The sequence below is a fragment of the Eublepharis macularius genome, chromosome 2, assembly GCF_028583425.1.
Source record: "Eublepharis macularius isolate TG4126 chromosome 2, MPM_Emac_v1.0, whole genome shotgun sequence".
Classification (NCBI taxonomy): domain Eukaryota; kingdom Metazoa; phylum Chordata; class Lepidosauria; order Squamata; family Eublepharidae; genus Eublepharis; species Eublepharis macularius.
The window spans coordinates 10,074,830-10,314,657 of NC_072791.1; the positions used below are offsets into that span (position 1 = coordinate 10,074,830).

Below are 239,828 nucleotides of genomic sequence, written 5' to 3' on the forward strand. Positions count from 1 at the left end.
GTCAAGCTCCCTTCAAGCCCCCTTCATCGTATTTGCATAACTACATTTGTTACCTAATGATTTGCTAATTTCAATACCTCTCCCAACCTCTGCCTGGACTTTAAAGACTTCCTACCTTTTTCCACTCCATGTGTCTGAGGAAGGGAGCTTTGAATCTCAAAGGCTCACACCCTGAAAATCTAGTGGGTCCCTAAGGTGCTACTGGACCCAAATATTGCTCGTCTGCTACAGTCCAACACGGCTATCCTCTTGAAATTATAAAGATTTGCTGGTGTCCCTGTTTGCAATAGCAAGGGTGAAAATACTGCAGCCCTGCGAGTCTACTAACAGGCTCTTTGTTTTCAAAATGTTCCTGGACAAATTGCCGTTCCAACATCATCTCTTAAAGAACAGTGTGAACCAAACAGTTTCTACACTAAATGGTGGCCTTTTAACAAGAAAGAAGTTGTCACTATTTCATGACGTATTCATGTTCTCGATGTTGTGCCCACAGTCTTCAGTTCGCAAGACCTGAGCAAGGCTGTCAATGATCACAAGTTAGGAGGTCAATAATTCATAGGGTTGTCATAAATCAGAATGACTTGACTGCATATAATGCACAAAGAGCCAGTTTGGTGTGGTGGTTAAGAGCAGCAGGACTCTAATCTGGAGAACCGGATTTGATTCCCCATTCCTCCACTTGAAGCCAGCTGGGTGATCTTGGGTCAGTCACAGCTCTCTCAGAGCTCTCTCAGCCCCACCCACCTCACAGGGTGAGTGTTGTGAGGATAATGATAACATACTTTGCAAACCGCTCTGAGTGGGGGTTAAGTTGTCCTGAAGGGCGGTATATAAATCGAATGTTGTTGTTGTTGTTAAAGTATATGCAATTAAAGGTATTTGAATTGAATTGAATTGAATTGAATTGAATTGAATTGAATTGAATTGTTGTTAAAGATTTTGAACTTACTTGAATGGGACTTCCTCAATTCACACAGATCCGGAAGTCCTTCAAGAACTGGCAGAAAAGATAACATAAGTTCTAATACAGGCTCCGTGTTTTCCAGCCGAGGAAGGTTTTAAAAGTTATTATAGCACAACTGTTGGTGGACTGGAGGCCATTTCTTTACCTGCAACTGACAAAGGGACCTCACTTCTGCAAATATAAAAACTTGCTATTCTTGAAGGGACTGCAAGACTCCTGTTTGTTTTTGTGTTAAAAGGCAGTGTGGAAATATGGCCAATAACTAAATAAATAGATTCCGGCTTCCATGGGCTCAAAGATCCCAGAGGTCTGCTTCACTCATTCCAAGGTGATCCCTTCCATAGCAGGAATTTAAAGGTTTCTCTCTCTGTCTCTCATAACTAAAGGAAATAATGCACCATACCACAATCCTTAAATATTATTCATGCCCAGAAAAATTAGGTTTTTTAATTCAACTCCATGCTCTCTACCCAACAGATATGGTAATAGCTGTATTTAATGCTCTAGCCACATCTGAGCTTTAATGGCGTGATAATGCAATCATTCTAATCGATAGGAAGTACGGCCAGTCAAGGCTGCCTGTGACGCACACACTTCCATCAGAGGTGTGGCAAGAAAGTCCATTAATGTTGCTATTAAGAGTCACAAAAGGTCTAATTAAGAGAGATGAATAAGTTTGAGTTGAACTATGCCTTTGTCAAGAGAGCAATCTCTTCTACAGTTAAATCAATCAATCATTTATTACAATCAAAGACCAGCAGCATAATACATACATTAAGTTACCACCCTGCACATGGACAAAATCAACAGCTGCCTATAATCGTGCCTTTTCTGTGGTGGCCCCCACTTTACGGAATGGCCTGTTTGAAGTGGTCAGGAAAGCTCCCATTCTCTCAGCTTTCTGCAACCTACACAAAACTGAATTATTCAGGAGGGCTTTTTACATGGGCAATAAGGCTATGCTGTAAGACAGGCACTGGTAAAGGGACAGGGACTGTAGACTATACTACTGCGTACTATCTGTTGATATAGTTATGCTCCTACTGGATATGTTGCTTAATATGTCATCTTCAAATTACTGTTTGTTTTCAGCCATGTTTCATCTCTGCATTCCTGTATTCAAATGGACGCTTCTGTATTCCTATATCTGAATATATCTTTTTCAAATTTCTGAAATGTATACCCTATTGTATCGCTTATTGACTATCCCAGTTGGCGAGGATATTGACTTACACTGGGTAATCCACCTCGAGTCTCAGTGAGAAAAGCAGGCTATAAATAAAATACAAATAAATAAAATAACATTTACAGACTAGTTATAAGAACACACAACCATTTAATTAAGAAGAAAACAGAGAAAACAAAGACCATGCATTAAATCAGCACAGCCTCTCTCGGTAGGGGCGCAGAACCTAGCACCTCTGTCTGAGGCTCCGGGCTTATGGTCTGCTAGCACAAAGGAACGATACCATTCCTCCAATCTTCCTGGGAATTTTTGGAGCATAGACGTGATAAATATATGTCTAAGGTGATCACACAAGGGGCAATGCAACAAGACATGTCAAACATTTCAGTTATCCTGGCCTTCTGCACTTCAGCCCAGGGCCAATGCGAGATATTTTATTGACTAAGCAGGGCAGATCTACCATCTCCTGAGCCTACAGTACGACAACTAGTCCTTGAGCTTGGCTTGGAGCTGGCTGTCAGTACATGTCCAAGACAGAGTGGCCAAGTTGCCTGTTTTAGCCCGCTTTAGTGGGCAACTTTCTGCCCTCTGCCTGGGTCCCCTGCCACCACTCAATAAGGCAGTGGAGGGAAAATGAGGGGGGGGAACAGCATCCCACAACACCCCAATGTCATTTCTAGCTGCGTGGCCAGAAGTGACATCACTGTGTCATGAAATGCTCTAGGATTCCTCAAAAACTCTATGGCTTTACCAGACAGTGTTGGGGAAATCCTAAAAAGCCCTACCACACAGTGAAGTCACTTCTGGTTATGCAGCCGGGAGTGATGTTGCGGCATCGCAGGGTGCCATTTTGGTAAGTGTTTGCCCCCTCCCCAGTCAGCCCAGGAAGAGATGCCAGCCACCTCCCCTGTGGTGACGACTGGAAGCTAGCAGAACCAGTGCTTCTGCACTCTCCTCATTGGGCCACCCCAAGAAATTGCTTATGGGTAGGGGGCCACTGGCAGAGTATAGGCCTGAGTTGGAAAGTGTGTCCTCCAGCCCTATAAACTTCCGTCTGCTGTTCCAGTCCCTTGGTCCATCAAGGTCAGTATTGTCTAAGGCTGGCTGCAACTCTCAAGGGTCTCAGGCAGAGATCTTCTGCATTACCTACTTCCTGGTCCTTTTAACTGGAGATGCGGGGGACTGAACCAGGGACCTTCTGCATGCCAAGCAGAGGCTCCACCCCTGAATCATAGCCCCTCCCCCTAAGATGTTCCCTCCCCCTAGCCTGGCCCCAACAGTCCTCAACTCTGCCTAATTATTGTGACATCAATGGAGACTCTCTACACGAGACCTCTTATACGAGGACATTCAAGTATAGGGAGATGCAACATTAGCCAAGAAGGGTAGTTTAAAAAGACAGAGCTGGCAGAGACGGCTCCTCAGAGGGTTTGTCAATTTCATCTTCGCCTCCCCAAAGGCTCTGTCGATTTCACCTCCCCTTTTGGGAGGCGAACATGAAATTAACAAACCGTCTGAGGATCGATCTGTGCCTGCTCTGTCTTTTTAAATTACCCTCCTGTAGAGAGCTGAAACTATGCTTCTTGGCTAACATTGCGTCTGCCTACACTTGAGTGTCCTCATGCTAGAAGAGCCAGATTGCATAAACGATCAGATTTATACACAGGATAATGTATAGGTTTGTCAATCAATGCAGCACCCCATTCCGTAATTCCACACCCAGAACATTTAGACTTGTCTTGGTGTTGCAAGGAGAAGATTTCTAGAACACGTACTAAAAATGGGTAATATGAATGATCAATAATATTGCCTAACGCTGTTAAATATTATGCCTTTCCTATCATGGATTCGATTTTAGAAAATTAAGATGCAAAGCGTGCATACCCTCCCAAGGTCACAAACAAGACGTTCCTTAAAAACCCCTTGGATATTTTATTGTCCGTAAGTGACGATTGCAAAGCCCATTTGAAAACAGCAGTCTGCGTTTGCTTTTTCAGCTACATGCTCTACAGCCAATCGCATCCGTCTCATATATCTTAGCATCTTACTGTGGCACTTAGTAACATGTTGGAGGGGGGGATTTAGCCCCCACATTATTGTCCCACTTTTTGCTCTACTCAGAAATACCAAGAGAATTAGTATCCTCACTCCTGGGTCTGCATAATCCGTCTTTGCCACAGAAACTAATTAGTCTGTTAGCCACAAAGACAGTAAGGGAAGCGCTAATGAGCTACCACTGGCCAGTGGCTTAAAAAAGAAAAATCTTACATGCAAGGAGGGGGGGAAGTGGCAATATAACAGAGATGACACCGAAACCTTTCTTTTTCTCTCTCTGCTTTGTTTTGTTTTCCCAGCTGCCTGCTGCACAGAGCAGTTAAAATACCAGTGATTAAGACCAGAATAGCTGAAATGTCTGTCTGAGTAGATCACATCTGTTCCTAATGTATGAGCTGGAAGGGAAGGATAAATCTGTGCAGTATCCATTTGGTTGGAGGGGGTTCTTGGTTCCCCAAGGGGGGCAAAGAGGAGAACGGACGGTGCTGAATCCTGGGAAGCTCCCCTATGAAGGGCTCCCTCAAAATTAAAAAATAAACAAGCAGCTAAGGGGTGGGGGGCACACTTTCTCCCTACGATGTTAAGTTTTCTGAGCTGAGACTTCTGACCTGCAGTTTGAAGCAAGGCTGTCCCGTCCACCACCTCAAAGTTGTATCAAAGGGGCCGTAGTGTCGAAATCGCAGGAGGTCATCATAGCCCCTCTCTATACTGCCTTGGTCAGGCTGCACCTGGAGTATTGTGTGCAGTTCTGGAGGCCTCACTTCAAAAAGGATGTGGACAAAATCGAGAGGGTGCAGAGGAGAGCGACGAGGATGATCAGGGATCTGGAGACTGAGCCCTATGAGGAAAGGCTGAGGGCCTTGGTAATGTTTAGTTTGGAGAAGAGGTGATTGAGGGGGGACAGGATTGCTCTCTTTAAGTATTTGAAAGGCTGTCATTTGGAGGAGGGCAAGGAGCTGTTCCAATTGGCAGCAGAGGGTAGGACCCGAAACAATGGGCTTAAATTACATGCACAAAGGTACCGGCTGGATATTAGGAAGAACTTTTTCACGGTCAGAGTAGTTCAAAAGTGGAATCAGCTGCCTAGGGAGGTGGTGAGCTCCCCTTCACTGACATTTTTCAAGAAGAGGCTGGATGAATATTTGTCAGAGATGCTTTAGGCTGATCCTGCACTGGGCAGGGGGTTGGACTAGATGGTCTGTATGGCCCCTTCCAACTCTAGGATTCTATGAAAGCCATCGTATGCCCACCTTTCCCGCATGTATGAACCAAGCATTCGTTGAAAAGAGACTTCCAAGGGGGAAGCAAGAGGTGGTTTTGTGCAATAGCCCCCCTGCCCCATCCACAAGCAATGATCTGTTGCTTTACAGAAACTGCCCTCTTCCAAATCCCAGAGGTGGGGATCGAATTAAAGGGTCCTCCACGCACATCTTCTCCATAAAGTACCATCTAAATTTTGAAAAGAAGAAACCCTGTTTGGAGGCAGAGTGCCTCTGAATTTCCACTGCTGGTGATAAAAACTGGGTGGGACATTTTCTTGCCCCCTCCCTGAGCTTGTGAGCTTGCAGAGATATTGGTCTCACTACAGATGGCAATTAGGTGGTGGATTTGATCAGTACCTAACACAGTAAAGGGGTGTTGGTCTGCGGTCGAAGAGCAAGATCTGGTCTCATAGCACCTTAAAAACCAACAAGATTTCCAAGGTATGAGCTTTTGAGGGCTCGGAAGCTCATACCTTGGAAATCTAGATAGTCTCCAAGGTGCGAAAGCTTCTATCTTGGAAATCTAGTTGGTCTTTAAAGTGCGAAAGCGCATACCTTGGAAATCTAGTTGGTCTTTAAAGTGTGAAAGCTCATACCTTGGAAATCTAATTGGTCTTTAAAGTGCAAAAGCTCATACCTTGGAAATCTAGTTGGTCTTTAAAGCAAAAGCTCATACCTTGGAAATCTAGTTGGTCTTTAAAGTGCGAAAGCTCATACCTTGGAAATCTTGTTGGTCTTTAAAGTGCAAAAGCTCATACCTTGGAAATCTAGTTGGTCTTTAAAGTGCGAAAGCTCATACCTTGGAAATCTAGTTGGTCTTTAAGGTACTATTAGACCCGGACCTTCCTCTTTAACGTGGTAAATAGAGACTCAACTCACTGGTATCATCTTTCAGCACCCCCACCCCCACCCCGAAGGCTTCTCCGTGCACCCCACAAATACCATCAAAAATGTAAAATAGCAAAAGTAAAGTAATTTTATCCGTTTAATTTTATTTTGGTATACTGTCAGATTTCCTGCCTGGTTCATATTTCCTGTTGAGTGCATTGGCTTACAGACAGCCAAATAGGAAGCATAACTCTATTGATTTACGCTTGGGCCCTATGGTCTGCGATGAATGACTCCCCCACAGCACGGTTCCCCCGTCCATCAAAAATACTTTTGAAAAGGCTCCAGATCGGATGATTCAGGAAAACGGTTTGTGCCTTCTTAAGGATTGCAGCCTCTGGTCCGAAAGGCCACTTTTAACAGAGACATTTGCAGCCCGGCAGTAAACCAGCCATAACGTTTTCATATAAACGCAGCAAATTTCGTGTGGAGAGACATCACTTTGCCGATGACCTGACGCGGCTAACTTATGACACTCTGTTGACCCCTTTGTAGACCGGCAGCAGATGTACGACAAACACAGCAGATGTTCCAAAAGGCTCCCAGAGGAGGAGGGAAGGGCGTGAATAAGTTAAGGAGTTGTGGGCCTCAGTTGGGTTTTATGTGTGTGCTCCGCACCAGCTGTGGTGCTCCAATGGCAGTCGCTGGAGCTCCAGCCGAGGGAGCTGCACAGAGTCACAAATCAAACTGAGGGCTGCCCTCTCCGTGACACTTGTCCTCAGTAGGGAGCATCTCCTCTCTGCCCCCTTTCCTGCTTGTCTTATTCCTCTCTTTGTGTGTCAGTCTCACAAAACATGTAAAGAAGCCAGTCTCGAACTGGGAATCAGGGCCCAAGAATAGGGTTGCCATTCTCCAGGTGGGGCCTGGGAGATATCTTGGCATTACAACTGATCTCCAGACAACAGAGTTCAATTCACCTGGAAAGAATGGCTGCTTTGGAGGTTGGACTATAACATTATGCCCTGCTGAGATCCCTCCCTTTCTCAAACCCTGCCATTGCTGCACTCGATCCCTAAAACTCCACGAATTTCCCAACCTGGAGGTGGCATCCAAGTCCAAAAGCAGGCCTCGATTCACAAGCTTAGAAAAGAGGGGGAGGAACAGAATATTCTGGAAGAGAATAACAAATCTGAGTTTACCTCTGCATTGAGACGTAAAAGCGGCAGGACTCTAATCTGGAGAGCCAGGTTTGATTTCCCCACTCCTCCGTTTGAAACCAGCTGAGTGACCTTGCATCAGTCACAGGTCTCTCAGAGCTCTCTCAATCCCACCCACTTCACAGGGTGATTGTCATGAGGATAATAATAACACACTTTGTAAACTGCTCTGAGTGGGTGTTAAGTTGTCCTGAAGGGCGGTATAGAAATCAAATGTTGTTGTTTGTTGTTAAAACAATCACAGATATAGCCTCTTGCCCAAGGTTGCAATACTTATACATGAAAAATAGAATATAAACCAGTCCAGTGTTAATAGACATAAGGTGTTGGGGATGGGAACAGTAGCATGGAGTTACCAAACTTGCTGGAACTGATTTGCAAGTAAGTTAGAAGTGGGCACCACTCCAAAAAGTCCAAGACTCCCTGATGCAGAGCATTTCTTCATGGAAAACAGCAGAAGAATTTATTTCAGTGCAAAAACACGGAGCACACCGTTCCTATATCCCCGTGACGTTCAACCAAGGGCCTGACGTTACAACATTAAATGTCTCCATTGATTTTCGGCTCTTGTCGTGAAAAATCCCATCCGCTTTATAAGAACATAAACCCATAATGGTCGAGCAGCCAGGAAGACTGAGAGGAGAGAGAAATCTGTTGGTTTTCATGGTGCCACAAAACTCTTCGTTGTTTCGCTGCAACCAACATGGATATCCAAAACTGAAGCAGAGATAGTCTCCGCCCCAGTATTGCCATTGTGTCTTCCCTGCTCTGGAGCTGCTAACCACATCTCCTGCCATGCTCACAGTCGGAAAGAATGAAGAAAGTTCTCTTTTGGGCCTCCCTCCTGCCGTCCTGCAAACGATGACTCAATGATATCCTCCAACAGCCTATTGAGTGGAAAAAGCAACTAAGAAGAGGGACAAAATGCTATGGCAATTGATTTTGTGTTTCCCCATCTCTGCAGCCAGTGAAGGGAAGCCCTGCTAGTCTCCCATGAGAAGAGAGAAGAAAGCTTCTATTGGGGACGGTGTGTCAGGCTATGGATGACAGGATACAGCAGACAGATCTCTGGACCATTGCATCAAGACACAAGTTCTTGGTCAAAATGTCTTTTATTCAGAAATCAGATCATTTCCATATACAGGTCCATAGGATTACATCTAAGCAGCATGAGTAGAAGTTGACAGGAATGACATCATGTGAGAGAAACTTCTCTTTTAACATTCTAGTTCTCTCCCCCCCCCCAACCGTAAACAATACTTTGGCGCTCTCTTGGTGTGAGAACGTTTCACATATTTGTGATATCACGTTGAGTTACTAGGAAGCAAGACACAGCACTGTCTGGGAATGAGCACAAGGTCATAAACACTGGAAGCTGTCCAACAGATAAACACCTGTGAAAGCCTGAGAAAAGAATAGCTATGACACTAGCAAAGTGATATTGAGCTATAGCAAGAGACACTGTGTTCAGCATAACAGAATCAAAACGGGCATGGATGGGGCTCAGACATGACGCAGTGTAGGAAGGAGATTGCCTTTATGTTGTCTTTGTGGACTTCCCACAGGCTTCTGGTTGGCCACTATAGAAACTGGGTTGCTGGGAGACATGGACCTTTGGTCTGCACAAGCAGGAGTCTTTTTTCTAGTGGAAAATAAACACTTCCAGAACATCCAGAGGGACACTTCTGGGAAGTCCGGAAGTGCACTTTTGGGAACACCAGAAGCGTTTTTTTTTCTCCCTGTCAATTGAAATAAAAGAACCTTATGAATTCTTCTGGCTTGTTAGGTAGCACCATGTTAGGTCTACCTTCTCTTTCGTGTGTTTGGTGGAGTGGAATTGTTTTTATTCATCAAAGCACATCAAAGCATTGCTGATGATGATTTTTCCAGGGAACTCTTTCCAAATCTCGTTTAAACAAAGAGCGGGACGAAGGTCTTTCAAGAATTCTGCTCTAATAGCAAATTAACTGATTAATGAACTTTTTGCATGGAGATTTGATTAAACGCCAGATGGACCTCTTCTAGGCCTTGCCGAATTCTGAATTGTTTTCATTAATCTTTTCTTGAAGCTATCTTGAGTAATAACTTGCAAGGCTAGAGGCTCCTGTGTTTGCAGTCATACCCCTCTTCATGCTAAGATGGCAGTTTATGGATGAAATATCATAAACCCCTTCCTCATGTGCTATAAGTCCAAGGCACTGCCTGGCCCAAGGCAGAGTGAATGCCAACTGGGCAGAAGCCTGGAAAATTACCAGAATATGAGTCAGAGGCTGTTGACTGACTGATGGCCCCTCCACAGCCCGGAGAGGTGCAAAGATAACAAGGTTTCCTAAGAAAACCCTTGTCTAATCTCATCAACGCCCTGCTATACTTCCCCCTCACCTACCTATCCTAATCAAAGCTATTCAGCCAACCTGAGAGCTTTTCCTATCCGGTGCTTATCAGGAGGACATCAAGCAATATTTTCACCTGTAGTCTATCCCAGAGAGTAACTTCAAGCCTCTCCCAGCTTATTGTTTTACCTCCAGACAACCCATAAAACTATTGTTTTGGGGAGCAAGACATCAGCTTGCCCCAGGGAGCATTCCACCCTATAATTGGGCTCCCCAGCCACATGCTATGTGTGCATGTTGGGACCTGTCATACACTTCCAATTTTTTGGGACCTTCTCTTCCCTTCCCTCTTCTCTCTGTGAAATTCTGGTCCTTTTGCTGCCTTTGCAGAATTCTACTCTTCAAAACTGGTACATATCACCCTTCCTGGAATTGCTTTCGCCCATTTTCCTCCAAGATTTCCTTAGTTAGCCTTGTATGTGTGCTGTGTGTATTTGTGTTATTACCCTTTTTATTTCTCTTTAATTAAAAAACCATTCTGGTTGAACATCTGTCTGACTTATTTGAGAGTTCTCTAAGGGAATAATCGCTGTAAACATTGGTGGAGAAGATTCCTAGTTACCCTCTCTCACTTGCCTCCTTAATGCTAATTCCCCCAATTAATTAAGGAGGCCTCCTATTTGGGTAACACCTGAGTTGAGGACATTGGCAACCCCCCAAGCCCATGTCATGATGTCAGGAGACAAAGGAGCAGGCATAAGGACTTTAGAGTGGCAAAACACTCTAAAAGGAAGCCAAGTCAGCTTGAATGTTGAGTCCTCTGAGGACTGGGGTACCTTCAGCAGAGAAAACCGCAAATGATTTTCAAGCCCCCACTACACCTGAGACACAAATCAATGCAGGACCAGAATGTTGTGTGTGTGTGGGGGGGGTATCCAGCCAGGTTTTCCATGCACCTTCAGCCAAATCACAGTGCGTTACTTGGCATTTGGGCAGCCTGTCCCACCAATTACGCTCAGCATCACCTTTTTGAGTATTCAAAGTAGGCTTACCAGGTTGCCCCCCACAGCAGACTTCACACCCTTGCTGACTTTCTCCACTCTCATTGCAGAAGGAAATATGGGGATAATGTTAAAGACGTGGCAATGTTACTTCTGGTGACCAAGGATGCAGCAATCTAGGAATTTCCATAATCTCTATAGTCTTTATGATAGAGATTGGGGAAACTCCTACAGTATAGGAGCATTGCTTATGGTTGATCAGCTGGAAACGATACTCTCCTCCCCATGTTCTGCCCCCCCCACCAAGTTCCTGGGGGTTGCCAACATGAGATTGGCCTCCCTACAATTCAAAGTCAAAGGGGATCCTTCTTTCTTTTTATTAGCAGGAAAGCGGATTGGATCCACCCCGCTGAGTGGAACCTAGAGGCAAATTGGAAGCCAATATAACTTCTGAAGGGCCTAATGAATGGGCTCGACATCCAGAACCAGATAGTTTCAGGTTAATCTTCAAGGGCAACCCCGCTTGGACTGCATTACAGTAGTCAAATCTAGGGATGTGCACTAAAAATTGGTATTTTCAATTTTGGTATCAGAAATCTGATAAATATTGGTGTTCCTGATATTCAGGTCTAAAAATATCAGTATAGTATTTAGATTTGGCTTTTTTTGGGAATCCAAATATATTCAACTCCATTATTCCCTAAGGGGGAATATATATCAGGAAATGTGTTTGGAAATAACGAGGAAGCCAATATTGGTATATCTGAGAATCCTGAGTTTGATTGGGATCCCCAAATATACCCAAACAATATCGATAAGGTATTTGGGGGGATATATATTTGTACCGGATATACCGAATCACACACCCCTAGTCAAATCCAAAAACTAACAATGCTTGCATGGTATTGACAGCATAACAAGTTCAGACCTAAGGGAGAAGAGAGACTCCACTCAAAATGCATATAAAAACAGTACTGTTGTGAACTTGGAGTTGGGTAACTGTGAATGGGTCTACTTGAGTAAAATACCACGGGGGTGGAGCCAGAGACAAAGAGAAATGGTGATGTCTCTCAATGACTGCGGAGATTTCTTGTCTGTTCGTGCATTCTTCAGGATATCAGAAAGAGACGTCATCTCTCAGCAAAAGAGAAGGGGCAGATGTCTCGGTGTGCATAGATAGAAAGATATACAGATATATAGATATACATAGATATAGAAAGTTACACATAACCAGGTTTTTTTTCTGGGAAAAGAGGCAGCGGAACTCTTAAGGGGTAAATGAGGAAGAAACACATGGGATTCTTTGAAATAACATTATTTTCACGCACTATTGACAAGTATTTTAAAGAGGTGCCGGAACTCCGTTCCACTGCGTTCCTGCTGAAAAAAAGCCCTGCACATAACAATATGTGAAGATAAAGCAGTTTTAGAAACCAGCAGACACTGTGATTTGCTGGAAGTACCCTGAAGCACAGGATCAGTCTTAAGAAGTTTCTCTCGTTTGAGCTGATAAAAAGATCAGGGATCTGCTGCCTTATATGTTCGCCTCTTTGCCTTCACATGGGTGATGTTTGTGTACTGGTAATTAAAGGAAATGTCACAAAATTCTGTAAGTCTCCAGAGCTCTGTCTTCCAGAGGTAACCAGCCCAGGTAAGTGCTGCCCCCGGAACCGCTTGCCACTTGGAGAAATAGAAAAAGGAAGAAAGGTGGGTTAAAAATGGGACAGATAGCAAGAATTCACGGATGTGTGTCACTTAGGTGTATCAAGGAGGCAACAGTCTCAGAGTTACACTAGGGAGAAAAGCAGCAGCATATTAATTTCATGTTTCCTTTCTTAATAATAATGTTTGTTTTAAAAAACTTCTGGGACAATGTCTTTTAGGATATCAATGCATAAAACCAGAGCAAAAAAATCATCATCAGTCAACTTGGCTGCTGATGAAATTGGAAGCCATGAGCCACCTTCCTACTATAATGTCCACTCATATCAGGATGTCACATTGGTAAAGAGTATGAGCTGTGAGCCAGTTCAGATCTCACCTCTCCCAGGAACTTCCTGTGCCGTAGCATTGGTCCCCCAGTGGGCGTGGGGGGTCCCCTGCCCCCCCTCTGCCCCCCACTCACTTGGCCAGCAGGGGAGAAATGTGGAGAATAAGCTTCCTGGGCACACTTTGTATGTGCGCAAAGACATAAAAAAGGTGAGTGCTGTGTGTCCCCCGCACCGGGAGGGTAAGGGGACCTGGCCACCCTTCCTTAGTGATGGGTATTTACAATTCTACACACACACACATACACACACGCACAACAAAGAAAAATCCATATTGCAGGGTTGCTGTAGAGGTTCAACTGCTGAATGTGCACCAGTTGTGAATTTCCTGCATTGTGCACCAAGTTGGACTAGATGACCCTAGAGGTCCCTTCCAACCCTATGATTCTATGATTTTATGATTCTACTTCCAGGTGAAGAAGACCCTTGAACAAATCTCTAGAAAATTTCTAGGGAAATTCCTAGAGTGTCACTTGACACAGTGAAGTCACTTCCGGGTCCTCACCCAGAAATGACATAATTGCATCGTGTAACACTCCCCCTCCCCGTGCCCTGCCCCACAAAGTTCCTTTTATTGCCAGCTACAGGCCTGCAATCCCTAGATGAAATCCCCAGCTGTCATGAAACTTACCGGGTAACTCCAGATCACTCTCTCAGCCTAACCTACCTCACAGAGGCGTTGGGAGGATAAAAAAGGAAGAGGGGAGAACCATTTATGCCACTCTGAGGTCCCCAGTAGAAAGAATCGCACAAAAATGCACTACGTGCTGAAAAAATGTTCTGGCTCCATGTTAGAGCAGCCGCTTTCTCCACACTCAATCCCAGTTTAAATCTCTGGCATCTCCATTTCAAGGGTCTCAAGTAGCAAATGTTGGGTAGCTCTCCTTTTTGCACGAGATCCTGGAAATCTATTGTCAGAGTAGATGGTATGGAGTTACGTGGAATAACACTCACTGGAAAATTCAAAAGCGATGCAAAAGTGCAAACAACAGTAAAAATATCCCCTTTAATAACCTGTTCTCCACTGCGTAAGTTTATTCTCCCCCCCCCCATTCCATTGTTTATACAGGCTCTAGTACTGGAAATGTCCCACCCTCTGCATCCCTGATTCCATCAGATACAGATAGTCAAGAAGGAAAAATTCCATTTTATTTCATAACTGGACCACACACATATCCTTGAGCCCATGTGAATACTGGAACATTCTGAGAAGATAGTCAGAGTTAATGCTTGGAGGCTTCCCACTGACCAAAGTTAGACTGAAAAACCATTTGATCTTCGTAAAGAAGGCCCACTGCAAATCTCAGCATAGACCAACTTCGCAGCGCTATGAATGCATTCAATAAAGAATGAAAGATTTCTGCCGTGGAATATCTCCCCCAAACATGCAAACAAAAGAATATTCTTTGAGGACAAAGCAAAGACGTGATGCTTCCAGAAGTGGGGGATAAACTGCAGTTGACAAATGAAAAGAACACTGTGTATGAAGGAGCACATTAATTTTGTGCCTCTATCTGATTTCCTTCGGTTCATGGCAAAAACAATTTTTCGCAGTAAAGTTCGTGCTTGGAAAAAATGCATAACCTTGCATCTCAACGGGGAACAAAAGAAAGAAAGAAACATCTTTGCTGGTGACTTCTGATATCACTCTCTGTAGTAGTAATCAGCATACGATGTTATCACTAGAGATTCTGCAAGCGCTGCAGGATAGCATAGGGGTACAAGATGAATGGGAAGGTTTTCAGACAATCCACCGGAAAGAATTGTCCAAAAGGCGAGAGAGGTGGGATGAGACGCGCGGGGAGGGAGTAGCGGAGATATGCGCAGATTCCTCCCGCTTTTGTAACCAACTAATTTGAAAAGAGACTGCAAGATTATTATTATTATTTATTAAATTTATAGTCCACCCTCCCTGCAAACAGGCTCAGGGCAGATTACAACATACAAATAAAATACAGATAAATTACAATAAATCAGGCAATAAAATCACAGCATTCGCAATCGAAGTTCAGCGGCATAAAACAAGCTCTACGATCTAACGATTGTACGATCTTACATCTACGGTCTAAGTTGCTAGTCATAGACCCCAATCTGTATCCCACAAATGTGTTTGCTTGTGATTATTGTCCCAGAGGAAGGGCCTCCGTGTCCCTCTTTCCATTTTGGGGTTATTGCTGGGGAGCTGGACAGCATCACTCAGGAGGACGGTCTTGGCCCAGCGGGCTGCCAGTTGTAGACCCCCTTACTTTAGCAATAAATGCAGTCCTTAAAAGTCTGCTACATCTCCATCCTTAATAAGGTATTGTAAACATCCTGTGGACGAAGGGTTGTGCATAGAGGTGTCAGCTCCTAGTTGGGAAATATCTGGAGATTTGGGGGTGAAGCCTAGGGAAGGCGGGGTTTGGGGGAGGGAAGGGACCTCCATGTGAGGCCACACTTTGGAGGCCACTCTTCAAAGCTGCCATGTTCGCTAGAGAAACTGGTCTGTATGACCTGGAGGTCAGTTATAATTCCAGGAGATCTCCAGCCACCACCTGGAGGTTGGCAACCCTATAAACTGCTTCTGTCCCTTTTTATAGAGAAGGCATTAATTTGTGCCTATTCCCCACAATAGACCACTTACCATAAAAGATTGCCAGATGCTGTGGACAAAACAAAAACCCTCAGGAGATGAGTGTTGCATCTTAGAACGTTTTTCAGCAATATGCTTTCTGGCAGCTTTACCACACTGTGAGTCAGGAAAACACACACTGCTTTCCAGCAGTAGCCAGTTGGTGTTTTACATGCCATGGGAGCAGTTAGGCCCAAGAGACAATTGGAAAGAAGACAAAGGTTTTGTTTGTTTCGTTTATTTTGCCCGGAATCTTCCTAATAGTTTTTATACACATATTCTTCCTTATTAAAGCACATAGGTGTCAAAGATTGTACCAGCTGTTCCCACAATACACATGGCTCTTTGCCATGCCCTTCTGGGGACATCCAGCTGAGACCAACCTCTAGCCTAGGGCTACTCAATTAATTAGTCTAATCATCAATTAGAAACCTTTTGATCAACTAAAAAGAGATCTCAGGGAGCAGATTTTTGAAAACAAGTGTCATTTCTAATGTTAAAAAATGTACAAAGAACGTGAAAGGCAAGTGGTGTCTTAGAAGAGTCATTCCTTCTTAAGAACATAAGAGAAGCCATGTTGGATCAGGCCAATGGCCCGTCCAGTCCAACACTCTTGTGTCACACAGTGGCCAAAAACCCAGGTGTCCTCAGGAGGTCTGCCAGTGGGGGACACTAGAAGCTCCCCCACCGATTGCCCCCCCAAACACCAAGATTCCAGAGCATCACTGCCCTAGACAGAGAGTTCCCTTTATACCTCGTAGCTAAATAAGAACATCTGATTTAGCCACAAGTTATAGACAGAACTCTCCATCAGTACCAGGATCAGGGCTCATTTGGAGCCGGAACGCACAGGAACTGCGTTCCGGTAGCTCTAAAAAGAGGTCACGTGGGTTTTGGCCCCGCCCACGTGATTACTTTTCCTCAGTGTGCAAGCCGAGTGGTGCTGGGCTCCAAAGGAAGGCGAGCTGATTGCATTCATTCTGCTCTGCTCTTTTACTTTCGTTTGTGACTTGGGGCGGGGGAGAGAGGGGAAAAAATGAGTGAATGCCGAGTGGTGCTGAGCTCCAAAGGAACACAAGCTGCTTGGATTCCTTCTGCTGTGCTCTTTTACTTTCATTTGTGATTGGGGGGGGAGAAAATGAGTGAGTGAGTGCAAGCCAAGTGGTGCTGAGCTCCAAAGGAACGCAGGGTGCTTGGAATTCATGCTGCTTTATTTTCATTTGTAACTTGAGAGAGTGAGTGAGTGCAAGCAGGGCTGGCTCTCCAGAGGAGGGTAAGCTGCTTTGAGTTCATTTTCCTTTAAAGAAATACCTGGAGACTTTTGTGGAAAGGGGCCTAGGGGTGTGTGTGGATGTTGCCTTCTGACACACTTCCGGTGATGTCAGGGGGTGTGGCATACGCTAATGAGTTATGCTAGTAAGTTATGCTAATGAGTTCCTGCAGTTCTTTTTCTAGGAAATGACCCCTGACCAGGATGGTACCTGCTGTGATACATACGAGCATCGCTTTAAATTGTAAAAGTCGGCTTTGCAGAAGTAGTGGTTTTTCACATGCAAATGTGTGCCGTTTGGATTGATTTGTCTGCTAAAATGACGACGCAAGGATGACTCCTGGAACGGGAGTGAGCGCCTTACTCTGAGCTGATCCTTGTGAGAAGTGCCATTTGACGTGGAAACTACCGCACACGTTGTGCAGAAGGGATACCAGGAGGATCCACCAGCAGCCCCTTTCCGTGGCTGCAGCTGCCAAATGCCGTCACTGCCTGATTTAAAGATTAGCACCATAACCCAGAGGGCCGATGCATTTCCAAAAGTCATACTCGGTTCACCCCTGGTCTCTTTCCTCTCCGAGCCAGAGGAGAAAAGGCTTGCGTGAGCAAATTGAAAATTAACTGCCATCGCGTCCTCCGGCTCTGCTAGTACCAAGGGCATCCACAAATAGATTGCATGGCCCCGGATTCAAAGAGGAGCTGCATTTTTGCTCATTCCCTCTTATTCCTTCCCAACGTTTTCCCCATTCCTGCAGTTTTCAGAGACACGCTCCTTCCGAGCACATCTGTCATGGCCCCAAAACTGGAGAGCTTTCCTCTTTTTTCCCAATATTAAGTGAATTGTCTGGAATGTACAATAAACCGAGCTCATCCCCAAGAGCTCGGTTTGAGAGAGTGCTTTCCTTTTATGCTCCCTCCTCTCTCTCATTTTCTCTTCCCCACCTCCCCACTTTGCCACTCGGTGGCAATTATAGGCTCAATTTCCTGAATACCTTAACATGCTCTGCCAAAGGAACCTGGAGCCAAAACAAGATGAATGAGCGGGAGAGTGCGAGGGAAGCTTTTAAAGATTACCACTGGGATTACAAGCATCATTCCTGTTAACTGGCTAAAAGGTTTGAAAGTGATGGACTGGGCTTTTAAGGCGCGTTTGCAGAAGCCAGGCTTGCAGTGTTCAAAAAATGCTAATAATAAAGCTCACCAGGCAGAGGCGGAATAAGAAAGAAGATCTGAGCTGCAAGGAAAGGAAGCAGAAAGGGAGTCCCCCAGAAATACGCAGCGCACAAACAGCTCCAGAGAAGACGAGTGGTTTCGCCTCCTGGATTTATCTTCCATTGGCAAATATCCTAGAAAGGGGGCATTTATTTCAAAGGTGTACACTCCAAAGAGGTGAAAGAAGATAGGATAGGAACATAGTGGCAGAACCTGGGACTCTCAAATTTGCCCGTACGTTGGTTTAAAAAGCTACTCGTATGGTCACCAGGGGCGAGTAGATAATTGATCAAAGGTGACTAACGGTGACTTTACACAGGCCAGAATGGCAAGGGTTTTTCTTTTATTGCATTTCATTTCAGGCTTTAAGGTTGCCACAAATCACATATGTGGGAATGTGTGGCTGGTAATTTTTATGAGTGAGCGGCTCTTTGGGATTTATTTCAGCGCTGTTGTGGAATCTCCACTGTTATGTTTAACTACGTTTCCCAGCAGTATGGTTTCAGGCGGCTTTACAGCCATGTTGTAGCACTGCAACTCAGCCAGACACCCAGTTTTCAAGTTGTAGCCAGTTGCTGCGTCTGGACAGTGGCTAATTCACACGTCACAAAGTCCACATGGTAGATACACGGACTGTCAAAAGGCATGCAAGTGCCAAGCTGGGTTTGATCAAGGAAAATATTGTGAGAACAATGTAAACATTTGTGTTGGGTGCAAGATTGGGGGGGTGGGAATCAACAGTTCTATCTGGAAGATCTGGGGCAAAACATAGAACGTGCAACGAAAGACCAGTCCACATTCAGAGGCAGAATCTGATTAACCTTACATGTTGGAAGAGTGTTGAAAATGACAAGTACAGGCACTCAGTCCTGCCTTGAAAAATATACCTTTGACATTCAAATTCTGATTTCCAAGACCTGGTTTTGGAAGTGGGGGTGGCTGTGGCCACACATTGGAACAGAATACTAGAGGGAGTGTAGAGTGTTTCTCTACACAAGACGTCTTACCTGGGTATATGGAGACTCAATGTTAGCCGGGAAGCATAGTTTAAAAAGACAGAGCCCGCGGAGGTCATTCTGCAGAGGGTTTGTTAATTTCATCTTCACCTCCCTGAAGGCTCTGTCAATTTCACCTCCCCTTCTGGGAAGCAAAGATGAAATTAACAAACCCTCTGAGGAGTGATCTTTGATAGCTGTCTTTTGAAACTACTCTCGTGTAGAGGGGTAAAGGGGTTGATGTTGCCAAGCAGAAACTTGGGGTGGCTGAGGGGTTTTCCCAGCTCCCAGGGCACAATAGGAAATCCTTTCCTTTGCACAAGAGTTAATTCACAAACACAACATCATATTTGTTAGGAGAGGCTGAATGACACACTCATGAACCCATAGCTCTGCATATTTCCTTGCAAAGACAGAGAACTGCCCCAAGAACAGGCAAGTGACGTTTGCACTGCTGGCAAATATTTTAACCTTTCACCTGTCTACTGCCTCTTGTTTCACACCCCCTGAATCACTTGACAGAGATAAATAAGTGTGGAAATGTGTTTGAAAGATTAACTTCCAAGTATATATTTATAGGCCAGAAAGCGTTTTTTAAAAATAGAGGAGTCATAAATTGCACCGAGTTGTCACACAACTCACTCTGCAAATGATGAAATGTTCAGATTTTCAGGCCTCATCAGCAATCGGGGTGAACGAATCCTCGCTGAAGAGAGATGATGCCATGCCAGCAAAGATGCCGCTGTCAGCCCACCACTCTTAGGGCTTATCCAGACATGAATTTTAAAGCCACAAACCGGAGGTATACCAAAATTACTAACACATTCATCAATCATTTAAATATTAATTTATATTTTTTTCTGAAAAGCGTCAAGTGCTAAAGTGCTAGACAAGTATGTAACGGGTTTTGCCAGTATACCTCACAACAAATGTTGCCCTATATAGTGTTTGGCCATCAGCTTAAGACCAACTTGGTGTTGTAACAGAATGGTCCTGCGAGCTTGGATGTTTTGTCGAATACGACCCTTTGAAAAGGTTTAATGCGAAACGGGATGCGAGATATACTGGCAAAACCCGTTAAGCTCTTCAGCTTCAACTCCTCTCTGAACATGAATCTCTAGACTGCTGTTATCATCTTGGAGAATCTGTCCACTTTGGAATATACACCACCTGAAAAGACAAAAGAGACTGTGAGATACATTTTTTGGAACTTTAATGACATCTACTCCGTAACTTACCTCTTATTGTTCTCCTCATGTAGGACTCTTCACCAGTTGGATTGTGCGATAGCTTGAGAGTTTCTATTAAGGCCTGAAGTATTTTTGTATGCTATTTATTGTACGACATGAGAGGTGTTATTTATTGACTGATAAGAAAATAATATTTTGAATGTTGGTTTAGACATATATATATATTATCCCTTATCTATCTATCTATCTATCTATCTATCTATCCATCCATCCATCCTAGAGATGGGCACGAACCGAAATATGGACCAAAGTTCAGCACAAAGTTCGCACAAATATGAACCAAAGTTCGGCACATGGTTTGCGAACTGGCGGTTTGTTAGAGCCCATTTCTGACGAATCACCATGAACTTTAGGCTGGTTCATTTGGTTCATTTTTTGGTTCATCACTGCAGATAGCCTGGCGATGATCAATCAGTTTCCTAGGCAACGGGATGGACTTCCTGCAGACCTTTTGCTGACCCTGAAGTGGCCTTCTGCTGACCTGGAAGTGACAATTTACTGACCCAGATGAGACATTTCCACGAACCAAATGAACAAGTTCACAAACCGGGGCAGGTTCGTGAAAGTTTATGGTTCGTGAAAGGTGACGAACCACGAACCTCATGCCCATCTTTAATCTACACACACACACACGTCTAGAATTTTAGCACTTTGCACTTTTCAGAAAAATATAAATTAATATTTAAACGACTGGTGAATGTGTTAGTAATTTTGGTATACCTCCAGTTTGTGATTAGTTGGTAGCCATTTTGGTTCCGATGGAGCTCTGCTGTGTGTTTTTGATATGAATTTTAAAACTTGTCAATTAGCTGCAAGAAGAGGGGATAGTCTCCAATATACAATACAAATCCACCAAACAAAGAAATTAACTTCAATGCATTGAATTTTACAAGTGCAAAGCTACACTGCGAATACCAAAAGGCTGGTGAAGAAGCAAGGAACAGCGAAATGGGGAACAACCAATGTTGGTGCACCCGTTGCCAACCTCCATCCGGGAGCTTCCCCTCGGGATTGGCTCGGTTGTTAGAAATACCACAGACCACTTATAAGCATCTTAGTGGCTACAATGGTTCTTTGCCTGCAAAAGGAAAAAGAAAGGACATTAGATTGATATAATAAAAGGTTTTTGGTGGATGAGTAATCATTAGTATACATTGAATGGCTATTGTCTACAACCTGGAAAGGTACCAGTGAATGTGAATACTGAGTTACTGACACGCATTAATATATAGTCTCTTTGGACTGTGTGTTCCTTTTTTGTAACGAATTTTAAAACAACAGCTTCACTCAATGGCAAGTTATCATTTCCAGATTGCAGCAGTATGTCTTCGTGAGCGAAAAACAAATAATTGTAGAGCAGTTGTCTTGATGCCACATCCTTGGACGGCAGCATGGGAAGTTCAAACAGCCCAGAAGGAACCAAAGCGAATGGCCTGGGAGGCCCAGCCAACTTCACAGAGGTCAGTCCACTTGGTACTGGCCGGCAGCGATGGTGATAGACACCAGATTGCCCCTTACCAGTATCTATTTATTGAGATATTTACACCCCATCTTTCTCCCCAAATGATGATTCAACACAGTTTAAATTGTCCTCCCTTTGTCAGCTGTGAGTGACTTTTGTGAGTCGCAGCTCACTTCTTCCGATTCAGGTATCACACAAAATCTCATACCCTACCACTAACATTGTTAGTCTTATAGGTGCTACTGAACTATTGCTCTTTTCCACTGCTACAGACAGACTAACACGGCTACCCAACTTGCACCACCTTGTCTGCCTGCAATAAAACTAATCCAGGCCTAGGAGACTGTACATCCCAGCCTAAAGGAACAACTCAGAGGCTTGGAAGGAAGAAATGAGATCAGAACAAAGTACGCAGCACGATCCAGCTGCCGTTCCCAATCCTTGAGCAAGCAAGCCGGTGCCAGTGAGGATAGAGTTAAACTAGAAGACAGGGATTCCTCGGGAGAGAACTTCTGTCAAGGATGCTAAAAGGAGTATTTAAAGGCAAGCCCCCAGAGAATGGGATAATTGGAGTTTGGCTGCTTCGAATCTAAATTAACAATCCAGTCTGAGATGTCAAATGAAAGCCGGAGAGATTCGGTTTCGTTTTCTCAGCCATGCCGGACGCTCCTCTCGGCTGGTCCGGGAGGAAACGACCGGGCACCCTGACCGGGCGGCTGACCCGCAAGGATTAGCCCCCAGGACTCCCAGGGAGGGAGCCAGGGTCCGGGACGCGGCGGGAAGAACTCCCCGAAATCAATGCGGGGGGGGAATTGCCCGTTTGTCCCTATGGAGGCCGGCAGATGTGCGCGGCGCCTCGAGTGCCGCCGGGCAACGAGAAACGGCAAGTAAAAGAAACAGGCGGAAGCCTGTAAACAAGCGAATCCCTTCTGTTCTACAAGCATTTGTGAAGGAGAGGTTGATCTGAAGAAGACTCGCTCTTCCCCTTCGTTGAGTTCCAGAATTTTGTTGGCGCCCCCCCCCCAAAATGGCAGCAAGGAAGCAAAGTCCCGCTCTCGGTAAGTCAATCTCGGCTACCTTGCAGAAGGGGGAGTCGCTCGAAGAGTTGGTACGCAGGGCGGTGGTGGAAGCTATAAAACCCTTTGTTGACAAGCTGAACGAAACTGATCAAAGGGTGGGCTCAATTGAAAGCGAGGTGAAAACCATTAAGGCAGCAGCGGGGGGGGCAGAAAAGTCTGCTCTGGAAAGTGCGTCACTTGTGAAGGCTACAAAAAAGGAGCTGAAGTTGGTGGAGAACCAGCTGATCGGGCTACAGGTGGAACGAACGCAGACAATTTTGCGTCTCCAAAACGTGAAAGAGGAGGAAAATGAGGATCTGTGGGATTTGGTCTCGGAACTACTGGCGACACCCGCGAGGACGACTAAAGAAGAGGTCAAAAGCGCCATTTTGGAGGTCCGTCGGGCTTCTTCAAAATATGCAACAAAGCGACAGTTGCCTCGTGAGATCATTATTGACTTTTCATCTAAAAAGATCCGGGACACCATCCTATATAACTCATACAATGCGGATTTGGACTTTATGGGTTTGAAAGTCAAGATTTTGAAGGACGTTCCATTTCTAGTCCGGAAACGGCGTTTTAAACATAAAAAGTTTGCAGCACTTCTGAGGGACCATGGAATAAAGTACAAATGGTTATTCCCGGAAGGAATATGGTTCAGATATAAAGATCAGGCCTATAAGATATTATCAGAAGATCAACTAAAGGATTTTGAGAATAAAAACCCAGAACTCTGCTGCACCAAGAACGAAGAAAAGGAGGAGCCGGAGGGGGGCGGGGAGGAGGAGAGCATCGCAACAGCAGTTGCACAGAGAGAATTGCGTCCGGGACCTAGAAGGGGGAGGAAAGTTTAATCAGAATTTGAAATGTTTATTCTCTGTATGATTAACCACTCCATCATTATTTTATGGAGCTATTTTTGTATTATGACAGTATGAAGGGAAACATTGAAGTGTAGTGTTTAGTGTTTGTAGTTCATTCCCCCCCTTTTCCTTTTCCACCCCCCCTTTGTCCCTTCCCTCTCCCCTTTCCTTGTGATAGTTTTGTGTAGTGTTTTGTAGCTATGAAAAATAAAAAATTTATTAAAAAAAAAAAAATGAAAGCCGGAGAAACTCACTAAAGAGAGCCAAGTATTTCCCCCCACCCCTCCTTTTTAAATATATGTATTGGCGGGAGTCTAAATTAAATTTTGATTGACGATGAGCAATAATGGATGCAGGCAGTGGGCGGTGGCCAGGGGAGGGGGAGACAGACAGCCCTGAACTTGCTTGTTGTTCTCGACCTTGTGAACATTTTGGCAACAAAGATAAGCAGATAAGCAGATGGATCACTACTGTGCACGGGAGTCTACTGGGAGCCCCAAGATATCCACACACAGACACACAAAATATCTATATAAATAAAGAGCTTATTGTTACCCAAATGGGGGTCTCCTTGGAAATCTGGGGGGATTAACATGCAAGAAGGGACAGCGAGAGGAGGTAACGGGGATCTCCACCAATGTATACCAGGTCCCTTCCCTCAGAGGACTCTCGAAATGACCAAGCGGTTGTATAACAAAAATGATTTTTATTAAAGGGATATCAAAAGCAATCATATAAGAACATACACCAACCCAACATACACCAACCCCCCAGAGTGTGGCAGGGGCTACAACCCTGACAGCTAGTCAGCCTGACACAACATCTTGTAGTTTTCCATACTTCAGCCAGAGTTGGCAACTGTGTTCTGCCTAGCCAGGCTATTTGGTGCTTGAAACACATGCCGGGGGCGGGGACACACACATGAAATTCCATATCCATAAAGCTTCCCTTTCCAATATAATGAAGGCGTTTGACTGCTAAACATTATCTTCCAAACCCAAAATGGGACCCACATCCCCGAAAGACCACCTTCACCTGCCTCTTCCTGTGTTTCTCTCTCTGCCTTTTCATTCTTCCATTCAGTGGCTGGCCGCTGTGCGAGAGAGGACACTAGACTAGACCGCAAGACTGGACCACTGCTCTGATACAGCAGGGCGCTTCTTATGTTACTATGAGGTAGGGTTGCCAACTTCAGGTTGAGAAATTCCTGGAGATTTGGGGGGGGGTGGAGCCTGGGGAAGGCAGGGTTTGGGGAGGGGAAAGTATAATGCCATGAATTCTGCCCTCCAATGAAGCCATTTTCATCAAGGGAACTGATTTCTATTGCCTGGAGATCGGGAGTAATTCTAGGAGATCTCCAGCCACCACCTGGAGGCTCCACACAGCAGCAGTAGGTTTTCTCCATGAGCCTCCACTTCTTTCTTGAAGAATCACCAGTAGGGCTTTTTTCCAGCTGGAACGCTGTGGAACGGAGTTCCAGAACCTCTTGAAAATGGTCACATGGCTGGTGGCCCCGCCCCCTGAGCTCCAGGCAGAGGGGAGTTGAGATCGTCCTCCGCGCCGCTGGAGCTGTGTGGAGGGCCCCTCTGTCTGGAGATCAGGGGGCGGGGCCACCAGCCATGTGACCATTTTCTCCGAGGCCAACCCACTGAGTTCCACCACCTCTTTTCCCAGAAAAAAAGCCCTGATCACCGGCGTACAGAAGGATATCCAACCCTCTATAAGAAAACTAACATTAGGGAGCAATTAGTGGATTTTCCTTACTTACCTTCAGAATATTTCTGGAATACATCTTCACCAGTTGGATTTTGGAACTCTGTGACTATAATTTAATTTAATTTATTCGATTTATATTCCGCCCTCCCCACACGAGCAGGCTCAGGGCGGATTACAATTTACATACATTTAAAACGCATCTAACAATTACACAGTTTAAAATTATAAATAGATAAACATCCTAACATTTAAAATACATATATATACATACACGTATACTCAGCGGCATAATAAAATGCACCATACGCATACACAAGGCACCTCCCTTTCAACTTCACCGGAGCATTTACAGTGGAGCTCAACAGATGGAGGATGTACTCGCAACTTAGTGGGGAGGGCACAGACCATGCTCGACTGGACGGGGGGACTCCACCTAGCATCAACCATATGCCTGGCAGAACAACTCCGTCTTACAGGCTCCGCAATAAAGACAATAAATCCTGCCGGGCCCTGGTCTCATTAGACAGAACGTTCCACCAGGCTGAGGCCAGGACCGAAAAGGCCCTGGCCCTGGTCGACGCCAGGCGGGCCTCCCTGGGGCCAGAGACCTTCAGCAGATGTTTGCCGTTAGAGCGAAGAGTCCTCTGAGGCTCATATGGGGAGAGGCAGTCCTGCAAATACGCCGGTCCCTGTCCGCATAGGGCTTTACAGGTTAATACCAGAACCTTGAACCTGATTCGGTGCTCTACTGGTAACCAGTGCAGCTGGTTACCAGGACCACTGTGTCTGATTGTTCTCTTTTAATAGTAGCATTTAGTAATATATATATATATATATATATATATATATATATATATATATATATATATATATATATATATATATATATATATATATATATATATATATATATATTGTTAATAATAATTATTATTAATATTAATGTTTATTGTTAATAATATATTTACTGTTACATACTGCACTTTTAGCACTTTCTAAAAATCAAAACAATAAAAATTTCATCCTATTGTATATAACTCAGTAAATGATATACCTCCTTAGGCTGATCCTCTGGTTGGTTTTTCCTTTGTTGGCAACAACCACCTGGAGGCCAGCAACCCTACTACGAGGGCAGGGTTTGGGGAGGGGAGAGACCTCCGTGGGGTATAATGCCATACAGTCCACCCTCCAAAGTAGCCCTTTCCTCCAGGGGATCTGGTCTCCGTAATCTGGAGATCTGTTGTAATTTCAGGAGATTTCCAGGTCCTACCTGGAGGGTGGCAACCCTCTGTGAACCCAAGAATGGAGGTTGTCCAGCTGAATTTACAACTGGAAATTTACTTGAGGGGGGGGGATATCACACCTGGAATCCCCAAGCTTCTACGGACAGCTCTTCTGCCAGAGCACTGAATGACACTTAATTCAAAGAAAGGAGGACCGGTGCGTGCAAATACCAGCGACAGAATGAAATTCTTAAGTGGAGCAAATATTTATAAACCTCCCTCCCCCTTACCCCCCAACCCCCAATTATTTTCGCAGCTTCAGACATGGCTCCTCTCAAAGAAAAAACATCACAGCGATTTCAATTCATTCCTGGAGCCAGAGAGCGCATCATGTGCCCAGAGCAATTAAAACCTGCCTATTCAAACACATTTGCTTCATCAAATATAAATTTATATATATATATAGACTATACACACACACACTCCAAGAAATAGATGAAAGAGGTGGGTAGACTCATTTGGAGGCTTTGTTGATTATGCATTGTAATGAGCCCCATTACATAATTAAAAGAGGCTTCTCCTTATTGCGTTTTACAGCTAATTAACATTTCATGCCGTCTGCAATGGACACTTTGGGCTGCAAAGAGGAGCCATAATTATGCCGATTCCCCCTCCAAGCTGTTTATACATTATTAATTAATATTAAATCTGTTGATTAAAAGCTAATTTGTAAGCTGTCCTGCCGCATTTCTCATCGAAGAATTCCATCAACGCGCTTCCATCCCCTTTCCAAAAAACCCAAAGGGCCCGACTTGGAGACGGCCACAATCCGCAAACTCTGGGGATGGCCTTTTTCTGAGAACGGCAGATGTTTTTCCAGAAATTCCAGTTGTCAATGCTTTAATTAGACGGATCCATCTCTGAGTCTCTGGCAAGCCCCAGCAGGCATTAACAAAATTGGGCAGAGCAATTTATCCCCTCCTCCCCTTGTTTGCATGACTTAGAACAACTGAAATTTGCTCATTTATCACTATGTAGGAAGTTCAGGGCAGAGAACAGCAAGAAAGTCTAAAGTCACCACTACCTCTCTCTCTCTCCCCCCATGCCCTGTGGATCTGTCAAGACAGCCCGGTTCTGGATCTTTCCTTCATGCATATGTGCCATCGAGTCGTAACTAAAACAGAAGTTGGAAGCCCAAGACCAAGAGGATCAAAAACAGTATACCAATAAAAATATTTGTATAAATATAGTATAAATCTATTATTATAAAGTGCAAAGTGACGAAGTGCTCATATACAAATTCTATATAAATATAGAGAGATATACAAACTCTTACAATGCATCTTATAAAACACCCACAATCCACAATAAAAAGCATATACAAAAATAGATGGAACATCGGCCAGAATAGTCCATTCAATTGGGTGCAATAAATATAAGATGTTAGAAAAATCCTTGTTTGTTTCTTTGCAGGTGCGCAGAAGATGGGTGCTCTCAAAGGAAACACCAACAGGTAAGTATCCACAGGCAAAAACTAATCTCTTTATCTATTTTTTTTTTGCAGGTGGAACTGCAATCAGGAAGGAGGAAACATTCCCAAGGAGCCGAAAAGGGGCTGACTAATCTGACACGTTTCAGGCAAAGACTTCTTGCTCGATCCACCATACACCAACATAAACACATAGAGCCAAACTACAAGTGATGTCTTACACAGGTTGGACACTAGTCGGCTTCCCTCAAGTTTTGATGGGAAATGTAGGCATCCTGGTCTTGCAGCTGTAATGGAGAGCCAAGCTGTAAAACCAGGGCGCCTACATTTCCCATCAAAACTTGAGGGAAGCTAACAAGTGTCCAACCTGTGTAAGGCGTCACTTGTAGTTTGGCTCTCAGATCTCTCTTGTGTCAATATCAGCGCACCTCAAGTCTTGGTCATGCTTTCTGTTGGAAGAGGAAGATTCAGCACTGTCCCTTTCCTCAGTTTTCAGAGGGGTACAAACCAAAGAGTTAGAAAGCTAGAGAGGTCAGGGCACGCTGTTTACTGTATACTGCTCTGACTGTCCCTTTGATAGGTAGATTGCTATTCTCAGGATTTCCTTCTCCTGACTTCCTCCTTCTCACCTCTTCTCTTCCTGACATTGTTCCAGGCAAGACCTCTCTCCTTCTCCTCCCTCCATCTTGGCAGCATGGATGCAGGCCTTGTCCTAGCATTCATGCCCATCCTTAGACTAGATCTGTCTCTCCTCCTTTCCTCTCAGACTATGGAGTTCCTGCAATAAAGAACTCTCATTTCTTTTCTAAATAGAAAGCAAGTGTATGCTTTTGTTATTTTCATTCCTGCACACACACCAGCCAGCAGAACACACTCACAACCACCTGTAATCATGCTTCCTATGCCAAACGATAAACTCTGCTAACGGCCCAAACATGGAATCCTTCAGTTAGGTTTCTGGGGCCTATATAACGATTTATTTATCACTTTCAAGGGGCTTTCAAGGCAAGTGAGAATCAGAGAAGGTTTGGCATTTCCTTCATTTGCAGTGTTCCTTGGTGGACCTCCAACCAAGTATTGACTCTGCTTAGCATCCGAGTTAGGACAAGATTGGGCTATGCCACGCTGCCTCCCCTCACCGTTGGACTCTCACAATTCAACAGTGGAAAAATAAGATGGGTGTGCGGGAAGTTACCAAATGTTTTCAAGTGTTTGGTGGTGAGCGTTTTGATCTAAGCATTGTAAAAAGGGTTGCCATCCTCCAGGTGAGACCTGGAGACCCCCCCGGAATTACAATTGACCTCCAGGCTACAGAGATCAGTTCCTGTGGAGAAAATGGCTGCTTTGGAGGGTGGACATGCCGTCACCTCTGAGCTCCACACACCCCTCAGCCACAGGCACTGCTCCCCAAAGCTCCAGAAATTTAACTAACTTTATTGTAGCATAAGCTTTCAAGAACCACAGCTCTCTTCATCAGATGCATCTGTAGCATAAGCTTTTGAGAACCACAACTCTCTTCCTCAGATGCAACTCCCCTGGATCTATTTACAGTTAGTGTTGCCACTCTGAAGTGGGAAATTCCTTAAAGGTGCTTCTGGGCTCTTAACTATTTTCCTAACTGTAAAGGAATTTATGGGTTGTCTTCAGTTTGCCTGAAATTAATCCACGCAAATGAGGAGTATGGCAATCTCTCTAACTTTCTTAATCACCCAAATTAAGAGCGAGGGGAAATGCTATGATGGCGCATCCTCATTGTTGGAGGATCCTACGGAGACAGGCAGAGAGAGGGCAGGTGCGCACGCATTCCCTCTGCCTTACCAAAGGATAGAGACGCGCTTGTGTACACACTGCAAAACTTGGCTGGGCAAAGAAGGGGTGATGGAGAAAACATGGCACAGAGTTGGTTGGGGTTCTCAACCCATGGGTTACTTTCGAGCCTCACTCGCTAGGTCGCAAGCAGCCCTGTGCTGCCTGTTTTTGGAAGGACCTGTTGGTAGCATGGATACATAGACAGCATGGCCTCTCCTTGCACACATGCTGACAGGAAGGTTGGGACTAGGATTTCCAGCCAGGAGCATTGTTAGAGTACGAGCATTTGGAGGTGGAGACTAAAGAAACAGAAACATGTGATGCTCTAGGAATATTCCCCATCTTAATTGTAAAACCCATAGAGATTAGGGGAAGTCCTAGAGTGTCTTGTGGTGCTATCTCCCCCCCGCCCCATTTTGTTCCCAACATCCCATTGAGCAGTGGAGAGAGGCAACCTGCTAAGCCTAGCAAGGACAGCAAGGTGAGGTAGTTCAACAGTGGAGAGGATTTCTCCATGGTCCTTACCCTTGGCTTCTTCATCACTATGGTCTTCCTCCTGATGCTTGCCTGGTATTTTCTGTTCCCATTTCTCTTGGTCAGCTACTCACTGTCCTGGCCTTCAGGCAGGTGAGGTGACAACTGCGGCTCCTCCCTTCCCATCATTTGACTATGATGTCACATGCTTGCTGTTTAGTGGGTCCCATGCTGCCACCTATGGATTAAAGGTGGGTTGCAGGTAGGGCTAGTAGCCCTTGGCTGGCAACTTTGAGGAGCATTGAGGGAGTGGAGTCTTTTTAGAAGTTACTTTCTGTTTTGAAACAATCTAGGAATTCCAAATATCTCTATGGTAAAACAATCTAGGAATTTCAAGTATCTCTATGGTAAAACAATCGAGGAATTTCAAATATCTTGATGGTAAAATCAGAGTTTCATGACATCATTTCTGGTTTCAAAAGAGGAAGTGACATCATGGCACTCTATAGAAATTCCTAGAGTGTCCTGATGTCACTTTCTCTCCTGAAACAGAAAGTGACTTCCCAGTGCTATCCCCCCACACCCAGATTTTCCTCCCACCACTTCATTGAGTGAGGGCGGGGGACAAAGAGCATCACTAGGAGGTCCCCACCATTACCAGGTATGTGTCAACCTTAGTTGCAGATCTGCTGTAGGTGAAGATCACCAGTTTAGACAACCTAACTCCAAGCAATCAGTTCTTCCCCTTCTCTACATCCCCAGATAAAATGTCTTTGAACACGCACTTGGGAGCTGACAGAAGAAGGTGTCAAGGTTTCTGCCATCACAAAAACTAAGGCATCTTTGCTTCAATATCGCTTCTGCCATGACATACAGATGCCAAGCCATCTCGGGAGTTACAGCCTCCTGCGGTGTTATTTTGTGCGCGCTCGTTTTCACACAGCCTTATGGAAAGCACAGCTCCATCTCACAACATTTAATTACCTAACTCGGCCATCCATGACCACAGGTAGAATCCATCTCGGCTACTGTGGAGATGCAAAAGCCCGTAGAAGTCAACAAGACGGAACTCCACCACTGCAAAGAAACAAAACTCCACCACCGCAGCTACAGTGCCGCTGAAAAACCATTCAAAGCGGTTGGACGTTCAGTTGATGCAAATTGTAGCGTTCCAATAAGGTACGTTTGATTGCTTAAACAGTTGCTATCAAATTCACAGCATCTCTTGTGATTATCCTATTTTTTTCCTTTTATTGCAAGGCTAAGAAAGACTGACTGGACCCAAGATTCCCCATTGGGCTTCATAGCACAAGCCATGATTCAAACCCAAGCCTTTTTGCTTGTCTCTAACCACTACACCACACTGGTGGTCAATATAAAAGCCAAGGTTCTGCTCTTCTTCTCCCATGTCTCAGAGCACAACTAAATGTTACAGCATCCTTGGAGATGACCTGGAGACGCTACTGCCATTTTAGAGCAGAACAGGAACCTTCTAAAAATGCCATGGGGCCCAATCGGTACCGCGGGACTGGGCGTTCCCCGCCTCCATGGGCCAAAACAACTGTGCCACTTCACCTCACAGCTGTTTTGGCACTTGAAAGGGGTGGAGGGATGAGAGCCTGGCCCCGCTGCTCTGACAGCCCAATCTGGAACAGGCCCTCATGGGCCGCTTTCAGCTCTAAAATGGCAGCCATGTGGCCCAGGGTTGTCCCCAGGGACCTAACAACAACAACATTCAATTTATATACCACCCTTCAGGACAACTTAATGCCCACTCAGAGCAGTTTACAAAGTATGTCATTATTATCCCCACAACAGAACACCCTGTGAGGTGAGTGGGGCTGAGAGAGCTCTGGAAGAGCTGTGACGGGCCCAAGGTCACCCAGCTGGCTTCAAGCGGAGGAGTGGGGAATCAAACCTGGCTCTCCAGATTAGAGTCCTGCCGTTCTTAACTACTACACTTAAACTGGCTAGATTATAAGATCTAGCTGCGCCCTGACCCCTTTTGTCAATATTTTGACAGTGTGCCACATGGTTTCTCATCCAGCGGCACCTTCTGGAGCAGCTTAAGATTGCCGAGGTTTTAATAAAGGTCTAAGACCTTTCCTCTCCCTCGGCTACATCCCATGTCCTGGTGGCTGCACTTGTGCGATGTCTGCATTTACTTGCACATCTGAGGTCAGGCAGCTGCCTTGAATGCGCCGTGAAGGATATTTCAATATAACTTTCCCCAGGGATGTCAAACCCTCCTCTTTCTGATCCCCTGCCAAAGCGATCCAGCCCGCACACTGCGTCAAAGTGACTTTATTTGCAGCTTAACCAGGCAGTAATTTTATTTGGCAAGCCGCGCTCCGGCCCTTGCAGGTCTTTAAATGCTCCTGCTGATCTTGGCTCATGTTGCGAATCATGACATGGCAGGGAAACGGCTGCTCTGCCATCAAGGAGGCCTCTCAGGGGACTCGGTATGTGTGTGAGGCAAAGGAAACACCTGTGCCCTTGGAAAGGCAAACGACACCAACAGCAAGGGGAAAGGGACTCCGTCAAAATAATACACCACCCAAAAACCCTTTGGCAGCCCACTAAAAATGATTAAAAGCCAACATATAGAGATCTGGTGTGATGTAGTAGATAATGTGTCGGACTAGGATCTGGGTTCCAATCCTCGCTTGGACAGGGAAGTTCACAGGGTGACCTTGGACTAGTCACACTGAGTCTCTCTATACATGTGTTCTTCATGTGTCGGGAGATGCAACGTTAGCCGGGAAGCATAGTTTTAAATGACAGAGCCGGTGGACATCGCTCCAGAGGGGACAGATTCTCTCACGGCCCTGCCCCGCCTCTGGTGTGCTGGACTGTCTCCCCTTCCAGAGCCTTTGCCCTGCCAAAGCTCAGTTAATTCAGAATTTTAAGCAGCGAGGGCAGCTGGGCAGAAGCTCCAGAAGGGGAGACAGTCTGGCACGCCAGAGGTGGCAGAGGGCTGTGAGAGAATCTGTCCCCTCTGGAGCGATCTCCTGAATGCCAGGAGCACCCTAGAGAGCTCCGGTGCTTCACAGCGGGCCAATTTAAGTCCCAAACAGGCCCAATTTGGCTCCAAACGGGCTAAAATCGGCCCACAGAGGAGCACAGGAACACTTGCGAGGGCAGCACGAGGCCCTGCGCGATGACATCACTTCCTGGAAGTGACATCATTGCACAGCTCGGGAGGACACATGCAGAACACAGCAACAAAGGTGAGTGCCAGGTTTTTTGCCTCCCGCCTGGAGGGTGAGGGGACCTGGAAACCCTAGTACAGAGCAAGAGATGAGCTGTTCTCCTCTGGCTCCTTTTTCATTTCAAAGGATCTTGCTGTCCTATCTGGTTGCTGGGCATGTGCCGTTTCGTTTGGTGTAGTGGTTAAGAATGGCAGGACTCTAATCTGGAGAACCGGGTTTGATTCCCCACTCCTCCGCTTAAAGCCAGGTAGATGACCTTGGGCCAATCACAGCTCTCTCAGAGCTCTCTCAGCCCACCCAACTCACAGAGTGATTGTTGTGGGGATAATAATAACACACTTTGTAAACCACTCTGAATGGGCACTAATTTGTCCTGAAGGGCGGTATATAAATCGAAAGTTGTTGCTGTTATTCCACCACCACATATTGCTCCATCCCCTGCCCTCTGCAACTGCTGCAGCCTCGTATCCTTCTCCTGCCAAGAAGCTGGAACCTAATATCTGATGCTGGCATTCTCTGCTATTCCCTTTTCTCTGACGAAGGTCCATATCTGCAACACTCACTCCTGATGGTCTTCTTCTGTCTCTGATCTGCCAAGTCCCTCTTTTAGGGTTGCCATCCTCCAGGTGGGCCCTTTAGTTCTCTCCAGACTGCAGATATCAGTTCCTCTGGAGGAAATGGAAGCTATGGAGGGCAGACCCAACGGCATCACATCTCCGCCAAGCTCCCTCCTCTCCCCAAATTCAGCCCTCCCCACACGCTGCCTCCAAGTATTCCCCAAGCCCCAGTTGGAAACCCTACCAATGGCAGTGGTGGTGGTGGGAGAGTATAGGGCTAGTTTTCTAGCCAAGCAACCTGAAAGACCACCTGGCTAACACAATGAGGTAGGCACTAATACCCTGCAGGGTCTTGGCTCACTACCAGCTGCTGATAGCCGTGGAACCAGGGGCCACTCACTCACTAGGCAGTCCTAGGGTGCCAGACAGTGGGGGCACCAGGGCATCCAAGGCAGGCAGCTCTGCATCACCTCCAGCTCCATGCCTCTCCCAGGCTGCCAGGCCAGCTGGGCACTCACTTGTCCACCGATGCTAAAATTGCCACATATGGCCTGGCAACTAGCAAGAAACAGAGGGGCAGGGATGTGGAGGGCATCAGCAACAGCAATCAGTCCTCTCTGGTCACCATAGAGTTTCTGGTGACTACTAGAGAGGGCTGATGTCATTTCCGGTTTCCCCTCAGAAGTGATGTCACACGTTTATTCTCCCCCATCCTGCTCTGAGTGGGAACTGAGAGTGAGGCGGTCCAAGCTGATGCTGATTTCTGCAGTGGAAGAAGGGGGGGTTGCATCCAAATTCAGAATTAATCAGGAACATTTTAAGAACCCCCTCCCCCTCATTTCTATGGTCTTTACAAGAGACATTTGGGGAATTCCTAGAGCTTTGTCTACAATTTATGTCACTTCTATGTGTGGGCAAAATCCTCCCACTATGGACTTTCTCCTGCTGTGATGATCAGTACAGGTGGGCAAGTGAGCTCCAAGTAGGGTTGCCAGTCTTCCGCTAGGGGCAGGGGATCCCCCACACCCACGCTCTACCCCTTGCCCCTGCTTACCTGGCTAGTGGGGGAGGTACGTGCCTCCCAGGGGCGCCTTACCAGGTGGTGCAGTGTGCTCTCGTGGGCCTGATTCAGCCCAATTCGGGCCCAAATCAGGCTGGACTGGGCCACTGCTGAGTGTGGCTGAAGAGGAGGTAGGTAGGTGCTGGGTCCCCCACCTCCCATCTAACAGGGTTGCAAACTCCAGGTTGAGAAAATCCTGGATAATTAGGGGCAGGGATCTCCATGTGGATGTGATGTCATAGAGTCGACCCTCCAAGGCAGCCATTTTCTCTAGGGTAACCACTCTTTATAAATCTGGATATCTGTTGTACTTCTGCAACCTCACCTGGAGATTGGCAAACTCACCAGGGTACAAAAAGCCCTTGGGCCAGCTCTGATGGGCACTGAGAGCTAAAATGTATGAGATGAATTACATGAGGACACTCAAGTGAAGGGAGAGGCAATGTTAGCCGGGAAGCTGACTTCTAAAAGACAGCTTGGAAGGCTTTGTCAATTTCCCCTCTCTACAGAGCCACTGCTCCTCAGAGGGTTTGTTTGTTTCATCTTCACCTCCCAGAAGGCTCTGTCATTTTCACCTCCCCTTCTGGAAGGAAAAGATGAAATAAATAAACCCTCCGAGGAGCTATCTTTGTGGGTTCTGTAGAGAGGGGAAATTGACAAAGCCTTCCGATTTGTCTTTTAAAACTCAGCTTCCCAGCTAACATTGTGTCTCCCTTCACGTGAGCGTCCTCGTGTAATTCGTCTTGTGTGCTTTAGCTCTGATTGGCATTCCTTCCTGGGCCATATAGGCTGCCAGATCTAAGCCAAGTCCCCACGTCAGGCCTAGAAAGGGACAGTTATTCCTTGCTTCAGGTGGCAAAATACCTTGCTTTGACCTCTGGTGGGTACCCTTCTAAATATTCCCAGTTTTTGTTGCTAATCATCCAATTGGATGAAGAGTTCTGGAGAACTCCAAAGCTTGCACACTTTGTGTTATTTTGGTTGGTCCTTTAAAAAAAATGTCTTCCATGGCTTATTCCGAACTTCTGTGAGTAAAACAGGGTTTTGGGGTACTATTTTAGTAAATTCAGATTCAATTTTGTTTATATGAAATATTCCTGCCCTTCTGACAGACTTTAGGGCAGGTAACAACAAAGCAAGACAAAGTCTAAGCATCACAGAAAATAAAAATGAAATGCTAAAAACTCTGCCCATTACAAAACAGCAATAAAATTGCCCGTTGACTATCCACCAACATCAGAGCACATAAATCACCAGCCTAAAAGCTGACAACATTTAATTTCCAACCATATCAACAGAGAGCTTCCTAGAAGAGCCGTAGTTTACAGGCACTATTAAAATTCTAGCTTTTTCTTGACATGCTAATTTTCCGTGTATGTGGACAATGAAAGCTCATTCATAGAAATTAAATAATGTCTCTCCCTCCCCGAAGCTGCAATTGGATGTGGTACAGTCCAGAGGGGTGTGTGTGTGTGTGTGTGTGTTTAAACCGGTTTTGTATGATCATCTTTAGCAGCTCATAAAGTTCTTTTAGAGATAAAGAGAGAGAGAGATTTGCCCTGGTTTTACTCTCAAAGAGCTGGAAGCTGTACAGCAAGGACTCAAGAGCAAGAAACAGAAATTCATGTTAATTGATAGCTCCGGCAGAAAAGAGTTTGGCTCAGACCCAACCGTCCCTCACGGTACAATGTGCAGCAATTTTATTACTATAATCCAATAAAACCAGTGTTCTTTTTTTAAAAAAAAAAAAATCTAGCACCTGCCTCAGCAAGTGCCGGAGCCTTTCCATATGGTAGTAGCAAAACAAATCCTTGGCATTCTTAACAAAATCCATATTAAATTTGTTTTCTGGTTGATGGGGGAAACACATGGACAGATGATATGAGCGCTCTGTGCCAATATTTGGTATTGGTAAACTAATACACTTCGGTTCTTCCTATTTACCTAGACATTCTCTGCTTTCTGACCCCTGTCTCTGCTAAATTAGAATCCCTATTTTTGCCTTTAGCAAAGTGTTTTTAGCGTTAGATTAAAGCAGCGGCTGCCTGCAGACTGAAAGTAGTTTGTTTTACTGAATTCCAATGCTGGAAAATTGCTGTAAAGCTACCATAAAACGCACAGCTGAAAAATGCAATAAAACGCAAAGTGGACAAATCGAGAGAGGAAAGAGAAAGGGAAGAGAGCCAGATGTGCAAGTATGATCAACATTCGCATACCATCCGCTTCCCTTAAACCAGTGAAAAGAGTTTATCCTCAGGAAATGGTATCCCATTTCCACACATGGCACCTTTGTGGATGTGTCTAAGCCAACACACCGCATCAATTTAATCTTTGTTAACTTTGTTAACTTTCATTGACAGCTGTTTTTAAAAGTTTTCAATTTACAGATCGGCAAATCAAGAGAACAGACAGTGTATTTTTTTAATGGTAAATCATTGAAGTGGCACATTTTAAAAGCCCGGGGAATATCTGGGTTTTGAGACTGGATCTCACACATGCTCCCAAAAATGAAAGGCCAGACAGCTTCAGAACAAGTTCCGTTTTCTTCGTTACCTAAGTATTTGGGGGTGTTGTTTGCTGTAAATGTCCTTTCTATTTGTCTTTGGTTATTTGAGTTACTTGCAAAGGCATTGATAACTACATATCAATGAGTCTTGGCTAGGCTTGCCAAACTTCTGGAGGGGCCTGAAGAACTCCCAGAATCACAACTGATCTCGTGACCAGAGCTTTTTTTCAGCAGGAACATGGTGGAACGGAGTTCTGGCACCTCTTAAAAATGGTCACATGGCCAGTGGCCCCACCCCCTGATCTCCAGACAGAGGGGAGTTTAGATTGCCCTCCGCGCCACCGAGTAGTGCGGAGGGCAATTTAAACTCCCCTCTGTCTGGAGATCAGGGGGCGGGGCCACTGGCCATGTGACCATTTTCGCCAAGGGCAATTTAAACTTTAAAAAACTCCCCTCTTGTTCCAGCTGATCCAAAGTGACTTCGTTTTGCGGTCTTGAGTTCCACCACTGAGTTCCACCACCTCTTTTCCCAGAAAAAAAGCCCTGCTCCTGACTATAGGAATAAGTCCCCCGGAGAAAATGGCTGCTTTGGAGAATGAACTTTATGGCATTATACTCCATTGAGATCCCTCTGCAAACTCCACCCACCTTAGGCTCCATCCCCAAATCTCCAGGAATTGCCCAACTTGGCACTGGGAACTTTAGTTTGACACAGGATTTAGGCTATGTAAGCGGCAAAGTCAGAGCTACCAAGCCCCCTCTCAAGGTGGGGATCCTCTGCCCCAAGCTCCTGTTGCCTGCTGCTGCTCCAAATGGTGGCAGAGAGGAAATTCCCAAAACATCTCACCAGTGTCCGAATCATGATAACATCACTTCCGGGGGAAAACCCAGAAGTGACACCGGTAGCTCTAGGAATTGCTGGAAACTCTACGGTAACAACAAAAACAACATTAGTGCCCTCAGAGTGGTGAACAGTGTTATTGTTATCCCCACAACATAGCTGGAGAGCTGGGCTGAGAGGAGTGGCTTAGCGGGATTCAAACCAGCAGAGTACAAACCATAGTTTTAACATAGAGTTTCCGGAGATTCCTAGAGCTACCATCATCACTGCTGGGTTTTCCCAGGAAGTGATCATGCTTGCTACATCGCTCCACCATGTCCCCTCCCAAGTACACATTGTGGTGGAGATTCAGGACAGGACCTCGCAAAGTATTTTTAAACTCTCAAAAACAGCAACAGGGCGAGGGGCAATTTGGATTGGGGAGGAACCGTGACTGAGTGGTAAAGCACCTGTTTTGCATGTAGAAGGTCTCAGGTTCAGTCTCTGGCAACTCGAATTAAAAGATCCCAGAGAGCAGGTCACAGAAAGAGCTTCTTCTGTTGGAGAAGCTCTGCCAGTCAGGGTAGGTAAGGTAAAGGTAGTCCCCTGTGCAAGCACCGAGTCATTACTGACCCATGGAGGGACATCACACCACAATGTTTTCTTGGCAGACTTTTTATGGGGTGGTTCGCCATTGCCTTCCACGGTCATCTCCACTTTACCCCCAGGAAACTGGGTACTCATTTTACCAACCTCGGAAGGATGGAAGGCTGAGCCAACCTTGAGCCGGCTACATGAACCCAGCTTCCGCCGGGATCAAACTCAGGTTGTGAGCAGAGCTTGGGCTGCACTACTGCAGCTTACTACTCTGCACCACGGAGCTCCATTGCCAGTCAGGGTAGACAAAAGCATATGAAAGAGATCAATGGTCTGACTTCATAAAATGCACTTTCATTTGGACTAGAACCATAAGGCTGAACAATAAGTTTGCCAACTCTGGGTTGGGAAATTCCTGGAAGTTTGGGGGCAGTGCCTGGGGAGGAAGTTCAGCAGGAATATGATACCAGAGTTCATCCTCCAAAGCAGCCTTTTTCTCCATGATTGTTGATCACTGGAGACTGCAGATCAGTTACAGTTCTGAGAGAACTCAAGGCCCCTCTTAGAGGCTAGCGACTATACTGGGCAAGAAAGGGGCAGCTAACTCCTTCCTCCACATCACTTTCTGGCTTGAACCAAAGCAGTAATTAGCCCCTACCTGGAATAATAATATCCATTTATATATTGCCCTTCAGGACAACTTAACGCCCACTCAGATTGGTTTACAATCTGTGTTATTATTATCCTCACGACAATCATCCTGTGAGGGTGAGTGGGGCTGAGAGAGCTCCGAGAAGCTGTGACTAACCCAAGGTCACCCAGCTGGCTTCAAGCGGAGGAGTGGGGAATCAAACCTGGCTCTCCAGATTAGAGTTCTGCTGCTCTTAACCACTACACCAAGAAGAGTCACACTATCTTTACCTTATTTCTTGCAGCCTGGGGTTTTTGGGGCGGGGGGCATTTTGAGCAGAAAAATAGTACAAGGGGAAAGAGTAAGCTCTATCTGGACCAGTACTGGAGTCCCAGTCAGGGTCCTGCACAGCTCCTGTTACTATTTTTGAAAGTCTAAATCACACATTTCTAGCCTCTCACCTTCATTAGGCTCAGAGTCACTTTTAGCAGCATGTTTAAGTCCATATATGCAGCAGGAATTGATGGGCAATTGATGGGGAACGCATTCATTAGCCAAAAGAATTTGGTGCACCTCGTTCTTTACAAAATTTTCCAGCTATGGAAGACTAGAACCGCTTGGATGTGATCTAACGAAGAAGCGTTCACGGACTGGACTTGCCATTATCCTGCATGCTGTTTTGACCAGGAAATCTAGCATCTTCCATTGGGTTTCCTGATGCTTTGCTGGCAAAGAAGCAAATCTCCCCAGATGAAGCATTTTATCTTGAGTTCTAATCTCCATCCTGAATCTCTAGGGAGAGATTTGGGTCCCCCAGGGAGATCTCACACCTGCTAATGGTCTGGGGGCACCATTAACTGCTAATTGCATATTTTCCCTAATTGTTTCCCTGAAGCTTAATTACCCCAGGCATGCAACAGCCCATTTACTGCTATCTTGTTACAGTTAAGAGGAAAACACCCTGGCCTAAGAAGGGGGCTGACTGGTGTTGCAAGCAGCCTTCCATATATGAATCTGCAAGCACATGCCTGGGTGGGCTTCAAGCTAGCTTTGGTGATAACAAGCATGCAGTCATGCCCTGTTGTCGTGATAAGTAGAGATGGGCACAAACAGCAATCGGAACAACAACAAAAAAAACCACGAACAGCCCAATCTGCTGTTTGCAAACAAGCTGTTCGTGAGGCCCCATTCTAAATGAACAGGTGGTCGTTGCAAGCCTCCTTCATTGCTGTTTGTTGCTGTTCCTCAAGCCAGACAGTCTGGTACCTGCAATCAATTTCCTTGGCAACCGGAGGCAGGGACTGACCGAACTCTGTCTGAACTCCTGCTGTTGCCCTGGAAACCCCAATCTAAGCCCAATTTAGCTTGATAGGCAGGTCTTCCTTTCAAGTGTGGAGCTCCATGTGTGTTACAAGGAAGCAAAGAGCAGGGGGGAGGGGGGCTCCCAGCTCTGGCTTAGGTTGCAGACAGTGGAGAGGGAGAGACAGTTGCAGTTGGCATTTTGAGAGCGAGAGAGTGCATTGGAGCTTGAATTTTCTTTGTGTGTGGTGGGATAGGGTTGTACCTCTTCAAGTTCCAGGGCTGTTGCCAGGCTCTGGGGCCAAGCTATTATTTATTATTGGTACCTTTCCTGCTGCCTGCTCAGGTCAGGTTTCTGGGAGTGGTGCGGTAGGGATCTTGACTTGGATGATGGCTGGAGGAGAGCCTGCTGGCCCCCACAACCAACCAACCACGAATATGTTCGTGAACAGGGCCATGTCCGTGGTTGTTCGTGAGTCCCTGTTCGTGAATGGCAAAGAACAACGAACATCGTGTTCATTTTTTTTCTGTTTGTGCCCATCTCTAGTGATAAGTTCACTGGAAATCATGTATTTCTCTGAGAGGTATGTCATGCATGTCCTTTCCTGTGTTCAACAATTAAACCATAAATGCAAAAACTATTGCTAAATGCTGGTAGTTCACTGGGAACAATGATTTGAATAACAGTATTTATAACACTATTTATAAGAAATGTCAAAATATTTCAGTAAATACAATGTCAGTTTGTGTCTCTCTAAGATCTCTAATTCTAGTTTGGAAAATTTCTGCAGGTTGGGGGTGGTGCCTGGGGAAGGTGGAGTTCAGGGCGGGGAAGGAAGTCAGTGGGAATGTGATGTCACTCTAGGACTTCCGGTTCTCCTCTATGATATACTATAGAGTTTGTATAACCTGTGTGGTTTCTATGGGACTAATTCAGAACTTCTGTTCAAAACATGAACTATAGAGGGCCATCAGGTGTTTTATGATTGGCTTAGAGTTGGCAACAAAACTTGCAAGACAAATTGATTTAAAATCAATAAAAATCCTTTAACTCAGCCTTTCCAACATACAGGACAATGCAACAAACCTGATCTATGCAACAAATCTAATCTATTGATTATGTTCTGTTTCAGCAATTCTTCAACCTCATATTGGACCTTTGCTAATGCTATGTCTTTGTAAACTTGTATTCATTTACCCTATGACATCGGCTGATTCCACACACGTTGGATAATGCACTTTCAATGCACTTTATCAATCGTTTGAGGTGGATTTTTTGTTCTGTACACGAAAAAATCCTTTCCAAATTATCTATAAAGAGGATTGGAAGTGCATTATCCAACGTGTGCGGAATCAGTCATTGTTTATGGAAATGTTCTTGGCACTATATGGAAATGCCTGCCCTTGTCCTTGCCACTGATTCTACTAATCTCACACTATGTAATCCACCTTGAGTCTCAGTGAGAAAGGCAGAATACAAATGACATAAACAAACAAATAAATAAATCTAGTGAACATGTGACATAAATAGAGACGTGAAAAGTTGTTCTTAGTTTTTAGTTTTCTAAGAACAACTAAGAACAATTATCAGTAAATAGATCAGTTATTAAATTGGTAATTCAAAATGTTGAATATTAAATTTTGAATATAAACTATTTTACTATAAGTATTATTGTGTCTCACAGAAAGGGTTTTTTAAAAAAAAAATGATGAAGGAACGGTGGAGAGAAATACTTTGTGGTTTATCTATTCTGTTATATATAAGTATCTTTGATTGATGCAACTATATTATATAATCCCTTTTTCCTAGCTGTATCCCTTTAATTATTGTTTTGTTTTTTCAAAATAAAAAAAAAATAGAGAAGTGAACAGGAAACGCAAAAGAGGGTCTCTCTTAGTTCAATAAAACAAGTGAGTTTTGTTTGCAACCGTTTGTGGTGAGTTAAGCACCACTTCTCAACTCCGCCAAGGATTCGCCTCATCTGCTTCTATTTCAAAAGGATTCCATTCCCACAAAGTAGACAAGGCAGTAACCAGTTGGCAATCTGCAGCTTGAAGGATATAGCCCTGAAATAACAATTTAATTATTCCGGTTAAACCAAATTTAACACCTCCCTTCACTAATTAACTTTCACATACAAAGTTTTCTAATTATCTTATACAAGGTGACAAAGCGCCCAGAAAATCTTGTCAGGTTCCTCAGCTACCAGCTGCTTCCTCCACTGCTAAGCGCCTTGGGTTGCCAGCTCTGGGTTGAGAAATTCCTGGAGATATGGGGGGGTGGAACCTGGAGAGGGTGGCGTTTGGGGAAGGGAGGGGCCTCCGTTGTGTATAATACCATAGCGTCCACCTTCCAAAGCTGCCATTTTGTCCAGGGGAACTGATATCTACCTGCAGGAGATCAGTTGTAATTCCGGGAGATCTCCAGCTGCCTCCTGGAGGTTGGCAACCCTAAGCGCCATACATTGGCTCCGCCCATACTAGGCTAAACCAACTGGTGCTTGGGGGTTTCATCTGCTCTCAGAAGCTACCATTTCCTCCAGGGGAACGGATCTCTATAATTCGGTGATGTAACTCCAGAAGAACTCCAGGCCCCCCTAAGCCAACTATAAAACACCTTGCGAGCTTGATATACTTCATGATGTTTTGATATTGTTGCAATAATTTAGACAATTGTTCTCAGTGATTGGTATGGCCTGATTTAAAGAGGAAAATAGCACTAAGCCAAATATGACAGTGTGGTTAAAATGCAATTGAATATATTCCTTTCTATCCCTTTTTTAAAAATCCTACCAGTCCTCTAAGGAACTCGGGATAGTGTTGGTGGCTCTTTCTCCTCCATTTTATCCTCACAACAACTCTGTAAGGTAGGTTAAGCAGAAAGTGAGCAAGACCAGCCAACAATCACTAGTCCTAGATCCTTTTCACACATGTAAGGGCAGGGCTTCTTTTCAGCAGGAACGCGGTGGAAAGGAGTTCTGGCACCTCATAAAAATGGTCACATGGCCGGTGGCCCCGCCCCCTGATCTCCAGACAGAGGGGACTTTAGATTGCCCTCCGCGCCACCGAGCAGCACGGAGGGCAATCTAAACTCCCCTCTGTCTGGAGATCAGGGGGTGGGGCCACCGGCCATGTGACCATTTTCACCAAGGGCAATTTAAACTTAAAAAAATCCCCCCCCTTGTTCCAGCTGACCCAAAGTGACGTCACTTGTGTGCGATCTTCAGTTCCACCACTGAGTTCCACCACCTCTTTTCCCAGAAAAAAAGTCCTGTAGGGAATAAGGTGATAACAAGTCACCGAGACCTGAGGTGGTAGAATGAACCACCCTATGCCATATCAGACAGCTGATGGACATTAACTACAGAGAAATTCCCTGCAGCCAGAAAACCAGCACTGCAAACAAAGAGAAAAGGAGAACCTTTTTCCTATTTGCGTGGAGAAAGGAACTTTTAAACTTCGAATATACTGACACAGCAAACTGCAGCGGTGCAGCCCGTTCTACCCCTGCAAGGCTCTGCCACCTCCTTCCCCTCTCATTCTCCCTAGTAAGAAGAGCAAGATTTGGATCCAGTAGCACCTTAAAGACCAACTAGATTTCCAAGGTATGACCTTTTGAGAGTCAGAGCTCCTTTCATCAGCTTGGACTCCTGAAAGCTCATATCCTGGAAATCAAATCTCGCTCTTCTACTATAGACCAATGTGGCTACCCACCTAAAGCCCTAGTCTGACCATGTGGGTTATCCTATGAGGCCCTTATCTGAGTGTTTGTTTGTTTGTTTGTTTGTTTGTTTGTTTGTTTGTTTGTTTGTTTGTTTGTTTGTTTGTTTGTTTCAAATTTGTATTCCGCCCTCCCCGTGAGTGGGCTCAGGGAAGATAACAACATATTACAAATACAATTAAAAATTCATGTTCATTAAAAACAACACATTTAAAACAGGATGGTGGACAGCCTTTAAAGGGAGGTTTAAGATTTAAACACCCCTTTTTTCCAGGCCAGCGGAGGCTCAGCCTCAGCCATATGCCTGGCGGAACAACTCTGTCTTGAAGGCCTGGCGGAAGGATAGTAGGTCCTGCCAGGCCCTGATTTCAGCAGACAGAGCGTTCCACCAGGTGGGAGCCAGGACCGAAAAGGCCCTGGCTCTAGTCGAGGCTAGGCGGGCCTCCTTGGGGCCAGGGACCACCAACAGCTGTTTGTCCCCTGATCGGAGTATCCTCTGGGGAATATATGGGGAGAGACGGTCCTGTAGATACGCTGGTCCCAGTCCGCACAAGCCTTATAGGTCAATACCAGAACCTTGAATCTGATCCGGTATTCCACTGGCAACCAATGCAGCTCACGTAAGAACGGTGTAATATGCGCCTTATTTGGCATTCTCGTAATAACATGCGCCGCTGCATTTTGTACCAGCTGTAATCTCCAGGTCAGGCTCAAGGGCAGCCCCACGTAGAGCGAGTTACAGTAATCTAGCCTAGAGATGACCGTTGCTTGGATCACTGTAGTTAAGTCACAGGTTGGCAGGTAAGGGACAAGTTGCCTGGTCTGCCACAGATGGAAAAAAGAGGACCTGAAAACCGCTGTGACCTGTGCCTCCATTTTCAGGGAGGCATCCAAGATCACCCCCAGGCTCTTAACCCTCGGAACTGGCACTAACGGTGCCCCATCGAGGGCCAGGAGCTGGAGTCCCAAACCGGAGTCCCGAATATGGTGCCTTTATTGCTTTCCGTTACATTTGGGAGATATTTTTCCCTTCTCTAAAGATAAGCAACAAACAGAGCGCTTTATTACTGAAGCCCAATTTCACTGCGTCCCAGGCAAGGCAAAAATCTTTCCCCTTCTGACTTTACACGTCAGCACCTGTAGAGAGACCCCTCCTCCATGTATGTGTCTAATCTGCTTTTAAAAGCATCTGAGCCATGCAGACAGTGCTCAGGTTCCTCTAAGGGGTTAAGGAGGATTTTGTCCTTTCTCTGGTCACTGTTTATGCTTCCCTAGCAGAGATGAGCCTCTCGCATTTTAGAATCACTGCTCTGCAGAATGCCAGTTAAAAGACATTTTCAAAGTCTCATTTCACTCTCCTGGGAAGAGTTTTAGAAGACATCCCAAAGACGGCTTCTGGGAAAACAGTTACCTTCTAAGCTTTTGCAGGCACAATAATTCAGTAGCTATTTAAAATAAATTTAAAAAATTTTTTTCCTAGATCCTCTGCCTTTAAAAACAGCTTCTTTTGCAGATATTGGCAGGTGAGGTTGCTAGTTTCCATAGCATGAAAAGCATCCTCCTGCCGAGGTCTGTCATATCATGCGGCTCTTAAAGGCACGAGATTGGGCCAAGATTGTTGTCGTTTGAAATCCCAGCCAAATGGCTTAATGAACATTTCTTTTTACAAACTATATTGTTAGTTCAGGGAGGGAAGGTGGCATGGTATAGCGGCTATACTATAGCCCGGTCTCATCAGATGTAGACCTGGGCACGAACGGGGCGGGGGGGGGGGACTGAACAAGCTGTTCATTGTTCATTACCATCTACGAACAACTAACAGTAACGAACATGACCCTGTTCACAAACATGTCCGTTGTTCGTTGTTCATGGCCCCTTAAAGATCCCTTTAAACTATCAGCTGGCAGGTGGCAGGGGGAATTCCCCCCTGCTGCCTACCAGCTGATAGTTTAAAGGCCCCTTTCCTGCCACGTGCAAGGGGCAGGGCTCTTTAAACACCCCACAAACTGACCTTCCCAATGTCCAATACCCACCAAATTTGCAGGGGACATAGTCCTCACTGTCCTCTGAAGACCCGCCAAGTTTCAGAGAGATTGCACCCCGGAAAAGGCAATATGCATGGGTCTCCCCCTTTGTTTATGTATGTATTTTATTTGACTTATATCCTGCCCTCCCCACGAATGGGCTCAGGGCAGCTCAAATCATAATTAAAACACAAACATGAACAATACACATAGACTAAAATAACTAACACACTTGGTATAAAAACAACAAACAGTAGCAAAGCAAGCAGTGCAAGCAGTCCCCTGGCAACAGCCTTGTAGGATGAAGCAGGCAACAGGCGGGGCCGGGCAGATGGGAAAGCCCAGCCCTTGATGGAAGAAGCTTCCTTGGCAGCGGCAGCAGCAGCTGTTGTCATTTTCTCTTCACAGTGGCAAAAATGGGACTCTCTGCTGGAAGTACTTTGAAGAGTTAAAGCCAGAAGGAAAGCCAGAAGGAGTTCAGACAGAGTTCAGTCCCTGCCGTTGCCAGGGGAATTGATTGAAAGGCCTCAGACTGTCTGGCTTGACGAACGGCTGACGAAGGCAACGAACAAAGCTTGCAAGGACCACTTGTTCGTTTAGAATGGAGCCTCACGAACAGCTTGTTTGTGAACAGACGAACGGTCTGTTTGTGGGTTTTTTCCATTCGTAATGCTGTTCGTGCTCGTGTCTAATCAGATGACAGAAGCTAAGCAAGGTCAGGGTTGCAACTGGTCCAAAATGCAGCAGCGTGGGTCATCACCGGAGTGCCTTGCACTGCACATATAACACTGGTACTGTGCCAGCTGCTTTGGTTACTGGGACTGGCGTATCTACGGGACCACCTCTCCCCGTATGAGCCCCAGAGGATGCTTTGATCCAGTGATAAACAGCTGTTACTGGTCCCTGGCTCCAGGGAGGCCCGTTTAGCATCAACCAGATCCAGGGCCTTTTCAGTCCTGGCTCCAACCTGGTGGAACACTCTGTCTAAAGAAATCAGGGCCTGGCCGGATTTGCTATCCTTCCACCGGGCCTGCAAGACAGAGCTGTTCCACCAGGCATATGATTGACGCCTTGGGCCTCCCTGCCAGCCACCTAGAGATAGCTGTGCCCCTACAAAGGGTATCTACCACCTAGTCTTTGCCATACATTTCTGGAGGTGGTCGGGTGGTGGTTCCTGGAGGAATCTGCTGCTATATATCTTTTTACAATCTACTGCTGTATTGTTTGTTGTGTGTTTTTAAATATTTAAGGAGTTTTATTGGTTTTAAAGGTATTTGTATTATATATTATTGTATTAATTGTAATCCGCCCGGAGCCTGCTGATGTGGGGAGGGCGGAATATAAATCAAACAAAATAAATAAATAAACAATACTGGGATAGGAGACCACCAAGGAAGACTCTGCAGAGGAAGGCACTGGCAACCCCCGTCTGCTTCTCAGGGCCAAGCTACAAGTGACGAATGACACTTGAACAGCAAGTGTATTTCTCCCTGTTCACTTGCACTCCACTCAATCCACTTGCCCTTCAAGTGTCATTCGTCACTTGTAGCTTGGCCCTCACTTGCCTTGACAGCCCCTTGCTGGGGTCACCATAGGTCAGTTGCGACTTGACAGCACTTACACAAGCGCCATGTGAGTTTGCAGTAGTATTCCCATGAAAACAGTGAAATAAGATCCAGATCGTAAACCAGTTTCAATTTGCTCCCGGATAGCACCCGCTTTTTTCCATGCCACCTGTGAAGATATCCACAGGTTACAATGGCTGTCCATTTCTATTCTTTCTATTCTTCCTCTTCGTAAGGGGAGAAAAGTAGGGTATAAGTGAAGAAAAAAAGATGGAGCTCAGACTTTTGCATTTTCAGGTGTGATATAGTTTGGTGGCTTTTTATTATAGTTTTACATTAAAAAAATAAAATGTATTTAACAAGGGGGGAAAACCCTTCGCTAAAGACTGCAGAGAGCTGCGGTGAGCCAGCACTGAACCATTGGCTCAATCCAGTCCGGGCCAGTTCTCTGGACAAGCGGCTCAAGCAATCAGCGTTGCTCCAATTCTATCCACATATGTTGTTCAGGTCTAGTAGCATCTTAAAGACCAACTAGACTTCCAGGGTATGAACTTTCGCGAGTCAGAGCTCTCTTAATCAGATAATCTGACGAAAGAAGTTCTGACTTTGGAAAGCTCGTACCTTGGAAATCTACTTGGACTTTAAAGTATTACTGGACCCAAATCTTGCTCTTCTACTACAGACCAACAAGGCTACCCACCTGAAACAAAGTATGTTGTTGTAACTCTGGTATTTGTGTTATATGCTGTCAAGTTGACTCTGATCTGAAAGACCTCCAAAACATCCTATCATTAACAGACTTGCTGAGATCTTGAAAATTGGAGGACGTGGCTTCTTTTATTGAGTCAGGCCATCTCATTTTATGTCTTTCTTTTTTCCTACTGCCGTCTGCTTTTTCCAGCATTATTGACTTTTCCAGAGAGTCTTGTCTTCTCACGATGTGACCAAAGTAAAATAGCCTCAGTTTTGTCATTTTTGCTTCTAGGGAGAATTCAGACTTGATTTGATCTAGAACCCACTTTTTGGTTTTTTTGGCTGTCCATTGTTTTTGTAAAACTCTCTTCCAGCACGACATTTCAAACGAATCAATGTTCTTCCTGTCAGCTTTCTTTATTGTTCAACTTTCACATCCATACATAGTAATAGGGAATACCATCATTTGGATTATCTTGATCTTGGTCCCCGGATAGACATCTTTATCTTTAAGGATCTTTTCTAGTTTTCTAACGGCTGCTCTTTCAACTCTCAGTCTTCTGATTTCTTCATTGCAGTCTCCCTTTTGGTGGACGATTGAGGCAAGGAATAGAAAATCTTGAACAATTTCAATTTCCTCATTGCCAGTTTTAACACTACATAATTCCTCAATAGTCATTACTTTTGTCTTCTTGATGCTCAGCTGTAATCCTGCTTTGGCGCTTTCTCCTTTAACCTTCATCAGCAGTCATTTCAAGTCTTCACTATTTTCCACCAGTAACGTGATGTCATCTCCATATTTCAAGCTGTTAAAATTCCTTCCAGCAATTTTCACTCCTGCAAACTGGAGAGTTAGTTTGGTGTAGTGGTTAAGAGCGTGGGATTCTAATCCAGAGAACCACCTTTGATTCCCCACTCCTCCACTTGAAGCCAGCTGGGTGACTTTAGGTCAGTCACAGCTCTCTCAGAGCTTTCTCAGCCCCACTCACCTCACAGGGTGTTTGTTGTGGGGATAATAATGACATACTTTGTAAACCGCTCCAAGTGGGTGTTAAATTGTCCTGAAGGGTGGTATATAAATCGAATGTTGTTGTTGTTATTTCTTCTGAATCTAAACCAGTTTTCCTTATGATATACTCTGTGTAGAGGTTGAACAGGTAGGGAGATAATATGCATCCTTGTCTGACACCTTTGCCAATTGGAAACCATTTTGTTTCCTCATATTCTGTCCTAACAGTAGCCTCTTGTCCAGAGTATAGGTTGCACATCAAAAAAAGTCAGATGTTATAGCTCCCTCATTTCTTTTAACACTATCCATAACTTTTCACGATCCAAATTCTGGTATTTAGTGGCTTCCATTTTTAGCAGAACTTGTTGCCTGTTTGAGCCACCTTGAGTCTCGGGAGAAAGTTGGCCTATAAATGATTTAAATAGATTTTAAACACTGAGAATAAATAATCACCCCCTTTTCCCTCACCCCTCAACTGCCTGCTCTGGACATTCTGGGCCTCCTGGAGCGTGTTCAGTCCCCAATAGGCTGAATTTTGAAATTAGGGAGGAGGAATAAAATTTTCTTCCACTTACCGGGAAAGTCTTCTAAGTAGATAATGCCAGTGTCTGTGGCCGACCCAGGTATTTTTGCAGCATACAGTATTAAGTGCATACTATACTGTATAATATAATATATAGGGTTAATCGGGGCTCATTTCGAGGGGGAACGCACCGGAACACAGTTCCGGCAGTTCCCCAAAGAGGTCACATGTCCCAAAGAGGTCACCCACCTGACTCTCGGCCATTTTGGGCCTGTTTCAGCCTGGATTGGGGCCGAAACAGCCCGGATCGGGCCTCTGAGGGGGGGTGGATCACTCTCCCACTCAGCAGCAGCCCGATCCTGACCATTTTGGGCCCCTTTTCAGCCATTTTCAGCCCCTTTTCACCATTTTGGGCCCAATTTCAGCCCTGAATGGCCAGGATTGGGTCCAAAACAGCCAGGATAGGAGATATTGGGGGTGTGGCATATGCAACTCCATTATGCTAATGACACACTTCCAGTGATGTCAAGGGGCATGGCATATGCTAATGAGCTATGCTAATGAGTTCCTCCAGCTCTTTTTCTATGAAATGACCCCTGGTGTTAATGATATTAAAGAGCAGGGTTTGAGGTCTGATTAGTTTATGTCCAGATGCATATCCCTCAATCCCAGATGCCTGGGAAGCTGTTGTCCTTTATGCCCTGCTTGTGACTTCCCAGGAGCCTCTTTTGGAAACACAGTGTACCATCCTAGAAGAACCTTCGTCTTGATCCAGAAAGGCTCCTCTTCGTTTCTTTGTTTCTGTTAAGGACCTGTGAAATGGGTACATGGGTGATTTACATTCAATGACGGCTGTTGCTTTATCGAAAAGGTATGAGTCTCAAGTTGGAATTTATTAATAGACATGCTCTCTGCGGTGTTGTTTTTCACGCCCAATGGGTTTCAGAATTCATCTCATTCTTCGTTGTGTCACGTAAAAATGAATCAGGAGTTTTGCAAAAACAAAAGGTAGCTTTTTTTTTTACCACAACTCACACTTCAAAATACCATTCTTCTAAAATTATATGCCATTCTCCACTTTTTTTTTATTTTAGATGTAAGAAACCTTGCTTAAAGGCACACTTGGGCATTGCTGGCTCATAAATCAAAAACACCTCCAGCAAATAACCAGACCTGGGATTGGATGGAAACGGGACTGAAACAGCCAGCCCTCCGTGACCTCCGAACAGGTTTCCTCCATTTAATTTCCTCTTTACCCACACATCATGCTTTTCTGCTGCAGCGCACTGATGTATGTTTTGCACAGGGTCACATTAAGAAATCCTGACACTCCAGGCCCAAGGGACTGAAGGAATAATTAAACAATTATTTGCTCGCTGAGCAACGGCAACTGTGACAGATTCTTAAAAGTAAGATCCTTCTTAAACAAGCCCCAATAAAGCCACTGCCTCTTTCTTCCTTGTTACATTCCACTGCTTTTAAATCTGCAGGTGAATTAGGAGATGAATGACAGTCGCAGCTCCCCCTTCCCATGTTCTTTTCTCCTGGTCATGGTAACCCCAGGGGTGGTATCTGAAGAAGGGCAGCTGGCAGAGCCCAAGACTTCTGGTAGGGCCCAATGCCACGGACTCCTACATATGCACCTCCTCTACTATCTTTCTGCATGGTGCTGGAGAGTACCGTCAAGTCATAGCTGACTTATGGCAACCCCTAGCGGGGCTTTCAAGGCAAAAGACTAACAGACGTGGTTTGCCATTGCCTGCCTCTGCAACCCTGGTCTTCCTTGGAGGTCTCCCATCCAATTACTAACCAAGGTCAACTCTGCTTAGCTTCTAAGATCTGATGCGATCCCACTTGCCTGGGCTATCCAAGTGACAGCAGCAGTGTGTGCTGTCACTTGGATAGCCCAGAAGAGAGCTGCTGTAGCACAGTGGATAAGTGGCTGGGCTGCAAATCAACACTCTGCTGGTTCGACCCCCACTACAGCCATGAGCTCAGCAGGTGGCCTTGGGCAAGCCACTCCTCTCAGCCCCAGCTCCCCAGCTGAATTGTGGGGATAATAATAACAATAACTTGTTCACCGCTCTGGGTGAGGCACTAATCTGTCTAGAAGAGCGGTATATAAGTGCAGTTATTATTATTTAGTTATTATTATTATGCACGCCCTTCCCCATGATTGTTTGAAGGGCTCCAGCACTCATGCTCCCAGCTGCCCAGAGTCACAGGAGAAGGACGTGTGGGTGGTGACCAGCAGCAGCGTTCCTGGTGGCCAGGATGTCAGTAGTGGCAACTGCATGCACCAGCCAGTGCTGTTGAAGAATGGGTGTGCGTCTGGTACAGGCAACTGAGCACGGGAGGTGGGAAAGCTTGTGAAAGGGAGAAGGATGCACAAGCAGGTGAGGGGCACACAGGTGCGGTAAAAAGGGGTGCATGAGGGGGACCTGGTGGTGAACAGATGGGGGACCTCAGGCACTCTCTGCCTAAGGCCCCCCAAAACCTAGAACCAGCTATGGATAGTGCATAAGATTAAGTTTGGAGAAGATACACAAAACAGGGACTGAAACCAGAGCCAGTTTGGTGTAGTGGTTAAGAGCAGCAGGACTCTAATCTGGAGAGCCAGGTTTGATCCCCCAACTCCTCCACTTGAAGCCAGCTGGGTGACCTTGGGTCAGTCACAGCTCTCTCAGAGCTCTCTCAGGTCCAACCCTCCTCACAGGGTGATTGTTGTGGGGATAATAATAAAACACTTTGTAAACCGCTCTGAGTGGGCGTTAAGTTGTCCTGAAGGGCAGTATATAAATTGAATGTTGTTGTTGTTGTTGTTGTTGTTGTTATTCACTAATAACATGCATCAATACTATCATGCCTGTGTTAAAATGCAAATTCTTAAACTTGCATAGATGCAATGTGTATAAATCAAGAAGGGTGAAGGAAGAAGACAAGGTAGGGTTGCAGTAGAAAAGAGCAAGAATCTAGGAGCACTTATAAGACTAACAAAATTTGTGGTAGGGTATGAGTTTTTGTGAGTCACAGCTCACTTCTTCATATACAGGTAGGCTTGTCAGCCAGAGACCTGCAATCCCCGGGAGCTTCTGAGAGATGGGCTAGGTATCATCATGCAATGATTTATATCCAGCAGGCTTCAAGTGGAGAAGTGGGGAATCAAACCTGGTTCTCCAGATTACAGTCCTGCTGCTCTTAACCTCTACACCAAACTGCCTTTTTCTTGAATACAATAAAGTTGTTGACAATTTGCCTTCTTTTAACAATTTCCCCAACCCTGCCACCTGAGGCCAGCCACCACACCCAACTTAGCGGCTGGATGTCCCTTTTCTAGTCCCGCATCCTATTTCTCACAGTGATCAACCAGTTACCTCAGAGAGCCGGAAAACCAGGCAGAGAGGTCAATGCCTCACACTACCTTTCAATATTTTTTACCGGATCTCCCTCTAGATGTTTTCTTAGCACCAAATTAAAGCAATAAATAAAACAACAGATGAGGACAGAGCCTGAATAAGCCACTGTGTAGGGTTTCTGAAACGCTTTAAATAGCTCTTGAGGGAATTTGCTTTCTAACAAGTTAGTACCCTGACCGAAACACCAGGCTGTTGAGGGGGGGACATATTTAATGAGAGAGAGAGAGAGAGAGAGAGAGAGAGAGAGAGAGAGCATGTGTCTTTGTGTGGGCCCACCAACTGGCCTCGAGGTGATATTGTTTGTTTTAAAAGGTCTCAATTCTTTGAGAACTAAAAAAGGCGATGGGGGTTGAACTATACACATTCTTTGAGCTCTTCCTGATTGGAGAGGGTCTTTTATTCAACGGTCTACAAGTTTTGGAGCGCAAGTCCTAGAACTGATTATGTTCCATTTCAGCAGTTCTTCAACCTCATATTGGATCCTTGCTAATACTATGTCTTTGTAAACTTGTATTCATTTACCTTATGACATTGTTTTTGGAAATGTTCTAGACACTGTATTCATTTACCCTATGACATTGGTTATGGTAGGGTTGCCAGCCTCCAGGTAGTGGCTGGAGATCTCCTGGAATTACAACCGGTCTCCAGGCCACAGTGATCAGTTCACCTGGAGAAAATGGCTACTTTGGGGTTGGACTCTATGGAATTATGCCATGCCAAGGTCCTTTCCCTCCCCAAACCCCACTTTTTCCAGGTTTTACCCCCGCCCCTGATCTCCAGGAATCTCCCAGCTTGGAGCTGGCAACCCTAGTTTATGGAAATGTTCTTGACACTGTATGGAAATGCCTGCCCTTGTCCTTGCTACTGATTGTACTAATCCCACACTATGTAATCCGCCTTGAGTCTCAGTGAGAAAGGCGGAATATAAATGACATAAACAAACAAACAAACATCTCGACTGCTCAAATTAAACATCTACCTACAGGGAACCATTTTCATGTTAATCAATCTGTGGCATTTGAGGGGTGAAGACTCCGGGTGGCATCCTGCTGCCCTGTGCAGCTTATAGTGGCGCCTTTTTTGTGTTGGTAGCAGAGTAATTAACACACAGCAGAAATAAGCTGTACAGACACTTGCGTGTTTTAGCTTCTATAAAAAGTGTTTACTACATATAAAGGTAAAAGAAGGTTACATTGGAAAGAAAACAATGAATGGCTAATTAAACTCTATCTTGTTTCTTCGTTCCATACAAACTCTTCTCGGTGGTCTAACTGCAACGTGGACACTGCAAACTGACCCCTGAGTACGTGCAGAAATGTTAATTGCACCCTTATAGAACTGACAACCCCCCCTCTCAAATAGTCAGTCTTAGATCTCCTCATAACCCCACCCCCTTTCCCCTGGTGGGAATAACTACTTGACTCCTAAATGGCCCTATGCAAACTAGCTATCTCTAGCTAAACATAAACATCACCGTAACTCTTTCATGACAGAAAGGATGACACTTGCTAAAAACCCAAGACTTTGGCTGAAGACTTTCTCTGATGCAAGAGACGCTTACACGGGAGGAATGCTCAGAGGAAAGCCCGATAGGACCCAAGATCTTTGCCATCAAATGCCACAATCAAATCTTGTATCCTTTTACTTACTGCAGAAAGGGATGGTTGTGTTTCGTTTAGAGTGCATCAATAAGATGCTTCTGTACTATAAAATGCGTAAATTTAAATCATTACGTTTCCAGTTTATGCCAACTGAGATGCTACTCGGGCTACGCCCAAAAAACCCCATTGATCAGCATGTATGTGTCTGTGGAACCTCAATCGAGGACTTACCACACTTTGTTTTAAACTGTCCCTTATTCCAGGAATCAAGGGGAAAATTTCTCGCCCGCATTTTATCTGGTCTCCATCTTCTGCCTGATTTTCATAAATTAAACTTTATACTCTCAAAGATCCTTCCCCCCCGCCCCCCAATAGGATGGCACTCTACGCCCTGGCTGCTAAGAAAGTCAGGGGAAATGTGGCAACTAGGAAAGTAAATAACTAATACAGATGGTTGCCTTTTAATCTGCTAGATCAGGGCTTGTTTTCTGGGGAAAGAGGTGGCGGAACTCAGTGGGTTGCCCTCGGAGAAAATGGTCACATGGCTGGTGGCCCCGCCCCCTGACCTCCAGACAGAGGGGAGCTTGGATTGCCCTCGGTGCCACTCGGCGGCGCGGAGGGCAATCTCAACTGCCCTCTGTCTGGAGATCAGGGGGCGGGGCCACCAGCCATGTGACCATTTTCAAGAGGTTCCGGAACTCCACAGAGGGCAATCTCAACTGCCCTCTGTCTGGAGATCGGGGGCGGGGCCACCAGCCATGTGACCATTTTCAAGAGGTTCCAGAACTCCATTCCACCACGTTCCTGCTGAAAAAAAGCCCTGTGCTAGATACCATTTGATTTTAAAGTTGTTTATATTTTACATTATAGGTAAAATGCATTTTACTGCAATTATATTTATATGCATGTCGTCACATTTGTGTGCATGTTTTTTTATGAAAGGAAGGATTGTGAAGGCCTATGGCCATATACAATAAATTCTCTCTTGTCTCGTCTTATAAAAGGTGTAGTGACATTAAAAGCAACTTTCAAAACACAGCTGAAGATTTAAAATGTGTAAAGAAACAGTTTATTATCTACACTCGTGTGGTCAGCCGGCCTGGAGAAAAAAAGTCGCATCTTTGAATAGAGGCTTAATGCGCGGAAATGGGCAGCTGAATTTTTTTATGATGTGGTGGTAAGTGACACCACCTGTTAAATAACATCCCATTAAACTGCTATTCAAGGGACATGGCATTTTTCTCCAGCCCTGTGCACAGCTTAATCTGGGGCCTCTCCAGTGTTTCTTCAGATTCTTGTAGCATCCAGGCTGAAACAGGAAGGAGATTGTGCCTGCTGCTGACTCCAGCAAATCTGCCCCAAAGCCACTGCGGAAATTGCAGTAAGACGCAAGAAAGATGACTCCCTTGTTATGGAGCCCTGCTTGCCACTCGTCACAGGCAGTAAAGTTGAGAGAATGTGCAACATCATGCCTGCTTCTGAATATTGCCCAGAGCAAAACTAAAACCAGCCTGTGTTTTTTAGATGACAGCAAAGCTTTTGACTATATGGATCATGTTAAGCTACAGAGAGTGTTAAAAGAAATGGGGGGGGTGCCACAACATTTGATTGTTTTGACATGCAACCTGTATTCTGGACAAGAGGCTACTGTCAGGGCAGAATACGGGGGAACGGAATGGTTTCCAATTGGCAAAGGTGTCAGACAAGGATGCGTATTATCTCCCTACCTGTTGAACCTCTATGCGGCGTGTATAATAAGGAAAGCAGGACTAAATCTAAAAGAAGGTGGAGTGAAAATTGGAAGGAACGTTAACAATTTGAGATATGCACCACGTTACTGGCCGAAAATAGTGAAGAATTGAAACGACTACTGATGGAGATTAAAGGAGAAGGCACCATGGCAGGATCACAGTGGAGCATCAAGAAGATAAAAGTAATGACTAGAGATGGGCATGAACCAAAATACGAACCAAAATTGGTCATGAACCGGGCTGATTCGTGGTTCGCGAACCAGTGGTTCATCAGAGCCCATTTCTGACGAACCGCTGCGAACTTTAGGCCACTTCGATGTATTGTCGAAGGCTTTCACGGCCGGAGAACAATGGTTGTTGTGGGTTTTCCAGGCTGTATTGCCGTGGTCTTGGCATTGTAGTTCCTGACGTTTCACCAGCAGCTGTGGCTGGCATCTTCAGAGGTGTAGCACCAAAAGACAGAGATCTCTCAGTGTCACAGACACTGTGACTCTGAGAGTTCTCTGTCTTTTGGTGCTACATCTCTGAAGATGCCAGCCACAGCTGCTGGCGAAACGTCAGGAACTACAATGCCAAGACCACGGCAATACAGCTCGGAAAACCCACAACAACCATTTAGGCCACTTCATTTGGTTCATTTTTCAGTTTGTCACTGCAGACACCTTGTGCCACTCAATCAGTTTCCTAGGCAATGGGAAGACGGGCTTTCTGCAGCCCCAGAAGTAACTTTCTGCTGCTCCGGAAGTGACATTTTCACAAACCAAATGAACCAGTTCACAAACCGGGGCAAGTTCGTGAAAGTTTGTGGTTCGTGGTTTGTGAAATGCGACAAACCGTGAACTGCACTGTTCGGTATTTTCCTGGTTCGTGACTACAGAGGAATTACACAATTTTAAATTAGACAATGAAGAAACTGAAATTGTTCAAGATTTTCTATTCCTTGGCTCAATCATCAACCAAAAGGGAGACTGCAATGAAGAAATCAGAAGAAGACTGGGACTTGGAAGAGCAGCTGTGAGGGAGCTAGAGAAGATCCTTAAAGATAAAGATGTCTCTCTGGGGACCAAGAGCAAGATAATCCAAAGTATGGTATTCCCCATACTATGTATGGATGTGACAGACAATGAAGAAAGCCGACAAAACTGAGGCTACCACACTTTGTTCACATCATGAGCAGACAAGACTCTCTGGAAAAGTCAATAATGCTAGGAAAAGTGGAAGGCAGCAGGAAAAGAGGAATATCCAAAACAAGATGGCTTGATTCAATAAAGGAAGCCACGTCGGACAGTTGGTGAGATCTGAGAAAGTCTGTTGACAATAGGATGTTTTGGAGGTCTTTCATTCATAGGGTCGCCATGGGTCAGAGGCAACTTGACAGCACGTAACACAAACACCTCCTCCATCTAAAAAAGTACGGCTTTCACGTGGTTCCAGGACTGGGTGCTTGTAGTGGCTATCTCCACCCTATGAAAGAATCAGGGGGATTTTCGGCTGCGAAGATCTTAGGGAATCCCTGATGCCAGATGTTTCTTTGTTAGGTGGAAGCATCAAGGCTGCTTACTTTTTCTTACTCTTCCTGTCTCTGAGCCATTAACAGCTGCCTGCACTGACAAGTGCAAATTCAACAACTCAGCCTTCCCTTATCCATCTCTTTATGTCAAGAGAAGCTTCTGCCCCTTGAACCACTTGTCATTTTTAGGAAGCAGAGGCAGTGGGTTGCCTCCATCCAAGATCCTATATTTTAGGGATTCTGTATTCTGGAGAGGAGGCTGTGGCTCAGTGGCAGAGCATCTGTTCTGCATGCAGAAGGCCGCTGGTTCAAGCCCGATCATCTACCTTTAGAAGAATCAGGCAATTTGCGATGAGAAAGACCTGAGAGACAAACTTGGCAAAATGTTTCTCCACAAGGAACACTGACTCATATATGTGCTGGTGGGTTCCCAAGTGTGCTGTGGCCCAGTTGACATCAGGACCATGGTTCAAGGGGAGGAGGGACTCCGGCTTCCCAACCCAAAACACCCCCCCCAGGGGTGCTATTTGTCCTCAGAGGATGCATCTGCAAGATTTATTTATTTATTTATTTATTTAATGTAGTTTATAGTCCGCCTTTCTCACTGAGACTCAAGGCGGATTACACAGTGTGAGATTAGTACAGTCCGTATCAAGTACATTTCAATACAGTATCAAGGACATTTCATAAACAATGGCCATTTCCACACGTCTTACCTGCCTGTGGAACGTCGCACGAAAGACCCGGAAAACAGCATCTTCTCGCACGAAATCGTGCCAGGAAGACGCGGTTTTGTGCAAAACTCCCGGATAACAGTGTCTTCCTGGCACGATTTTGCGCAAGAAGACGCTGTCTTCTGGGTCTTTCGCGCGATGTTCCGCAGGCAGGAAAGACGTGAGGAAACGGCCAATGCCATAGGGTAAATAGATACAAGTTTAAAAGATATAGTATTAGCAAGAATCCAATACAGAGCAGAAAAAATACTGAGTCAGAACATAATCAGTTCTAGAACCAAGATTAGACAACATGGAGCACTGGTGGTACACAGGAGTACATATTTAAAGCAGAAGATAATATGTAAGGCAATATAGTGATGAAGTCTATGGTCCCTAACTCGTTGAGGAATCCAAGCCCAACTCACAGAGAAATGCATAATTTAGAAAGCCACTGCCAGTCTGAATAGACAATTCCGACCAAGGGTTTGACTCAGCACAAGGTAGCCTTGTGTGTTCAAACAGCTAGTTGTTCCCACACAACACTTCAACCCTGAATCATTTTTGATTTTCCTCCCTGCCTCTGATCAGACCCTTTTTGCCTTCAATTGCAACCGCCTCTTCCTCTCTGCATAGAGCAAAGAGTTTCTATGAGGCTGCCCGTGTTGCTGAGCAAGTCCAATTAAACTAGTCGAACTCCTCTGTGAACAGGGTTAAGTTCTCCCAGATGGCAGAGAAATCATTAATTCGTGGCATGCTGAGATAAGACCGATCAGCTGCCCGGGATCTCACCTGCAAGTCATGTTAACCTTTCTGTGCAAATACAGATTTTTTTTAAAAAAAATGCAATTACTCCCTATCATGGATGGGTTGTTCTCTGAATAGAAAAGAGGAAGAGGAAATAGAGAGAATTGGGTAGAGTGGAAGGGAGGAAATGCCTATGCTTAAAAGTAAAACAGACTTTATTATCAAGAGTGTACTATTTGGTCCAGAGAGAAGACAGCATGCTATAGCCCAAACTAAATGGATCTCGGAAGCTTAGCATCTGCCCATGTCAGCACTAGAGATGGGCACAAACCGGAATACGAACCAAAAAAACCCACGAACTGGCCTGGTTTGTGGTTCACTAACCAGCGGTTCATGGAAGCTCCTTTCCACGAACTCGTCTGCTGGTTCGTTTGGTTCGTTTTAACACCAATGCCCCTTTCCCTGCCTCTGCAGCTGATCATTTAAACAGTGGGGCTTGGCTGGCCGTCCAGGAGTTCTGAGCCAGCCAGTCAAGCCCTGCTGTTTAAATGGCTATTCCCCACCGCTTGGAGTGGTGGAGAAATGGCCATTTAAACTGTGGGTGGAGCTTGGCTAACTGGCCGGGAGTTCCCAGTCGGCCAGCCAAGCCCCACTGTTTAAACAGCCCTGCTGTTTAAATGATCAGTTGCTTGTCGGGGATCTCCCCAACAAGCAGCTGATCCAAGGGGTTAAATGCCCTTTCCCTGCCACTGCTAAGTGACCAGAAAGGGGCATTAAAATCCCACGAACCACAAACCAGTTCGTGAACTTGCCCCAGTTCGTGGAAGTTCGTGGTTCCTGGTTCATGAAAATGCCACAAACCACAAACCGCACAGTTCAGTTTTTTCACGGTTCGTGCCCACCTCTAGTCAATACCTGGATGGGCCACCACTAGGCTTGCCAGTTCCCTGGATCTCCCGCCCCTGCTGATGCTCCCACCACCTCTCACTTGGCCTGTGGGGGGGAAGGTGCAGAAATGTAGCAGTGGGGGCTAAGAGAACTCCCGTGTGCTCTGGAGCACCTCCACGTTGCGCCAGCAATGACATCATTCCTGGCACAATGCAGAAGTAATGGGTCACGCAGAGGTCCAATTGAATAAAAATCAGCCCCCAGTTTAGTGTTTTGGACCAATTTTTACTCAATCATCCCCTGGGACAACCCATTACTTCCACATCGCACCAGGAATAGCATCATTTCCAGCACAGCCTGAGGTGCTCCAGAGCATGCACACACTATGCACACAAGAGGTAAGTTCCCCCACACATGATTCCCCCCTGTAACCCCCCCCCCATCCCCTGCTTTCGCCCCCCAGGGATCTGGCTACACTAGACACCATTGAGGAAGGCTGGTGTTGCTCTACAGAGGAAGGCAATGGCAAACCACCTCTGTTCCTAATTTGCATTGAAAGTCCCTTGCCGGAGTTGCAACTAAGTTACCAACTTCCAGGTAGGGCCTGGGGATGTCACAGAATTACAAGTGATTGCCAAATTACAGAGATCAGTTCTCCTGGAGAAAATGAGGGCTTTGTATTAGAAATAATTATATTTTGTTTGATAGCCGTTACCCAGCCAGAAGCATTTTCAGCAATGTGCAGTAATTAATCCTCAGGCAATTGAACTGTAGAAAAATAGAACTTACAGTTTCTTGAGGTAGATTTCATTCTACAATATTTTGTAGAAGGAAGAGTCCTAGCTGAAAGCAGGGGTCCCCGACATGGTGCCCATGGGCACAATTGCATCTGCTGACACCATTCCTGGTGCCCATCAAGTGTTTTTTCAGAAAGTGGGTGGGGCTTTTTCTAAGCATAGCTTCTGATTGGCCACTGGAGATTTGATTGGCCATGCAGATTTCTAAAAACATTGCTTTGGCAAAAGCTGCTTCCACAATACAAGGATGTGCACTGTGTGATTGAAGATAAGATGGCTCTTCCTCCTGCAGCAGCCATTTTGTGGCTGCACCCACCACCCTGTGTCAGAATTCCAAATGTGCCCACAGGCTCAAAAAGCTTGGAGACCCCTGGTCTAAAGTATTATTTTCCCTATACTATGGCCAACTAGTTCAGCATCGCAGCTGCAGGTAGATCCGGGGAGGCAAGAGAGAAAATCTCTCAATGGAGATGGAGAAAGAGGAGTCAGGAGGCATTCTCATCTTTAAAAAGGAGAAGAAACTTGCTTATCAGGAAAATAACTGACTCAGAGACGCATGCAGTGCCCCCCCCCACATGTCCAAGGAATGCTGTGTCACTTATCGTAACACTTTGGAGGGGGGACTCTATAGCATTATACCCTGCTGAGGTCTCTCCCTTCCCCAAACCCCACCCTCCCTAGGCTCCACCAAAATCTCAGAGAATTTCACAATCCTGGGCTGGCAAACTTCCCTGTGACTTGGTGGTACACATATACATACTCCAAGTATTACCGATACATTTTTCCCGCCTTTCCTCTGTGGAATTAACAGGTGTTAACTATCAGCACAAAAGCAGAATTTTTTTTAAAAAAATCATGTCTGTTTTTGTGCATGTGACAATTATCTAAAAGCTCGGGAATATAAAAAAACGTTTTTGCCTAGCACCTAAAAGTTTGTAGATTTGGCACCAGACAAACCTGTGTGGAGAGGGAGTCTAACATTCTTGGTGCCCCCACAAAGTCTGTGATCCACTCTATCAGTAGAAGTAGGAGCCACAGCACAGGATCTCTGAAGACCGTCATACCCAGAAGACAGGCCACACGAGAGAAGACAATTTCTGGACAGTATCTGGGTTCCAAACCATGTTGTCCTATGTAGATAATGACTGGCACATTGAACTGGGTCTGGAAGTGAACAAAGATCCAGAGAAAGTTCTTTGAAACTGGTGAAATGCGGTCTATGTTTAACTCATACCTGCTAGAAGCAGGGCTTTTTTTCAGCTGGAACACAGTGGAACGGAGTTCCGGCACCTCTTGAAAATGGTCACATGGCTGGTGGCCCCGCCCCCTGATCTCCAGGCAGAGGGGAGTTTAGAATGCTGGCGGGGCGGAGGCATTCTAAACTCCCCTCTGTCTGGAGATCAGGGGGCGGGGCCACCAGCCATGTGACCATTTTTGCCGAGGGCAATTTGAACTTTTAAAAACTCCCCTTTTATTCCAGCTGACCCAAAGTGACGTCATTGGTCCTCGGAGTGTGCGCACACTTTGCTCACTTTGCGCACGCGCATGTGGTACCAGGGGTACCACCTCCCGCCAAGAGTTGCCCCTTGTGCTGGCAACCCACTGAGTTCCACCACCTCTTTCCCCAGAAAACAAGCCCTGGCTAGAAGAAACCTATGCACCACATTTTGAACCAGATAAACACAATTGACCACTAGATTTTGCACCTCCTCCTAATGACCCTGGAGGTGTCTTCCAACCCTTGGATTCTATGATTCTATTCATTATTTCTGAGGCTTTCTCGGTCTGATTTGTATTGTGGTGGTGGTTGTTTTTAACCTGAAGCGCAACTGCAGCAAAAGTGTGTCCTGCTTGGACAGCCAAACTAAAACTTCTCGGGCTACTGTCCCTTTAAAATCCTTTTCCTTCCACCCTAAGTAGCGACTTCCTATTCTCTGCTGGTGGCATTCATCATAAATGGTTAATTATCACTCAGCTCTTGTTTATGTTTGTGGGGGGGGTATCCTTTTTTTTTTTTTACTTCTTAGCAGTTCAGGTCACTGATCTTCTTTTCATTTTTTATCATCATCGTTATTTATAATCATGACAATAAACAATTTATAAAATTATAAATGGTGACTCTGGTATTCTGTAAAGCTTTTTTTTTAAGTATTTAAGCCTTCTTCAGCCCCAGTCACTGTAGCTGATAATTGGCCGTTTATTATCCACACCAGAAACCCCCAGCTGGGAGAGAGCCAGAAGTAATGAATTCGGCTAGAAACAAAGGAGCAAAAGGGAAGATGCAGTTACTGAAAGATATTTACTTCTGAGTAGACCTTGCAGAGGCTCTGGCCCTTGGGGACAGGCATTGCCAGATTTTTAAGGGGAAAGTAGTGTTGTGTGGAATCTTTGATTTGAAATTGTTCGCCCGGGAAAGGGAATTCAGGGGCAAACAACAACTCTTTTTAAAAGGAATATTTGGAACTGCCTGGTGAAGAGATTATAATTCATAAGCGTAGGACGTGACACTACAGCCCACCTGTGCATTTTCCTTATGTGCATGCGCATGTGCTTTGTAACTTTGGAGTCACAATCCATGCCATTTAGATTTCTGTATAGAATGGGAGGAAAGCCTCAGAACGAGGCAGCAGACTCATGCAGAAGTGTGTTACGTTCAAGCTTCATAAAAAAGTATCGTGAACTACAACAAAACTTGATTCTGAGTGAGGGATATATTTGAAAATGAAATCTGAGGGAAGTTGGGGTGGAAAATGTAGTCCCATACAGTCTAGGCTTGCTGTTTTCCCTCTGACGGTGGGCAATCCCCTGCCCTCCATCTTCTACCCTCTAGGGAGAAAAAGGGGAGGGAAGATCATAGAGACTGGAACAATTCCTAGAGCAGCACCCAGAAGTGACATCACAGAAGTGACTTCACATCCCTCAGCTCTGCTGGTTCTAATCTTACAACTGCCATGAGCTCTCATCCCAGCTCCTCAGCTGTATTGTGGGGATAATAATAACACTGACTTTGTTCATAGCTGTGAGTCGAACACTAATTTGTCTAGAAGAGCTATATAGTGGTTAAATGGTTGGGTTGTGTATGAACACTCTGCTGGTTCGACTCCCACAACTGCTATGAGCTCAGCAGGTGGCTTTGGATAAGCCACTCCTCTCAGCCCTTGCACCCCAGCTGTATTGCACTGACTTTGTTCACTGCTCTGAACGGGGCACTAATCTGTCTAGAAGAGCAGTATATAAGCACAGTCGTTCTTGTTGTTATCCAGAAGTGACTTTACATCATTCATGATGCTCTAGAAAATTCCCCAATCTCTATGGTCTTTACTATAAAGACTAGAAAAATTCCTGGAAGTGTTGCCATATCCCCCTGAAATTCCCCCTCCCCGGGCACCTGTCCCCAAATCTCTTGGCATTGGCCAACACAGGACGAGCAACCCTAAGGATGTCACTGGACCACACCTGGACCACACTGCTGTAACACATTTTTGACACAACTTGCTTACCAGCAAATAATCCCGGTCACCCCAGAGTTCACCTGCTTGACTGGAATGGAACACAATGTGGAGTGCTACCCTTACTTGCTTTTCACACTGCCAAATCACACAGCCTGACCAATGTCACAAACACTCTTAAGGTAAAATAAGCCTTGCAGTGGCCCTGTGAGTCCCTTCGCTTCTTCTTCTACCACAATAGGCTATCCTGGTGCATGTTAAATCCTAGGCCTAGGCCAATCCTAGGCCAATCAGATTCTTCTCGAACAATAAGCTAAAAGGCAGGGAGCAACCACATTTCTGTGGTGTCTTTGCGGAGAGGTAACAACCAAATTAAAAAGTCAGTGGGTCCAAATAGCATATACTATGGAGCTCAATTGGAAAATCGTTGATATCCTGGCAAAAAATATGTGCCTTGTCATTAAAACCAGCAGATTGAATATATAACATGAGGGCTACACAAAACATCCAGGGGCTGTTGGAGCTGGTACAACACAAACCACAGCTGGATGCAGCTGTGAATTGGAAGCTTGTGAGGATTTCTACTACAGGGAACTGTGCGGTGTTGTCACCAATGGGACGAGGAGAAATTCTTCTGGAAACAATTGACTTGCCAATGTTTCAGGGAGGACAAATGGCATTGTTTCTTCCCCCATTTGTTATTTTCTTATCAAACAAAAATGTTCCGCTTCCTCTTTTTCCTCCCCGCATAAAAGTTGAAAAGCTGCACATCGTTTCTGGCTGTTCAGGGAGATTTGTGCTGGTCACTTCTCAGATCAAGGGAGAAAAGTTCAAAACCTTGTGGGTAGGGTACAGGTTAGAGGTCATCCATTTTTTAAAACTAGCCTGACTCTGGTATAGGTGGGAATCCAGTCAGCAGTGACATGGACGATGGTGTGATATCACTTCCAGGGAAAACCTGGAAGTAATGTCACACCTCTCTAGGAATTACCAAAACCTCTATGGTAAAACTACAGCGTTTCTGCAATTCCTAGAGCAGACTGATATAACTTCTGGTTTTTCCCCAGAAGTGACACCAAGCCATTGCTTACAGCTATTTTTTTACATTATTTTTCTCTTGCCAGCTGCAGCAACAGTAAACGGGAGGCAGCTACCCCAAGAGAATACGTGGGAACCTTACTCCTGTACCTTCAATGATATAGATCCAGGAAGAGTATCTTGGAGCCTTACAGAAGTGTAAAAGGAAAATTGTGCATGTTTGTGTAAATTAGATTCATCGAGGATGCTTTTGAGCACTGATCTTTTCGTAACTTCTATTGCCCTTTTCCAAAATGATTTTACAGCCTAAAGAAAGAATTGCCAGCAGCTGATAGTGTTTGGAATCCACACCTCTGTCAGACAAAAGGCTGGTTCCTCTGCAGGGGATTGCACAAAAACACTTCCAAACACATGCATAACCTGTTGTAGAAACTTGGTAGGCCTCGTCACTACATTCAGAATGAATGGGAATGATGTGGCAGAGCCCTGAAGTGGTCAAATGTACCACCCCATTTCAGACTGCAGAAGGCGGATTCAGGTTTAGGTATTCTGTGGCCTACAAAACTCCAGGCAAGTAGAAAACTAGCATTACAGGGCAAAAGGTTAGATCCCCTCTTTGCTTGCTGTTCTGGTTTTTTTTTTTACATGCAGAGAGTTTATAGCAGCGGAGGAGGTTAGCAATGCATCCCAAAACATAACCCACAGTGATCTATCCTTTGCAATTTGATGTCCATTCTACCACTACATTCCCACTTCATTCTCCTAAGTCCTATACCGGGGAGGGGAGGGGGTGCACACAGATGCGGTGCCCTGCTTGTCCCATGTTCAGTGAATGACTCCAAATCCTGTTCCTGCCCCTTGGCTAACTTAAACAGCCAGCGAGGGAAGTGTTTTCAAATTACTAGCAAAATCACATCCTTTTTAATTTTATTTTTTTAAGAGAGAAACTATAGTTTCTGTGTGAAGTCCGGAACATGTGACTGTGTGTTTCATGCCTGCTTCCCAGACAGTTCCAGATTCATTCTGAAGAAGCCACGCACAGGAAAAGACCTTCTTTCCCCTCCTTTCCTAAAGGAGCTAGGAGCAAGGCAGCCTTGGCAAATGTCAGGAGACTCTGGGCGTGGTCTGGGGAGGGTGGAGTTTGGGGGCAACGTGATGTCACTTTCAGGCGCTGCTCTAGGCTGCCTCCTCTAGCTCTATGGATTTTATCACAGAGACTAAAAGAAAGTCCTAGTGCGCCACTATGTGGTGGCCATTTTTTCTCTTGCTCCTCAGTTCCTATGGGGCAGGAAATTGGGGCTGGAGGAGGTAATATCCTTGCTCCTTGGCAAACCTATTTGCACCAGAGAACTAGTGCTGACCAAGGCCGTTTCCACACGGCTTACCTTATTCCAGAAAACAAGGTAAGCCGTGTGGAAATGGCCCAAATTTCCCAGTTCAGTCCCTTTTTGGACCCAGAAGTTCGTTCTATGCTGCATCCCACTTCTCTTTGTCTATCTTTCTTTCAAATATTAATATGTCCTCTCTCCTGACACAGTCAAGTCCCAAAAGTGGGTGACAGCAATAGAAATAATCCAAAAATAATAATCTATTACAATAATTAAAACACATAATTAAAAACAGGTAATTAAAACAGACAGTTAAAACAAGCCAGAGGCCGTTCATGCTGTCCCTTAAGTTCTTCTAAATTGTTTTGGCTTACAGCCTCGCCAGAAGGCCCCAGGTGGTTTAACTAAGAGAATTACTAAAATTAAATCAGAATTAGAGCGTGCCTTTTGCTGCAATTTTTTAGGTTTTTTTTCAGTTACTTCCTTCTTTTACTACTGCACTCTTGTCCATTGACAGAACACCGCAACAACAATGAATATACAACACTGCAAAAAAAAATGCGGTCTCAATGCGAGACAATCCCTCACGCAGGGAGGATGGGATTGACCCTGGAACTAGGGCTGTCAGTTCTTCCAGATTAGCCAGAAACCTGCTTCCAGCCCTTCCCTCACTACTACTCAATGGGCCGGTGGTGAGAAATGGAGGGCCACCATTACCAGCAATAAGGTGATGTCCCTTCAAGTGCAACCCAGAAGCGATGTCACCATGTAGGGGCAGTACTCTAGTATTTGCCCCAAACTCTATGGTTGAACCACAGTTTTTTCATCAAATGCTAAAGTGTTGTCCTTATGCAGTGATGGAAATTTCCAGGCCACAGGAGAAGTGACATCACATTGGGGCCCGCCCAGCCAGTGAGTTTCCCACCAGTTGCTATCTAGAGCACCTCCCCCACATCATGACATCACTTCCAGTTTTCGCGAAAAGTGGTATCATGCACTGGTATGATGCTGACATGATTGTCCCCAGCTCCCAAATGCTCCTGGGGGTTTCAGGCTGTGGTCTGGCAACACTTCCCCACACACTTCCCCCCCCCCCCAACACTGCCAGAGATAGATTCATGGTTTGACTATGAGGCAGATTACCAAATGAATTGCAGACTGCGCATGTTTTATTATTGTACTAGTAACAGCTCGTTGTGGGGAAAAGTACAATGGGCTCTAGAAAGGGGAGGGCGGGCAAGTGGGCATTGCCTCCTCCTCCATGAAGGAGGGGGTGGGCGTTGCCTCCTGCTCCGCACCTGATTCTGGCATGGTGAAGGAAGGGTGGGCGTTGACACCTGCTCCGCACCTGATCCCAGCTGGGTGATGGCAAGGGGCAGAAATTGCCACCTTCTTCCCTCCTTATCCCAGCTGGGTGAAGGGGGGCAGGCATTGCCGCCTGCTCCTCACCTGATTCTGGTGGGTTGAGGGGGACTGGACATTGCCATCTGCTCCACTTCTGATCTGCTGGGTGAAGGAGGGAGCGGGCATTGCCTCCTGCTCCACACCTGCCCTGCTGGGTGAAGGCTGGGGCAGGCATTTCCACCTGCTTCACTCCTCATCACAGCTGGGTAAAGGGGGGGGACATTGCCACCTGCTCTGCTTCTGATCCCAGCAGGGTGATGGCAGGGGACGGGTATTTCCTCCCTGCTCCGTGCCGGATCCCAGCAGTGCACTCTCTGGAGGGCCGGGCTACCTCACCTGGTCTTCCCTCCAGGGCAGTGCCCTCTGGTGATGCACCAGGGTAGGAAGTGAGTTGTCTGGAACACGCTTAGCCTTTTATATAGTAGGATAGCTTACTTTCAGCCCCAGCTGGCTCTCAAAGTAGCTTGCAATAATTAACATTCAACACAAGGGAACGATGTTGTAGAGATAAATGGGTGAGCAGATGGCCTGATCCCCAGCAGTTGGTGTTGCAGTCCATGAGAGGGCAGAAGGTACTAAAGGTGGGCTCAGAGGGCAGTTGGTGATAAAGATGGTAACCCTCAAAAGCAGCCAACTCAGAGGGCATACAGAGCACTGTAGTCAGAAAGGGGAAAACAAACAATGGAGGGTTCTGACTGCATTATTTCCACTTTAGCAACAAGATCAAGTAATTTAGAACTCCAAAATCCAGGGAGAAATTGAGAGGAGGAGAATTTCAGACACATCCTCTAAGGAGAGCGGTAAATTGTGCTTCCTCGCTCTTTCTCAGCACGACAGAGGAAAGGCGATTCTGCGGGAAGTCCTTGTCTTCCGCCAGGCTTAAATAATGCACAAGGCATGTGCGAAGCACTCCCAGGGACAAGGGAAGAGGTCCCACGAGGAAATCTTCACAGCTGGGTGCAAGCTCAGGCTCATCGAGAAAGAATAATTCAGCCGCAAAATGCACATCGGAGTAATCCTCTTCCTGGGAAAGCATACTCTAATTACAGCTTAGCCATTTCCACTGCCAGTGCCTCGGCGCCACCAACCGTCAAAACACAACCGTTTCCAGCCCTATCATTTTACACTTCATCAGCTGCACCCTCTCTGCGCTTGGTGCTGTACAAAACCTTGAGGATCTGTTGCCCTGGCCCAAAGATGAAATAAACAGGTCAAACAGCATAGAGAAGAAAACAGGCAGAACCAACTTTTCAGAGCTCAGCTTAGGACAGGAAGAGACATGTTTGATATGGAACACGGACTGAAGCACTTTAAATATTACATTTGTCGTTGATTCATTTGAAATGTGGTGCTGGAGGAGAGTTTTGCGGATACCATGGATGGTCGGAAAGACAAATAAGTGGGTATTTATTTATTTATTTATTTGTTTTCAAGTTTGTATTCCGCCCTCCCCGCAAGCGGGCTCAGGGCGGATAACAACATATTAAAAATACAATTAAAATACAATTAAAAATTCATATTCATTAAAAACAACACATTTAAAACAAGATGGTGGACAGCCTTCACAGGGAGGGTTTTATATACCCTTTTTTTCCTGGCCAGTGGAGGCCCAGCCTCAGCCATATGCCTGGCGGAACAACTCTGTCTTGCAGGCCCGGTGAAAAGATAGTAAGTCCTGCCGAGTCCTGATTTCAGCAGACAGAGCATTCCACCAGGTGGGAGCCAGGACCAAAAAGGCCCTGGCTCTAGTTGAGGCTCGGCAGGCCTCCTTGGGGCCAGGGACCACCAACAGCTGTTTGTCCCCTGATCGGAGTGTCCTCTGGGGAATATATGGGGAGAGACAGTCCCATAGATACGCTGGTCCCAGTCCGCACAGAGCCTTATAGGTCAATACCAGAACCTTGAATCTGATCCGGTACTCCACTGGCACTAGATCAAATCAAGCCTGAATTTTCCCTGGAAGCTAAAATGACAAAACTGAGGCTATCATACTTTGGTCACATCATGAGAAGACAAGATTCTCTTGAAAAGACAATAATGCTAGGAAAGGTAGAAGGCAGTAGAGAAAGAGGAAGACCTAAAACGAGATGGCTTGACTCAATAAAAGAAGCCATGTCCTCCAGTTTGCAGGATCTGAGCACATCTTTTAATGATAGGATGTTTTGGAGGTCTTTCCTTCATAGGGTCGCCATAGGTCAGAGGAGACTTGACAGCACATAACACCCACGCACTTCTCTCACTTGAAGGGCTCCACCAGATTGAACTTTCTGGGCAAAGGGGAAGGCAACGAGACCTTGAAGCAATCACTCTCTCTTCGCACAGCCTACCTACCTCACAGGGTTGTTGTGATGATAAAATGGAAGAGAGGAGCACAGTGCTCTAAACTGTTGTGCCTCACAGGCTATAAAATTATTATTATAATTATTTGAAATCACGTGAGATGACCTGAGACGAGGTAGCTCCCAAATCTAGTCATTCTTCAACTGCTTCTGACCCTGAAACAGGTGCCGGAGTTGACCATTTCCTCTGAGCTGAATATCCAATGAAGAAATGTACAATTTTGAGACTGAGGGAATGCAGAAACTCATGGAAATAGCACTTGTGTGTTGCTCAGAGCCAAGCTACAAGTGACGCCTGACACAGGTTGGACACTTGTCAGTTTCCCTCAAGTTTTGATGGGAAATGTAGGCGTCCTTGTTTTACAGCTTGGCTTTCCATTACAGCTGCAAGACCAGGATGCCTACAATTCCCATCAAAACTTGAGGGAAGCTGACAAGTGTCCAACCTGTGTCAGGCGTCACTTGTAGCTTAGCACTCAGAATCGGTCTCCTTCTGTTAATCCAGATGAGGTGCGAAAACAGGAGGTGCAGTCTCCAGCGGCAAAGAAAAGAATGCTTAAATTAGAAGTGTCTGTGGCCTACACTGGACTCCTGAATGGTACCTACTTCTCCTCTAAAATGTTCTTTCAAGATCTGTTATTCTTCATTGGGAAATGGTGTTCATCATGACACCTTTCTGGCAACAACTTAAGGGGGGAATGTCTGCTTTCTCACAGATACTTGAGCATTAACATTAGATAGCTTTTAGAGAACTTTCCCTCCCATTTTCCCCTCGTGGAAGAATCAAAATTTATTACGATGGGTGTGCCCAAATGGACATGGATTTTTAACCCAGGTCTGTACAAACAGAAGCACAAGAGAGATTTCACCTCTCTGCAATCTGCTATGTAAGGACAGATTTACCGGATACTGTTACAAAGCTGCCTGCTGGTTTACGGTTTTCATATCCTGCCACATTTCACATGAAAATAGATGCCTGCTCATAAAATCCTCTTCTCACAAGCATCCCGGAGTTAGCCGTGTTAGTCTGTAGTTGCAAAATAGTAAAGAGTCCGGTAGTACCTTTTAAGACTAACCAACTTTATCGTAGCATAAGCTTTCAAGAACTACAGCTCTCTTTGTTAGATGCATCTGACAAAGAGAGCTGTGGTTCTTGAAAACTTATGCTACAATAAAGCTGGTTAGTCTTAAAGATGCTGCTGGACTCCTTAGAAGAGTCACTTTATGAGTGCCACCACCTCTACTATGACCCATTGCTGAAGACTTGGCTCTGTCTGCAGTCCTCTTTATTCTGCAATAGCCTGTCTTCAGCTAATAAAAGCCAAGAGGAAGTTTCTTTTTCGCTTCAAAATCGGGGGCGGGGGGACACTATTACTTTACAATATGTCATCTACAGCTGAAAATGTAGCTTAGCAGCAGCAGCAGTAAGTAAAAGAGCAGTCATAGAAACACAGAGCTGGAAGGGATCCAAGGGTCATCTAGTCCAGCCCCCTGCACAACGCACAGCTATATCCCTCTCCAGTCAAAGCATAGCATGACATAGTGATTAAGAGCGGCAGGACTCTAACCTGGAGAAGCTGGTTTCATTCCCCACTCCTCCACTTGAAACTTCTAGGAGCTCTCTCAGCCCCGTTGTCGTGATTGTCGTGAGGATAATAATAACACACTTTGTAAACTGCTCTGAGTGAGCGCTAAGTTGTCCTGAAGGGCAGTATATAAATCGAATGTTATTATTTGGCAGGTTCCACTGCCAGCACACCTGACTTCAACTCCAGGCAGCCACCAGGGATATTGCAGGGCCTTGCTCCGTGGCAGGAGGGGGGGGTATACCTCACCCTCGCTCCCTCTCAACCCCTTTGCAGGCCTGCTCAACCTGGCTGACTCCCGGCTGCCTCCTCCTGCTTCCAGCTCGTTGCTCCTTCCTTTCTTCAGCCCCTCCGCTCTTCCTCCTTCCATCTCTCTCGCTCTCCCTCTCTCTCCTCCTCCACTCTTACACAACGCGCCGTCCTCCTTCTCCCACATCTTGCTCCTAACTCACCACACTCCTACACAACCCACCACACCCTGTGGGTGGATTCTCCTTATATCCTTTCCCCTATTCCCAGCTCCACCTGACAGCCACGTTCCCCCTCTGCACTCTAGCCATGGCCCTCGATGTCTCAGGCAGTCACGCCTGGGTTTTCTCTGCTGGCTGCCCTGATCAGCCCCAACTGTGCTTTCCTGGCTGGCTACCAAGCTTTCCCTGCTGAGTGCCTCAGGCAGCCACACCTGGGGTGGCTTTGCTCCCAGCTTTTCCTGGTCCTGGCTAATCCCCTCTAGTTTACCTGGAGGCTGGGGCGTGGTCCTGAGCTGTATTTGCTGCTACTTTTCCTCCCCTGCTGGTAAGGTTGCTGACTGGCTTGTTGGCTGGCTGCCCCTGCTCCCTGTACCTTCTCCCTCAGGTCCATTTCCCTCCTGACAGTCCTCCCTCTCCCTGCCTGAGCTCCTAGCCTCCCACTGTAGGGTGGGGCTAGCTGGCTTCCACCTGCCTCTTCTAACCCTCTGAGGCTTGGGTGCTTCTTTCCCTCCCTCGGGTGCTGGCAGGCTCTGGCCCTGGGAGTCTGTTGGGGCGGCTGGGCAGCTGCCTCCTGGCTGTCTCCTGTCCCCTTCTCCCGGCAAGTCCGGGGGCTGAGCATCAGACCCCGGACATTACTATTATTATTCATGTGCACAGATTTGCATGGATGGGCACTAAAGACAACCTATTGAATGCACTTTTATCCCTCTGGGGAGCTTAGAATGAAGCACGTGATCCTTTTTTAGCCATACATGCATGGTCACACATGAAGCTACCTTGCATTGAGTCGGACCATCGGTCCATCAAGTTCCAGATTGTCTCCTCTGACTGGCAGCTGTTCTGCAGGGTCTCAGGGTCTCCCTTTCACATTACCTCCTACCTGGTCTTTTTAACTGGAGATGCCGGGGAATTGAACCTGGGACTTTCTGTGTGCAAAGCAGATGCCCCTCCCCCCACAGCTCCTCCCCAGAGCTGCTAGACCACACTGGCTCTTGAAACCTAGGCAAGATAGACCCTACCCCACATCTACCCTCATTGATTTCACTTCCAGAACTCAACTCTGAAGAGTGAAGTGTAGTAGACTCATATAGACGTTTTTTTAAAAAAAATATTTTAAACTATTTTTAACAAATACAACAATAACAACTAGTACAATACTTACAGAAAGCCCACAGTAAACTTTAACAGTTAGGATTAAATGCAGAATACTTTAACAGTTAAGATAAAAAAGATGCGAAATTCACAAAAGTTTGGAGTAATGTAGAAGTACATTTAGCTGCAGTACTGCAGTCCAAGCTCTGCTGAATTTGATCCCAGTGGAAGCCGGGTTCAGGTAGCCGGCTCAAACTTGACTCAGCCTTCTATCCTTCTGAGGTCGGTAAAATAAGTACCCAGTTTCCTGGGGGTAAAGTGTAGATGACTGGGGAAGTCAATGGCAAACCGCCCCGTAACAAAAGTCTGCCAAGAAAACGTTGTGATGCAACGTCCTCCCATGGGTCAGTAATGACTCAGTGCTTGCACAGGGGACTATCTTTACCTTTATATTGCTATAATAAGATTATCAGGAACTGAACTTAATACACCATCGTTATGTTCCATAAATTCCAGCAAGGGAAGCCATTTCTCAAATAACTCTGTATGAAAAGCAGGGTTTTCTGAAGAAGAGATACAATCTGTTATTTGGTCCATAATAAAATATTCCCATATCTTATTGTACCCATGCTGAATGGGAGTTAGAGCCTTTGCTTTCCAGAATTTTGCAATGATGGCTTTAGCGGCTACCAACATAATAGAGATGAGTTCTTTGCGTATTTTTTAAACAAGATTCCAGCCCAGTAGCACCTGGAGGACCGACAAGATTCTCAGGGAATGAACATTGAGAGTCAAAAATTCACTTCCTCGGATACCTGACTCTAGAAAGCTCATGCCCTGAAAATCTTATTGCTCTTCCAGGTGCTACTGGACTCAATGATTGCTCTTCTACTGCAGACCAACACGGCTACCCACCTGAAACTACTTTTTAACAAGGCATCTTCAGAAGAAACAAATGAAGAATAAACAGAGACAGTGATTTATAAGGGACAAGCCCTGGGAACACCTGCATTTTCATTCTGGAAACGGACGAAGAGAAGGCTCTTCCCTTTTTGCAAGGAACGTGCTAGAAATACACGTGCAACCAAATTCCAAATGTGACGTAATCTTGTAAGTATAAATTCTGGTGGCTGAATCCCATGAACCTGTACTGCTAATGGCTGTGATGGTTCCTCCAGAGTCAGGAGCTTTCAGAAGGTGTCTTGTACTGAATCAGACCTTGGGTCCATCAAGGTTAATACAGGCCGCTTCCGCACACACTGGATAATCCACTTTCAATACTCTTTAGTGAACATTTGGAACTGCTTTTCCATGTGTGGAACAAAAAATCCACTTCCAAAGGATTGCGAAAGTGCATTGAAAGTGCATTATTCAGCGTGTGTGGAAATGGCCACTATCAACTCAGACTGTTAGCAGCTCTTCAGGGTCTCAGGTAGTGTCTTTCACATCACAGACGACTTGCTCCCTTTAACTGGAGATGTTTGATGGCCCTTCTTGTGTCTGGGGACGGACAGCTCTTTGTACTAGAGAAAAGACCCAGCACCGGTGGAAGTAGGGATGCCAGACCCCCGGTGGGGGCAGGGGATCCCCTGCCCCCACTCCCCACATTCCGCCCCCACTTACCTAACCAGCGGGGGGGCGCACCTTCCGTGCGTGCTCCCCCGTGGCGCTGCGCGCTCCCATGTGCAGCAGCCGCCAGGATCGGGCACATTTTGGCCCAGATCTTGGCTGATGCAGAGTGTGGAAGTGCTCCTGTGCTGCCCAGCGCTTCAAAACAGACCCGTTTCAGCTGAAATCGGGCTCGTTTTGGGCCTGTTTTGCCATGGGTTGGGCTCATTTTGAGGCGCTGAGGAGCGCAGGAGTGCTCCTGCACTCCCCAGCACTTCGAAACGGACCCATTTTGGCTGAAATCGGACTCATTTCGGGCCCATTTTGCCGTCGATTGGGCCCACTTTGAGGCACTGCAGCGCGCAAGAGCGCTCCTGTGCTCCACAGTGCCTCAAAACAGGACCAATCTGTGGCAAAACAGGCCTGCTTTCAGGCGCTGCAAGGCACAAGAGCACTCCACAGTACCTTAAAATGGGCCCGTTTTGGCGCGGATTGGGCCCGTTTTGAGCCCCTGCAGAGTGTGGGCGCGCTCCCAGAGGCTACGCGATGACGTCACTCCCAAAGTGACATCATCACGCTTGTGGGGGCGCATGCGCCCCCCTCCCCAAAGGTAAGTGCCAGGCCCCTATCCCCCCGCCGGGAGGTTGAGGGGACCTGGCAACCTTAGGGTGGAAGAGATGGTAGGATCCAGTCCCTGCTGAATCTGCATTACCTTCAGGAGGAGAACATTTGATATGTTGCTCTTCCAAACATCCGAAGCAGTCTTTGCTCATCGTGCGAGGCCAAGAAAGCAACTGTCCCAATGCAAATGTCTGTTAAGCAAAGCACTAACAGCGAAGGAAGCAGCCATTGTTTTCAACATATACAGCTTTCTCCTGCTGGTACGTAACGCCAGAGGGAAGAACCCTGGTGCTTCTTTATTTCAAGTAAAGAGAAATTAACCCTCTGCTAGTGTTGAATCACAATGGTATCAGGGGCAATCCATGGAAATGAATGGATGTTGTGTCTCAGAAGGACTTGCGGAGTTGCACCCATTGTTCCTATTATACCCAGAGACTGATGTAGATCTAACTGTTTGGTGTGATGGATGTCAGTGTGGCGAGGGCGTCACTTGTAATATCGACCTAATGGCTTTGCACACAACAGGGGGTATTATTATTTGCCACAGCCTATCCAAGGCTTGCAAGACCATCTTGTCTAGAAACAACGCATCTCTCGCTCACACAGCACCAACCGGCTTCCCCATTGGACAAAGGGGTCATTTTGCCACTGAATTAAAATGCTCCACCGACCCAATTGACTGACTGGCTGGCTGGCACAGATCGCACTTGGGATAAGGAGCGCCCGATGACAATGCAGCCCTTCTGCAAAGGGCATGCGGCGGCCACAGGAATCGTAAGCGAGTTTATCGATACCGGCGTGCGCACAATGAAAATCAAATTAACGCAGAACAATGGGGTGGTTCTATGGAGCCAGCTGTCGCCGTCCCATTGAATTGCTTGCTTCGTAATTTGTTCAAGAGAAAATTAGACGGAGGCATTATGATGCAGACTGCCTACTTTGGGAGGGGGCTGAAAATAAGCCTGGAGGGAACGGGAGAATGATTGCCGGGTGTTTTTATTTATGGCATGTTCCCGAGGCATGCCAGCTTTCTGAGAATTGCGCAGAAAAAAACCTGTGCTTAGTTTCTAAAATGAGAAATGTCGAGGCGTATGTTGTTATACTTTTTGCAGGTGAAATGCCCGCTGTTTCAAAGAATAGGGGATGAGGGGAAACAAGCATAGATTGAAGGCCTCCCTGACATCCCATCACAGTGTGTCTGTCAGGTTCTGGCAGTTAGATCCCCATAGTACTCCACTGCACACAGTCCAAGGCAGGGCTTTTTTTCAGCGGGAATGCGGTGGAATGGAGTTCAGGCACCTCTTGAAAATGGTCACATGGCTGGTGGCCCCGCCCCCTGATCTCCAGACAGAGAGGAGTTTAGATTGCCCTCCATGCCACAGTGCAGAGGGCAATCTAAATTCCTCTCTGTCTGGAGATCAGGGGGTGGGGCCACCAGCCATGTGACCATTTTCACCGAGGGCAATTTAAATTTTTAAAAACTCCCCCCTTGTTCCAGCTGACCCAAAGTGACATCATTGTGCAGTACTGAGTTCCACCACCTCTTTTCCCAGAAAAAAACCCCTGCTCCAAGGTATGAGTTAAAGTTACTTTATTAGAGATCCATCAGTATCAGCAAACACAGTCAAGGTTAATTGGCAGAAGTGACGTGTATAAGGTTGGAGGGGTTAGTTATAGGGAAAGTTCCTTCCTTTCGGATATGGATGGTTATGCTTCTGGTGCGAAGGAGCCAGAGGGAGGGAGGTGGTTTGAAATGGAAGGTGAGAAGAACTGTAGGGGAGATGACGTTACTTTCGGTTCCCAAGAGAACCCGGCCCTCAAGGACACATTCCCAAGTGGCTGTGAAAACAAAAGTAGACATTGTGGCAGGCACCTGTGAGATAAGTACCCCCAGCCAGACAGGCCCCAAAATGCCACTTCCCATGCTCTCAGAGGTTCAACACATAATACAGAGCACAGAGAATATTCATGGTAGATATGTAGACAGACATATATGACAGTGTCTGTCTGCATTCACCATTGTGGGGAGGAGAATTTGGCAGGGAGGTGGTGCAGAATATAACACTCCAAGTTCAACACCAGGACTCATTTTGAGGGGGAACATGCAGGAACGCAGTTCCGGCAGTTCCCCAAAGAGGTCACATGTCAGGTGGCCCCGCCCACCTGACCCTCGGCCATTTTGGACCCGTTTCGGCCTGGATTGGGGCCGAAACAGCCTGGATCGGGCCTCTGATGGGTGGTGGATCACTCTCCCACTCAGCAGTGGCCCGATCTTGACCATTTTGGGCCCAATTTCGGCCCTGAATGGCCAGGATTGGGTCCCAAACAGCTAGGACAGCATATCCTGGCTGTGGCATATGCAAATCCGTTATGCTAATGACACACGTCCGGTGCTGTCAAGGGGCATGGCATATGCTAATGAGTTATGCTAATGAGTCCCTCCAGCTCTTTTTCTACGAAATGACCCCTGTTCAACACTATATTTTCCCTTTAGCAGTAAATGAGAGAAAGCAAACGGGTGCAACTCCATTGGGGTGGTTGTTTTTGGGGTGCATTGGGGTGGTTGTTATTCTAGCCCCTTTCCTGTTGGCCCTTCCCAACAGACTCCCAGATTCTGGAATCTGTTTACTTTTATGTCTTCCGCACCGGAACAGGATTTTGTGGTCTTCCCATTGCTGGTGCAGGTGCAGATAAAGCACAACAGACCTGCCTACACATTGTGTTCCCCCAAACTTCTTCCCGGGTCTGTGTGATCACATTTGTATTACAACTTGAGTTCTGTACTAGGAACTTAGGCATGCACAGGCCCAGTTTGGATCGCTATCATGGTGTGTGAGGAGAGGGGGCTTACAGTCTCTCCCCGTGCCATTTTCCTGGCCTGAAATGGCCCCCAAAGTACCTTCATGGGGGGTGGGGAGTGATGTGTACCCCATGAGTGCTCATGGAGCCCCCAGTGGGGCAGATAGTGGCCAACTGAAGTAATTTCAGATTGGAAAGAGAGTACAGGGAGAGGGCTGAATCTCCCTTTCCCTATGGCCCTAATTGAAATTAGGCCCTGAGGGCCAAGCTACACATGACGAATGACACTTGAACGGCAAGTGGATTGAGTGGAGGGCAAGTGAACAGGGAGAAATACACTTGCTGTTCAAGTGTCATTTGTCACGTGTAGCTTGGCCCTGAGTGCCTGGAATTCAGTTTCCGGCACAGAGATCATAATACACATTTGAGCATGAGGTCCACGGGGAAACCAGTGTTGCCAGCTCCAGGTTGGGGAATTCCTGGAGATTTGGGGGGGTGGAGCCTAGAGAGGGAGGGGTTTGGGGAGGGGCCTCAGCAGGACACAATGCTGCCCTCCGAAGCAGCCATTTTCTCCTGGGGAACTGACCTCTGTGGCCTGGAGATCAGTTGCAATTCCAGGAGATCTCTAGCTACCACCTGGAGGTTGACAACCCTAGTAGTTAGGCCCCATAGGGAAAGGTCTTCGAGGAAGATCTTAAAATGCAGGTAGATTCTGTTGCCCGTTTCTGGCTGGCCCAGGCTAGCCCAATCTTGCCAGATATTGGAAGCTAAGCAGGGTTGGCCCTGGTTATACTTGGATGGGAGAGCACCAAGGACAGTCCAGGATTGCTGTGCAGAGGCAGGCAATGGCAAACCACCTCTTGTCGTCTGTTGCCTTGTAAACCTCATGAGAGTCAACATATATCAGCCGGGACTTGATGGCAGTTTCCACTACCAGATTCATTTGGGAGGAGGCATTGTTTTACTTAGATTTCATTCTTGCTGAGGATAATGATTGGGAATCAAGCATGTTTATGCTAAAGATCCTGTTGACTATTTTTATTTATTTGTTCATAGTCCGCCTTTCTCACTGAGACTCAAGGAGGATTACACAGCGCAAGTCAACACGATCAACAGCGGAGACATTCCATTAACATTACAATAGGGTATGGGCTGCCGTAACTTGAAAACAAGCACAAATCCAGGAAAGCGATGAAACAATGCTGAAACTAAACATAAGCAATTGACCGTGACATATTACACAGTGCAAAAACGACTCAGTAGGAGCATACTTGCAGCAACAGATGGTACACAGTAGGGTAGCCTATAGTCCCTATCCCTTTACCAAAGTATCTCTCTGAAACCTCTGAGGCCAGTTTGGTGTAGTGGTTAAGAGCACGGAACTGTAATCTGGAGAACCGGGTTTGATTCCCCACTTCTCTGCTTGAAGCCAGCTGGGGGACCTTGGGTCAGTCGCAGCTCTCTCAGAGCTCTCTCAGCCCCACCCACCTCACAGGGTGACTGTTGTGGGGATAATAATAACATATTTTATAAATCGCTCTGAGTGGGTGTTAAGTTGTCCTGAAGGGCAGTATATAAATCGAATGTTGTTATTTCCTTACCACGCAGCTCTATTACCTGTGTGGAAAAGGCCTGAAGAAATGAGCCTTAACTCGCAAAAGTTTACATCTTGGAACGTGTTCTTGGTTCTTAAGGTGCTACTGGACTCAGATTTTGCTGCCACATATTAATTATGCTTTAATTGCAAGGAGACTGGCAATGCAATTGTAAGCAGAGGTACTCCAGTCTAGGCCTATTGACATCAATGGGCTTAGACTGGAATAACTCTCTTCTGGATTGCACTGTGAGAGTATTTATTTACAGTCCTGCATTCAGGGCTGGTAACAGCATTATTAAAACAATATAATATCAGAAAACCATTTAAAATCACGTGCAAAGCAATAAAAGCAGTCGCAGTAGAATTTCAGAAGAATGTGGCGGAATCTTGCAATGCCTTAAATATTAACAAAATTTTATTCCAATATAAACTTTCTTGGACTGGAGCTTGCTTCTGTAGAACCAATGAGCAAAATTTCTGTACTCCTTGGTAAACTCTACTAAAATCCTGGCCAAGTAAAACTGTTTTTCCCTGGTACCTAACAGTGCAATCCTAAAAGCACTTTCCTGGGAGTAAGCCCAGTTGAGTAGACTCATTTAGGATTGCACTGTAAACATCATTAGAGTAGGCACCAGATAAAGGGAGGGAGCTCCTGCCCTCTCTCTGGCCCATATGCCCACAGAAGTTTCGGTACATTCTTACTTTATCCATGACAGCTTCGCTCATCTGAACAGGGTCTCCTGCAGATCCCAGGCTGCACACAGGTGAAGTCAGCAGCAGCCCGTACAAGGGCTTTCTCTGTGGTGGCCCCTATCCTGTGGAACGGCCTGCCAGAGGAAGTCAGAAGAGCCTCCACTCGCCTGGCTTTTCGCAAACGATGCAAAACCGAACTATTCAAACAGGCTTTTTACTCAAATGGGAGGGCTGTATTGTAGGGAAGATGCTTCGCTAATGAGTTAGGGACCATAGACTTCATCACTATATTGCCTTACATATTATCTGCTGCTTTAAATATGTACTCCTATGTACCACCAGTGTTCCATGTTGTCTAATGTTAGTCCTAGAATTATGTTCTGCTTCAGTATTTTTTCTACTCTGCATTGGATTCTTGCTAATACTATGTCTTTTAAACTTGTATCTATTTACATTGTTTATTTACATCTATTGGCATTGTTTATGAAATGTCCTTGATACTGTACTGAAATGTACTTGTTACTGATTGTACTAATCTCATACTGTGTAATCAACCTTGAAATAAATAAATAAATAAATAAATAAATAAATAAATAAATAAATAAATAAATAAATAATCAGTTCTGTGTTTCTCTTTCGGACTTGAAGACACCACAATGGAGAATCCCACAGAACTGATTATTTATTTGGACCATAAATAATGAAACATTTATTGTATAATTAATTGTGTAATTATGAAATATTGACTGTAGATAGGGTTTGTTGATATTGGTTGTTGAAAAAGGAAAGAAAAAGAATACACAGCATTGGGCACAATTTTTGTAAACGTGCACTTATAGAACTTGCACTTTATGTATATAAATTTTTTGAAATGATTCATTAATGGTTGAGTCTCTGGTGGAGGTCTCTCCCCTCGTTGACATTGCATTACTCGGAGACAGCCCCATTTGTGGCTTGAGAGATGTGAGGAATGGCTTGATAGCATAAGGGCCCTCAAGAGACTCCTCTGCCCTCCCCCCTGCTCCTGCTAGGTCCCCTGAATCTCCCCCCGCTCACGGCCTGTTTAGTAGCTGCCCAAGGCTGATCATAGTGACATCAGGAGATGTGCGACTCCACCTACGGGTGTGCTTGCCTCCTGAATCAGCCCGTGGTGACATTTGAACACACAATAAGCTGTCTTCTACTGTATTGTTGAAGGCTTTCACGGCTGGAGAACGATGGTTGTGGGTTTTCCGGGCTGTATTGCCGTGGTCTTGGCATTGTAGTTCCTGACGTTTCGCCAGCAGCTGTGGCTGGCATCTTCAGAGGTGTAGCACCAAAAGACAGAGATCTCTCAGTGTCACAGTGTGGAAAAGGTGTTGGCAGGTCATTTATGTCTATTCAGGAGGGGTGGGGTTGAGCTAAGTCATCCTGTAAGAGTTTCCCAGGGTGTGGAATGCTAATGGAGGGAGGCTTCACTGTATCCTGAGGAGGTTCTTTTGCATATGGATTGGTACTTGATGTGCTAATCTTCTCTGCAGGGCTATTGTCGGGTATAGAGTGTTTTGTTAGCCTGGTGTTTTTCAGAACTGGAAACCATGCTCTATTCATTCTTAAGGTTTCTTCTTTCCTGTTGAAGTTTTGCTTATGCTTGTGAATTTCTTCTATGAATGTCTTCTACTGAATTAGGCCCCTTGGTCCATCAAGGTCAGTACTGCCTGTGATAGATAAATCGTTATGTAGGCCCCAGAAACCTAATGAAAGGATTCCACGTTTGGGCCGTTAGCAGAGTCTATCATTTGGCATAGGAAGCATGATTATAGGTGGTTGTTGTGAGCTTGTTCTGCTGGCTGGTGTGTGTGCAAGAGAGAAAATCATAAATCATACACTTGCTTTATATTTACAAAAGAAATATAAGCAGAACCCGACATTGGGATAATGGTGATTAAAATGGAAGTCTGTAATTTTTGAAAGTAACGTCCGAACAGTCTACATCTTCCGTCTTTGAAAAAGGGAATCTGGAAACGGGACCTTCAACCGGTCATCCCGTCAGATGGACGTTTCTATCTATGTGCTATTGGACCCATAATGGACTTGTGACCGTTTGGACCATTATACAAATAACTGAACTACTGGACATAACGAAAAAATAGTATGAAGTGGAAGGGTCATTACCAATAATAATATCTGTGATATGCACTAAGCATTTTATAGGGCTGGTGAGGGAGAATGTACAATGATTGTGAATGAATTGAATGGCAATGAATAACAATGTATGATTAATACTTGTATGAAACTGACTTGGAGTAGCTTTATTTCGTTAGGTGGTCTTGAATTCTGTAACTGTTAGCCTCCAGGGGGTGGCTGAAGATCTCCTGGAATTGCAATTGATCTCCAGGTGACAGAGATCAATTCCCCTGGAAAAAATGGCTGCTTTGGAGAGTGGACTCTATGGAATTATACCATTCTGAGGCCCCTCCCCTCCCCAAACCGCACTCTTTCCAGAATCCAACCCCCAAATCTCCAGGAATTTCCCAACCCGGACCTGGCAACCCTAAATCTACATATTAAAGGATAGTCAGAGCAGTAAACAGTAAACGTGACCTCTCTATCTTTCTAACTCTTTGGTTTGTCCCCCTCTGAAACCTGAGGAAAGGGACAGCGCTGAATGCTCCTCTTCCAACAGCCTGCCCAGACTGGCAGCAGCTCTCCAGGGTCTCAGGCAGAGGTCTTTCACATCACCTCCTAGCTGATCCTTTCAATCAGAGAAGTCAGGGATTGAATCTGGACCCTTCCGCATGCCAAGCAGAGACTCTTCCCCCCTGAGCCACGGCCCCTCCAAATCTGCGGCACCCCTTGTTAAGCCTCCCCTGCTCTTATCATTCTGCCTATGGCCTCTTAAGTGAGCTATTATACAAAAGTTGGCATCTAATCCTAGAGGTATACAAATGTGCTTCTCTACTGCCAGGACTCAAGAGCTGCCTCCCGGTCAAAAACTGCAGTCTCCACAATTATATTACTGCACGTCGCTCTTGGTTGGCCTGGGGTCCTGCTCTACGTCTTCCTTAGCATAATGATTTCTCCAGGCCCAGTGTTATCAAAACAGGCTCCGAAAAGCACCAAATAAGGTCTGCCTCTTAAAAACACTAGGAGAGAAAGGGCAGCATCCGCACTAGCAAAAAACCATCTGTGCACTTCTTATGGAACTAGGGCGGGGGGGGGGGAGTCTCGTACAGATGGCTTGTAACAACTTTCACATCTGACACAAAAACTTTATTTCCTCCAAAAATGAAGCGGGCAGCAACCATGTCGGCTTTCTTCCTCGTACAGCAGGATGAACAGAGTGTCTTCAGCTCACGAGGAGGACAGAGAAATACAAAGTGCTACAATTACTTCTGGTGGAACGCAGTTAATGATTAAGTCAGCGTCGGCATGTTAACAATCAATTTTATTGAGGGGGATTACAAGAGCTTTTGAAGGCAAATCTCTTACAGCCCTTGTGGCTGCAGAGGATTCCGGAGCCAAGGGCCCTGAGTTCAGATGCACGTTGCTATGGTGACAGGAGAACACCACTCTATGAGCCTGGCCCATCACAAAGACGCCTCTGTGAAGCATCTTAGTCCAAAACATACTATATAGACAAAACTTTAATATAACTGTCCAAACCTAGATAGAAATGCCTTGGATGACCTGTCAAGGCGTTGTTTTCAGTGTGATGTTCTAATCCACCTTGAGTTTCAATGAGAAAAGTGGATGCGAAATGAAGCAGCTATGGTATAATGGTTAGAGCACTGAACTAGGAGCAGGGATACTTGAGTCCCAATTAGACATGGGCACGAACGGGGGAAAAACCCCAAACACCCTGTTCGTCGTTCGGTGCCATCCATGAACAACGAACATGGACGAACATGAACTGTTCCCGGACATGTTTGTCGTTTGTTGTTCGTGGGGGCCAGAACCCCCCAACCCCTCCATTTAGCCCCCCCTCCCCTCAAACCCACTTACCTGCAAGGGCCCTTTCCTGCCACGTGCAAGGGGAAGGGCCCTTTAAACACCCCACAAATTGACCTTCCCAATGTCCAATACCCACCAAATTTGCAGGGGACATAGTCCTCACTGTCCTCTGAAGACCCTCCAAGTTTCAGAGAGATTGCACCCCGGAAAAGACATGATCCACAGGTCTCCCCCTTGGCTGTCATTTTCTCTTCACAGTGGCAAAAACAGGACTCTCTGCTGGAAGTACTTTGAAGGGTTAAAGCCAGAAGGAAAGCCAGAAGGAGTTCAGACAGAGTTCAGTCCCTCCCTGCCTCTGGTTGCCAAGGGGATTGATTGCAGCAGGTGCCAGACTGTCTGGCTTGCCGAATGGCTACCGAAGGCAATGAATGAAGCTTGCAATGACCACCCGTTCGTTTAGGATGGGGCCTCACAAACAGCTTGTTTGAGAACAGCAGATTAGGCTGTTTGTGGGTTTTTTCTGTTCGTAATGCTGTTCGTGCCCATGTCTAGTCCCAATCTTCCACAAAGCTCATTGAGGCTGCAATCCTAAAGACACATTCTTGGAATAATATTTGACTTAATTCCAACTAGATAGATCAAGATGGGTAGCCGTATTAGTCTGTCTGTAGCAGTAGAAAAGAACAAGAGTCCAGCAGCACCTAGAAGACCAACCAGTCATGCCTATAAGACGGTGACTCACAAAAGCTGATGCCCTATCACAAAGTGGTAGTAAGTTGCAAAGGCGGGTATCTTTTGCAAGCCTCTCTCCATAAAATACCCATAAGCTCTCCCTTCATGGGAGTCTAGGCAGATGTTGACACAGATGTTGACAGATTAGGACCTCCTTCCCCTAAAAGAATTAGATATGCAGCTGGGGAGGGCATTATAAGATCCAACATATTTATAATTAGAGAGCATATACCACCCCCAGCTATGCCTGAGGGCATCAATATATCTAATCCCAACAATGGCCCTATGGTGCATACAAAAAAAACTGCTCAAGCAGGCTGTGTTCAGATAGGCAGGATTTTCCTACAAACTTCCCAGGCTTGCACAAACACCCAGTTTAAAAATGGTGGAAGGGACGGGCTTAAAATCACCCTAAAACTGAGAATACTACCATGATGTCACAAAAACTTCTGAGATCACGAATGGCATGGGGGGTTGCCTAGCAACTCCACAAGACTGATGACTTTTGGCCTACAAAGGCACTGAAAGCTGCAACAAGAAGAGGAGGAAGCACAATCAATAAAGGTGCGGGGGTGCAAGTTGCATGAGATAAGCAAAGGGGATTAAAAGCAGCAAGGGAATAAGAAAGGGAGCCAAAAGCAACAAGGGGACCAGCAGGTTGGAAGGGATTTCCAACCAGGCGTCCCCAGCTTGTTTCTCCATAATATTATTACCATTGCTCTTATAGTCTGGTTTCTAATGGCTTGCATCCTTCACTCTGCTCAGCAAAGTTTGAAGCCTTTTCCCCCATGGAAGTGGCGTAGGGGGAGAACGAGTTTGTCCGCACAATATGGTGGTGGTCTACATTGTGCAGGTAAACACGATTTCTGGCCCACTGACTTCTGCTCGCAGCAAAGCAATTCCTAGGAGGATAGACTTTGGCGGTCTCTCTTGGTTCTTTTCAGAAGCTGATTTGATACTCTCTGAATGTTACAAGAATGGCACATCTGTTTCCTAGATCGAGCATTTAAATGGAGGCCCAGGGCAGAAACGAAGATCAGAGATGGCGTCGTTTATTTTGCTGCTCTGCAAAGGGAAGCAATCGTGCCGTGCCATCGCCTAGCCGAGCACACATGTGCAGACAGGGACCCTTGTAATTTCATCCGCCAAGTGGCTTCTCAGCCAGTGCCTGCCGACATTTACTGCATTAATCATGATGAACTGGGAACAGAACGAAGTGGCACAGATGTGCTTGCTCCTGGCCTTGTTGTGTAGTTACAGGAGTAAACCCCAGAACCTGTTTTGCTCAAAATAACAAAGGAAAGAGATTACACTTCTGGATATGTTCAGAATACAACAACCTCATCACAGCCAACATCAGAAAATGGCTTGGGGGCCGGAGGAGGTATTTTGTTCAGAGGTTTGAGGCTTGGCCTTCTTAGTTCAAAATCCAGCATTGTTATCAGGCCGTGTAACCCACTGCAGCTTAGCACCAAAGTGCGTTCCCTCTGTAAGCCAAGGACTACTAGAAGTTGCATTTCCCTCCTCCTAACCCCCCATGCATAGCTCTCTTCCATTCTGATTTCAGGGTTTTTTAAGGCCCTTTCCACACGTCCTTAAAGGGACAGCCCACTCACCAAACACTGCCAGCTTTTCCTCTTGACTCCAGACACATCCGTTTTCAAAATGGTAGCAGGCTGTTTGGCTTCTGCTTTTTTGGCAGCTTTTCTGGGACCGTGGGAAAGTGCGTTCCCAGAAAAGGCGCCGAAAAACAGAAACCGAACAGCCTGCTACTGTTTTGAAACTGGAAACGTGTGGAGTGAAGGGGGAAAGCTGGCAGCGTTCAGTGAGTGGGCCATCCCTTTAAGGATGTGTGGAAAGGGCCTAAGTGGGTCCTATACTTTTCCTGTTCAGGTCAGGGGTGGGAAAGGCAGGATATGAAATATGGATGAGCGGGTGCTGGTGAGGGACAGGAAACACCTTATACTGGTTCAGACCCTTGGTTCATCAGGGTCACCTTTGTCCACTCAGATTGGTAGGAGCTCTGCAAGATCCTTAAGTAGAGATTTTTCACATCACCCACTACCTGATCCTATTCACTGGAGATGCTGGTGATGGAACCTGGAGCCTTCTACATGCTAAGCAGATGCTTTACCACTGAGCCACCGCCCTTCCCACAGTCAACCAAGAAGAGAGAGTATTGTGGTAATGAGTAGCCAGCAACACATTTACCCCTCAAAATCTTACTAAGTATTCTTTAAGATATTCACAATAAATAATGTAAAAAAAAGTTAAATCTTTATTGTAAGATAGTTATATAAAGCAGGGCTTTTTTTCAGCTGGAACGTGGTGGAACAGAGTTCCGGAACCTCTTGAAAATGGTCACATGGCTGGTGGCCCCGCCCCCTGATCTCCAGACAGAGGGAGGTTGTCTGGAGATCAGGGGGCGGGGCCACCAGCCATGTGACCATTTTCTCCGAGGGCAACCCACTGAGTTCCACCACCTCTTTTCCCAGAAAAAAAGCCCTGATATAAAGATAATGTGTAGATTCGGTAAATAACTGGTAAAACAGATTGTATAATACGGAAATACTGATAAAGTCAACACTGTTATTGAAAAGTAAAGTATAAGGTAATGAGATACAGAAGGGAAATAAGATTTTTTTTCTTTCTTCTTGTTCAAGATAAGGAACAGAAATGGGTTAGAATCTTCTATAGTACTTTATATTTATATTAAAGGCCATGTTAATCAGTTATATCAAGAAATAAGCAGTGATATTGCAAATAATTGATATTGTTAAAAATGGAAAGGAGAACATGGAGTAATAACGAAATAATGAGGTGTTTATTTTTTACTATTAAATAACAAGCAGGAATAGGTTTGAAGTCTATTTGTGTAGTACAGTTGGGAAAATATATTGTGGTTAGGCTCAATAATTATATTAATTTCTATTTTAACATTGATAAAGGTTATGTCTTTTGAACTCTGTATTTTAGCAACCCTTGTAGCACACAGTATTATATTTGTCCTGATTTCCCGCCTTCTTCCCCCATTTTCTGTACCCCCTTTTGCTTTAATAAAATAAAAATTAATTTAAAAAAATTAAAATAGTTAAATCCGTGTTTGATATTTACTTGTAACAGTAAAGTGTATACTTCTTTATTGGCATATATATTCAAATTCAACTATAAGATTTATATTCCATACCAACAAGGAGAAAGCCTCTTACAGTGCCATGTGCATTAGTCAACCGTTCATACAGGGGTAACATATACTCAAATAGTAAAGTGCTAGTACTCCAATATTTGCTCCAATAAAAGGGCCTCAATTCATCTACAACATGTTGCATCAGCATCCATAAAGTGCAAATGCATAGAAAACCTCTTTATAATACATTATGAACCATTAATCACAGCAGTCTATGGGATTCCCTAACTTTTACTCTTGGACACCACAAGGAAGAGTGCACATGGACTTCGTTGCTCCACATAGAGAATGAATTGTATGATACTCTGACTGTTTGAAATGTCTAAGATTTCGAGGGGTAAACTTGTTGCTGGCCTCCCACAATCAAGTCATTTATGCTTACAGTTTTCTCTGGGCCACAACATTAGCAAAGCTAAATTGCAAGGCAACGCCTGGATTTACCAACCATGCAATATGTACAAGAATCTTCCTGGCTTGGGGTGTGTGTGCACCTTTGGCCCCATCTCTGCCTGAACAGTGCGGCAGGTGACAGCTACAGTTTAAGATGGCCTCACCATTAGGAACACACACACCCTTGCATTTTACATTGGGAATCATACCTTCTTCAAAGGAATTAATTTTGGGCCTGGTTCGCCAGCAAGAACAAGCCATATATATTTGGAACACAGTAAGCTCTGCCTGTGGTAGGTAGGGAATGTGCACTTAACTGTTATTTGGATTACTTGTTCTTTAATATTTTGATTTATTACAGCTGTTCAGATTCTGGAAAGCTGATTGTAGCTTTTTTGCTATTCCATTGGCAGGGAATTCTCAGGGATTAGACCTTTCACCCACTGGGTGCTCCTTGCCAGATTTCAGAGAGAGAGAGAAGGAATTCCAATTAAATTCTCATTTGCGCAGGAAACAAGTTGGCATGAATTAGCATCCGAGTTTTTCTTCCTCTTCCTCAAGAATTCTCAAGAAGGATGTGAGGTTTATTTTTAAGCACCAAGCACGTGCAAGCAAGGAGAGAACTAACTTGTCTTTCCACCTCCAGCAGGAAACGGTTACTACTTCTACTGGAATAATTGAGACAACATATCCCTCGTTCAAACTGTACACAAGATTTTCTCCATTTACACTTTTCATATTTTTGAAATGTGGATGTTACACTTAAGGCAAAGCAAGCAGCAGCAATTCTTCCATACTCCAAGTCATTCATTACATTTCTTTGAAGGGAGAGATTGGATTTGTTTGGGAATTTTGCATTTTTAATTAACTTGCGACTACTGCTTTCTACACACTGCTCATCAACAAAAGCCTCTGAGGAAGATGCTTCTCTAAACACACCAGCTAATTTGCACACACCAATAAATAACTACAGACCATTCGTTTGATGATCAGCCTTCTCTTGCCTTGTTTGGAATGCAGTTCTGGCAGTTCCCCAAAGAGGTCACGTCAGGTGGCCCCGCCCACCTGACTCTCGGCCATTTTGGACCCGTTTCGGCTTGGATTGGGCCTCTGATGGGTGGTGGATCACTCTCCCACTCAGCAGTGGCCCGATCCTGACCATTTCGCCCCTGAATGGCCAGGATTGGGGTCCCAAACAGCCAGGATAGCATATCCTGAAAAAAACTGAAGTGGAAACCCACCCGGGAAAGCAAACAAGAATTACATTCGATACAAAGTGTAATATATTCATACAATTCATGCAACAGTACATACAGTCAATAAAGTGCAACATGCTATTTTTACGATATTTGTGCAACTCTGCAATGTTTAAATGCTTGTGCAACTCTACAATGCTTAAATGTACTTATGACCATGTATAAGAGTTCAGGTATAATCAAGAATTTGTAGTCACCGTTTTGAAAAGTTAATCTCGAAGCACGAGCCCAACTCAGAAAGACTCCGGGACAAGCTGAAGGAGAATTTCTCATATGTTTCTAAGGTAAGTATCTTCTTTCCTTGTATTCCTCAGCTGAAACAACAACAAGGTGGGAATGGAACTGCTCCGCCCAAACTGGGACCAGTTATCACTCACACAGATTTTCGTTTTGCGGACTTCCTCAGGGGCACGCAGTTTTTCCACCGTTTGTATTGTTCTACATTCGTAACCCAGAGAGCGACGCTGACCAAAACCACGCTAGGCGGGACCCTGAGGAATACAAGGAAAGAAGATACTTACCTTAGAGACATATGAGAAATTCTCCTTCAGCTTGTCCCAGAGTCTTTCCGAGTTGGGCTCGTGCTTCGAGATTAACTTTTCAAAACGGTGACTTCAAGTTCTTGATTATACCTGAACTCTTATACATGGTCATAAGTAATTTAAGCATTGTAGACTTGCACAAATAGCACGTTGCACTTTGAGTGTGTATGTACTGTTGCATGAATTGTATGAATAGTAAATTTTTTTTTATTTTTCATAACTACAAAACACTACACAGCACTACACAAGACTATCACAAGGAAAGGGGAGAGGGAAGGGACAAAGGGGGGTGGAAAAAGAAAAGGGGGGGAATGAACTACAAACACTAAACACTACACTTCAATGTTTCCCTTCATACTGTCATAATACAAAAATAGCTCCATAGGATAATGATGGAGTGGTTAATCATACAGAGAATAAACATTTCAAATTCTGATTAAACTTTCCTCCCCCTTCTAGGTCCCGGACGCAGTTCTCTCTGTGCAACCGCTGTTGCTGTGCTCTCCTCCTCCTCCCCCCCCTCCGGCTCCTCCTTTTCTTCGTTCTCGGTGCAGCAGAGTTCTGGGTTTTTATTCTCAAAATCCTTTAGTTGATCTTCTGATAATATCTTATAGGCCTGATCTTTATATCTGAACCATATTCCTTCCGGGAATAACCATTTGTACTTTATTCCATGGTCCCTCAGAAGAGCTGCAAACTTTTTATATTTAAAACGCCGTTTCCGGACTAGAAATGGAACGTCCTTCAAAATCTTGACTTTCAAACCCATAAAGTCCAAATCCGCATTGTATGAGTTATATAGGATGGTGTCCCGAATCTTTTTAAATGAAAAGTCAATAATGATCTCACGAGGCAACTGTCGCTTTGTTGCATATTTTGAAGAAGCCCGACGGACCTCCAAAATGGCACTTTTAACCTCTTCTTTAGTCGTCCTCGCGGGTATCGCCAATAGTTCCGAGACCACCTCCCACAGATCCTCTTTTTCCTCCTCTTTCACGTTTTGGAGACGCAAAATTGTCTGCGTTCGTTCCATCTGTAGCCCGATCAGCTGGTTCTCAACCAGCTTCAGCTCCTTTTTTGTAGCCTTCACAAGTGACGCACTTTCCAGAGCAGACTTCTCTGCCCCCCCCCGCTGCTGCCTTAATGGTTTTCACTTCGCTTTCAATTAAGCCCACCCTTTGATCAGTTTCGTTCAGCTTGTCAACAAAGGGTTTTATGGCTTCCACCACCGCCCTGCGCACCAACTCTTCGAGCGACTCCCCCTTCAAGGTAGCCGAGATTGACTTACCGAGAGCGGGACTTTGCTTCTTTGCTGCCATTTTGGGGGGGGGCGCCAACAAAATTCTGGAACTCAGCGAAGGGGAAGAACGAGTCTTCTTCAGATCAACCTCTCCTTCACAAACGCTTGTAGAACAGAAGGGATTCGCTTGTTTACGGGCTTCCGCCTGTTTCTTTTATTTGCCGTTTCTCGTTGCCCGGTGGCACTCGAGGCGCCGCGCACGTCTGCCGGCCTCCATAGGGACAAATGGGCAATTCCCCCCCGCATTGATTTCGGGGAGTTCTTCCCGCCGCGTCCCGGACCCTGGCTCCCTCCCTGGGAGTCCTGGGGGCTAATCCTTGCGGATCAGCCGCCCGGTCAGGGTGCCCGGTCGTTTCCTCCCGGACCAGCCGAGAGGAGCGTCCGGCATGGCTGAGAAAACGAAACCGAAAATTGCATGAATTGTATGAATATATTACTTTGTATTGAATGTAATTCTTGTTTGCTTTCCTGGGTGGGTTTCCACTTTACTTTTTTCAGGTTAAACCCGGGATAGCCTCTTTGGATACCAAGGATAGCATATCCTGGCTGTGGCATATACAAATCAGTTATGCTAATGACACACTTCTGGTGATGGCAAGGGGCATGGCATATGCTAATAAGTTATACAAATGAATTCCTCCAGCTCTTTTTCTACGAAATGTCCCCTGGAGGTAACCATATAGGGAATCTCTGGGAAACGGGGAAACAAAATGGCAAAGTCCTGATAAACTGAGCCATTTATTTAAGGGCTTTTGACCCACCTACCTGTAATCAAACCCTTGTTGAAATTTCATCCCTTGCTCCACAGGAAAGGCAGCGCAGCACACATTCTTAATGTTGCTTGGAGAAAGGGCAGAGCCAATTTCCAGCGCTCTGTCCAGGTTTTTACTATGAACCCATTAGATGTGGAAAAGTTATGCTAGAATTTTTAGTTTTCAGGGGAACCATTCATGAACTTGTGAGAACTTATTAAAGAATAAAGGTAGTTCAGCGTTTGCAGCAGCCATCCTATCAGGAAATCCATGTTTTGCTGGGATGAGGCACATCACCAGGTGTCTATTTTCAGCATCAGCTGCCCTGGACTCCTGGCTTTTATTTAGAACAAATTCAACCTTTAGGCCTTTCTGGGCCATACAAAGAAGGGCAAATTTCTCACCCAGTATTCCGCTCAACTGGGTCAAGCAAGTTTGTTTCTTACTTTCTAGTATTCTAACCAATGAGAAAGCGATAATTCTTCACACACACACGCACCCACTGATCAATTAAGACTTTCCTCGTTGTCCACATTAGCAAATGATTTTCCTGATCTATTTGGACAGAACAAAGTGGAATATGATGCCATTTGTAACCTAATAGGAGCTTTTTTTCATCCCAAGTCCAACAAGTTTTATTCGTGATTCACGAGAGGGATTCGGTCTCTTCAAATTTCGTGTTACTTTCCTTGTTATTCCATGGGCCACCCCCCCCAAATTCCAATCGTTTTCCAGACTTCACCATATTCTTACATTTTCTCTTGATGAGGGCTTCTTGGCATGCACTGAATTCACTCCTCCTCTCCTCACAAAGGGGAGAAATAGATACTTTCTCACTTGACTTAAAGACAAAGTGACTCTGTCCCAGCATGCTGTGGAACTTGGGCATCTTCCATCTCCGTTGGCATGCCTAGGACAGCAATGAGCCCAAATCCAGCTGGCCATTGTTGGAAACAGAATTCTGGAATATATGGATGCTGGGTCATATCCAGAAGTCTCTTCTGAGCCAGTGTGGTGTAGTGGTTACAGTGCTGGACTACCATCTAGGAGACCCAGGTTCAAATCCCTGCTGTGCCATGGAAGCTTGGTTGGGTGTCTTTGGGCCAATCATACCAACTCAGCCTCACCTACCTCACAGGGTTGCTGTTGTGATTACAAGGAAGCAAAGAGCAGGGGGGAGGGGGGCTCCCAGCTCTGGCTTAGTTTGCAGACAGTGGAGAGGGAGAGACAGTTGCTGTTGACATTTTGAGAGAGAGACAAGGTGAGTGCATTGGAGCTTGCATTTTCTTTCTGTGTGGTGGGATAGGGATCTACCTCTTCAAGTTCCAGGGCTGCTGCCAGGCTCTGGACCAAGCTATTATTTATTACTGGTATCTTTCCTGCTGCCTGCTCAGGTCAGGTTTCTGAGAGTGGTGCGGTAAGGATCTGCCCCTTCAGGTTCCAGAGCTGCTGCCAGGCTCTGGGGCCAAGCTATTATTTATTATTGGTACATTTCCTGCTGCCTGCTCAGGTAGGGTTTCTGGGAGTGGTGCGGTAGGGATCTTGACGGCTGGAGGGGAGCCTGCTGGCCCCCATGAACAACGAATATGTTCATGAAGAGGTCATGTTCATTGTTCGTGGATGGCAACGAACAACGAACACCATGTCTGTTTGTTTTTTCTGTTCGTGCCCGTGTCTAGTCATGAGCAGAGCATGAGCTGCAGTACTGCAGCTTACCACTCTGCACCACGGGGCTCCTCTCATCTAGTTAACCAAATACTATTGAGGTTACAGGCTTTCTCTGCGGTAAATCCAGACCACGGAAAGGCCACTCAAATGGGCATGGAAGCTACCTTTTCTTTCTGCCTTTAGGAAGGAGACTGTTTTGTTTCAAAGGACTTTTGGAGGAAGTTGAACTACCTTAGCAGACTTAGTGTGTGTGTGCGTGCATGCCCATTAAATCTGTTAATGGGCATGTGTTGGTTTCTTGCAACCTGGCTGATGCATTGTTAGCCACCTTGAGTCCAAGGAAATAAGGTGAGATATAAACATTCCTCCTCTATATACTTGACCTGGATGGCCCCAGGCTAGCACAATCTAGTCAGATCTTGGATTAGCCTTGGTTAGTACTTGAATGGCAGACCACCAAGGAAGGACAGAGTTGCTATGCAGAGGAAGGCAATGGCAAACTACCTCTGAACATCTCTTGCTTTGAGAGCATCGTAAGTCGGCTGTGATTTGACAGCACAGCACTTTACACACACGCTCATGCACACCACGAACCCCAATCAAGGACAGGCTGAGTAATAAGCATCCCTTTATTTGCTGACACCATTACAAAAATGGATTACATTAGCAACCAAAAAAAATAGGAGTGTTTACTTGAAGGTGGAAGTCAGAGGCAGCTACTCCCAAAATGTATCTAAGTAAAACAGTGCAGACCGTCGGTATTAAAAGGTTATTTGTTCACGGCTGTCGTTACTACGTCAGGTGTGTGTCTGAACAAGTTTTACTGAGCATAGTAAAAGATAAAAGGTTACACGTTTACTGTCGCTCCAGGAATGTAAAGCTCTAATTATCCAAACCGTTTATTTTTTTTTTAAATTATAAAACTAAACTCTGGAGGTGTCTACAGAGTCGTCTTCTTCATCTTGTTTAAATCAGTAGTCTAACAAGGAGTAGAAAAGACAACACTCTGGTTCAGTGTTTGACGAAGTAGAAAGGGTGAACACATAAATAAGGCTTTAATTTGGCAAAATATAAAATACAGTGCCTTCTGCTACCCTCAAATGAACGATCTCCCCGTGATTTCATTCTGCAAAAACAAAGAGAAAAGGCACAGAGTAAGCGGTTTTCACCACAATGGCTCCCCTAAAACTGAAATCAAATTCAGAACCCTTTGAATTGATTAATAATGATGATGGCAACACTTCTCTACATGAGGATAGTTTAAAAAGAGAGAGCCTGTGAAGATTGCTCCTCAGAGGTTTTGTTAATTTCATCTTTGCCTCCTCCAAGGGGAGGTGAAATGGACAGAGCCTTCAGGGAGGTGAAGATGAAATTAACAAACCTTCTGAGGAGTGATCCCCACCATCTACTTGAAGAGAGGTGAAATTGACAGAGCCTTTGGCTCTGTCTTTTTAAACTACGCTTCCCGACTAACATTGTGTCTCCCCATGCTTGAGCGTCCTCATATAAGATGTCTCGTGTAGAGAGACTCATAGAGCGGTGAGAACAAAGTCAGTATTATTATTATGCCTACAGTACAGATGGGGAACTGGGGCTGAGAGGAGTGACTGACCCAAGGCCACCTGCTGAGCTCATGGCAGGAGTGGGAGTCAAATCAGCAGAGCGCTGATGCGCATCGCAACCATTTAACCACTATAACGCTCTTCAACAGATTAGTGCCCCACTCAGAACAGTGAACAAAGTCAGTGTTGTTATTATCCTCACAATGGAGCTGGGGCTGAGAGGTGTGGCTTACCCGAGGCCACCTGCTGAGCTCATGGCAGTCACGGGATTCGAACTAGCAGGCTGTTGATTTGCAACCTAACCATTTAACCACTATGCTACAACAGTCCCAGTTAGTTAAATAACTCAAGCAAACTGGACTCATGCTTATATGAAACCGGAAAGCCCTCCCTATGCCGGATGGTACAACGGCTGGTGCCTCAGCACCTCTCAGGATCCACCTTTCTGAAGAACCTTATACTGCAAATTTTCAACACTGACACAAAGTTGAAAATTCATGCCCCAAACTGCCAGAACGCAAGAATCTGATCCAAAGTTTGGACCTTCAAGTAGAAACCATATGGCGTCTGTAAGAGATGCAATTTAAGAACTGGGATGGACACCCTTCCTTTCTGAATTCATTTCAGGACTTCGAAACGGACCTTGAGCCAACAGGGCCACCTACAGGAAGGGCCCATAGGCATCGGAAATCCTCTTCCAAGGTGGAGATGCAGGTGTGCCCTCAACGACCCCCCCCCCTCCAAATTATCAGCATCTTATGATTTAAGCACTGGTACGAGCAAAGAAGACCCAAAACAGTCACCAGGAGTCCCGGGCTATTTAACCCTTCGTCTACCAAATACAGCCGCTGCTTTATAGGCAGTTTATGAAGCCTTTGGCCTCTCTGAAGCCCTCTTCATCCCACAGCACAAACCCAGCCGGGGTGTGTGTGTGTTCCCCCCGAACTCCTACCTAGTAGCTGGTAGTGTTCTTTTCCCTTCGTGAGCATTTGGTTGACTGACGCAAGCAGTTTCTTGAGATGGGCAATATCCTGACTTAGACTCACGGCTAAGTTCACGCCTTTATCGGTTCCTGCCTGAAACAGAGAATGGGGAGGGGAGGAACAGTTAAGAAACAAGTCATCAGTAGCTGGGAGAGACAGAAGAACTGCCTCTCCTCCTAGGCCCTGTCATGACAGGTTCGCTCAATCTGAGCAGGGCCTTCTGAGGGTGGCACCCTGCAAATGGGCAAGACCAACAACTGCCTGTACATGTCCATTCTCTCCAGTGGCCCCCACCTTGGTTTGCTTCACGGGGTCGGAAAGGCTTCCACACTTGAGACTTTCCACAAACTATGTAGAACGGAATTGTCCAGGAATAGGGCTGCAATATAATAGAATGACCCAGGAAGGTATCTCAGCACAGAGTACAGGCCTGTGGACTATATCTTTTGGCTAGGAGGTTAAACATTTTCTACCAAGTTATCTGTTGCTCTTGCTCCATCATATCTCTACTTAATACCATTTCTTGCATTTTTTTAGCATGCCCTGTTTAATACTTATGCCATGTTTCCAATTTCTGCAAACCTGGTCTGATATCACTGTTTATTAGATGCCTCCTCATCCTATTGCCTGTTTTAACTTACACTACCTGATCTGCCTGGAGCCTCTGAGAAAGGCAGAATACAAATAACATAAATCCTACTACATAAAAGCCAAGCCATATTGGCAACGAGTCACTTTTTATCCTGGCGCAGACGTACTGGGGTCCCTGCGGGTACACCTGTATCAGGGCCGATTCCAGACGACTAACCTTAAATCGCTCCATGCCGCCCTCTTCCGGATCGCGACGGGGAAAATGCGAAATATCGCGTTTCCTCGCGCGAGTTTTGCGCGTTGTCGCGCAAAACTCGCGCGAGGAAACGCGATATTTCGCATTTTCCCCGTCGCGATCCGGAAGAGGGCGGCATGGAGCGATTTAAGGTTAGTCGTCTGGAATCGGCCCAGGTTAAAAGGTGAGTTGTCAGCACGGCATGCCATTGCAGCCGCTGCAAGACCTGGGGATGGCCTCTGAGGGGCTGCGGAGGCAGCAGGAAGGCTGCGCTGGGGGGGGGGGCAGGGCCCCGCAGCCGTGGTAGCAGCAAGGCCTGGCCCAGTGGCGGCCCCGCAGCAGACTGGGGTGGCCCTGGAGTGCTCCTGTGCTCCACAGTGGGCTGATTTCAGCCCGTTTGAGGCTGAATTGGCCCCGCTTGGAGCTGAAATTGGCCCACTGCAGAGCACAGGAGTCATCTTCTAGAGCCTGTTTTTTGAGGCCTGGTGCAGCGGCTTGGCAGCCCATTGGGGCACAGGGTGGGGCGGCAGGGCAAGGCAATGCGGTGGCCCAGCACACAGCCTAAGTCCCCGCAGCTAGAGCCCATTGTATTGTTTCACACAACAGGCTCTGGGGCTAGTAGATAAATAATGCTGAATTTTATGATATAAGAGAAGCAACTTGTGTCAAACAGAGCTTCTATCATTAAAAAGCCCTCCAAAAATATAGAAAACCCGAACGCTTAGGCGAGTTCTTCAGGCCACACTAGCTTTCTACATGCAGAGAATCCGGGAAGCATTTTGTCACGAGAGCCCCACATGCAGTCTGAACTAGGCCACAGCTGCGTAAAAAAGATCTCAAGAGACTCCACGGAAGTCTCTCCAGAAACAACCACAAAGGGGAAAGAAGTGACCCTCCCCTTCAACAGGAATCTGGTTGACTTGCCCAGTGCATTGCCACAGTGCCATCTGCTGGTAGGAAAGGTCATGGCTGGTCTGAGACATCTGGAGCATAAACCCCCATCAGACAGGCGGGCCACAATATCGCTGTGGGTCGCCTGCAGAGCTCCAGATTTATGCAGTGTCCGAGTCCTGGGGTACATGGGGAAGAGGGCTGAACGTGTGGCCCGATTCTTCGTTCTACAAACTGGGGGCCTAACCAAAAGATCAAGCTCCCATTAAGGGCTTGCGCGATCGAGTGAGGAGGAATGACAGCTCCTGAGCAGGAGACTGGGATTCAGTTTTCAGGGCGGTTGTGATTTTGCTGTCAAGGCTTCTGTTTTGTGGGAATTCAGGAAAAATGCATGCTGTGGGACTGGGTCCAGACTCCAGCTTCTCCTGACAGTCTCATTTAAAAAGAAAGAAACAAGCTTCTAGCCCTCATGGCTGGGAAGATAAGTGATTCAAAAAGGCTTTGTTACTCAGATAGGAGGGCTGTATTGTAGGGATGCTTCAGTAATGAGTTCGGGACCACAGACTTCACCACATCACCTTACATACTATCTGTTGCCTTAAGCAGGTGCTCCTATGTGCTACCTGTGCTTCAAATATGATCCTACTGGATAGTTCTATGTTGTCTAATGTCAGTCCTAGAACTGCTTATGCTCTGCTTCAGCATTTCTTCAACTCTGTATTAGATTTTTGCTAATGCTGTGTCTTTGTAAACTTGCATTTATTTTCCATATGGCATCGTTTATGGAAATGTCCTTGATACTGACTGTACTAATCTTGCACAGTGTAATCCGCCTTGAGTTTCAGTAAGAAAGGCGGACTATAAATGACAAACAAACAAACAAACATGAAGGGGCATGGACAACATTTTCTGTAGTCTTAGAAGCCAGAGGGGTAACCAGATATGGCTGACAGTGATTGGGAATGGAGTTTCAGTGCCAGGCATAACTTCTTGCTCTACCAACCCCAAGTAATAAAAAAAAAATCATTGAGGAATTACGCAATTTGCTGTACTTGCATGATTTATGCAATTTAGTTGCAGAACTAAGATTGCCTGGATGTACCAGTTTCAGTTTTCAAGCACAAGAGTGGAACAGTCCTATTCTCAGTGTGGCTTGGGCCCACTTCTTCTCTCAATCTCAGTTTGCAAACATGGAACAACACTGACCGGCCTCCTCAAAGTGGAGAACATCATCCATTAGGACGGAAGTGGTGCTGAGCAAGATTCGTACCCCGAATCATCAAAGCGGTAGTCGAGTGTCCTAACAGTTCGACTATCACACCAATGAACTTTGCCCCACTCTTGACACTGGGAAAGAATTCTTGGCCCTTTTGTGTGTTCTGTGACGTTTGCTTTAGCCAACTTGCCTCCCAGCTCCGTGCTTGACAGGGGAGGGGAGGAATGCACAGTACAAATATTCCAGTTAATAAATTACTTGCCAAGTTTCACTCACCGTCTGAGAACAAACGTCGCTATTCTCGATCACATCGGTGTCTCCCGTAACTTTTCCTAGTTCCCTTTCAAGAGTCACCAACGACTCCTGGGCCTTAAGGGAGAAAGTAGTAGATTGTTAAAAGGTAAAAAAAGCAAAGCTTCTAGAAGGCTACTTAGTGCTCATCTGTTCCTAAAGCGACACTGAACCTCCTAGGAAACGGATGATTCAATCTAGATCTTCTCCTCCGGCAGGCCAGAAATCTATTTTGAACTTTTGGCTGACTACAGTATGAAAACCACTAGCTGATGCCACACAGATATACAATAGTAAAGAGTCCAGTAGCACCTTTCAGATTAACCTACTTTATTGTAGCATAAGCTTTCGAGAACCACAGCTCTCTTCATCAGATGCATGCATTTGCCGAAGAGAGCTGTGGTTCTTGAAAGCTTATGCTACAATAAAGTTGGTTAGTCTGAAAGGTGCTATTGGACTCTTTACTATTTTGCAACTACAGACTAAAACGGCTAACTTCTCTGGATCTATGAACGTAGATATGCAGCTATCGTTGTGATGGGGGGGGGAGGCGGGTTATGTTTGCCATTTCCATGTTGCAATGACCAGGAGTGTGGTCCAGTGCATTTTGTGTATGAAGACACTCACAAACACACACCTTCCAGACTCTCTTCTCAGCAGGGGATGGGCCATCTGGAGGGATGCTCCCCCACTGCAATGCAGATCCAGAGTTTACTTTTGCCTATAGCAAGAACAATCCTACAGGTCTGGCTGGCTAGCAATGGTGCTTTCCTCTGCTCCCAAAAGCCTTCCCCTGCTACATGAGGCTCTCAAATTGTGTAAAAACCTCTTCCATCAGGAGAGGTCTCCTTGAGCCAGAGGAAAGTGTCAACTCAATGCACATCAGGATAGGACCTAATTGGAGCTCCTGACCTACCAACTGGGTGCTATTTCGACTGCAAACACCAAGTGTGCAATCTCAGAGGCGTGAATTTATCCATGTTCACACCACCTCGGTCTTACTTGTAGGGTTCAATACCCTTTTCGTCCAAGCACAGCATCTCCCTGGCATCATCATCATCATCATCCCCACCACCACCACATTCGATTTATATACCGCCCTTCAGAACAAAGCAGAATTAGTGGACTGGCCCATGTTCTGACAATCGCACTAACCGTAGCTAGTTCTAGTTTAAGCAAACCAATGGTTTCATGTGATGTCTGAAAAGAGACAAATAGTTATTGCAAGTTTCTGGGTTGTGTATTTGTTGCTTGGCGGCCCAGGGGACCTGAGGACTATAGGTTGGTCTGGAAATCCCCATAATGAATAAATTAGTTCCTACAAACAAGGAAATCTGAAATATTACATTTTCCGGTGTATGTTGTAAGGCTGCCAGCTGCAACGAGAGGTCATGCAGTCAAAGAAAAAGGGCAAAATGCCAATACTGATTTGGGGAACACCTTCAACCTTCACAACATGATGGTTTTGTGCCTCTGACGGCATAGGATAAAATATTGGAAGTTTAAAAGTTCCTTTTGTAGGCTCTGGTATGTCTAGGAATGATCTTGAGTCTGATTAAGGAGTGAATGAAGAGAGTTTATTCAGGAACTACATCTTTGACAGAAAGGAGAGAAACAGAATAGATACTAACTACCATAGGGCCAAGCTACAAGTGATGAATGACACAGGTTGGGCACTTATCAGCTTCCCTCAAGTTTTGATGGGAAATGTAGGCGTCCTCGTCTTGCAGCTTGGCTCTCCAGCTGCTGCCCAATGGACTTTTCAACTGTCACTTGTCCAACATTCCGCCAAGCTGCCTACATTTCCCATCAAAACTTGAGGGAAGCTGGCAAGTGTCCAACCTGTGTCATTCGTCACTCGTAGTTTGGCCCTCAGTAAACAGGGAGGAGGGACTTCCGGGAAGAAACAGGAAGAAGGAAGTAGCCTAAGAATACCAATCTGGAGACACAACAAGAAGGACAGAAGAGAGGAGGAAAGAAGGATCCCACTTGGCCATCTATCTGTCAGAGACTGCCAGCTCGGATCTCAAATAACTTCACTGCACGAGTCCAAGGATGCATGAGTTAAAGCTTTTAATGATAACCTAAGAGTTCAGTACAGAAAGACTTTCTTGATAGGAATGGCTGTCCCCTTCCCGGTTAAGCATTAAATTCTTCAGGCACTACCCACCCCTTCAGGCACTGCCCATTCTACCCTACCCGTTCTCATCTATGCAGAGAAAGAAAGTACAGTGACAGAAAGCAGAACTGTTATGATTAAAAATCCTTGGCCATGCTGATAACTGCCTTCCTCCTTAGCGTCTCCCAGCTTCTCAAGCTGCATCTCCAGCGCTCCCAAAGAAGATCAGGCCTGCAGCACACCAGTGAACCCCCAAACCCCCATACAGTATGGCAGGGGCCACGAACCTGACACTAACCTAACTGTCGGAACCGCTGACCCTTGCAGGTATTCTGTGCCTTCTGCCTTCTCTGTACGCAAGACCTTGTATTTCCAACACTACTTACCTTCGGCAAATCCATGGTTACGCTCTGCCTCTCATTCTGGTCTATTTTAAGCTTGGATAACGTCTCACTCAACTGGGTTTTCAGCTGCAAAAAAAAAAGGCGAAGCCAGTTAAAAGAGACCTCCACGAGCCACAGAACTGCTTGGGATGAATACAAAATGACGATTTATAACAACAGGGATTAGTTTTCGATACATACTACGAAAAACTTTTGGTGGAAAAAGGTTCCATTTGCAGAGTTGATGAAAGCAGACAAACAGATACAAAAAGTCTGAAACAGAGGGTTAGAAACATGGAGAGGGGGCCTGAACAGCCTTTCAAATTGTTTTAACGCCTTGCTGATACTACCAGAGAAATTGCACCAAACCAGAGAAATGTTCACAAATATTCATCTGTTGTAGTGGACCGTTCAGTGGTTGGCTTAATGCCTTCTTGGCCTGCAGAATAGCAAGATGACTCAATCGCCCTCTCTGACGCCCTCTTCCCAGGGACTGGGCATTTTAAAAACGAACCTCCCGAAGCTTCTGGTATCTCCACCATCTTCGGCAAAATGAGTCAACACTGCCACACGGAGTGGCTTTAAAGCACAAGGACTCTTCTCGTCTTCCCAAACTCAGGACCGTTGCTATTTAATCCTTGCCCTGCGTGTGTTTGGACGTGATTAAATATACATTTCTACTCTTGGAGACAACCCTGAACAAAAAGCATCTCCGTGTGAGAACGATGGGGGACTCCGCCTTGTGATACCATTTCCCCATCCCAAATGATGCCACAACTTGGCTTCTCCTATGGAAGTTCACATGTTTGTTTTTAGGACTAGAAGGCTCATTTAGACTGGGAGTGTGACAACAAGTGACTTTCTTCACGTGGAGAACACTAGATTTTTCTCTCAAGGTTACCTGGGAAGTGAAGTCCGAGTGGTCCTTCCCCTCTCTGTTAGAATTGCTGCCTGAAGAGCCACAAGAGGGCTTCGTCTGGGGGCGGGCAGCTGCTACTTTCTCCCAGGGCGTCCTGCGGGCTGCTTGCTTCCAGGGAGCTGCTCTGGAGAAAGTGGCCGCGTCGGTGAAGCTTCAGCCGCAGCGGCAGTGGAAGGATCTGATTCTTCTGCTGTCGTTGCGGCTGAAGCTTCACCGACACACCCTGGGAGAAAGTAGCAGCGGCCCGCCCCCAAACGAAGCCCTCTTGTGCCTCTTCAGGCAGCGATTCTAACAGAGAGGGGAAGGACCACTCGGACTTCACTTCCCAGGTAACCTTGCGAGAAAAATCTAGTGTTCTCCACGTGAAGAAAGTCACTTGCAGCTTTGCTCTGAGCCATCCTGTTCAAAACAATACAGATTTCCCCCCACCTCCGCAATCACTTTGCCCTGCTCTCCCCAGCTCAAGCAAATCAGCAATTCCCAGCCTGCAGCGGAGCCCATTGCTCCTGCGTGCCATGAAAGCCGTTCTCCAGATGAAAGCATTGAGGCAAAGAAGCGGGAAGAAAGCATGCTGGCCACGGTGTTGTTATTAAGAGTCAGACAGACTGCAGCAGTACTATGAACTGACAATAACAAGGAGGAGCCGAGGCGGTTAGCAGACAGAGAGGATTCAGAAAGGATTCTCCACTCGGGCATAAATGAGTTCGGTGGAGGGCGGGCCTCTTACCAAATTTAACTCTTCATTCTGCCTTACTGCTTCAGAGTATGAATCATCAAGTTTTTTCTGCAATTCAGTCAAGAGATCTTTGAGCTGAAATGAAGTTTTCAGAGGCTTTAGGATCAGTTGGACACCCCTTTCCCCACCCCCCCCACTTCCGTTCAGATCACTACGTCCGTCTGCCGTGAAACCACAAGCACCAACCTCTCGTTCACTTTGCCAAGCAAGCATTTTGTCACTGGGCCAGCCAAGTTCACGCTTGAATGGGGAGGAATGAGAAAAGCAAAACGGTTGCTGCATTTGGGCAGGCTGTTTACCTCTCGGACTTCTGAAACGTACGTCGATCGCTCTATTTCTGCTTTCTCCAGTTCGTGTTCCAGATGTTCCCGCTCCTTTTTAAGCTACAAAAACACAACCCCAAACGCCACAATTTAGGCACGTATTCTCCTCCAGCTATTTCCATTTGTCAACGGCAAGTTAACCTTTTCGAGCATACAGCTGTATTGTTCTTCAACTTCACTGAGGCCTAACTTGCTGGTTAAATCTGATGCGCTGATCAGGACTTGCTTACACTGCACAGTGTGTTAGATCAGGCACCTGCTTTGGAGCCAGCTGCCTCAAATTTCTGATTAACTGGGTGTGGGTGGGTGGGTGGGGGGGAAGTATTTTGATAAATAAATTACTTTGGAGAAGCCCAAGTGACTTATACGGCAAATAATCTCTTTTCTCAGCTTAGGCTGATGAGCCCGCTGTGCCTTCTCACAGATGGAGAGCTTGTTTGTGGTTGAGCATGCTATAGCAACATCGAGACCAGACTGTTGCAAGAGGCTGTAACGTGGATGTACCTTTACAGTCTATTCCAGACCTTCAGCCGGTTTAAAATGCTGCCGCTAAGCCACTAACTGGGCCCAGCCAATCTCAACCCCTCTTCCCAGTGTTCAAAGATCCTTGCTGGAGTCTAAGCCGTTTTCAGATGCGATCCCAAATGCTAGCGTTGATCGGCAAAGCCTTATACAGCTGAAGACTTGGGTAGCTGGTGTTTTCTTTGGGAGAGGGGTTAATGGGTTTTAACTTGGAATTGTAAGCCACCTTTGAGCCATAAGGGAAAGGTGAGGAATGAAGATTTTCATAAACTGATCTTTGAGGTTCTGCTCTGAGGTCCAGCGAATGGTAACAGGGGAAGGGCCTTCTTTGGGTTGTCTCCCATTGGTGAAATGTATTTATTTACACCCCACCTTTCTCCCCAATGAGGATCCAACACAGCTTATATCATTCTCCCTCTCCTCCATTTTATCTTTGCAACAACCTTGTGAGGAAGAATTAGACTGCAAGGGAGTGACAGGCCTGAGTTCACCCAGCAAGCTTCCATGGCAGAGTGGGGATTTGAACCTGGGTCTTCAAATCCTAGTCTAAGAGCAGAACTACAAGTGACAAAAGGCACAGATTGGACACTTGTCTGCTTCCCTCAAGTTTTGATGGGAAATGTAGGCATCCTGGTCTCGCAGCTTGGCTCCCTGACTGCTGTCCAATGGACTTTTCAACTGTCGCTTGCCCAACATTCCGCCAAGCTGCCTACATTTTCCATCAAAACTTGAGGGAAGCTGACAAGTGTCCAACCTGTGCCTTTTGTCACTTGTAGTTCTGCTCTAAGTCTCTAGCCACTGCACAACAATGCTCTGGAGACATCGGCATACTGCCAACTGTTTTTGTTCAGAAGCGTATTAAAGCACGCTTACGGCCTCAGGGTTTTAAATGCATGGTTTTGCTTCAACGACTCTGACATGTGTTAATAACTGTTTTTAAAGGTATTGCTTTCATCAGGGATGCTGCAAAAATTTTGTTTGGTTTGGTAGCCCAATCCCAATCCAGTATCACTCATAGCAATAAGATAATTTCTAGACTAATAAGACCTCATACTAACTGTGTTAATAAAAGGAACCACTTTAAGCTTAATTTTTATTTTTTGTAAAGAGTTTGGTGTCAATAATAGAGCATTAATAGTAACAACAACAAAAACAAGAAGATTCAGTTTATATACTGCCCTTCAGGACAACTTAATGGCCACTCAGAGGGGTTTACAAAGTATGTCATTATTATCCCCGCAACAACAATCACCGTGTGAGGTGGGTGGGGCTGAGAGAGCCCTGAGAGAGCTGTGATTGACCCAAGGTCACCCAGCTGGCTTCGTGAAGGAGTGGGGAACCAAACCCAGTTCTCCAGGTTAGAGTCGCATGCTCTTAACCATTACACCAGACTGGCTTCCCAGTGTTCAAAGATCCTTGCTGGAGTCTAAACTGTTTTCAGATGCAATCCCATTTTCAGATGAGGAGAGGAAAGGAGATCAGTCACTAAGATGAAAATCATCCTCACTGCTAGCATGGGAGCAAGCACTTCTTTAAACTGCCTTGGGCCTTTATTTCAGCTCACTGTTATGTTATCTTTAAACTTTTACCTCAGGAGGGCTCTGGTCACAACCAACACTCCCCCCCGCCCTGCCCTCCGTACAGAGCTTCAAGTGTTTTTCTACTTTATCCAGGCTTTTACCTCACAAACACCTTCCCTTTGGGGTTTGAATCCCACCGCTAACACTACTGTGGCACGTTGTCCTGTTTGTGTAACCTGTATATTGCTGTGTCCCTAACTCCCTCAGTGTTCCCAAAAGGTTTTTGCTGCCCCCAAAGGCTTTTGGCTTAAATCTCTTCTGTTTAATGGTATTGTAGGAACTGGTATTATAGGAAGGCTAGTTATAGAAGGCAGTTTGACAGAAAAGTCTGCCTGTGAGAGTAGCTGTGAGGCAAAAAGAGGTTCATTTTTTTTGTTTAACCCAAAGTAGAATTTATTTATAAATTCATAAATGTAATGGTTGCAGAGTAATGATACGTGTATTGGTTTCAGAATAGTACTTAAGCTTGGTGGTTTCAAAAACAGTTATATCTTCTGAAAGGTATATTCACAGGCCAAGTCACAAAGACTAATTTTCCACACAGACCTTCACTAAGAGAATTAAACTCTCCTCTCAATCCACACAGACATAGATTCACTCAGGCTTTTCCACACAGTTTGACTGGCCTAGAGAAAATCCTCCCTCTGAGATACACACAGACTGACCCAGGTGCACACACAATTTGCAAACAATTGCTCAGAACTCCACAGAGTCCCTGAACTTGACAGACTCTTTCAGGCTTCCCACACAGTTAGCCTAACTTCACCAGAACAAACTTTTTTTTCTCTCAGCAGTTTGTCTGGGTTGTGCAATACTGAGCGCTGCATCTTGAACTGTTTTACTGAAATTGTAATCTTGCTAGATTTTATTCTATATTATGGCTGTTTTAATATGCGTGATTACATGTTGTAGTTACCTGCTCTAAGCCCACTTGTGGGAAGAGTGGGCCACAAATTTAATTTAAATAAATAAATGAATAAAAACTGCAGTTCACCTTCCCCCCGCCCCCCAAGGCACAGCTACCATCATAGCACACTCCGTTCACCCATCCAGACCCCTCCTTCTTACTTCAGAGGCCTACATGTAAACCAACAGCAAGCAATATTCTAATCCAAATTCAAAATGTTCTTGCTGAAGACTGGTTTCTATGCTCATCTTCCATGCTCCAGTTTTTATGATGGTTTGATTCTTTTTTGTAAGCCACCCTGAAGGCTCTGAGCACAACACATGATACAAATCCCACAAAGAAATCTTAAATGCCTTCCTCGGTACTTTAGCAGGACTTTTTTTAAAGCCAGTTTAAAAGAAAATTAAAATGTCATAGTACACTTAAAAAGCAATTTCATTCCTCTGATTTAAAGTTTATAGATATCATGTCCCCATAAAATTGGGATGAGTACTTATGGGGTACATCAGGGGTCCCCAACCTGGTGCTCATGGGAACAAATGTGCCTGTCAAGTGTTTTTAGAAGTAGGTGGGCCAGGTGGGGCTTTTGCTGAGCAGGGTTTCTGATTGGCCATTGGAGAGTTGATTGGCTGTGCAGATTTTTAAAAACATTGCTGTGACAGAAGCTGCTTCAAGAGCACAAGAATCTTCACTGTGTGACTGAAGGTAAGCTATAGCAGCCATTTTGTGGCTGGCTCCATCTCCTGCAGCAGCCATTTTGTGGCAGCCATTTTGTTGCTGCGCCAACCATACTGTGTCCAAATTCCAAATGTGCCCTCAGCCTCTAAAAAGTCTACCCCAGGGACCCCTGGGGTAGATGTAAGTAAGCCCTGAACAAAATGAAGCCAACTTACTGAATCAACTTCTTTAATTTCTGCCTTTAATCTTTCTACTTCGTGCTCCAAAAAGCTAACTGATGAGCGCATCTGCAGTAAGATAAAGAGAAGAGATACATTTAATCACTGCTAGCCCAAACTGGGGCTAACTACAACTCAGACTGGCACAGGGATAGTTTGGAGGGCCTGCACAAGAGACTGTATCCGACTGCCTGCTTCACGTTTGGCAGCTGTTTGAACAAACTCTGCGTTTAAACAACTTGGGGGCATTTTCTGTTAGCAAGGGCATCTACAGGATTTGTGAGTGTAGTCTTGGACTGTGATGCTGGTAGGAGAGGCTGTGGCTCAGTGGAAGAGCGTCTGCTTTGCATGCAGAAGGTCCCAGGCTCAATCCCCAGCAACTCCAGTTAAAAATATCAGGTAATAGGTGATGGGAAAGATGTCCACCTTAAACCCTGGAGAACTGCTGCTAGTCTACATAGACAACATGGACTTTCATATAGACCAGGGGTGGCCAAACTGCGGCTCGGGAGCCACATGTGGCTCTCCTAGACATATTGTGTGGCTCCCAGAGGTCTCTGAGTATCGCTGTGGCCATACGTTTTATTTTAGTTTAGTTTATTTCCCTCCCTTCTCCTTTTTTCTTCCTTCTTTCTTTCCATATCTTTCCCCCTTTTCCTTCTTTCTTTCCATGTCTTTCATATTTTCAATAAAAAATGTTGAGGTTGCTAGGTCTGACTCAGAAAACACCTGGGGATTTTGGGGTGAAGCCTAGAAAGGATGTGACATTATTTTTGTGATGTAATTTCAAGTCAAAGGTCAGGTGATGGATCTTCCCAAGCTCCACCCCTTCCAATGATGTCTCTTCCAGCATACTGTACCCAAAGCCCGCCCCTTCCTGTGATGTCACTTTCAGGACACTCCCCCAAATTTGCCCCTTCATCTGAAGTCACTTCAGTCCATCGTGTCTTGCGGCTCTCAAACATCTGACGTTTATTCTATGTGGCTCTTACATTAAGCAAGTTTGGCCACCCCTGATATAGACCAATGGACTGATTCACTATAAGGCAGTTGCATGTGTTTTACTTGCCTACCATCCGCACTGACAATTACGCAACCCCACCACCACAACAAAATGGTACAGCTGCAGACCGGGATGCTGCCAGTTTGCACGAAAGGAAATCGCTAAGTCAGCGAAAAGGGCACCAGCTAGTTGGGAAATAAACCATCATACCCACAGAAACAGAAAAAGAGACCGCAAGAACACACACAACTGCTGAGTCTGCACGCTGCAATTCGAGAAGCGGCTACAAGGTTAAAGTCTGGGTTTTTACCCTCGCATTCCTTGTATCAAAGTTGTCGAGGGAACTTTCCCCCTCCAAAGAGGATGGGTGACTTCTGTTTCTGGCAGCAACTGCTGCTGCACCACTTCCGGCTACTGCGTTTCCTTGTGACACTGTGCATGTCAAGGGCCATCCAGTCGCAGCTGACTTATGGCAACCCTGTTGGGTTTTCAAGGCAAGAGACCAACGGAGCTGGTCTGCCGTTGCCTGCCTTTGCGTAGCAACCCTAGATTTCCTTGGTGGACTCTCATCCAAGTACTAACCAGGGCTGTCTGTGCTTAGCTTCTGACAAGATCAGGCTAACGTGGCCTGACCAGGTCAAGACAATAATAATTGTGTTATCGAGCCACAATCTAATTACAGCAACCCTGGGACTCTGAGGTAGTTAAGGTAAGAGATAAGCACAAGTTGTTTGCCGTTGCCTGCCTCTGAATAGACACTCTGGACTTCCCTGGTGGTCTCCTATCCAAGTACTGAAGTGGGCAGACCCTGCTTAGCTTCTGAGATCTGATAAGATTAGGCTAGCCTGGGCCATCCAGGTCAGGGCCCTTGTAATATTACTATGAGCCCATATATAAATGCAGGTTCAGTCAGCCCTGTAGGCTGGGATCCTTTTAACAGGAGATTCCGGGGATTCAGCTCGGGACCTTTTACCTGATCCTCTCCCCTAGATATCAGCCTATTAGGCCACAGCCTCGAGTCGATTTTATCCAGGTGCAAATTATTTGTGCAGCCTCAAAGCACCTCCCATGAACACAAATATTCTAGCGTTCTCCACCTATTCCCAGTAGGATGCCGAAAAAGCTTAGAGAGGTTCTCAGGGCTGGGACATGCCAAAATACCTGTTGGAGTTCCTTCTGTGATTCTTCAATTTTTATTTTCCATTTGCTCTCTTCCTCTTCCACACTTCTCTGTAGCCTCTGCAAGATGCCCTCCTAAGCAACACAGAATTTTTAGTTAACCTGATGTTCCCAAGAAGCTGGCAAGTGACAATTTCACCGGGCGCAGCCGGGAATTCGTACAAGGCTCCCTCCTTACCGTCTCCGCAAGGACCGCTTTGTACTTTTCGCACTCCTGCTGCAACATGATATGCAGCTCATCTGCCTCCTTTAGCTTCTGCTCCATCACCTGTTAAGGCAAAATCATCTCCTGAACAGAGTATACACTTTTGCAGGACAAAGTCCCCATAAGGAGAACAAGGCTTCACAGAGGTTTTCCCTTTAAGCAAGCTCCTCGGGGGGCCAAACAGATTTTAATAAGTGTGCAGGTAAGCGTTAAATGTCCCACCCATCATTTCATTTGGCCAGTAACCTGGATGGGCGGCACGGAGTGTCCATGGAATCTGAGAGCAGTAAATATGGGGAAAAGAGGATTATGGGGGAAAGGAATTATTTACTGTTCCTATCTGCTTCTTTTGGCTTCCTTGAGCAATCCTCGTATGGCCAGCCTTTTGGGGAGGGAATTCCTGAAATTGCTAAAAGCCACACACTGAAAAGCTCAGGATGGGGCATAAAACATGAAAAATAAACAGACCACGAGGCAGCCAAAAACAAGTCCCTCTTAAGCCTTGCAGATTTCAAGGGGAGAAATCATACTGTACTTAAGCCTCTTCCACTGAAATCAACAAAACATGAAAAGCGTTTCGCTTTGGCTGGGTCATGACCATAAATATTTCAAAGTATCCCATCAATCCTTTGACAATATATCCCATCAATCGTCCAATAATATGAATTCAAGGTGTGCCTTTCCATGACAAACAAATCCTGTGGAGGTAACTCTTCTAATCACCAGCTTCCAATTTGGAGGCAATGTGGACAAATTAAATTGGTGCAGTATTTTTTTTCCCCCTTCACCAAGACAACATTAGAGAATAACTGAGCCACGGGACATCCTCTCTCCCCCACTTCTGTATGTGGCAGCTTGTCCTTCCAGGGACAGGCTCCCTCCAGGCAAAACAAGCACAGCTCTGTTCTTGCTCTCTCTCTCGCTCTCTCGTTCCAGCTGAATTCTTACTGCTACAGAAAGGGCCTTTCTGCTTCTAAAGGGCCCACGCTGTGATCGTCCAGGGTGAAAACTGAAGACGCTGCAAAGGATCCCGAGATTCTGAGTCCTCATGGGGGGAACACCCTTAATAGAGAACAATGGAAAATCCCCGTTTCCTGACCCCTCACCGGCTCTGCAAAGATACATCAATTCCTGCAACTGTTCCAAGCTCGGAAGTTAATTGTTCAACAGTCTTGAGTGCTAAGCAAAATGTAAACTTCTGCGTCTTCTTCTCACACAAGTCCAGAATCAGTTGCTTGTTCACTCTGCCTGAAAGGAACTTTCCAAAATGAAGGTTAATTAAAGAATACATAAATGCAGTCTGCACCCACCTTCACCTCCTCTGATCGAGGCGCCTCTTTTGTATGTTCCCTCACTGCCTTTTCAAACCCACGCATCCATTCCGTGTGGCTCTGCGTAAGACAGACACACACAGTCAGCAAAACCCTGCAGACAGCCGCGGCAGCCTTGCCAAGTTTAGAAGACAACAAATTAACTAGCTGTTGAGGACAGAACTCTAGTCAGCAACTCCCGTTCAATAGCAGCCAAGTTCTTAAGCTGCACGTGTCGCCTGTCCAGTCCCCGAGCCAGAGGGCCCCTTTCCCAAGGCTGGGGCATAATCCTACAGTGGAGTTTGCATACGGCAGGAGCCGTCCCAGCCACGACTCTCCTAGCTTGCTTCTTTTGCACGAGGGCTCAATCTGACACTAAAATACGAAAGAGTATCCCAGAACTCGTTGCAACCTAAACTTTGCAGTGGTTGACAGAACATACAATTCTTAACAGGAAGGGGAAAACAGAGGGATTATCCACTGGAAAACCGGAGCAGAGCTTGCAAGGACAGCTTATAAAGTCAAGCACTGGGTGGGAACACCAAAGACTCAAAGGCAACACAAAGCTCGCAGGGGAAGGAACTGGTGTTTGATCAGCTGTCAGAACCAAGCGATGAAAGCTCAAAAAGAAAAGCTTTGGACAGCCAGAAGCAGTGTACTTATGTACAGTGCACCCCCCCCCCCCCGCTTTGCCTTGATAATGTCTGGTCAAGGAAAATCAAAAAGAGTCCAGTAGCACCTTTAAGACTAACCAACTTTATCGTAGCGTAAGCTTTCGAGAATCACAGTTCTCTTCGTCAGATGCATTCTCGAAAGCTAATGCTACAATAAAGTTGGTTAAAGGTGCTACTGGACTCTTTGATTTTGCTACTACTGACTAACACTGCTAACTCCTCTGGATCTATGGTCAAGGAAAGCATCTTTTCTTCTTCTCTTGTAATACTAGAGCCTGGAATCATCCACTGAAGCTGATGGGTGCGAGTTTCAGGATAGACACAGGGAACTACTTCTTCACTTGTGGAACTCACTGTCACAGGATGTGGGGATGTCTGCCAAGTTGGAAGGCTTTAAAAGAGGAGTGAACAAATTCATGGAGAAGGAGGCTATCAATGGCTACTAATCATGATGGTTACTAGTTACCAGTACCAGAGGCAGCATGCCTGTCAGATACGCCCTGCTTATCTGCCACGTATGTCTATTATATTCTGTACCCTATTCTGAGAATGTGTAAAGAAATATCTGTGTAGCTGTCTAACTGTGTAGCTGTGAATCGCTTATCTTGCAGGTGGCTACTTTCATTTTCTCGACTGGCCTGGGAAGGTGTCCTTGGAGTGCCGGTCAGAGCCCTATCTTCTTGAGACGTGAAATGAGCTCATCCTTGTCTTCCCCTACTCCTACCCCATCCAACTGTCTAGGCCCTGCGAGCCTAAATTCTAACGGTCCCTATCCCAGGGCGGGAACCTTGCCCTCTAACTAACATTGCTTTCCCCCTTTACGTCACTTCTGCCAGTACTGTAGTCTGAGGGCACTGATACTGATGGATCTCTAATAAAGAAACTTTTACTGGACTCTTGGAGTGTCTTCAGTGAGGTAAATGGGGAGCTAACCGGCAGGCCCTGACATTGCCTTTTTGGATCAGTTGCTGGGGAGCACAGGTGGGAGGATACTGTTGCAGTCATCCCGCTGTTTGTGGGCTTCCTGGGGCAGCTGGGCAGTTGCTGTGTGAACAGAGTGCTGGGCTACATGGGCCTTTCGTCTGATCGCACATGGTTCTTCTTATGTCTGATCTCCTATATCCAAGGATGCTCTTCCAGTGCTTCTAGCTGGAACCAATCAGGGAAGAAATCAGGGACAACTGCCATGTCTAAAGCAGGCCTTGGTAAATTATCTTTGGCTCTAGAAGCCAGGCCAAAATTTTAGGAGCCAGACTCATATTTCAGCCTTCAGGGTTATGCAGGGCCATATTTTTTGAATTACTGCTATTGCACAGAGGAAAAAAAAAACTAGATGCCAAAATGACATTTCTAGGCACCATGGAGACTGGGCACCTGGGGTTTGTCAAGACCTGCTCTAAAGGACCCCAGAATTGAGATGCTCAGCTCATCCACAGACAACTCAGGTAAACAAGAGGGAAGTCATTCGCTCTTGGATCTCTGATCTGTAAAATGGGAGTAATGGTGACCCTTCTCTCCCCCTAAGTTGTGAAGATAAATTGGAGGGGGGGGGGGAGAACAAAAGGCACAGAGCTCAAAAGGGAGCTATGCTGCAGACGCCCCCCACTTCAGTACCATGAATCTCTACGTGAAAGCATTTGAGGCTGCTGGGCTGGGGGTGGGGAGAAGAGCTCAGCCTGAAACCTTTCAGCGTGCTGTCTCTGGGGTTAGGCAATACCAGCTTAGATGGAGGAACAGCCGGGGGCCTAAGGTGGCTTTGCCGGTCCACAAGAATGAGATAAAGGGAAAGGCTTATGCACAGCAGGCGAACACAAAATCAAGTCGTTTTCAAGAGCCTAACCTCACCAGGTTCTAAAAGCAAATAGCGCACAACAGACCAGCCAGCGGGAGGCCAGGAGGGCTGCCCTGACAGGCCTGACCTTCAAGCCAGGCCACCGGGTTCCTCAGCAACGCCTATAAAGGGAACAGCCTCTCGCCGCGTGCAAGCAGGATAAGCAGAAGGCGACTGCAAATCTTACCAAAGAGGAAGGAAGAGACACGGCAGGGAACAGCTTCTGCAGGGCAGTTCTCGTCTCTTTTTCAACCGCCTCCACGGACTGCTGCCTCTCCTGGATTGACAACGGGAAAGAAAAGCGGGACAAGTAAATACGAAAACACCACCGAAAGATCAGGTCGATCTCGCTTCCAGGCTAAAATACTGTTTTCCTAATTCAGTGCTACCAATTCTGAACCGCAACAAAGGTCATTTATTTTGGTTGTTGGGGGTTTTCCGGGCTGTATTGCCGTGGTCTTGGCATTGTAGTTCCTGACGTTTCGCCAGCAGCTGTGGCTGGCATCTTCAGAGGTGTAGCACCAAAAGACAGAGATCTCTCAGTGTCACAGTGTGGAAAAGATGTAGGTCATTTGTATCTACTCAGGAGGGGTGGGGTTGAGCTGAGTCATCCTGTAAGAGTTTCCCAGGGTGTGGAATGCTAATGGCGGGAGGCTTCACTGTATCCTGAGGAGGTTCTTTTGCATATGGATTGGTGCTTGATGTGCTAATCTTCTCTGCAGGGCTATTGTCGGGGATAGAATGTTTTGTTAGCCTGGTGTTTTTCAGAACTGGAAACCATGCTCTGTTCATTCTTAAGGTTTCTTCTTTCCTGTTGAAGTTTTGCTTATGCTTGTGAATTTCAATGGCTTCCCTGTGCAGTCTGACAAAGTAGTTGGAAGTGTTGTCCAGTATTTTGGTGTCCTGGAATAAGATACTGTGCCCTGTTTGAGTTAGGCTATGTTCAGCCACTGCTGATTTTTCAGGTTGTCCAAGTCAGCAGTGTCTTTCATGTTCTTTTATTCTTGTCTGGATGCTACGCTTTGTGGTCCCGATGTAAACTTGTCCACAGCTGCAGGGTATACGGTATACTCCTGCAGAGGTGAGGGGGTCTCTGCTGTCTTTTGCTGATCGTAGCATCTGTTGTATTTTTCGGGTGGGTCTGAATACTGCTTGAAGGTTATGCTTTTTCATAAGCTTTCCCATCTGATCAGTAATTCCTTTGATATATGGCAAAAACACTTTTCCTGTGGGAGACTGTTTTTCTTTGGTTGTTTGCTTCATCCTGGGTTTGATTGCTCTTCGGATTTCATTTCTGGAGTAGCCATTTGCCTGAAGTGCGTGGTTTAGATGATTCATTTCCTCATTGAGAAAGTGCGGCTCACATATCCGTCTTGCACGATCCACTAATGTTTTCATTATGCCTCTTTTCTGTCGGGGGTGGTGACCGTATACCCTGCAGCTGTGGACAAGTGGACATCGGGAAAGACACTGCAGACTTGGACAACCTGAAAAATCAGCAGTGGCTGAACATAGCCTAACTCAAACAGGGCACAGTATCTTATTCCAGGACACCAAAATACTGGACAACACTTCCAACTACTTTGTCAGACTGCACAGGGAAGCCATTGAAATTCACAAGCATAAGCAAAACTTCAACAGGAAAGAAGAAACCTTAAGAATGAACAGAGCATGGTTTCCAGTTCTGAAAAACACCAGGCTAACAAAACACTCTATACCCGACAATAGCCCTGCAGGGAAGATTAGCACATCAAGCACCAATCCATATGCAAAAGAACCTCCTCAGGATACAGTGAAGCCTCCCGCCATTAGCATTCCACACCCTGGGAAACTCTTACAGGATGACTCAGCTCAACCCCACCCCTCCTGAGTAGATACAAATGACCTGCCAACATCTTTTCCACACTGTGACACTGAGAGATCTCTGTCTTTTGGTGCTACACCTCTGAAGATGCCAGCCATAGCTGCTGGCGAAACATCAGGAACTACAATGCCAAGACCACGGCAATACAGCCCGGAAAACCCACAACAACCATCGTTCTCTGGCCGTGAAAGCCTTCGACAATACATCGTCATTTATTTTATTTAACATTTCCCCTTCTAAGGAGCCGAGGGTGGATGTACGTGATTCTTCCGTCCTCTATTTTATCCTCACATCTCCCCCATGAAGTAGGCTAGGTTGAGAGTGGCACGGCTGGCCCAAGGTCACCCACTGAGCTTCAGTAGCAGAACGGGATTTGAACCTGGGTCTGCCAGACCCTAGTACAACACTTTAACCACTACACTACACAGACTCTCCCTGTTAATATTGGTTGCTTCAGTAATCATAATAACAACATAGTAACAGTGTGCTCATATACTGTCTTTCTGGATAGATTAGTGCCACGCACAGAGCGGTGAACAGTCAGCATTATTATCCACACAATACAGCTGGGGAGCTGGAGCTGAGAGGAGGGGCTTACCTGAGGCAGAGTTCACGGCAGTAGTGGGAGTCGAACCAGCAGAGTGCTGATTTGCAACTCTTAACCACTGTGCTACAGCAACTCTCGGGCCGTGGCCTTCATGTCATTTTGGACTCGAGGTGCTTTTTCAGGAAGAGCATCCTTCCAAACAATCAATTTCGTTTATGCCTTCCTCACTCTTTCATAGTTTCAGGTGGGTGGCTGTAGTATTAAAACAAATCTGAGTCCAGTGGCACCTTAAAAGACCAACGTTTTCCAGGGTATAAGCTTTTGTGAGTTATAGATCCCTTCCTCAGATACCTCAAAGTGAACTTTGGCTCTGCAAGTTTATACCGTGGAAAATGCGATTGGTCTTTAAAGCGCCGCAGGATGCCGATTCTGTTCACCTTTCTATGATGGCATTATGGATAAGTGAACAACCTTCCAGGCAGCCACATCGAGCCGCATTTCAGAAGCCTAAACTAAATATTGTTGCTCTGGACTTTTCCATGCTTCAGGCTCTTCTTCCGGCTAGGTAAAATTTTAGGATATATACCCTAGAGAGTCTGACTTTAATCTTAACACTTGATCAACGAGGCAGAGGAAGTAATATGGGCTCCATTTTTGGGAAGCCCCAAGCAATCTGGGAGTTGAAGGGCCCAATTCAAGCACTCTGTTTATGTGGCAATGAAGTCTCTACGCAAAAGCTTCCTTCCCTGTTGGTGGGCACTGAAGTGGTCTCGGGAAAGCCATTAGAACTGGCCGCCAAATGCAATTTATTCCTGCGTTCCTCTCCCCGCAAGTCTTCCCTTCTGTCAATGGGTACTAGAAATTCTACACAACCAGGCTTCCTGTAGAGTAAGTCTGAAAAGCCTGGCTGTACAAATCCACCCCTGAGTGACAAGAGAGCTTCAGTTGCATGGTGTTAAACGGAAGAACCCAGGCACAGCTAGGGCACGTTCTCACATGCATGTACAATCACTCGGCTCGCACTCAAATATAAACTCTCTCTCAGTAACACTAGGAGGATGGTTGATGAACTATGGAAACTAATCTAAAAGCATGAAATCCAGAGAGACGGTTCATTCATACATGCAAGCCAACTTTGGATAGTATAGTTGTCGAGGTGTGTGTGTGTGTGGTGGGGGGGGGAATCGAGCACTGGTCCTGGTGGCTTCTGCCGAGCCCTGTGCGGGGGTGCCAGGGAGCCATTCTACCCCTTCTGTGACGGAACCAAGCGTCCACAGCGGACTGGGCACACAGTTCAGGAACAATTAAAGACTACAGTAAGCACTTAAAGGGCTCACTTGGGTATGGATGCAAGACAGAACTGAGAGAACGGGTTCTCCCACTGAAAACCAACGGATGAGTTTGACTGTATCCTGCCCTAATTGCCTCGGGACAGGAAAGCTCATCTGACTGCAAAGGACCCCTCCTGAAACCGAGTCTCTATGTTCTTGTGGCTTAGAGAAAGTCCAGGGTACCTGAAAAGCTTGTTCTGGCCTCAACACATCCACGTGAGCAATGAGCACCTTTGCAGGTACACCCCAGGGGTCCTTTCTGTGCTTCTGAGCGCGCCCTGCAGCACCCCATCATAAACATTGGAAGCCGCCGCATGGGCTCGCTCTCAACACTCCCTTGCTGGTCTTATTATGATATCTCATCTGCTCACACTAAACTTTCCCAAAATTCAGAGCAGGCAGCAAAGGAGCATTCCTTGCAACGAGGGAAAATGAAGATGCACGCTCTCACCCTTAAAACTCCCCGACGTTTCAGGTGGGTAGCCTTGTCGGCCTGCAGTACATGAGCAAGATTTGAGTCCAGTAGCATCTTAAAGACCAAGATTTCCAAGATATAAGCTTTCAAGAGTTAAAGCTTCCTTCATCAGTCCGCCCAAAGTCATCTCACATCTTTATATGATCGTCTATAGATGGTGATAGGTGAATGTACATAACGTGCTGCTGTGTTTGTAATTTTGACAGTTGTATTTACATGGTGCTAATATAGGTTTTAAATGAATGATATGTATTATTTATATTTTAATGGCTATCGCTGGTGAACTGTGTAGTGTGTTTTAAACTGTTGTGACCCGCCCTGAGCCCACTTGTGTGGGTGAGGGCAGACTATAAATTTAAGCAAATAAATAAATAAATAAATAAATAAATAAATAAATAAATAAATAAATAAATAAATGAAAGAACAGAGATAAGGACTCAGGGATTTCCATTCCTCCTTGTCTCTGATGAAGGGAGGTTTGACTCTTGAAGGTTTATACCCTGGAAGTCTTGCTGATGTTTAAGGTGCTACGGGATTCGAATTTTGCTCTTAAATCTCCAGATCTTCTACTTTAACTGGGATCAAAATTTGAGACATTCACACAATGCCTCTTTCAGAAAGACAACTTCACATTTCTCAAGAGGTAAACATTCCTTATTTTATGACACAAGACGAAATGACAACCGACTGTCAGAGCTGGGCGGCACTCAAACTTTTCACTGCAGGCACCGAGTCAAGGAATGCTCAGCGTCGACTCGCAAAATGGGGTGGCAGGCCAGTCAGTGCAATATCTGTTCCTGCAATCCCCTTTGCAGATTCTGATGCAACACAGCACGAGGCGCAGTAGTTGTCAACAGCATGCTGCCATCTCTGCAGCCCTCCTACTTCAGTACACCTCATGGGTCAAACGCCCCGACAACAAGATTACATCTCAGAGGTCTACAGCAGGTTGGCCCTAAACATGCACATTCCTTAAGTGATAAACTATTGCCCCCATGAATTTGCTGGAACATGAAAAATCTTTCAAAGTCATTGCAAGCCTTTTGAATTGCCTGGCTTGGATAGGTAGAGCTGATCAGGGCTCATTTCGAGGGGAAACGCGCAGGAACGCAGTTCCGGCAGTTCTCCAAAGAGGTCACATGTCAGGTGGCCCCGCCCACCTGACCCTCGGCCATTTTGGGCCCGTTTCAGCCTGGATTGGGGCCGAAACGGCCTGGATTGGGTGGTGGATCACTCTCCCGCTCATCAGCGGCCTGATCCTGACCATTTTGGGTCCCTTTTAAGCCATTTTCAGCACCTTTTTGCCATTTTGGGCCCCATTTCTGCCCTGAATGGCCAGGATTGGGTCCAAAACATCCAGGATAGGTGATGTCAGGGGGTGTGGCATATGCAAATCAGTTATGCTAATGACACACTTCTGGTGACGGCAGGAGGCATGGCATATGCTAATGAGTTCCTCCAGCTCTTTTTCTACGAAATGACCTCTAGAGCTGATCACAATTGAAGGAACCTAATGAGTGGGGTGGACAGAGATCGACTGACAATATCCTGGGTGCTAAAAAAATTCCAAGCACATGCTCGTCGAAACTTTTATTGAAACTATCGCCTCTGCCAGTTATTCTGTTGTGATATCACTCTCATGTTCAATGATAAATCTGTGTGTAAAATGTTAGCAAGTTGCAGCCGATTTATGGCAACCCCAGAGAGTTTTCAAGGCAAGAGAGAAACAGAGGTGGTTTGAGGTATCTCTGTATAGCAACCCCGGACTTCCATGGTAGTCTCCCCTCTATATAATAACCAGGGCCAGCCCTGCTTAGCTTCTGAGATCTGATGCAATCAGTGTCGCCTAGGCCAGCCGAGTTAGGGCATGTCAAATCGACTTGGTAGTATTTTAACTAATTTTTAATATCACTTTAATAAAAGTGCAATCCTAAGAAGAGTGACACCATTCTAAGCCAATTGTCTTCGATGGATTTAGAAAGGAGTAACTCTGCTTAGGATTACAATGTGAATTTCTTCCTAAAAAATATAAGATTTTGCGGGTAAAATCTTGTCCCTTCGCCGTGGCCTGCCACCCACTGTTGATACAGTAAGGGAACTGGAGACCCCTTGGCCGTCTTCTGGGTCCGTATTAGACCATTTCAGGCTGCTCTCTCAGGACGATGTTGACAGGATCCTGCAGGGGATGAGGCCAACCACCTGTCCTCTGGACCCCTGCCCATCCTGGCTGGTGAAGGCCAGCTCGGAGGGGCTACGGGACCATCTGGAGGCCATTGTTAACATCTCCCTGAGCTCTGGGGTTTTTCCAGGAGTGTTAAAGGAGGCGGTAGTGCGGCCCCTCCTGAAAAAACCATCTTTGGACCCTACCGACCCGTCCAGTTACCGCCCAGTGTCGAACCTCCCGTTCCTGGGCAAGGTGATTGAGCGGGCAGTGGCGGTACAACTGCAGGAATTCCTGAATGATGCTCTAGTCCTGGACCCATTCCAGTCTGGCTTCCGTCCTGGCCATGGGACGGAGACAGCCTTGGTTGCCCTCACAGACGACCTTCGCAGGCATCTGGATCGAGGCGGGTCAGCGCTGCTTGTGTTACTTGATCTCACAGCAGCGTTTGACACGGTTGACTATGATTTGTTGGCCAGCCGCCTTGCCGACGTGGGGATTAGGGGGACAGTCTTACAGTGGCTGGTCTCCTTTCTCCAAGGTCGGGGACAGAGGGTGGCGCTCGGGGGAGATCTATCGGCCCGTCACCCTTTGGTGTGCGGGGTTCCCCAAGGGGCGATACTCTCCCCAATGTTATTTAACATCTATATGCGCCCCCTCGCCCAGTTGGTGCGGAGGTTTGGGCTGGGTTGTCATCAATACGCGGATGACACCCAACTTTTTCTGTTGATGGACGGCTGGCCAGACACGGCCCCAGACAATCTGGCCAGAGCTTTGGAGGCTGTGACGGCATGGTTGAAACAGAGCAGGCTGAAATTGAACCCAGTGAAGACGGAGGTCCTGCAGCTGGGACGGGGGCTGCCAGATGTTGGGATCCAGCTCCCTGCCCTGGATGGGACACCACTGGCAACTTTGCCAGTGGTAAAGAGTCTGGGTGTGTTCCTGGATGCCTCCCTATCGATGGAGGCCCAGGTCACGGCGGTTGCCAAGTCTGCATTTTTCCATCTTCGTCAGATCAGGCAACTTGCCCCCTACCTGACGCCCCAGGACCTGGCTACAGTGATCCATGCAATGGTCACCTCCAGGCTAGATTACTGTAACTCACTCTACGCTGGGCTACCCCTGGGCCTGATCCGGAAACTACAACTGGTCCAGAATGCGGCGGCACGGGTCCTGACTGGTATACCTTACCAGTCACACATCACACCTGTCCTGCGCCAGCTGCACTGGCTTCCAGTTGAATTCCGAATCAGGTTCAAAGTGTTGGTTCTTACCTTTAAAGCCCTGAGTGGGTTGGGACCGGCATATCTTCGGGACCGCCTCTCCCTGTACGTTCCCCGGAGATCGCTCCGATCAGCGAATAAATATTTACTTGTGGTCCCCGGCCCTAAGGAAGCCCGCCTCGCTTCAACCAGGGCCAGGGCTTTTTCAGTCCTGGCCCCAGCCTGGTGGAACGCTCTGTCAATGGAAACCCGGGCCCAGCGGGACATATTATCGTTCCGCCGGGCCTGTAAGACAGAGCTGTTCCGCCAGGCGTTCAGTGGTTGAAGGGGGCGGTGCCATGTCGGCCTCCCACCTTTGGGGTAGGGAAGGTTCTCCCCACCACTGCACCTTGTTCATTTGTTTTATTATTTGTATATTGATTTTAGTTTTTGTTTTTATCAATTTTAACTGTTCACCGCCCAGAGCCCCTGGGATGGGCGGTATATAAATTGAATAAATAAATAAATAAATAAAATTATTCTTCAAAAAAAATAACAGTATAACTTCTGTGAGGGAGATGAATCAGCAGTCTGGGTGAGAAACCGCTACACAGGGCCTACCAAGAGAAGGAGCAGCTTCACCTGGGCAAGAGAAACAAATTTTACGAAAGAAACGTCTTTAAAGCGAGCAAAATCTTCCTGCAATGGAAACAAACGGCTTCTAGCGTTAAGGTATTTTAAAAGATTTCCTGTGTATGTGTGTATTACTCTCATAGTGACACAACTAGGTGTTTATAAAGGACTGTTACCCATCACAAACCGTTAGGAAACGGAAGGACAGTAGAGGGCATAGGAAGGTCCACAAGCCCTCTCTGCCCAATAGAAAAGAGTCCAGTAGCTCCTTTAAGTCTAACCAACTCTACTGTGGCATAAGCTTTCGAGAACCACAGCTCTCTTCGTCAGATTGCATGTGACGAAGTGAGCTGTGGTTCTCGAAAGCTTATGCTACAGTAAAATTGGTTAGTCTTAAAGGTGCTACTGGACTCTTTTCTATTTTGCTACTGCAGACTAACACGGCTAACTCCTCCGGATCTACTCTCTGCCCCGAGTCCCCCCACCCCCCCAAACCATGAACCGGCATTGTATGCAACAGTAAAAACTGGCAACCATACTGAGAATTAAGGAATGGTAACCAGAAAGTGACAACTGACAAGTATTAAACGTGGGGGGGGGGGGGCAAGGACACTAAATGCGTGGAGGTGGGGATGAAAAAGCAAAAGGAACGTTGTTCATTTTTATTCAGACCAGCTGAAGCAACATAAATCGGCTGCTTCCATGGCTGAGTGGAAATTAGGACCTATCTCCTAGTCCGACTCTTTAACAACGAACCACGCTGGCCCTTCCGTACAGCGCTCTCGCTACACATTCTCTCCATCCCAAATGCAACAATGGCTTCCACACACGACACTGTTGTGCTTCCACCAACCTACCGTTTTTGTGATTTTTCCCAAACCTACTTCGGCATGCTCTTTCCTGGAAGAGTCTACCCAAAACAGGTTTGGGGAAAGTGCTGGTGCGGATTTCCACACCTCCCCACTTCCATCTGGCACCAGATCCAGCGTGCGCACACACGCACACATAGACAAACTGGCGGAATTTTTGCAGTGTCTTTCCCCTCTTCCTAATTATTGGGTGTGAGTATATCACTATAGTGTTAACATGTCATAGCAATATACTGACTACTGAGAATTTTTAAATACCTGGCAAATAGCTCGTCAATGATGGTGGGCAGGAGGGGAAGTTAACATTAAATCACCATGCAAAAGATTACGCATCCACAGCAGCAATCAGAGCAGAACAGGGGACTGTCCCCATGCGGAAGCAGCCACAAAATAGCAAGGAAGTCTTGAAGCTAGATCAAGGCTTTTATACTACCAACTACCAAAAAACATACACCTATGGCTTACTCCTGTCCCTGCAGTCTTTGGTACAACCCCTAGCACAGCCTACCTTAGTTAAGTCTGCATCACACCCTCTTTGGACCATTTTAAAGACTTTAGTTGTTGTAGATTTTCCAGGCTGTACGGCCCGTGGTCTTGCCATTGTAGTTCCTGACGTTTCGCCAGCAGCTGTGGCTGGCATCTTCAGAGGTGTAGCACCGAAAGGCAGAGATCTCTCAGTGTCAATCTCTTGAATGATCTCTGTCTTTCGGTGCTACACCTCTGAAGATGCCAGCCACAGCTGCTGGCGAAACGTCAGGAACTACAATGCCAAGACCACGGCCATACAGCCCGGAAAATCTACAACAACGAATGTTCTCCAGCTGTGAAAGTCTTCAACAATATACCATTTTAAAGACTGTTGCAAACAGATGGTGGGGCTTTTGCACTGTGCCCCCAAACATCTTTATCTCCCTCTCCTTCTTCTCCCCCTTCCAGGTATTTGGATCTTTCTGTCGAACACCCCGAGAGGAGGAGGAGTCCTGTGGAATTCAAAACTTTGCTCTGTGATGTTCTAGATGACCCTAATTTTTTTAAAAAATTGCATGCAACTCTTCTTGGATTTTCTTTTCTTGGTCCAACACCACTATCTGTAATTTTCTGAGTAAACCGTGAATCACTCTTACAGTAAATGCACAGTTTAGGTTATGACTCAGCCACAGATAAGCACTTCGACAACTCACCAATTTCAACAGGAAAGATGATTGAATGTAATGCTTAGCTATAGTTCGGAAAGGACTGGAACTTCAAAATGCTTAATATGCTTGGTTTGATCCTACTCTTTTATTTTAAACTTCCTTGATTGGGTACCATATTTCATTTTTTTTTTTTGCCTCCCACCAGGATTATTAGGTCATGGGCAGAAAACGAGGAGGGGCTGTGCTGAGATAGCCTCTGCATCACTACGTCACTTCCAGGGAGAACCTGAGGATTTTACCACAGAGTTTCTGATGGTTCCTAGAGCTACCCTACACCACTTCCAGGTTTTCCTTAGGAAGTCACATAGCTATGTACAGGGCATCAATTTTTTGTTTTACTTCTCCCACCACCTAGGGCAGCTGGTGGGAGACCTGGCAACTCTGAAGTATTATCCATTCGTTGCAACCAGGGCTTTTTTTCTGGGAAAAGAGGTGGTGGAACTCAGTGGGTTGCCCTCAGAGAAAATGGTCACATGGCTGGTGGCCCCGCCCCCTGATCTCCAGACAGAGGGGAGTTGAGATAGCCCTCCGCGCCACATGGCGCGGAGGGCAATCTCAACTCCCCTCTGCCTGGAGATCAGGGGGCGGGGCCACCAGCCATGTGACCATTTTCAAGAGGTTCCGGAACTCCACGGAGGGCAATCTCAACTCCCCTCTGTCTGGAGATCAGGGGGCGGGGCCACCAGCCATGTGACCATTTTCAAGAGGTTCCGGAACTCCGTTCCCCCGCGTTCCCCCTGAAAAAAAGCCCTGATTGCAACACAGGAAATAAAGGTATGGGTGGCCCGTAAGATTTTTTAAAGATTCCTCTTCTACAGAGAAAGAACACACAGGCCTGCAGCGCTAACAACTGGTTCAATCAAAACAAACAAACAAACAAACAAACAAAGAAATCCGCATGCTCACAAATCAAAATCACAGATAAAAGGAAATGGGAAGATGACGGTGACAGGCACAAGCAGTAACGAGAGAGCGTGCATTCAGAAGAGAGTTGGCTTTCAACTGCAGTAGAAGTCAAAAGGTTTCCACTTGATTTTAAAAGGCGGCTGCGGAGTCGCTTCTGGCTTAATGCATTCGTTTCTAGCAGTTCAGTTATTACAACCTTAGCGGTCTTGGTCTCTTTGTCCCGCAGCAATTTTTCGGTTGAGGCCAATGCTTCCATGGCTTTCCAGTTTTTCTCCCGGAGGTCCTAATCGTTTTTAGAAAGAATGGTTTCAGTTCAGCCAAGAATCAAACTTTTCCTGCTTTCACTTTCAGAGAAGGTAAAGCAATTTCTTTGCACTTCAGGGCCGGTTACTGTAAAAACGAGTGGGTGCTCGTTCACAGGAGGCACGCCAGCGAGAAGCAAGCGGGATGTTAAAGGAGGGAGTTTTGTATGGGATGTTTTCCAAACGCAAAAAAAAAAGTTCTTCTTTCCCTTGCCACTCCCCCTCATCCAGGGCTTTTTTTCAGGGGGGACGCGGGGGAACGGAGTTCCGGAACCTCTTGAAAATGGTCACATGGCTGGTGGCCCCGCCCCCAATCTCCAGACAGAGGGGAGTTGAGATTGCTCTCCGTGCTGCTCAGCGGCACGGAGGGCAATCTAAACTCCCCTCTGTCTGGAGATCAGGGGGCGGGGCCACCGGCCATGTGACCATTTTCTTCGAGGGCAACCCACTGAGTTCCACCACCTCTTTTCCCAGAAAAAAAGCCCTGCCCTCATCTATTTCGGACTCTAGGGCTACAAAGCCATCGCTTCCAGAGACTCTACACTTTGACTGCACTTATCAGGAAGAAAAGGAGAAATATTCAAAAGCCGCCACCACACACACACACACACGTGCGCGCACACAGCCAGCAAGCGACACCATTTGAGGCAGTTTAATTTGGCTGCAGAATCTGTAATCAACCAGTGCAGTGCTGGCAACGCCAATGGGAACATATTCACCGGGTGTCTGGCATGACATCAGACTCCTTGAAGCTGCTTGCCCCCAAATAAAGGCTATCCTCTTACTCATCAGAAGGCGGGCGGTCACCAAAAGAGCCACAAATCCTTTCCATTTGGAGCCGATCAGATCAGGAGGTGGAAAGTGCAGGTGGCATTTCTAGGCCTTCCTTCCTTGGGTCATTATTCTGTTTAGACCCCCATGTTGAATTCACGGTTGGCAATCCTCCTTCACAAAGGGGTGGGAAGGGTTAGCTTGGGCCTCTCCATGTGGCCCCTTTATGGATCTGCTCCTTTCCTTTCACTCACCTATCCTCGAATGCAAGACAAGAACACTTACCAAGGGGGCATTATCGAGTTTATCTTTTTGCCACAGATCTGGTATACACTGGTAGGTTTTAATTGCGCAGGTTCAACGGAACGATTATACCATGTCTGCACAATTTGGGGCCCACACAATCAAACATTCACTCACAGTGGCCTTTTAAAGGCTTGAAAATACTCCTCTTTGAGCTGCCTGCCTGGGACAGCATGAGCTGACCCTGGGGGGGGAGGGGGGAGAGGGGCAGTCAGGCTGCAATGTGTGCTGGTAGATCTCAGATCATGGGAGCCTGTGTTGCACACACCTGGACCTGACTTCACTGACTTGTGTGCGTGTTACGTAAAGTCAAGTTGCTTCTCACTTAGGGTGACCCTATGACCCCCAAAACATTCTGTCGTTGCTTTGCTCAGATCTTGCAAACTGGAAGCTGCAGCTTCCGTCATTGAGTCCAGCCATTTCATTTTGGGTCCTCCTCTTTTCCTACTGCCCTCCACCTTTCCTAGCACTATTATCTTTTCGCTTTAATCTTCCTTTTTTGCAGCTGTGCTCATTCACCAGCAATGTGAGTATTAATAAACAATGAATTAAAATAATAATGATGCTAAAGTGCTTGCACAGCGTATAGCAAGTTCAAAATGGCTCGCATCTGTATGTCATGTTTGCAAATTCTAGTGGGAGAGAAGCCATGCCAGCGTACTGCAGCAAATTCAAAATGGGAACTGTGGACACCTTAAAGACTAACAGATTTATTGTTTCACCAGCTTTTGTGGCCTGGAACTCCTGGGGTCATAGGCCATGACAACTCATGCTACAGTAAACGTGTGTCTTTAAGCTGCCCCTAAATTCCATTTTAGAAATGATCTCAGTAACCCCCACAATTCTCTTGTGCTGTAAGGCCAAACGGAGGCTGTGAGTGGTTTTTCCAAAGTGCCCCAGTAAATTCATGGCAGAAACAAGACTGGAACTTAGGGGGAACCTAGCTTGCCGCTTAGCCACTGTGCGACAGTTCTCTGTGTCTCCCTGAGAGCAGAAAATTAACCAAGGTGCTTGCTGGCATAGAGGCAGAGTTGCTATCTGCAAAAACTGGTGTGCAGCTCTTAGCTCGGTTTCCAGAAGTTCCTGCATGCAGGAAACAACAGCAGGGGCAGATGGCTGGAGAGAAATGAAGGCCAGCTACATGAACCAATGCTGTCCCCAGCCAGAAGGAAGGGCAACAGTAGAGCAAAGAATGGCTTCTGTTAACAGGAGGTGGCCCTTGGATTTGTCTTGGGAACTACCTTCTCCTCATTTTCAAACGTACTTGATGGTCACTAACAAATTCAACTTACCCTTTTTAACTTCCAGATTGCCTAGCCCCAAAATGGTTTGGGCTCCGTGAGTACGAAAGGATAATACAGCTCCCTACAAGTTTTTTGGGGGGGAGTGAACTTGTGCCCATCTTTTCGATTTTGCGCATCTATTTTCTCCCCTGCCCTCCAATAAAGCAATGCTTAGGTAAGATCACACAACCGTCTATCAATTTGTGCGACTGGAAAGTGATGCGGCCCACATAGAGGAGAAAAGGCAGGCACTGCACACCTTTAAAAGGGGGAAGCCAGCTGACCACACACAGCCCTTTGAGAAGGGGTGTCTGATTGTCCCACCACAAGGAGTTAAGGGGGGAAAGGGCAAGCCGAAGCCATCTTCGCAGTGAGTGAAATGGAAATGCATAAAAACCATGCACGAGGTGACCAAAGCTGACTTCCTATGGACTGAGCCGTGACTTTCTACGCTCCAGGCCTGGTCAGGCATGCATTGCCACTAGAACAGGCATTGGAGAAACTCATCTGCTAGGCACAAATGGTTCAGTTCTCTCATTCTAGGATTGTCTCCTAAACAGAGCAGAGCACAGTCCTACACCTAGGGGAGAAGGGAGTTTCCATTCCCTCAGCATCTTCAGCTGCTGAGACTCCCGGAGAGCCGCTCCATCAGACAGAGGCAGCAACACAGAGGGATGGTCTAACTCTCTATGGCAGCTTCATATATTCACTCAGTTGCTCCTACTGTTGGAGGGAAGTAGGACCATGGCTCAGGGGGCGGAGAATCTGATTAGTATGCAAAAGGTCCCTGGTTCAGTCCTGGCATCCCCAGTTAAAAGGATCGGGCAGCTGGTGATGTGAAAGGCGGCATCCTTAGACCCCGGAGAGCTGCTGCCAGTCTGCACAGACGATACTGACCTTGACGGGCCAAGGGGCTGATTCAGTATAAGGCACTTTCGTGTATTCATGTGATCAGGGGCTTCCTGCTCAGCAGCCCCCGCAGGGGAGGAGCCAGGCTCACCAGCAGCCGCTTCTAGGCCAGCCAGAGAGCCCCTCCCCCCCCCTCCCCAACAGGTTTCAGAAACGGCGACTTACGTTGTTCTTTTGCCTCTGCTGCTCCACTGCCTGTTTCACGGAGCCCAACTCTTCCCGGAGGCTGGTGATCTCGCTCTCTTTCCCTGCAATGCTGAAGAAGCCAGGAGGAAGGCACAAGTCATGAGGCGCTATAAATCCTCCCTCCTCTCTTCAAGCTTTTCCACAGGTTTCGTGTAGTGGTTAAGAGCGGCAGGACTCTAATCTGGAGAGCCGGGTTTGAGTCCCCACTCCGACATTTGAAGCTGGCGGGGTGACCTTGGGTCGGTCACAGCTTCTCGGAGCTCTCTCAGCCCCACCCACCTCACTGCTCCGAGTGTGGCACTAATCTGTCCACAAGACTGATGTATAAGCACAAGGTTATTAGGAAAGGCATCAGAGACTCTGGAGTCGAGCTGCCCTCCGTCACCACCTGCGTTTCCTTTCACAGGAAAAACGCGCGAACCACTTGCGTAACATCATGTCCCTCCCAAAGCCATAAGGACTAGAAAGACTAATACATTTATTTCACTTATACATAGCCTTTCTCCCTCATGAAGACTCGAAGCAGTTTACATTGTTTGTCTCGTTTTATCATCACAAGAACCCTGTGAGGTAGGTTAGGCTGAGAGGGTGTGGCTGGCCCGAAGTCCCCCAGCAGGCTTCCACGGCAGAGCAGGGATTCAAACCTGGATCTCCCAGATCCTAGTCCAACACTCTTAACCACTATACCTCTTACTTTAAATTATTCATTGCTCTTTTTAAAGCAAAAGGTTGGGCGCAAATGACACAAGTGTGTGTGAAGGTAGTCTAGGAAATCCATTCAGAAGAAGAAAAAATATTCTCAATGGTGGGGGTGGAGCAGAGCACTCGGCCTTTTCCCTAGCCTAAATCATTCATTCATTCATTCATTCATTCATTCATTCATTCATTCATTCATTCATTCATTCGATTTATATTCCGCCCTCCCCACACCAACATGCTCAGGGTGGATTACAACCACATACAATTAAAACACATTAAATAACTGATACCAGTTAAAGCCATAAAACAGTCAGAGTTACACAGTTAAAATATATACACACACACACACACACACATAATCATAATGGCACAGCAACCAACTGACCGACCTTCACCCATCTCTAGAGCATCATACTGGGGACTGTTTGCTAGATGGAGGTACTGCTAGTAGGGAGGGCACATTCTGCAATCTACCGGCCAGGGGGCTCCGCCTAGCACCGCCCATACGCCTGGCGGAACAGCTCTGTCTTGCAGGCCCGGCAGAAGGATAACAAATCCTGCCGGGCCCTGATCTCGTTAGATAGATCGTTCCACCAGGCTGGGGCCAGGATGGAGAAGGCCCTGGCCCTGCCAGGTGAGCCTCTCTGGGGCAAGGGACCCTTACCCAAGCAGTTTCCCTGGGGGAGGGGGAAAAAAGGGCCCTGGGGGACTTTGGAGTGGGGATGTGGCAGGAAGGGAAAGGATTCAACATCCCTCCTCTTGCCAGCACTCTGCTCCCCCACTGCCCTCTTCAGAAGAAGCTTTCACTGCCCAGAAATGACTACCAGGGAGCCATTTCACAGTTCTACCAAATCTTATGGATGACAGGTTGCAACCAACCACTCCATTCACAATGGTGCTTTGAGCCACGGGAAGATGCTGCCATTGGGCAAAGCGGAATGGGAGGGTCCAACCTAGATCCCGCCTGTTGAATTTCTGAAAAGGTCACTGTATATTTAGGGGTCAAATCTGCTACTTTTGCATTTCTGCTCTTAACACTCTACTTGCCAGTCTGTGTTGCTCCCTGCCTGCCCATTCTACCAATCTCTTTCTTCAGTCTCCGAAATGTTGGGTTTTTTTTAAAAGAGCCATTTCCAAAGAAATCTGACCTCATTTAAGGTTAGTTGGCAGGCTTTAAAGGAGACAGTCCTTTAGCACAATAGCTGGGAAAGGACCGCGCATTCTTAGCAGGCTCTGCCTTTAGGGGCATGGATCATTTTGGCACCATCGGATGGCGAACCAGGCTTGGCACCGGAAGCGAATGCCACATTTTAATCACTAAAAGCAATAACTAAAAGCAACTGAGGAAAGAGACTCCGTGATCACTCACTGAGCTCATCTCCCTCTTCCAAACCTCCCGGAGGGCCCTCTTTGACTCTTCCTGCTCTGGCCCCTCCAGTGTAGCCCGCCGAAAGGCAGAGCTGGGATAGAAGGGCCCACGGATAACACCCTATGCCCAAAGGCCCGTCCAAATTTGCAGCTCGCCCTTATGGAGAGGCAGCCTTTATTCCAGACGCATCATTAATTTGAAAGTTTTATTTTTGTCTGTTTCATTGCGCTTAATCATTCCATTGTGGGAACAGAAGCATCGCTTTGCCCCATTATTTCTCCTCTCGCCCCCATAAATAACCCCAATACATCCTCGTGCAAATGTCTCCAAGCCTGTAAAAGGTACACCACTATATTCTGGGGCATGGTTCCAGAACAGAGATGCATTGCTGGGAGGGAGTGGGAGGGGAAGCATAAATGTTACAGCATCTCCCTTCCCGATCAGCATGATTCCTCCCGCCTTCAAATCGTATTACGTTACTTGGGGTACAACTGTTTTCACCAATAAATGCTCTAACCAAAGGACATACCAACACTTAGTCAGGGTGCCAATACTTACAGCTGCAGGAGTTGTTCGTTCTTGCTAGCCAGAGATTCCTGAAAAAAATCATCACACAGAAGTGGGAAGGAGACCAGGAAATGCCTTCTTGTTATTATACACTATTTACACGACGTAAATTGGCTGCTTCACCTTGCTTCCTCTGAAGGAGGCACATATCATTTTGCGATCAGGTGCTGGGTAAATGTTTGAGAGGTATAGCTTACCAGCCTGGAGCAGATAGAATTGTCCAGTTTCGGACTGCTTTGTGGGCTGGTGGGTTTCCCTCCTTGAAATGTCAAGCCATCATTAGAGGGTCCATCTCTGCGGCACAGACCCTTTAACGATGGCTACGTGCACAGGTTTGACATTTCAAGGAGGGAACCCACAATTCCATCTGCTCTAGGCTGGTAAACTAAACCTCTCAAACGTTTAAAACCAGATTACTTCAACATGGACGACTATAAAAGCAACACACCCATATTTAGTTTCCCCCCGAAATCGGCTGGCCGAGGGAAATACCTGTTCTCCGTTCTCTTGCTTTATTTCCTGGATCTGTGCCCTTAACAACCGATTCTCCTCTTGCACACTCTGCAAGCGAGGACGACAACGTTAGACACGGCGGACTAGTTTGCAACACTCGCCCCCCTCCGCCCAAGGCTGCCATACATCACCTGCAGCTCTTTCCTCTGCTGAGCCCCTTCTTTCCCCCTCTCATCCAACAAGTACTCCAGTTTGTGTAATTCCCCTTGCTTCCCTTTCAAGCTGAGAACAAAATTTAGGAGTTATTCGCACACAAGTATGGGTCAGATTTGTGACAGATAAAACTGCGGTTGCCTCGCCTAGATGGTCTGTGCAAGATATAAAGCTGGGTGCATAGGATGAGCAAGGACCGATTTCAACACAACACGGACTGGGGGGCAAAAGGCCTTCTGGTCACACCTGAAGCCGCTGATTTTAACTTGGGTGTGCAAACCGGAATTCACTTTGCATGCAGTGGTTCAAATGTTGATTTCACTGCCTTCCTTCTTCCCCCACATAGACTCAGCTGGCATCCCAGTTTGCTCTGCAACATATACCAACGTGGGTCTCCTGAGAACCAATATGGTGTAGAGATTACAGTGTCGGACTAGGATCTGGAAGATCCAGGTTCGAATCCCCGCTTGGCCACGGAGGTTCAATGGGTGACCTTTGGCCAGTTACTATACTCTCAGCCTAGCCTACCTCATAGGATTGTAGGGAGGATAAGGGGAGGACAGCGTCCCCACTAAGGAGAAAGGTAGAGTATAAATGAAGTCAGTGAATAAATAAATACCAGTGTAAGCCAAGACGCTGGCATGCGTGTATCACACAAAACCGCAGTTATGTATTAGCTAGCTTCAAACCAAAGTTTCAGACACTAGTTTGTCAAACCCCAATTTCCCATAGTGAGTGAACTGGCATGCCTTCAGGCTACCTGTAGTTAGTTTTAATTAAACCACGGTTTTGTGTGCCATCTGAACTTGGCCCATGGCCCAGAAAACAGCTCTTTCCAGCAGCTGTTTTTGCTGGCGCAGAAAGCTGGTCCTCTCTGGCAGGCAACAACAACATGCTCTCTCACTCCCCCCACCACAACCCAAGAGAACCAAGCCCAGCATAAACGTGGAAGATGCGCCACTTGGCTTACTTACAGAGCCTCCAGGTCTTTATTTGCAGATTCTGCAGATGCCTAAGAGAGAACAGAAGTTTGCTTTCACGACAACTCACGAGAACTATCCAGGGGCAAACAAGTGACAAGGGAAGTACTGGAGGTTAAAACAACAGGATCTATTCCGATCTGGCATGGAGTGAATGATCTGTCCTGATTTGTTAACTGGGAGATAATATTTGTGCTGGCCCTTCTCTCTTGACCAAACCTCCCTTGCAAGATCGATGTGAGGATAGCAAGTGGGGTGACTCCACATCTACTGCCCTGGACTCCCTGGAAGAAGGGAGGAACGTGATCGCCTTGCGACTTCAAGAAAAGGCAAGATTTGAATCCCAAGCTCACGTCGACAGTTTCATCAGGCCAGACCCACTTGTGTCTTTTGGGGGTGGGGGGGGGCGTGCGGCTGGATAATGTGCAAAACAGGATGTGGGACTAGGCTCATTAGTTAAATACGACTGGACTGCTCTTAAGTCACTCAAGCCGTATGAGATTATGGTGCTCTGAGCACCCATCCGGTTTTGCCCTTTACAGGGTGAATCCTTGAACATCCCAGCAGGGCCAATCAGCAAGGCACACCTTCTCCCACCTGCTGAGTGCTTAGGACCCTTTGCCAATCAGAAAACAAACAACAGCACCAAAAACGTGCTCCTAAGTTCTGCCCTCCCCTCCTTGGCCAAGGGCCTTACCTGCAGCCGCTCTCCCATCTTCGCTCTCTCTCTCTCCTCTTTCAGTAACAGCTCCATACTTCTCACCTGTTCCTCTTTCCCTTTCAACCTGCGAGAGGTATGAAAAATGAAGAGAAGGGGGAAGGTTTACTGGTCTAGAAAAAACATTCCTTTGTTGGATAGTGTGTATTCAGCGTGACTGCACCAGCTTAAGGAGGATCCACAAAGAGTCCACACCTTGTTAGTTTAGCAAAGGTGTATAATACAATTTATTTATAGGTGGATAAAGAGCAATATATACAAGTTTACAGTCCAGAGAGACAAAGTGCTTCGCCTACACCTGGACATGCAAGAAGCCCCAACCATACTGTACATGGTAGCTATATATACATGTAGACACCCAATCAGATACATGCATGAGTTTAGCTGAGTCATTCACTTCATGGTCTCCTGACTCTTATGTTAACCATCTGACTCTATGTCACCTGATGTGTCTACCTGTCATACTGATCGTTCTGATCTAAAGCCTCTGCACACTGGCTTTTGACACTTAGATATCAACATCCTTAACCCTCTTTCTTCTGGAACACGGAGCTTGGTACATCCTCGGTACTTTTACTGCTCCATGCGTGATTCTGTCAAAACCAAAGCAAGATGTTTTTTCCCTGGAATATGCAACCGTCACAAAGGGTGGAGACGCCATCGTGCAGAATGTCGTGGGGTCACAACCCAAGCAATTTAAAACACTGCCAGTGTTCAGATTTATTACATAGGAATAGATCTTCTACTTCAAACTGCTTTTGTAAGGCTGATTCCGCACACGTTGGATAATGCACTTTCAATGCACTTTATCAGTCGTTTGAGGTGGATTTTTTGTTCCGCACACGAAAAAAATCCGTTCCAAATGATCTATAAAGAGGATTGGAAGTGCATTATCCAACGTGTGCGGAATTACTCTTAGAGTGGGACCCTCCCCGTCCTCTCCTGAAGAAGATGGGCTAAAAAATTCTTGGGAGGGAGCCTGAATTTTTAATGGAGGAGAGGAGAGTGGTCAGAGACTGGAGTGTAGCCCTCATATGCAAAGGAGCTGTACTGTGCAATGCCACTTGCCTGGGTATCTCTATTACTCACTCTAATCCTTTTTAATATTCTAAGAAAAGAGCCCCGTGGTACAGAGTGGTGAGCTGCAGTACTGCAGTCCAAGCTCTGCTCACTACCTGAGTTCGATCCTGGCAGAAGCCGGGTTCAGGTAGCCGGCTCAAGGTTGACTCAGCCTTCCATCCTTCCGAGGTCAATAAAATGAGTACCCAGTTTCCTGGGGGTAAAGTGTAAATGACTGTGGAAGGCAATGGCAAACCACCCTGTAAAAAGTCTGCCAAGAAAACGTTGTGATGCAACATCCGCCCATGGGTCAGTAATGACTCGGTGCTTGCACAGGGGACTGACTACCTACCTACTACCTACCTATCAGGGCACATTGTACTTGATTCTTTATCAATCAACATGCATATGAAGTGAAGAAAAAATACCAACTAATGTGTGACATAGAATATACGGTTTCCAGGCTCAAGACTTGGTTTCCAAACTACAGGTCAAAGCCTCGCCTCAAATGAAGCACCAAAGTTGGTTCTTATAGGAGCCACTTCACATATGATGATTTTCCTACAGAAATATTATTCTACATAGGGAAAATGTGAAGTTACTAGTGGCCGGAGGGCTCTTCCCCCCACCATTATTGTTTCAAAGGGACGGGGAGGTGAAAATGTGAAAAGTTAGGCGAGGAGGAAGGGCCCCGTTTCAGAGCTTCACAGCCCACTTCTTGGGAAACACTGATCTAAACCCTCCTCCCTGAAGCAATCATGAACTACTCGACCCCTGCCAGATACTTGGCTCTTAGCAACAACAAGTCCGGGAATGAACCGTTAATCAGCAATTGAGTAGTAAAATGTTCTTTTTTATATAAGTGCAAAGTGCAAAAGTGCAAAAAGTGTCTTAATAAATATACAATTCTAATAAATACAATGAATACAAATACAATTAATCCAAGTCCTATTTGTATGTCCAAGTCGTTGTGGTGAACGCTTATATCCAGCAGAGCTGTAACGCCGCAATGGGCTCACTCCTAAAAGTCACAGAGTTGAAGAGAAGGTGATTCCAGTCCAATCCAAACTATGATAATATTATTCAAGAATGTGCCGACGGGATTATGCGGGCATCCTATACAATTCCCGTTTCGTGTATTGCACACTTCCTCTGGGCACAATTAAAGATGGACTGTAATAAAAATACATCTATATAAATATATAATATATAATATAATAACCATCATTACTCAATGCATGCATACAGCATATAGCATATACTCACAAATCACCCTTGTACCGATTGTTCTAAAAGTGACTGCCAACAATGTTCCTTGTATCAATCCATAACAATCATATAGCAAGTGACATGGACATAAAGCATACAGGAAAGGGCGTGCTTAAATATACAAGCTCCAACAAATCAATTAATCATATGACGGACCCTTAAAGTACAACACTACTTGTAAAGTTACATAGTGTTATATCAGTACAACAAATACATATCAACACACAAAGGGAAGGTGGAGAACCTGAAGAACCAAACTGTATTTTTAGCCCAAAAAACATGAGTAGTCTATTTCATTGTTAAGACCCGTAGGGGCAAGACTCTGAAGCCTGAAAATCCACCTCGTCTCTAACTGCAGCAGCCTCCTGGGGCCATCTTCAGGGCGACCTTAAAATCACTGTGGTAGATTCAATTCAGGAACCTATCCCTGAAGATGGCCCCAGGAGGCTGCTGCAGTTAGAGACGAGGTGGATTTTCAGGCTTCAGAGTCTTGCCCCTACGGGTCTTAACAATGAAATAGACTACTCATGTTTTTTGGGCTAAAAATACAGTTTGGTTCTTCAGGTTCTCCACCTTCCCTTTGTGTGTTGATATGTATTTGTTGTACTGATATAACACTATGTAACTTTACAAGTAGTGTTGTACTTTAAGGGTCCGTCATATGATTAATTGATTTGTTGGAGCTTGTATATTTAAGCACGCCCTTTCCTGTATGCTTTATGTCCATGTCACTTGCTATATGATTGTTATGGATTGATACAAGGAACATTGTTGGCAGTCACTTTTAGAACAATCGGTACAAGGGTGATTTGTGAGTATATGCTATATGCTGTATGCATGCATTGAGTAATGATGGTTATTATATTATATATTATATATTTATATAGATGTATTTTTATTACAGTCCATCTTTAATTGTGCCCAGAGGAAGTGTGCAATACACGAAACGGGAATTGTATAGGATGCCCGCATAATCCCGTCGGCACATTCTTGAATAATATTATCATAGTTTGGATTGGACTGGAATCACCTTCTCTTCAACTCTGTGACTTTTAGGAGTGAGCCCATTGCGGCGTTACAGCTCTGCTGGATATAAGCGTTCACCACAACGACTTGGACATACAAATAGGACTTGGATTAATTGTATTTGTATTCATTGTATTTATTAGAATTGTATATTTATTAAGACACTTTTTGCACTTTTGCACTTTGCACTTATATAAAAAAGAACATTTTACTACTCAATTGCTGATTAACGGTTCATTCCCGGACTTGTTGTTGCTAGCTACCACTATCCGGGCTTTTCCCTGTTGGTTTGATCAGATACTTGGCTCTTAGCAAGCTTCTAGAATGGGAAACTTGCTAGATAACAGGAATCGGGGCAGGAGAGGCTGAAGTCTTTTTTTTTTTTAAAGAGACCCAACCTATCCCATGTCCTGGATGGACCAGGCTAGCCTGATGTCATCAGACTTCAGAAGCTAAGCAGGGTTGGCCTTGGTTAGTACTTGGATGGGAGACCACCAAGAAAGGCCAGGGTCGCTATGCAGAGGCAGGCAGGGGCAAACCACTTCTGTTTGTCTCTTGCCTTGAAAACCCCACGGGGCTTGTCGTAAGTCGGCTGTGACTTGATGGCACTTTATGCCACCAAACATGAATATCCCACCTCGTGTCTCCTTTGGCCCTCAGTATAAGACATGAACTTTATCCTGTGAACTATGATGATTTCAAATCAGGTACATTTTCTATTTCTAGAAACACTTACAGACTCTGAAGATCTTTGACTTCTTGAGCAACTGATATCTGGAGAAAAAGCACATAAAAGACTGTCAGAGGTCGATATAGATCAGAAACACTGACAACGTGAAGTCTAAAGGCATCAAACTGATGAACCACTTGCTGCAAACATTAAAAGGTGCTCTCAAAGAGATGCTTCACTAATGAGTAAGGGGCCACAAACTTCACTATTATATGTGCTCCTATGTACTACCTGTTGCTTTAAGTACGGCCCTACTGGGTAGTTCTACGTTACTGAATGTCAGTCCTGGAATTGCGTATGCTCTGTTCCGGCAGTTCTTCAGCCTTCATTGGATTTTTGCTAATGCTACGTCTTTGTAAACTTGCATTTATTTACCCTGTGACATTCTTTGTTGAAATGACCTTGACATTGACTGTGCTAATCTCACTCTATGCAATCTGCCTTGAGTCTCCGTGAGAAAGAGACACTACAAATTACACAAATTTGATTCGCTCAATCTACAGAATAATGTTCTGGTTGGAGTTAGAAGAAAGGAAGAGATTAATCTTGGTTTCTTCTTCTCTTGATTTTACGCACAATCAATGGCCGGCACGGTCAAGATCTCCCAGAAGGCAATGCTAGGACTACAGGTGATCTTTAAGAACACCAGTCCCTCCCATTGGTCCTCCTGTGAATGCCACAGTTCTGCTTGGTTGAGTAGGCAAAAGTTCAGATTATCCAGGATCAGACTGCAAAGGCACTGCAAGTAGGACGGCCTGCAAGAACGGGCTCCGGCTGTAACTTGACTGCTCAAGTCTTTAAAAGGAACTGCAACTTGGTGGGGCCTTCTGCCTGGGGAAAACTTTCCATCAAGGGGGTTGAACTTTTCCACCTGCTCAGTCCCACCCCTTGACTATGGTTGCCAGTCCCCCACTGGGGGTGGGGATCCCCCGCTTCCATCCTCCAAAGCAGCAGGGGAGGCATGGGCTTCCTGGGGGCACACTCCCCAGCGGCGCAGTACATTCCCGGGTGGCACAGCGTGCTCCCGTGGGGCAAATCCAGCCTGGATTGGGCCCAAATTGGCCCAGATTGGGCCACTGTGGAGCACGGAAATGCTCCCGCGTACTGCAGCGGCCCATTCCAGGGCCGAATTGGTCTGGATCAGGCTGCTGTGGAGCATAGGAATGTTACCTTGCTCTGTAGCGGCCTGATTTGGTCAGGCTCGATTCAGCCTCCCCATGAGCGTGGGATTGCTCCTGGGGGCAGCCGCGGCCCATGCGATGAAGTCACTTCCCGGAAGTGATGTCATCGTGTGGGTCCAGGAGCACGTGCATAGGTGCCAGGGCCTCCCACTTCCCACCAGGAGGGCAGGAGAACTGGGCAACCCTACCCATGACTTAGTGGTAACTTACTGACTGTTTTTATTCTATTATTCTGAATTGGTTAGCTAACTTGGGTGTTCTTTAAGAACAGAAAGACAGGATTATAAATAAATAAAATACAACAAAACCCATGGCTGTGCGGAAGGGCAAACGATCAAACTCTATGGCTGCAATGCTGCAATATTACACCTAGGAGTAACCACTACTGAAAGCGGTGACTTCCTACTTGGTTAAGCACGCAGAGCAAGAGGCTGCAAAGAAGGTTCATTGGCAACAGGGCGGCTTCCTTGTGAGGAAAAGGGAACCTTACTAGGAAGCTTATTTTATTCCCACAGCTGTTTGGGGAGTCAAGCTCCCTAAGCGGAGACCACGTTACCTCTCCAGTTAACAGACCAAGAGCAGAATTTTAGGGTCAGAGCAACGGTCCGCACAGCTCAGTCCCATTAGAAGATTCAAACGCCAAATGAAAATTCAGCAGCACGCAGGTCCTTCTTGATTAATGCCTTTATTCTACCCCTGCGACAAACTTTCTGAAGCGGAAACCACTTCTAATCTATCTTTCGGGACCTGCTTGCAAAGCAACTGCCAATTACTCTCCCCCTTCCCAACATAAAAACACAGGAATTGAAATGCGGGTTAACAGTGAACAAGTTTGTATCTCATAGTTAATGCTTAGCACTGCTTATTTTCTTTAAAGAGGAAAAAAGAAAAAGAAAAAAAAGACTTGCCAGGGCCTCAAGTCTGCCATTACTGAAGAGGTGATATACTGCACACCGCAGCACACCCCACCAGAAGAAAAGCCTCGATGCTTAGTATTTAATAATAACAACAATATTCAATTTATATACCGCCCTTCAGGATGACTTCACACCCACTCAGAGCAGTTTACAAAACACCCTGTGAGGTGGGTGGGGCTGAGAGAGCTCCAGAGAGCTGTGACTAGCCCAAGGTTACAAAGTATGTCATTATTATCCCCACAACAAAACACCCTGTGAGGTGGGTGGGGCTGAGAGAGCTCCAGAGAGCTGTGACTGACACAAGGTCACCCAGCTGGCTTCAAGCGGAGGAGTGGGGAATCAAGACTGGCTCTCCAGATTAGAGTCCTGCTGCTCTTAACCACTACACGAACCTGGTGTTTGGTGTATAAGTCTGTTGTATTACTGAGCGACAGGCCGGCTTCCACGGCAATTTCACATGCTACTGCAGAAGTAGACACAGATGCCACTAGGCCTGATCTCTCGCCCCATTCCTCCTCCTCTTTGCTGGCCTTGCAACTCACTTGCAAGGGAGCTGGGACACGCTCGTGGGTTCTGCCCCACTGTTTGAGAACCACTGATCTGGGGAGATGATTCTGCATTCTAACACTGCTTCAGCGGCTTTTAGGAAACCCTTTGCATCTGGATTTCGCCACGCACCGCAGAGGATTTGGGGAGGCAAGGGCGTGTTTTCAGTCGGTCATGCCTGTTGGGTTTTGTTTGCAAGGTTAGCAGCAGGCTGCACTTTTGAACAGGCTCAGCAATCCTCTACGGCTGAGCACGGCAGAGGAAAAGGCCAACGGCAGAAAAGCCATCTTTCAAGATTCTTCTCGTTGCCCCAATCATCTCCCGGGGAAACAGCGTTTGAAAAGTGACGCTCTGTTTAATATCAGGTGATAAGTGTATCTTCGTGAATTTTCCCAGTCCTAGAGTACCGCAATTGCATCTTTCAGTACTGAATTCCTAATGTTCAGGGGAGGTAAGAAACCAGGAATGGTTCTATGGAAGCTGTTACTATGACGCAAACGTTTTTGGAGAGGTGGCAGCTACTTCTGAGAGCCAAAACACACGTTAAGAAAAACCTAGGTTCAGCACGTGTTCTCTTACCTCAAGGTTTGCTGGGATCTGTAGGCGTCCTGGAAGCTTAAAGTTTAGCATTTACAGAGCAGCAAAAAGGGAAAGGGAAATACAGGCGCCTGTATTTTAAGCTTTAAGCTTCCAGGACGCCTTTAAGCTTCCAGGACGCTTACAGATCCTTTAAGCTTCCAGGACTTTAAGCTTCCAGGACCCCTACAGATCTTTAAGCTTCCAGGACTCCTACAGATCCCGGCAAACCTTGAGGTAAGAGAACATGTGCTGAACCTAGGTTTTTCTTAACGTGTGTTTTGGCTCTGAAGCCAGCAGGATTTCTAATCCTGCCACCACCCAGATCATTAAAAAGGATGCTGTCTCAAACTCTTCTTGTCTAGCTTTTGCGCTAGCATGCCATTGCCGACAACTTACACTACAAGGACAGGGAAACCCACACGGGCAGAAAAGATACTGTGGCAGCTTGGGCCCATACTATACTCTAAGAGCTAAACAACATGAGACAAAGTACATGAGCTCAAGTGAAGGGAGATGCAATGTTAGCCGGGAAGCGTAGTTTGAATTACACCTCTCTCTATAGAGCCAGCTAGATCACTCCTCAGAAGGTCTGTTAATTTCCTCTTTGCCTCCCCCTAAGAGGGATCTTTGCCTGCTCTGTAGAGAGGTGAAATTAACAAACCCTCCGAGGAGTGATCTAAACTACGCTTCCCAGCTAACACTGCGTCTCCCTTCACTTGAGCATCCTCGTGTAATTCATCTCGTGTGGTTTAGCTCTAAGTCGGTCCCAGACCTTGTAGGGAAGAGCAAGACTGGGGATGTACTTTGGGCTCTGTTTCAGCCTGAGCTTCAGCACACAATTTGCAATATCAGGATGACAATGCCCCCCCCCTTTATGGGGTTGTTGCGACAATCACCAAGATCATATACATGACGCTTGAAAAAAACCCAAAAGGATAAGAATCCATACAATAACTTGACAGTCCAATCTTGAGCATGTTTACTTGGAAGGAACACCCACAGAGTTCCACAAGAACTTCTCCCAAGTCAGCGCACATCGCAATGGAAACTCTCAACACAGCCTCTGTCACATGACCAGGCTTGTAGCACAGTTCACAAGTTTTTGTTTCCCCAAATCCAAGAGCGGCTGGCTAGGTCAGGCGGTGCTTCCCAAAATATGCATTTTGCATCTCAGCCAGGCCAAATTGTGATGAGCTTTCAAAGTTAGAGCTGATACCCTGAATTAGGTACAAGCACAATAAAAAAAAAACCACCCTGGCCACTGTCTATTAGACGGCAATGCATGCAAAAGGCGCTAAGTCTCCTACTAAGAGAGGCCTCCTGTCGGATGGAGAGCACACTGACAAATTTGATTGCTGCTATCTTGTACATCAACTGTTTTATATTTATACTGTACTGTTTTGATACTGTTGTTTTGAATTGTTTTTAGGATGTACATTATATGGAATGTTTTTTACTCAATGTAATCTACCTTAGGCCTGCTTTGCAGGGAGGGCAGAATAAAAATCTAAAGTGAATAAATAAAATAAAGAGTGAAGCCAGCTGTAGCTGAGCCCAGTTGCCCCTTTGGCAAGAGTCCCGCCGGCAGCTAGCCTGCTTTACCTGTGCGTCCTTCTCAAGCTGGGCCTTGCCTACATCTTCTTTCAGAGCCTCTACTTCCTGTGTCAAAGCCTTTTCAATGACAAAACAGACAAGGTTGGACAATGGAGACAACACACCACGCACAATGAAGGAAAAAAAATGGATGCAAAGACTTTGTAAGAATGTGACCACACACAAGAGGCCCCGGTGATGCCCCACAAGGACAGGCCGTGCAAGGGGAGACCGGCACCTACCTGGACTGTTTTCTCCTTGGTCGTAACTTTCAGGACTTCGGCCTGCAGGAGCTCCTCCACAGACCTGATCTTCCCATCCTTTTCACTGATTCTTATGGGGAAAAGATAATGAAGCACAAGAGATAAGAGCTTGCAGGGAGATAGACACATCTTCTAGGGACTGCTTGCTTCTGAACCACCAGAAGAGAGCAGGGGGGGGGGGGGCGTGCTGCAGCTACAGGGTTGGGTCAGAACTGGGGAGGTCCAGGTTCAAACCCCCTGCCTTTGCATCACTCACTCCGCCAGCCTACCATGCAGGGCTATTGAGGGTAAAGAGGAGGCGGAGGAAAGAACGCTATGTGCTTTTATTGGAGAGGGGGTGTGAGTGGAGACAACTGATGGGGTGTGTTAGATCAGGGATCTGCAACCTTTATTTGAGCCTTTGGAATTCTGACATAAGATAATAGGCACAGCCACAAAATGGTTGCCATGAGAGGTGGAGCCACACACTAAGGACAAGGGGCAAGAGAAGTAGATTTAAAAAATACCCTGGGAAAGAGGCGTGAGAGACAGAATAGAACCAGTACTGTGGTGGCAGCAGCCACCCAAACGACGTTATTTTGATTTGCACAGCCAATGGGATCTCCAACGGCCAATGAGAAGCCCTGCTGGGCAACAGCCTCACTTGGCCCCTCCCACTTTCTAAAAACATTTGGTAGGTGCCAGGTGGGTCAGCGGATACCGTGGCACCCCGGAGCACCAAGCTGGGGACCCTTGCATTAGAGGAAACGCAGTAAGACTGTGTAAGACGTGTCGTGTTTCGGAAGCTTAGCTGTCTGGATGTGTTAGAGATGTACTCAGGGAAGTGTCAGGATGCTGGCAGCATCTGCTGTACCCATACCTGGGGCGGGGGAGGTGTTGAAGCTGGAGATTATGATATTACGTTTATCTGTTGCAGCTATGGTTCTCAACTCTTCCAGGATGCAAAATCTTGCTGGAATTATCTCTCTTAGACTATGCTTGTCCCTAGCCGCTGGGAAAGAACCTTGAACCCAGTGTCCTCCTCTGTACAGATAGTTCCCAGCAGTAATAATCAGCCTCCAGGAAGGGGGAAGGGGGAATGCTAGCCTGTGAATGATGTATGTTTATGGTATCTGGTTGTGCTTCATTCCTGACAATGACTCTTGTCAGATCATGAACTAGCCACTTCTCAATAAACCTCTTACTAACAAACAGTGGAGTCTTTTGAAGGTTACTTGGCAGATCCCTACAGCTAGTGCTTTATCTTAGGATAGAGAAAGTTCCTCCAGCCGAAACAACAATTCTTCCAACCTAAGCAGCTGTTCCATTGGGGAAGGAGTCACTTAAGTTCAAGGAAGGTTTCCAACTTTGCATAGTGGAGCAATTAATAATAATAATGATAATATTAATGAATACATTTACATGCTGCCTTTCCACTCAAGATAGGGCCCCAACGGCGGCAAACAACAAATATTAAAACATTCTAATAACATTTAAAATATATATATAAACACAATAGCATCATATAAACAAACACACAAACACCCACACACAAACCAGGGAGGAGCCCAATAAGAGTTTTCTGGGGGTATGCCGAAGGAAAGAAGAAAGTCTTCACCTGCTGGCAGAAGACAATGACAGAGGGGAATAGGGGAATCTCCCTATGGAGGAAGTTGCAAAGTTTGGTGCCGTGACCAAGAAGGCCCTTTCTCGGGACGCCACCCATCTAACCTCGGATAGTAAACGCACCCAAGGCAAGGCCTCCAAACAGGATTGGAACAGGTGGGTAAGTTCATAAGGGAGAAGGCAGTCCTTAAGGTACGCTGCTCCCAAGCCGTATAGGGCTTTAAAGGTCAATTCCAGCACCCTGAGTTGAACCCGGAAGCAAACCGGGAGTCAGAGGAGATGGAATATAGTGGGAATGATACAATCCTTATGATCCACTCCAGGCAGCACTGGCTGCAGTATTCTGTGCCAACTGCAGCTGCTGGACAGTCTTCAAGGGCAGCCCCACATAGAGCATATTTCCATCATCTAATCTAGACGTGGCTGGGGAGTGCACCACAGTAGCAAGAAGTTTCTCATCCTGGAAGGGCTGCAGTTGGCTCCCCACAAGAGCTGGTGAAAGGCGCCCCTGGCCACTGCTGCTGCCCGTTTACCCAACAGGAGGCCCAGGCCCAGCCTCAGCCCAAGCTATGAACCTGCTCCTTTAGGGGAAGTGCAACCCCATCCAGAACGGGAGATGCCCACATTCCTGGGCCAAGCCTTCCCCCAGGCATATATGGTTGAGGCTGGGCCATAGATGAGCCTTTTGCCAGCCATCGGGGAGGGGGGCAGAATAATCCCCACGCCGGGTCTTCCTCTTTTTCTATCGGTTGGACCACTGCTGTCCCTCACCTCCCACCCATAGAAATGTTTTATTGGGACTGGGTAATATGATGGGTTGTTTTATGACTGAATTGTAAATTTTAAATACCAATGTTATCTGCTCTGAGCTCGTTCGTAGGGAGAGCGGATCGATCAAATAATTTGTGGCACCTCCTTTTGGGGGGATTAATTTTCAGCTTGTATCATGCCTGTAGCTTCTACCTGCCATACCTTAAACAGAACATCTGAGGCAGTGGCTGCATATGGCTGTCTAGACCCTTGGTGAAATAGGTGGCCACCTTTCAATCCTCTTGGCTACGGAGAATACGCAGGCTTCAAAGGTAAATAAAGATTTGAATTGCTACCATAATATGTTAAAACAGAAGGAATATGGCCACTACTTACACTTTTTGTAATTCTTCTACCAAAGATGCAAAGGAACCCTTGGGGGGAAAATGCAACAGAGATTACATTTATTATTATTATTTTTAATTTTTATTTTATCAAAGTCAAAAAAAAGGATACAGGAAGGAAAAAAGGGGGTGGAATTAATGAAGTCAAGAAGATTTTGCAACTGTTCGCTACAAGAATTATTAGAATACAGAGTGCACAAAAACTTCATCGTTTTCAATATTTGTCCATGTAGCGATGAAGATTACAACTGTTATTAAATCCCATTACCATATATTATTCCTCCTCTAAACTACACATACTTAACGCATACCCCCTCCTTCTCCACACTCAATAATAAAAATTAATCATCAAAAAGGAAAAACTCCTCATTCCATTTATTACTACAATGTTTCATCTTATCTCTTTATATTACTGATTAACGTAACTTTTACAGAGATTACATTCAGACCGATAGCTCTTCCAAGATGAAAGCCACAAAAACGAAGTTATGTTCTCCCGACGCTTCTCTGTTCTCGCTCAGAAACCCCCAGTCCAACGTCCCATTCCCGTACCTATGGTTGGCAAGTCTCCCATAGACCCTCCCCAGATTATTTTGCTTTTGGGGCAGAACAAAAGACCGAGGAGAATCAGCTGTCACTGGCTCTTGCGCATGGAAGGCGTGTTCCCAGATCAGAAACGGAATCGGCTACCTTCCGCTATGTAAATTGCACAGTTTAATTAAAAGGAACGGAAGCCTTCCTCACTAGATTCCAGATCCGGTCCATTTCTGAAGAATCCAGTGTATGAGGCTACTATTCTTAGTGAGACACATAATTTCCCTTTATCCAAGGGTCATTTCGTAGAAAAAAAGCTGGAGGAACTCATTAGCATAACCTATTAGCATATACCACACCCCTTGCCACCACCAGAAGTGTGTCATTAGCATAACTGATTTGCATAGGCCACCCCCCCCCCCGACATCACCTATCCTGGCTGTTTGGGACCCAATTCTGGCCATTCAGGGCCGAAATTGAGCCCAAAATGGCAAAAAGGGGCTGAAAATGGCCGAAAAGGGGCCCAAAATGGTCAGGATCGGGCTGCTGCTGAGCGGGAGAGTGATCCACCACCCGTCAGAGGCCCCCACGGGCTCTCAATCTGAGGCCGGCTGCAAACAGATTTCGCGCCTGCTTCTTCAGGAGCTTCTGTTTATAACCACCAAGTAAAAATAAGCACCAGCCATACATTCATTCATCCCGGTGTGGGCGGCAGTGTCCTTTACAGGTAAGATTGAGAGCGTTCCAGGGGAGAGAGTTCCAGGGTGTGCTATCCCAGGAGGAAGCACCCCCCAGCGATTGTTTCCTCACTGGCAATTACATCTGCACCATGCTGGAATGAAACAACAACTAAGATATTTCTACCTTAAGTTATAACAACATAGAAGGATAAACTGACTTCAAATAAAGACTCAAGCCTATGTAGGCTATTCTCTCCCGGAAAATATTTCATGAACTGGTTATCTAAATGGTATCACCTTTAATTCATCCTACCCTGTAAGATTGTTTATGTAATATGTACTGAATCATGTATGGAGTGTTATGAGCACGTTGCATTTTTGAAACTTTGAAGACACTGTATGAAGTGTTATGAGCACATTGCACTTTTGGAATTTTGAAAATATTATATAAAGAATCATTTTTTGTATCCTGTAGGGTTCTGCCCTCCTTTTTCCTCACAATATACTGACAAGCACAGACTAATTTCTGGCATAAGGGGAGGATAATTTTGTTTCCCAAAGCTTGATGGTTTTTCAGTTTTTGTTGGTTCTGCTGTTCTCATTTTTCTGCTGTTACTGTTCATTTGATATTTACTGCAGAGATATTAAAGCTGTTGGTTTTTATCGTAACGACTGTGTTGTTTTTTTGTTGGTGAATCCAAAGGGAGGGAAGCAGGATGCCCACTGATTTTCCTTCACATTTCAACCCCCATTTTGACAAACCCCCCCAATACTGTTCCTAAGGGTCCCATTACTCAGAAGCAACATTTCAGGGAAGTCAGTGGACCACGACAGAAGAGGGGCAGAGGAATAACTCCATTTCTCTAAGTGAAGTGCCTTCTGTGGGTGGAAAATGACTTTGGGATCCAACCCCCCTGTATTTCATAAGAAATTGTGAACCACCTCAAGGACTTCAGCTATGAAGGAAGATAAATATAATTTTAAATAAAGGTAAACAATAATATACGCACAAAGGAAAATAAATCCAGCACATGACAGATCAATAGCAGAAGTATCACAAGTGTGGCTAGGAGAAAAGACAGAGCAATGCTATAAAACTAAAAACCAAACCTGTTCATTGATTTCTACAGCAGGAATTTACAATTAGCAGGGACCAATCTGAAAGACATACACTGTTCCTAGTAGAAAAGAGCAAGAGTCCAGTATCACTTATAAGACTAACAAAAATTGTGGTGAGGTTTAAGCTTTCGTGAATCACAGCTCCCTTCTTCAGATACAGGTAGAATGTGAGTCCATCTGTCCTTATATCTTGGAGCGGGGAGTGATTTCAGATGCTGTATTACTTGCTATTGTCATCCAGCATCTGAAATCACGCCACTCTGCCAAGATATGAGGACAGATGGACTCAGATTCTGGCTGTTATCTGAAGGAGTGTGCTCTGACTCAGGAAAGCTCATACCCTACTGCAAATGTTGTTAGTCTTATAGATGCTACCGGACTCTTGCTCTTTTCTCCTGCTACAGACAGATCAACACGGCTACCCATCTGGATATACCTGTTCTGTTTGTGCCCTCTGCAGATTCACCACTTCGCTCTTCAAGGATGAGTTTTCCGTTCGTAATGCCTTTCAAGAAGAAAACATTTTCACTGTTGACTACTCGGAACGCGCATGCAGTCCACAGGACACAAACATTTTCAGAATTCTATACTTAATTGTGCTCCCTGCGAAAAAGCAGTCCCCATCCCACTCTTTAACACCCTTTCACGCACCCTGGCTTTATTATTGTTATTTATTTATAATCCGCCTTTCTCAACAAGATCCAAGGCGGATTACATACTGCAAGCGAATACAATATAATCAATCGCTAGGGCATTCACAGAGCAAAAATACAACATGATCAACCGTTAGGGCATTCAATGAAAACAGATACAGTGGGGTACGGTAGCCACAAATTTGAAAACTCGCATAAAGCTGAACACATAGATAAAACCTTTCTGAATTAAAGCATAAGTAATTGACACAATTAGCAATGCTGATCTATCTAGTAGGAGCTTATCTACATTAGCAGACAGTACTCAATAGCCTAGTCTATAGTCCTGTCCCTACCAAGGTATCTCTTTCTTATGACACAGTCCTTTAATCTGAGTGGAAAGTCCTCCTGAATAATTCAGTCCTGCATAGTTTGCAGAAAGCCAGAAGAGTGGGAGCTTTCCTGACCCCCTCAGGCTTTCTCAACTTGAAATACGGACGGAAAGGTCAAAGAGAGATTCTCGTGTGCTCTGAGCATGTCACAAGATGGAAAGATCACACAACATTCAGCAATAATATTAATAGCTATCTATGAGTGTGTCCACATTAGAACTGTGTCACCATTTATACGATGTCAGATTTGCTCGGCGCAGTAAGTTTGGATCCCAGCCCTTTCTGATGTTTCCACAGCACTGTTCTCCATGCTGCAGATATGGAAGAAAATGTAAAGATCTGAACTACTGACTCCTTCAGTACGTGTGTAGCTAAGGGTCTAGCTAGACGTGACACATGAGAACTAGCGTCTTAAAACACTGGCCAGTCCCAACAACAAAGAAAGGAATTCGGGAATGGGCGAGATTTCATGTGGAGAAATGGGAAGAGGATGGGGGCGCTGAAACTTCTCTCAAGTGTCTTCTGTCAGGCCTACCTTCAGTCTTAGTATCTAATCAGGATGTGGAGGAGAACAAAAGGAGACCCTTTGAGGGAAAATAGGACAAACTCAGCATATCCCCCCACCTGTTCTCTGCATGAATGAAAGGAAGCCCCCCTCCATACACACTCCATTTTATACCTGTTTTTTAGTGACCCACTTTGTACAACATTGCTCTGCCACCATCATATCTACATAGACCACAAGGTAACAGGTCTACATTTGGCCCCCCATCTTATGGAACTGTCTGTCAGAAGAGATCAGGAAAGTTCCCACTCTCCTGGCTTTTTGCAAACTATGGAAAACTGAATTATTCAAAAGACTTTTTTTTATACTGTTAATAAGACTGGGTTATAAGGAAATGGTTCAGAGAGATATGCTGGAATGGGATAAGGACTGTAGATTATACTACTGTGTCCTGTCTGTTGCTATCCTAATGCTCCTACTAGATAGTTAAGCAAACTAATATGACATACGATGCTGATCTTTTATTTTAGCATTAGCAATGCATCCTGATGGGGCGCGGTGCTCATCTCCGTTGAGGCTGCCACAGCAACGGAGAAGGCTGGTGCGGTGGTGTGGTCCTCCGGAGGGCCGCACCAGCGGACCAGGCCTCCCCACTGCCTCCGTGGTCGCTGCTTCTCCATCACTGTGTTGCCGATGACTCACTGAGCCTGCCCCAGGATAAAAAGTGAATCGTCGACAACACGACTCTGTACTGGATTTCTGCTTGTTTTCAAATTTTTGCAATCCTTACCCCGTTGTATTCCCTACTGAATGTTTATGGAATGTTCCAGCCATTGATTGTATCGATTTACATTGTGTACTCTGCCCTGAGTCTCAGTGAAAAAGGCAGACTCGGTGAAACAGGCGGACTAGCATAAATAAAAGCTCACAGCACTGTAAACAGAGATCTCTGTTTAATGCATATGTGGCTGTAGCCTGTCAATGAAGCAAATGCTGATATAGGCGACAGCCAAGTTCACCCAAGTAGTTACTGCAAATCTAGGAACGCAACTCTTGCAGGCACAGGGGGGAGACGCAGACTGTGATCCTGGCAATGCCACCCACAAACCAAGTGCACGTTACTCCGAGATGTTACCTTCAGCTCTTCTTCCTTATTTGCCATTTCTATGAGCCCCGTTTCAAGGAGTTCTTCAACCGTCTTGATTTTCTCATCCTTTTCTGTAATGCTGAGAAGAGGAGAAATACGTTCTATGCCAAAATTAGACAGGACTACAGGTTGTGTACATTTATTTGGAGGTAAGTGTTACTAAGTTCAGTGATGCTTACTACTGGAGTAAGTACACACAAGTTCGGTCTGAAAATGACCAGAGCAAAAGGCCCTGTAATTTCTACTTTATATACTGCTTGACTTTGTTCAAAATTACCACCCGCTCCCATAACTCTTACCTCATTTCCATTTGCTCCAACAATTCTGTATTAGCCTGAAAAGAGAACGAAAACAATCAATTTCCACTACAGCTTTGGCCAAAAATCTGCCTACTTGGAATCCAGCCTCTTGCATTTGTGGTCCGCATCTAATCCCCTGAGGCACCACTCTGCTTCTGCACGCGATGCTGAAACACTTGGACAGGTTCTGCATCCTGCAACAATCAAGAAGGCTGGGCTCTCTCCCGTCAGCCCGTGGCCTCAGGGAACTTTCAGCCGTCTTGTCAAAGCCATCCTCAAGTCCGTCTTCTGCCAGAAGTGGAGCTCAGCAGTATTTCTGCCTCGCTCAAATACAGGAAGGGCCAGATTACGTCTTGGCTGCATCCAGTTAAAGCAACTCCAATAGGAGGACTGGAAACGTTCTTTGCCTTGACTTGATCAGGGCTAGGAGGTTAGTTTGTTTCATTTTAAAGCGCCTCTTTAGACTTGAACGGTACAGTTCACTGCTGGAAAACTTTGTAGCTGCAAATCCTTAAAAGGAGGTTGCAGTAACATATAGGCGAAGACACAATTAAGAACCATGGGCAACCCTATAAGCTAGGACATTTTATTACGGCATGAGCTTTCGAATGCAAAGGCTCGCTTGGGTCAGATGCAGCAGTGGGCTCATCACACCCCAAAGCTTACCGCTACCTTACGAGGCAGATATGAAGCCCACAACTTCCAAAGCAGCAAAACAAAACCAAGCATAACCCGCTCCTGCCACGACCTCATCAAACCAGATAACTGCAGCAATATTCCTAGCACTCCCATTTTCCAGTCCCTGCATCAAAACATCTGTTTCTGGGTCCGGCAGCGTGAGCTCAGAGGGGCTAATACTCTGCCATCTGGAGCAGACAAGCATATTGTGTGAACCAACAAGCCTGCTCTCAAACCATGAGCACTTCAGTCAAACCATTAGGCAAGCTAACATTAAGGCTATGATTTACTGACGAGGAGCTACTAGCTAGTTGAGGCATTAAAGGTCTACTGGCCCAGCAAGTAGTCAATGCCAGCAGCCAGCCTGGCCAATTCCGCTGGAAAAACTAGAAACGTCGCTCATCCATGGAGCAGCGTCCTTACAACGCTACCAGAGGCTCCGGGCTCCAAGTTCACAAAAGCTCCACCAGCATTTCAGCGGGCTGGAAAATTTAGTAGTCCATAAGGTTTCCAATTTGGGGGGGGGGGAGCCAGATTTTTAAAAAAAGAACTTCCAATCTGCAAAGACCTGCTTACCTGCTCAGACAAGACAGCCTGCAGCTTCTCAATTTCCAACTGCAAACTTTGGTTTTGATCCTTTAGATTCTGGAACAGAATTACAAGATCAGAGAGTCACACTTTGGGATACTGCAAGATTTTAGTCCAGTGGCACCTTAGAGACCAACAAGATTTTCAGAGTGTAAGCCTTCGAAAGTCACTCTAGCAAAAGTCCCCAGGGTCTTTTAAAGGTCACAGAGTGAAGGAGTCTGCTTTAACAGGTCAAATACGACAACTGGAGGAAGCTCTGAGCAAAGAAAGAACCGAATAACAACATTTTGGCTCAGGAAAATGTCACGGAGAGGAATAATAAAAATAATAATATTCGATTTATATATCACTCTTCAGAACAACTTAATACCCACTCAGAATGGTTTACAAAGTGTGTTGTTATTATCCCCACAACAATCACCCTGTGAGGTGGGTGGGGCTGAGAGAGCTCTGAGAGAGCTGTGACTGAGCCAAGGTCACCCAGCTGGCTTCAAGCGGAGGAGTGGGGAAATCAAACCCAGCTCTCCAGATTAGAGTCCCGCACTCTTAACCACTACACCACACTGGCTCCCAGAATAGCTGGGGGTACATCCTAAACAACATCCCAAAGGTTTCAAAACGGGGAACAAACACACAAGCCTCTCGCAATGGAGAAAGGCGTCTTTATCAGCAAAAGAGATGAAGAGAACTGTGGTTCTCGAAAGCTTATGCTACAAATAAGTTAGTCTTAAAGGTGCTACTGGATTCTTTACTATTTTGTGACTACAGACTAACATGGCTAACTCCTCTGGATCTATGACTATAGAAAGACAATCGTTTTCCTTATCCAGAAAATTACGGACGGCAAGGGCGGGGAAGGGAAAGACTTGAGCCATGAGAGGCCTGGTGTCCTGAATCAGACGTGATGCTCTATGTCAGGGGCTTGAGCGGCTTGGGTGGTTTATATAATGGATGAGAGTTCACCCTCTCTCATCCTCCACTACGTGGAGGAGAGGTTGCCAGAATAGAGCCAGTTTGGTGTAGTGGTTAAGAGCGGCAGGACTCTAATCTGGAGAGCCGGGTTTGATTCCCCACTCCTCCACTTGAACCCAGCTTGGGTCGGTCACAGCTCTCTCAGGGCTCTCTCAGCCCCACCCACCTCACAGGGTGATTGTTGTGGGGATAATAATGACGTACTTTGTAAACCGCTCTGAGTGGGTGTTAAGTCACTCTGAAGGGTGGCATATAAATTGAATATCATCATCATCATCGTCATTATTATTATTAATATGCTGAATACTTTGCAAAGTTCTTCATATACATGACCCTAATATCCGCTAGAACTTTCTCTGAAAAAGAAGTCAGAACAGTCCCCATATTGCAGGGGGAAGCAGGAGGAAGGATGATTGCGTGGCTGGTCCAAAGTCACCGAGCGAGTCTTGATTCACAGCTCCATCTTGGAGCCAAACAAAACAGCTGTATGGCAGATGTGTGCCCTGGGGGCATAAAGGAAGAGTGACTGCGGGCGCCTGCGTACTTTATTATTCTGCTTCTGGCTGGTTGGCCGCTCACAGCTACCTCTCTCCCCCAAACTCCACCACCCTGGCAGGTGTTCTGTGTGTGTGGGGGGGGGGGTCCCACTTGTCCTCTCCTGATTGCAGTCAGGGAAAACAAATATGCAGTTCATGTCCCCATCTACTTTGGCCCCTGTGTGTGTGTAAAGTGCGATCAAGCAGCCGAGTTACAGCGACCCCTCATGGGGTTTTCAAGGCAAGAGACGTTCAGAGGTGGTTTGCCATTGCCTGCCTTTGTGCAGTGACCCTGGACTTCTGTGGCGGTCTCCCATCCAAGTACTGTTCAGGACCGGCCCTGCTCAGTTTCTGAGATCAGCCTAGCATGGGACACCCAGGTCTACACACTGGCCCTCTTCTATCAAGAAAACTACAGGCGCCAGCTGTTAACATTTTAACATCAACACCCAGAAGAGCAGAAACTGACAGCAAGGAAATGCAAAAAGCCAGAGGGTAGGATTTCATGAATCCCCTCCATGAGCAGAGGTGCTTTCTTCTGGCAGAAGGAGCCGCTCCCAGACTCGAGGCGTGTCTTGAAAAGTGCCTCTGCTGGTGGAATGGATCTTTGAGATCTAACTCAATGCGGCTGCAAGCAGCTATGTTGTAATTCGAGTCTTCTGAAGAGCAGGAAAAAAGCATATTTATTGTAGCTGAAAAACAACAATCAAGATGTGTATCTCCCTGTTGCTCTGGGCAGGCAACAAACGTAGGCAGCTTTTTTTAAAAAAAAAACTCAGCTAAGCCAATCAGCTCTCTAACGGCCAATCGGAAGACCGGCTGTGCACCAAGCCCCGTCTGGCTTTGTCCCCTTTCTAAAAACACTTGGTGAGCACCAAGAAAGTTCTTGCCAGGCACCACGATGCCCATGGGTGCCACACTGGGGGCCCGTCTTAGTGACTGTGGTTAAGCTGGAAGAACATCAGGAAATCCTGGCTGGGTGCATGTGGGTGGTGCTGGGAACAGAGGTGTAATGTAGTGCCTTCCCAGCCACTGTTCTCCTTAACAGTCCTGTGCCCCGCACTGAGTCTGATGCACTCAGCCAGGGCTGCCAGACAGCTCACCATTACTGCTTTTCTCCATGTCGAATTTTCCAAAGTATTTTCTGACTGGATCTAGGCCTGAAAATCGTCCCATGCTCTGAAACCGCCCCGCCCCTTCCACACCCTGCTGCCAATCGACCATCACACTTCTGGAAAGCCGGCCCCAAGCCACGAGATACCTGAAGTTCTTCCTGTACATCTGCAGCATTGGAACGGTGTTCTTGCAGCTGCTCCTCCAGCATTCCGATTTTGTCATCTTTGACGTGAGTACTGAAGAACGGAGGGGGGAAAGGAGGTTAAGAGGAGGAGGCTGCCTCTCGCTTGAGAATACAGCACTGCTGGCTGGACTAGCCCCCTACTCCCTGTCCCGTGCATGGTAGTTTATTGGAGGCTACGGTTTACCTCTTCTGCATCCTTTCCAGCTCTAGTGCAGCCGCCGCCTAGATATAAAGAAGAGGAGCACCGCTGAGCACATCACATCACAGCCAGACTCGGAGACCCCCACCGCCCACATATCTCGAGAGCTGAGCCTGTGCTTTGCAGCCTCACTTTGCCCATCTCTCCACTACAAGCAAAAAAGGGTCCACGTTCACTTTCTCCTCTGCCTCGGCAACAGAACCAGCACCCGCTCAGCGGCTGCTCAATAAGACCGCGTTCTACTTCAATGCTCTCCAGCAGTCATCTCAAGGAGGAAAAGCACTTTATTTCAGACGAGGGGCTGGTGACGCTCAGGGTGCCATCGCTTGGGAAAGCAACGCATGTGCCCATATGAAAGATCAGAGAGAACACACAAGGTAGTTGAATCTAATCGCTGCAGAATTTCCGTACGCTAACTGGAGTAAGAGTCCGCGCGCTGTAGCAGTTTGAGGGCTTGAGTAGACTTGGGAGACCCAGGTTCGAGGCCCCTCTCAGCTACTAAGCTGGTCACTCTCAGCCTAAACTATCTCACAGGGCTGTCAAGGGGGCAAAACAGAGGAGAGAACCATTTATGCCACACCCTGAGCTCCCTGGAGGAAGAGCGAGAGAAAAATACGACTGAGAGATAGAGAAGCCAGTTTGGGAGAAAGCAGCTTCACCACCACAGCATCGCGAAAAAAGCTGTGATCCTGAAAAAGGAGAATTCTCCCTTTAACGCCGCAGGCGGCCTTCAGACCAGGTGGAACCCCTACAAGAGAAAGTGAACTATCTGCCTCCAAGATGATCCATCTCTAGGCACTTTGGTGGTTCCAAAGGTTTGGGTGGCTCTGCTCTTCACAAAGAGATCATATGTTTGTGCAGATCAAAAGTTTTGGTGACAGTTGCTACCACGGCGTTGATTCCGTTCTCTCTCACTCCTCTTTCCAAGTGTTTTTTTAAAGATTTACTCCACTTGTCCTTTTCTGTGTGTGTGTGGGGTGTGTGTGTGTGTGGCTTCGCCTCCTATGGAAGCTGCGCACTCCACTCTGTGTCAGAATTTCAAAGGTGTCTGCAGGATCAGAAAGGTTGGGAGCCCTTGTGCTAGAACATGTCAAGAATGCTTTTTAAAGGATACTGATGAACCCTACCCAATACCTACAGTTCTAGGCAGGGCTTTTTTTCTGGGAAAAAAGGTGGTGGAACTCAGTAGGTTGCCAGCACAGGGGGCAACTCTTGGTGGAAGGTGGTGCCACTGGTACCACATGTGCTCGCGCAAAGTGCATGCATGCTCCCAGGGCCAATGACGTCAATTTGGGTCCGCTGGAACAAGGGGGGAGTTTTTAAAAGTTTAAATCGCCCTCGGTGGAAATGGTCAAATGGCTGGTAGCCCCGCCCCCTGATCTCCAGACAGAGGGGAGTTGAGATTGCCCTCCGCGCCGCTCCAGCAGCACAGAAGGCAATCTAAACTCCCCTCTGTCTGGAGATCAGGGGGCGGGGCTACCAGCTGTGTGACCATTTTCAAGAGGTTCCAGAACTCCGTTCCACTGCGTTCCAGCTGAAAAAAAGCCCTGATTCTAGGATTAGGGGATGAAGGAGATTCCAGGTTGAAGCGCAGGTCTGAGCCGTGGGAACTCTTACCTTCAAAATTAGGACCTGGCTCAAGAGTCTATTTCTTTGTCAAAAAGTGAGATTTGCACCAGGCTCCTGCGACACTATCCTAAGCTGTTGCCTGCTTCATCTTTTTTACCCTCTGTAAGATTTTTTTCCAAAATCCTCACCGCTGAGCGGGCAACCAACAATATTCAGCACAGCCAGCAATGAGGCAGGGCCCCTCAAAGAACGCAAGTGGCGTGCTTACCTGCTCGTTCGTTAGAGCTTGCAACTTCTGCATTTCGGCTTTCAAGGTCATGTTCATATTCTGTACAGCCTGGGGAAAGAAGAAACAAGATTCATGTTTTGGGCAGAGCCAAACAGCCACGGCATTTCCCATTACCCGCTTCAGCATGCTTGGTGGAGTCGCTCACAGGCAAATGTTTTGCACACTTCCAAAACATCTCCACGACAATAAGGTCTAGAAATGTTAGGCAAAATGGATAGTCACCCACAATGCATTTTCTTGCCCCAAGTTCCTCCCCTTCCCCTGGGGTCTGAAGATGCTGCCTTGCTCACTGCACCATCCATCACCCATGTAGACTAAAGCCTTGTTCTGTGGTGGCACCACCTTTAGGGAACAGCCCTACTCAAGGAAACCGCTGAAGCCTTGGAGTAACTTTGATGGCTGGGCCACTTCTGGAGACCAGTTCCCTGCTGCCAAGAGCCATCTTAGATCTCCTAAGCCTAGCTCATTTCGACCTATTGTTTTGGACTGGAATGCCCCTGATTTAGAGGGCATTGCTGCCGAGCGCTGAAATGAAGCCAGTGGAGTGGGGGGGACAGTAATCTCTGCTGTGATTTGCCTTGCTAAGGACTGTAGCATTGATGACCCCTAGGGGTGGGGGGAAGTATGCCTTGCCATCCCATACTCAGCAGCCACATTGCCATTTGTGCTTAGCCGCAACAAAGGGAGGTACCTACTCAAAATCCACAGCTAGGAAGTGAAAATACACGAGTACGAAGCAATTGCCAATTTACAAATTCAAGAAGTCAAAGGCATACATTAGATACAGAATATTATCTTCATATACAGTCAAAATTTCTTACACAGTCAACATAACAATGCAAGGTACATTTCAAACAATTATAGTATCCTGATGGTGCTGCACAAATTCAGTCAGGAAGAACATCCCACAGGTAAGCTTCCATAAAAGATTGCAATGTAAGTTGTAAAAAAAGTCCTTTTAATAGTTTTTCGGGTGGAGCCAAAGGCACGTCAAGTCACCCTACGAACAGTGCTGGCTTGACTCTGGTGTTTCATCAGATGAACTCATCAGGGGTGAAAGAACGTCCACCATACAAAAAGGTCAGTAAGTCATGTCAATTTCAAGCACCAACCAGTCAAATATCCCATACAGAAGTCAAGTGAATTACTGTCGGCGTCCTTGCTTCTGTATTTAATATATGCCTTTGCCTTCTTGAATTTGTTAATTGGCAATTGCCTCCTACTCGTGTATTTGTGCTTAGCAAGCAAGAGGAAGGGCAGATCCATCTCTTGGTCACATTAAGCGTAATGAAGAGCCTAGCTAGATACAGGACAGATGCAATTTATGCATCCCTTATCTTGTCTCAAGAATGAAAGATGCACAAACATGTCCATCCTACAGGATGCTGCTTGGGTAAATAAACTCACAACACCTTTCCCCAGGTAACATCTGAGTTTTCACTCTACCATTAGATCCTCTTCCTTGCTGGCTAATTTGAGGCGTTCGTCGGCTAAGGAGTCCTCCGCTTGGCTGATCAGTTTATCTTTTTCTGCAATTCTGAAATTCAAAAACCAAATACATGAACGCTCACTAGTGATGCCTCGTCAAGGCTGGGGATGTCACACTGCGTCTGGTTTGATGGCTACTCTCGACTGAGGCATTTGCTTTCTTGGCCCACAAAAAATACACACAAGAAAGGATCGGCAGTTACCAGTTTTAGCAGGACCAACGCTGAAAAAACAAAACCAGCACCAGCACCGCACTGGATGGAAACAGAACTGCATTCCGAAATTCTGAACATCAGTCATAAGCGTGAATGCCTGTCTACAAACAGACTGTTGCTATCAAAGGCAGAGCGGTTACCAACTGCGTTGCACTCCCCAGACTGACCACCTGGGGCTTGGTTGGGAAGCTGACTTGTAATTTGTGAAAAAAACATCAAGACAGAGGGCTAACTCTAGTAAGACGCACAACTCACTGAAACAACAGTATGACAATGCAAAACCGGACCCTTTTGGAAGGGCTTTACACCCCCCTTGCTGTTTCTGTGATCCCGTGGAGGCAATGTTCTGAGGGGGTTATCGTTATAATCACCATTCTCAAAAGCCAAATTCAGCCTCTCTAACAAGACAGAGAGATCTTAAGAGAGTAGAGAATTTACTCATCCTTTTTTTTAAAAAAGCTTGCCTTGCCCGGGCTGGAAAGTAGAGAGTCAATTGACAGGGAGAGTTGCCAATCAGGGCACGTCCCTCCTGCCTTCTGATAATTGCCAGTACGGAAAGCAAAAGCTTAAGGAAAGCAAAAAGCCTTACAAAAACAGTATCCGCCAAAGGCAAGTTAAAGCATACTGCAGTACTGGGGGGGGGGGGCTGCTCCTTAATTCTTTTGAGCCTCTCATTTAAAGGCAGAAGGTCTTCCAGGCCCACGTAACTCGTGCTTTCCTTTTTTATCAGCTTGGGCCAAACCTTTTGGGCTAAAACTGATGTGTGATGCACATCAATTTTACATTAAAACAGGGGCCACACCACAGCTCAGGGGTACAGCGTCTGCTTTGTGTGCAGAAGGCCCCAAGTTCAGTCCTCAGCATCTCCGGTTTGAAAGGATCAGAGGTACATAATATAAAAGACCTCCAATTGTGACCCAGGAGAGCAGCTGCCAGTCAGAGTAGACAATACTGACCGTGCTAGACCAAGGGGTCTGACTCAGTAGAAGATAGTTTCATGTTGTTAGCATACAGTACCACAGTGTCACTTCACAGGAAGAAAGAGGACCAGTTAAGACACTTGGCGGGGCAGAAACCAGAGAAAATAACAGATTTGGGGAATCCCTGGATGCAAGTGCTTATAATGGGCTCTTCACGCAGGAGATCCTAGGTTCAATCCCTGGCTTCTACAGCTAAAAATGTTCTCCATCAATAGGCTGGGGGAAAGCCCTGCCCAAAACTTTGCAAAGCAGATGCCAATCAAAGGGACTGGGCCAGGCCACATCGGCCAACAGGCCTGACTCAGAACAAGGCAGCTTTGTCTGATGCTTACATTTCAGGACTTTAAAAAGTGAGAATAAAAACAAAAGCCTGCTGGAAACAGAACTCCAAGCCTCATCCACGCACACTAAGTCATCACCAAGCCCTACAATGTAACATTTCAGTATTTTAAACACAAGGGGGCAGAGCTAATCTCTTCTGCTAAAACATCATGGAACAGTACGCTGCAAACTTTGAGCAATAAAGGGAAATCCTTTTGAAGACGTTTATAGCTTCTAAGCGGAATCTGTAACAATGGAAGGTAAAAATATTGGTGATGACGAAGCTTCCTTCCAAAATACCTTTCCTCCTCTGAAGAAACACACAAAATGAAGTCACAAACCCGGGGAGAGATTGGGGGAGGGGGTGTACAGTACTTACACTTTGTGCAGTTCTTCTGCAAGGGCTGAGGCAGAGTTCTGAAAGACAGAAGATACCCAGCTGAAAAGGGCCGGCTCTAAAGAGAGGGCCTGTCTGAAGACCTGACTGGGCCCGGCGAGGTTCAAAGGCATTTTAAAACGACCCATTTCAAAGCCCAAGAGCAGCACACAATCTAAGAGACTTTTTCGAGTCACGATGGACACGGCTCTTTCCTTGAGTGATCAGTTAAATGACTGCTTCGAGTCTCTTCCACAAAGGATAGTTATACTGGACAGGGCAGTCGTAGTGATTTGGGGGGCCTGGAGAGAGGACCACAATGGAGCCCCAGAATCTCTGCCACCCCCTGCACCAGGGCGAAGCAAGGGGTGGCCCTTCCCCTGGGAGAGTAGCAGTTAAGAGCCAGATCTCCCCCTACCGTCAGGGGCCATGGATGGTCAGCATGGGCCCCGGGGCAGCTACCCCCGTTGTCCACCGGCTAAGACTGCCCTGATACTGGAATAACAACAAAGCTGACAAGGAATCCCTGGAGGAATCCAAGATCAGCTGTACACTTGACGCAGTAACTGTGCTCGGTGCAGACGTGCCCACGTTACACGTGTTATCTGACAAAGGGAGTTCTGACTCTCGAAAGCTCATACCCTGGAAATCTCGTTGGTCTCTAAGCTGCTACCGGACTCTAATTTTGCTCTTCTACGGCAGAGCAACACGGCCGCCCACCTAAACCCATGTTACACTCAGCGACCTTCATACCAAGAGGAATTATTTGAACCAGGGTTTCCTGCTCCTAACCCGACCCTGAAACCACAACAGCAAGGTTCCCAATCCGGCCCCCACCATTAATTCCTCTGCTGGAGGGTAGGTCTATTGCTGTTGGGCCTCATTCAAAGAAAAGCTTCCTCGCCTGTTTTGAGTTTGGCTACACCTCCTTTGGCATCCATTTTCGGGCGGTGCTCACCAATCCCCCCCCCTCTCAAAAATCCAAAGATTTTGGCTCAAAAAAGGTTGAGGACTGTGCACTGTGGAAAACACACAGCCGCTCTGTTGGCTGCATACCTGAACGGCCATCTGTGAATGGAACTTCTGGAGCTGAGCTTTCAAAGCCTCATTCTGTTCCACGAGGTCCTTTCAGAAAGAGGAGATGAAAAGAAAAATAACCAGGTGAACAAAACAGACAAGAAACATTTCATTCAGAAATGCCACTGGTGAAAAGAAAAAAAAAACCCTAACATAGCACAGTTTTTCATACGAGAGGACTCCACTTTAACCATTAAGCTCGGACGCATGGCGATGTACCACAGTGCACTGAGGCAAAGGAGAGAGAGTGGAGCCACAACACGCATAGAAACCAAGTGCCTGATGCTTCCTTAAGTCATATGAGATGCTCATCTCTTTCTGAATATTTTATATGTGCGTTAATGTATGCATTGTTTAATGTTGCCTCGCTGCGTTCACCTCCTCACACCCAATATGCTCTTTGCTTTGCTGCAGACTGCTGTATATCCGCCCTGAGCCTGCTGGCGGGGAGGGCGGAAGACAAAGATGATAAAATAAATAAAAAATAATAATAAGTAATATTGCAAGTCTTGCTTATTAGACGTCTCATCCTATTGACTGCATCGATTTACACTGCGTAATCCACCGAGTTAAAGTGAGAAGAGCAGAATATAAAGTAAATAATTGCATATTGCACTGGGGATTAAGCAGCATACAAACTGTGTCCTAGACACACACACACCACTGTCTTGCACCCCCACCAGGACACACACACAGTCAGCAGAGCGAAGAGGATTCACGCAGCCATTTGGTGGGAAAAGACACTCTTGCTTCAACGGTCCCTGCAGTCTGTGGAGATTAAGTGGATACAATAAACAGTTTTGTGGAAGGGTTTGCCCGGCCGGTCTTCCTTTCCTCACTTGTTGGCACCTTTTAGAAAGTTGGTTCAGATGTTATCCATTGAAGGAATTCTTTGAACGAAAGCTGCCAGTTTACTCCCTTTGAAATACTACGTTAGGCTGGTGCTATCCCTTCCTTTGTACTTAGTTTAATTTTATTGACGTTTTATTATCTTTTTTTTATTATTTGCAAGCTACTGAAGCAAGGCTTACACGGCAGATCAACAGGAGGTATGTTTTAAACTAACTGCCTTTTGGGATCTTGCCCTCCGAGATGAAGGATCCAGAAATGCATCTTGCTAAGGTAAGCTGCAGGCTTTTCTGGAGACCCACTCTGTTTGCTCCATGCAACAGTTTTGTACAGACACCAGGGGGCACAGACTGGGAATGTTCTTCTGTAAGAGGACTTCAAGAGTGCGCCAAAGGATAGAATCTGCCATCAGGCCAAGACAGCTCAAGTTTCAGTCCTACAGTACAGGAACTGCTGAGTAAGGAAGGAGGCGGTTGGCTGATCATGTGAATCCCCCAAGTATGTACCTGGATTTCTGAATTGCTACAGAGTAGTTCAAAAGTGGAATCAGCTGCCTAGGGAGGTGGTGAGCTCCCCCTCACTGGCAGTTTTCAAGAAGAGGCTGGATGAATACTTGTCAGGGATGCTTTAGGCTCATCCTGCACTGGGCAGGGGGTTGGACTAGATGGTCTGTATGGCCCCTTCCGACTCTGTGATTCGATGATTCTATCCATGGATGGCCAAAAAGACAAATAAGTGGGTTCCAGATCAGATCAAGGCTGAATTCTCCCTAGAAGCTGAAATCATATTTGGTCATATCTTGAGAAGACAAGACTCACTGAAAAAGACAATAAGGCTAGGAAAGGTAGAAGGCAATTGGAAAAGACGACGACCCAAACTTGACTCAATAAAGGAAGCCAGCACCCCCGGCTTGCAAGACCTGATCAAGGCTGTTAATGATCGGATATTTTGGAAGTTGTTCATTAATAGGGTCACCGTAAGTTGGAAGTTGGCACAGACACAAAGTACCAACCTGGATTACCTGCCTGTAGGGTGAAGTCACCTTCAGTTCTACCACTCTCGTGTAGTAAACTAGGGGCAATAATAATGGCAATCTTTCTAGAGCCAGATGTGTGGCCAAGCACTCCCGTACCTGAACCTGCCTTTGCATCGAATCCTCAGCTGTGACCCTCTTTTGTTCGGCTTCCATGAGCTGCATCATTCTTTGTTCTAGCTGCTGTTTGGAGACCATCGTGTCGGTCAGCTTGCTGTGGAGGCTCTGGATTTCATTGTCCTTGGTCACAAGCTTGTTCTGCACATCTGCCATTAGAAGAAGCGACATAGGAGGAGAAAGACTGAAAGGTAAATACATCCCCCCACCAAAGGCTGCACACGCACTTGATAGCACATAGCTTACACTTAGAAAAATGCAGGGCTTTTTTTCAGCGGGGACGTGGTGGAACGGAGTTCCGGCTCCTCTTAAAAATGATCACATGGCTGGTGGCTCCGCCTCCTGATCTCCAGACAGAGGGGAGTTTAGATTGCCCGAGAGCAATCTAAACTCCCCTCTGTCTGGAGATCAGAGGGCGGGGCCACCAGCCAAGTGACCATTTTTGCCAAAGGCGATTTAAACTTTTAAAAAGTCCTCCCGTGTTTCAGCTGACCCAAAGTGACATCATTGTGCAGTCCTGGGACTGCGCGCGCACTTTGTGCACGCGCATGTGGTACCAGGGGCACTACCTCCCACCAAGAGTTGCCCCCTGTGCTGGCAACCCACTGAGTTCCACCACCTCTTTTCCCAGGAAAAAAAACCCTGGAAAAATGTAACCTTTCACATTCCCTTCGGCCTAAGGCCATTTCACACACATCACATGGCAACCCGTTCACAAACTCTCACATGGCGGGAAACGGCAGCCCATCACATCCTCCTGGCAAGCGCACCTGAATGCTACGCTTGTCACCTGTGCGTTTACACATCTTCAGCATATAGCAAAACTGAAAAGGTGCAAAGAAACCCCCTGAGAGAAACTATCCGAGCAACTGATCTCACCGTCTACTGAGCAGGCACATTCTAAGCTGCGATTCATCTGACCATAAACAGTCTCAAGTGCCCTGTTCTGGTCAGAAAACTGGGAAACAGAACTTAATAAACTACAATTAGAAGAGTGTCTTTCGGGAAGACGGAGGCATGCGCGTATCGGACCTCCCCACTGCACGGAGGCTGCATATCTTTCTGCCCATGTGTAGATTTTGGAGAACATTCACTGAGGAGCCACTGCTTCCAGCAGGATGTTTCTGTGGTGTACATTAATACCACCTCGAGAATTTATATGAGTGGTCCAAATGCTTCATATACACTCTTCCTGACATCAACCCTGTAAGGTAGGCTGGCATTACTATCCTCATAGGGGGCACGTTGAAGTGGAGTGCACAAAGATTTCATCTAAGGCCACCCCGTAAGTTCAAAGCCAGGGACAGACTGGAACCAGAGACTCCCCCCAACTCACAGCTGACATCTCTGCTACGCAACAACAGCTTTCGAGTGGGAAGAACCGTAACCACTTCACACGTTACAGGGGGAAAGTGAGTGCGGAGTACATCTTTAATGCTGTAAGGTGGGAAATACTGTGGGAGGCAGTTTTTATTCCCAGTAGGAGAAAAGAGCGTAAGGAGAACGTTCTTCAAAAGCTGGGAAGGCCCCTCGGAGCTTACCCTGCTGAGCGGCCTCATGCTCCGCCGTCCGCTTGCGGAGGTAGCTCTGCATCTCCTCCCATCGCCGGTCTGCTTCCTGCTGCTGCGCCTGGAGAGTATCGAAAACAAGAATCACTACCAGACTGCGTTACTACACACGCACACACCTCATCTTTTGTAACCCTTTCTGAGTGGTGGTCAACTTCAAAAAATGATCAGGTTGATCCTCCAAATGTTCCATGATTGTTTCTTCCAGATTTTGGGGGGTGGGGCATAAGCAGGGGGACACATGATAAAAAGGGAAAGAAAAGAAAAAACACGACACGAAAAAAGCTATGCCAAACTACCCTCTCAAAAATTGCTTTACATTTCCCATCTTCTTCAGATCATAGTATTACCGCAAGGGTCCTCCACCTTTTTTGAGCCTGTGGGCACTTTTGCTATTTTTTAAAGCAGGCGGTGGGCGCCACCACAAAAATGCTGCTGTAGGAGTGAAATACACACATGCATGCACAGAGAAAGGGGGATGGGGAACACCACATACTCAGAAGACCACTTGGGGGGAAGAGCTCCTATAGCTGTATGCAGGGTTTTTTCTGGGAAAAGAGGTGGTGGAACTCAGTGGGTTCCCCTTGGAGAAAATGGTCACATGGCTGGTGGCCCCGCCCCTTGATCTCCAGACAGAGGGGAGTTCGGATCGCCCTCCGCGCCATCTAAACTCTGCTCTGTCTGGAGATCAGGGGGCGGGGCCACCAGCCATGTGACCGTTTTCCAGAGGTTCCGGAACTCCGTTCCACTGCGTTCCTGCTGAAAAAAAGTCCTGGCTGTATGAAGGCAGCCAATTGCAGGTTTGGCCTTCACATTAGCTCCGCCCACTTCCCTGAAACGCTTAGGGCACCAGGGGCACCAAGTTGGGGAACAATGACTTATAGAGTTTCACAGAGTTCAGATTCTGTGTAAGGCAAGAAGTGCAAGTGTCAGGGAGGAAGGAGCCACAGATTTAGGTTTTGCTTCCCCCTCCTCTATTACAGTCCACTGCATTACACACAGGAGGCAATTCAGTCCACTGCATTACACAGGAGGCAACCATCGGAAGGCACTTTGGGGGGCACATAGTGAGCTGCCACCAGCTGGGTCAAGAAGGAAAGCCCCCTTTTGCTACTCTGGATCCAAGTGCTGAGATTTCCAGCAGGGCTTTCCTCCTGCTGAGGAAAACCACTTGCCTATTTCCCCATCTTTTCCTTTGCACATAAGCGACGCCTAAAAATGGGCAGCCAAAAGTGTGGCACCCTGGAGGGCTTGAAAAACCACAAGTTCTGCCGGCAGCTTCGAACCCCTCCAGTCTTGCGCTTACAGGGCTGGAGCGGAGAGAGGGAGTTTTACCTTGAGCTGATTGAGGGCTTGCTCGGCGTTCTTCTTCAGCAGCTCCTCCTGCTGCAGCTTATTACTCTTCTCCGTCAACTCGTTCACAAGCCTGGCGCAATCCTGGCGCAGTTTGTTGAGCTCCGAGGACTGCCTGGATTGAACAGAAGAGCCTCGTTTTTCACACTTCTGCAAGGCACTGGTGGCGAACTGGCACTCGGAGGAGGCCAGACGGTTGCCACTGGAGGACGGCAGCAAGGAAATATTTAGGCCCTTGGAGAAAGCACTAAAAACTCTGTGATGCCACTATTACTCCTGTGTCAACCTAACACATACCGATAAAAAAAATTCAGCAGAAATACAGAATCCAGTGGGGCTGCTCTTTGGTTGAGATGAACGTTGCTGTTATCGTAAGAACGTAAGAGCAGCCCCGGTGGGATCAGGCCAGGGGTCCATCTAGTCCAGCCACCGTCTCACGCGGGGTCAGCCAGCCAGCAACAGGGTATAGAGGCCGAGGCCTTTGCCTGATGTTGCCTCCTGGCACCGGGATTCAGAGGTTGACTGCCTCTGAATGTGGAGGTTCCCTTTAGCCACCATAGTTCGTAGCCACTGATAGACCTGTCCTCCAAGAAGCAGTCTAATCCCGTTTTAATGCTTCTTTGCCTGTAGCCATCCCTATATCACTAGCAACAAATTCCACGTTTTAATCACTCTTGTAAAGAAGTATTACTCAGAAGGGCCGATTGGTCAATCATGCGATCGACTAAGCAGGATCAGTGTTTTTTTAAAAAATGTTGATTTTTATTACAAGTGCTTATGAATCCATGGACGCCTTCTCTGGAGAGACATTTCCCCTTCTTTGATAGGCAGGGCAGAATGTCCCTTTGAAGGCAGTGCCTACTATGACTTGTGCAGACACCAATGAAAAGCAAACTCATAGGATTGACTAAAATGTCTCAAAATGGCAAAAAAGCGCCCAAGTTCTCACTTGCACTGGCTGTAGAGCAGTGATACTCAATATTTAGTCTACTACCACCACAGTATGAAACATCATCATTGAATAACCAACAAAAAAAAATAGGACATAAAAACAGCTCTCCTGATAAGGCAACTTGTTTTAGTAAGGTACATTTCAGATACATCCATCCAACACATGAAGGTAGGTAGGTAAAGGTAAAGGTAGACCCCTGTGCAAGCACCGAGTCATTACTGACCCATGGGGGGATGTTGTATCACGACGTTTTCTTGGCAGACTTTTTACGGGGTAGTTTGCCATTGCCTTCCCCAGTCATCTACACCTTACCCCCAGGAAACTGGGTATTCATTTTACCGACCTCGGAAGGATGGAAGGCTGAGTCAACCTTGAGCCGGCTACGTGCTTTTGAGAGTCAAAGCTCCCTTTTTCAGATATCATGGGAGCTTTGCCCCTCAAAGGTTTATACCCTGAAAATCTTGTTGGTCCTTAAGGTGCTACTGGATTCTAATCTTACTCTGGTGATGAAAGCTATCCGCCAGCAATTTGGGGGTTAGGCTTGACTCCCGTCTGCCACTTTTTTAAGAGCCTGAAGGAGAAAAACGAAGATCGGGGACTTTATCTTCCAAGTGGGATGAGCAGTACGGCATAACTCTACTCTGCTGGCTGTCAGAACCCAATAAAAGTGAGAAAGAAGGGGCTACCTAAAATGCCAAAAATCACTCATTTGCCCCCAAGAGTCCTAAATGCCCCCCAACATTGCTGACTGCCTCTTAAGTCTAAGGTGATGTAGATTCGTGCATCATTATGGCCCATATTACTTGAAAGAATGCAAGCGAGAGCTATTTCTCCCTAACTTTTATCCTCCTGACTGCGTTGCAACAGGTCAAATGGAGGTGCCCACCTAGCGCAAAGGCCTTCTCTGCAGCTAAATCCCAGGGCCTTCAAAAATTTTAATTATTTCATTTATGTCATTTATACCCTGCCGTTCTCCACAACTGGGACCCAAAACCGCTCACATCTCCTCTCATCCACTTTATCCTCACGACAATCCTGTGAGGTAGGTGAGGCTGAGCACATATGACTGACTCAAGGTCACCCAGCGACCCTCCGTGGCAGAACGGGGATTCGAACTTGCATCTCCCTGACCCTCAGTCTGACACTCTCACCGTGACACCATGCTGACTAATGGACTCGACCATTGCGGCTTACAGGAATGTCCCAAGGCCAGTTAGAAACTCAGGGCAGGCGGTTCTGTGGAATCACCAATAGCGTACTTGCTTTCCATTTGGTTGGCGGATGTGCTGACAGCATCTCTCAGGATACCATTCTCCTGCTTCAGGCGATTGATCTCCGCCTCCATCTGCTCGCGAAGCTGCTGGAACTAGAGAGTGAGTGAGACAGAGAGAGAGAGCGATGGAGAGACCAGCAGTTTCCATTTTGTTTCCATAAAGCTCTGAAGACCGGCAGTACAGCTTCTATTTTTTCACAGGAACACACAAAGCGGCCTTATATTGTCAAGTTCAGCCGAATTGGAGCGGCTCTCCAAAGGCTCAAGCAGAGGCCTGTATCTGCTCTGCAACCCAAGGTACTGAGATCCCTGGCAAGACGTAAGGCACAGCTGCTCCTTCACTTTCACTCCCTTCAACAGGAAACAGGGAACAAAGGAAAGTTTGGGAGACTCCCTATCGTAAGGTTGAAAAAGCTGCAGTGAAGCAATGACTGAAACCTTGGCACAAACTGACATGACATTTTAGCAGCCTTAAACCTTGCCCCATTTTTTAGGCTTGCCAAGGAATCTTAGGTCACTGTGTGGGTGTCTTCTTGCTCATTTCCCCCTCCTCCTCTGCTGGAAGCCACGGCATGAGAAAGTGAAGGCTGAGAAAAGGGAACAAAGGCCCTGGGCTAGCATCACTGTGACCCAAGTGTGGGCGATTTCGGCATGGCTGGCCCCAAACAACCCCATCATTTATAATCCCAAGAGGCAGCGGACCAACACGGGCTGCAGAGGAGGCTAGCTGACGACTACCGTACAGTGGAGGCAGCTTTTCAACTCGTAGCAGCAGCCAAGATTGAGGCTTTGCCTACTTGTGGTTCAGCAGGGTGATGGACACACGCTTGACGCTGACAGCCTCCTGTCAAAGGTTCAGAGGCCAGAACCAGGAAGAGCCACACAACTCTCATGCTTTCTCATTTTATCTCACAAAAGGAAAGGGCAACGGTACGCTTTTCAACATGGGCCAAAAGCAACAGTCTTGGTCACTTGCTTGGGGGGTGAGAATCTCAGGAGGAAAAGAACGTTCTTGAGACTTAGATTTTTCTCTCTTCGTGAAAACAGGTTTCCCCCCCACTCTCCTGGTTTTTTCCTCTCTTTTCTCCATCCCCAACTGCTAATCTAGGCACCAAAGCTGAGTTACTCAACATGGCTATTGCTCAAAGGGGGGCCTGGTTTGGCTCATCAGATGAGAGGCAAGAGGAGCAGGAGAGAGGAAAGGATTCTACACAGGCGCATATTTTGATTCAGCATCCAACAATTTCAGAATTTTCTTAGCTTCTGTAAACAGGCTTGCAGATATAAGTAATGAGTGAGTCGCAGAAACCCGGACGGATCAGATTGGGACTGGTTGATCTTTAAAGGCTTCCCAATCCTACAGCTCTGAAGGTTTTCATATTTGAAGCTGAAGATCATCTGATCTGTTTCCCGCCCACCCCCACCCCTCCCAGCACACATCTCCAAGAGGCATTTGGGCCTTCTGGCCAAGCTAGACTTTTCTACCTACCTGAAAACTCAGCTGTAAGCAGAACAGCTTTAAATTTCATGTGCAAAAGTGCAGTAAGTCACTTTCCAGAGAAACTTCACGTGTTGCCAGGTGACAAAGCTTGGTGCAATACTTTTGGGTAAAAACTATCCATTCACTGCCACCTATAAGCATCCACGTGGAAGCAAATTTGGCACAACAACATAAATCGTTTTTTACCTTCATCTTCATCTGCTGGCTTTCTTGGTAGCTCACGTGGATTTTGTTTTGGAAAACGCCGTGCTCTTTTTCCAGCGTGCCGATTCTCTCTCTCATCTTGCCTGCCACCAGGTTGTTCCTCTCTTTCTCTGCAACCAGCTCCTGGGACATCACAGAACAAGGCACCAAGGATGCACTAGGAGGACTGAATGTGAGCAACCGCTTGGATACCTAGTCACCCTCCTGCTACTGAAACGGAGACTAAGGAAGGCTTCCTGGGAGACAAGTGTATGTTTAAGGAGAGAAATGAAAAAAGGGGGGAAAGCAGAGAGGTCACCACGTGTGTGTTTTGGCCAGGGGGTGCCAGGAGTAAGGGGCAGGAAGGGGACAAAGAGACCTTGACGCTGCTCAGGATGGATGAGGTGAAGAGGGAGATTGCTGGGTAGGGCATTATTAAAATACGAGAGGGAAAAGAAATGGGTAGTGGGAGGTTTCATGCAGAGCTTTGGGCTAAAAGAACTGTGCACAGATGCCGGAGACGGGATATAAAGTCTCCTAATGATCATCCAAGCTTAAATTAGCTGGAGGAAAGCTTTGATGTAGGGAGAGCCACTTCTCCTGCTTTGGAGGGAGACCTCCTGCTCCCTGCCTCTACTCAGCGGGGTACCGGAGGGACCGTCTGGTGGGGGGGGGGAAGGAGGCAGGGGTGAGTGGCATCACCATAGCATCGCTTCCAACTTGACCTGCAGGTGAAGTCATCAAATTGGGAGACACTCTCGTTTGGGGATAAAATAATTACTAAAATAGAATTTTAGTATAGACCGCGGTTCTCTTTGTCCGATGCATCTGGCGGGGAGGAGTGTGGTTATCGAGGGCTTGTGCTGCAGTGCTGCTGGACTCTTTTTGATTTTGCTGCTACAGACTAACACGGCAAACTCCCTTGAATCTTTACACAAACAAACTGATCCCCACACCAAAAGGAGCTGTCTGCATCTCCATATCAAGGGAGTTGTTTACATCCCCCCTCTCCTCCTTCCCCCCTTCCCCCCCCCTCTCCTCCTCTATATTTGACCAGTTTCCTTCTGCCCTCCATGCATCTGACGAAGAGAACTGTGGTTCTCGAAAGCTTATGCTACAATAAAATTGGTTAGTCTTAAAGGTGCTACTGGACTCTTTTTGATTAAAATAGAACTGATAACCAACTGTGTAGTACTGAGGACTTTAGAAGTAATTATACTAAATTTCGGGAGTGACTCAAACATCCCTAAACTTAAAAGAAATGTAGGTTTTTTCATTAACAGCTATCGCTAAAGCAGTAACTGCTTCTAAATGGAAACATAGATGCCCTCCCACTGTGCCTGAATGGCACGTTCGCATGTGGGACTATTTCATAATGGATAAGATCACAGATCAACTTTCCCAGTGTGAAAATCCTCAGTATAAATCCCAATTGTCAGAACAACGGTTTCAGACATTGGATTATTTATTGAATAATAATGTGGAAATGAATGATAAAGTGAAAGAATTGTATTATTCTTTAGCATATTTGTAAAGCTGTGCTCCTTACCTTAGCATGTCAAACTTTTGACTAATTCATTGGAGCAACAATTGGATATCATTGTTTTTCTATCATATGATATGTATTTTGAGATAGTTCATGTTTTGTGGATCATAACTCTCTCCTATTATGTGTTTACTGTTCTTGTTGTGGTTTGTTGGTTTGTTTGTTATTTTGACAAATTTAATATAATATAATGTTTTTTTAAAAATTGGGAGACACTCCACTATTCACTCCAAACTCTATTGCTTTTTTACACAGGTAATAAGGCTGTGCTGCAAAGAAATGGTTCAGAGAGATGCTTTGATAAAGGGACAGGGACTGTAGACTACACTACTATGTACTGTCTGTTGCTGTAAGTATGGTCCTACTGAGTAGAGTCCACATTGCATCCAATTGCTTATGCTTTGTTCCAGCATTGTATCAGCTCTGTATTGAATTTCTACAATCTACACCCTATTGTATTGTCTATTTGAACGTTCAAGCCACTGATCGTGTTGATTTACACTGTGTAATCCACTTGATTCTCAGTAAGAAAGGTGAACTATAAATAACAATTCAGAGTACGGCTCCCTACGTAATTACATTACTTCCGGGTCAAGCCAAAAGTGAGACTGCTGGCTAACACTGCCTCCCTGCCGCCCTGGTGAGTCCCACTGGGCAATTCTACTTCAGGGGACAGAGCTGGGGGATCCAATGTTGACCACCTCCCTTGTCACCTTAAAAGTCTGTTTATGTTCTCCTTTCCCCTGATGAAGACAAATGGAAAAGGAACATTCCAGGCCACAACCTTGGTTGATGACAGACTCTTCATGCTGTAAACTGGGCTGCATTTCTACAAGCAAAAACCTTCTTGCTGCTGGCCCCACTTGGGCGCCCCTGGGAGCCACAGCTGTACCTGCGAGAGCTGCTTGCACTGCTCCTTGGCGATGGCAGCTTCCTCCTTCAAGGCCACCAGCAGCTTCTCCTTTTCCTGCAGCTGATGCACAGCGGCAGCTGAGTCTCCCTTGCTAGCCTGCAAAAACAACGAAATACTGGAGAGAAGGGCGAGAAAAAGGGCGAGCCGGCCTCATGGGGAGCTTGGTCTGTAGTAGAAATAATGTGAGGCATCCATGATAAGATCATCCAAGGATCTTTTTAACCTAACACGGCTGCTCAAAGCTGCTAGTCTGATCAGGAACGGCAGAAACAGGGGGGGGGGGCATTTCCGGAACCAAATAGAAACCCCAAGGGGGGGGGGTGCTTCCGGAAGTATAGCTCTAGTACATGCACATTAGCAAACCGATTACTTTAGAAATTTTTAAATTTTGTATATTAAAGTGCAGAAACGGGATTTTTTAAAAAGCTGGCAAAGCCCATTGGGGCAATGAAGCATTTGTCAGGACCAGCTTGATTCCCTCATTCTGAGTCCTTATGACTAGACATCCTTCGTTTCTCCTGCACGTCCATATCTAGAAGAAATTACGGTAAACAGGCAGAATCACGGTTACAACACTGATTGCAGACATTATCTACTTGTTCTACTTACCTGTTGAACTCTCTCCTCACCAGTTGGACTACGTCATTATATGTATTTACTTCAAGATACTTGTCATATACTGGAAGGACTGTGAACTGAATATTCTAATATTTATATTTATTATTATATTTATTGGAATGATTATTTGTGCACTATAATACTTCGAGTACTCTGCACTTTAATATATAAAAAATTCTAAAATAATTGGTTTGCTAATGTGCATATACTAGAGCTATACTTCTGGAAGGGCTCTCCCTCCTGGGTTTCAGTTTGATCAGGAAAGCAATGCTGCCAGAGAGAGTGGCTAATCTTCAGCTCAGTCTGCCACAGGCATCCGCAACTAACATCCCCTCCATAGCTAACAATGGCTTGGTGAGATTTAGATCAGGGAAACAACATGTGAGGAAGGGGTTAAAGACCCCTTTCTCCCCAATCAAATTAGCTTCCCCACCTGACTACTTTGAGATGAAGCAAACTCGCACTCCTGGATCTGCTCAATGCATCTATTTCGACCCAGGCAGCATCCAACTATTCTGAAGTTAATCGGGCTTAGGGAAAGGAGAGGAATCCAGCGCAAGAGGAAGTCACAACCAGCTACGAAAAGAGTCGGGACAGGGGGAGCCCTAAGACGGCAAAAACGAGGAAGCAAGGCTATGAAACGTCTTATTTGGAAGAAACGTGTAACAGGATCTTCCAACCTTCCTCCAACCTAAGTGGCACTTCCTCCAATGGAAGGAAGGCTTAGAGGAAGGCTTCCTAGGCTGGAGAAACTGTGTTCAGGGAAGTGGAAGGACATGGGTAGGATCCGCCCCAATGTAAAAACACAGCATATGCCGAGTATCGCTATTCTTCCTTCCTCAATGGAAGCTGTAAAAGCTGCATGGCCAGAGGTGTTTTTTCACAGGTCTGCTTCCTTGTCCGCTCCTAGGAAAACACACCCTGTAGCTCCAGAAGAGGGGAACTGCCAGCTTAGGGCCATTTCTGCTACTGCTAACAGTGTCTAAAAAAAACATGCAGTCCATAAAATAGCAATAACCACACGGACCCCACCCCTTTGGGGTCTACTTCAACAGTACGCCCAGCGGAAGAGCAGGGGTCACCGGGACCCGTTTCTTTTCGGTTCACACGCGGTCCCGAGGCAGGTCTCACCTTCTGCAGAACATCCTGGATCACGTTTGATTTCTCCTTCAGCAGCTCCACCACGCTCAAGGCCTCCTCTTCGCTGAAGATCATATTCTTCATCGCCAAGAGGAAGTCCTTAAATTTCACTTCTGCGTTTTCTGCAATTAAAACAGCAGTGTTTTTTCCGGTTTTCTGCAACATGTCAACGCAGCAACGTGCTCATGTTTTCTCTTTGCCATGAGGAGAACAAGTTGGAGAGAGCTAAAAGAGGAGCCAACGAACCCATTTGGTATAATCCGGAGTAACGCAGATTGGCCACAGAAGGGAAGAGAACTTACTGCAGACTGCATCTCATTGCAACGGTCAGACCTTGAAAACACTCGCTGATACACAACAGAGGCCATGGAATTCACTATACAAAATGAGAGACCGTATGGTGTGGTGGCCAGGATGTTAGGACTAGGGTACCTTGGGTTCAAATCCCAATCATTTTTTTTTTCATTACTATCTTTGATGGAGACTTCACACCTCCAGTGATAGGTATCATTTTGTACCAGAATAATATTGAAGGCATGGTCAGATGTGTAGTGAAACAACCATGAGAGTTTATCCATGATATGTTTAAAACTTCATAACTATACATTATGAAAGCTATTTTAATACCAACACCTGGTTTTTAATCCATTTTAATTCAACTTTAATTATTATTGGAATAATAATTGGGTATGTGTGGTTATATTTAAGATTTTAATGACCACTGAGGAAGGCCGATACGGGCCGAAACGCGTCTGGTTAATTTATTTTTAGATACTATATTATTCATGATATAGTATTTGTTTGATGTGTCATTGGATGGTCATTGGATTCTCCATCAATTTTTATGGAATTTTTAACTTTGTGTGTATTTTATAGGAGTTCTGATATTTAAATTTTTATACTTTTATTGTATGGTGTTTGTGTACACAATTTGTAATAAATATTAATTTTTTATACTTTTATAGGTTAGTTTGACCCTCTTAGTTCATTTTCCTTTTTGGGTTGAGTTTTAAAACCCTTTTGCTCTTAAAATGAGTTAGGCCACTGACCTATCTATCTCAATACCGGTTGCTCTATAGCCTACCAGGCCTGATCTCGGCAGATCTTGGACACTTAGCAGGGTTGGCCCTGGTTAATACTGGGATGGGAGACCACCGAAGAAGTCCAGGGTTGCTATGCAGAGGCAGGCAATGGCAAACCACCTCTGAAGGTCTCTTGCCTTGAAAAACCCACCAGAGGCCGCTGTAAGTCGATTGTGACTTGATGGTCAAAAAAAGGCCTTCAGAGTGTCAAGAAGAAAGAGGCCTCTCCCAGCCACCAGCTATCTGAACTAATTTTAACTGGAAACGTCAGGGACTGAACTTGGGAGCTTTGGCATGCGAAGCACATGATCTATGCCAGAGCGCCAATCACTTATCTGCCATTTATTTATTTTATTTATGTTATTTATAGTCTGCCTTTCTCACTGAGACTCAAGGCGAATTACATAGAGTAGCACAGGCAGTATCAAGGACATCTCAATAAACAATGTTGTAGGGTAAATAAATGCAAGTTTACAAAGACATCACATTAGCAAAAATCCAATACAGAGTTGAAGAAATGCTGAAACAGAGCAGTTCTAGGACTGACATTAGATAACACAGAACTACCCAGCAGGGTCATAATTAAAGCAACAGGTAGTACATAGGAGTACATACTTAAAGCAACAGATAGGATGTAAGCAACGTAGTGGTGATTGGGTAACCAGTGATCTGTAGGCTGGATCTAATCCTCCCCAAGCAATTTAAACTGACCCGCAGATAATACTGCGGTCAGAAAATACAGTTTCTTCCTCTCACCTGCAAAGGACCACCTTGCTCTATCCAAGCACACACAACCTGCAACTGGAAAGTCCTGCCTGATAAACAGTATTAAGATAGAGCTGCCCATCTGTGAGGAATTGTTTCAGCACGCCCCAAAATATCAGGGATCCTGTGGTTAACCGCCCTTGGAGCAGACCAGTCACAATCAGCAGTCCTCCTAAACCAATGCAATCAATTCCAACCGGCGAGGCGGAGGCCTTGGTTCAATGCAGTTCACGTTCATGACCTCAGAGCTTCCAGTAAATACAGGAAGAACCTTCTGCTGATACCTCCAAGGAGCTTACCTACTACTCAAGAAAGGGAAGATTTGCTAATCTAGGTGGCCAAATCCCAAGCCACCCAAGAAAAGAATTAGCTACATGGGAATAAGGCTGCAGATTACGAAATCAAGAAAACGGGGCAGGGGCAAGCACACGACAGGGCTTTGCAGGCATAATGGAACTGGACCAGCTACAGAAATACGACAAGGACGAAGGAAGGGCCATTTTCATCACTGCATTAGGGAAACGTGTTTCGCCAAGCAGACCCATGTTTACCGGTCAGCAGCGCATCTCAGGAGAGACTGCTATAGAACACTCCAGCCTCGCACATGGAAGCAGCATGACTTACCTGAAGGAGGAATGATGTGACATTTATGGATCCTGCAGCAGCCCTAACATATGGCAGAGCCCTCTACCTACTTGTGTTATGCTTTTGGCACCACTAAGTAGGTTCTCGGCAGTAACTGCTTTGTTCTTTACGCCTACAGATGGGGGGAGTACTGTGGCTCCGGGGCAGGGTGCCTACCTGGCATACAGAATACTTGGGTTGGAAAGGGCCATCTAGGTCTCTTAGTCCAAGCCCCTGTTCCATGCAGGAAGTTCAAAGCTAGAGCATTCCTGAGAGATGGCTGTCCAGCCCCTGCGCCAACTCCTCCGGCCAGGAAGATCCCACTTCCCCCACCATCTCGGTAACTGATTCCATTGTTGAACTTCTCCCACCTTTAAGAAGTTTCCCCAACTTTCAACTGAAACTGACCCTCCCGTAAGCCCATTCAAATCAAGTCCTGCCCTCGGAAACAACCAAGTCTTTGCCTTCTTCCAAGTTAAAACCCCTCACATGGGAACCTGCACAACGTCATCGTGTCTCTCCTTAGTCTTCTCTGCTCCAGGCTAACACGTACCCGGTTTTCCTTCAGACTCTCTTTGCAGCACTCGTTTTCCAGGCCCCAAACCACCTTCATCGCTCTCCTCTGAACCTGTCCCAATTTATCAACATCCTCACTCTCAGAAGATCCCTGGTTCGACCCCTGACATTTACAATAGAAATAATCTCGAGCCTTCCACCTTCTGTCACCATCCAAAGCAAGGAAGGCTGAGCTAGACAAACCAGCAGCCCAAGTTAGTGCATGGTCAAACTCTCTCTCTGGAGTGGGTTTCTAGAGGTCGAGTCAGGGAAGGCACTAATTACATTTACAATGCATTGCTCTCCCAGTTATTGTGAGTCTTACCGACACCTCCTCTGCTTCCTAAGCATTTACAAGAAAAATGGCACATATGTACACATCACATTTTAATCTGTAACTAGGAAGGAGAGAAACTCTCCAGGTTCCTGGAGAAACTCTACAGATGCTCAGACCCTCCGTGCACAAAAGGGGTATCCATGGCTCTGCAGCATAACCGAGCATCTCTCGTGGCCACGCCCTCTCCTTTAGACGGGTACCTTTATCGGTTTCGTTCTTCAGCTTCTTTGCGTTGCCTTTCTGCAGCCCTTCGATGATCTCATCCGGTTTCACCAAACCAGCGGCTTCCTTCTTTCCCGCCGCTGAGTTCTGCTCAGCATTATCCATCAAAGGGATGTAAGTAGTTGCATGAATCAAAGGCTCATCCACCAATGTAGTCACTGGAATTTCAGAGAACACAACTGGTCAGCAGAGGTAAGGTATACTTATTTAATGTATATACTACCTCTCTACCATATTTAATGCTCAGGGCAGTTTACAGCATACAGGTACTGAAAACAGTAACTGGCATAGTTTTTTTACGCATTCTTTCAAGTCAGTCTAAATGGCTTATTTCTACCCCGCCGTTCAGCAGCAGTTCAACATGCAGATAAGACCTCTGAGCTGTTCTCCAGGCTAGCACTGGCAGTTGAATGCTGGAGCACCCTACTTATCATTTAGCCGAAACTGGAAACCACAGTCAATTCACTTTACGTACACTGAGCCCCAATGGCTAAACGGAACCTCTGTGTTCAGAGGCAGTGACTCTGAACACCAGCCGCTGGGGGGCGACAGCACTGGGATACCCTGGCCTCTGTGCCACGCTTGTGGGACTTCTGGGGGCTTCTGGTTGGGTCAGGATGCTGGACTAGAAGGACTAGAGGTCTGATCCAGCCTGGCTGTTCTTATGTTCTTACTGTAATACCTCTCTCAAGTATTAATTCCACTCCACAGATAGGAAAGGCGGCAGGGACTCGAAACAAGATGCAAAATATGAACATATGAAGCTGCCAGACACTGAGTCAGATGAGGTCAGGCTTGTCTACACTGACTGGCAGCATCTCCCCAGGATCTCAGGCAGAGAGGTCTTTCACGTCACCTATGATGTGGTCCTTACGGGAGATGCCAAGGATTGAACCTGGGACCTTCTCCATGCAAAGCAGATGCTCTACCAGTGTCACACAGCCCTTCCAAAAACATCAATCTATAGAGGAAGTCCGTGACAGAGGCAAGACCAGAACAGGGTGGGGAGGCAATATTCCTGCCATCCAGAGACTAACTTGGCAACAGGGACCTGATACTGGTCGGTGTGAGAAAGCAGCAGTGTCTAACCCCATACTACACTCTTCAAACTGCTCTCATTTAAAAGTGTCATGCTACCACTTTCATTAATACGCTTCTCCCCCCCTGCCCCCAACTTGGTTTCCTTTACTTACAGTGATGCTGCACTAAGCTGTGTGATGTACACATACACCACATGTTACTGTAAAATACAACATCCACCATTATTTCAGTGCAGGAGTGACACTGCCTCTACGACCAGAGCCAAAACGATGCATTTCTCTTCAATAAATCTAGCAACTGGTAGCACAAAACATGTATTGTGAAGGCCACCACGGCTCTCCACAAAAACAGGAACAATTGCCAGCATTAAGCTCAAATTAAAAACACAACATTTCTAGGCCCCTTGTTCAAATTAAGAAGGGCTACCTCCTGAACTGCGTGCACACTAACTGTATTGACAAGTCCAAATGAGCAAACCTTTTCATTACAAGCACAACGTTCCCAGGCCCACTTTAAAAGGGCTTGCTATCTCCCAGTGAAAACAGATTTTGCAGCCTAAATCTAAGTTCAAAAAAAGACTGATCTAGGCTAGAGCATCCACTTTTACCAGAGTACTTCTACTGCCAACAAGAAATTGTGGGATCTTAAGCATTTACACTCTTCAAAGCCCAGTGCCTTCAACAGACTTAAAAAGGTGCAACTAAGCTTTGGCTTGCAATAAAAATCTAGTATTTCAATCAAGAATTAGGACACATCATGCTAGGATTTACAACTCCTAGGTCCAAGAATGCTATCCTAAGCCCCACCCCCAGACATAAAGACTCCGGCTGGCTCATCAGAATACATTATGACCTGAAAGTGGTATAAAGTTAAGTGCATGTATGCATAAAGATGCATGTGTACACATAAAGATGAAAAATAACTGAAGACCTGGAACTGTGGGTTACAGCTGAGCCACCGTGTGCATACACACCAGAATGAGCTTAGTCAACACGGGTTTGGGGTAGGACTAAAGGGCCTGTTATGTTGTCACCAAGTCACACCGCTGTCTGCTCCCCAACAAGGTGCATCCATGACAAAGTGCTATGGCATGGTGCTAGAACTACCCCAAACAATTTGACATGTTTCTCACCCCCACGCAAGGCAAGCCCGTATGGCGATGAAGGGTCAGCATTTTGTATATTCCCCTTTGAAGCTGTAGGAGGTGGAGGTAGGATGTCTGAACGCTTCCTGCACAAACAAAACTCCCTGCATGTAGGGAACTTTAAGCAGAGAGGAGCGAGAACTTGATTCTGCCGACCCTGTAAACGTGGCCCTGACACAAGACCGCTGTACCATCTAGCTGCCCACCCTAGCAGCAGAGAACTAGCCGACGGATCTTCCTTCCAGAGACACAGCTCAGGAATTGGACTCAAGAATGGCTAGTCCAGGCATGAACACATGAAACTACCTTATACTGAATCAGACCTGTGGGCCATCAGGATCAGTGTTGGTTGTTGTGGGTTTTCCGGGCTGTATTGCCGTGGTCTTGGCATTGTAGTTCCTGACGTTTCGCCAGCAGCTGTGGCTGGCATCTTCAGAGGTGTAGCACCAAAAGACAGAGATCTCTCAGTGTATCTCAGTGACACTGAGAGATCTCTGTCTTTTGGTGCTACACCTCTGAAGATGCCAGCCACAGCTGCTGGCGAAACGTCAGGAACTACAATGCCAAGACCACGGCAATACAGCCCGGAAAACCCACAACAACCATCGTTCTCCGGCCGTGAAAGCCTTCGACAATAGGATCAGTGTTGTCTGTTCAGACTGGCCACAGCTCTCCGAAGTCTCAGGCAGAGATCTTTCACGTTATCCCTTATTTTAACTGGAGATGCCAGGGATGCCAAGCAGATGCCCTACTACTCCGCCGCAGCCCCTCTTCACGAGAACCACCTGTTTTTCTCCTTCACATGTGACCCTGCTCCAAGCTTCCCTGATCATACTGGAAGAGACAGCTAATATTTTTTTAAAAGGCACCCTGGACAGAGGTGCCTGTGCAATCTCATTTACGATTTGTTTGCTCTCCTCCTCATACAAAAAATGCACACGCTACCATTATCTGTCCTTTGCTTCTTTGCCGAAACTTTCTTCTTCCCTGATGCGCTTTCTTGTTTGATCTCATGATGTATTAGGAGAGGGTCTTGCTTCTTGGTTGGGGACAGGAACGAATCACTCTTAGCGTCCTGGTCATCTGGAAGGAAAGAAGAGGCGCATCAGCTTGTCTAGTGACAAAACTGCAGAGCCATCCCCCCCCCCCCTACACACACACACAGAGAACTCAAGACTGGGAGTGCGCAGACAGGAGCAGGCTCAGCTTTCTGTGTCTGAGCTTTCCAGAACAGACATACCCTTCACTCAAACAGTACACCTGACTACACACCTTTCGCAAGGGAACAAGTCAGAAAAGATGATGGAAGATCCATGACCCAACGCCTGCTATTCCTTCAAACTGCCCAAGCAATCTTTAAGCTTCCCCCAAACGTAGCAAACTGTGCATCTAGAAGGACATTTGAGATCAAGATTCAAATCCGGTAGCCCTTTAAAGATCAACAAGATTTAAGCTTTTGAGAGTCAAAGCTCCCTTCGTCAGGCGCCAAGGAAGTTTTGACTCTTGAAAACTTATACCTTGGAAGTTTCGTTGGTCTTTTAAGTTGCTACCGGACTCAAATCTTGCTCTTCTACGGCAGACCAACATGGCTGCCCACCTGAAACTTTCTGAGAAAGTCCCCCCCCCCCGGGGACTGACAGGGTCCTAAAGAGCATGCTGTGCATCTCTTGAAGAAAGGAAGAGGGGGCTGACATGCTGCTAGAAGAGGAACAGTTTCAGTGGGCAAAACTTCACATGCCAAGGTAAAATGTAAACTTCAGGCAGCTGTTAAGCACTGGAGAGCTAAAGAGCATTTTGCATATAAAAAATCTCAAGTCCACGAGCGGCAGACGGTGCATCTTTAGCCCACCCCCTATATTGCAATGGCTCCTTTTTGTAAGGAGGAACTTCTTCACCTGCTCTGTGCCGAACCCTCAGAGCTGCTGAGGCTTGGAGCCAGGAGGAGATTCCACTTTGCCCCCCTCCAGGACAAGATGTCTGCAGGGGCAGGCAAATGGCCAGGTAGGAGGTCACCAACCTTTTTGTTACGAGCTGCTTCTGAACACAAGGTACTCTGCTGCAGCTGGCGAGCTACCCGTCGGAGACCTCTAGACCAAAGCTCCTGTCACAGAAGCCTCTATATGGCTTTTTAAAAAGTTGCTCTTACAAGCAGGTAGAAACATTTTATTTACTTACTTTGTTTATTCCCCCCTTTCTCCCCAACAGGGGTCAAAACTGGCTTACATTGCTCTCCTCTCTTCCATTTTATCCTCACAGCAGCCCTGTGAGGTAGGTTAGGCTAAGAGCATGTGACTGGCCAAGCCCACCCAGCAAGCTTCCATAGCAGTGTGGGGATTCAAACCTGGCTCTCCCAGATCATAGTCTGACACTAACTACTACGCCATGCCCTTGGCTACTAGGCAATACCGACAAATCTGATATGAACTGACTTCGTGAACTTTTAAAATTAAATTCATTAACTTAAAATTAAGCGCCAGCATGGTATAGTGGTTAGAGTGATGGACTAGGATCCGGGAGACCCAGGTTCAAATCTTCACTCTGCCACAGAAGCTCAATGGGCGACCTTGGGCCAATCACACACTCTCAGACTAACCTACCTCACAGGGCTGTTGGGAGGATAAAATGGAAAAGAGGGGAATTAGGCAAGCTGCTCTGGGGGAGTAAATAAAATAAATAAAATTATTTGGAATACATTGCCTACTTTCTACCTGCAATGATTCTGGAAAGCCTGAGAGCACCCTTTTCGAGAACGTCAAACCCAGTTTATATACAAACTGCCAATTTAAATCTTTTTGCTCTTTATTTTATTTAGAAAATGTGTGTGCTGCCTCTCCAGACCCAATCGAGGCAGCTTGCAACAATAAAACAAACCAAGCATACAATAAGAACTGAACAAAACAATCCAAATTAGTAATCAAAACTTATAACAACCAATAAAAACCACAGCAAGGCTTAAAAGGACATGAAACAGAGCAGTCTAAAATAGATAGCCAGTGTTGTATAGTGGTTATGGTTTCAAACTAGGATCTGGGAGACTCAGGTTTGAACTCTTAATGAAATAATAAATAAACTCATGTCGTTGAAAGAGTTCTTGGGCCAGGAGCAGACTGGGGCCAAAGCATACCTCAAAGGGGAGAGCATTCCAAAAAGTAAGGTGCCACCACAGAAAAGTCTCTGGTTGCCAATCTCCTAACCTGGGCAGGTAGGGGCGCAGAGAGCAGTGCTTGGGTGGGGGGGATCTCAACTGGCAGGCTGGACCATATGGGAGAGGGAGGTCTTTGAATAGCCATTTATCCAAAAGTCCACTCTAGCAATCTAGCCCCAAAAGACTGAGTGCTTTAAAGAACCACTTGCAAATGTATGGCCGGGGAAATTCTTGCCCACACTTCAGTGCATATGGTGCTGTTCAAGAAGCACCCCCCCCCCAAATTCTCACTGCTACTAAAACAGAGGCCCCAAAGCTTCATCTCTATTACATCTCCCTTCTGCTTCCAACTTCAGAGAGGAGGAAAGAAGACACCCCGGGGCTACACACACTTTCCCCCAAAATTGTTCATTTACCATCTTTTAAAACACACAAAAAATCTTAACATGGCAGCAAACAAACTCAAGATTTTTACACAGTATCATTCAAAACAAACAAAGACTCTACCTATAGCTAAGTGACGTCCTCCTCTACACACAAACACACTGAATCAGATCAGGGGTCCACCGAGACTAGTACTGTCTATTCAGACCGGCAAAGGCTCCCTGGGGTTTCAGGCAGAGGTCTTCCACATCACCTACTTTAACTAGCAATGCTGGGGATTGAACCTGGAACCTTCTGCATGCCCAGCAGAGGAACTTCCACTGAGCCACTGCAACTTCCAACTGAGCCTACCCTCCTGCGTAAAATGGTGGGTACCATTTTGCAAGCTTCAAAGAGCAGCACCATCAGTTGAAAAATCCCAAGGATTGGATTCGGTTTCGTTTTCTCAGCCATGCCGGACGCTCCTCTCGGCTGGTCCGGGAGGAAACGACCGGGCACCCTGACTGGGCGGCTGATCCGCAAGGATTAGCCCCCAGGACTCCCAGGGAGGGAGCCAGGGTCCGGGACGCGGCGGGAAGAACTCCCCAAAATCAATGCGGGGGGGGAATTGCCCGTTTGTCCCTATGGAGGCCAGCAGATGTGCGCGGCGCCTCGAGTGCCGCCGGGCAACGAGAAACGGCAAGTAAAAGAAACAGGCGGAAGCCTGTAAACAAGCGAATCCCTTCTGTTTTACAAGCGTTTGTGAAGGAGAGGTTGATCTGAAGAAGACTCGCTCTTCCCCTTCGTTGAGTTCCAGAATTTTGTTGGCGCCCCCCCCCCCCCAAAATGGCAGCAAGGAAGCAAAGTCCCGCTCTCGGTAAGTCAATCTCGGCTACTTTGAAGGGGGAGTCGCTCGAAGAGTTGGTGCGCAGGGCGGTGGTGGAAGCCATAAAACCCTTTGTTGACAAGCTGAACGAAACTGATCAAAGGGTGGGCTTAATTGAAAGCGAGGTGAAAACCATTAAGGCAGCAGCGGGGGGGGCAGAAAAGTCTGCTCTGGAAAGTGCGTCACTTGTGAAGGCTACAAAAAAGGAGCTGAAGTTGGTGGAGAACCAGCTGATCGGGCTACAGGTGGAACGAACGCAGACAATTTTGCGTCTCCAAAACGTGAAAGAGGAGGAAAATGAGGATCTGTGGGATTTGGTCTCGGAACTACTGGCGACACCCGCGAGGACGACTAAAGAAGAGGTTAAAAGCGCCATTTTGGAGGTCCGTCGGGCTTCTTCAAAATATGCAACAAAGCGACAGTTGCCTCGTGAGATCATTATTGACTTTTCATCTAAAAAGATTCGGGACACCATCCTATATAACTCATACAATGCGGATTTGGACTTTATGGGTTTGAAAGTCAAGATCTTGAAGGACGTTCCATTTCTAGTCCGGAAACGGCGTTTTAAATATAAAAAGTTTGCAGCTCTTCTGAGGGACCATGGAATAAAGTACAAATGGTTATTCCCAGAAGGAATATGGTTCAGATATAAAGATCAGGCCTATAAGATATTATCAGAAGATCAACTAAAGGATTTTGAGAATAAAAACCCAGAACTCTGCTGCACCGAGAACGAAGAAAAGGAGGAGCCGGAGGGGGGGGAGGAGGAGGAGGAGAGCACCGCAACAGCGGTTGCACAGAGAGAATTGCGTCCGGGACCTAGAAGGGGGAGGAAAGTTTAATCAGAATTTGAAATGTTTATTCTCTGTATGATTAACCACTCCATCATTATTCTATGGAGCTATTTTTGTATTATGACAGTATGAAGGGAAACATTGAAGTGTAGTGTTTAGTGTTTGTAGTTCATTCCCCCCCCCTTTTCTTTTTCCACCCCCATTTGTCCCTTCCCTCTCCCCTTTCCTTGTGATAGTCTGGTGTAGTGTTTTGTAGTTATGAAAATAAAAAAATTTATAATAAAAAAGAAAAATCCCAAGGATTGTATGTTGGGAAAGATCTCTTTCAGTACCCTGGAGAGCCGCTACCAGAACAGATGATGCTGAGCTCAATGGACCAGCTGAGCTCAATGGACCAGCAGTCTGCCTCTGTATATTGTAGCTTCAAATATTCCTAGATGACCTTTGAAGTCCCTTCCAGCCCTATGATTCTAAATTGGAAGGAGATTCCTTGGAGGATGGTTGGATCCACTTCATTATTACATTACTTCTTAGTGTTGCAATCCACCTTGAGTCTCAGCAAGGAACGTGGGCTATAAATAAATAGATCTGAGCTCCTTCTAGATAGGTAGGATAAACATTTAATTAAACCTGCTCGTCCTCACAGCTAGCCCGTCACAAATCTAAAAAAAACAAGGACCATGTCAAAGATAACATCTGAATAACTAGACTCAGATACCACATGGATTACAGACAGGGCCGGTGCCAAGGTTTCCGGCGCCTGAGGCAAGATACCTACTTGTGCCCCTTGTCCTGTGCGCACGCGCAAAGAGCAAGTGACATCATCGCTCAGGAGCATCCCCCTCACCTGAGGCGGGTGGCAGTGGTGAAGGGGCAGGGAGGCGGCCTGCTTCCCCACTTGCTGCTGTGCCGCCTGGGCGCCCAGCTCACCGGGAGCTGAGCTGAGGCAGGCAGCAGCGGCGAAGGGGCGGAGGGACGAGTGGGGACATGGCCCACTTCCGGGTCGAGGTCGTCGGGGGCTGGCACGGCACCTCCTTCAGAGTTCAGCGCTCGAGGCGGCTGCTGGCACCGCCTCCATGGACGCACCGGGCCTGGTTACAGAGTTTCATACAGTTGGATTAAAGGAGAGAAGCATATGATCTTTCTTGTGAAGAAGGCTAGGAAAGAGGAGGAGGGGGAACACAGGCCAAGAAGGTATTTCAGCCTGGTTTAAAAACACCATACTACTTGCCAAGTATCCTGACTATATGGGTACAGCGCCTCTTCCAGGACACATGGGAAGAAGGGCTCTGAAGAGAGGTGCACCTGGCACATGTATTTTGGAACCAATGAATGGACATTACACATAGGTGACGGTGGAGCTTTTGCTACAATCTCAGAACAATAACCTAATTGCACCTGCTTTTTAAAAAACGGACTGATGTAACAAAGTTCAGAACTGTACCTACCAAGTGCCAGAAATCTCATCTCGAGATTTTCAAGGAGAAAATGGTTTCTTTATCAACAGTATCACAAGAGGCAGAATATAACTGCTCTTTTCTTCCCAGGCATCTGAACAGCCGCTACTGTTCCTCATGCTGACCTTGGCGCTATTTTCTCACAGCCGTCACTGCGTGCGATGAGGCTGTAACAATATGTATTCACACCACAATTCATTTCGACAGGGTGTGCCCGAAGGGAGAAGGAGTCTGGGACACACACGAACGCACGCACGCACGCACGCACGCACGCACACACACACACACACTTCTTGTCCTGTGCCATCTCAGAAAAGTGAAGGGTTATATCCAGCACTTCTTCTCTTTTTTGCCATACAGCTGTTAATTATAAACCAAAGTTAATGGCTGTTCATTATAAACCAAAGGTTTATAAACGCCGTACAAAAACCGCAAGGGTGATTTTTTTTATAGATCCTTTGCAATTGGGTGGCTGGCTTCTACCACGTTCCACACGCAGACGGGCCTGTGTTGTCAGGCAGGGAACGACCACAGGCTACACTGGGAATGGTGTTTTTTAAAAAGTCAATCCAAATCCCCACCCCCTGCAAGAAGCTTGATACAAGTCATCAACTTCTTTATTTTTTAATTAAAATAAACCCATGATTTAACAATGACATCCAAGTACCCGTGTACTCAATTCCCTTCTCACTACTTTTGCATTGACTAGCCAGCACATTGCATCCCAAGGCTAGATTTACCACTTAATAAGCAACGGAGGAGAATCCAGCCTGCATATAATAAGAATATGGAGAATGAGCCCAGAAGATCCCTTGTGGTGCACAGTTTTGGTACATAAAGGGGATAGAGGGTGGTGTTGCCTACAGAACTGGGATCTTTTGCACACAAAAAAAGAATCCAATTTAAGAGTTGGGAGAAGATGTTTAAAAGCGTAAGCTACATACAGAAAACCAGGTTTTCAAAGTGGTTAAGACAGAGGCACTTGGGAACAAAACAAACTATTGCAACAATGGGCCTTAGCGCAGATGTACCTCAAAAATGCACACTTTGCCGTGCACTTATGTCCTATACAACATTAACATTCTAGAATGCTGGAAGGGAAATTGCAATCCCAGGCTAAAGACCAAATGCAGACCGAAAGGTGCAATCACAAATATGTTTTTGTTTTGTAATGCAGCTCTGCCACATTCCCTTTGTTTGCTCCTACCTCCCCAGCCATCTTGGCTACCGACTACTTCTACAGCAGACTGCAATTCGCCGCAACAGTTGCACGCAGTGGGAAATGAATCAGCCTTGGGGGGCATGGTTTTTGGGAGGCAGAGAATACTACCAAGGCAGAGCCTGCTTTTGCAAGTTTTGGGGAGCAGGAAGTTTGATGCAGTTCCGGAAGTAGGAGATAGGAAACTTAGGCCCACAATAAACAGCAGGCCAGACAGAAAACTATTATTTGTCCAGTATCCAGTATTGTGAACTGAGTCATAAAACCCACAAATGCCAATATGTGTGCTCCCCCTCAAATTCATTTCATCATGATGTCACTGTGTCTTTAACAACAGCTTTTTAAACTTATGTTAACTTTGCTTTAGTTCTGTTTTACTTTCTCTGTTTTTTAAAAAAATGTAACTGCAGGGTCATCCTGACACTCCAGGAGAAAAACCAAAGAAAGGAAACGTCAGGCAAACGGTTCACCTTCATAAAAACCTTTCCTAATGGTGTCGACCAGGGGTCTTTCCTAGAAAATGAGCTGGAGGAACTCATTAGCATAGCTCATTAGCATAACTCATTAGCATATGCTACACCCCTTGCCATCACCCGAAGTGTGTCATTGGCATAACTGATTTTCATATGCCACTCCCCCTGATATCACCCATCCTGGCTATTTTGGACCCAATCCTGGCCATTCAGGACTGAAATTGGGCCCAAAATGAGAAAAAAAGGAGCTGAAAATGGCCAAAAAGGGGCCCAAAGTGGTCAGGATCAGGTTGCTGCTGAACAGGAGAGTGATCCACCACCTGTCAGAGAACCCGATCCGGGCTGTTTCGGCCCCAATTCAGGCTGAAACGGGCCCAAAATGGCTGAGAGTCAGGTGGGCAGGGCCACCTGACGTGACCTCCTTGGGAAACTGCCGGAACTGTGTTCCTGTGTGTTCCCCCTCAAAATGAGCCCTGGTATCGACAGGTATGATTCGCTACAAAAAAACAAACTAATTTTTTGTACTTAACAGTAACCACAACAAACTGGTTGTTTATTGGAATAATGGAATAGATACTTTAAAACACTTGGCCCCATTCCAGTTTCCATCTTGGCTATAGACTTGTTTGGACAAAGTTTACTCGGCTTGGCATCAGCTTCCCTACAGTAAAAGGTAAGAACCTTTCAAACATACATTCTATTGTAACACAGCTGGAAATGCTTCCACAGTTCCATTTAGATGCTCTTGTGCTGGCAGTGAAGCCAATACAAGAGCAAAACACCATATAGGAAATCAAGGTTAAATGAAATTCATAGAATCCCTTCTTGAAAACCACAATCGGGCTGAGACAAAACCCTCCCAAAGAAAAGCACTCTTCATACAAGGCCTGGTACAGACTATAGTTGTCACCACCAAGGAGGATATCTTTGCTTCATGTCAATGCACGGGAGGTGGGAGGATCCATTGCTAACATACCTAGCAACAAGGTGATCTGCCTCAGCTGACATGCCAAAACCCAAGCTCTTTTGGGAAGTGTTCCAGGAGCTTTCTGACTTAATATTTCAAGTTACGAGCAAGGCTTGAGCATCCTCCTTCAGGGAGGTAGGAGTCAAAGGGTTTGCATTGCAGCCCACCCCAAGACACAGACGCAGAACACATGACACCCCCTCCTCTCTAACCACCCCCTTCCCCAAACCCCAAATTGATACCTATTCCATTTTTCTGCTTCTTCTGCCCAGTCTTTTTCTTGGACCCGGCTGCATCTGAAGGAGGGGTGGGCTGTTTCGTAACTGGCACTGGCTCCACTTTTTTCCCCGCAGGTTTGGACCCCTCCGATTCCCTTGACCCATGCTCCTCCGAACTGCCCTTATGCTTCTTCTCCTTCTTCTTGCGCTCTCGAAGGTTGGTGGGGGCCTCCGTCACACCCAAGGGGACAGGAAGGAGGTGCTCCTCGTCAGGCCCCAGAGCATCCGAGAGCTTGAAGTCCCTTGAGGCGCTCTCGGAGTCGGACTCGTGGAGGTTCCCGTTCTGGGCCTCTTTCTTCTTGCTCTTCTTCTTCTCGGCTTTCTTTTTATCAGTCTTTGCAGGCGGGAACTTCAGCTCCCTCTTCTGTTTCGCCAGGGCTTCATCGTACAGTGTTTCCTTCATGAAAAGCCAGAAGAAGAGGAAGATGACGGCAATCACGACGGAGGGAACGAGGACGATGAAATAGGTAGACTCGTAGAATTCCATTGTGCTTCTTTTAACGCCCGCCTAAGGGTAAATCTGGGGTAAGGGAGAACAGGGAGAGACAAACACAGAATAATAAGCCATTTGTTTAGGGAACTGCCTTAAAATAAAGCATGAAGTAAATCTTTACGTAGTGTTCCAAGAAACCATGGAGTCTCGCCAAAAGTATATCGGGGCTTCCTCAATGACAGCTTCTGCGGGTCTCAAAATACAGATGCTCTGCTGGCATGTGCAGCCACAGGGAAAAGTTGCATGTTTTTAAGATAAGCTGTTGATTCACGTGGGGCAGTGGAGGAGACCAATGACTCTGGTCAATGCCCTATGTGAGTGCAGAGGTGGCCCACCCACTGGGTGGACTTAGGTGATTGCCCAGGGCACCAAAAGAGGCTTGCTGGTGGCAAACAGTAGGCCCGTAGTGACCCGAGCCCCAGCACTGCATCCCAGGCTGGCCAGATGGCACCAGGTAGGCTGTTCTATTCAGTCAGTCAGTCAGTCAGTCATTGCCCGCTCTCCCCACAAGCTGCTCAGGGCGGGTTACAACAACATTAAATAGCATATAAAAATAAAATAGACATTCACATTAAAACAGCAGTCCACAATATAAAATTCTAATCAATACAAACTATTAAAGGCATCTATTATCAGATCCAGGTGAAACGGCTGTAAACAAGCCAAAGAATGAATACATCTGCCGAAACCATCCAGGGCAGGTACGGCAAGCCAAGGGAGGTCAGCAGGGACAGATTGTCAATGCCTCAGTAATAGGCCTGGCAGAACGTCTCCGTTTTACAGGCCCTGTGGAACTGTAACAGATCCCGAAAGGCCCGGGTCTCCACTGGGAGAACGTTCCGCCAAAACATTCCGCCAAAAAAGCTCTGGCCCTGGTGGAGGCCAGCCGAATGTCCTTCAGGCCAGGGACAACCGGCAGGTGCTTATCTACGGAGCACAAAGCCCTCGGAGGGACATATTGGGAAAGGTGGTCCTGTAGGTATGTTGGTCCCAGTCTGTAAGGGCCTTAAGCGTCAGAAACATGGGATCCAAGAGTGCCAAAAGCCCTTAGGACCAGATCAAACAGTGTGCATTCTGGAACATATGCAATCGGTGATAAATCACACATTTCGCATGCAGAAGGCCACAGGTTTGATACCCACATCTCCAGGTAACAGAACTGGGGAAAGGTCTCTGCTTCGAAAGTCAGTGCCAATTATAGCAGACGACATTGAGCTAGAATGGACCCATGTGAACACGTGAAGCTGCCTTATTCAGAATCAGATATTTCATCCATCAAGGTTAATACTGTCTACTTAGACGGGCAGTGGCCTTCCAGGACCTCAAGCTAGGGTTCACAGGTGCCCAAGGATTTGCCCAGGGAGGTGGAAAGCTCCCAGAGGTTGCCCTCCACTGGCAGGCACCTCAGGAACGCGGGCTGTGCTCGCACTCCCAACAGGCGCGGTGACATTGCTTCCGGAAGTGATGTCACACCAGCCGCAGGAGCATTCCCGACTTCGTTTGGGGTCAATTTGGGCCCCAAATGGGCTGAATTGGCCCCATGGGGCAGGTGCAGTCGTGCGGCCAACGCAGTAACGTCACTTCCAGAAGTGACATCATCACGTCAGTCCCGAGGTGCGCACGAAGAAAGACCTCATGCTCAACACAAGCTAAGTGCCAGGAACTCTACCCTCCCAGTGGGAGGGCAGAGGGACTTGGCAACCCTACCTTAAGCAGAAGTCTTTCCCATCTGCTACTATCTGATCTTTTTTTTTTAACTGAAGATGTTGGGGATTGAACCTCAGACCTTCTGCAAGCCAGGCAAATGCTGTTATCACTGAGCCACAGCCTCTCCCCAGACCAGGGATTCTCAAATTCTTGGAACCTTTGGGCACCTGTGGATTTCTGACACAAGGGGGGGGGGGGTGCAACCACTAACTTGCTGCCACACAGGCAGTGTTCCCCCCCCCCTACACACACACAAACAGTGGAAGCCCAATTGCAGGGGACAAGAGGAGTAATTTTAAAAAACACACTGTAGGAAAGGAGTGTGAGAGAAAATAAGACCAACTCTGCAGTGGCAGCTGCCACAAAACAAGAATTATTTTAGTCTGTACAGCCCATCACATCTCCAGGGGCCAATCTGAGCAGGAGCCACATATTGTCCCGCCCACTTTCTAAAAACACTTGGTAGGCGAGAAGAAGGCACCAAGAAGGCTGCCGATGGGTGTCAGGGCGCTCACCAACACCACGCCTGGGACCCCAGCTCGAGCCCAACCATCGGGGGTGGCTTCAAATTTCCCAGAATCCTCTCCAGCAACCTGGGCTTCTACGGAAAACACGCAGATGAATCCCTTCAAGCTAAAAAAAATGGGAAGGCAGAGACAGTATTTCATACAAGAGGAAGAAACCAAAGGCCATCCCCTCTAACTTCTCGCCTCAAAGGAGAGAAGTTATTTTGCGCAACCAAGCCTTTCTAAACTAGGTCATGTCACCCAGATTACGAAACGGCAGCATATGAGTCAACAACTGGACAGGACCTCTCGGATCAGCAAGGGAAAGCTAATGAAGCCTACAGAGTGGTGACATTCTAAGACTGTCGGCTCCAGGACCCGCCACCTAAACTTAATAAATTGTGTCTCAGTGGCCATTTCAAGTGACAAGTTGGGGGTGGGGGGAGGAGTTGCATCAGTAAAATATCAAAGATCTGCTCTATAATAGTGATGATAAAAATTACAGGTACCTGTACTTTGTAGCCCAAGCATAGTATGTAACCTTGCCCAGGGCAGTAAAAAAAAAAGAGAGATCGTCAGTACAGTGCCGTTAAGGATACCTCCCGGAAAACAGAATGCTGTGTGATTCAGCATTACAGGAGATGATTTTAACAATGCTCAAATGGAGAAATGTTCATTGCCTCTGTAAGGCAACCTAGAATGACTGTCCAAGTCCTCTTCTGGATTGAAATTTGCAACTGGGAGGGGGGGGGTCCAACCAAGGGTGAGGAGTAATAACAATAACAACAACATTCAATTTATATACCGCCCTTCAGGACAACTTAATGCCCACTCAGAGTGGTTGACAAAGTGTGTTATTATTATCCTCACGACAATCACCCTGTGAGGTGGATGGGCTGAGAGAGCTCTCAGAGAGCTGAGACTGACCCAAGATCACCCAGCTGGCTTCAAGTGGAGGAGTGGGGAATCAAACCCAGTTCTCCAGATTAGAGTCCTGTCACTCTTAACCACTACACCAAACTGGTTTAGGCTTAGACTCCAAGGACCCCTGTGAGTCTGGTGAAAGGCTGCCGCATGTTAAAAAGCTGCTGGCAACTCACAGCTCTTCGACAGTAGAGCCCGACAGGCCCACAACTGCTCCCCCCTTAGTCAGCTGCGGCAGCCTTGCCCATAGATACCACAGCTCCTACCAAAGGCTCATTCCCCGGCTACACAAATAGGCAGGAATTGGCCATCCCCCTCCATAAGTTACGGCTCAGCTGTATTTACTTCCAACAAAGCCGACTGTACAGGAGAGATGCAATCCCCCTGAACTAAGATTACAGCTGGAAGCATCCTATATAGCATCCACGGAAGGAGAACCAGCACAAAGAACACAGGCTGTTATAGATCTGTACAGCCATCCTGTGACCAGATCACAGCTCATTTTAACAACAACAACATTAGATTCAGGACAACATAGCATGCACACAGAGCAGTTTACAAAGTATGTTATTATTATCCCCACAACAATCACTCTATGAGGTAGGTGGGGCGGAGAGAGCTCTGAAAGAGCTGAGACTGACCCAAAGTCACCCAGCTGGCTCCAAGCGGAGGAGTGGGGAATCAAACCCGGCTCTCCAGATTAGAGTCCTGCGGCTTTTAACCACTACACCGAACTGGCTTTCTTAACCACTGTGCCCCACCGCCTAAAGAGCTCCAACACAAAGCTCCATTACTGCCCCTCCTGTTAAATGGCAATGATACTCAAGACTTCTTTGCTTTTCCCCCCCAACTTGAAGGCGGCGCTGCAACCTGCAGAAGGCATCCAGCAGCTCAGCCCTGCAGCTGTGAAACTGTTCACATCAGACACACACCCTAGTTCAGAATGTACCGGTCCCCCTTTCACCATCCAGATTTCCCAGCTCACAGTTCAGGGTCACTGAGTTCCACACCCGTCTACCTCTATGGGCACAGCTCCAAACCATTCTTTAAAACGAGATGCATGATAGAGTTGCAATCGGGATATGGGGTGGGGGGAGGGCTGTCCCAGCACAGAACCAAACAGAGGGCTGCTAGGAAAAAAGGCCCTTGCAGTTTGCCTCTCTAGAAAGCATAGTGAATGTGAGTCTCTCTACATAAGACATCTTACACGGGGGCCCTCAAGTGTAGGGACACCAGGGTAGTTTAAAAAGACAGAGCTGGTGGAAATCACTCCTCAGAGGGCTTGTTATAATTTCATCTTTGCCTCCCAAAAGGCTCTGTCAATTTCACCTCCCCTTGGAGGAGAGGAAGATTAAATTAACAAACAGAGCAATCTGGGCTCTGTCTTTTTAAACTACCCTCTTGTAGAAAGGTGAAATTGACAGAGCCTTCGGTTCTGTCTTTTTAAAGTACGTTTCCTGACTAACATTGCATCTCCCTACACTTGAATAGAAAAGAGTCCAGTAGCACCTTTAAAACTAACCAACTTTACTGTAGCATAAGCTTTTGAGAACCACAGCTCTCTTCGTCAGATGCATGGAGGGTATGAAGAAACTGGTCAGATATATATAGGTGGTGAGGGGAGGGGGGAGTAGATGCAATCAGTAGCTTCTGATAATGGGATCAGTTTGCTTCTGATAATGAGACAACCATTCATAGTTTCTATTCAATCCAAGTCTGACTGAGTCAAATTTACATATGAATTCCAATTCAGCAGCTTCCCGTTAGATTTTGTTTTTGAAATGTTTCTGTTGAACTATGGCGACCTTTAAGTCCTTGATGGACTTACAGTAAAGTTGATGGACTTGATGGACTACAGTAAATTTGGTTAGTCTTAAAGGTGCTACTGGACTCTTTTCTATTTTGCTACTACAGTCTAACACAGCTAACTCCTCTGGATCTACACTTGAATGTCTCCATGAAAGATGTCTTGTGTAGAGAGACACTGTGTCTGCAGGAGCTGCAACTGCCTACAGCTGTACGAAACGTGTTTCTCCCAAACTTTCAGGCATGTGAGCGGCCTTCCAATATTACAGAACTGTGAAGGTTTGTTATAATATGGCAGTGTGGTGCAGTGGTCAGAGTGCCAGACAAGGTTCTGGGAGACACTGGTTCAAATTTCACTCTGCGGTGAAGCTCTCCAAGGGATTTTGGGCCTGCCATTCTCTCAGCCTCACAGGGCGATTGTGAGGATAAAATAAGGAAGAGAGAACCTTTTACGCTAGTTGGAGTATCTTGGAGGATGGGCGGAAAATGGTGAACTAGACAGATGGAAAGTAGTTTCAAAAAGTGTTTTTAACTTTGCAGTCTCAACCGAATAGTATTCAGCCTCTCTTCTCAGCCCCATCTCTTCTTTTTCATCCAACCATTATACTCCGAGGCTGCTCAGGAGATAGCAACTTTCCAGATGAACATGAGAAAGACAGTAACACAGAAAGAAATTATTCAGGGGGGCTTTTTTACACCAATAATAAGGGCGTGCAGAAATGGTTCAGAGAGATGCTTTGATCAAAGGATAGACTGTAGACTATACTTCTGTGTACTGTCTGTTCTTGTATGTTCTTACTGAGCACTTTACATGTTGCTTGATATGTTATGTCCAATTGCATGTTTTGTTCTATCAACTCTGTATCAGATTTTCTGCTGGTTTTCGATCTCCGTAATCTATACCCTATTGTATTGTCCGTGTGAACGTCCCATCCACTGATCATGTTAATTTTAACTGTGTCATCTGCCTTAAGTCTCAGTGAGAAAGGAAGACAACAAGTAACAACAATAAAAGGAACACAAGTGCACGCTCAAAAGCTCTGGGAAACTTTTAAGTTTGGCCACGACTGCAGTTGTAGATCTGTGCTCATACACCACTGGTTTACGGTGCAACCTTAATGTTCCAGCGTGGATTACTGGTCTGGTCTGGTTGCCCCACCCAAACTAGATCTGGTAGAACCAGAAGAGGGCACCAAATGACAAAAAGGGCTGATGTGCTTTTCCCTACCAGGAAAGGGTAAAGGGTTTGGGATTTTACGGTTTAGAAAAAATGTTGACTAAGCAGTGACAGGATAACAACTTATAAACCAAAGCAGGGTGGGGTTAAAAGAGAGACTGTTATCTCTACTCTATTTTGCACCTCCGAGAAACTGATCAGCATTTAAGATATTGGAAGATTTAACTTGTGCAAACTGGGGGTGGGGGGTGGGTGGGAGATGTAAGACAGACATAATATTCATAGATCCAGAGGAGTTAGCCATGTTAGTCTGTAGTTGCAAAATGGTAAAGAGTCCAGTAGCACCTTTAAGACTAACCAAATTTACTGTAGCATAAGCTTTCGAGAACCACAGCGCTCTTCGTCAGGTGCATCTGACAAAGAGAGCTGTGGTTCTCGAAAGCTTATGCTACAAATAAGTTGATTAGTCTTAAAGGTGCTATTGGACTCTTTACCATAATATTCATACAATTGCAAATGTAAAAAGAATGGGAAGAAGCTTTCTCCTCACCCTAGAAATAGGGACACCCAACAATGCTGTCCTTCTTTCAAGTGCCCCATAGCTTAACTTGTGGGATTCACTATCGCAGGCAGCCTTTCAAAAGAATGAGGCAAATTGGGGGGGGGGGGGGAGAGACACAGATCAGCCAGCATCTGTTACCTATGGCATCTTGAAAGAACCTCCATGCACAGAGGCAGGATACCTGTGGCATAGTGGTTAGAGTGTTGGACTAGGATCCGGAGTCCCAGGTTCAAATCAGCCAAACCTATCTTACAGGGTTGTTGTAAGGATAAAATGGAGGAGGGGAGGCCACTTTGGGCCTCCGCTGGGGAGAAAAGTGCAGTATATAAAAGAAGTAAATAAAATATCAGATCCTTGGGGATGAGCAACTACATGACAGAGCCACTTCTTGCCTTCCTGGAAGTGTCAGGATCTTGCTGTAGGCTGCCACTGGAAGCCAGCCTGAGGGATAAGATGGATCTTTGGTCAGAACCAAAAAGATTCTTGCTGCATTCTTAAGGCTGCTACAACAAACAGACAGAGGAATCCGGCCACTAAACCCCATTTGCCCCTGCAGCAGCCTATTTCCAGGGTGCTTGAGAAAGGGAACAAATTGCACAAGTTACGCAGCCACCCACCCCAGCCTCCAACGATATATAGGTTTAGGAGCACACCCTAAATGCCAACATACATCAGGCCGGATCTCTTAGGCAACCGTTGTTGATATTCTTGTTTTGAATGACTGGAGGGGGGGGGGGAGGCAGGACTGGGCAGCCTCGGGTAGTTGGTTAGCCATGAGAGAACCGACGGGCCTTCTCAAAGCTAAACCCAGCCCTTGAAATAATCCCAGGAGGCTGATTTCACCCCACCTACCCCTCACCTCTCAAAATCAGTCTAAGGTGCCCACTCTTAAAGCTGCATGGGCTCCTCTCACCGCCATTCCTTCTACCGAAAGAGATTTTCCAAGCACGCCAGCATTTCTTTTTTTAAAAGCAGAGGGGGGGAAGTGCCCTGAAAACAAGCTGCCAGCACACGGTCGGGGACACGCTGCCAGTGCCACAAGCTCCTATTTCAAAAGGAGAGAGGCATTCAAATCACTCGCGGAGGAACTCCTTCGGACGGGCTCTTGCTCTGGGGAGGGCGAGAGTCGCAGGGACTCTGATGCAATTCGCGATGACTCACCTCACAAAAAGCACTGCGGGAGCGCACAACTCAACAGATGCGCTAAAGGCAAGTGCAGAGTCGCTCACAGGTGCCTGCTGGTTCAGGCCACTGCTGGTTCAAAATGGCCCTGGGGCAAGCCAAGATGAGAGTGGCCCCTGTGGCGCTTGAAGACAGCAGTGCAGGGGTCTTTCAGCTCTCTGTATAATCCACCTTGTGTTTCAGTGAAAAAGGTGGACTACAAATAATGTTAAAAACAAACAAGCAAGCAAGCAATGGCTATTAGCTCACCCACTGCTTCCTCGGGAAAACTGTTTCGGCTACGTAGCCTTGTGGGTCTGCAGTAGATGAGCAAGATTCAAGTCCAGTAACACCAACAAGATTTTTCAAGGGTATACGTTTTTGAGAGTCACGCTCCCTTCATCAGATATGGGTAGGAAAAGATCTCTTGAGTCTTTTTATCCCAGGCAAAAGGTGGGAAGGACGTTGCAAAGCAGTAAGACAGGATATGGAGGTATAATGTGAAATGTAATTAGCTTGATTAGAGTAAGGGAGAAAATGCAGAAAATTAGCATCTGTAGTGAGAGAAGCATCCTATGTCCCTAATTCAGCCCTGGGCCCTGACTTGGATAGCCGAAGCAAGCCTGATCTCAGCAGCTCTCTGAAGCTAAGCACGGACGGTCTTGGTTAGTAATTGGATGGGAGACCTCCAACGAAGACAAGGGCTGCAAAGGCAGGCAATGGCAAACCACCTCTGATAGTTTCTTGCCATGAAAACTCCCACCAGGGGTCACCATAAGTCAACTCTGACTTGAGGGCACTCTCCACCACCATTCAGCCCTGGGGGGGCGGGGGGGTTCATTGTCCTGAATCTGTGCATGAACTCAGTTTCAGCATTATCACGTTGTAATCTCCCCTTAAAGTTTCTCTGTTTGAGGACTGCCCCTCTTAAATCAGCAATGGAATGTCCTAGCAGATTAAAATGTTCTCCCATTGGTTTTTGAGTGTTGTGGTTTTTAACGTCCGATTTATGTCCATTTATTCTTTTGGGGAGGGACTGATTTGTTTGTTTGATGTAGAGAGTCAAAGGGCATTGCTGGCACGTGATGGCATGTATAACATTGGAAGATGAACAAGCGAACGAACCGGAGATGGTATTACGGGTGTTGCGAAGACCCGTGATTGTGTTGTTTGAGTGAATACCGGGACTTCCTCTCCCCGTGCATAATTTTAGAAAGGTCTATCATGGACCCTACTTAGCCATTGGTCTTCTAGACTGAAAAGTACCAGAATAACCAGCCTTTCCTCATAGGAAAGGTGATCCAACACCTAAATCGTATCGATTGCCCTTTTCTGTACTTTTTCCAGCTCTGCAATAGCCATTTTGAGATATAGCACCCAGAACTGCACACCATATATCCTAAATAAGGCCTGACAATAGTTCTACGCAAAAGTAAATCTTTAAACTTCTAAAGAAATCATCGTGGTTAAAGATGATGTGTTAACATTTAGTTAAGACTGTAGCATCTTTAGCTGGGGCTTTCACCTGAGGATTTGCTCAAGCAAGTTTGGGAACCAGCTCATTCCCCAGAACTACAGTAGCTTTGCCATCCAATCGAGTCAATATTGATAAATCCTTAAGAGAAGAATTCATGAGAAACACAAGTAGACAAGCTTGTCCCGAGCAATACAGTAAAGAGTCCAGTAGCACCTTTAAGACTTACTAGATTTATTGTAGCATAAGCTTTCGAGAACCACAGCTCTCTTCGTCAGATGCATTGTCAGCTTTCAAGAACCACGTCTCTCTTTGTCAGATGCTTCTGACAAAGAGAACCGTGGTTCTTGAAAGCTGACAATGCATCTGACGAAGAGAGCTGTGGTTCTCGAAAGCTGACAATACATCTGACAAAGAGAGCTGTGGTTCTCGAAAGCTTACGCTACAATAAAGTTGGTTAGTCTTAAAGGTGCTACTGGACTCTGCTATTTTGCGACTACAGACTAACAGGGCGAACTCTTCTGGATCTATGACCAAGCAATACAGAACAGCTACATACAGGATTTGGTCATTAGTTCCTATATAATCAATATTTACACTGCTGCAGAATGCAAGAAATCACTCCCTTGTGCATATTTTTAAAGATGTAGCAATCTTTTTTTAAATGTAGATTTCCTCTTCTCCACAAATACTTAAAAGGTATAAGATTTCAGCGAGACAGAATTTGTTCTTAAGGATAGGAATTCTCACCTCCCCTATGCCAGGGACTTATACTACACTAGCTCGCTTTCTGTGGAAATCTATACAGCTTCTGAATACAGAATCAGGATACAACTTCCATACAGAATCAAGAACAAATGGGTAAAAACTACACAGATAAGCTACTAGAGAATCAGAAAAAAATATAGATACAATGCTTAATTGCAGAGAAACAGGTGACGGTCCTATTTAACTTTTCTAGCCCTCTTTATTGCATCTGCACCAATTGGGATATAAAGAGAGGCTGTCTGCCCAGAAGCCAACCTTGCACAGCACAGTCAATAATGGCAACGTGCCACCCGGCATAATTTCCCCACCCAGATCTCACGCACTTCTTTTTCTTGAATGTCTGATCAAAACAAAAGTGAAATGGAAAAGGAAAAAAATATATATATGGATGTGTCACTAAGCCACACACATGCTGGTAACTTCCGGATTAGGTTACGTTAAAGTATTCCATGTGGACTGCCTCGAAAACTATTTGGAAGCTTCACCTGCTGCAGGGTGCAACGGTACAAATGGCAGAGGCCGCGGGACACCCCTTTTACACTGCCTTCCATTTTGCTTGCTAGTGCAGCGAGCCAGTGTTCTTACTGACCTTAGGAGCACAAAACAGTCTAGATATAGAATGCTAAAAGGAATGCCTATTCCCGGAGGAATTCCCTTTCACACTAGTGTGGCCAGAAGGTACCCTGGTCCAAGCACCTTGACCTGCTAAAAGCTAGGCTAATGACTTCAAGGAGCAGGGCAGGGCTTTTTTTCAGCGGGAACACAGTGGAACCGCGTTCCGGCACCTCTTGAAAATGGTCACATGGCCGGTGGCCCCGCCCCCTGATCTCCAGACAGAAGGGAGTTTAGATTACCCTCCGCGACGCTCCAGCAGCGCGGAGGGCAATCTAAACTCCACTCTGTCTGGAGATCAGGGGGCGGGGCCACCGGCCATGTGACCATTTTCGCCAAGGGCGATTTAAACTTTAAAAAACTCCCCCCTTGTTCCAGCTGACCCGAAGTGACGTCATTGTGCGGTCCTGAGTTCCACCACCTCTTTTCCCAGAAAAAAAAGCCCTGGAGCAGGGCCATTACAAGGCTCAACTAGATGAAGTTGTGGCAGCTGCGTGTAATGGAGAGGGGTACAGAGAACAAGAGCGCAAGAAGAGCCCTGCGGGATCAGACCCGTGGTCCACCCAGCCCAGCATTCCATCTTACACAGTGGCCAACCAGTTACTATGGAGGGCCCACAAACCGGGCATAGAGGCCAAGGCCTTCTCCTGACACTGCAGTCTGGCGCCGATATTCAGAGGTTGACTGCCTCTGAACGTGGAGGTTCCCTTTAGCCACCATGGCTAGTAGCCACTGGTAGACAGACCTCTCCTCCGTGAGCCTGTCTACTCTCCTTTTAAAGCCATCTATGCCTGTTGCCGTCACTACATCCTCTGGCAGCGAATTCCACATTTTAGCTAAGAAGCATTTCCTTTGGTGGGTCCTGAGTCTCCTGCCCACCAGCTTCACTAGATGCCCTCGATCCGAGTGCCATTTTAACATAAAAAAGAGCAGGGCTTTTTTTCAGCTGGAACGGGGTGGAATGGTGTTCCGGAACCTCTTGAAAATGGTCACATGGCTGGTGGCCCCGCCCCCTGAGCTCCAGGCATAGGGGAGTTTAGATTGCCCTCTGTGCCGCTGCGTGGAGGCCAATCTAAACTCCCCTCTGCCTGGAGATGAGGGGGCGGGGCCACCAGCCATGTGACCATTTTCTCCGAGAGCAACCCACTGAGTTCCACCACCTCTTTTCCTAGAAAAAAAAGCCCAGAAAAAGAGTATGCAGGTGAAGAACGCCCAACTCGTGTTTCTTCTCTATTGCCTCCCAGGCACCTCCACCAGACAAGATGGGGAAATCATTCAGGGGATGGACTGCATTGATCACGTAAAGGAGGAAGCAGGCCTCTCTTCAAGACGGGGCCTCTGAGAGCGCTTGTGAAATAGCTTGTTTCCTCTTTATTCTGCCTTGCCTTTGACTCCTGATTTACTGGTTTTGCTGTTTTGGGTTATTAAAAAATGTTTAAATCAGTGGTACTCACTCCACAGCTTGCCAAGAGCCACGTTCACAATGTGGCTCAACCAAAAGTGCCACATTTACTTTCATCCCTGGGCATGAGACCTGCACCACAGGGAGGCTTGCAGCTTACCGGTTCCTTCAGTGGCAGCAGCTTCCAAGTGGGAACCAGCTGTCAGCACAAGCCCCACCAGGCAAGGTCTTTGCCCACCTTCCTGAAGCATGGGGGCAGGTGTCTCCTGGGAAGGGTATGCTGTGCACAAGAGCCTCCGAGCCACTGAGTGAGGATTGCCGGTTTAAATGAATGCCCTTTTTAGAGAGATGGAAGACAATCTAAATTTAATGGAAGAAACTTTTTATCAATGCATGCTAGGCACCATGCAGGCCACAGAACTAACAGCTTCTGTGCTCAGTGCCTTCTATTTTTATTGAAAAGACACTGCTGGATTGGAAAGCCAGGGGAGTGGAGTGGTTACAGTGTCAGACTAGGATCTGGGAGACCCGGGTTTGAATCCCCATGTTGCCATGGAAGCTTATTGAGTGACCTTGGTCCTGTTACGTTATCTCAGCCTAACTAACTTCCCAGGGTTGCTGTGAAGATAAAATGGAGAAGGGAATGATATAAGCCACTATGGATCCCCACAAAGCACAAATTAAGTAAATAAATATAGAATTAAAACTAGCTTGATACCCGTGCTTCACTATGGTATTTAACTACTTTAAATCCAGTTATAATACTTATGGGTATATAACATTTTTTGGTTTGTGTTTTTTTGTTTGTTTGTTTTTAGTTGGCAGCCCTAGTGAACTTTGAAGGGAAGACTGGGAGGTGCATTTGACGTCAGGACACATTCATTGACTCCCAATAGCAACTGCAGACTGTTTAGAAGGTGGGGGGGGGGGGGTGAGAACCAATCAGACCACTTACGCAAATGATCTCTGTTCTGTCGGGGGGGGGGGGGGTGAGGTGTGGAATGCTGTGAGCCCCAATTAGCCCGCATATGCAAATGATCCTGAAAGGCTTGCCCAATCAGGGAAGAGTGGCCAAGCTGGCAGTGGGTGGGGGCACAAGCAGGCAGCAGCCTGCCAGCCACACAGGGAAGCTGTATCCCTTTGGGAAAACATATTTTACCCCTTTTAACCCCTTCAGGGGGTGAATTTCTTAAAATCCCTCCTTAGTGGGTGTTTACAACATGAAAAGAATGTTCTCTCCGAATTTCACGTTTCCAGGTCCAGAGGTTTAGGCTGGGTGTTGATGAGTCAGTCAAGACACTTGTCTTTATATATATATTTTGCAGAACAGCACATACTGTGATAAAGGAGTGAGGCAAATGAATAACAAGGAAATGCATTCTAAAAGATAGTTCAATATGGGATTCAATACAGGCCCTGAATTGGACAGCGGAGGCTAACCTGATCTCATCAGATCTCGGAAGCGAAGCAGGGTCAGTCTAGTTTGTACTTGAAGGGGAAGTCCTTACACTCAGACAGGCAATGGCAAACCACCTCTGAACATCTCTTGCCTTGAAAACCCTCTTGGGTCACCATAAGCTGGCTGCGATTTGACTGTAAAAAATTGGGGGGCGGGGCTTGAGGAGAAAGGTGAAAACTAAATGGAGTTCAATGAATAAATGGTTAAAAACACCAATGAAATCTCCATATCAGAAGGAGTTGTTTGCATCTACTCCCCCCTCCCCTCACCACCTATATATCTCTGGCCAGTTTCTTCATACCCTCCATGCATCTGACGAAGAGAACTGTGATTCTCGAAAGCTTATGCTACAATAAAATTGGTTAGTCTTAAAGGTGCTACTGGACTCCTTTTGATTTTGCTACTACAGACTAACATGGCTAACTCCTCTGGATCTATGACCAATGAAATGGACATTCTGTGAATGATGAACACACCATAAGGTCTGAGCAAGATGCAAGAACCTGTAAAAGCGCCCCTGCCTGAATATCAGAAGCAACCTTGATAGAAGTAGGAGCCTTGCAAAATTACAGTGTTAAACAGAGGATTGTGGAAACCAAGGTTCCAACCCTCCCCTCATCCATGAAGCTCACACTCACAGTCACACTCACAGGATGTCTTACGGCTCTCTCTTACGGCTGTTTTAAGACAAACTGGGGTATTTCACACATAAATCAGCCTCAACTCCTTGGAAGAAAAGCAAGTATAATAATAATTACTACCACTAGTACACAAAAGGCGGCTTAAACACTTATACCAATTTAGGGAGCCTCTCTGCAACAGATCTGGGTTCAGACTACAACCACCCAGAAAAACGGAAGCAATAAATAAAGCCTGCCTTTTGCCTGTATCCCACCCACACAATGCAACTGCAGTATCTCAAAGTTGGACTCTAAAAGTACAAGCGTGTGTTTGCTAGCAGCTCTAAGAATGCTCGCCAAGAGGGCTGCAGTGCTGTACCGTTTTAAGATTTTTCGTTTGCTGTAGCTCTTCACCAATGAGAGGGAAAAAAACCTCCTTATTTACAAATCCAGGAAGAAACTCCCGGGGTCATTTTACTTGGCCCAAACTGAACTGATCTCTTTCTACAAGCAGTCCTGTTGCAGCACTTTAAAAAGTAACAACGCTTTTCTTCTGTCGTAGATTAAAGTCCATTTTGCAAGATGCACGCAACGGATCCTTGCTAGGACTTCACATCCTAGTTCTAGCTCATGGAAGATTACGCTAGAATAAAATCTTCTTAAGTCCTGAAGTTGCAAAAAGACTCCTCTTTATTTTGGCTGCCGTCGACCAACATGGCTACCCTTTCTGTTATCGTTCATTCAGCCCATAACATCCAAGGGAAAATACTTGGGGGAGGGGGTGGAATTCAGGTTTTGAGAGTTCCTCTTGGTATTGTGTTTATGAACACAACAGGAGAGGGAAGGGGGCGGGAAGAGAGATATTTAAATCTCGTTGCTCCTCTCTCGATTAAACTGATCCAATTAAGCCATTTGCTGAACACAATAATCTCAGCCCTCTAAATACCCTCTAGGTAAATGTTTTCCATTCCAACCATACCAAGGGAGGTATGTCTACCATCTGGTGGGCTACCATCAAATGCCCTCGAGCTATTATTTACGCAACCCGACTGCCTCTTTTGGACTTTACACAAAATAACTGAAGGAGTCAAGATGCTGAAGCGTAAGGAGAACTCTGCAGGTTTTGGTAGTCGAAAGGGGGTGGGAGAGAACAGAAGGAGAAAGAACGCAATTTCCAAGTTGAGCTGCGCAGGCAAAGCATTTCCTATTAGTAAAATGGCCACATGATGGGAAAGGGCTGGATTTTGATCTTTTTCTTAACCTTTTGCTTCCAGGTCTCAGTCTTTCTACTTGAGACATCTGACACGTGAAGAACACACGTAGGGAGATGCAATGGTAGCCGGGAAGGGTAGTTTAAAACGACAGAGCCAGAAGCAGGGCAAAGGCTTTGCTAAACGCTGGAGCTGTGTGAAGGGGCTGTGAAATGCCAGAAGGGAAACTTCAGCCCATAAGAACCTCTTCAGGTTCAAGCTCCAGCTCTGGAAGGCAGCTGCAGCCCATTTCCATTCCTCCTTGCCCTCTGCTTGTGATCCCACACAGTTTTAGACAGGAAAGGCAAAACTGACAGAGCCTTCAGGGAAGCGAAGATGAAATTAACCAACCTTCTGAGGAGCGATCTCTGCCAGCTGTCTTTTTAAACTATGCTTCTCTGCTAACATTGCATCTCCCTACACTTGACGAACACACACCAAGCTGTTTCATGTAGAGAGACTCTCAGCTAAGGGCCAATATTGGAGAGCAGCAGTCAATTCAGGGGTAGGGGGAAACCAAAATGTCTCTTTACAGAAAGGATAGGCCTCTGATAGCGGAAGGGAGGATTCTCCCAAGGTGAAAGGTTGAGTCCTCCCAAGGCCACCTATTTTACCTGACTCCTCCTCTTCCTGTTCTGACAGCGCTTCCCCCATTCACTGGTAAAGTAGTTCTCAGGAGAAGCCGATGGAGACATGGGCAGGGAGAAAGACACCTAGACATTAAAAAACAGAATTGGGGTGGGTGGGCTTTTTTTTTTTAAGTCACCTCTGCAGAGTCAGGAGATGGGATACCATTCATGGGGGGCATCACACTTTAAAATGCCACAGATCTTTCTAAGCCTGGCGAAGAATGAGCTTCTCATTAGCACAGTGTGATATGTGGCACATAACCATACTAGTTTGCAGTCTAATGCTCATGGCTTTGTAATCAGAACATTTATTTATTTTTTCCCCACTGGCAAACCATCTAAAAGAAAAATATACAAGAACTGTCCCCTTCTGTTCCCATCTTCTGCCAGCGGGTAAAGACCTTTTTTTTTTTTTTAAATGTTTGGCGTTCTCTCAGTGATCTGTCCTTCATGCCCTACATTTTAATTGTTTTAAATGTTTTAATTGTTGTTTTTATGTTTTTGCATGTTTCACGAGCCTGATGTTGTCAGATCTCAGACGCTAAGCAAAGTCAGCCTTGGTTATTAATTGGATGGAGATTACCAACCACGGAGGATTTGGTTTAAATTTAATCGATTTAAATCACGATTTAAATCACTAGTTACTAAGACTAGATTTCAATCGTGGTTTTCTACATAAAGACTCATTCTTTTCTACATAAAGACTCCTCACATTTAGCTTATTGTACAGATGTATTCTACTCCCAACAATCTTTTATTCATTCAATTTTTTTGAAACTTAGCACTTAAGAGGTAAAGGGTGGGTTCTGTGTACAAAGATTTGCAAAGGGATTAAGATCTTTTTCTGAACTGTGAAGAAGAGACGTGATCTCTGTAGACACAAATTCACAGTTTTGAGAACTGCAAAACCAAGCATCTGTGAGAATATCTTCTAGATAGAAAAATTGCCCAGTAATCTTACAGAAACCTCTGGAAGAGAATGACATTGTGAATGGATTCATGGAATTCGTTTATCAAAAAATTTAAACATTGCATGAATATACAGCCGCATGCTACATAATTAAAAACTAAACCTTATTTCATGATGATAACCTTTGGACTAGAATGTATCTTAAATAGAAAACTATCTTTGGATAGATTTTTCCTCAAAAAACATGTTATTAAAAATACAATTTAAATCAAAAAATCCAAATTAAATTTTAAAAATCTGATTAAAAAAAAATTAAAAAATCATTGATTTTTATCCACCCTGCTTCCAACGAAGACCAGGGTTGCAAAAGCGGTCAATGACAAGCTACCTCTGTTAGGATCTGGCCTTGAAAATCCCACCAGAGGTCACCATAAGTCAGCAGCTATGACCTGAGGGCACTTTCCATCACCACTCTCCATCACACTCTGGCTTTAACTGTTTTAATGATATGTTTTAGTAGATTTTAATGGTTTTATAGTGTGATTTTAGTATGGAAGTTTTAATTCGTTAGCCGCCTTCGTGGCCCTTGGGCAGAAAGGATGTTCAAATGATTGCCAAAATATTATGAAAGACTGGTGTAATATGATGAAGTGGTCAAGGACTTTTAAGCCAGGCTTGGAAATATTGGGGTGGGGAGGTGGGGTGCAAAAGAGTGTACTGGGAGGTCATTCAATGATCAGTTTTGGTATCAAAGCCTACAAACGCCGCTCAAACATTTCCACCATTGTGTTACGTGCCGTCAAGTCACCTCCAACCTATGGCAACCCTATGCATGAAAGACTTCCAAAACATCCTCCTATCATTAACAGACTTGCTCAGATCCTGCAAACTGGAGGACGTGGCTTCTTTTACTGAGTCAAACCATCCCATTTTGGGTTTTCCTCTTTCCCTACTGCCTTCCAATTTTCTTAGCATTATTGACTTTTCCAGAGAACCTTGTCTTCTCATGATGTGACCAAAGTACGATAGCCTCAGTTTTGTCGTTTTAGTTTCTAGGGAGAATTCAGGCTTGATTTGATCTAGTACCCACTAGGTAAAGGTAAAAGTAGTCCCCTGTGCAAGCACCAAGTCATTTTTGGTCCTGGCTCCAGCCTGGTGGAACCTGGTCTAAAGAAACCAGGGCACGGCCGGATTTGCTATCCTTCCGCTGGGCCTGCAAGATGGAGCTGTTCCGACAGGCATGCGGTTGATGCTGGCTGGGCCTCCCCGCCAGCTGACTAGAGGAGAACGTGCCCCCCCTACTGGAAGCATTTACCGCCCAGCCTTGTTAAATACTTCCGGAGATGGTTGGGTGGTGGTTTTTGGAAAAGTCTGCTGCTGTGTGATTTTTAAATATTTATATGGTTTTATTGGTTTTAAAGCTATTTGTATTTTAAATTATAATACTGGTGGTAATCTGCCCTGAGCCTGCTGTTGCGGGGAGGGCGGAAGATAAACTGAATTAAATAAATAATAAATAAAAATAAAGGAATCAGCCACCAGGATGCAAGACATGAGATGACTTTCCTGATCCCAGAACCTCCCTTTTATTGCACCAATGAAACACGCAATCTCGAACAGAAGGGGGAGGGCACGCAGTCATTCCCAGAACACGGACACGAACGGACCAGTGAGTTCTCCACTGAAAGCCTGCACAGCTTCCACATCAAGCAGCCAGGTTCAAGCATTAAAACGTGGCTTAGGCCAAGCCAGGAAGTACTGCTATTTTAAAATGCCTGCCAGCCATTGCCTACCTGAGTCCTTTTAAGGCAGATTTTCGGTCAGAATGTCGTTAAGAATCCTCAGACCCATGAATTAGGCTCCCCTGAAAACAGTAATATCTTTTTCATCGCCATCAGCAGATACGGGTCACAGTGGGTGAGATCTGCTGAGTCAGAGAAGCAGGGAAGCTTGCTGTACATCAAGTTTCCAATATGCCATGGCTCATGTTTCCTAAACAAGCATGCATAATTATAATTGGTTGTCGCCACAACATATTGGTTGGGCACTCGGCTTTTAAACAATCCGAATACTGCGATCATGCAGCCCACATGTGTTTTGCACTACAGAACTCTTTAACTGCTTAGACAGGGAAGCGACCGAGAAGTGAAAATTGAGCGTCGAAGCATTCAAAATAAGCGCAAGATATGCTATACACAGCATCGTATCTGTGACACGCGACCTCACTGGTCAGATTTTCTTCTTTCACACAGAAAATCAAACTGTTTATTTGATAGAGGGTTACTGATTCTGTTTTCAAGAGATCACGACTGTAGACTTTCTGTGGTCTCTTTAACTCCAAATTAATTTTCGATCAGATTTTTCGTTGCCAGTCCAAGCAAGGGGTCTTTACTTGTTTGTGTAGCTGCCTGTAGCAGCCTGAGGGCAGCTAAGAACAACCTCTGTTTACAATGGCCTCGCTCACTTTCTGAAAAGCTTGGGAAGCACCAAGGGAAGTCCTGGCGAGCGGCACATTGGGGAACCCTGAATTATGGTATCTAGGCCCAGCACCCCATTACGGTCACATTTTCAATTCCTCAGACAAAGCTTCTAACCTAGAAGATGCAAGCTAGACATTTTCAGGTTTATAACAGTCACCTAATAAAGGGGGGGATCTGAAAAGGCCAGCTTTCGAGAACCACAGCTCTCTTCGTCAGAGGCATCGTCAGCTTTCGCAAACCACAGCTCTCTTCGTCAGATGCATCGTCAGCTTTCAAGAACCACAGCTCTCTTCGTCAGATGCATCATGAGAGCTGTGGTTCTTAAAAGCTTATGCTACAAAAAAGTTGGTTAGTCTTAAAGGTGCTACTGGACTCTACTATTCTGCAGCTACAGACTTAACATGGTTAACTCCTCTGGATCTCAGTCACTGTCTGATTCCATTCCCCCTCCAGGCTTTCCTTCTTCCCAGGAGGTGTGAGGAGGGAACTATTCATTCAGCTCCATCTCCTGAGGCAGCCATTTTGGATTTGGATATGCCCGTGTGGTACTCACAAGCCCCTCTCTAAATTCCGAATGTGTGACCCCTCATGCCAACAAACTTTGCTAGTCTTTAAGGTGCCCCCTGAGCAACAATGAACTCTAAGGTATAAATATGCTCACACAATAGAATGCACCCATTTCTGTTCCATTTGGCACTTTTCAAGCATAGATGACATTTGTCCACTTTCCTCTGCAGTGTTAATCCCCTCTCCTGTGCTTTGGATATTTGCATGAGATTGGTTGCTTCAGCTTGTCGCAACTTGTTGCGGAGCTGAGGCAGAAGCTCTAGTCTTCGCTTACCTTCACGATCTTCTCCCTTTCTCTGTCTCTCACACAGGCTCTGCCACAAGCAACATCGACATCTGAACCCGCACAATTTCCTCCAATCCAAATGCATCCGAATCCACAGCCAATGCACCAAATTCAGCCCTTCCTTCAGGTGTCTCTCCACCCTTCCTTCAAAGCCCATATATTCATTAGAGGAGCTCTGTCAGTCAAGCAAGCCTTTATTGGCATATATAAGGAGCTGCTCTACTATTCTAGTTAGGTGTTCAGGAAGCAAGGGATGAATTTGTGCAAGTGGAACCGCCAAAACAGAGCTCCCCACAGCACAGGTTTAAATCCTCCGCAAGCTACCAAACACACAAGCCGAAAGCCGCTGTTGACATAAGAGACCACGACAGCATTGTAACCTTTGCAAAGCAAATACCCAAATGGGTAAGCTGTTCCCTCTGACCAGCAACTGTCTAGGCAGGCCAGGCCCGCTGCCTCGTCTGTAGTCTTGCTTCTACAGCAATAGCTCCCACCAGCCAAAGGTGCCCCAGCCCTTTGCTAGGAAGTCGGTGCCAAACTATGACTCATTCCCTGATGACGATACGGACCAATCCGACAGGATTGTTATAAGCCTTTTAGGGATTGCAAAGGGAATGAGAAATAATTCAACGTGTGGTTCAAAAAAGGCCAAACCTTTAAAGAAAGGGTTAAACTCTCTCTCGAAATCCAGCACCAATTGAAAACAAAACACTTGGGAATCTCCACATGTGTTGCTTAATTTTGCCTTAAAAAGTAGCCTTCGACTTTTTCAGCCTCCACATCTTTTTCAAAAAAACCTTCATTTATACCTCGTCTTTCTCCAATAGCTCATTCTCCTCTCCTCCGCTTTATCTGCACAACAATCCTGTGAGGCGGGTTAGGTCGAGTGTGGGTGACTGACCTGAAGTCACCCAGCCAGCTTCCATGGTAGGGCTGGGATTCGAACCTGGGTCTCTCAGGTCCTACCTAGTCCAACGCTCTAACCGCTATACCACGCTTGCTCTCAGAGCAATCCTATGCAAAGTTAGTACAGTTTAAAACCACTGGATTTCAATGGGCTTAGGCTGGCAGCCCACCAGTGGAATGTGTGTGAAATCTACCAAGGGTGGGTAAAAATCAATGATTTTTTTTAAATCTGATTTTATTGATTTAAATCAGATTTTTTTTATTTAAATTGTTCTTTTTAAATAAAATGTTTGAGGAAAAATCTTTTTAAAGATAGTTATAAGGATTCATTTTTAATTATGTAGCGTGAGGCTGTATATTCATGCAATGTTTAAATTTTGGGGTAAACAAATTCCATGAATCCGTTCACACTGTCATGCTCTCCCAGAGGTTTCTGTAAGATTATTGGGCAGTTTTTCTATCTAGAAGATATTCTCACAGATGCTTGGTTTTACAGCTCTCAAAACTGTGCATTTGTGTCTGCAGAGATCACGTGTCTCTTCTTCACAGGAAAAAGGTTATAAAATAAAACATACACAGTTGAGAGAAAGACCGTAATCCCATTGTTCCTTTGCAAATCTTTGTACACAAAACCAACCCCTTACCTCTTAAGTGCTAAGTTTAAAAAAATTCAATGAATAGAAGATTGTTGGGAGTAGAATAGGTCTGCACAAGAAGCTAAGTGTGAGGAGTCTTTACGTAGAAAAACATGACTTAAATCTAGTCTTACTGACTAGTGATTTAAATTGATTCGATTTAAATCAGATCCACCCTGATTCTACCTCGCTACTGCTCGTTCACAGCCTCTTCACTTCTGTTTGAGACTAAGCATCTGTACTTTTTTCCAGCTGTAGTGGAGTATTCAGCTCCTCCACCCACCTTTTATCATACAAGCAAGGCAGGTCTAGGCCCCCTCTTTTGACCAGACCTAGGAAGACACATGAGGAACATGATCGCCCCCCTGTCATGTCTAATTTTTTTACAAAGCCCTGCAGGCCTTATAAAAACTAATCTCTGCTTCAAAAGACGTTTTCAGTCTGAAGCATCAGCACGTGTTCCTAACTCCACCAAAGCAGCACAGAGCACGCTTAGCGTCTTGGGATTCTTCCAAACAAGCACAAAAGACTCACGGTTGGCACAGAAAGTTACAGCCGCTCAGCCAACTCCAAGAGATAGACAGAGCAGCTATTCCAGGGGCAGCTGATGCATTCAGAGAGGTAGGAAACCTTTCCTCATCTGTAGCAGTCAGGAAAATTCTTGGCTTGCAGAGGCTGCCTGCAAGAAAAAACACCTTTCCGTCTAGCATTTCAACACTAAAACACACATAACAACAACAAGAAGAACTGAGCTTATATACCGCTCTTCTAGACAGATTAGTGCCCCACCCAGAGCGGTGAACAGGTTAGTTAGGAGTCCCGTGCTAATGATAAGGAGGCGCTTGGAAGCAGTCCAGGTTTTAACGTCAGAACCCCTCAGCGGCCGGCAATCTGCAAATCCCATGCGGGTCTTCAGTTCCAAGCAGCGCATCAGAGAAACCCGGGTCATTTTGTCTGTTGCTGCTATTCAGTTGTCTGTTCGCCCGTACAAAGAGATTGGACTGCTGACAAAAAGGGGAAAAAACCTCCCAGAGCAGATTCAACAGTTCTATTGTTAAAAAGCAGGAATGAAAGGAGTTATGGATGGCATGGAACCAGAGGGAGGAACAACCCACTCCAGCCCAACAAATTAGTCTGGGTAGGACTAACACACACACACACACGCAGATAAACACACGCAACAGTTAGCAATAATCAGCACACAATAAATCGAACAGGATGTAAACTTCTAGACTACGCTGGTGTATTAGCCTGGAGGTTTAACGGGTACCTTTCCGCCCGCTTGCAAAGGATAGTTCCTTCTTTCCATGCTTAGCTCACCAAGCTCCTTTAAAAAAAATCTTTTACAAAACTTCAGTGGTTAATCCTGAGTTGTCCTAGATCCCTCCTGACAGCAATACTAGTATGTAACCTACTACTCCCGACAGGTTACGGCGACACTTCTGGCTCAAGGAACCTTCTCCCAATGCATCGGAGAAATAAAGGCTTTTTGCACCAGAAAGTATGGCCATTAGCAGAGCAGCGGGGACCAACCAGTGATTCTCCAGCTTTTTCCTGTCCTCTTTCCAATAGCCTACCCAAGCCCCCACATTTCCCAGAAAACCTTTTGAACCGTTACCTTTGCACATACAAACACATAACTTTTATTAGCACCACCAGATAAATCAGTCCTGCCACAAACAATTGGAATTAATTGGCAATCACAGCTCCGGGTTATCATAAGCATATGGTTTTGATCAGGTATGCTCAAGTTGGTGGTGGTGGAGAGTGCCCTCAAGTCAGAGTTGACTTATGGCGACCCCTGGTAGGGTTTTCATGGCAAGAGACTAACAGAGGTGGTTTGCCACTGCCTGCCTCTGACACTCAAGTTATACCAGTGTATTTTAGTAAATTTTGTACGAGCTTTAATGCGGTTTATTAACAGGTTCAGGAAAAATATACATGTTATTCTATCTGTGACAACTAATCAGAAGCAGATATTTTAACTGCTAGAAAAGTATAAGTGTGATCTGTTTATCTAGCTTGTAGTAGTAATTTAACTCTGCCACAGAAGCTTGCTGGGTGATCTTGGGCTAGTGGCACATACTTAGCCTAACCTACCTCACAGGGTTGTTGTAAAATAAAATGGAGAAGAAGAGAAAAATATAAACTGCTTTGGGTCCCCACTAGAGAAAAAAGAGGAGTATAAATGAGGTAAATAAATGGAAGTTCACTGAAAGCCAGTTTGGTGTAGTGGTTACAAGTGCGGGACTCTTAATCTAGAGAACTGGGTTTGATTCCCCACTCTTCCACTTGAAGCCAGCTGGGTGACCTTGGGTCAGTCACAGCTCTCTCAGACCTCTCTCAGCCCCACCCACCTCACAGGGTGTTTGTTGTGGGGATAATAACAACATACTTTGTAAACCGCTCTGAGTGGGCATTAAGTTGTCCTGAAGGGAGGTATATAAATCAAATATTATTAGTTATTATTATGGGTGACCTTGAGCCAATCACACTGTCTCAGCCTAACCCACCTCACAAGGTTGTTGTGAGGATGCAATGCAGGGAAGGATAATACAGTGAGCCGCTACAGATCCCCAATGAGGAGAAAAGGGAGAGAAATATCCAAATAACCCATGAAAATTACTTAGTCCTATGATAATTTAGAACTATACCCACATACCTTTTCAGTATCTACAACCAAGTTACGACATTAGAAATGTACAAAACCCTTGTGGTTCCAAAACTGGAAACGCAGAAACCCGACTACAGCACCAAAGCAGAGCGGAAATAACTCATCTCCAGCAACAGTCTTCAACCAACTTCAGCGGATTACAGATCACCAGCCACTGGGTGATGCACGCCAAACACAGCCACATTTAGTTCTGCTACTTTTTGGAAAGACCTACTATATGCGCGCACGTGTGTGCGCACGCCTGCGCTTGTGGGTCAACAGCAAGGGTGTCATGCCCCCTGCTTCTCTTTGCGGACCTACTGTGGAATAGCAAGGAAAGGTGGCTTTGTGATTCCTTTTGAACCTCCTCTTCCAGTTGCGTGGCTCTGATGTCATGTTACTTCTTGTCTTGTGCTTGCAACTCAGTCCCATGCTGCCATCTGGGGGTTAATGGCAAGTCTTGGGTCTGGAAAGGTTGAAAAGCTAGAGGACAGCAGCTAGTTTGCATATTTTTAAAGAAATTATTTATGCTGTAAGAATAATGGGAGGGGGTGGAAATTTTATTTTGCAACAACAAATGAGTCTCACATCAGAGATGATGGCTCCACAAGGACATCTTCACAGCTCGCATGTTCCCCATTTCATCACAGAGCTGTTAGCTCATTGCCACAATGCTCCTTTGTCCCAGGAACCAGTTTTGGAGCAGGCAGTTTCGAACTAAAGCTCCAGAAGCACAAATCCTCTTCAGTGTGTTGCTGTGTGTCCCCTGGCTCCGAGGGTCACCTTTTATGAAGACCATGCCAATTCCACAGGCACGCCACTCGTTGAAAATCACCACCTGGTACCATAGTCAGAGCTCCAGATTCGCGAGACACACAGAACATTACATTCAACTCCATTCATAAACCATTCACAATAAGAAGGGGACATCGGCCAAAGCATTCTCGTTTCCATGCTGAGCCGATTCAAGTGTTTCAGGGGGAGAAAGGATGGTGCACAGTTCTCCTAGGCTTGGGCCATTTCAAGAGGCTGGCAGAGGATGCCACATATGCTCACATCAGGTCACGATCTCACAATCTGAACTGTTTTGCATTCGTGGTCAGTTTCGTCGGCTGCTCTGCTTTCTATTTGTCAAGTTTGGAGAGTGCCTTTCAGAGGCCTCTGCCGTCTCCTTAAGATACAACCAACCTGAATCAAATACGACTGACTGCCTCTGTTCACTCCAAACTCCAGATCGTTTATTGATTTAGCACTCCCCATAGTTCTCTCTTCCTGCACTTTAACCATACAATCCCCCCACAGTAGACTATTTATGTTTTATGTATGTCATTTACAGTCTGTCTTTCTCACTGAGACTCAAGGAGGATTACACAGTACGAGATCAGTACAGTCAATAGCAGGAACATTTCCATAAACAATGGCATAGGGTAGATAGATACACAGCATTAGTAGGAATCCAATACAACACAGTGGTGAATTCTATGGTTCCTAACTCATTAGCAGATCATCTGAGACCCCCTCCCTACAATACAGCCCTCCTATCTGAGTAAAAAGCCTTTTTGGATAATTTGGTTTTGCATTCTTTGCAGAAAGCCTGGAAAGTGGGGGCTCTCCTGACCTCCTCAGGCAGGCCGTTCCACAGGGTGGGGGCCACCACAGAGAAGGCCCGTGTACGATTTCGCTGATGTGCAGGGTAGCACCTGCAGGAGACTCTGTTTGGAAGAGCGAAGCTGCCGTGGAGGAGCACAGGGAGGGAGGCAGTCCCTTAGGTTATGCCAGACCAAGGCCATGAAGAGCTCTGTAACAACCAATACCTTGAACTGAGCTTTGTACCAACCAATACCTTGAACTGAGCACAGTAACTAATGGGTAGCCAATGGAATGACTGCAGGATAGGAGTAATGTTCATGCCCCTGCTCGCTCCTGGTAACAGTCCAGCCGCAGCATTTTGCACCAACTGGAGTCTTCTAGTTAGTTTAGATGGGAGACCTGTGTATAGTGTATTACAATAGTCAAGTCTTGATGGTACCATAGCATGGATCCAGGTGGCCACGTCAGCCATGTCGAGGTAAGAAGCCATTTTCCAGGCTAGAGTGAGGTTGTAGAAAGCATTTTTTTTGGTGGCTGCCTTTACTTGTTTTTCTAGTAACAGCGCTGGATCCAGTATAATGCCTAGGCTCTTAACCGAGTCTTAACCTAGTCTTGGAATGAGAGTGTGCAATGATTGGCCTAAGCTCACCCAGTGAACTTCAGTGGCAGAGTGGGCATTTGAAACCGGGTCTCCCAGACCCTAGTCCAACACTAACCACTACACAATATTGCCCATCTCTGTCAACAACCCCAAGAGCAGCCCAGTTACACAACTAGCTCATATTCTTTTGTGGCTGGGGCAGAGAAGAATGCTTTTGATCCCTGGTGTCAGGGAAGGGGCACAGCTCAGGGACAGAGCATCTGCTTGGCATGACGAGGGTCCCAGGTTCAATCCCTGGCCTCTTCGGTAAGGTTCAGGTTGTAGGTGATGCGAAAGACCTTTGTCTGAGACCTTGGAGAACTGCTGCCAGTCCAAGTCGACAATACCGGGTGTGATGGACTAATGAACTGATTCGGGGGGGGGGGGGGAGACAATGCTTAAGCAACTTCTTTGTTAGCAACTTTTAAGGGGAGGAGGGAAAGATTTAATATCAGTCTTAACTGGAAATTTTAAAATCTTTTTAGGCAGCCGCCTTGAACTAGGTGGATAGGTGGGTTATAAAATGCTTGAATAAAGAAGTAAGTCTATGGCAACCCGCACATCAGAGTAGGCCAGAGAACGGCCTACTATGTCAAGTTTTTACTCAATGAATTCAATGTTGAAGTTTTCCCCTTACTCTTACCAATTGTCAAGCTTTGAACCAAAGTGGTTCTATTTTATTCTACTGTACTTATTCGATTTCTAGCCCACCCTCCCTGCAAATGGGCTCAGAGCGGATTACATCAAGCATAAATACAAGTAAAACCACAATAAAATCATAACAACTGTAAATACAGCTTAAAATTTACAGTTTACAATTCCCAAGATGGCGGTCCATATCTGTAACATCCACCCCTGGTGATAGTACACAAGGGTGAAGGGAGGAAAGGAGAGAGCAACATCCTAGTTGGATTGATTCATATGGGAGGGGCAAGATGATTATACACCCACACACCCACACACCCACACACCCACACACACACACACCCCAGAGACTGGTAGAAAGGCTCACCAGATGACACAGAACAGCCTCAACCATATGCCTAGCAGAACATCTCTGTCTTACAGGTCCGCCAAAAGAACAGAAGTTCTTGGTAGGCCCGAGTATCCACAGACAGAGAGTTCCACCAGGTTGGAGCCAGGACTGAAAAGGCCCTGTCGCTGGTTGAGGCCAGTTGAGCCTCCCTGGGGCCAGTTTGTCAGCTGATCTCTGAGTACTCTGGGGAAAGGGATGCTTCACTCAGGATCGGAAGCAAACACAATTTTTAGGCATAAGCGGCCTGCTCCGGACAGTCAGGCACCCTTTATCGGTGACCATCAAGCCTCAACTCTGCCCCTTTGCCAGGACCACGCAGCCACGTGTCACTTTCGTAAGGTCCAAACCGCTAGAAATAGGCTGTGACTGCACTTGAGTTAAGCTGCGAGCAACTGAACGCGGCTGATAAAATTTCAGGCATGCGGCAGGACGGTTGTGAGCAACTAAGAAAAGAGAAATCAAAACCAGACTTCTTTTTGAAAAAGACATTTGTCTCCTGGGGGACGTGAGGCAAGAGATAAAGCTGCAATAGCTTCCTTCCTATATTCTGAGGTTGGAGCACAGCTAAGAAAAAAAAAAAGAAAACTGATCATCTCGGTGCACTGGAGATTCCCACCTCACGATGCTCCGGAGGTCTCCGGGAACAGCATTCCATGGGCAATCTGGGGCTGCAGGAGGAGGAAAAGAGGTAGAGAAACTGCGCTCCGACCCTTTCCATCAGTGCACATTTTGTGCACTAGATCCAACTCATGACGAGGAAGCATACACAACCTGACTGTAAGTGGATTTCAATTAAAAGATTCCTGGAGGGGGTGGGGGAGAGGCAGCAGCGTTCAATGCAAACGACACAGTTAATCCGTGCAATACCTCAATTAGGTCAAAATGATGTTTTAGGCGGTGAGTATGCTTTCTCCGCTCATTATTTTAGCTGATCCAATTACGTCTTCAGCGTACGAAAGTGCAATATACATGTTAATCAGTTTATTTCTTCAACTGGTTAAAAGCAAACACCGGCGACGAAAATGTTATTCAGCTGGAAAACAACACCCAAAAGTTCAACACGGTTTGTAAACGTAGCAGTCGGAAACCAAAAGGTTATACAAATCATAGGTATTTTCTCTGCTACTGTAATATGAACGCTGCCTGCAATCCAGCAGCCACTTCCACCCACCCACCCACCTACCCCTCTTTCCATGGTCTCCAAAAAACTAATCCTGAGCTTGTGGGAACTCTGCTGTCTTAAAACCAAGGGTCAGCTCTGTACAGCTCATCCTTCGGAGATAATCTGAATATGACTGACTGACGGAAGCCACAGGGGCATAAGAGCGCCTAGCAGGATCGTGTCCCCCATTCTTCCTTGAAGCAGGGCAACAGGGAGATTCCCCCCCGCCTACACCCTAACAGCCAATTCAGCAGCTGAGCTTAAAATAATCACTCCAGGCATTAGAGGAGGGAGAGGGGAGGAAGACTTGTGCATGCACACCAGGATGGTAAGAATGAGTTCAATAGCTCCTCATTTCCTGAATCTACTGACTCACCTGTTCGCTGGAAACCCCAAGTTCTAGTATCATGCTGGGAAGGGGAGAAATCTAGCCACTTTCTTCTAGTCACTTCTAATTGTATAAATCTCTATCATGGATTACAGAACTCACAGAGCACCACCACCCCATCCCTCTTTTGGTTAGTGGATTGGAACAGGATCTGGCAGATCCAGGCCGTTTTCACATGTCCTTAAGTTCCCCCTTTTTTTGCTCTATGAGGCTGTTAGTTGCGATCTCGTTATCATGACGCACCGTTCACATTGCCTTAACTTGCGCGGCTGCGTACCACTTCCAGACGTTCACATGCCGCGAAAAAAAGCGCTGTTCTGGGCGGTGAATGAGCTTGCGTCACAGCTGACGAGAACAACTTCCTGTCCATTTTGCCTCTTTTTAAAAACCAGGAACCCAGATGTGCACTATATCGCTGTTTCTACATGCAAGATTGAACCTCCCCTCCCCAACCGCAGCCTGTGATAGGCTGTATTTTTTGCCCGCCAATTTATTTCAAAAGACATTGTGGATCAAGGGTCATCGGTGGGGAAAATCTTGGGAGTCAGTGATCTCGAAATGGCGCACACATGCTCAGCCAACCACTGTCAGCTGTTATGTTTCTGCTCAAAACCCAGTTTGTATTTTTTTCAATGGATTTGCACGATTGCATTGTCACTATAAAAAAAAAAACTTTTACAAATCCAACAGTCTAGGAGTGTTCCATTATTTGCAAAGCGTAACTTTAATTTAATTTATTAGATTTATATTCCGCCCTCCCCACGCCAGCAGGGCTCAGGGTGGAACTTCAACATTAAACAGTTAATGTCCTTAGTTTTTAAAAGTTGGCTGTCAGTGCAGTTGATTCCCTTTAAACAAGACATCGCAATAGCGCAACAAAGGTGTCCTTTTAAAAAAAATTAGGCATAACCGTCACCAGGAGTCTGAGAGGCTTCTGGGATTCCTGGTTGTGGGTTGGAAAATCTCTTCCTAGGGAGCGGAAACCGAGAAAGGAGGAGGGGTTGAGAGGGCGGTCTCTGGAGAAGCGTTTCCAAGCGTTCACATGCATGCAAAAAACTCACTAAAAATGTGTTACATAGTGGAATAAATGGGAAATCTGTATTCTCAGAGAAAGCGCAACGATGACGGGAGGATGATGGGTTTTTCACAGGTGGATTACAAGGATGGCTGATTCCGCACACGTTGGATAATGCACTTTCAATGCACCTTATCAATCGTTTGAGGTGGATTTTTTGTTCCGCGCACACAAAAATCCGTTCCAAATGATCTATAAAGAGAATTGGAAGTGCATTATCCAACATGTGCAGAATCACTCGATGTTTGTACAGCTGTGAGTATAGTGGAACAATTGCGATACTGCGGCGCTAAAATAAGGACGCGTGAAACGGGCCCCAGAGTCATTTTGCCATGCCTACTTCACACATTTATGACAATAAAATGGAATCAGGGAGAATGTTGTTGTGCACCACTCCAGGTCACCACTGAAACCATAAAAGGGGCTCAGCTTCGCACTGCTCACCAGAATCTGTACTTAATGAATGTTTACGGTTTGAGGGAGCAGTTCATTACCATGATCAGGTGAACCACAAATGGGAGTCCTTTCAAAAAAAATGAAAGAATCGGACTTGGGTTTCCTACACTTTCAAACAGAATGGTTTCATCTACAGTTCGCTGCTTGCAACCTGTGGTGGTCTAATTACTGTTTTGCCAAGAGCGACATCAAAAGCATTTTCAGGCATGAGTTTAGCTGAGAATGGCTTCCCCCTGTTGTAACCTCCCCTCTCCCTCAGTTTCGTTTGTCCGTAAGGAGACAACCTCACACTGAGTGCATGCAGTACAGCAATGCGTGACACACCGATACACTACAGGGAAGTGGCCAAAGGTCGTTTAACACTTCCCACTGCCTGAAGTAGCAACACCGCTCCCCTCCCCTTCAGTTTACACAATGTGGGCTGTGTCACAGAGGGTGTCACAGAAGAGAAAGTCACTGGGGAAAACAAACAACGGTAACCCATGCAGGCAAGAGAACTGAGGGTAACACTAAAGAAACACACAACACTGCCAACCAAGGCTGGACCCCCCCAAGCTGCCAAGAAAGCTTTAAGCACCAGGCACACTTCAGCAGAGCACGTGCTGGGTTAGATATCACGTGAAGCTCCCTTACATTGATTAGACCAGGGCTTTTTTTCAGCGGGAACGCAGTGGAATGGAGTTCCGGCACCTCTTTAAAAAGGTCACATGGCCGGTGGCCCCGCCCCCTGATCTCCAGACAGAGGGGAGTTTAGATTGCTCTCTGTGCCACTCGGCGGCACGGAGGGCGATCTAAACTCCCCTCTTTCTGGAGATCAGGGGGCGGGGCCACCGGCCCTGTGACCATTTTCACCGAGAGCAATTTAAACTTTTAAAAACTCCCCCCTTGTTCCAGCTGACCCAAAGTGTGCGGTCCTGAGTTCCACCACTGAGTTCCACCACCTCTTTTTCCAGAAAAAAAGCCATGAATTAGACCCATTGGTCCATCAAGGGCAGTACTGTCTACTCAGACTGGAAGTGGCTCTCCAGGTTCAGGTCTTTCACATCACCTGCTACCAGATCCAGGGATTGAACCTAGGACCTTCTGCATGCCAAGCCGATGCTCTGCCACTGAGCCACAGTCCCTTGGAATCCAATACAGGGAACCAAGGCCTAAGAAAAGCCACACCGCTAAGTAGTTTAGAACATAAAGCATCTTCTGCTATGCAACCACAACATACATTTTAAGACAGGCTTCATTACTAGACCCAGTATGATTTTGTACATACATTTTGAGGAGTGGATGGAATTCCAAGGCAGAGCATTCATTTGGTCTGCAGAAGCCCCCACGTTCAATGCACGGCATCCTCCGTTTAAAAGATCTCAGGAAGAGAGGGCTAGAAAGAACCTCCCGTCTCTGAAGCCCTGGTGAGCAGCTTTGGGTTGTAACAGGCAAGACTGAGGCAGATGATCAAGGGAGCTGCCTCTCTATAAAGCAGCTTCATTTGTAATCAATTAATTATCCAGAAAAATTTTATGCCACCTCTCTAGAAACCTGCCCAAGGCAGCTTACAAAATAAAAAATAACAACATAAAAGTTCTGCATCTTAAAAACAATGACACTATAACGCTGTAGCATCCCCACACCCATTTCTTCTTAATTCACAACATTCCCGTTTTTATTTTTTAGATTTAAGAAAGTATTATGACGTCCTAAGATGCCATCAATAAGTCCCAAAATGTCCTGACCTGGATAGCTCATGTGAGCCTGATCTTGTCAGATCTCAGAAGCTGAGGCCTTGGTTAATAATTGGATGGAAGACCGCCAAAGACGACCAGGGTTGCAGAGGCAGGCAATGGCAAACCAACTCTGTTAGTCTCTTGCCGTGAAAACCCTGCCAGGGGTCGCCATGAGTCAGCTATGACTTGAGGGCACTCTCCACCATCAAGCCCCAATGTAAGTTGCTGAGATTCACCATCGGATGTCTACGCAGGGCACCATTTCAGGCAATGAAGATTAACGTTAATACTGGTGGGTACATTATTTACTTACTTCCTTTATACCCCATTTTCCTCCCCAGTGGGGTCCCATAATAGCTCTCCTTGCCTCCATTTTATTCTAACAACGCTGTGTGGTAGGTCAGGCTGAGAATTTGTGACTGATCCAAGGTCACCCAGTGCAGAGGGGGGAGGATTCAAACCCAAGTCTTCCAGATCCTAATCCAATACTTTAACCACGACACCAAGCGAGCTCTACACAGACCTACTTCATCTGCTTTTATGTAGTCTGTAGGACTCCCTTCACCCAACGAACACGCCAGACGCAAGAAAAGAATGACCCGCATGCGTTGCTCTCACTTCCCCTCCCAAAGCGGAGGAACAACCGTCTATCAGCTCACTTCCTCCCCTGGCACACTACAAAATATGCAGCTACAAAGAATGGCCTGCTGTACACGTCTTACAGCGGAAGCACTCGGGTTCTCTTTTCACATAGAGAAGTCTGGAAAATCAAGGCCACAGTGGCCTCAAACATCAACGGAGATCGCCCTTCTGCATCAGCTACGGCTGCTGGAGCTTGGGGGGGTGGGCAAAAAGAAAAGCTTTCTTCAAAGAGATCCTCTAGCAAGAATTGCCACGAAAACCTTGCGATGCTGTCAGAAAAGACTCGGGGACAATTTCCTGATCTTCCACCCATACACATTCACCAGAGGGGACATGCCAGTTCAAGCATCAGAGCGCTTCCAGAAGTGAACGACTCGGTGCGTGGGCAGCCGCAGACTTTTTACGCTGCTCTCGCAAGACTGGGACAGCAGATGGGAGTCTTTCAGGAAACATTCCGTATGCAAATAGCTGCGGCCAAGTTTGAAGCTCAAGACGTGGCAGATGCAAAACCACCTTCTAAGAACACCAAAAATTATTTTTAAGAATCAGACGCTGGTGTGTTTCTCCAGCTAACAAGTTCCTACATGGACCAATTTCCAGGCTGCTATTCTTTTTCTGGCATTTCACCTTCAGAATATATATATTTTTTTTAAGTTACCCCCAAAATTTCTTACTCAGCAGCATGCTAGGGTCTGACAGGCTGGTTTAAAGCAGCACAACACACGAACCTCCACATGATGCAACACACAAACCAACAGGACTGGAGTTTAAGGAAATTCCTACTTTAGTGCTGCCTGGAGCTTTAAAAAAGCAGGGAGGGGGCCTTAGACACCCAGCAGGCTGGCTGCATTTTGCTTTTCAGGTCGTATGTTGCCCAAGCCCAGGAGGCTGCTTCGATCAGCAGACAAACAATTACTGGTGGTCCCTGGCCCCAAGGAGGTTCGCCTTGCCTCAACAACGGCCAGGTTTTTTCAGTCCTGGCACCTACCTGGTGGAACTCACTGTCTGTGGAGGCCCGGTCTCAATAAGATCTGCTATCGTTTCGCCAGGCCTGCAAGACAGAACTGTTCTGCCAGGCTTATGGGGGTTGAGGCGGATGAGCCACCCAACCGGCCCCTCCCAGTGTGTACGGGGATATGTGCCAATTCCACACTGGCGGAGTTTTAACTGTCCTGCCCTGTGGGCCCAAGGTGCTATGTAGGGGCAAAATGAGCTGACTTGTTTATGTTTAAATGCTGTATCTTATGGTTATAGATCCAGAGGAGTTAGCCATGTTAGTGTGTAGTAGCAAAATAATAAAGAGTCCGGTAGCACCTTTAAGACTAGCCAATTTTACTATAGCATAAGCTTTCGAGAACCACAGTTCTCTTCGTCAGATGCATGGAGTGTATGCCTCTGACGAAGAGAACTGTGGTTCTCGAAAGCTTATGCTACAGTAAAGTTGGCTAGTCTTAAAGGTGCTACCGGACTCTTTACTATCTTATGGTTGCTACCAATGTTTTAAATTGTTTTTAAATTCTGTTCTGAGCCCACTTGCAGTGAGAGTGGACAACAACAAAAACAACAACAACAAAAACAACAACAACACTTCCGGAAGTACTGTTAAATTAATAATTACACTTTCCAATTCATGCCTTCCCTTCAACCACCAAACACCCTGCCATGATCAACCCTACCTTGGAAAGGTAAATCACAGCAAGGAACAAAGAAGCTCAGCAAAGTCTCAAGGAGGATGACTATTCATTCTCAGTATGAACACCCATCTCTTACTTGTACCCAACTTTTGATCAGAGCAAGAATTCTAACTTGGGTATCCGCACCCAATTGTGAACACAGGCCCGCACAACCTAGCCCCCCATACCAAACGCAATTCAGTATCTCTTTAATCAGGCCATGTCCTCATCACATCTACATTAGGTAAAAAGTAAAAGTAGTCCCCCGTGCATGCACCGAGTCATTACTGACCCATGGGGAGACGTCGCATCACGACGTTTTCTTGGCAGACTTTTTACAGGGTGGTTTGCCATTGCCTTCCCCAGTCATCTACACTTTCCCCCCAGGAAACTGGGTACTCATTTTACCGACCTCAGAAGGATGGAAGGCTGAGTCAACTTTGAGCCAGCTACCTGAACCCAGCTTCCGCCAGGATCTAACTCAGGTCATGAGCAGAGTTTGGGCTGCAGCACTGCTGCTTACCACTCTGCGCCACGGGGCTCTTCAAACATCTACATTAGATCACTGTAATGCACTCTACATGGGGCTGCCTTTGAAACCGGCCCATAAACCACAACTGGCTCAAAATGGCGGTCTGGCTATCGTCAGAGGTTGGTCAGAGGGTTCATAACACCCCTGTGCACTGGTTACCCATCTGTTTCTAGGCACAATCCAAAGTGCTGGTTCTTACCCTTCAGGCCGTGAATGGTTTAGGGCCAGGGTACCTGAAGGACTGTCCCCTCCCATACTATCCAGCCTGCCAGTTAAGATCTACCTCTCAAGCCCTGCTCTCTGTGCCTTGTCTTCAGAGACAAAATGGGAGGCTACTAGAGACAGAGCCTATTCTGGGGTGGCACCTCACCTTTGGAACACCCTTCACTTGAGGCTCGACTGGCACCTACTTTACTTTCTTTTAGGTGCCAGGTCAAAACACAACACCATACCCAGGCTTTTAAATTAGGGTTTTATCTTACCAGTTTTTTTAATGCTCTGCTTCTTTTTGATAGTTTTTTTATGCTGTTTACGTCCAACGGCTTGTTTTTATATTGTGATGTTGTTTTAATCGTAAGCCACCTCAAGCAGGATTCTTAAGAAACATCACAGAAATATCCTAAACACGTAAATATTTACTGGGACCTGTCAAGTGTGAAATAACCTCAATTTCTGTAGCCCCAAGAAGAAAGCAGTCTATTGAGCCCCTGGCGAATTGCCGCTTGAGGCTAATGGGCTGCAAAGGTATGGTTGGTGACAAATTGCACGGACCTGCTCTGGTCGCCGCACCAGAATGGTATTCACTGAAAGCTCTGTCTATTGACGCTCAACTAAAACCCATCTCCGTGTCATGAGACCACCTCTATTACTGCAGTAATAGCCTCTCAAGTTTGTTTCAAAGAACTTACTTATTCATTCAAATCTAATCTAATTATGCCACAGTACTCATTAAGTCCAGCCAGTTGCAGCAGAGCAATTTGGAACTGTGGGCCAACCACAGTTATGTTCCGTTCCCTTGCAAAGTAAACTCAAAAGGGAGCTGGGACAGGGCCCAAGTGGCATTCAGATGTCCTTTGTATGTGGTTGTGGGCCCATGCCTCCAGACCCAAACCGGGCAGCAAAAATCACCGTGCATGATACAGACTGCAGCATCTTCAGGGAGGGAACAGAAAATATTTCTATTCAGCCTGCAGGTTTCTCCAAGACTCTTAAAGCAAAGCGAAAACACTGTAGAATTGGAGGAACACTCCCGACAGAAAACATCCAATTATCAGCTGCATATTTTTAAAAAATAACCAACGAAACCAAGATGTGGTCTTTGCTCCCTTTCCACACCCCTCCCTTTCCCAAATTTAACCAGATCTAAAGAATTCCACCCCTGGGTCAAATACAGAAACAAATCCACATCAAGAGCTTATCTAAAACTTAATAAAACCTGAACAGGCAAGAACAAAGTATTCTAAAAATGGGATCCTTTTTAAAGGACTAAAGCCTGCATGCGCCATGAAGCCTCTGGCTCAAACCTTTAGCCCTAATCTCCAAGTAAAACAAACCCTTAGCATGTATACACTGCTTGCATTCATCCTTTATGGGACCTTCGCCTCTCCTTCCCCCTCAGTGCGTACATTTTGGTAGTAATTTAAGGCAAGGGGTTAGTTCTTTTGGCTTACAGCACTTGGTAACTACCGCATACCCTAACACTGCTACATTGAGACTAGGTTGGCCAGTATTATGAACGGAATCATGGTGAACATCAACGTCACTACTTTGAATCACAGTTTAGGAGGTTACTGCTTAGCAGCTTATGCTATCTACAAGAAATTAATGAAAAAGCCAGGGTGACCGAGCAGCCACAGTCATGTTCTCGGCCTAACCTACCCAAGAGCAACAAAAACTGGTAAGGAAAGAACCACATACACTGCCCTGAGCTACTTGGGAGGAGAAGAACGTGGTGACTGGGGGGTTAACTTGTCAACAGCCAGACTGCAAGACTTCCATAAGATGGCAAAAACTCCAGGATCCCTTGATTCCTTTAAATTTTAGAAAACTTAGATTATTTTTTTCCCTTTAGCATTGCACAGGCTTGTTCTAAAAGTATTTCATTTTGACTATTTGAAATCTGAAGTCTCTCCCTCCCAGCCTGGCCCAATTCTCAACATGAGAGAGAAAAGAAAGAAAGAACTTTCAGATCAGGAAATGAGATCAGCTAAACGGAGTGAGCAGGAGGACAATGGTCTGTCCACTGCTTCTTCTAACCCGAATGAAACCACAATTTCATTATCTGCAAACGAAGGAATTTTGCACTTTCCAGTGGAAGCAGTCCTCAGCGACCCAGCTCACTCCTCTCCCACCGCCAACGCAGAGAGTTTCCCAGCCCACCTCCTCAAAAACCACACAGTACCTCTTGCCCCAGCTGCTGCCATTGGGTTGGGAGGGAAAAAAAGATGAAAAATAGTTTCCTGTAATTACTGAATTCTTTAAACCGCAGAGCCCCAGATACTTTATTGTAATCTTGTTCCAGCAGCAACCAGAAGTACTTTGACCTATGATCACCTAATCTGGCAAGCTGAAATAGGGTGGAGTACAGAATGATTGAGGGGGGTGGGGGTGGGGAAGGGAGAGCGGATCTACAGCTACCTGTACCGTCACACCACCCTCAGCAAGCTGCGGCATGCCGACCTTTCTCTGTTGCACCGCATGAGACACAGCGCCGATGGGAATCTTAGAGAAGTTAATGCCTGGTGGTACTTGCAAGACTGGACTTTGTAATATTTGCAGCACGAATGTGCAAGGGACTAAAAGTCTACTGAATAAGACAAATGCAGTGGGAAAGTTAGCAGTCAAGTGGCCGAAGACCGTTTTGCCCTGTCCTCCCAACACATGCAACAAAAGTTCTTAAAAGTCTTTAAAAAATTAAGCAAGAATCCAGAGCGAATTTACTAGAGAACAATAATACCGGGTACATGTTGATATAAGATAGATTTCTCCTCCAAACCCAGTCTTTCACTTTTTATTCCAAAAGATTATTTTAATTCTTAACATCCAAGATACTATCTGAGAGGAACTTGAAGAAACTTTTATTTCCCTCATTTATATTCCCACTTTTCTCCCCAACAGAAACCCAAAGCCGCTTACATTGTTCTCCCTCTCCTCCACTTTATCCTCATAACTAACACCCTGCGAGGTAGGCTAGGCTGAGAGGGCACGACTGGCCCAAGGTCACCCAGCAAGCTTTCACGGCAGAGTTGGGATTCAACTCGAGGAAACCTGCTCCCAACTAGTTATAAAACATGAATACTGGCCCACAGACTATGTCAGGAGCTGCCAAAACAAGATACTTGAATGAGAATTATTTCCAAGTCAGAATAAACACGAGACACTAGAAATATCTGAGAACTTATCTGAAAAATTCAAACACATCACTCTAAAAAAAAGTTTCAGGTGGGTAGCTGTGTTAGTCTGTAGTAGAAGAGCAAGATTTGGGTCCGGTGGCACCTTAGAGACCAACTAGATTTCCAGAGTATGAGCTCTTGAGAGTCGAAGCTCCCTTTGACAGATACCCAGTAGCACTTTAAAGACCAACTAGATTCTTAGAAGCTCATATCCTGGAAATCTAGTTGGTCTTTAAGGTGCGAACAGACCCGGTTCTTACTCTGAAAAAAGTATCAGTGAAAATTTCCAAATGAAGCACACGAAATTTCTCAGGAGGAAAACTGTTCCCATTTTATCGGTTAAAAATCTACATGGAAATCTTCTGTATGTAGACTTCAGTGCCAATAATCCAAGGCCAAAAGCGCAGTTTGTTCTTTGAATAGCAAAAGGTACTTAAGGTGGCAATCCTAAAACACACTTCCGAAGGCGCCAGAGCCAATGAACAGACCTCTCACAAAACATGCTTTCGGAGTGCTATTTCAAGAACCAATCAGCTTTGTTACCTGAATCTTTCTCCACTGGTAAGATGATGCGAAGCGGCATTTCACCCTTTTCTTCAGGCTCCAGGCTAGCAGGCAAACAATTCCCTCCCATTCATCTTTATGACAATCCTATAAAACAATTCTTTATCCTCCCCATCACTTAAGACAGGCCTGCACTGCTTGAAAGCTGCCAAACTGAAGTCTGCCATGTGCTTAAAAGCCCTTTTTTTGCATTCCGACAACAATGTTTATTGGGTCTGGTTTGGCAGGAAACAAACTGTCAGCCCTGGCACAGGAGAAGGTATTTGCTTTCCTGGGCAGTTACTGGTCAACGCCGGGTAGGGGGTAGTGCTAACCTTAGGACATGGGAGACCAACCCCAGCCTTACTGGTTAGCCTTGGGGAAACCACTCTCTTGGCTTGAGCTGCATTCAGAGTAACAGTTTTGACGTGGTCACTAGTGGCGCGTTACTCGAGCAATGCTATATACAGAAAAACCAGGACAACACAAAAGCAACATGTTAAGTCTTGTCTTGCTATAGGTCCCAAATAGCAAGGGAGATTTAACAGCTTTAAAAAACACTTCAAGAGAGGTCCAAGAAAGTATTCTTATCCTTAAGAGCCAGTGCTTACTTGAACACCCGTTCCCCTTGACCTGAAAAGCATGCGCTGCCTGGCCCCTGGCAAACTGGCTGCAAACACAATCCTCTCATCTTCCTGCTTACTGTTCTGATCAACTCATGCTAACTAAGTAAATCCCATCTAGCATACATTCCTTAGCTGGTCAAATACTGCAGTCGAGACAAATACCGATGAATTGCCACACCACCACAACACACATTTTGCAGGAACTGTTCAAAGACATGCTACGTAGTCCAGGAGTCCTCAGCTCTGTTGAGTCTGCAGACACGGTTGAGAAATGATGGGGAGCCCTAAACCTAAAGCTCCACCGTATTATTAAAAATCAAGTGTCAAATACAGTGTTTTGGGAGGGGGAAGGGAGAGATTTCCGTTCTTGATGGGGACCAAATAAAAGTAATTGCCCCAACTTACTATTTCTCTAATTATAACAAAGCTGCGGTGGATGGGTGGTAGTAGCAGCTATGTGCTTTATGGTACCAATAGGGGAATCCAGTTGAAGCTAATATGTTGGCCATAAGCCTGTGAACAATGGACTTCATTGGGATGGGGTGTGTGTGAGAGAGTGAAAGGAAAGGTATGCTGGGTGTGGCAGCTGCTACAAGCACAAGGTAGACTTCCTTGAGACTTCAGCAATACAAATTTCCCTTCTCTCCTTCCTGGCTCTCTTTCTTTTCTACTGTGCAGAGCTGTCACCAAGGCAAAGGAGTTTTTGGCAAACGCATGCTCCGGTGCCCAGATGCAACCTGTTAAAATGCCTGCTATTATCTAAGCTTCTTGAGAGCCAGGTGGATCTCGGATCTTCTCTCCCCTCCCCTCCCCACACACAACCAGCCAATCCCATAACTGCCACATCCAGTTCTCCCAATGCATTGAGCGCACCTCCAAGCCGGCTGGAGACATCGCATGAAGTAGGGGTGAAGGACAGACACTCAAGAAAAGGGGGGGGGGAAGAGGCGCAAGGAAAGGGAAACAAAGAGATGAAGAGAAGAGATGAAGAGAAGAAAGGAACTTGAAAAAGGATAAGGAAGGCGTATGGAAGAGGTCAGCAAGCAAGGCCAAGAAACACACCAGCAGATCTCCTATCCTAAAGCATGTGATTTGTTTTTAATCCCGCCAAATGCTTCTGAGAGAAACACAGAACGTCCCTGACTTCCGATAGACCCCACCACCTTTCAGACTTCCATCACTACGAAGACACCAGCGAGAACATTGCTTTGAGCACCCTTGATCCACAGCCGGTACACAAATAACAAGCCACAAGGGTGACCTTAGCCTAAGAAACCGTGAAGAGCACATAGCAAATAGTACTAAATAAACACTGCTGCTGTTCCACACGGAGGCAGGAACCAGGTAAACTAGAAAGTAGATGAAGCATTCAGAAGCTGACCCCTCAAGGCTGCAAGCACAGACACAGTACTCTACCTGGGCTGGAACGGATACAAGAAGTTATCAGCATCGAGGTAAATCTGAGATTGTAGAACGCCTGCCCATTTTTCCCCAAAAAAGAAAGTTCAGGGGCAGGTTTGTAACTGGCCAGCAAGCCAACGCAACAGTCAGGAAACCCTTTTAAGTTTCGGCATAAACAAGGCAAAATGCCCTCAGTTCATATCTATTGACCTTTTCCAATATTTCTAAAGATTAATAGAATCATAGAGTTGGAAGGGGCCATACAGACCATCTAGTCCATCCCCTGCCCAAAGCAGGATGAGCCTAAAGCATCCCTGACAAATATTCATCCAGCCTCTTCTTGAAAACTGCCACTGAAGGGGAGCTCACCACCTCCCTTGGCAGCTGATCCTACCTTTGAACTACTCTGACTGTGAAAAAGTTTTTCCTAATATCCATCCGTTACCTTTCTGCATGTAATTTAAGCCCATTGCTTCGGGTCCTACCCTCTGCTGCCAACTGGAACAGCTCCCCCTGCCCTCCTCCAAATGACAGCCTTTCAAATACTTAAAGAGAGCAATCACGTCCCCCCTCAATCTCCTCTTCTCCAAACTAAACATTCCCAAGGCCCTCAGCCTTTCCTCGTAGGGCTCAGTCTCCAGTACTATTATATTAATCAGCATCAGATATTTTCAGCCAGAATCCTAAACCCTGGCAGTTGCGCTGGAACAAACTTCACAGAAGTATTTCAAATATTTATGAACTCATCTTTCTCCCAGTAATTGGGATCCAAAAAAATGTGGCACAGGTAAAACGCACAATATTAATTATAACAAAACCATTTAAAAGACCCTAGCCCCACCCTCTAGAAGAGTTCGTTTTTACAGCAGTTTTGGCATGTCATCAGTGTCGGGGGGCCTCCCTCAACTCTTCAGGGAGGATGCCCCATAAAACAGGGGCAGCCATGGAGAAAGCCCACAAATGGACAGCAGCTGACTGCACCTTAAGGTGAGAGCAACTCAGAGGGTCATGCCCCGTGAGACATTATTTGGGGCAGAAGGGCTAGGCTTCATTTATCATGGTATTAACAGCCACTGCTTTACTAAATTCAGTAATATCTGAGGCAAAGTACACTGCTCCTTCAGAAGAGATGCAAGATGCCAAGTTGTCAACATTCCCAGCAAGCAGCTAAAAAGGTCAGGGAATCCATTACCAAAGTAGAGTTTTATCAAGCCAAATCTGATGATTAAGCCATGATGCACGCTGAATATAGCATCGTACGGCTGGCACACAAGAGTGAAGAAATGTATAGAAATAGATATGCCCAAAATATATTGCTGTGGCCAATATATTCTTCTATTCCCCCCCCCCACTCCTTACATCTTTTAAAGTAAGCTTCCAGAGAAAATCAAAGATTCTCTGGAAGTGCTGGCCTCAGTTATATACTTCATCTCGTAAAGTGATTAAACATTTTTACTGTATACCTTTTCAATTGTGCCATCTCTTTTAAGCCACCTCCTGTCCTCCCTCCCCAGATCTGAGATCACAACGTGACAATCTGCTTTGACAATTCATGTGGCGAACTGTAGCGTTACTCTCAGCCAAGCCACCGCTCATTGAATCCTAAACAATTCTGAACAAGAATAGAATTTGTTTCCCCAATTTGAGGAAACGGCTGCATTTTACAGAATGCTTTGATTGGAGATACTGGTATTTTAAACATTTGCAAGGGAAGAGAATTTCAATTTGCACAGTAAAAGGGAAGCACTTATTTACACACAGAGACTCAGAGCTCTGGACACGTCATAACTGCCACAGCAGTCTCTTCAAAACAGTTGGGTTTCTTGCGGAAAGGAAAGAACCAACGTTTTTCAATACACAGATGTCTATTCCTGAGCCCAACACCGCCGCCAACGACAGGAGTAGTTCACATTCTCAAGCTTAAACGTTAAGTTCGCTTTCCCGGGAGTCAAAATATCACATTACCCAAGAAAATGAGAGGGCATGCCTGCAGTTAGGATTCTTCTACACAAAAAGAGCTTTTCAAAACCAGTCGGGACCACATACCTCAGAAGCCACCGTAATCCTTACGTCCAGTACGTGCCATTAAGATAACCCAGCGGCATCTTTCGCAATAGCATCCAGGTCCCATATTTGGACTGGGCACAAAAGAGCCACGCTACCACAGTCAGCCCTGCTGATATGGGACACACTTCTTAGGAGACTCAAAAGCCAAGCCCCAGGATTTTCAAAAGGCAAAAGGCTGACATCCGGTCGGCCGCAGGGAGTTAAGATAGCAGGAGGAGGAGGAGAATTCTCCTCCCGCGCCACCACCACACATTGACCACTAATCTCCTTTGATTTACTTTTTCTCTAAGACCTCTCCCACAGGAAAGACAGCACCAATGAAAACAGAACAAAATCCATAGATGAATGGAGAAAACCCTCCTTTTTCAGCCAGAAGGCTCACGTGGGGGTTTCAGCTTCTCTTAATGGCCACTGGCACCCACTTATAACATGGAATCCACTCAGATCTTTTTCCATGACACTAGGTTGCGGAGAGGGTGCTTCCTTCCAAAGGACTCCATCTCCTTTGAGGGAACAAGGATTGGACTAGGGCAGACCCACTCACCAAAGGGTGTAAGCTTCATTCCCATAAGGACCCCTCCACTTGTACTAAGAAATAAATCCCCGCTGGCCAGCCTTCAACCGCTCCCCAAAGACCTCCTTATCCCTGATTGCATCTGACGAAGAGAGCTGTGGTTCTCAAAAGCTTATGCTACTATAAAGTTGGTTAGTCTTAAAGGTATTACAGGACTCTTTACTATTTTGCAACTACAGATTAACACGGCTAACTCCTCCTAATTATGTTAATTCAAGAAACCAGAGACACACTCATGACCATGGGAAAATCTCAAGAGATTTCTCTGCTCTCTAGGGGCAACTCTCACACACCTCAGAAAATAAGCTGCTTACATTTACTCACCTGGGGGTCTTGGGCATCATCCTTGGAAACCACAACACATGTTCATGTCTAGGGCTCTAAATTTAAGACTGAGCAAGATCCGGGTCCAATAGCACCTTAAAGGCTAGTTAGATTTCCAAGATATGGGCTTTCAAGAGTCAAAGTTCCCCTCATCAGGCACATTTTGAAGTGGAACCATGTAGGGTTTTTACCACACCTTGGAAATCTAGTTGGTCTTCTAAGGTCCTACTAGACCTAAATCTTGCTCTTCTACTGACCAACATGGTTACCCATTTGCATCTCAAAACAGATTTTGACACAAGAGTCTTTCTTGTGGGGTGCACTGAGGGGGCTGTTCTCCCCCATTATAATAAGGAAACAGAAACAGTGTCTCCCCCATCCAAACTTATGGGTGGGCCTGTACTAGATTTAGGAGTGGCTAGTTGTGGGTTCAGGATCAAGAATTTTCTGGGGTGCCAAGCAGGGGAGGCCCCCCCAGACCCTTTCATCACCCCATTGAATCCCACCCTTGCACTGCCCCAAATGATACCTCTACCCACCATCTGTACTAAGGGGTGGCTTGGTTGTGGTTCAAGATGGACTCTTTCATGGTGTCCTAGGAGGGGAACCCCCCAGACCCCTTCAGCTCCCCACTGAACCCCATCTCTGCATCCCCCAAAAGGATTCCTCTGCCAGGCATCTGTACTAGACTTAGGGGGTGGCTGGCTGTGGATTCAGGATTGAGACTCTTTTGGGGTGCCTGGGGGGAGGCCCCCACATCCCTTCAGCACCCCTTGACTCCCACCCCTGCACTCCCCAAAATGTTTCCCGCACCCACCTCCTGTACTAGACTTTGAGGGGGGGGCTGCTTGTGGGTTCAGGGTCGAGACTCTTTGGGGGGTGCCTAGGAGGGGAGCCCCCCCATCCCTGCCCTCCCCAAGAGGATCCCCCCATAAGGACAAGAGGGGCTCCACTTAGGAAGAGGAAAGGACCTGGGGGGCGGGCAGGCCCTGAGCCCCCTCCACCCCAGGTTGGGGGGCTTCTTTTGGCCGCAGGGCCTTCGGGGGCGCCCCCTGCCTGGCCTCCCTGGAGGGGCGGGCGGAGGTCTCGCTTTTGCCCCCCCGAGCCGAGCCGAGCCAAGCCCGAGCCGCCCATGAGGCGAGCCCGAGCCGCCCAGCCGGGCCGGGCCTAGCGGAGCTGCCCGAGAGGCCGGGCCTGGCGGTGCCTGGCCGGCCCGCTCCGGCCTCCGCGCCTGAGGGGAGAGCAGGGCCGGGGGGCGGCGGAGGGGCGCGACGCACCTGGCAGCGGCAGCCCGGCCGGCGGCGGCGACGGAGGAGGAGGGAAGCGGAGGGCAGGCGAGAGCGGCGGCGGCGGCGGCGGCGCCTCCTCCTCACACGGCGGGCCTTCGGGGCGGAGAGGAGAGGAAGGGAAGGGAGGCGGCCCGGCACGTCTGCGGCGTCGGCCGGCCTCCCCTCCATGCCGCCATCCCCGCCCCGCCGCCTGTTAAAGGGGCCACTCGCCGGCCCGAGCGACGGCGGGCGGGACTCTGCGCGGCCTCGGGGGACGGAGAGGGCCCGGCCCGGCTCGCCGCCTTCCCCCTTGGGGCGCTCGAGGAGAGGGAGGCGCGAGTGCCTCTGAGGGCGTGCAGAGCGCCCCGGTCCCAGCGAGGCGGCGCCGACTCGGGGGGGGGGGGCTTCTGCAGAGACGGGGGTGGGTGGGCCGGGGGATCTCCCGGAATGACAACTGATCTCCAGGCGACGGGGATCTACTCCCCGGGAGAACGCCGTTTCAGGTGGGTGGCCCGGTTGGTCTGTAGTAGGAGAGCGAGATCTGGGTCCAGGAGCACCTTACAGACCTGGAAATACCCCAGAATCTAAGAGCGAGATCCGAGTCCAGTAGCACCTTAAAGACCAACTAGATTTCCGAGATCTCCTTAGATTCGCAGGGCAAGGTCCATGATCCAGTAGCACTTTAAAGACCTGGAAATACGCTGGAGATCTAAGAGCAAGATCTGAGTCCAGTAGCACCATAAAGACCAACTAAGCCTCCAGGGCATGAGCCTCCGCAGTCAAAGCTCCCTTTGACTCCGGATTACAACCCACCGAAACTAGACTTTCAAGATTTCTAGGGCAAGATCCAGTTGGATCCAAATCTTGCTCCTGGATAACTTGGATTCTATAGCATTATTCTCCACTGTGGTCCCTCCCTTCTCCAAACCCTCCCCTCCCCAGATGCCCCAAATCTCCAGGAATTTCCCAAGCCAGAGTTGGCAACTCGAGTAACACGGCACTCCCACCATCGCTATCCCTTGCAATCTCAGTGTGCTGCCGTTCTTCCTCTGAATCTCCACCTCTGCTCTTCTCTCCCGTTATTCCAGTTTTTAAACATTAGCTGAGACAAAGCTTTTTTAATGCAATGTCAAATAACTTTTTTTTTTAAAAAAAAGGGAAGTCCATGCCAGATTCCCAAAAGCATGTGTGCACACAGTGTGCTGCTCCCATTGAAAAGGCAGTGCTGCCTATTGATTGGATCAGTTCACACATATTCAGCTTCAACTTTATCAATTCAGGGTGCGCATTCCAAGAGGGTGAAGAAATCTAGCAATTGCACAGGCATGTGACAACCAGCTCTTGATGCCCAGCAGCCGAATGCATGAACTGCTGGCTGTGCACGCTGATGTGAGGCAATAGGAGAGTTCTGCCTGTGGTGTGAGAACCACCATGGCTTTCGCTGCTTCCTACAGGTGAGCAGGCCAGTTTAC

The 239,828-nt window shown here is 46.2% G+C and overlaps 1 protein-coding gene across 1 annotated transcript; it reads right to left on the reverse strand.

Moving 5' to 3' along the window:
• Window positions 1-96,361: 96,361 nt before the first annotated feature.
• KTN1 (kinectin 1) lies at window positions 96,362-238,443 on the reverse strand. Its single transcript, XM_054970579.1, has 43 exons — window positions 238,366-238,443; window positions 192,227-192,782; window positions 183,623-183,760; window positions 180,471-180,650; window positions 176,899-177,029; window positions 175,129-175,245; window positions 172,694-172,834; window positions 170,993-171,099; window positions 168,764-168,896; window positions 167,402-167,489; window positions 165,843-166,009; window positions 163,841-163,909; window positions 162,788-162,825; window positions 160,851-160,941; window positions 159,384-159,452; window positions 157,532-157,569; window positions 157,309-157,399; window positions 154,528-154,596; window positions 153,274-153,308; window positions 152,963-153,053; window positions 150,735-150,803; window positions 147,958-147,995; window positions 145,186-145,276; window positions 144,953-145,021; window positions 140,134-140,171; window positions 136,023-136,110; window positions 135,320-135,357; window positions 134,324-134,414; window positions 134,172-134,240; window positions 133,671-133,708; window positions 131,024-131,114; window positions 127,487-127,573; window positions 116,294-116,383; window positions 113,602-113,682; window positions 112,265-112,354; window positions 112,069-112,161; window positions 109,902-109,973; window positions 105,976-106,059; window positions 105,668-105,751; window positions 104,025-104,108; window positions 101,505-101,597; window positions 98,265-98,388; window positions 96,362-96,876 (listed from the first exon to the last, which is right to left on the reverse strand). The coding sequence occupies exons 2-43, from the start codon at window positions 192,747-192,749 to the stop codon at window positions 96,872-96,874; spliced, it is 4,023 nt and encodes a 1,340-aa protein (XP_054826554.1). The 5' UTR covers window positions 192,750-192,782; window positions 238,366-238,443; the 3' UTR covers window positions 96,362-96,871.
• Window positions 238,444-239,828: the final 1,385 nt, after the last annotated feature.

What these genes read in the sequence shown, in the direction of transcription:
- KTN1 (XM_054970579.1), bottom strand. Translation starts at nt 192,749, where the DNA reads ATGGAATTCTACGAGTCTACCTATTTCATCGTCCTCGTTCCCTCCGTC. An exon ending in GCATGAGGCCGCTCAGCAGG is followed by an intron (nt 166,010 to 167,401) that starts GTAAGCTCCGAG and finishes TTCTAATGGCAG; the next exon opens with ATGTGCAGAACAAGCTTGTG. An exon ending in ACGTTTCAGAAGTCCGAGAG is followed by an intron (nt 105,752 to 105,975) that starts GTAAACAGCCTG and finishes ACTTCATTTCAG; the next exon opens with CTCAAAGATCTCTTGACTGA.